The sequence below is a fragment of the Chionomys nivalis genome, chromosome 1 (genome assembly GCF_950005125.1).
Source record: "Chionomys nivalis chromosome 1, mChiNiv1.1, whole genome shotgun sequence".
Taxonomy (NCBI): Eukaryota; Metazoa; Chordata; class Mammalia; order Rodentia; family Cricetidae; genus Chionomys; species Chionomys nivalis.
The window spans coordinates 146282673-146523716 of record NC_080086.1 but is presented as its reverse complement, the minus strand read 5'-3'; the positions used below and the strand labels follow the sequence as shown (position 1 = coordinate 146523716).

General features: G+C 45.8%; 1 protein-coding gene and 1 pseudogene across 5 annotated transcripts; both read right to left on the bottom strand.

Annotated features, from left to right (window-relative positions):
• Nucleotides 1-19222: 19222 nt before the first annotated feature.
• Osbpl3 (oxysterol binding protein like 3) lies at nt 19223-195949 on the bottom strand. Of its 5 annotated transcripts, XM_057766014.1 has the most exons (24): nt 195640-195949; nt 169020-169097; nt 107425-107660; nt 88313-88429; nt 88170-88223; nt 87265-87378; nt 83143-83310; nt 82487-82610; nt 79911-80014; nt 79633-79725; nt 78642-78798; nt 66345-66472; nt 62965-63069; nt 54052-54186; nt 53004-53097; nt 49235-49485; nt 46828-46965; nt 39955-40018; nt 35809-35887; nt 34667-34811; nt 30011-30155; nt 27611-27737; nt 25902-26024; nt 19223-23301 (listed from the first exon to the last, which is right to left on the bottom strand). In XM_057766014.1, the coding sequence occupies exons 3-24, from the start codon at nt 107515-107517 to the stop codon at nt 23205-23207; spliced, it is 2655 nt and encodes an 884-aa protein (XP_057621997.1). In that variant the 5' UTR covers nt 107518-107660; nt 169020-169097; nt 195640-195949; the 3' UTR covers nt 19223-23204. The 5 variants fall into 5 exon arrangements, with proteins under 5 accessions (XP_057621997.1, XP_057621988.1, XP_057622015.1 ...); XM_057766005.1 differs by lacking the exon at nt 169020-169097; XM_057766032.1 differs by lacking the exons at nt 62965-63069; nt 169020-169097.
• On the bottom strand, nt 69795-71629 carry LOC130872190 (eukaryotic translation initiation factor 3 subunit D-like; annotated as a pseudogene).
• Nucleotides 195950-241044: the final 45095 nt, after the last annotated feature.

The window sequence follows — 241044 nt, the reverse complement described above, 5'->3', positions numbered from 1 at the left end:
CCAAGCAGTATAGTAGCACTGAGGACATGAGGGTGATCATGGGGACACGGGTTTGGCCCTCCATGTCCACAGAGCTTTGCAGTCTAAGGAGTGGGACAGGTACGGTGCCCGGGGAACTCCAGGCTGTGGGGTGTAGCGCATGGAAGAACAAAGGTAACTGCTCGTGAAAAGTAAATTAGGGTATGGTAACAGCAAAATAAACCCCTACATCATAAAGACTCAAGTGCATGGTAGCTCATGATTTGCTCAGGGAATAACCTCAAGTGGTTCCAGGTGTAGGAGGTGGGGTGGGGGAGGTTAGTTCTTCAGACGCTGGCCTCTTGAAGGAAGGTGGGCTCTGACAAGGGAAGCTGCAGTGGGCATTGAGGGAGTACCTGTCAGCTCCCTGCCCCCCATGAGAGATGGATACTGAGATTGGCTCTTTTGTTATTTACGGAGGCCAGCAGCGAGGCTCACAGTCCTGAATAACCACAAAGGAGGTTGAAAAGACCAGGTGCAGGCACATGCCTTTAATTCCAGAATTTAGGATGAAAAGGCAGGTGGATCTTTGAAAATCAGAGGCCAGCATGATCCACACAGTGAGTTCCAGCCAGCCAGGGCTGTATATAGGAAGACCCTGTCTCTAATTTTTATTTATTTGTTTACTTACTTGCTTACTTATTAGTCTGTGAACCCAATAAAAAGACAGCAGCAAACTCGGTTACAAAATGCTTTGGAGGGCAAAGAAGCCCAGCCACCTCTGCTTTCGTGGGAACCCCATCTAGGGCAGCCCAGTCTGCTGGGCTGATTTCAGTTAAAGAATACATCTTCAAACTTGTATAAATTGTCTGTTTTCTAAAAAGTCTGATATTTTCTTCTCTGCCTGGTAAAAAGATAGCTAAGAATGTAGAGAGACACTGGCGCTCTTGTAGGAAAGGGGGTGGCGTTTTCATCTAGAACAAGTTATGACCAATAAAACTCCCTAGCTGGGTTATAATTGGAGGGGGAATAGAGGGAATTGTGTGCATAGTTATTGCTTGGTAAAGTCCCTAAAAAGGCCAATTGCAATAGAAAAAGTAATTTGGTAAGGAAAATTTATTCTGGCATCGTACTCCATCCTGATTGCTTTATAAACGCACCAGTCAGATATATTCGTTCATGCAGACAATGGAAGAGGAAACACTTCCGGGAGCTGAATACCTTTACCTGTGCACCTTGGAGCGCACGAAGAGGAATTTTTGTTGTTTGTTGTTTGTTAACTTTCTTCACTGATGGTAGATGGAGACCAATTTTTTTTCTACTACCAGACTTTGAATCTTCAAGCTCCTCTTTCTCCTCAAAGGCGTGTACATGTAAGTTCTCAGTGAGCCTGGTTTGTCTGCGAAATGTAGGCAGCCAGCAAGAAGTGGGCCGTCAGGAACTTCCGCTTTTGAGTGGTTTTGCTCTCCACCTTCAATGGCCAACTTCCTCACACCAGAGATAAGGAAAGCCTCGATGTCCTCAAAAGCAAACACCGCAAGGGAGGCTGACTGAGAGGAGGAGGCTAGGTGACGTGTGTGATCCCCATCTCTGCCTGTTCTCTGTCTCCACGCCTCAAGCCCAGTCTCCTCATCCATAGAGATGATGACACCCAACTCCCAGGGTCACTGGGGCTCCGTTGCTGGGCACTTACTGGGATCCTGATAAGTAGTAACTCTGGTTATTCATGTCCATGCCCTGGATTTTCATTCAGTTTTGCAAACAGCACTGAGGATGCTATGGGTACTGGAACAGAGCCGGGTCAGTAGCCCAAACACGCCAACCACTGCTACAGGGTTGGTTGGCTGCAAGGGCGGAGAAAAGAACCCAGTCTTTACCAGGGAAGGAATAGCTGTGGATAAAGGGGCTTCAGTGTTCCACAAAGACCAGCCTTAGGTCTAGATCTTTCTCACAAAGCAAGAAGGCGGGCTGAAAAACCTTCGCATCTCTTTCTTCTCAACCCAAAACCCACCCCTCAGACAATGTACCCTCCAGGAACTAGAAATAGTCGAGGTGTAAAGATTCCCTAGAGAAGTCATACTGCAACACTTACAGTAAGACATCAGTGTTGGGCTAGGGAAGTAGCTCAGTTGGTACGGTGCTTGGTTGGCAGGCACGGCCCCTGGGTGTCATCCTCAGCACCAAATAGACAATGTGGGGGGTGCAGGCACTTGGGTTGTGGCGGTAAAAGGATCAGGAGTTCAAGGCCAGCCTTGGCTACACATCAAATTAGAGGCTACCTTGGGCTATGGGAAACCCTGCCTCAAAACCAAAACAAGACTCCGAGGAAACGGTCCTGTGGTGTGTAAAGTATTTGATACGCAGATGTGAGGACTGGCATTCAGACCCAACACCCACCAGAAAGCCGGACAGAATACAGCCGCCTCCTGAGCCCAGCTCCAGGCTCCCAGCTCCAGGCTGCCCCAATAAATGAAGTGGGGTGTGATTGAGGAAGATGTTTCATGTCAACCTTTGATCTCCACAGACCCATGCACCCCCGCAACAGTGCACCCCCACGTAAACACAAGGTCAGCCTGAACTATATAGCAAGTTCCTAGGTTTTAGGGCTAAAGAGGAGACCCTGGCTTAAAAGAACAAAACAACAGCAACGAAACAACAGCGATGAAAGCAATGATGGAATCTGGTATAATTGAATCTAGGATTTGAGGATTTGAACTCAGGCCAGTGTCTGTATTTGAACTTTTGGCCCCTGCCTGATAGGTATATTTGGATGAGTCAAACATCTAAATACCAACTTCAGTCCCCAGCCTTTTACTTCCCAGCTGATTAAGATCCGCCTATTCAAAACAGAGTCTTCTTTCTCTTTGATTTTTGTGCACAGTTATTTTGTTTTTAAGACTGGATCTTCCTGTGGTGCCCAAATTGGACCCCACTTCTGTATATGGCCAAGGCTAGCCCTGGACTCTCATGTTCCTACCTCAGAATACTGAATGGCAGGCCATAAGCCTGAAACACCTTGCCCAGCTCTTCAGTCCTATGGAGTTCTGATAGTGACTCCCAAAGCAGCGGGTGTGATCCAGTCACGTGATTCATTGTCCCATCTTGATGTGGAAGTACATGATTTTGATTGGGCTGATAGCACGTTTCTGGCCACAGCAGTCAGGAGGATCAAGAGTTCAAGGCTAGCCTGTACTATACCAAGATTCTCTCCCCCAACCAAACCAAACAACAAATACAAAACAAAATACTAGCCAATCAATGTGGTAGACAGACAGACAAAATAAGCGAGAATAGGCAACCGAACAACCAAAGAAAGTGTTTTTATGAATTCTAGACACTGGGTTTTCCGTATTCCTGTAACAGTATGAAGAATAGCATGGCTTTTGAGGGATTCCAAGAGAAGAAGGCGTTCTAAGCACTTCCTTTTATTTTTTCATGATGGCTCCACTGTTTCTTGTGAATTTCTCTAAACTACAATCATACTAGAATTTACAAATCTGGGATAAAATTACACTCAAAATCTTTCATTATCCAATATCTGCAATAACCTAAAGCCTTTCCCTACAACACAGTGTAGAACCAGCTTCCTCTTTTATAACTTGTTTGATAATTCCCTATTATTAGGCAGTCTAGAAAAAGTGTTTTCTATGGCTCCCAGACAGGCTTATATGATCCTTTATCAAATGCCATCTGCTTTTGCTTTATTAATGTTTTATTAAGGACCATCTGGTTGGCACTACAAATCATATAGACTCTTTGCTGAGTTTGTATGGCCATCAATAAATTATAAGTTTTATTATTAGCAAGAGAACTTAAGCTGAGTAGCAGAATGAGTAGAGGACCAAGAGACCCATGTCCCCAACCTGCCCCTGGTAGTTGTGTAGCCAGCACAAACCCTTGCCTGTTTGGGCAACAAGGTGTTTCACCTCAAAATAGAAGGCTGAATCCATTTACCCAGCTACAGCAAACACAATGCTGTGGGCCAACCACCCAGCAGCTCGGGTGGAGGATGCTCTTGGGAAGGCTGGGCTGCTGGGCTGAACTGGTGAATAGACATGGAGAAGGGGAACAGCCTCAGGTGGAGCATTACATACTGGAAGCCAACTGGAGAGACGAGACCACTTCACTGGGGAGGGATAATAGGATGGTATGGGGCAAGGTTTAGGTATTTTTTTTTTTTTAAAAAAAAACATTTCTTTTTTACTTCTCATTTTTATAACCCAGGCTGACTTCACATTTGCTGTAACTTCTGATTCTCCTTCCTCCACCTTCCAAGAGCTAATATGATAGTCTCTGCCAGCATGGCCAGGTTAGATCTTTGCTCTAAACTGTAGAGTCTTGACCATCTTCCTCCCCTTCTTGGTCTTAGCGCTGCAGTCCTTGGAGACCACGCAGCTCAATCTGGCTAGTAGACTGTCTTTTCAGTGGGTTAAACACATACTCCCTTTCCCCTCTCTCTTTCTCTTTTCCCCTCTTCCTCCTCCCCCCCATTTTTGTGTGTGTGTGTGAGAGAGAGAGACAGAGACAGAAAAACAGAGACAGAGAGAGAATGTATGTGTGTGCATGCCTGCTTGCATACACATACACAAAGAATTCAGAGGACAATTTTCAGGAGTCAGTTCCACCATGTAGGTTCTTGGGTACAAACTCCAGTCATCTGACCTGGTGACAACCACCCTTAGCCACTGAGCCATCTCATAGTCCTAAACATCACTGTTGAATCAAGGTGGCATATCACACAGGTAGCAAGTAAGGCGAGACACTGAGGCTTTGGGTCTTTGAGACCAAAGCCTTTGTCTGGTTGTTGAATGAATACATTTTCCTTTTCATCTGTTCCGTGAAACCACAGAGATTGAGAGCAACACCATGGGGCAATCTAGTCCACCAAATTAATTTACTTATTAAATGACTTCTACCACCAGTTAAAACATAGGTGGGCTTATATTAAATTCCACAATTTAGGTTGTACTGGGTGGGTGATATTTTGTTGGCTTCACAGATGAATGAAGATAAGGAAGGAAAACCCACTCACTATCCTCACTAGATCTCTGGTAGATGCGGGCTCCATCCTGGGCATGCGGGGAGGGGAGGCCACTCAGAGCTCATATTCTAGTTGGTAAAATGACAACACGCAGGATGGATAAAGAAAAGACACTGACGGTGATGACTTGTAAGAGCTTGAAGACATTACTAAGACTTACCAAGTAAGAACAGAGAAACAGCCCAGCACTCGAGAGGTATGGTAGACAAGAAGTTCAGGGTCATCCTTAGCTACTTAGTCACCTATGTGCAGTGACAGATACCCAGGATGGTCTGGATACTTGAGACCGTGCATCAGGGAAACAACAACAACCAAACAAGATCTCCACTCTACTATCACCAAGCAGAAGCCAGTAGAGTGTTTGCCTGGCATGAGAAGAGGGTACAGCTCTGCCGGCAGAGTGTTCACCTGGCATACACAAGTTCCTGGGTTCACAAACTGGACATTGTGGCAAACACGCCTATGACCCTAGCACTTGGTAGGAGCAAAACTATCAGAAATTAAAGGTTATCCTTGAACACATAGTGAGTTGGAGACCAGCTGTACTGTGTGAGACCTTGTCTCAAAAAAAAAAAGGAAGGAAGGAAGGAAGGAAGGAAAGAAGGAATAAAGGGAGGAAGGAAGGAAGGAAGGAAGGAAGGAAGGAAGGAAGGAAGGAAGGAAGGAAGGAAGGAAACTGGAAAACTGGACAGGATGAAAATTCCGTTTGTTTTCCTTGGGTCTCTTAGAGGAGGGGGTCAGAGGGCAAACCTCTCTCCCAGCAGGACAGACAGCTGTAGAAGGAACAGCTACCAGAGCTATAACACCCAGTGGGCATTAGCATGGCTGCAGGAGGGCTTCTGCTATGGCTGTGAGGCCCAGTCGCCAAGTCTTGGTGGGGAGTTAAAACTTCCCCCATTCTTAGAAGTTTCGTCCCCAGGATCTCTCACCAGGCTCCTTATATCAATAGGCTTTTGATACAAGGGCCCATTTATCCCAGATTGGCTTCAAACTCACTGTGTACCCCATTATTATTTAGCTTGGGCAGTCCATATATGGTGGTTCTATTGAACTTGTCTATATTGGGTTTCATGGTCTAAGTTGATGAAGATGATTGACCAGGTCTCTTCCTCAAGAGGGCACCAGATCTCATTACAGATGGTTGTGAGCCACTATGTGGTTGCTGGGAATTGGACTCAGGACCCTTGGAAGAGCAGGTGGTGCTCTTAACTGCTGAGCCATCTCTCCAGCCCAAAATGTGTACCTCATACTGGACTTTAACTCCTGAGTCCCCCTGACTCCGCCTCCTAAGTGCTGGGATTATAGACCTGAAATACCAGGTCCAGCTCCACCCAGGGTACATCCAGTGATGACCCCAGAACACCCCCTTCTGTTGCCAGAGGAGAAGAACAAAAACCATTTTTAAGATATCAGATAAATTCTTAACAAGACCTGTCTTCAAGAAAAGCTATTTTGAGATTGGAGAGAGAATGCTCAGTGTTAAGAGCCCTTGCTGCTCAACCACAAGGAGCAGGGTTCTGATCCCAGCTCGCAGGTCAGGGCGCTCACAAATGCATGTAGCCCCAGCTCCAAAGGATCTGATGCCATCTTCTGGCCTCAGGTGTTCTTCGGGTACCGATGCACACATGTGAGCACACACGAAAATAAAACAAAACGAGATATTTGTTAAAGGAAAGCTATTTCACTAGAGCCCAAATCACCAAAGTCTTTTCAAATCATCGCTCAGCTCTATTGCTTCTGGCTGTTCTGCCCTGAGACCCAGGGCAGCAACCCAGGTTGCAAGAAAAAAACTACAACGCACACAAACACATCTCTTCCGCTAGCCTGTTCTTGGGTTGTCTCCTTTATAACCACCAGGCAGTATAAGAAGCACTCTCCTGAGTCCTGTGTGAGCCTCTCTAGGAAATAATTGAAACTGAGGAGGGAGTTATAGGGACCCCCTTCCTCTTTAGCCCAGTGACACAGAAGTACAGAGAAGCAGGGACATGGCAGTTGCAGCTGGTGTCTGACGTGACGTGGAGATGAGCTGTGGGCCTGAGCCTGTGAGGACTGCACTGGTGTTGGCAGCTGGTGTGAAATTGAACTGAATGGTTGAAACACAGCCAACACGAGAGAACTGGAGAATAGAATCGGAGTCAGGAAACACCCCAGGGAGAACCCGAGAGCCACGCAAGCAGGGGGATGAGAAGAGATGAGCTCAAAGGACGGGGGTGATGAAAGGTCTTGCACAGCCTTGGAGACTGCCTTTGAGGGCTCGTCAGACCACAGGGCACAGACAGGGAAAGAAGATATCCTCCAGTCTTGGGGATGTGTTGATAGAAATGTAAGAGACACACAAAGAGAATAAACCAGAAGAAAAACACAGAACAGTGATGACTGAGAAATTCTCAAGTTAATGCTGTCAGTTATAAAACCATAGACCCAGAAATCATATAGAACACTAAACAGGATAAATGGTGAATAGGGGAGGGAGGAGGGAAAAACACAGAACACAGAAAATACATTCACACATACACACCACACACACACACACACACATGCACACATACACAATGCACACACATACATACACATACCCCTAAGGCACATCATAAGTAAACTGCAGAAAAAGATAAAGAAACACATCCTTTTGGAGGTGTGTTTTGTTTTGAGACAGGATCTCACTTGTAACCTTGGCTGTCCTTGAACTATGTAGACCAGGTTGGCCTTGAATTCAAGAGATCTGTCTTCCTCTACTTTCCCAATGCTGGCACTAAAGGCCTACCACCCTAGTTTCATTTCTGTTGCTGGCATTAAAATACTCAAATTTAATGAAGAGAGAATTTATCCCATTTACAAATCCAGGTCACAGCCCCGTGTTTCCCGGAAGTCAAGGCAGAAACTTGAATAGTTTACATACAGAGTCAGGAGAAAGAGAATGAGCTCATGAGAATGAATGCAAGCATGCCTGGGACTGGATTATCTGATTCTTACACAGGGCAGGACCCCAAACCAGGGACTGGTGCTGTATCTTCCCCGAGCCAAGGCAATCCAGACAACCCCACAGGCTAGCCTTCTTTACACCGTTCCAGGCTGAGATGTCTTCCCAGGTAATTCTAGGTTGTTTCAAGTTGACAATTAAAACTGTCACGTGGCACATTTTATTCTTTTCACTCTGCCTCTTCCCCCACCCTCCCATTTTACCCCAAACATTCTAGTTAAATTCAGGTGAGTGCTTGAATTTGCGGTAGCACAGAAAGCTGCTTTGGTTTCTTCGTGGTCTGGAATAGGCTCCTTAGTCACTTGAATCTGAGGGCTTTGGCCTTACACCTCCAGATTATAACCCTGATCAGTATTTACAGGTTATAGGAATATGTCCCTAAAAACTTCAAAATGAGCATGCACACTGTCCTGGAAGATCTAACGTAGAGGCTTCATGCTTTCTTGTTGTCTAGATGGAATTAAAACCATCCAGGAAGCCAGGTGATGGAGGTGGCGCACGCTTTTAATCCCAGAACTTGGGAGGCAGAAGCAGGCAGATCTCTGTGAATTTGAGTCCAGCCTGGTCTATAAAACAAGTTCCAGAACATCCAAGGCTGTCATATAGGGGAAACCCTGTCTTGAAACAAACAAAAATAAAAACTTCCCAGGAGCCTAAAGCTAGTTGAAAGGGGCATAAGAGACTCCCATAACCACATCAGGTGACTCTCATGGGTTTTGAAGCGCTACCTTTGCCTCTAGAGGCACCTGCAAGCATGCACATGCACATACACAGACACACAGACATATACACCCATGAACGAACACAGACATGCACACACACAAAAATGAAAAGAGATAAATGTGCTCCCTAAAAGGAGGAGTCTAGAGAGATGACTCAGCAGGTAAGAGGACTTGCTGTTCTTGCAGAGGACCTAAGTTCAGTCCCCAGCACCCCTGGGGGCCAGCTTATAACCAAACACCTGTAACTCAAGCTCCAAGGGATCCAGTGCTATCTTTTGGCCTCCAGTGGGCACCTGCACTCAAGGGCACATACATTTCCACAGAAACACATGTATACCAAAAGAAAAACCTTTATAAAAAATAAATAAAGGAAAAAGCTATGAAGTTGACTTAACCTTAACAGAGAAAGAATCTAATTTAAGGAGACTGGATTATTCCCAACAACCAGCACAAAACGTGGAGCTGTGTGGTTGGGCACAGACACATGGAACCCTGCGTTCTCGGACCCTGGGTCACTGTCCTGCCTTGGAGGGTCTAGACTCAAGGAGTGCAAGGCAGAGCTCAGCAGTTAGCTTAAAATGCTCTTTTCCTCATCTTTGTTTCTGAGAAATCTGTCTTTAGTAGCCTGGAAATGTATCTGTGACAATACAATTTTTACCTCTTCTTTGAAGAAGTCAGTTCCATTCGAGCTCGTAACCTTCGGGGCTTAGGGGATTCGTGTCTCCCTTTCCATCACTGACTCGGCGGGGCTTCAGTTCTGCTGGGGTTTCGACGTCTTCAACTTTAGCTGACACACCAAGTTAGATTTGATGGCTTATGATAGAGTAACATTATGGATATACGTTTCAGTCAAAATCCTAAATCCAACTACCCGTGACCTTCATTTTAATGTGGCTCATGACTCCTTTTAATTGATTCATATTTGATATTGATGACAGTTCACATTGTTCATCCATTTACCACCTTGTAATGTATTCTTTTTTTGTGTAGGCTTTACATAGACTCTCAGCTTCAGATCTACTCTGCATTATCTAAAGAATTTTCATGGTTAATTAACAGTCCCAATCTGTTGGATTACTGGTCTTAGTCATGCTAAACGTCTTAGTACATACCCCTCCCTCCTCATTCCTCTAAACCATTTTTCTAGCCTTCTAAGACAGGTTCTCAGTGTAGCCCACACTGGCCTCATCCTGGTTGTGAAGCCAAGGATGACTCAGAACGTCTCATCTTTTTGCCTCAACGGTCTGTGTACTAGCTTAAGTTCCTGGTCTGTGCTGCTATGTTCAGTTTTATGTCTTTCCTTTCTTCTTACCTTTCTAGCTTTTAAATTTTGGGAGCACTGATGACTGAACTGAGAGCCCCAGGAATGCTAGGCAAGCACTGTACCATCAAGCCCCAGCCCCAGCCCTTCCCTGCTCTTCTAAGAGGCTCTCCGTGTCTTCTAAAATCACCCGGGGTTTACTGAGCTTTATGCCTCTCTGGGCCCTGCCTGCTATGCATGGACCCTGAATCTGGGGACTTAACTAGCAAAGAACAAGGAATCTTTGGGAAAAACTGACAAACATTCACTTCTGTAGTAGGGAGCTGCGGGCCTCTTCCCACAGCCCGGCTCGTGGTCGCCTGGCTAGCTTATGCCCCAAAATAATGACACACAAACGGTATTCTTTTAAACACTGCTTGGCCCATTTCTATTCATGTGTGTAGCACCCCAAGGTGTGCTTACCGGGAAGATTCTAGCCTACGTCCATCCTGGGTAGGAGCTTCATCGCATTTGCTCTGGAGAGGAGAGCATGGTGGCTGTCTCTGAGAGGAGCTGCCCTGCATCTGAGCTCACTTCCTCTTCCTCCCAGCATTCTATTCTGTCTACTCAACCCACCTAAGGGATGGCCTATCAAATGGGCCAAGGCAGTTTGTTTATTGACAAATGACCTTCCTCCATCACACTTCCATGGAACTTCTCCTGGCCATTGCCCTAAGCAATGCAGCATAACGGTCTATACCAAATAGTCATTGTATTATGTTAGCCATTGTTACCTAAAGCATGTGAGAGGGTATGGGCAGGCTATAAGCAAATGCTGGGCCATTCTGTATGAGGGACTTGAGCATCTTGGATTTTGGAATGTGTGTATGCCCTGAAGTCAGTTCCCTGTGGATACCAAGGAACAACCATGTACAAGAATATGTTCCTGAAAGAATTTTTCCTCAATCTATCACCTCCTTCTAAGCACTCTACCAACTAAGCCACAGCTCCAGATTCCACCCTGAGATCTTGTGAACTAGGATGGGCCTCAAGTGTTGAAGGGAGCAGAGGGCCTCTTCCCACAGCCCGGCTCCCGGCCGCCTGGCTGGCTTATACCCCGAAATAACAACACACAAATTGTATTCATTTAAACACTGCCTGGCCCATTAGCTCTAGCTTCTTAATGGCTAATTCTTACATCTTGATTACCCATTTCTATTAATGTGTGTAGCACCCCAAGGTGCACTTACCGGGAAGATTCTAGCCTACGTCCATCCTGGGTTGGAGCTTCATCGTATCTGCCCCAGAGAGGAGAGCTATCGAGTCTGAGCTCACTTCCTCTTCCTCCCAGCATTCTGTTCTGTTTACTCCGCCTATCTAATTCTGCCCTATCAGATGGGCCAAGGCAGTTTCTTTATTGACCAATGAAATCCCCACATCATTTCATCTTTATTGACCAATGAAATCCCTCAAGTGTCCTTCTAATCCTTCATCTTTGTCAGCCCTGGAAACCTCTGCAATTTCCAAGGTCACCAGAAAACTTGGATGCCATCATCTAACGGTTGCTCATTCAGTTTTGAGTGTCTTTTTTTTTTTTCATAAATTTCCCCAGGATTCATAGATGTGTGTCTGGGATGCACACATGTCTTGAAATGTGAGATCAAATGTTTATGAGATCAAAGTTGAGAACAAATCATCTTGGAGTTTGTTTTTTAATTAAAAAAGTGTGTGTGTGTGTGCGTGTGCGCATGCGTGTGTGTGTTCGTGCGCGCATGTGCACATGGATTCCAATACCTACAGAGGCCAGAGTCAGGTGTAGGATATTCTGGAGCTTCCATTATAAGCAATTGTGAACACTGTATGTGGGTGCCGGGAACATAACTCAGGCCCTCTACAAAAGCAGTACTTAGTTTCAATGACTAAGCCATATCTCCAGTTCCATGCCTGAATCTGTCCCAAAGAAACTGAGCAAATGTATTAGTTACTTTTTCATTGCTGTGAGCCAAGATTGTGGTTCCATTCCTGAAAGATACAATTGCCATTAATGGCTTAGTGAAAAGTCCCTGAAGCGGCCATAGGTAGAAAGGAGGAATAGCTGAGCCTGGGGACCAGAGGCCACATGGCATCTTTCTCCCTACACCAGTCTGATGCAAACTGTGCCTGCAGTGGCCTAATCCTACAGTACACTGTGCCCTTCTAGTTCTTAAAAGATCGTAAATGTTTCTAGCCATAAATAAAGGACATTGAGACTATAATTCGTGACTCTAGAGAAGCTAAATAAGAAGGTGAACCCAAAGAAAAACATATAAGCATCCCCCTGAATATTAACCTTCATCAGGCGATGAAAGAAGACGGAGACAGAGACCAACATTGGAGCACTGGACTGAAGTCTCACGATCCAAAGGAGGAGCAGAAGGAGAGTGAGCACGAGCAAGGAACTCAGGACGGCGAGGGGTGCACCCACACACTGAGGCAATGGGGATGATCTATCGGGAACTCACCAAGGCCAGCTGGCCGGGGACTGAAAAAGCATGGGACAAAACCGGTCTCGCTGAACATAATGGACAATGAGGACTACTGAGAACTGAAGAACAATGGCAATGGGTTCTTGATCCTATTGCATGTAATGGCTTTGTGGGAGCCCAGGTAGTTTGGATGCTCACCTTAATAGACCTGGATGGAGGTGGGTGGTCCTTGGACCTCCCACAGGGCAGAGAAACCTGCTTGCCCTTTGGGCTGAGGAGGAAGGAAGACTTGATTGGGGGAGGGGGAGGGAATGGGAGGTGGTGGCGGGGAAGAGGCAGAAATCTTTAATAATTAAATTAATTAATTAATAAAAAAATCAGCAAGAAAAAATAAATAAATAAATAAATAAATAACAAAAAAAAAAAAGATCGTAAATGCATGTGTATGTGTGCGTGCACCTATGTTACGGTTTGGGTGTGAATTATTCCCCTCATGTCTTTGAACAATTGGGCCCTAACTGGTGGCACTGTTTTGGGAGGTCTTGGCACCTTCGGGAGATGGGACTTGCCTGGATGAGATGGTTGCCACCTCAGGCCCCAGCTGCCATGTCTTCCTCACCGCAAAGGCCCTCACTCTTTCACACGATAGGCAAAATAAGTCCTTTCTGCCTTAACTTCTGTTGGGTATCTTACTACAGCAATAAGAGCTTCAGCAACTTCAGCCTCTCTCAATGTCCCCTTCAGTCCTGGGGGCCTCCATTAGAACTGAGGCTGCACCCTTATAAATGGCCTCGGGACTACTCTACAGGGACCGCAATCCTGTTACATGGTGCCAAGACTCAGCTGCTCTCCGTGACCCCTTCACGGCCTTCAAAACCAATACCATGCGGGAGTCTCACATACATTGCCGAGTTCGGCTGCCATCTTGAGATGCAGCATCGGCCCCCTCTGGATCACAGTGTCTGTGTTCTGACCCTGAAGATGTATGTCCCAGATTTTACCTCAATGATGCCGCTCTCATTAATCACGGCCCATCTCACAGGCCCCAGCTAACCAGCCTCATGTGTCTCAGGGAAACAAAGGTTTCAATCCAGCGGTTTCTCGTTAGTCACAGCTGATTCTCAGCCCCAGCAAAGCAGAAGCCCCAGGTTCTCAATCTCGGTGTGGTATGGACAGCGCTGAGACTTTGCTTCCCTCTGGAACTTCACAAACCAGGCCTCCTCTGGCGGCATGTCTTTCAGCACACCAGTCTTCCAAGCTCCCGCAGAACAGCCCGCTAAATTTTGAATACTCAATGGCTTTTTCAGATCCAGGTCCCAAATACAATCCTCCTCCCAAAACAAGACGGTCAGAGCAGTCACAACATTATTCCAGCATCTTGGTGGCAATTTCTACCCAGGACCTAAAGCAACCTGGGAAAGAAGGGTTTAGTTCACTTACACTTCATAACCCCTCACAGAGAGAAGTCAGGGCAGGAACTTGAGGCCGGAAGCAAAGCAGAGCACGAGGAACCCTGGCTACTCACTCACTGCTCCCCACAACTTGCTCAGCTTGCTTTCTTATACACCCTAGGACCGTCTGCCTGGGACAGCACGGCTCACAAAAGGCTGGGTCCTCTCACATCAATTATCAATCAATGGAATGGCCCATAGGCTTGCCCACAGGCCCATCTGAAGGAGGCAGTTCCTTATTGACGTCCACTCTTCCCAGTCCAGTTCCTGCAAACTGATTCAAAGCAACCAGCACACTCAGGTTGGCATTGGACTTTACTGGTCTCCCCACCTCAGGTTCCTGGGATGACAGGCTTGTAATTTTCCCACTCCTTATCCTGTTTTTGCTCTGTGAGCAGCTCTGCTATGGACCCGAGGCTGACCTATCACTATATGTGTAGCTAAAGCTGGCCTCAAAATTCACAGGAGTCCTCCAACCTCAGCCTGTGGAGGTATGTCCCACCATCACCACACCCAGTAAAAATTCCTATTTCTAAAACTAGTGAATGCAACCATTTTTTGTATCACTATAGTATTTTATAATTATTGAAACTTTGATTACTCAAAAAGGTAACTGTGTTATTTACCCTTCCTGTGTCTGTGACAAGAATATGAAGTGCACAGGTGACAAGGAGCAAGATGCTGGCTCATGATTTCCGTTTCAGCCCGTGGTCACTTGAACTCATTGCTCTCGGGCCTGTGGTAAAGCTGAATGTCACAGTGAACGAGAGGTACGTACCAGGGGAAGTAGTCACCTCCTGAGAGCCAGGCAGCAGGCAGGAGAAGGGCGGGAGGGTGTGGTGTCTCCATATCACCTAGGGCTTAGTCTCAGTGATTCAGCATCCTTCTACAGGCCTCCCTTTATAAGGGAGGATGCCCCCCAAGTTGGCACAGGACATACCCAGACACCGGATTCCCAGCACAAAGGTGTTTGTTACCCCAGTGGGGCAAGTTGGGAGGGCGTCTGCAAATGCAGCAGTAGCAGCAAGCAAGCAAGAGAGGCAGGGAGGACGCTTTTGTAGGAATAGGCTTGTAAGGGAAAGCGGGGAGTGTGTGCTGGGGTGGATGGTAAATCCTGATCGGGCAGGTTAGCCAGAGGATGAATTTTAATTGTTGGACCTTGGTGGTTTTTCTCAGGAATAAGTCAGTGGCCAGATAAGGGCATGGACCTTGGGGACTAGCTTTAGGAATGTAATCTATGGTTTTTAGCAAGGGGGAGAGGGAATGGGGCAAAGGGCAAGATCTGTTGGTGCTATAGGCTGGGGACCAAGTCTCTAACAGACTTTTAGACATTTAGGAGGAAAAAAAAACAATACTAACCATGCATCCTCACGACTCAGTGACTGAATAAGAACGTCCATTATAAACAGTCTGTGGGTTCTGGAGCTTTCCTGGACTAGAACATGCTGGTTTCCTGGACTAGAACATGCTGGTTTCCTGGACTAGAGCACGCTGGTTTCCTGGACTAGAACATGCTGGTTTCCTGGACTAGAACACGCTGGTTTCCTGGACTAGAACATGCTGGTTTCCTGGACTAGAACACGCTGGTTTCCTGGACTAGAACATGCTGGTTTCCTGGACTAGGACATGCTTGTTTCTTTGCCAGGTTAAACTCTTGGATAAATATGAAGCTTGCTAAGTATTTTAATCAACCAAACAAAAAGGCAAAGACATAGACAGTCTGAAATTGCCCACATAGGTGATCTTCTTTCTTGAATCTCTACGATGCTTCAAAGCCTGGTCTTGTACATTATCTAGACCCGAAAGCACACAAATCACGTGGCAGCCTTCTAGGGACACTTCAGAGAGCAGAGGAGGGAAGAGCCGTTTAGGAAGAGACTCTTTGCTGTTGTTCTGCTGAAGATTTACTTATTTCCACTTTACGTGTTCGAGTGTTTTGCCTACATACATGCATATGTACTACATGGCGACAAGCCTGGTTTTGTTGTTTGGTTGGGTTTTGTTAGACAGCCAGTTGTCTTAGGTGAGGGCTCACTTGGAACAGCCAGGTTCCTGGGGTCCTACTGGTTCCTCTTAGCTCGTTCACTAACCAGCAAGACTCTTCCTGGTTAGTACCTGAACGTGGCTTCCCAGAGCCGCCCTTGACACACACTCCAGCATCCATCTAAGCCCAAGTGTACTTCCTGGCTTTGATATAGGTCCTAGGGAACTGATGGTGCCCGCTTATTTTGGTTCAGAAAATTTCAGAAGTCAAACTCCGTTTTCTCTTAAGAACATATATTATGAGGTTTTTTTAAAAAAGAAAAAATCTGCTATGTCTTGAATCTTCTCCAGCTTTTTCCCATCTGTTCTCCTCAAAGGCTCTTTCTAAAAGACTGTGTGGCTAGTGAGATGGCTCGTAGTTAAGGGTGTTTGCTGCTCTTCCAGGGGACCCAAAATCAGCTCCCAGCATCTTTGTTAGGCGGCTCACAACTGCCTATAACTCCAGCTCCAGGGCATGAGATACCCTTTCTGATCTCATGGGTGCCTGCACACATGTACCACACAGATACACAGACACATCCCATTGCATGTTGGATTTTAGGCATGATAGACCAGACAACAGGCAGGAGCAGCCTGACTGAGCTCAGGCTACAACAAGGAAAATGTCGTCAGCAGGCTCTCTGGACCAAAGGTGTTTGTACTGATATGACAGGGCATGATGATGTAAACACAGAATCCCAAATGCAGTGACTCAGTTAGGATGGAAGCCTTGTTTGGTTTTCCTCTACAGCCCCGGACCCAGTCTCTCTCCCTAGAGTTTTAAGAGCAGATAAGGCAGCTTGATGATATAGGTTGACTAGTTATCCAAGACTGCAGAGGCTTTTGGTTAGCAGGACTCAATGTTAGAACAGGGCAAAGCATGGCAAGTTGTTTGCTTTTGGTGTTGGGCCCCAAGGTTGGACTACTCTCTGTGTTGGTTTGTCACATTGTGACCTTGCACCTACGCCTCAGCTGCTGGGCTGGAACTGGCCCGATGACCCAGTTTGCAATGTTCCCAGAAGCTACAGAGATGACCTGCACAGCATCCTGGCCCATTTGAATGTGAGCCTTTCCTGAAAGAGTGAAAATGAGCAGATTTGTATATTTGGTTGAAAGGCATGCTGAGGGAAATGAGGCATCAGAAACTCTAAGGAGTGGAGGCCGTGAGCCAGTAGAAGTGGAAACAGCAAGAGAGTTGGGTAAGGAAGTTGTTAGTAAGCACCCAATGGCAGACATAGTTAGAGAGGTGCTATAGAGAGGATTAGTGTGGCCTTGAGGAGGAAAATGTAACCTCATTGAGAGAACAACACAGAATAATCCATTATCGATAAATATCTTCCAGTGTCTGGAGGCTTGGTCGGCAAGTATCATTCTCTGTGACACGCGTGTCTCAGGTTCCCACATCGTGTTTTGCTACTAGCAGTACATGGTGTGTGTGATTGTGCATGTCAATGGTACCACAGGTGTTCTTTAGACTGGAAAAAAACACCTGTGGAAAAAATGACCTAATAAATAAGAACATCTGTCACCTCACATATCAAGACATGCAGGAGGGACTGGCAAGATGGCTTAACAGGTAAAAAGACACTTGCTGCTGAGTTCAAGTCCTGGGATCCATGTAGAAGAAGATAAGACCCTATTCCCATAAAGCTTCGACTCATAGTTTGAGTGTGCAGCTCACCATGGTGGGGACATTCATGGAGCAAGGGCTAGTCACATCGCAGTCACAGTTAGAGAGATGATTCTTCCTGCTCAGCTCTGTGTCCCCTTCACTCAGTCCAAGACCCCGGCCAACAACGAGATGGCTCTTCCTACCTCAATTAACCTGACAAGAATTTCCTTCACAGATGTGCCCAGAGACTTGTATCCATGGTGACAATGTGAGTGACAGCGCCTTCTGAGTCCATGGTGATGACTGACTTACGTACCAGCTTGCCACCAGATGGGTGGCTTCTGAAGGTAGAGGAATGTCTGGGTTTAGAACCATTCCTTGCTCTATAAATGTGTCCCCAAGACTCCATCACAGCAGCAGCTGGGGCCTCCTTCTGTGCAGCCCTTTTGAAAAGCACCTGAGAAATAGCTGGGCATGGAAGCACATACCTGTAGTGTTCATCCTGGGCAACAAAGAGACGCTCCATCATGGCCAAATCTAAGGTCACCTAGTCCACACTTTCAATTTCAAAGACACTATAAAACATAGAATCTATGAAAGAAACTTGTCCCTAGCAGCATGACAATTTTAGACAACTGTGTCCCAGCCCCAGGGGGAAATTGTGTGTGTGTGTGTGTACATGCATGCACATACATGTGTATAAATTACTCCCAGGACTTTAATCAAATTTAAGAATCTTAATTAATGCATCTTTCCGGTCTGAGTTTAAATGATGGCAGTTAAGGAGCCTCTCCTCAGCGTATTAAAACCATTACACGAGTGGTTGATTTGAGACCCAGGCAGGGATAGCTCTTCCAGACTGCTCTAGGTTGTCTGGCAAAGCACACGTAGCTCAAAACCGCGCTTCTGATGGTGTCTCCATTTTGGGAGCTCCAGCTGCCACTGAGGCAGTAATGGCTTCCTGCCTGGTTAATCTTCCAGGCTTCACACTTGCTCTGGACCCTTCATTTAATTCTCTGACTCCTTGGGTTGGACTGTGTTCCCTGGCAGGACTTCTGCTATGAAGTGTATGAGAAGGATGCCAGCTAGGGATATGGTCCTGCCTTGCTCATCACTGATGACAGTGACCACACCGACACTAGGATTTTATGGGTCTGAGAGCATGACGAAAATGTCTCCCCAGTTGTTGGCATCCTGATGCTTTAATACCAACACGCGCAAACAGTGGCCAGTATTTTAAAAAGTTGAGGACACTCTTCAGATTTCCTTTAGCACCACGTCATTCTGAAGGACGCTGGGACACACCGACTTGCACCAAGTGAAGTTCCGGGAATGTTCGGGAATGTAACTTGGATAGGGGAGAGGAGGGATCGGCCACTGTTGGTGTGACCACATAGGTGCAATCAGCACACCTCCATTTCACATTATACACACAGGAAACGGTATTTCTATAGCACAGGAAGTGAACAGAGCAGGGACCCTTGGACTAGAACTGACCTCGCTGGAGCTCCTAGTGCCTACTCCAATAGCTGAGGGCGACTGGGAAATGCAGGGTAGAAGACTATGGCAACCCAGTGTTTCCCAAGTTCAATACCGCAGGATCTGTCCCTTTAGGTGAGCAGGCTTTTTCCTCCAGACAGACTCTAGGAAGCATCGTGTTGTCTCTTCCATCAACCACGACTACCCACAGTCAGGAAAAACAGAGACAAAGGTGATCGTTACTATAATCTTTATTCCCAGTCAATGAACCACACCGGGGTGGAGAGACAACAGACTGAAAGGGACTTCTGGGAAGCCAGACAGGGATGGGCAGCAAGGTGGGACTTAAACTTTACAAAAGGTCACATAGAAGATTTACAAGTATCAATTTTTCCCCCAAATGCATATCCTCTGCCGGTAACAGAGGAAGATTAAAAAAAAATAGTAATCATGAATGAAATAAATGAGTAGTCATTTCTGACGGCCACATCCCCTAAAACCAGTCCTTAAAACCGGCTTGCACTGTAGTAGACCATCATGATTTGCAGATATTGTTCCATATGTAGACTTTCAACAGAAAGATGAATTCCAAGTCACAGGTCGATACAACACAGAAAAGTGAGCGAGCGAAAATAGCTTTAATCTGCTAGCAAAAATAGATTTATGCTGATGTTGATATCAAAACTAAAGACATTCAGATAAATTCTGCCCACACACCGTAGCTGTTATTCCTAAAATCACGAGAGCAACTTATCGCTCTTAGGTAGCTAAGAGGATCTGAGGACAGTCAGGGTTTGTAGTGCACAGTAAGCCTACATTAAAAAGCACAGTAACCCTTGCCTCTATTTTTGGCTTGCCATCTTTAAGGGTAGAATAAAACATCTCATCATAAATCTGGCAAATGCAGATGAAGGACAGTGTTAGAAGGCTGAGCAAATGACTGATTGGAAGTAGTTAAAAATAGGGTATGAGGAAAACATCAGCCTAAATGAAGTAAGCATTAAAAAAACTCAGTTTTTGTAGTTTTCCCTTAGCGAGTCCCCCAGTTGCACTGGAAGACTGGGGAACTGCTAAGGCATTCTTGCTACTGAGTAGGTAACTGTATTGATACCCTAAGGTGAAACCCCACCTATTTAATACAGAACCCTCCTGAGTCTGAGGTACACTATATCTGCTTAGTACCAGACTCCCCCTAGTGTCTCAGAGGTGCACTGCATCTGTTTAGTTAGCACCAGACTCCCCCTAGTGTTTCAGAGGTGCACTGCATCTATTTAGCTAGTACCAGACTCCCACTAGTGTCTTGGAAGTGAACTGCATCTATTTTGTTAGTCCCAGACTCCCCCTCACCTGTGTGGGGGGGAACTGCTTCTGTTTAGTTAGTCCCAGACTCATCCTAGTGTGTTGGAAGTGAACTGCATCTATTTTGTCAGTTCCAGACTCATCCTAGTGTCTTGGAAGTGAACTGCATCTAGTTAGTTAATACCAGACTCCCCCTTGTGTCTGGGAGGGGAACTGCATCTGTTTAATTAGTACCATTTGCATCCTAGCATCAGAGCATGAACTGCAGGAAGAAGCTGCATGTAGGCTTTTATTACCACCTTTGAAGAGAGGAAATTATCATCCTTCAGGTACCCAAGGACCTGTGGAGGAAACTGCTCTTCTCCTTTGTTATACTGAAGATGCTCATTCCTTAATGGTGCGTTGCAGTTTGGGTCATGAGTACTGAAAAGAGGAACACTACAGATTCTATAGACAGGAGAACACCTGTAACCTAACATTAACTTGAAATAGCATAGCTAGGATGAGAGAGGCTGAGAGCATCATATCAAACGGAGCAGGGATTGGTATTATGTATTTGAGAAAGTCAGAGTCCAGAAACTTAACCTTCACCTTAGTTCTTCTCAGCAATACCACAGTTCTGCTTTCCTTATAAAATAAGCAAGTCTTACACAGACAAACTTGTTGGAAGGGGGTCTTAGACAGGACAGAAGGAACACAGCAGCCTCCACCCTTCTGCAGGGAGTTTTAAGATTCGAGTACAAGGTTGCATCTCCAGATTAAGTGCGTTTCAGAAAACCCTCATTCAGACACTGGCAGTGACGGGGAGACTTTACACATGGTTCCAGAACATGTTTTGTTCATTCCGGTCCCTGGTTCAAATAAGGCGACGACTACCAAGGTGACATTTGGGTCAGCTGTTGGTGGGATCCTACAATAAAGCTTGAAATCAACAGAAATCACGTCACAAGAAAATCTAAGAATTAGCAAACTGGTACCACAAGGCGACGCCCATTCCAGTGGTATATTTTTAGGGATTTTGTTTCTGTTGTTTTTCTGTCTCCTTTGAGTCAGCCTCCGGAGCAGGCCTATTTAACAGTCAATATTACTAAAACTCCGCATTTATCCTCACATTGTGTACAGCAGATTTGTTTCCCCACTGAGAGCCGTTAAACCTACAGCCTTCTTCCTCATGTCTGTGAGCAGAATGTGGATAAGGCTTTAAAAGGAAAGGAAGAAGAAATGAGAGCTAAAGAATTGAGCTGCGCCACCCAGCTGCTTAGAAATGGAAATGAGAATCCCACTGTGTTCGTCTTGATGTCTCCATAAAATGGAATAAGTGAACCAATATTTAATGAGTTGTTTAAAATGACAGTCACTTGTAGACGCCAAAGACTACCAATTCACCTTCAACACTCCATTGTGAAAACTCGGTGCTGTTCAGCCGGCTATCTGCTGTAACACACGTCAACTCCATGGGTCGGGTCTCTCCTCCACCTCTTCTGTGGGTCCTGGGGATCACACTAAGGCTGCCAGACTTGAACAGGAAGTGCCTTTACGTGCTGAGTCAATCTCACAGGCTCCCTCAAATGCTTTCAATAGAAAGTTCCTTGCCCTGTCATTCCACACAATGTTTCATAGAATCGCTACAGACATTCAAGTCAAAGGCTTAACGATCAGGCTTTGGTATTAATGTGCTCTGGGCAGAAGTCGAAATGGTTTTGCTAACACAATTCAGCTACTGCATACAATCTGCTACCATGATGTGACATGAGACATGGGAACAATGGTTTCCGTTTGGTAGCTCCTATCTGGGACCTCAGAGTGTTTAAACAAGAAGAGAGTAGAAGGAAGAGGTAAAACCTTTGCGGCTTCCTCGGGACGACACAGAACAGCAATGCTTGGTGTTTGTCTATAAGGCAGATGGTCAAACTGTCGACACACGGTTGAGAAGTACAGAGCTTAGCGAGAGGTAGAAAATACTAACGCCACACGGAAGAAGGACGGGCCAGGTTATTTCAGACCACCAGTGACTTCACTAAAGCCTGAGAAGGTCGCAGGCTCTTTACCACAGGTCTTGTACTAAAGGGGAGACATTCCATCCTCAATCAGGGTCAAAAGGCCAGTTTGCGAGCCCAGGGTGGGGCAGGAAGCTAAAAGTGGATTTCTTAAATTGTTAAGGATTTGGCTCTCACTGAGAAAAAAACGAGATGCCGTCTGCGACCCTAGGATGCCATCAGGACGCTGAATTATTAGAGATCTCTCTGATTAGCACAACTTCTCTGGGGGGGTGCAGTTTTGCATATAAGGCAGCAGAACTACAGAGAAAGAAGGCCTCTCCTTCCAGATGGGCCATGCCCGACTTACAAAAAAAAATATGCATCCCGCTAACCTTACACAGACGCCTTAACCACGAAAATGCAAATGAAAATATTCTTGGTACTTCAGCACCAGCAGAATTGTTCCGTCTGAGCAATTCAAGAGCTGTCTGGGGTTAAAAAGATATCCCAGCCCCAATTAAACCTGGAGAGCTAGGGCACGGGTGAGCAACCCTGGGTGCTCTTAATTCTTACCGCACCTGGGAGACGGTTGTTTTCTCCGGTGTGATTTTTATAAGGCATAAATTTGATCTGTCCCCCCTCACCTTTGGGAAATTAGTGTTAAAGCTTCTTTTTCTTAAACCCACACATTAACATTCAATCTTTCATTTTTATTAAATAGTTTATATATAAAAGGAAATACCGAGGTGTTCTACATTCATATAAACAATCATGATAATACTTGAAATTGTAGAGAAACTTACTGAAGAAAACACATACTTCAGTGCTCACATTGCTAAGCTAAGCAACAAGGGATTGCTCTAGACATTATCTTTTAAACGTACAGACACAGGTGTGTGCTGCTTCCGGAAGCAAATGTGGGGAAGCACGTTAACATATCTTTCGGCTTTGCTTTTTCACCACAAGACGGGGTGGTCCAGTTTGGAAAAGCCAAGGTCTCTCCTCATTTCCAGGTAGGTCCCATTGCTCACCCACGTGTCGTCGCTGGATTTCCTGTGAGAGATGATACAGTTTCTGGCAAACTCTGCTATCACGTCCTTCATCCTTCCTCCCCACCCCATCCCCACCCGCTCCGCTTTCCCACTATCATTCCAGACGTATCTATCCCCTGTTCCTGTTGTTTGGGTATTGGAGTGGTGTCAGCAGGCTGGCAGCCATTTTTTTTTCTTTTTACTTCTGACACTAAGTACTTAAACCTGGAGGCTGGGAAGGTGGTTGTTTTTTTTTTTTTTTTTTTTTGATTTTTCGAGACAGGGTTTCTCCGTAGGTTTTGGTTCCTGTCCTGGAACTAGCTCTTGTAGACCAGGCTGGCCTCAAACTCACAGAGATCCGCCTGCCTCTGCCTCCCGAGTACTGGAATTAAAGGTGTGCGCCATCACCACCCGGCCTGGGAAGGTGGTTCTTTTGAGAGCACATCTCTGTTTCTCTGTCTCTCTCCAATTCCCTGCTCTCTCTGTCTGTCTCTCTTAGTGTGTCCAGGGCTGGACTAATAGCCACCACACTGGAAATGACTCAATACTACACAATCAAGTAGGTTCATCAAAGTCAATCTGAGCTGGCATCAAGTCAAATAGAGCCCACCAAAAAGGAACTGGAACTGGATACCATACCAGTTGGGACCGAGAACTTTTGGTTGAACTCCTCTGGGCAAAGATAACCTGCCACTTAGATGGAATTTCCAAAGGCATGAGAGGATTCACAGTCTACATTTTGGGGTCGTCCTACCTCCCAGCCTCACATCTGTTGCCGAGGCAGTGTTGTCTGCTTTATTCTGCCAGAGAAAGCTCGCGTCCACACACGCTGCCCTCTCTCCCTTTCACAGCACTGGGCAGTGCTCTGCACACTGGGCATTGGATACCACGGTCTATGCTGAGATCATTTTCCATTCATGCAGTAAGATGTGGATGTCTATCTTCGCCGCTTCTCAGTAAGTCAAGCAAACTAAGACCCAAGGACCCAGTTCAGCCTCCAGTGCGTGTGTGTTTTGCAATGCTAGGGCCTTATGAATGCTATCTAACTATTCTCCACCAAGCCACATGCTCAGCCCTGTAGATCTTTGAAATATTGTTTTATTAGAACATAACCCTATCCATTTCTTTAAATATTATCTATGGTTACTTTCATGATGAACAGCTGGGCTAATTGCCGAGGCCTCATCGCCTGCCAAGCCAGCAACATCTACCATCTGCTTTTTATGGGGAAGCTTGGTGACCTCAGCAATGGGTTTCTCACCCCTTTTTAAACAGTTGAATGACATTCTATTGTGGGGATAAATGACAGTTCATCTTAGTATTGCCCTACTAGGGCAGTTAAGCTCCATTAGTAATAAAGCGTATGCTCTGGGTGCTATTTTAATTCTCTTTAGAGGCAGGGTTCTGATTCTGTTGTCATTCTTTTTTTTTTTTTTTTTTTTTTTTTTTTGGTTTTTTGAGACAGGGTTTCTCTGTGGTTTTGGAGCCTGTCCTGGAACTAGCTCTTGTAGACCAGGCTGGTCTCGAACTCACAGAGATCCGCCTGCCTCTGCCTCCCAAGTGCTGGGATTAAAGGCGTGCGCCACCACCGCCCGGCTCTGTTGTCATTCTTAACTTGCCTAGGCTGGCCTGGAACTTGCAATCCTCCTGGCTCAGTCTCCGGCGTGTTAGGATTACATATCTGTGCCACCAGGATGGCTCTTTCAATGTTTCCAAATATGTACATTTCCCTGATGCTAGGATTTGTCCCTCCAGTCTTCTGGAACCTGCGCCTGTTGCCCAGACTGAGAAACAAAACCAGACCTACCCCAAACATCAGCAAACCACGGGCTGCAGGTCAGGGGTGGACCTACCAGGAGCGGGCATTCTCTACATATCCCCAAGCCACATAGAGCATGGTTAGGCTTTCAGGAGACGCATGGCCCCATCTGAAAGACTCTGTCGGGTCCTTCTTCAGCCTCCTCTATTCTCTGAGCCTCTGTTTCCTCTCATTCAAAATATGAACAGGAGAGGGTGAAGGGCTGCCATTGCCCACAGCTTTTTTACAATTTTAAGTATGCTGTAAACAAACAGTCTCAACAAATCGTCTGTCTATCTGTCTGTCCATCTAGCTATAGAAAGGGTTTCACACTATAGCCCAGGCTAGACTCGCATTCTCACCAAACTTCCTGCCTCAGCCTCCCCTGTGCTGGATTGCCAGTGTGATTACAAGCTACCCATGCCCAACTCCAGAAAGCTATTGTAAAAGTAATGATCAATCAGGTCTTTCAAACTCAAGCACAAGCATATTGGGACTGCTGGTCTAAGCATAGCAGGTACTTTGAATTCTACGGTAGGATGGTCATCAGCTATTCTGTCATCATATAAAACCTACCCACACTAGCAACCAGCCTCAGAGGCAGATGCTGGGTATTAGGACCACTTCTGACAATGTCTCTTTCTTTTGCTACAGGAATTGACTGAGAAACTCTTGGTGAAGAAGAAGCAAGGGAGGCAATGAGGAAGGCCCCCGTCCTGTCTGAGGACAGTGATGGCCATGCAGATACTATTTGTCTGCAGCGGACCAGCACCCAGAAAGCACAAGCAGGACCTCTCAGCTCACCACCACAGCTATGCACAAACCTGAAAAACCGGGGCTGATGCTCCAAGTTGTTTTCCTCCAGGACTCGCCGTCTCTCCCTCTGCAGCTGCTCAATCCTCTGCTTCTGGACCTCAGCTTCCTCTATGTTCCCTTCTTCCAGAAGCCTAGGCATTGAGGGGAAAGAGGAAAGGAACAGTCACTGAAAAAACAAGAACCAACCACTTCTATGCCCAAGGCTGGCTATTCAAGATCGCCTGCACCCAGCCTCTTTTTCAACCCATGATGCAGTCCTCTGGGCCAGAAGACAATGACCTTTTTTGAACAGGTGATATTTTCATGGCTCAGAGACTCTATCCAGAGGAACCCGAGTCAGTCCTCTGCTTCCCCCGCTCTTCCATGACAGGCAGCGCCACCCTGTTCATTTCCTGGGTACGTACTTTTCAAATATAAATACATATTCATATCCTGCCCTCCATTTTAAGAGCATAACTGGTGGCAAAACTGTTCTGCTGCGTTTTACTTTTTGCTTAGCAACACATCTCAGAGAGCTTCTCGTAGCAGTGCCTGGACATCTTCATTTTTAATAGCTGTATAGTATTCAGCCTTGTGGACGTACCTTCGTTATTTCCAACGTGCTCTACCTGTAGACATTGGGCTGTCCCTGCTGTTTTTAGTGCTACATTTAATATTGCAGGGAATGACTTTAGACAACAGCCACGCACACACAGGAAAGCATATCTGTATAAGAAACTTCTAGACTTAGGATTGGTGGACAAAAGAGTGAGTCTGTCATGGATGCATTATAAAACTACACTTTATAAGGAATTGAAGCAATTCATATTCCCCTTTTTATATTATACACTTATTTATATTATAGCTTGTTGTCACCAGCCACAGATAGGTTTGGTTTTGCTTTGCTTTTTTTTTTTTTAAACTAATCTAAGATAAGAATGTATTTTCACCCTGTTTTAAAAAATAGCATTTAAAAAATATTATGGGTGAAACTGAATTTCCCTCCATGTTTAAGGAATATCTGTGCCTCTTAGCCATGACAGTTCATGTCCCCAAGTCCATTTTTTCCCTACCAGCTGACATCTTACTGATTTCTCGCCCAAATCCATACTGTAAGATTGTAAATACAGATCCATGTTGATCATCTATCTGTGAATTTGGTTATGCACTTCTATTTAAGACTTTTTTTTTTTTAAAAAAAAGTTAAATCATACATAGCAATCTTTCCTTTCATGTGGCCTTTAGATTAGGAGTCTCAGTTACAGAAGGCTCGGGGGAGATTATTCCTTCTGTCTTACAGAATAGAAAACTGAGGAGGGGAAAGAGAAAAAGCCACAGAGCACACAACTGATTAATAGCAAGTCCACAATCCGAAGTTGTGGACTAAAACCATCTCAACTTGAGGGGTCAGGAGAGCTGGGTGCTTTGATTATGTCAAATAAACAGTCAATTTCTTATTACTACTACACACAGTGAAATTCTTCAAAATAGCCCTCCCATCTTTTCTGACATTTCAGTAGAGATGGGGCCCTACAGATGTGTGGAGGACACACCACACAAGGATGGACGCCCGGGTCCTAATCCCTCTGAGACAGATGTTCGAAGCCGCCACTTTGTCCCTGTGTACATGGCGACAGTACCCACCTCAGGCTCTGGGCAGCCAGGCAATTGTGAATTCCGCCTTTGGTAGATTGTTTTAAATGTCTCTGGAGAGAGAGATCTTTGAAAAAACCCTTACCTTTGGTCTGGTCTAAACCGAGTGTCGGTGGGTGGTAATAAAGACCGTGACAATGGATCCATCTCATTTAGCTCCAGTGCAAACTGCGTGAAGCCGTAATACTGCTCATAGCCTTTCGGCATGGGATCTGCAAGAGAAACAGACCTCCTGGGCTCCTTCACAATTCATTTGTGTGACTTAAATCCCTCCACCATTTTCATCTCAAACCAGCTAGTCCTATCTCTAACTCTAAACTGTTCTCTTTCTACTAAAATATTCTGACTAACAAGTACTACTGAGAATTTCTCTACAGATTTTCCCGTCTGAGTTTTCTATCTCAGGGATATGGTCTCTTTGCCTTGGTCCTCTAGTGAATTTATTCAGCGCTGTAGAGTGTCTGTCCTATCTGAGCTATCGCAGAATTTGTTATTCAAATATGCACACCAGGGGCCCAGGGAGATGCCACTCAAGGCTGAGAAGCTGACTTCAGAACCTGTATGGTAGAAAGAACTGATTCCACAAAGTCGTCCCTTGACTTCCACATTCCTGCAGTGGCAGGAACATCCCTGCATGCATACATAACACACACACATACACACATTCTAAAAATCAAATCAAATAGATAAACCCACTAGGCCTTTTCTTAAACTAGCCAAGTCCCACTGCAGAACTCCCCAAGGGCTGTCAGTACACGTTGTCCTTTTCTTCCCCCTTCCCCTCATTTTTTCCCCCACTAAGTCTCAGACCCTAAAGTCTCACGTCCTGGGATTAGAACATTAGGTTCTGATTTGCCCTAACTTGGATCTCCGCTAAGAATCAGGTATACACCAGGGAGACTAGGAGACTAGGGAGATTCCCAGATAGTCATAACACTTGCTGGTCCCACATCCACCTGTCACTGTCCCCTGTGAACACTGCCACAGACTTGCTTTGTGAAACTTTCCAAGTCCCATTACCTGTGTGCCCCATCCTAAACTAAAGCACAGGAGCCAAGCTCCACGCAGTGCTTAGCACCTGAGACCCCGCCCACCAGGGTAAAGACAGAGGTTTCCTTCAACATGGGCCAGGGCAATGCAAGGCTCACGTGGAGACAAAGTCAAGGAAGAATGGTAAGGATGTAACTGGTGTGGAGTGCTCGTTGAAGGTGTGTTACATTTGTTCATGCTGTGGACTATTTGTTCAATGATACAAAGATGCGTTGCATTTGTTTAATCCTGTGAAGCTGTGGTACTGTAACAGGTAACAGGCATGTAACGTGAGGCAGCTTCCAGCAAATGAGCGACTGTCAGTGTGAACAGTCACATATGTGCCTCTGAGGCTAGGGAGGCAGCCGCTGAGACGGCATCCAGCTCCACAGCAACCTTTGGGAGGGAGGAAGATGTGGCTGCAGCCGACAAAGAGACGCTGCTGCTCCTGCAGCCACATCTCTTCCTTACGGAACACAAGCCCACGCTCAGGCGAACTGAGCCTTCCTGTTGCCCCGAGTTGGCATGGGGATGGGTCAGGACCCGCGTCAGGCTGATGTGCTGTTAAGACATGCTGGCTGGGAATCCTGAGAAATGCTTCATTCTTGAGAAAAGTGAAGTGCAAGATCAAAAGCTCTCTAGTCCCCCTCTTCCTGCTGTTGATACTGAGGTGACCGGATGCTGAGCTGTGACACCATCTACATGCATGGGAGCCAACACATGTAGCATGCTTCCTCATTGACCTGTGTCTCTGAGCCAAGCAGGCTGTAGAGGTAACAACAGGAAGCTGTCACCCCTCAGCTTAATAAATCATGGCATGTAGCCCCACGGTTTTCTTTTCCATTCCCCAACCTTTATCTCCCTCCCTTAACCAGACCAACATCCACTCATAGAGCCCTTATCCCAGGACAGAGGTTTCATAAGATGACTCTGACTTTTCAGTCAGAAGACTAAAGTGTTGCTGGTGGAGGCCGTGGGCTTCCACAGCCTTCTTGGTATAGCTGCTCCAGGGGCTGTGTCTTCTGGGATGACAAAGGAGACCAGGGTGGCCTTTGGGGTTGGGCCAATTTGAAGATCAAGCATGCTTTGGAAAGCTCAGGTCACTGTTTTTCTAGTGACATTTTCCTCTTGACCTTTGCTTGGGAATCCCTCCTTGCATTTCACCGGCATTTCAACAAAGCCTGTCACAGTCCCAGGTGTGACAGGAACCCTAGAGCCCTCTAGGCCACCCTTGGATGGACAGTGGCTCCTTTCTGAGGTCCCGATAACCCAGGATGGAACCTAGCAGCCAAACTGAGGGGCTATTATAAGCATGACCAGGACTTGGATGGTCCGGTACCGCTAACCTGCGCTAACCTGCTAACAAGCGGGCCGCAGCCAGAGACAGAGAGCAGCACTCGCCCGCCTGTCACAGCTCCCGGTCCCGCCCCGTGCTTGGGATCCCGTGGATACTCACTTGCTCTCCAGACGCACGTGGAGGAGGAGGCACCGCCACAGTAGATGCTCTCATGCCACTTCCCAAACAGCCGGTGCACAGCCTTCCCATGGCGGTCGAACACCGTGCCTTCGATCTCATGGGCATTAGTGCTCCAGTATTTTGCCTAGAGTGCAGATGAGAATGGTCTGAGAAACATTCTGGCATCCGCTTATTACAGGTACTGAATGGGGGAATAACAAAAGCAAGAACTAAGTTCGGGTCATGTGGTGTTCTTTTATAAAGAAGGCAGGAGGACTGGGAGTTCAAGGTCATCTTCAGCTGCAAGTCAAATTTGAGGCTAGCCTGAACTTATATCTCAGGTGAAATTTAAAAAGCCATAAGAGTGTTATGGGTTGCTTGTTTAGTTAAAAATACAAATTATATATACTTATCATATATAAAATAACATTTTGAAATATGTACACATTGTAGAATGGCTAAACTCAAGCTAATAAGCATATTTTATCTCACTCTTTTGGTGAGGGCATTTAAAAAATGTGGCTGGCAATTTTTAAGACTATAGATACATTGTTCGTGGCGCTCTTGTATTTTCAGAAAGATTGTATCCTTTGACCAGTAATTTCCCCAAGCCTCACCCCTACCTCTGGTCACCTCTGCCCTCCTTTCTGCTTCTAGCAGTCAACATTTTTAGTTCCCCATACAGATGGGATGATGATACATTTTTATGAGCTTGACTTATTTTACTTTGCACAGTATCTAGTACATACACACATACACACATACACACAAACACACACACACACACAAACAGGCAAACGACAAAACTTCATTCTTTCCCTGGCTGGGCAGTATTCCATTGTGCAGATTCTGCATTGTATCTTTGAGTTTATCACACTCAGGTGGATCCCTTCTTTGCTCCTGTGAACAGTGATGTGAAAAACATGGAGCCTTGATTTCATGTCCTTTGCCTGTCTATTCAGGAGTCGGACTGCAGGCCCCAGAGAAGCTCAGTGTTTTGAGGACCTTCATTCTCCCTAACGACTACACTAGTTTATGTTCCCTCCGCAGCGTGCAAGATTCTCATCTCTTCAGTTCTCAGATCTACCTTCTATCTTTTTGGTGTCAGCTGCTTTTTTGTTTTTGTTTTTTCCAATACAGGGTTTCTCTGTGTAGCCCTGACTGTCCTGTAACTCCCTCTGTAGGCTATGTTGGCCTCAAACTCAGAAATCCTCCTGCCTCTGCCCCCCCTGCCTGAATGCTGGGATTAAAGGCCTGTGCCACCACCGTCCCTTGAAGTGAGCTGTTATAAGAGGCAGTGAGGTGACATCTCACGGCATTTTTAATTTGCATATCCTGGATGATTGATTAGTGAAGCTGAGCGTCCATTCATCCATCTGTGTGTACTTGTTCCCCTTTTCTGGGAGGCAGGCTCCATGCCACTGAGCTGTGTTTCTAGCTCTGTGTGCTTCTGTTGAAGACACTGGCTTATGTGCACATGTCCTTGATCATGCTACGGCACACTTGTAGAAATCTTCCAGGAGTCAGTTCACTCCTCCTACCACGTGGGTTCTGGAGACGGCATCCGAATCCCGAGGCTTGCAGCAAGAGCCTGTAGCCTCACTGCATTTTCTCTAGCATCTATGGTTTGTCTGTGCATAGACTGCATTTTATTTCTGAGACAGGCTCCTGCCCTATAGCTCGTTACAGTGACCTTCCTGCTTTAGCCATCTGAGTTGAAGAGCTGGTCTGACCGGGGCATCCTGCCACACCCAGTTCCCAGCTATCCACTATTTTCTTCCTGTTGAGTTGGCTTCCTTTCTATGTTTTGCATTTTAACATCTTGTCAGATTGCACATATTTCCTCTTTTGCATGAGGCTATCAAGGGGTCCCAGCAGCACTACCGAAGAAACTGTCCTTTCTCGCCATGTGCTACCGGGATCTTTTTTTTTTTTAATCAATTAAGTGTAAAGATGTGGATTCATTTCTAGACTTTCTAGTCTGCCTAGGTTCTGTATTTAAAATAAAATACCTTTAGCTATTTAGTAAAATTTACAGCTAATATCCTAATAACAAACATGTGTGTAGATATGCACTTTTTCTGCCTTTGCTTCATATATATAATGTAGGAACGCGATACTCAGTTCTTAGACATTCGCCAAGTACCTAGTGCACTAGCCAGTGCTAACTGGTTACTGTATTAGCAGCTGCCCCAGGCATGTCACTGGGATTTCAAAGCCTGAGCGCTCTCGCTACTACAATTTAAAATTAACTCATAATTCCTTTTACTTGAAGAAAACAGTCATTTGCATACTAAAGAGGTTGCTTAACATTGCAATCTCTACTATTTTCCCCTTCTGGGCCCATTCCAGCTGCAGGGTCCTCATGCGAGACACTGTCTCAGTATTTATCAGCAGTGGCCTGAGAGGCAGCCTTGACTATGGCTCAGCTCAACCGTGCTGATCCCAACTCCCTAAAGCTTAGCTCAGCTCAGTCTAGTTTATGCAGTACCAATCTCCGGCCAGCAGAGGGAGTGCCAACTCCCTAGAGGTAATGCTTTGAAACTGTCCCAAGTACCTGACCACTCTTAAAAACTGCCACGAACAGAAGGCATTTCTCCATAAATCAAAAGCCCCAGCGCTATTTTCAGCTGAAACTGCAGCCGTATTTGGAAAGTTTAGTGGCGTTTCCAGGTCATTTTCTACGGATTCAGTTTTTCTCCTTTAAAGCTTTGGGATAATGCAGGTGGGACGCAGCAGTGCCAGGGAAGTGAATAAGACACCAGGAACTGAGTTCTCTAGCCTTGTAAAAGTGGCGGGGGAAGAAAGGATCCCAAACCCTTACGTTTATTGGGAAGCAGGGGTCAGAATTTTTCCCTTTGTGATATTCACCAACCAAACAAACGCTGATGGCTGGATGGGAAGCCACGGAGGAGACACAGCCAAGCCCCACGGGAGTCTGGTGTCCGCCCCCATACTCTTTCAACACCCAATGCTCATCTTAAATAACTACACCATCTCAAATAACCACACACATATTTCCTGTAAAGCCGTGCGATGGTAGGCACCAGTAATCTCAGTACTCTGAGGGCTGAGGCAGGAGGATGGCTCTGAGTTTGAGGCCAGCCTGGACTCAAACAAACTAACTCAATCTTTCTCTGGTACTGAGAAAATGAGACCAGGTGGATGGTAGACAAGGGGGTGAGTCCATTCCTTTGAGGCGATGCGGACAACTGATCTACCTGGACTCGGGGAACACATTCTTGCCCCAGCTGCCTGGTTGACCACACAAATGTCCCCTGTGGGTCACAGGCAGCACAGAGAGAACTGTACAGATTTGCACTCTGTTTAGGATTTTGATCTTAGTTAAATGCAAAGGGCTGTGCCTTAAAGCCACTTTAAGTACACGAGGTTTTAACAAGTGAAATAATTCTAGGAAGGAGAGAAAGGGGTGGTACCCAAATTAAGGAAGCTGGAGAGAGGCCCTAGTATTTTCTTGCACCTGGCTGGCCTTCTCATCTATCTGAGCGTTCTGAGGCCCCAGCTGTTAGGATCGAGGGTCAATCAGGGCTGTAGGATGAGCAGAACAACCAGGTTTTTATTCCTGTGGGGCTGGGGCTGGCAAGGAGGGTGAGGGGAGCAGGGAGACAGACTAGAAAGAAAGAACTAGGAAGCTAACTTCAGTGGTAACAAAAACCTTGAAGAAAATTTGATGGCGAAATGGAGCGGACGACAGAGTGAGGTGGAGACCACAGGATCTTCAGAAAAGAGGTCGGGGGGAGGAAGGGAGGAAAGACAGGCAGTGTGCTCAGTGGCTTAGGAGGCAGACAGGAGTGAGCGGGTAGCGGGAGCTGGGGCTGGGGAGGAGTGAGGGTGTGTGAGTGTGTGTGAGCGTGCGCACACTATGGCTGCACACGCATTCCGAGGGGTGAGAGCTGGCAGGACAGAGGTGCAGAACCTCGTGGGCCATCGAGAGAATGCAGGTGTCTACTTGAGAGGATGGAAGCGAGTGGGAAGCCTTGTAAAGGGAACGGTTGGTCACACCTTGCCTCGTGGCAAAACACACAAGCATAGTGGTCCCTGCCCCAAGTCCTTTCTTTCAGGACAGTCTCACGTTGCAGTCCAGATTGCTCTCAGCCTCGCAATGCACAAACCTCAACCTGTTAAGCGCTGCAATTCCAGGCACATGCCACCAAGTCTGGCTTCATTTCAACCATCTCAAATGCACAGCTCAAAACTATGAAGTACATTCACAGTGTTGTACAACTGCCGCTACTTTCCATTTCTAGAACTTTTCCATTTTCCCAAACAGAAGCTCCAAACCCGTGACACAAACTCTCTCCTTCCCCCGACACAGTTCCTGATGACCCCTGCTCTATTTTCTTTCCCTCTAGCCTTGGCTCTTTTGGCGATCCATGTAATTGGAACAGACAATACAATAACATAGAATACATCTTTTCACGTTGGTTTATCCGCTTAGCATAATGCCTTCGTGTATCTTTGCATCACATGGTCTGATGACGTCTTATAAAAGAGTCCCTTGGGCTCTTCAGTGAGGGCCCACGGTAGGGGAGGCAGGCAGGGTCAAGGTCCCGGTCAAATACAGCGTGGAAGACAGCCTGTGCTCTGGCCACCTGGTCCTGCCCTCTAGCGCAGAGCTTGGCCCCCTGGAGGTACCTTTATGAAGTTCACTTTGCAGTGGCAGGAGTCATCGGTCAGGTTCTTGATGACAATTTCACCGTAGTGCTCGATCCATCGCTGTCCGCTCAAGATGTTGTGAATGCAGGAGGTCACTTTGTTCCACTCAAAGTGATCCCCAAAACTGAAAGAGAGGGGGATGTCAAAGAAGACTCCCAGAAGAACCAGACACAGATGCAGTGGGCACTTTGTACGACGAGGCGGGGAATGAATCACGCATCCCTCAGTTGCAGACCCAGCCCTGAATAAAGCTCCAAGTGACATGTGACAAAAATTCTTGGGCCAACAAACTGCCCGGCTATCGAAAGGAAATTGGCAGAAGGATGCAGTGGGGTGGGGGCCAGATTCCCACACTTTAATAGATGCAGTGGGGTGGGGGGACAGTCTGCCACACTTTAATAGATGCGGTGGGGGGGGCAGTCTCCCACACTTTAATAGATGCAGTGGGGTGGGAGGCCGGTCTCCCACACTTTAATAGATGCAGTGGGGTGGGGGCCAGTCTCCCACACTTTAATAGTCACAGATTATTTACCCCTCTTTCATGAGGAAGAGCGCAGGCATTGCTCACAGAGTCCAGTAGCAACTGTGAGAAAACGGTAAGCAGTATTTTAAGTGCCTTATGCATAATATGTGTCAAATCTTCTCATGTGTCCTGAGAGGCAGGCGAGGACACTAGTGACAAGAAAGGAGTGGCAGCCTGACCAACGACAGTCACGGGAGGAAGGGCCACAGCAGCATGTGACTCCCCGGTCCAGCCCGATCGCTTTAGAAACGCCTCCTGATGATGCCTGCATCACTAAAGCCATGTCTGTCTCTGAGGGAATTCTGTCAGTGAGACGGGACCACAGTGATGAAGAAAAATGGCCCTTTATCTTGGAGGGAGGCAGAAATGAGTTTTAAAATTTGCTCAGAGGGCTGTTGTCTGTGGGAGGCATTTCCATCCGGTGAGAGAAAGCACTAGACTGTGAGCCTGCCAGGCAGAGGCCACCTGAACCCACTGCCAGATGGAAGGAGAGAGAAAAGCATCATCTCCGAGCCAGAGGGATTGGTGGGCAGCCTGGACAGTCTGCTAACGTGGACTTCTGACCAAGAGCTGACATTCCTAATGCACAGGAACTTACGCTGGCAGCGTCACGTGCGTTGTGCCAATTGGGACAATTTCCATGGATTTTCCCCAGAATTTGTTTTTCCATCTCACATCTGAAACAAAATATCAAATGTTACATATTCGACAAGACAGGTAGGTAGACCAGAGGCCTCAGGCTCGACAAATGACTGGTCATTCTGTAACTGCCACAGATAAATTGTTTCTAATGGAGACAATTATTCATGCATTAGAAATAGGTACCCAATTGGGTACCCAAAACAGAATTAGGAAAACAAAGTTGTAAGGCAAAGTTCTCTTGAAAGAGTCAATAGCACAAAAACGAGATGAGAACAAGTCGCGGTCACACAGACACGGGCCCAGTGTGCTACGGCGTCAAAGAGACTTGTCAGAAAGGGTCATTTAAGCAGGGCTCTGCAGAACACAAATAAGTCTGTGGAGCATAGAGGAGTCGGTATTGAAAAAATAGTATTTAAAAAGTCAGAAGAGAGTGGAGTGTGGGTCTGGCTGAAGGTCTGAGACTATCTAAGGAGAAGAGTAGGAAGTCAGGCTTTCTAAGGAAACAGTGGGTTCTGCAAACCTAGCAAGAAGTCTTGTTTGAGTTGAAAAGAATCAACCAGTACAATTACATAAAAACCTTGTAAAAAAAAATTCAAAGTGTGGACAGGAGTGGATAAAAGCAAGGGGATCAGATATCTGGCTGCTGTGGCTGCTCAGGGGATGCACAGGAGTGAAGTGAGTCAAGCCAATTGCTGTGGTGCAAGGGCTCATGGGAAAAAAGCAACAGTGGAGGATGGAGCAGCAAACAGACACAGGCTAAGGAAAGATGGAGGCGGAGTAGCAAACAGACACAGGCTAAGGAAAGATGGAGACGGAGCAGCAAACAGACACAGGCTAAGGAAAGGAGAGAACCTTTATAAGTAGTACCAGCTGTCCTAAGCTGCAGATGCCACCACCAAGAGAGAAAGGGGAGAGCCAGAGAGAAGCAGGCCCTGTCCAGTGGCTGCACTGAGACAGAAGAACTATAGGAAGTGAGAAAGGCTGGGAGATGCGTAGCTGCAGTTCAGGTGAGAGAGGCAAGTGGATTCCTTTGATGCCATATGGCAAATCATGAATTTGGAGGAAGCGGTGGGAGCATTATTAGCTAAGATGCTGTTTTTGGAGTGATGAAACTAGTTTAAAACTAATTGTGCTAACAAAAATCAGAGTTATATATTTTAAGTGGGTAAATAATATAGTATGTGAGCATTTCTTAATAAAATTGGTAAGAAAATTGAAAAAGAGAGAATTGGATTTGAGCAAAGATAACAATGCATTGATGGATTTGCAACATACACACACAATCTCACAGAGGTTGGGTTTACTTTGTTATGTTTCTTACTGCATCCAAACTTATGTATAACAATGCCAGTTGACGGCAGACTGTAATATCTTAAAGATATATAATCTTGAGGTAACAACTAAGCACAAAACAAAGTGTTGGATATAATCCAACAGAAGAGATAAAATAGGCATATAGAAAGTACTTAACTAACACAAAAGAAGGCATTAAAAACAGAAAAGGGGGAGCAAGGAATAGATTTGACTAATTAGAAAACATGACACATTTAAATCACCTACATCCATAACCACAATAAATGTAAATGATCTAAAGAACCCAGTCAAAAGGCAGAGAAATGTGAAGCTATGAAGATCCTACACCAAGGGAACAGGTGAAATCACCCAGAAAAGGGTGAGTAGATGTGTGTAACACAAAGAGTTTTCAGGGACTATTCTGAGAAGGTTCCCTTGTTAAAGAAAAAAATGCAGAGTTTTAAGAAAACAAGAAAGAAATACTTACACGGTTGATGAGACTTATTAGGTAGGAGTTAAGAAACCTTATGAGAAACATTTCCAGAAGGTCTTGTGAGGTATTTGATTACACTGTGTAAAGATATGTCACTGTGATTGGTTTAGTTTTAAAAAGCTAAATGGCCAATAGCTAGACAGGAGGTATAGGTGGGACTTCTAGACAGAGAGAACACTGGGAAGAAAAAAGGGTTAGTTGCCAGCTGGAACCAGGACATGCAGGAGAAGAGGTAAAAACTATGACCCATGTAATAGCATGTAAGTTAATAGAAATAAGTTAATTTAAGTTATAAGAGCCAGTTAGAAATAAGCCTAAGCTAAGGCCAAGTTTTCATAATTAATAAGAAATCTCTGTGTCATTAGTTGGGAGCTGGCAGGACAGAGAAAGACTTGCTACAAGAAAAGTAGAGAAATCTCAGGTGAATCTTCAGTATTTAATATTAAGCATCTGTAGCAAAGATTAAATGAAAGAAACATTCCCCTTTTAACTTTCATATCTCTTGAATCCATACAGAGATAAGTGGATAATACAGCAGGAGGGTGGGAAGTGTTCCAGTGTGCTCTTGTGCCTTCAGGTCTCACAGAGATACATGCATATGTACACGGACATAAAGACATCACGGGAACAAATGGCAACCTTAGTAAAGGGGACGTTTTTAAAAACTGATCAGGGGCTGGGATGTAACAGTTGGTAATTGCACACTTAGCATGTGTGAGGCCCTAGTTCACTCCTAGTGTACCTCTGCACTGTGTAAACCAGGTGTGGTGGGGTACGTCCGTAAGCCCAGTGCTTTGGGAGGTCAAGTCTGGAGGTAAGAAATTCCAGGTCACGCTAGCCTAAGAAGTTTAAAGTCATCCCGGTCTATGTAGCGAATTGGAGGCTAGTCCTGTCTGCATGAGCCTCTGTCTCCAACAAACAAAACTATATTTTTAAAAGAAAATGATGTGTGCTCAACTTCTTGAAGGCCTGGGATACTCGGTTTCTCTTACTGTACTCCAATCTTTTGAATAAATGGAAACCTAAGAAACCTAACGCATGTAGGAGAAATGTGGGGCGTTATTTTTAGAACAACTTGCCATCTCCTCCATCTCCAAAAGTAAGTTTTAGGAACATCGGTACCAAAACAACCCTGAAAATGTAAAGAGGGAGGGGCCAAAGCTCAGTGGTAGGAACGCCTGCCTTTCCCAAACCTTTGGGTTAGGATCTTTTTTTTTTTTTTTTTTTGGATTTTTTGAGACAGGGTTTCTCCGTTGTTTTTGGTTCCTGTCCTGGAACTAGCTCTTGTAGACCAGGCTGGCCTCGAACTCACAGCGATCGCCTGCTTCTGCCTCCCCAGTGCTGGGATTAAAGGTGTGCGCCACCACCGCCCGGCTGGGTTAGGATCTTGAGAGTAGTAAAAACAAAGCCAGACAGGCCAGGCAGTGGTGGCGCGCGCCTTTGATCCCAGCACTCGGGAGGCAGAGGCAGGTGGATCTCTGTGAGTTTGAGGCCAGCCTGGTCTACAGAGAGAGAGAGAGTTCCAGGACAGGCTCCAAAGCTGCACAGAGAAACCCTGTCTCATTTAAAACAACAACAAAACAAACAAACAAAAACAACAAGCCAGACAACAGCAAAACAAAGCAAGACAGCAAAAACCACACAAAGCATAGATGAAAATCTCCAAACAACACTTAAAAACAAACCAATAAGGTGGCTCGGCAGGACAAGGTACGTGCCACCAAGCCTGATGGACATGAGTTCCATCCTCCAGACGCACAGGACAGGATCAAGAGCCCAGTCCTGTTAGTTATCATCTGACCTACATACACGCATACGTGTACACACACACACACTAAATAAATGAAATGAAAGCTCAATGAATTAAAAACGCTCATAAAAACAAAGATGAATAGAATTCAGAGGTGCCAAATGTAATTTTGGAAACAGAATTTAAATTCTTAAAAAGCAAGAGACCTACGTGTTGTCTACACTCTGCTGCAACCCCTGCATGTCAAGACGTTGTAAAGTAAGATGGAGGAAAAGCCCCAGGAACAGGTCAGGTAAAGACGGAGGAAATTTCTTAAGAGGCAAAAAAATGAACCCATCTCTTGTATCCGTAGCATCCATAAGAATAAACAAAATAACACACTGACAATGAGCATGTGGCACATGTCAGCTGCTGTTCAGGAGGGAGAGGGTCACGCATCAGGAGGACTGACACTGTCTGAAGAGCGACTCAGGGACTGCTTTTGATCCTGGCAAGACTGAGCAATCTCCGGAAAACATGAAATCTTCAATGCTATGAAAGTGGAGGCCACATGGATCAGCACATACCTTGCCAGAAAACGAAGTTTCCCGACTCAGCGTGGCAGGCGGAGATCGGTGGGTGGTGGCTGACCTGATGGAGACAAAGGACAAAAAACATAATTTGAGGAAATGTTATGGCTGGAAAGCCACTGCTTTTCCCCTCGTGCTGAGCCGGGGCCACCGGGGCAATACTACAGCTTGAACAAGTGTGTCTTCAAGAGGACAGTCTTGACGTAGCCAGCTCCCACTTCCTCTGGGTGGGTGGGAAGGAAGCTGTGAATGGAAGCCTCCAGAAGCTTTCCTGGGAGCGTGGCCAGCCTCAAGTGGTGAGGACACAGGCATGAATTGAACAGTATAAAATAAAAAGAGGGCTGCTTGAGGTCTGCACTCTCCTCAGCTATGAAAAAACTTGCAAGCATTTTAACCAAGTTGTCGGTGTCACGGTTCTGGAGCACCACTCCTAAGTAACAGAACACAAAGAGAAGTCCCCTAGGGCTCAGAAAACCGAACCATACGTCACTGATATGGTCAATCCAAGAGAGTTCTTTCTTTTTTTAATGTTTAAAATTTATTCGCTCATTTATCGGGCATGTGTGTGGGATGCACGTACACATGTTCTTGTGCCGCGGCTCCCACGTGGAAGGTGAGAAAAATTGTGGGAGCAGGTTCTCACCTTCCATACTGTGGGTCTTAGGGATAGGGATGGAGCCTAGGTCCTAAGCCAGTGCCCTTACCAGCTGAGCCATCTCACTGGCCCCGGAGAGAATTCTTCAGAATACTGTGCCTGTAAAGCAGAACTAGCCATAGCCATCGGAGAAAGTTTATCGAGTGCCAAGAGGGGAAAGGTGTGAGGACTGTGGAGATGATCGGTCCACGGCACCATTGCTGTGTAAGTGCGGGGATCTGAATGCAGACCCAGAACCCACACTAGGGAAGGCGGGGAGCAAGCAAGCTGGGCATGCTGGCTGTCATTTGTAATCCCAGCACTACGGCAGAGACAAACAGGTCTTGGGACTCATTGGTCAGGCAGCCTAGTCTATTTGATGAGTACCAGGCTGGTGAGAGACCCTGCCTCAGAAAAACAGCAAAACCACACAGACGGTATCTGAGGAACAACACATGAAGTTCTCTTTTGGCTCACATATATGCACCTGCCAACACATGAACGCACAAACACACACAGAGACACACGCACAAACGCACACTTGCAAACACACATGCTCGCAAAGAAAAAACTATCATCAATATATACAAGCAATCTTGAATGAGTAGATAATTATATCCCAGAAGGGATGAGCCTTGAAATGGAGGCTGCCACTGGGGGGCGCCATTGCTCGTTTTACCCACCAATCAAGCCGCTCACTACAAAATGGAGGCTGTGTTCCATCTGTTTACCTCGGTGGCACTCAGGCCCCTGTACTGTTCTCACAGATCGGTACGCATGGGAAAACCAGCCATGCTGGCAGTGTGCGTCCAGAAATTTCTCTGATTTCAATGGCTCTTAGCCGAGGTTATCTTCTATCTGGAGGGTCTACTCAAGGTCTTTCCTATGAACAGCATGGGGGATGAAACCAGATAGGTCGAATTTCCCAAACCACAGCATGGAGAGAAATCAGCAAAGCAAAGAGTATCGGTGGTGTGTAGACTTCAGGAACAAAGTGTGAAGTAGCTGGACTGTTCTCAGACACATGATATTAACCACTCAGGACTTCTATCTGGACCGAGCAGGTGTGTAAGAAGGGATGGGGGGAGGTAACGGACAATGACAAGCCCACAGCCACCCACTCGCCCACCCTGGCCTCACCCATGCTGAGAATCCTGCTTTGTAAACCACCCCCTGTGCAGAGCTTGCGGGGCTGATGGATTCCCAGGCATCCTGCCACCGCCTTAACTGACAGACTGCGGAGCCAGGAAAGTGGAGAAAGACAGAAATAGCATCCACACCTTCAGATTACTCAATGAACTGAAATCCCAGCCATGGGAAGCAGGAGGTGGGACGCTGCTGTCGCTTGATGTGTCTTAGTTCCCCATGTGCTGTCTGACGTGACAAGGCCCCTGCTTTTTTCTGTAGTTTTGGAGAGAAATTTTCACTATCTTCAGGCCGCAACTCCTATAATCAAAGCAACCGCCTGCTTCTCTTTGTCAACGGCTTTGAAAGCCCAACTACTGGGCAATACTTTGGAGCACAAAGCCCTCTATTCTCCTCCTTCCTCCCATGAGAGCGCTCTCAGAATAGTCTAGCTGAATTTTAAATCATAGGGTTGCATATGGTTGAACTGGAATAAGGCCACGCCCCTCCTCCAATCACAGTTCTGTACCTACCTGACATGTCTCACTGGAGTGGACTAGGAGTCATGGAATGTGGGAGGGGGCAATACAGCTGCCATCAAGAACTTGCTACGTGTATGGGACCCCCAAGTAGAAATACCAAACCAAACTACTGAATACAAACATCACGAGCCTAGTCTGTAATTTTTTTAAGTCAATAAAATGGAGTGGGGTACCATCCATAAGAACTAGAGGGATCTTGTGATATCAGGAAGTATGCACACATTTTATAGGAATGCAGGTGTGCTCTTTTAAAACCACTACAGCTGATTAACAGTGTTCAGCCAACTGCCTTTAGACAGACCCAAAAGAAGTACCGGCAGGCAAGAAGGCTGGCACTGGGGTCATGGGAATCAGAGAACTAGCTAGGCCTGCCCCTCACCAGCTACAACGCAACACAGCTAACCCTGTTGTCCTGGATGCAGGTGAGCCAGTCCTGAGGGCATGAGAACAGGAGAGCTGACCCTAGCCCCATGCCCCCTACAGCGAGAGAAAGAGAGAGAGGAGAGAGAGAGAGAGAGAGAGAGAGAGAGAGAGAGAGAGAGAGAGAGAGAGAGAGAGAGAGAGAGAGAGAGAACCTTGCCTGGGCAGTGGAGCTGGCCCTGGTGCTGTCAACATGGTTGAGCTGGAGCCAAGGGCCCAAGAGCAAGGGAACTGGCCCCACCCCTTTACCTAATGCATTTGCTTATGACTTCCTTTGCTCTGTTGCTGCCAAACTACCCTGTTGGAATATGGAATTTGGGACAGCTGAAATCTGTTTCTAAGACATGGTCACTCATATTTAGCTCCAGAATAGACTCTGTCTTACTCCTGTTGAGGTAAGTGTGGTGTGGAAGGGGTGTTGTTGCTGTTTTTGTTGTTGTTGTTTCTTCATTTTCTTTTGTTTTTTCTTTTGTTTTTTGTAGTCCCGTGCCCTGAACAATATAGACAAAGGCTATTCTCCCATCCATGGTCAGCAATTCTGGTATCTGTGAGCCTAATACATAAACTTTAAACATGACCCCAGAAGAGTGCAGGGAAAGGACAGTGGAGGGCAAGGAATGGGTTCTGGGATGTAGGAAGGCTTGCTCGTTTGGGCCCTGGTCTCTTTGCGGTAGCTAACTTTTGGGTGGCTTGCCACTCTGGGCAATCTAGAGATCAAGTGTGATCACACCTTCTAGCGGCAGAAAGCGCTAAGCAAAACTACCAGTCAATGGGGATGAGGATAATGTGACAAGAAATGGCTTCTGATCACAGGAGTCGCTTCTGCAACATGTCATCATGACTCTTCCCATGAGCGATAATACGGAGAAAGATGCTTTGGTCTAGTTGAACTCGGGAGCAGCAATCACTTCACTTCCTGGGACTCACCGACATGGACAGCCACATGCTCGGCACTACTAACTGAGTCACAGGAGGAAGGAGACCCAACACTCTTCCTGTGACAGATGGTTGGCTAGCAAAGTTAGGAGGAGGAGGAAACTGTTTTTGGCCTTTAGCTTGGAGATACATAGGACTTCAGTCCATGTCTTTTTTTGGATAAAATTACACACACACGCACGTATGCAGAGAGAGATAGAGATAGAGATAGAGATAGAGAGAGAGAGAGAGAGAGAGAGAGAGAGGGAGGGAGGGAGGGAGGGAGGGAGGGAGGGAGAGGGAGAGGGAGAGAGATCTTATGACTTGCTTTGCTCTGTTGCTGCCAAATACCCTGTTGGAATATGGAATTTGGGACAGCCGAAATCTGTTTCTAAGACATGGTCACTTATATTTAGTTCCAGAATAAACTCTATCTTACTCCTATTGAGGTAAGTGTGGTGCGGAGGGGGTTTTGTTGACCTGGGCCAGAAGCAGAAAAGTCACACAAGCAGGTATGAACATGAAAGGAAATGGATGCTGCTCCTTAGATATGCTATGGTAGGGGGCCTCACAGAAGTGCGTCATCTGGTAAGGGTGAAAGAGGACAGAAAGAAAGGGTGTGCGTGCGTGTATGTGTGCGTGTGTGTGCGTGTGTAATGGCAGACACATCTTCATATTCTCCTGGGATCATAATAATCCTGCTTCCCAAGTAAGTTGCTAGTGGGGAAACCCACCTCAGTCGCAGTAATGGCACAGAGCGGGGGCATCCCAGTTCTGTCCCGAGACACTCAGTTTTTCCTCAAGCACTAAAAGCAGCAATTTGAGCCATAATGCTAAAACCCAGACAGATGCTCTGGCACCAGGACCAGTGGTCATAATGACAGCAAACCAGCACGGGCAGGCGGCGGCCTGAGGACTCACTCTGCGTCACTGGAGGCACTCAGCCTCCGGTGCTAGCAGAGAGACACACACGTATCTTACGGGATTTCCTGGGCTCTCATGGCTCCTCTTTAACTACTCTCCATACTTTATTTAAAGGTATTTTAAAGTCCTCTCTAAATATAAGGGCAATAACCATTAACCATGCACTCTTTGGTGTAAGAGCATTATCGTCACAGGACCCTTTCATTTATGCCTTCCTACAGCCTGTGAGCCAAGTACTGCCACTCCCATTGGATAAAGACAAAGGCTCCAAGGACTTAAGTCACTCCTGCAAGGCTTCAAGGCCGCACGCACGCCACAAGCTGAGCAAACAGAGGGCACATCCTATGCTGCAGGAAACGGCCAGATGCATTTTTTGCTGTTTACTTTGGGATCGGATTCACGGAGCCAAAGACTAAGTTCTCTGGAGCTCTCTGGTGATCTCTCTGGGTGCGTGAGCACCTGCTCTTTGGCCCTGGTCCTCCGATCTGAGTCCCACAGTAGATGTACTGCAGACCCTGTGACTGGCGCCACCCCTTCAGGACCCCAAGGACTGCCATTCACCTTTCCACGGCTCATGCCACTCTCCCTGAGAGTTCTTCGTTCTGCTCCGAGTGCCAGCTGAAGTTTGGGGCTATTTCAGGCCTTCATTTTCTTCTTTTTTCTTTTCCCCCACAAAAGTGCATCTAACACCATGGCAACCAAATCATGTCTTAATTTATTCTCATTCCACTTTAGATTCAGTATTTAAATAACCCAGCTGAATTTGAGTCAGACAGATTACTGGATCCCATAACTACCGATTTAGCTCCCATCTCCCCATATTAAGCAATATTTACCTTTCGTTTTCACCTGGGAAAGCCACTGGCAATACGCTTGGGGGCTTTTGGATAATCATTTTCTTCAAAGTTCCAGGGAACACCATTGTTCTGGGTTTTGGCTTTTTTGTTGTCTGTTTTTGAGACCACATCTCACTACACAGCCTAAGCTGGTCTAGAACTTTCTAGGAAGCCAAGAGTGGCCTTGAATTCTCTGCCTGAGGTCTTTGAACATTTGGACAGCAGGCAGGCAGGCATGACCAGTCTGTATGGCATTTCAACAAACATCACAGTCGCCAGTTTCTGGGGAGCTGGGTGTGGTGATGGTGAATCTGTAATTCCTTTACTGGGGAGGCCGAGGAAAGAAGAATGTGTGTTTGAGGCCAGACTGGATGTGTAGTAATATCCTATCTCAAAGAGAAAGAAAGACGGGGGGGGGGGCACCGCAGAAAAGAAAAGCCAAGTTCACTACGTCTTCTTTCCCAGACCCCATAATGCAAATCCACTGACAAAAATAACCAGAAGAGAACGAATATTTAGTAACCCACATTCCCTCTTTATCCTCGGTTTTCTAGGAGTTGGGAGAGAAATCTATCAAAGCAATGATGGCTGGTCTCCTGGAGGGCGGTTTGCATCATTCTAAAGGCGCAGAATGTATTTTAGCTGAAGAGGTGTTCCACGTTGGCAAACACATGGGCTCTTCATTCTTCAATGCACACTGAACAGTCATACTTTGTGATCAGACCCTGCTCTAGAACCACAGAAGACACAAATGATGGCCTCACCTCCACTTGCTCTGAGCTCTACAGCCTGTAGGAAGCAGAGCTGCGCTTCAAATGCGAGCCGCTTGGCTCCTGACCCTTCCATGCTACCTTGTGTGGGAGGATCTAAGGGTTCTTAGGTCACACAAGGACAACATGTTCATTCATTAGATAGGGACTCTTGTCTATCCCCATTGCCTCCCACTCCACTGCAGGGTCTGAGCCACACGCAATAGTAAACAGGCACATAGTAAACATTAAAAAAGAGAGAGAGACATACATCGTTGTTCTGAATAACACACACACACACACACAAGTGATTTCTCTTAAGCAAAAATCTAGACCATCGCATTGATATGGCCGCGCCCACTCGGAGGGGCAGTCGGGCTTCAGAATAGTAGTGACAACTGTTTGGGCACACTTTTTCTCTAAGTCACACTCTGGGCAGAGGCTTGGACCTTGGCACTTCCTTTTGCTAATGATCTGAAGGAGAATGAACGCTGCCGCTGCTGCTGCCTGTAGCCAGACAGGTGCTCAGAATTAGGGAGGTCAGGGTGGTGTGGGTGCTAGCTTGGCTTCCACGCAGAGAAAACATATCCTGGCTTTATGTTGCCAAGCCCGTAATTATCTCAGTCCTTTTGAAGCCAGTGAAAGGAGGGAAATAAATATTTCAAAAGCGCATTTAATAGCAGGCACAAGCGATTCTCTCAACAAACACAAAGGGCGCACATCACCTGCTCGGCAAAAAACTGGAAGCCCTTATCCCGTCGGATGCATTCGTACGTTTCTCCAAGGACCGGGTTAAATGGCTTGCTGCCTGCTCGGAAGTAGCTGGATGCATAGGCAGAGATGGCGAAGGCTGCCACGTATACCTGCGAGCGGAAGGAAAGAACGAGCTTATTTCTGTGTCACCAAGAAATGTGTCATGAGAAGTAAAACCTATTGTTTATTTCAGAAAGACAATACTATGTCTTTGGTTTAAAGACAACCAACTTGGGTTTACAATTGCAGGTTTAAGTAATGTTCATTTGGGCCCAGAGACAAATCAACCAGCTTAAACTGCTGGTTTCTCCTGGTGTCTGAAATCTGGAAGGCATGATTTGAATGAGGTGATAAAATTCATCCCACAGCAGTCGATGCTGAATCCTCTCCATGCAGCCGGGCAGTGCTGGAAATCACAATACTGGGGTCTCAGGGCAGATGGCGAAAGAGTACAGGGAAGTAAAATGCCCCCTCCAGTTCAGAAATGTGCACAACACCCTTAACTAGTCATTGATTGATATTGTGGAAACCTGAAAACTTAAACTCACATTTTCCAAAGGAAATGGGAGTCATCCTTGTACTCTGAGAAGCAACAGAGCAACAGGCTAGACCACTTGGAAGTCCTGCCTTTCTGGGAGGAAAACTGAGAGGCACGGTGGGGAGGAAGGTGTGGGAGGGGGGAAAGGGGAGGAGACAAGAGGAGGGTGTGAGAGGGCAAGGGAGGAGGGGGAAGAAGAGGAGGGAGAAGGGAAGAAAGAGGAAGAGGAGGGAGAGGAAGGAGGGGAGGGAGAATAAACTATACACATGGGTTTAGTAAAATCTTCTGAACTTCACCATGCAGATTTCAGCATGTTCTTCAGAGTCTCCTTCAGAGCCTCAACGGAAACAGAATCCCTTGTCTGAATTTTGTTTTGCCCCCTCAAAGTTATATCAAAGTAGTAACGTGGAGGTTTCTTTTTAATACCAGATAGGAACAGTTTCAGCGTTTTTCTCTGAACATCCTATGATGTTTGCTACACTTAAATAAGTGTCATCTATAACTCGTGTGTGTGTGTGTGTGTGTGTCAAGTGCATGTGTGTAAGCATGTTCACAGGAATGAGAGATATAACGTCAGATATCTTCCTTGGTTGCATGCCTTTAATCCCAGCACTTAGGAGGCAGAGGCAGGCAGATCTCTGTGAGTTCAAGGCCAGCCCGGTCTACAGAACAAGTTCTAGGACAGGCTCAAAAGATACACAGAGAAACCTTGTTTCAAAAAAACCAAAGCCCCCCAAAAGAGAATATTTTCATGTTCAAAGTGAATCATTCCCTTTGAGGCAAGGCACCATAAATGCTGACTTTCCCCATTAGATTTAGAAGCTTCCTGCCTCCCTGTCTCCAGCAGACACTCTCTGGGGAAATTCAACAAAAAGGGCAAAATCTCAACTGGTGTTTTTTGCATTTATAATCATATGATCATGAGCATCAAAAGAGAGGAAATCTCTTTGCTAAGAGGGTCCCAGAGTTCAGGCAGCACAACAAGGGGCTGTCTCTTCCAGTCAGGAGCTGAGGTTCCCATTCATCTCCAAATCACCAGCCCTAAGAAGCTTCACTGAGCCTGAGAACTGCAGGCTGGGTAGAGTTTAAAGGGGTCTGCATCCTCTGTCACAGGGGTGGGGGGACAGGGGGGAGATGGGGGTGGGGGTGTCATTGGCTAGTTCCGTGAAGCCCAAGGGCACACTCCTCCAGTTTAGCCAGGCAGCAAATAACAAGAGAAGTCAGCACTGAAACCCCGGCTCCCGACGCAGGCAAGGGCTTGACTGATCACCAGGGCACATTCAAGGAAGCCAGAACAGTTTTCATAACAAATATTTAAGAGTTTTACCAACAAAGTTGTTTATTTAAATAACTCTATAAGAGAGAAGAAAAGGTGGTGGTGGGGGTCATTTTCTGATGTAATGGTGTAAAATCACTCTCTGTGAATGATTTTTTTCCAAAAACGTAGGAACGAATGGGACAATTCCAGAAATAAACAAAAACATTCTCAAGGGAAATTTACTCGGGATGAGAGAAACAGCTCAAGAAATTAAATTCTGTCCACCCAGGGTAGTAAAAATAAACACAGACAGCCTAAAGCCATGTTTTCCAGCCAAGCCTCTGAGAACCATCAGATGGAAGCTTCCAGAGAAAGAGCAAGCACAAAAACAGCAGAGCCACCCGCCCCCTGGCACCAGCTGCAGGAGGCCCCTTTGCAGACTCTGAGGTAACTGCACACGGGAAGGCAAGGGCTATCTTCTGAGAAACAACAATCTCTAAGGATCAGTCAAAATGAGGCCTGGGCTTTAGGCCCCTGGGCTCTGAATGGCTCAGAAGAACAATGTCAGCGAGTGGGTCCTCACCATCCTCTCCAGGGCACTGGGCATGCACGCAGCCTTGTCCAGCAGCTCACTGTACTCCAGCTCCTCGCAGAGCCGCTGCAGGGTATTCAGCGGCTCATTCAGCTCCACTGGCATGGCCACCTTGGACAGATCCTTCCCGATGTTGTTGCGCAGGATGCTCCACAGGCTGACACTACTGGTGTTGGGGCCCTGCGCTGGCAGGCAGGTCCGCCTTTTGGACCTGGTTTCCCCACCACTTTCGAGAACAGGACCTGGAAGGAAAGAACTCTGGTTGACTCCAGGAAGCTTTTGCTTGTGTTTCACCATGCGGAGTAATCCAGGAGTAGAACCTTCCCAAGCAAGGACTCACTCTCCCGCTCAGTTACGCAGTGTAGGAAGGAAAGCTTGAAACTCGCAAGAGAATTTTGAGCAATTAAATACCAAAGCTCAGGGGCAGGGTGTAGCTCAGTAGGGGAGCACATGCTTATGCACCAATCTCGACACTGTTAAATAAATACATGCCCCAAACTGCAAACTGAGAATATACTTGTCTAACATTTTGAAGAAAGGTGGCTACCACAGTCACCCTCCTGGCGGCTTGTACGAACTCCGCTTTTCACTCTGTGATGTCGGAATTCTTCCTCTTCCTCCTCTGTAGGATACGTCATGAAGTAAGCAGTATTACTATCCCCATTTATAGGTGGAGAAAATGAGGCAGAGAGGAGGGGCCAGCACACATAACCAACAAGGAATAGAGGTGGGGCTCAGGCTCAAGGATTCCCTTCAGCTCATAGTCTCAGCTACTTCTTCAGCACAGCAACAGGTTCTCCACGTGACCTGTGCTTTTTTTTTTTTAAGAAGAGAAACTGGTAAGAAGTACCTTGAACACCAAGTGCCGTGTGCTCTGGGGATTCTAGTGCAATAGCTGGAGAGTGGTGGTTTGGCTGTTTTCATTTTCATTTTCTTGCCCGATAGAGTCTCACATAGCCAACAGGCTGGACTTGAACTCTCGTTGTAGCCAAGAATGCCCTTGAATTTCTGATCCTACTGCCTCTACTTCCCTAATCCTGGGATTACAGGAGATCACTATCATGCCTCACTTTACGTATGTTGCAAGGAGGGGAGCCGCTTGTTCTTCCCGGCTGACCAGCTAGCTTAGCCCCAAAATAACCACACAAAAATTGTATTAATTAAATCACTGCTTGGCCCATTATATCTAGCCTCTTATTGGCTAACTCTCACATTTTGATTTAACCCATTTCTATTGGTCTGTATATCGCCATGTGGCAGTGGCTTACCAGGAAAGATTCAGCATATCTGTCTCTGGTGGCTCCATGATGTCTCTCCCTCTGACTCTGCTTTCTTCCTCCCAGAATCCAGCTCCTTCTTTTCCACCTACCTAAGTTCTGCCCTATGAACTAGGCCAAGGCAGTTTCTTTATTCATTAACCAATGAAAGCAACACACAAGCAGAAGGAACTCCTACACCATATGTGGTGCTGGATATAGAATTCAGGACTTCGCACATGCCGAGTAAACACTCTTCCAACTGAGCTACACCCACAGACCCTCTTTTCTCCTCAGTAGGGAAACTGAGTTGTAGGACATGAAGGTTATTTCTGCAGGTGTCTTTTCCAGATGTCTAGAAACCCTGTCACCATCAGAGAAAGTCTACAGAGAACTGGGGACATGTGTTTCTGGTACTCAAGTTCAGATGAAGGAAGTTCTGTCCAGTATGTGCTGTGTTTGAGCTAAACAGCCACGCAATAAGCTAGAGAAGCAGCCCGGCCACCTCTGTGTTCATCTCAGCCACGGACTAAGCCAGAGGAGCAGCCCAACCACCTCCATGGTCATCTCAGCCATGGGCTAAGCTAAAGGAGCAGCCTGATCACCTCCATGCCCATAGTAGCCACAGACTAAGCCAGAGGAGCAGCCTAACTACCTCCATGGTCATCTCAGTCATGGGTTAAGATAGAGAGGAGCAGCCTGATCACCTCCATGCCCATCTCAGCCACGGATTAAGCCAGAGGAGCAGCCTGACCACCTCTGTGATCATCTCAGCCATGGGCTAAGCTAAAGGAGCAGCCTGATCACCTCTGTGGTCATCTCAGCCACGGACTAAGCCAGAGGAGCAGCCTGACCACCTCCATGCCCATCTCAGCTGCTGTTGATACAGTCTAACTGTGGTCTATGTCCTGGATCAGTCATTTCTTCCCAACTTGACCTCTGTATCCTGTTTACCCCGTGCTTCCCTGATTCCATCCCTAAAGTTTCCAGAAGATGGGGGAGGGGCCTCAGCACATATCACCTTCCTCCTCTGTAGCTGGAGCACCATTTGAGTGCCCATCCCACTCACTGCTCAGCAAGGGGGCAGGTGATGTTTCTTCATTTCCCTTTTCATTCTGTTTTCCTAGAAAACAACTTGCATTCCTATCTGTGACCTTCTACTTTTAGCTCACTGGGTTTTAGGGTACACGAAGGCTCTTCCTTCCAGAGGGTGATACTGAATGGAGGCTTTGTAGATGGTGGGGTCACCCACCTGGCTCTGGAGCCCTCAGAGCAGTGGCTCTGAGGTGTTTAGATAACCCATCCGCACGGCTCAGAAACGTTTGCTGAGCTGAGACCCTGAGATAAAGGGATCGGCACAGTCTTGCCCTCTGTGTAGATATGAAAATGGGTGGTTGATGGTGCTCTGAGTATTCAGTGGGGAGTAACCAGACACAGAGACTGGGAGTGTCTGATGTTAAGGGACCTGTGCAGAAGACCGTGGACCTGATGGACTCACTCCATGAGCATCTCCCTAACCTGACCATGCTGCTTCCTGAAGTCACAAGTTAGGAGTAGAGCAACAGTCCAGGGACCCCAGAGTTCAGACTCACATCATCAAATGCCTTTCTTTGTAAACCATGTTATTTATTTATTTATTTATTGGACAGTCATGTGCCACAGTGTAAGGGTGGTGTGTGTGTGTGTGTGTGTATGTGAGAGAGAACAACTTGTGGGTGTCAGTCCTCTCCTATATTGTGGGTTCCAGGAATCGAATTCAGACTGCTAAGTTTGGTAGCAAGCACCTTTACCCACTGAGCCTTCTTGCCAGTCCCTGAAATACCGTTCTTGGTCGTCATTTTCCTTCTTAGGATCAAGCGTTAGTAAAGAGGTATTTTAGGATACCCTGGGAGGACTAGGAGTATATTCTTCTGAGCAATCTGAAGCTAACTATCACTTAGACTTTTCAGTTACTCATGCCCTATTGAACTATTAAGCTACAGCAGCACTTCAGTACCTGAAGAAGAACACCATATCCTATGTCGCACTTACAGAGAAAATGCTTGGCTACACAATGGACACATTGTTTTTTTGTTTGTTTGTTTTTGTTTTGTTTTTTAAATCAGGCATGGTGGTGCACAGTTGTAATCTCAGCACTTGGAAGGCAGAGACAGGAGGATCCCTGGGCAATCAGGCAGCAAGCCTAGCCTCTGTATCAAAAAGTAAGGTGGACAACACCAGAAAAATGATACCTAAGGTTGACAGGAGCCCAGGAGCCCTACACACATGTACACACACACACACACACACACTCATTCATTCACATACGCATGCACACACACACTCACTAATTCACACACACTCATTCACACACACGCACGCACACACTCATTCACACACACGCACGCACGCACACACTCATTCACACACATACGCATGCACACACACTCATTCACACACACTCACTCATTCACACATGCACATACAGTCACAGGCTTCCAGAGATCCTGTAATGTAACACTTACCCAAGGTCTGTCTTTCATTGTCTAAATCATTACTAAGGTTGTCCAAGGACAGATTGTCACTTATGTCACTGACATAGGAATCGTCGTCAGAAATCTGTGGGAAAGAAGAGATAACACAATGAGAGAGAGAGAGAGAGAGAGAGAGAGAGAGAGAGAATGAGAGAGTCAGTCTTTCAAAACACCCTACTCCAAATGACCAAGCATGCTGTGTCTCACATTACAAATCCACAGAAATCACTTGGGGTATTATTTTCATGAGACACCCTCAATCTACCTGGACAATGCTCACAGTAAACAAACAAACAAACTGCTAAGGCTGGAAGAGCAGGGGGAGTGCTTGCCTGGGATGTGAAGGACCCAAGTTTGATCCCAGGCACAGAATAAAAGAGACAATGAGGGAGGGGGAAAAGAGGGAGGGAGGACATTCTTAGATATTCTTGGTTCTCACAAGAAAAATAAGCAGACAAAAAAATCTCAAAGGTTACTGTTGTCATCATAAAAATTCTTACCCTGCAGCCTTTCTAGAACATGTTAATACTTGAACAATGGAACAAGCAACTTGTTTGTGAACTCTTCGTGAAAAGACTCTTCTATAGGAATTAGTACACAAATTTATATTGTATTTCTGTGGAGCTTCCCTATTCCAAAAAGTATGCTTGTATGCATCAATTAAAAACATTTATATGTATAGATTAACATAATAAACATATCCGACAATAATGATATAAAATCTACAACATAAATTAACGTGATTTTAAAAAACACAAGATATAAAGCAGGTGAATGAACAGGTAGAATTCACAACTAGCAATGGGAAGCTTCAAAAAGCCAAAGTAACTGAAACAAGAGTCCAACACCTTGAATTTCACATTTTTCCAGTGTATGGTATCACTTTGTGTTTGGGGTGCATTACAAGCAGACCCTCGGAATGTAATGGTGCGGAGGAGCCACGGGAGTCTAACGTTTTTGTTGACAAATCTTTACTGAGCAGTTTGGGGAAGGTCATAAAGGAAATGGGGGGGCAGATGACTGAGAACAGTGTCCGAACCTCGTTTTCTGAAGAGCTAGGAGAAAGCAGAACTTCCTGGGCATCAAAGAACTCGGAAAGGGAGTCGGTGATGGACAGCCTGCTTTCGTTGGAGAGCTGGTGCACCAGGGCTCGGCTTTCGTCGCCGGAGTTTTCCTAGTGGGGGAACAGAAAGAAAATTGCATATATTTAGAACAGTCTCAATGGAAACAAAACACACAAATGATTTAATTGTACAAACACCGGGTCACAGGCCCATGCACACGGGTGGCACGAAGCAGAGGTCGCTTCAAAGGAGAAGTGAGCCTCATGAAGAATAAAATGGGAAACCAAGTTCTCCCCAAAGGAGGCTTCACTTATGGGCATGAACACTGTGCAGACACGTGCCACAAACCTCAAGCACAAACCAGCTTTGTTCCTGGGAGGACGAGGAGGGTTCCAAACTGAATCATATTCTTATATTCTCTGCCACTCAGGGCGATTCTTTGTAGTCTAAACTCTTCCTCAACGCATGGCTGATCTCAAGCAGGGGGTCCCAATGTATACTCTGAGACCAACAGGCTGGTTCTAAGGAATCTTTTAAATAAACTCTGTGTTTTGGTCCAGAGGTGCCCATGGTGGCAGATCATTCCTTATTCACGGAGGCGTGGATAATGACTCTCAAAGGGAAGGAAGCCTCAGGCCTTGGGTATGACTCTGTAATTTAGCAAAACGATACTCTGCTCTTTTCTCGGGTCCCCCCCCCCACAAACTCATAAAGAAGGATCCAGGATACTCAGGGGATGTGCTTTCCAAGTAAAATTCCAACCCCATTCACTGAATCAAGCAAATATCGGCATAAAGCCTTCAGCCAATCACAGACGAACATGGAGACTAGCCAAGGCTTCTGACCCGTGGGCCTGTACACATTAGAAAGAACCAACAGACAGACACTGCGCTACGGAAGTGGAGGCAAAGGTGACCATAATCAGACACTGCGCTACGGAAGTGGAGGTGAAGGTGACCATAATCAGACACTGCGTGACGGAAGTGGAGGCAAAGGAGACCATAATTCTGACTCCTGCGACCTAGACCTTGATGAGGACAGATTTAGAACAAGGTGATTCCTTGGACTCCTGAGTCCCTAGTCAGCTCAGGTACTTCACTGGCCTGCTGGGGTGGCTCCAGTATTGTCATCCATCTGATGAGTGAGTCACTGAACTAGGGGAAAGGAGAGGTTCAGGCAGATGCTGATATACCCAAAGGCCTCATGAGTTCTGCTCATCTATATATGCTGTGCCCAAGGAGAGCCACTGGGACAGAAGGCCTCAGCAGTTTCCTAACTGATAAACAGCAGTGGGTCCTTTTAACTTTAGGAACAGAGGGAATTCTATGTCTCTTCTCTTGGAGTCTTTCTACGTCAGCCCAATGTAAGGATTTAAATACTGTATACAGCCTCCAAAAGTGAGCTTTCTCTGTCCCCTATAAAGATCTCCAAGTGTGGCAGCTGTTTTCCTTTTATCTAAAATAGTTTTTTAAATTAAAATATAATTATGCCATTCCCCCCCCATCTTTCCTCTAACCCTTCCCATGTACTCCCCTTGTTCTCTCAAAGTTATGGCTTTTTCTTTAACTGTTGTCGTTTGCGTGTGTGTGTGTGTGTGTGTGTGTGTGTGTGTGTGCACGCGCCCAGTCTGCATATCATTAGTTGTCTGTGTGTTTTCAGGGCAACCCCGTGATGTTGGATAACCAACTGCCCCCTCTTTTCTGGGATCCTTCTGCTCCTGGCACCTCTAAGTAGGCTAAGTTCTTTATCTAGGGTTGAGGCCCCCACGAGCTTTCCCTCGGCCATTCTATCATCTCTTTAGGTGTCCTGTTTCTTGTGTTGGCTCAGGTCATGTTGAGGTAGCCGTGTCGATGAGATTTCACCCATGAATAGTAGGAGGTTGCTTTCCTAAAGAAGTAAATGTCTCTCTCCTTTAAAGATGCAGGCACAAGGCTGCTGAGTTGAGGTACTGCAGCGCCCAGCAGGACTCCTTAAATGTGCATGCAGGCACCAGAATCTTCCTGCATCTCCCGTGGGCGCTGATGGTCAGAGGTGTTCATGATTTATTTACTTTGCTTCTCATTAATTCATCACCACACATACCTGCTCTAGCTTCCTCCTCCCGGACTGGTGGAGCAAAAGGATTTCCTGACTTAGCAACGCTGAAAACAACTCCCGTTGAAAATCATTAGCTGAAGCGTTTGGGTGCAGCTGTGTTTTCACTTTCAAAATGGATTTTTAAAACTATAATGAGGTATCTCAGGGATGGGCCAAAGTGTCAACATGGACTTACATTTCGTATACATGTAGTTTGAGGATATTTTTAGAATATTTTCAGGGAGTTGATTTTAGATCGACACCTGTCACATGAGGTCAGATATGGAATTGTTCATGTGTGATATTATGTTGTTCAAAACATTTGGGCTTTGAAACATTTCAGATCTGGGATTCTAGCCCCTACCTCATTTTGGTGTCGCACAATTTTTAGCAACTACTGAAGAGTTCATACTGGAAACACCAGGACGCAGTAGCACCAGCCCTCCAGCACAGCCCTTTGAAGACCACAGGATCTTATCTACTAAAATAGGTACATAGCTCAGCACAGTAATTTCCTCACTGCAGCTCAGGAGTGGCTGTCTACCTGCCATTTATATTACAAAAAAAAAATAAGTACAAAAAAGAAGGGGTGGAGAAAACTCAAAATCCCATCAAGCTAAACCAACGCTACAAGCCTTTGGCCATTTACTCTCCTGTCTTTTTATTCATGCACTTTGGTTTTGTAATAACTGTAATCATACTACTTACAAACATAATTAAATTTTCTCAAGCAAATTGCATCAAAATAACTTTCCTCAACAGTAATGTGTTCTTCGGATAAAAACAGTGTGTATTCGAAAAATAAAAACACAAAACTGCAAATAAATAAATAAATCCCTCCAAAGACCCAATCACTTGTTATACTGCTATATTTTTCTCTATTAAAATACTGGTGTAGCTGGGCATGGTGGCTCATTATTGTGACTGCAGAACTCAGAAGGCGGAGGCAGGAAGACTGCCATGAGTTCTAGGTTTGTCTGGTTTATAAAGTGAGTTCCAGGCCAACTACAGATACATAGAAAGACCCCGTTTAAAACACACACACACACACACACACACACACACTTCTAGGAAAAGTTTATGTAGTTTTGTTTGTTTTTTTTTGTTGTTGTTTTGATTTTGTTTTTTTGGTTTTTTTGGATTTTTTTTTTTTGGTTTTTCGAGACAGGGTTTCTCTGTGGTTTTGGAGCCTGTCCTGGAACTAGCTCTGTAGACCAGGCTGGTCTCGAACTCACAGAGATCCGCCTGCCTCTGCCTCCCGAGTACTGGGATTACAGGCGTGCGCCACCACCGCCAGGCTTTTGTTGTTTTGTTTTTAAGAAGGGATCAGATTGTACATATCATGTGTGGGAATCTGTGCACAGATTCCCAGGCCAGGAAGAAGTCTCTGAGAGAATGAAATTCAAATGACAGCTATTTTATTTTACTTGTGTGTTACAGAGGGGCAATTCAGTTCCCTGCATTAGAACGCTAGTCATCCGCAGACTGCAGAACTAGGGAGCATCATCGCATGCCTTTGCATATATACCTTATGATTTCTCAGAACCATTTCCAGAAGTGAAAATGTTTCAAATGATAAACATGGGATTATTAGTTAGTTCGATGTTTAAGAAACCTGTTTTCTTTAACGCCACAATTTAGGAAACGGTTGTATCGAAGAGTTTCCATTTTCATAAGACTGAACATTCTTTATGAGAAAGCAAACAGGAGAATATTACTGAGGGAAAAGCCAGGACACATGTTCCAAGGGGCTTCCTTCTGAACTCCTGCTCTCCTGCGGATTTGTAAATACGGTCACGTGCCAATGATACTTCTGTCCGAGTGTCACGAAAGATTATAACAGGGCGGAGAACTCCTGTCCCCTAGTGATGTCACAACAGCATAGTGTCATGTGACTCGTATCTGTGGAGCTGCAGGTGTGAATGAGCCTGAGTCTAGCTGCTCAACAGTACAGGAGATGGGGTTATGCCCAGCGCACAGCGCTGATAATGATAACACACAACCGCTCCCGGGCTGCGTAGTTCTCTATTGTGTCAGTGTTTGAGATTGTACTCCACTAACATAAGGAAAACTAGTCAACAGCAAGCCAGCTACAGGCAAGGCCTCCAGGAGGTGTCCCGTGGAACAGACTCCAGTCACATAGATGAGACCCTGTTGTCCAGTGGCACCAGCAGTGGGACAAAAGGGGAGTCAGAGGACACTTACGTTCCTTGTTAGTTTATAACAAGGAAATGCAAAGCTGTGAGCAGGTTTATAGTGGTTCTAGACAGAGCCTTGGTGCACAGTCAGCTCCACCATCTAGGCGTGTGCACACACTGCAATACTCGCTCACCAGGAAGAGAACCTCACGCTGCCTCCATCATATCCTACAGTTCAATCCCTCAAGCCTGACTTGGATAAGAAAAGGTTCTTTCTTTCTTTAAATCCCACTGAAGCAAACCCCATAACTATGTACGCCTGGAGAGTGTAAATTATCTGGGCCTACTGTTTGTTAATGTCTTAAATTTTTGTTTGTTAGTTTTTGTTTTTCGAGGAAGTTTCACTGCAGCTTTGGAGCCTGTCCTAGAACTAGCTCTTGTAGACCAGGCTGGCCTCTAACTCACAGAGATCCGTCTGCCTCTGCCTCCCGAGTGTCTTAAACTACTTGGTATTGTTTGAGCTTTGTTCACAGATTAAAAATACTGTCATGTATTCAGCATTATATAAGCCCATCATCATTTTCACTGAGGATATTTTTCCTAAGTTTTTTTTCAATGTGCCTTCTCACTTTTTAAACATTTTCTCGATAAAAGGAGTGAAATGTAGTTAATACTTCTTTTGAAAATTATTATTACTCCCTAGTTTAGGAAATCCTTATTTTAGCAGTTTGATAAATATTCAAATCATTTTTTCTCAATGTTTATATTTAGCTTGGATATTAGCACACAACGGGAGAAAACTTGAGCTCCTTTTCAAACCATTGAGAGCTGTGCTGACCTAAGTTACCGAATAGTCTGCCTTTCCATTGGATTTTCATCCCTTTCTTATCCATTTATTTATGTCTTATAAGGAGAAATATCAAGCCATGTCCATGCCCAAGACAGTCACTCCCTCACCGTGTGGCCACTCATGCGAAGTAGAGGACCTTCCCAGAGCTCTGTCTCCAGGATCAGCAAAGTTTTTTACACAGAGGTGTGGAACTGGGGAGAACACACACTCCGGCCTCATGAGTTGTGAATTTAAATCCTGATTTGATTCTGTAAGCTGTGTTTCTAGTGGAAGGAATTGAACTACTTTAGTTTCCCTGTTTCTAAAATAAAACTGCTACCCCCTCTCCAGAGGCAAGGTAGGAAGTCTGAACATTAACGTCCAGTGTTTGACCACAACATAGAAAACAAAGTGAAGAAACCCATATATAAATAACATAAAGGGATTAAGTATCTTCTCTTAGTTTTTTTCTAAGTTATAGATGCGCCTTACTGGGATCTATCTCTTTCTTTGGAACAGGGTCTCGTTGTTACCTAGACAGGCCTGGAACTCACCATCTACTTGGGCTGGCTCCAGGCTGTCCCTTTGCCAGGGTTTTTTGAGTATTGTGACTGCACGTGTCACTATCATGCTCATTCTTAAATGCCAGTTAGATATAAAAGATATGATTCCCACAGAGCACTTGCCCTTTGATTGCTCATCCAAAGTAACATAAGATAATCAATAATAATAATAATAGTACAATCTTTAATATTTCCCTGGTGATACTAACATGTCATTTATGAATGCATAGTAAGAGTGTCTTGAGTAAGTTGAGGGGGTCATTCTATGAAGAGGGGATCTTAGGGCTCAGTATCCAGGCTCAACACCAGCAGCTCCTTTGTGCAGCCCTAAGAGGGCAACAGAAGTAGGAAAACAGTGGACGCCCTTGGCCTGAACCTGGTGTTGGGGACTGCCAATCTGCTGTGAGGTGTCTGAGGGAATCTCCTAAAAACGGTAACCCGGGGGCAGGGGAGATGGCTTAGCCTATAAAGGCACCTGCCATCAAGCCCCACGACCTAGGTTCAATCCCCAGAACCCACAGAGTCGAAGGAGAGAGCTGACTCTTGCAGGTTGCTCTATGACCCCACACGTGCCCTGTGGTTCATATCTGTATGTGCATGTGCGCACACACACATAAACACTAAATAAATAAATGTTTTTAAATTTTGTAAGTAACTGAAAATTTAAAGTTAACACACCACACACACACACACACACACACACACACACACCACACACACAATTTAGGGTGTTCTTTTTCAGTCTATGTGGTCATTCTTATTTCTTGCTCTTATTTCCTGAAGGTAACAATGGCTTTTCTTTGCTGGGAAAGTTAGCCTTGAGTCACTCCGTGGGGAGAAAAAAGGATAAACCAGGGGAAATAGAAACTCCCTGAAAGAGGAAACAAATGAGACAAGGGCATACTCAACTGGGAACACAGTGGAAGGGGCGCTCAAGGCTGGGTGGGGTGGCACCGTCCTCAACAGCTCAGAGCGTTTCAGCTTTCTGGCTATCCCTTTTTGCAACTGGTCCCAAAATGTACATTTTTCTAGATCTGGGCTTTGGGTTTTTTTTCTCAAAACACTAACATCTTGAATGATGCACAGTGGATGTGGGCTCATAAATGCTCAGCGAAGGTTATCTAGTTCATCACAAAACATGTTAATAAATAATAATATGTATTATAAAAGTAAGAACAGTTGGGTACTGGTGGCGTGCACCTTTAATCTCAGCACTCGGGAGGCAGAGGCAGGTGGATCTCTGTGAGTTCGAGGCCAGCCTAATCTACCGAGTTCCAGGACAGGCTCCAAAGCTACACAGAGGAAACAAAAAACAGAAACAAAAACAAAAGGTAAGAATGGCTTGGAAATCAATACGCCATTGGAGATGCCATGGTGCCTGGCAGCAAACCACGCTCAGTGATGGCCAGACATGGCAAAGACTGGGTACTGTGTTAACTAATGTGCTCACTTGAAAAGCCTGGCTGGTGAAGAGGCTCAGGCCTAAAGTGCCGAGGCCGTTGGCGTAGGGTGCAGGGTTGGTCTCTTGGAGCAGTGTCCCTGCAGAGGAATTTCATCCTCAGCTACCACCATAAGGGTGTCGCTCTGGCTTGGTGCGGTGGTCCTGTCTGCATGTCTGTGCTACAAAGAGGGCAAATGACCTGGGTGTTTGGGCCTCAACTTCCTTCATCCTCAGCTCACACAGAGAAAGGACTGTGCATGGGTTTTCTTAAGGAAACGGAGATGAGAGCAACAAAGCATTTACAGATGTGAACACCAGCCCTTTGTTGCTGCCCCGTGTGTATGGATGCGTGGCAAACGCTGTGTGAGAGGGTGTGTGTATTCACCTGTGTGTATGTGGGGAAGACAATTGTGGGTGTCGTTCCTTGTGCCTCAGGCCCTGCCTACCTTTTTCTTCTTTTGTAAACTCTATGTATGAGGACGTCAGAGGACCAGGGATCCAACGCAGAGTTCCAGGCTTTGAGGGAAAGAGCCTTCACTCCCTAAGCCATTTCCCTGGCCCTGTGCCCACCTTCACTGGCCTAACCCTCACCACGGAGGCCAGGCTGGCTGGCCAGAGAGCCTCAGCCATAAAGCGGTCCCTCCCTCCCTGTGCTAGGATCACAAGAATGCTCCATCACACTTGGATTTTTTGATGCGGGTCCTCGGCATTGTATTGATGGCATTGTCTCCCCAGCCTGTTTCCCTACTTTTCTTTTGAAATCTAACCGGTTTGTTAATGGAGAATTTTACACATCTGGGGTAGACATCCAAATACCAGAGATGCATATAAACAGCTGTTGCCTTTTCTATCCATCCTTATTTTCCAAGGATCACACTATGTTTTTCTGAAACATGTATTTTGCTCACTTTAAACACATTCAAAGGACCATTTGGGGCAAAAGTACCAAGCCTTGAGCAAAGACGTCATTGTGTGTGTGTGTGTGTGCGCACACGTGTGCGTGTCTGTGTGTGTATGTGTGTGTGTGTCTGTGTGTGTGTGTCTCTCTCTGTGTGTATGTGTGTGTGTGTGTGTCTCTCTCTCTCTCTCTGTGTATGTGTGTGTGTGTCTCTCTCTCTCTCTCTCTCTCTCTCTGTGTATGTGTGTGTGTGTCTCTCTCTCTCTCTGTGTGTATGTGTGTGTGTGTCTGTGTGTGTGTGTATGTGTGTGTGTGTGTGTATCGCGGGTCTGTGGGTTGAACTAGGGTCCAAGAGGTAAACAACCACTAAGTTGCTGAACTGTATTGCATCTCAGTAAAAGGCCTTTCTAATGTGTGTTCACCTACAATGGATTTTGACTGTAGTGCAGCGCCTTTTCCCCTAGGAGTATAGAGCTGTGTTCTGACAGAGGAAAGAACAAAGCAGGAAGAAGAAGGGAGAAGGGACAAGGGTGGCAAAGACTAGCATGGCTCTTGCAGAACACAAGAAGCCGGCAAGGCACCAGACACCGTGGGTCACAGAAACTGAAGTTTCTTCAGAAATGACAAGGAAAACCACTTGTCTTTCTATAGCTCACACTCAGGTAACACATAGTAAAAAGAATGCCACTTAGAGGGAATGAGGTAGAGACACAAAGGAGGAGTCGAGAGGCAGCTGAAGAGTGTGCTGAGCGGCATTCTGCCAGCAAGGCTTTGAATCCCAAGAGCTCAGCCGGAGCTGGGCTGCGGCAGTGGCCAGCGGAGGCTAGGAGCATGGTCACCACTCAAGGGGGTGAAGCAGGGGGCTATGCAACTGGACAAAGGGCGCTGGGGGTGGGCGGGCGGCAGGTGCAGAGAACAGTTACCAGACGAGAAACCTACCCACCTCTGCCAGGTTGTCCCCCGACTTGGGAACAGCAGGGTCGAGGAGCATACTTTCCGCATGGATTCTGCGTAAGCGTTCTTTAAGGTCTGTGTTTTGTGCTAAGGCCTGGAATATGTTAAGAATAGCAGGGCTTTATTAGTAAATGGACAGTTCAGGAAAATGCAGCAGGGGACTGGGCACAAGCAAGGCTAGGAGTGAAGATGTCCCGAGTGGGGCACCTCAGGGTGTGTCTGGCTGGGCTCTTCCCATTGCTCTTCAGCAGGAGGCTGGGAGGTAACAAAAAGGTCCGGGATACCCCTTGTTGACCTCCACTTCCAGAGGCAAAAAGAGGGTTAGTAAGGCTGCAGAAGGAAGCCATAGACAACATCAGCTTTTGAAAGTGGTGACTCACAGGCAATAACTCTTCTTCCTGCCATGCCGATCTGTGGACCAGACCCCCGCGACCCCACCAAACCTCGTGCTTCTTAGCTCCTCCTGTCCTTGACAAGCTGCCAGCGGGCGTTACCCAGTGTGAGTTGATTATCACATCAGCTGCACTGAACCTCAGAAGTATGCTGGCGACTTATTCATTTTGAGGAATAAGACAATTCACTTTTCAAACACTAAGCAAGCAACTTTACCTATGCACCTTACAGGCTTATGGACCATGGTAGTGGATGTGAGCCATGGACGTAAAGCGAGACCTCTATTTCCTCCTGGGGCTGTGCCACCTCCTATATCAACCTCTCTGGCAGGTCCTGGCTGACGGGAAAAAGGAAGCTGTGCACTTCCTTCGCTGGCAGCACTGCACATGTGACTATAGAAAGGACACACTGTGCCGACTGCCTTGTCCACTGCCTGGATCTCCACAGTGGCCCCGTTTATCTCTTTTCTTATCGTCATTGTTGAATGTATGGGATATAGTCTCACTCCGTAGCCCAGGCTGGACTCTGAACACTTGCCTTGGCCTCCCAGGAGCTAGGATTAGAAGGTCACCACGTTTGGCTCTAGTTTTACTTTTCAGTGGCCATAGAGGATATAGATTATTCTAAGAACCCTTGAATCATTTAAGAAACTCTGAACAAGCCGGGCGGTGGTGGCGCACGCCTTTAATCCCAGCACTTGGGAGGCAGAGGCAGGCGGATCTCTGTGAGTTCGAGACCAGCCTGGTCTACAAGAGCTAGTTCCAGGACAGGCTCCAAACCCACAGAGAAACCCTGTCTCGAAAAACCAAAAAAAAAAAAGAAACTCTGAACAAGAACTAGGGTCATGTACCCACATATACTAATCCCTTTGAGGCAACATATCACTGTTACAGGGGCTAGAATCTTAGCAAAGCCTAGAATTGTGACAATTATTATATTATATTATATTATTATTTTAAATATACATATATATCAAATTCAGTACCTATATATTCATATATTCATTATAATAGTTTTATGATTATTATAAAAAGAAATATTTTGAAGAAACAAGTCTAAATCAGAAATCTAAGCCAAAAAGGAAATAAAGGACCATTGTGTTTTATCTTCTTTCTAAACTGTTGATATGGGTGTAGGCGCATCCCTTAGAAAAGGTGACACGTATCTGGCCTGGAAACCGTAGCCTAGTAAGTGCAGCCAAGCAGATTAGCAAGGAGGCTGAACCTCTGTGAGAAGAGGAAGGGAGAGGAGGACCATGGCAAGGACTTTAGGGACCCCCGCATCAGAGGAACCTTCTAAAAGCACTTAGAGCCCCTCTGATGGGAACAATGAGAATATGTGGACCAGCAAGAAATAAATCAAAGGAAGAGTGGAAGAACCAAAGTACCACCCCAGCTGCACCAGCTGCTCCTCAAGGTCCAAAAGATGTCTCTTTCTCTATGACCTTAAGAAGGGGACCTGAAAGCCAGGCATGGTGGCTTGTGCCTTAAATCCCAGCACTCGGAAGGCAGAGGCAGGTGGATCTCTATGAGTTCAAGGCTAACCTGGACTACAGAGAGAGTTCCATGACAGCCATGGCTGATACACAGAGAAACTCTGTCCCGAAAAACCAATAGACAGATAGATAGATAAAATTTAAAGATGGAGACTCTCCATATGGAGTGGGCCAATATTATTTTAAAATGTTTCTGTCAAAAATAGCATAGTTGGGCACATGACTATAATTCAAGCACATGGGAGGTAGAGACAGGACTACATGATTACCTGAGGCCTAACCTGGGCTATATGAGATCCTGTCTTAAAAAAATAAGACAAAATAAACCAAAGATAGCATTGTCGGAATTGCCACCGAATGGAAGTATCTGAGCATCTGTAGCAGTCACTGTGTGCTATTCATCAAGGGTCCCTGATTAACATTATGTTGTAGTGCTAATTAATTAACTGTACATTACCAGCATTATTATCCTTAGTAGCATGACAAACAGAAACCATAAGTGGACCTTCCCCCCTCAGCGCTTATGTTGGCTTCTGGTCACATGATCCGAAAATTCATCCCTCCCACCTGACCCAAAATACAAGTCAGTGGCGCTTCAGACAGTAATTCCACGTGCACACACATTCTTTCTCTTCTTAGAGCAGGAATTCCAAAGCGCAGGTAAAGACAGAAGAGCAAATACGTATGCAGTTGCAAAGGTTCTCTGGCTTCTTGACAGAGAGCAGGGCTAAGGTGTCACCAGACACCTTCAGCTGCTGCGGTGGCACAGGACACAGCATGGTATCAACGGAGCCCAGCGATTCTGAGCAGCAAAGGGAAGCTGAGAAAATAATGAGTGACAATGGCTTGCGGAAACTCATCTGAGGCCATGACAGTGGCTGTTCTGTTTGAAGCTGCAGTGACCGCCTGACAGTCCCCTCATATGACTCATGGCTGTGTCCGTGAGAGGAAAAGTGGAAGATTTTGTCTGATTACTCAAATCAAATATCACTCACATATTTGGAAGAGCATTAAGTAGGATCAGCACTTTGCAGTGGAGACAGAAAATGTGTAAATTGGAAATTTCTTGCTGCACACGTTATTTGTTAAGTTGATCTAAACTTACGATGCCTCGGAGTAAAACCTTCCAAATGTCAAACTTTGTAGCATTAGCCAACAAATGTCTGCAAGACTTCCACACAGACACACACTAAAAGTTTGATAGGAACAGAAAAATTCAGATAAATTTAAAGAAAACAAACTCAGAGACTCAAACATTTAGGAAAATCCTAGCTGCTATGGTTTGGGTTTATTCTGAAAACTTAAGTCTGGACCAAGAAAGGTTTGGATGTAACTTGGATCATTTGTTTGCTTTTCTCCCTGAGATCCAACTAGACCCTGAGAAATCATCAATTTTCATTGTATCCATGGAAACGGAGAGCACACATAAGTCGTAAGACACTTGCAGGTGTCTATGAAACAGAGACACACACACCACTTACGGATGACAGCGCGTGCTTCAGCCCGACGACCTGAGCGGAGGGCGAGGAGGAGGCGTCCAGCTCCAGCTGTTTCAGCTTCTCTCTCTCCGCCGATATGCTATTAAATGCTGACCTTAAAGCGAAGTAAACTATAAAGATATAATCATTACAAGAAGGAACAAGGAAAAGGCATAATTAACAACAAAATGCAGAAGAGTGTACTTCTTACACAAGATTTTAGCAAAGTATTCTAAGTTCGGTAAATACACATTCTACATTGATTTTGAAAAACACACTGAATGTGTGGGAATGAACCAAATGGAAATGACAAGGTCCAGTGACAACATGTACCAATACAGGTTCTTTAGCGTTAACCTTCTCTAATCCTGTGTGGGATGCTGAGAGTTGGAGGGGCCTATGTAGGTGGCAAGGGACGCATGGGGATTCTGTGTGACTCAGTTTTGCTGTGTACTGAAAACTACTAGGAAAAATATTATCCATTAACATTTATATACACTGTCAATCTCCAGGCCTGTGCCTGCTAAGGCACACCATGATTTTATGACTACAGGTTTAAAGCCACCAGCGTTCAGTTTCATGTCCTTAAAGAACAAGGCTCGCTGGCTATAGGGAAAATGTGCTATCACTACATCAGAAAAAACGAGTCTACAACTCAGCCAGTGGCCAGAATCAACTATCAGTGAGAGCCAGGTGAACGCTGGGTACCTCTGTCTACGATGCCTTGGGAAAGTCACACTATTCTGAAGGGCAGTCAGGGATGGGTAATCTGGGTTTGACCATGAGGGAACCACAGACACCTGAACATCCTGTTTCTAAAAACTAGTTTGAACCCTTCAAAGGCATCGAGGTAGCAACTTTATACAAAATTGACCTCAACCAACTGTGCTGAAGACAATGTGTGCACATGGGCCAGATCGTGTGCCCCACAGGAGAACAACATTAAAAGACGTTTTTCAGAAGTTGACACCGTGAATGGGAGACCAAAGTGTCATTTCCCAGTGTCATGCCCTGAGTTAGAAAACTACATTTTGCCCGGTATAGAAAGTATAAAGCCTCGAAGAAGGGCATAATGATTCAGGAATCCTAGTCTCAAAAATTTCAGCAAAATAAAATCGTGTGTATAGAAAGAACCGGGGATAAATAACTGTAGAAAACTGCAAAAAAGAAAAGAAAAGAACGGATGGACAATCTGGGCGGAGTTTAGAGTTTCTTTGTTCTACCCTTGCAGATTTTCTGTGAGGTCAAAACGATTTTAAAATGAGATGTCACCCCTGTTTCTTCCTAGTGTCTTCTGGTTGCCCTGGAATTCCCCCACTTCTAATTTTGGCGTTCAGCCACTCTGCTCACTTTGGGAGCTTTCAAGTTCAGTGAGACCCCAGAACCAGTAATCACTTAAATGCCCAAGCTGGAGCTCCCAAAAGAAGCTGGGAGCCGTGGGGATGGCCGTGCAAGCATGAGGACCTGAGCTAGAATCCCTAGAACTCTTGGAAAGCTGGGTGCAGCACTGCACTCTGTAATCCAACAGTGAGGAGGTGGGAATAGGAGTATCCCCAGAAGTCAGACAGACTGGCATACATAGCAGGAGACAGCAAAGAAAGCCTGTTTCGAACAGTAGAGGTGTGACCCATCACCAAAGGTTGTCATACATACACATGCATAAATGCACACTTGCAGACACACACACACACCCTAAGTATGCACATGAACAAATTAATACACGCAAACATGCACACTTACACAGACATGCACACACATGTATATACACACGTGCATGTGCACAGTACACACACACAGATTTAAAAAAACACAGGAACAGGTATGACAAATATCTATTAGGCTCTGATCACATAGAGAACGAGTGACTCCCCGAGGATAAGGAAACGACTGCCTAAAGTACGGATCACAGAGACCACACTAGGTATTATCTTTCCATTTGCTTCCATTACAGCTTGTCACAGAAGGGCAAGAAGGCAGGGACTGAGACAGACTCCTCCAGTGACCTGATATTTTATTAAATTTCACAGGTTTGCCTTTCCCGAGGTACTGTTATCCAAGAATGGCCTATTGAATAGCAGAAACTAAATGCTCACTACCGACTTGCTTCCTTCATTTACCAGCAAGAAGGAAGACAGTTTGTTGTTTCTATATGCTGCTGCTGGCTGCCTGGCGCACTTAGTGAGAGAGAGCCAGAGAATCCTCATAATATCCTAATGCAAACAAGCAAATTGCGCTCTCTCTCTTTCTCTCTCTCTCCTCCCCTCCTCACTCGCCCCACACAAACTTACAAGCTATGGTGCATGGCTTCTATAACCAGAAGGGAGGGGCTGATTACTTAGTCATTCTATGACCTTGGGAAAGTATCTGATGTGCCTGAACCCTAAATGGAGATACTGCTAGCTTTTACTTTATAGCTTGTGATAAGGATTAAGTAAGACAATGCAGGCAATGTCCTGAACCTAATGCACAAATGCAATACATAATGGATGCTACCAGAAGGATAACAGTCACGATGACGAGAGAGATGCACGAGAGTGAAAGTGATGCCTATGCTCTTAGAGTCTGGGCAGGAGGGGTGATGGGTACTCAGCTCTTATCGGGATGACAGCTATAAATAAATGCATATACGGCAGAGTGTATATGAATGAGGCCTGGCCAGAGCTTGCTGAGCCAGAGTGCAGCAGCCTTGGGAGGAGGACAGCAGGCCACAAGGGACCTCACTGCATCTATGCCTGGTTAGACGTCTCCCCTCAGCTCCCCAGGATACCCACAGCTGTCCTGCTGGGTCCCTGGGGGTCCTTCCTCTCCATGGATACATAATTCCTCCAAATACCATGGGCATGCACCTGGCTGGCTCTGTTTTCCCAGGTCAACTGTTCTGCCTTTCAATGTCTGGCTGCCAGGGGGACTTTCCACCAGACTCGACAATTCCTGAAGGACAGAATGGGCACAGTCTGTTGCAGAGTGTACAGTCGGGAAGGCTGACAACAGCGCTCACAAATAGAGGGTTTGGCCAGCAAGAGCAAAGCTCTAGGTTCAGTTGCTAGCTCCCTTATCTTCAGGAAAAGGAGCATATAGCTAAGACTACAGTGGGCATAAGCAAAAAGAAACCCATACAGTCATTTCATTATCTATCTATCTATCTATCTATCTATCTATCTATCTATCTATCTATATACACACACACACACAAACACACACACATATATTAAAAAACTCTTCCTCAATTATCTAAAAAGAGGATCATAAACCATGTCACCTAAATTCATGTGTGGTGTGGTCTGTGTATGTGTGTGTGTGTGTGTGTGTGTTTTGAAACAGGGCCTCACTATGTAGCCTGAATTGGCCTCAAATGTGCATTCCTCCTGCCTCAGGCTCCCAAATACTGAGACTATCAGTGTGTTAAATTTCTTTCTTTCTTTTTTTTTTTTGAAAGAAACCAAACATTTATTCTTTATTCTATCTGCCTCAGAGAGCAGGAACCACAGACACGCTGCCCAGCTGGGTGGAACACACACGGGCACCAAGACGACTCATTTAAGTTTCTTCCTTTTCTTCCTCCTCCTCTTCCTCTTCTTCATCCTCTTCGTCCTCCTCGGAGCTGAAGGTGCCATCAGGCAAGCTGTAGACTCAGATGACCTGCTTGTTGGGGTCCTTGAGGATGAGGTATTTGCCCTCCTCTAGCTTCATGCAGATGTCAATGACGCAGCGTAGTATGCCCCAGGCGTTTTCTACGCTCAGGTTGATCTGGCTGGCAAACTCATTGGGCTTAAATTGCTGGGTGCCCAGGATGACATGGCGCAAGGAGTCTTTTACATGGTACCGGGACACATACCCGAGCTTCAAGTACTCAGATCCGCCAGCAGAGCACAGCAGGTCCTGCGGGCCAACTTGTAACTGTTGTTCTTCAGCTCGGTGGCGATGACAGCTCCGTGCTGAGAGTCCAACTTCTGCCGCCAGTCAACGCCATTACAGTGCCTGGAGTCCCACTCACTGAGCGTCTTGATGTTGATGAAGGACACTTCCCCATTGGCTCCAGTCATGACGCCATCGTGTTCAGAGCGGACGATAAGGTCGATGTCCTCTCCAAGCTTCCCACCTGCAGTAACGGTAAGCAACGGAGGCGATCTCATTCTTATCCATGTCGTCCTCCACAAATGGGTTTGGGTTGGGGAAATTGTATCTTTCTCTCCCCATTCTCAGGCATTGCTGGGAGAAGTTGTGGCTGATGTAGGTGGCCTCCATGGCCAGGTTGCGGGGTGAGTTGAAGGAATTGCCTTCATCTTGAGGGGGTTTCATTGGCTGTCTCACTCACAGTCAGGAGGTCGAAATCAGAGTTGTCCCTCTTGTCAAAGAAGAGTTTAGACCCAACTCTCTGCACAACAATGTCCCAAGAGTACACAGAGCGGGTGCAGCTCATCAGTGTGGCCAGGATGGTGTCAGTGGCAAACACATTGCCCTGCGTTTTTGCCAGCTTCCGGATGACAGGGTCGTCTGTGGTGGTGACGGTGTGGAAGATGCGCTTGATGCTCCGCAGAGGCTTCTCACTCAGCGTGGTGATGCGGTCAAAGGCTTTGTCATAGTACTCCAGCGCGCCACAGCACTCTATGTCTTGAGGCTCGGACACTTCCAAGTAGCGCATCTTCATCAGCTGAGGGAAGTCCATCTCCTCTTTCACCTCCCAGTCACTGCGAACCTCAACCGAAGAGTCTCGGGGTTTCTGTGACTTCTGGTCCCACTTCTGCCGCACTCCAAATTGCTTCTGGAATTTTTTTCTGCAAGCGAATTCGTTCTCTCTCTTTCTGCTTGGCACTCTTGAGCAGTGTCTGTAGATTGAACTGTACCATGTTCCGGCGGTCTTTGTCTCTGCGGAGGTTCCGCTGTGCAAATCGCATCTGGTTCCGTTGGTAGGCAGTCTTCTGTGTGCGTGCCATGTCCACCAGCTGGAAGCTTGTCTCGTCCTCCTCATGGAAATATGCATACTGACTTCCCCCACCAAACTGAGAGGAGTACTTGTTTGTATACCTCTTGTCCTGGTATGTGGCCCCTGTCCAGTCGGCAACCTTCCCCAGCCGCCGATCTCCTTTGCTGAACGGCTGGTAGGGCATATCCCAAAACTGCTCAGGAACGGCACAGGGACCCCAGCCCGAGGGGTTGTCCTGGATCACAGGAGTCATGAATTTCGCCATCTTCTAAAACTGCAATGGGCTCCGCGGGCCCGGATGGCGACAGATGGCACAGGAAGAGACTCCGAGATCTTCGGGACTCGGAGGAACCAAGACAGGAGGCAAGTGTGTGTTAAATTTCTTAAATGGCCTTAGACCCAGCCAAAGGATATCAAAGTGGTCACTTTTGGCCGATTCATGACTCGGAGCAGTGACTAGATTCTGCTCCCAGGAGATCATAATTACATCGCTAGAAACTGTGCTTGCTAGTCTATGTCAACCTGACACAAACTAGCGTTATCTGAAAGCAGGGAACCTCAGTTGAGGAAACGCCTCCATAAGATCCAGCTGTATGGCATTTTCTTAATTAGTGATTGATGGGAGAGCCCATTGTGGGTGGGGCCAACCCTGGGCTGGTGGTCTTGGGTTCTATAAGAAAGCAGGCTGAACAAGCCATGATGAGGAAGCCAGTAAGCAGCATCTCTCCATGGCCTCTGTGTCAGCTCCTGCCTCCAGGTTCCTGCCCTGTTTGAGTCCCTGTCCTGACTTCCTTTAGTGATGAACCGTGCTGTGGAAGTGTGAGCCAAACAAACCCTTTCCTCCCCAACCCCTCTTTGGTCATGGTGCTTCACTGCAGCAACAGAAACTGGGACTAAGACAGTGACTCTGACTCACCAGGGCATTTCCTGTGTCAGGGGTGTCTTCTTATTTTCTAACGCCATCCTAAACATATTAGAGACTGAAAAGCTTTGAAAAGGTATCTAAGTGAGTGTATTGCACCTGTGGATACGTTATCACAAACAAAGAAGACCAAGGTGCACAGAGCTACAGAGACCCTCAAAAATTATCCAAGCCACCCACCCCAGAGTATGACCCACCCTCTCCAGGCCCCATACCCTTACCAAATGGTCCTTAGCCCACGCTACTCAAGCTCCACCTGCCTCCTGAGGAGGTCACAGTGCTCTGAGACCTGCTGGGGCCACGCAATGTTTGCTTCAATCACTTTACATTGTCCAACACAGCTGCTTGACTTCATGAAATTAAAAATGAATGAAGTTTATACCCTGGCAATGCTGAAGCCTGCATGGGCAGCCCATATATGGCGGTTCTGTTGAACTTGTCCATATTGAGTTTCGTGGTCTAAGTTAATGAGAAAGTCTTCCAAGTCTCTTTTTCAAGAGGGCACCAGATCTCATTACAGATGGTTGTAAGACACCATGTGATGGCTGGGAATTGAAATTTGGAAGAGCAGGCAGTGCTCTTAACCACTAAGTCATCTCTCCAGACCCCAGCTTGTCTTTGTGGAAAAGACATATATTGGAAGGCTGCAGAGCGGACACTGTAGGTTTTGCTCAGTTGACTCTTCCCCTCCCCTTCCCTTCACTTCAGGATCCTGTTACTACATCAGGTTGTTGGAGAGGCTCTGAGAGCTTGGGACTGGGAAGCCATAGTGGATCATGAACTAGAGTGCTCATTCTCCCCGTGCTCCCTCCTTAGCAGAGAGCATAGTTATCAACGGCACCATGTGGTACAGCGGGGATAAAGTGTGTAGTAAGGCAAATGCAAATCCAGCTCCGTCCCTGAGGCTTAGTGGGGGTTTAAACTTTGGCGGAACCATCAGTGTCCAAAGCTAAACAACGGAATATGCGGGAAAGGCTGGCATCTCACTGTGCTTTACGGAAACAACAAGAAAGCACATGAGAACACAGGACCCAATGCGGTAGGACTCCATTTCTCCTTTCTGCATTTTTGCGCATGTATGTATATATATAGTTGTGTGTGTGTGTGTGTGTGTGTCTGCAAGAGAAAGAGTGAGAGCGCACATGCATGCTCAGGGAAACATCCTTTTCTGCCTTGCTTTTTTGGGGACAGGGGTGGGGACACAAAGGCAGTCTCTCAATGAGCCTGGAGTCTGGTTTTATTCTGTCTGTTGGGGACTTTTACACTAGGTTGAAGGCCAGCAAATCCAGACAGCCTCATGTCTCTGCCCGCCCCCTGTCTCTGCCTGCCCCCCCCCCCGTCTCTGCCCGCCCCCTGTCTCTGCCGGCCTCCTGTCTCTGCCCGCCTTTGTGCTGGGGTTACTTGAGATTATGCCCAGCGTCTCTGTGGTGCTGGGATCTGCACATGATCCTTATGTTTGTGCAGTAAGCATGCTGGTCACTACTGAGCCATCCTTCCAGCGCTTTCCTCCCTTTAATGGGAACCATGTGAATTACCCTCAAATGAGTAACATTCCTAAACTATCTGGGATGGTTTAATGATCTTTTTAATCTGTCTCTTCTAAGTTTCAACTCTTACGTGGTGCCCACACCACGTAAAATATTTTCTAATCAGTATTCCATTTGAACTGATTTAGATACATTAGTGAATCTTGCTAAATGATGCTACTTTTTACTGAGCATCTAGGTGAATCCAATTGCTCAACAAACAGTGAATTCTAATTGTGAACAATGCACAGACCGCCCTTCCCTCAGGTCATGAAGATGGTTGGCACCAACGTGACATATCCGGCTTTTCCTTCAAGGCTTCATGGCTCAAAACAGTTCAGAAAGTGACCATTCAGTTCCGATATAACACTAGAAAACACTCTGAACACAAAGGAATTCAAGATTGCCTTTGTTCTCATTTGGGTTTTCACATCTGTAAGTGAGAATTCTCTCATCCATAGGACTCCAGGACGTCTGCTTCTCTTCTGAGCCAGAAGACAGATGTCTCCTTCTGTGGTGGTTTGAATGAGAATGGCTCATATATTTGAAAGCTTGCTTCCCAGTTGGGGGTTTGTTAGGAAAGACTAGGAGGCGTGACCTTGTTGGATGAGGCGTGGCCTGTCCTGGGGCGTGGCCAAGCACACTCTCTGTTGCCTGGTGATTGTAGATAAGATGTTAAGCTCTTAGGTACTGCTCCAGTGCCACACCTGCCTGTCTGCCAGACGGTCATGGGTCAACGGGGAATGTCACAAATAACACTGAAAATCAAAACTTAAAAAAACTGACTGGTTTCCTTGCTGCAGCCCTTTCTGTGGATTTCCCTACCTGCATTTCCACATGTAAAACAAAGCAGCCACGGGAGCAGCATTTTCCAGGTTTTTTAATAACAAAATTCGCTTTGACTTTTACCCATCCTCTGAAATAAGAATCCCATAAAATACATTTGGGGAAATGTTAAAGCCAATACAAGCAGCAAAAACTGTGACCTTAAGGGTCGGTGCATTCCATTCCACTTGCTTACACGAGTGTTGACATACACAAAGCCAGAAATAGGAACCACGAAGAGCAGTCCAATGCACATCTAAAAATAAATGTACAGAAGAACTTATACAATGGGGATGGGTCTCTGCTGGCTGCCTATCATGTGCTCTACAAAAGCATAATTCAGATGTTTTCTGCTGTGTTTAATGGCACACAGGTTATGTGACATCAGTGCAATACTTGGCTTTAGTTCAGCTGCTTCAAAATAAGAGTCAAGAGACCCCCTTCCCCCCCATGCAGTCGCAGGACAATAGACAGTATCTGTACCTAGTCAAGACTCACACGGGGAGAAAGGCCACCACGGCTGAGTCTGAACGGACAGATATATGAGAGGACACAAGGCGCTAGGACTCAAGGCAAACCTGTGTGTGCATGGGCTTTCTTCCACGAGGCCCCTCTAGGGGTGCAGGAGAGCTGAGAGGGGGAGCTGAACATATGCAAATAGAATCGAAAGCCCTGGGGAGGGAGAAGAGCTGTCTAGGCTCCTATAAACCCAAGGCACTCTGGCTGTGGCGCCTGGTCTTTTCCAGCAGCACAAACCTTGACCTCAGTCGTATAAGGGACAACTCTGCAGCCTGATGGCTTCACAAAGACCCCAGAGCACAGCAGGTGGTGGGGAGGGTACTCCAGACCTGCTGGGAGGAGGAGACTACGGCAGGGAACCAGGATCAATGGACACACTCAGAATGGATGGCAGCCTCTACCCTGCTAGCAAGCTGCTTCAACAGTGTAGGGAAAACCCAGATATCCCCATGGGAGAAGGGCACCATCTCCTCAGCTTGAAACAGGCAGTTTGTGTCATTAAAAGGTCACAGAGTTTTAAAGATGTCTCCTCCCACAAATGCTAAAATGTCCTCATTGCAAGGACCTTCTAAAGAATGCCCATGAGGCACCTGAAGAGCTGGGAAGGAACAGCACAGCAACGCCTCAGCTCTCACAAACATGGGACTACAGTCCTGCTGGCCACCAAGGGGTGCATGTGGTGGCTAGCAAAGGGTTCTGCGCAAGAAGCCTGTCACAAGCATGACGTGGTGGCCTTATAAGCAATCTCATAACCAAATGAATTTTAGATTTGTCAGGAGAGAGAAAGAATATATATATATATATATATATATATATATATATATATATATATATTTTTTTTTTTTTTTTTTTTTCTGCAGGAATCAATAATATGAAGTGGAAGAAGTCTGGGGCAAGGAGAGGAAGCGCTAGTGGCAACGCTACTTGAAATGTTTTAATCAGCTCTCACTGTAACAATAATAGTCACAATGTGAATGCTGAAGAGAAACATTAGCAGAGGGGAGCCGCAAGCACTGAGAACTTCAGTTTCTGCCACTAAAATAATGCTCCATACATCCTGGACATTTAGTATACTTCCATATGCCAGGAATACATCTATTATTTCTAAACAAATGACACCGAGCCTATAACTTTGTAACTAGATATTGGAGACTTTTCTAACATTTGGCCTCCCATCTGTACAGACAAGGAGTGCACCCTGGCCTGGACCAGGCTGTAATTCAGCTTCAGGTTTCTTGGCATGTGACCCTTGGGCAACTTTGCTAGCCTCTGGTTTCCACGCAGGCAGCGAAGACTTTTCTCCCCACCCAAGTTTCTGCCAGAGTGAAACAAAATCGTGCATCTAAAGCACTCGGCAAACACCTGACAGGACACCTCGGTGCTCAGTGTGAGGTGCTATTATTATGCTAAATAATCCCCTATATGATACACCGTACTAAAAAGTCCAGTCCTCCCTTGTCGGACACGCAGGTTATTTCCAGCCAGGCACTCTATCCACAGGGCCATATGCAGTCGCACTCATGTTTACTTGAAATTTTTACTTTGAACTTGTTATGGACTTGAAGAACTTGGCACGCAGTACAGAAGTCCCTGTGCCCTGTACCCAGTTCCTCCCCATGGTAACATTCTACGTACTAACCACAGTACTATATAACCCCAGGACAGGGAGGTGAGGGTAATGGAATGTGCTCAGATTTCTTCATTCTTACATGCACTCAGCTGTACATACCTGTACGGCTATAGGTCAATGTGATCTTATCACATTGGCAAAGTCCTATATTCACGGCCTCGGTCGAATGCAGAACTTCCCATCACCACGAAGGTCCCTTTATAATTACATCCATGCTACTCATCCCCCACCCTGTTCCTAAACTCTGCATCTACTAATGTCTCCTTTCACTTTATGGCATTTACAAAGTGAAGCCACAGAGGTCGTAGAAATCAGCTACTTTCTTTCCGCTAATGTCCTCGAACTCTCTCCAGGTAGCTGTAGATATCAATGGTTTGTTTCACTTATTGCTGACTAGTATTCGGATGCATGGACACCACCTTTATTTAATTGTTCATTGAGTTGCTTCTAGTAATTGGCCAATACAAATAAATCTGCTCATAATATTTGCTTTTGTGGAGCTAACACAGAGGCTCTACCACTGAGCCACAGCCCAGTTGTTCCCCCATAATTGCTTTCACTTCTCTGGGTTAAATACTCAGGAGCACTGGTGTCGGGTTTTATGCAAGATATGTGTGTTGATATACAGCACTGCTAGGGTACTTTCCAGAATGCAGCACCATCTTCCATGGTCACCAGTCATGGATGAGAAAGAGTCATAACTCCATCGAGAGACTTCCTTCCCTTCAAACAGTGTGCAGGGAGGCCTTGGGGCAGCACCATTTGCATTTCTGTCCTGGCCAACAATGTCCAAGACATATTTCTATGTTTTGCTATGAGGGAGAATGCCAGAGTAGATATCTTCACATAGATACATGTTAATTCTTACAAATGGATTCTTCAAAGAGGAATTGCTCAGTAGAGATTGAAAATAGGTTGATTAAAAGCCATATTAATCCCCAAAGTACCAATTGATATTCCACTACCAGCACATGTATGCTTGACTGTAAAGTATGGCAGGCCTACCATGTCATATTCTCTAATACATGCTAGCCCATCCTTAGACGCTTAAACACCTGTACATGTAAGACCCAGAATACAATTAAGGCTGTCGTATTTTGTTTAGGGGGTAACGACAAGGACACAAGTCTATGTTCAAGACAGATGCGACCTTTAAAAACATTCTCCATTTTCAGCTGGCTGGATCCTTGGGTTCTGCCAGCTAGATCCCAAACCCTCACTGTCTCTTCCAAGAGGTCATAAATAATATCTTTGCAACAAGATCTACACTACTGAAGAAACAAATCAAAACGAGGCTTCTGAAAAGTCTTATCGGAGCAGGAAACGAACCAACAGAGACAGCTTCTGTAAGGATGCCCCAGGTTCAATCATGCACGGGACATGTGAACGAGAACTCCCGAGGGGAAGCTGTGTCTGCAGAGACGGACAGGCTGGTCAGAAACGCCCTAAGTGGGGAGACTGGAGCCGGTGGGTCCAGAGGCATAGTGCCCTGACATGGAATGACTCTAAACCTCCTAAACATTTCTTGCCAACCTTTGTATCAGATAACATCTTGTTACTAACAGACTAAAAAACAACAAACAAACAAAAAAACCTTTTAGAATTAATTAACTTAAAAGACCACAAGTTTCCATGAACCCACAAGCTAAGAATGTCATCAGAGAGCATCTTGAGCCGATGGAAAAGCTTCCCCCATCTCTCTGTTACCACCTCTCTGGTGTATCCTCTGATGTAGTTTAACTGTGCCTTGATTCTGTACAACTAGACAACCTCATGAAACTGCTTCCACTTTGGAATAGGGAGTTTGGGGTCACCTAGATCTGTGCTCCTGAGCCATGGTCACTCAGAATTGGCTACAAAATAAACTATCTATTATTCCCTTAAAGATGATAACCGTAGTTCTGTGTTGACAGACGTCTCCATCAAATGTTAGGAAGAAGGAAAACTCATTTACCTTTGTGGGCGACATGGCACAGGTCCTCCTGCATCTTGGAGAACTCGGATGAGGCTTCAGAACCATCCGAGTAAGACTTCTCTTCGCCCATGTCCAATGTTGACAAATTAGGATTGGAAGAGTGTAGTCTCACTGGGCCAGAAAAAGGTTTGGGGACCTAAAGTGACAGCAAAGGGAGAGGTCTCTATTCACACAAGAGCCTCCATGATTGGAACTGATTAAGGAGGCATCTTAGAGGTGCATCTTCCCACCAAGGGATAACCTTGAAGAAAACTGAAGGCAAACCCAGGAGGATGGTCTCCATGCCCCTTGCATCAGACACTACAGTGGGCAGGAAATCATCTGCTGTCTTGGAAATGACGGAAGCTTTAGAGCCATAGGTTGAAGTGACAGCAAATGTCCCCACATAACTAGGCTGTCAGAGAAAATCAGCTCCAGATAATTGTCTTTACTTGCACCTGGAGCTTCTAGAAAACAAACCCTTGGCTCATATTTGCATGTGCAATGTTCTTTACTCTGAAAGCATCCAAGTTCAACCCTGGAAGGGGCGCTGAGAGCTTGAAGAAAAAGGGCAGAAGGGCCGGTGGGACAGAGGCTCAGGCCTGCGGACTCTAGAAGATAGGCCCACTCTGAGGGATGAGAGTGACAAAGGTAGATCAGAGTATTGGGTCCTGGCAGCCACTAGGCAAAGCACACAGGGAAGGGAGTGTCATAGACAAGCTAGATGTTAAAGAAGAAAAGATCCCAAACCCTCGCAACAGGGGCAGTCCCTCCAATGTCAAGCCATTTTCCCTCAGGGAAATTCCCCCTGCCCTAGTATCCTCACGGCCTTATCCTTGTAGCCAGAGGTCTCAGTAACAGGAGTCATCTCTCCTCACAGGGTGCAGAGATGAACTCCGGAATGCTCACTTTTCCGTCCTGTTTGACTCAGGGCTCTGCTCTGCTGTGCAGCACCGCGAGGGAAGCCAGCGTGGCGGGAAGCAAAGGTTACCTGCAGTGTTCCTTTAGCATCTTTGCCAATAGCCCTGGACCGCCACCGCCTGTGTGATCGCTTTTCCTTTTTGGGACTTTCAAAAGCTCCACCCTTCGTTTCAAAAGAGGAAAGAGAGTACAGACAGTAAGGTCCACCAAAACTACCAGGAAGTGACCAAAGCCATCCCCTTGAGTTTGGCTAAAGCAGCCGGACGGACAACACCCCGCTGTTAGTCAAGTGTAGGGGACAAGAGAGGAGAAGAAGGCAGAAGGGGAACCAAAGAGCAGTAGGCTAACCTGGATGGCGTTGATGGCTGGGGCCGAGTATGTCCGATGCAGGACGTCCATGCTCTGTAAGAGCTGGCTCATTTCCAGCAGATATGCATGGCAGTGTGCCAGGTCTGTGGGAGGAAGGGCAGATGTTCACAACTGTCCACTAGCACCAGGGAGTACCAGGCTCTGTATCTGTGTATTTTATTTCCCCCTTTAAGATCCCCTCCCCCCCCCACACACACAGAAAAGGCCATAGATGATAGTGATTTATGATGTGGATCTAGGCTGCCTTGATTTAAATCCACTTGGTCAACTGTACCACATGGTCTCTGTACCTCAGTTTTCTTGTATGGGAAACGGGGACAATTACACATATAGCCATAGAGCTGAGCATTAAATGATTTGGTGTGTGCAGAGGGCTCAACAGTGGCCCACAGTAGCAACTGAAAACAATGGTCACTCCCACACCGCCGTTGCAGCATCCCTAATCCAGCGACAACAGGCGCTAAGCTGTGCTGGTATCCGGGGACCTGCCTCTGCAGATGGGCCTCAGCTGGCAGAAGAGCATGGTTAGAGACGACCCTAGTCACTAACTCAAGAAACAGCCCAGTCCACCGCTGACTGTGATGGTGTCTCTGCTGAGCAACAGAGACCTGTATGCTTCCACATCGTAGCTCTCAGGCTTCCAATGCACAGAATCCCCCGGCATGCTTGTGAGTCCACAGCTTGTAGGCTCTATCCCCAGTTTAGGGGGTCATACAACTTGTTCGGGCCTGGGAATTGGCATTTTTAATAAAGCCAGGCCAGCCTGCTGATGCTGGTCCTGGAACAAGCCTCTGGGCTAGGGCTAGTCGGTGGAGCTAGTAGGTGACAGCGATGGAGTGACAGAAACTGCATGGTCAGTGGGAGCCACATCCCATGTGGCACAGCAAAGGCTGCCACCGACAGCTTTGTCCACTAGTGCCTCGAAATGAAGGACATCCTTCAAAAACTCTGCGCGTGTGTGTGTGTGCGCGCGCGAGCTGTGGGCATGCGCATGTACGTGTGTGACAATGGACAACCTTTGGCCTTCATCGGGCTCTCTATCAACTTGGTTTTCCAAGGGAAGGTCTTTCACTGGCCAGAATCTCCCCAAGTAGTCTGAGCTTGCCTGGCCCCAGGGATCCATCCATCTCCAGCTGCCAGGGCGGGGATGCCAAGTACACACAGCCACATCTGACTTCGTTTGTGGGTTCTGGGTACCAAACCCAGACTCTCGTGCTTGCACGACACGTACTTTATGAACCGAGTTCTCTCTCCAGCTCCCAACTTAATTTTAAATTGTTTGCTCCAGGCCTCCCCTTAGACAATTAAATCTGAACTCTCTATCCCTTTAGGCATCTCGGTCTGCTTCCCCGGCTGAGCTGTAGCTGATTGTGGTTGAGAACAGCGAGTCACCTTGTGGAGGAGTGATTAATCCTGTCTCCTCGTCAGAGTCAATCAAGGGGCGTCGGGAACAGGGTCATCCGGGTGGTACCCCAGGCCAATTTAAAAGGCATATTTGGGACAGAAGCGTAGGTATGGGCACCCTCACACTTTAAAGGGTCCAGATGGCTCAGCAGTTAGGTTAAGAGTGTATACCGCTCTTCTAAGGGACCCACATTGAGCAGCTCACAATCACCGGCAACTCTAGCTCCAGGGGGACCTGACGCCCTCTTCTGGCCGCTGCGGGCACCTGCATTCAGACTCACCGCCCTCTCCCAACACAAATAGACATAACTGAAAATAAAATAAGATCTTTAAACGCTCTCTCCATGACTCTAGTGTACAGTAGTCGTGCTGGAGAACGCTCAGCTGGGCATTCTCCATCTGGCCGCTTAGACTTAACCAGTGGACACCGGCTCTTCATTGGGTGTAGTGGAATTTCATTTGTTTTTTTAACAAATAAAATTTGCCTGAAGATTAGAGAGTAAAACAGCCCCATTGGTCAGCCTTACAAACCAGGCAGTGGTAACACACACCTTTAATTCTAGTAGACACACTAGTTTGCCATAGAAACTGGGCGGTGCACGCCTTTAATCCCAGTGGTGCAACCTTTAATCCCAGCCCCAGAGAGGATTATAAAACGGAAGGAAACAGCTTTCTCTCGGTCTTATCCTGAGATTTCTGGAGGCAGGATCACTACTTCAGACTGAGGAAGTAGTAAGAGCCAGTGACTGGCTGCTTTGCTTTTCTGGTCTTGAGGTTGAACCCTAATTTCTCTCTCTGAGTTTTTATTAATCATGCTTCAGTTAGGTGGGCAGCAGAGTCATTTTTGACACTTACAAGACTGTGAGTGAGCTGACAGTCCCCACCCGTGGGGACACGATTTGCGACCCCAGGAGGAATTCGTGCATCCATCCCAGGACTAGACTAGGAAGCCTGTCTGCATCCGGGTGAAGACACTAAGCTCTGTGGGGACAGCATGTTGGCTAACGATGACGAGGCCTTCATTAGCAAAGCAAGGGATAGAATACAGATGAGTGACCACAGCAGGGACACACACGCACGTGAAGGCCACGCCAAGCACGCATGACCCCAGAGCCAGGGCAGAGAGCAGCGGAAGGGTCAAACAGCTTTACCTCTGGAGCATTTTTCCATGTCCTCGGAAGACTGTAGCCAGAATGGAACTCGTGTGTCACCACCAGAAGAAAATGACAAGTTGCTTCCAGTTTGAAATGAGTTCTGCTTCGACAGACTGCTACGCTGCTCATGGACGACAAGAGCAGGTTAGAAATCAAAACAGAGCGCGGCAGGGAGAGCTTCTAAGGGAAAGGATAGCGGGGCGATTTAGGCAGAACCTTCTAGCAAAGGCCCCAGGAAGAGACCATGATACCTGTCTATCACCCGACTAAGCCACACCAGGCTCCACGGCCTTGGGTGACAGTCCTTATCTTCTCCTATGAAATGGCGATACCATAGTGAAGATATGTTGGAAGAGTCTGCAATATTGTATGGCTGTACGCATGCTTAATTAGATGCAACCAACAGCCAGGGAGACAAACCAAAGTCACTGTGGCTGAGAGAAAACCCAAGCCTTCAGGAATCTCCTTGCTTGAACTGCCTACCTTACTTAATTCATGCTAGTTAGATCCTGGGTCAGACCCGCTGGTCAAGAGACTAGTTAAACACCACCCCAACTTACCCTGCTCCACCCACAAACCTTCCCTCAGACGCACTCCCAGAATGGGCCTCTCTGTTCCCTCGGACTTGGTCTTGGCACCCAAATCATCATTACCTTCCTATTGGAAATGGAGTCGAACACTCCTGGGGCAGAATCTGTGATCGTGGGCCCTGGGAAAAAGTGACTGACGTCCCGGGGAAACATGGCAATCTCATTCTGCCGGTACATTCTGTGGTGGCGGAGCTTGGATACCCACTCATCAAAAACTTCGTCGGACTTCACCTACGGGGTGTTGAGAGATGTCAAAGAGAGCCACTTGCTGAAAGGATCAATTATTAATCAATGATTAATCAATTATTAAAATGAGGCCACTCCAGACCTGCTCTTTTGGAGCTGGTGCACACGGAAGAGAAGAAATCCCGTGTACTGCCTTGGTTTACATCTATGTGGAGAATACTTGGGGAAGAGGCATCGTCACAGAACACATTCTTGTTTCCTTTGAGATGCTCTAGCAGTCATGCAAAGAGGGCCAGTTTTATTAAACAACAAATAAGCTAAAACCCACATTTGTCTCTTGAATCATTTCCAAGTTCTCGAGCCTGAGACTTGCACCCCCCCCCCCCCCGCCCCAGAATGTATCAACTCTGTTCTTCATTTAAACTCTTGGAACTCAGACTTTGCGGCCAGACTGAACTGGAATGAAGTAGGGAAGACCCTGAAACACTGGCCTGTATTCATCTACCCTGACAAAAGATGCATGGCCTAGAAGTGGCTGTTAACATATGTGAGCGTTAGCCAAAAGGGCATTTTTGCCATTTGCAGATAAAGAAAAATATCTGACAAAGCATTGTTGAGTATTGTTGTTGTTGTTATACGCAAGTTTATCCATTCTCTCCATAAGTGAGGAAATGTAAATTTCTACTTTCCAGAAAAAAAATGTTTATAATTAGCAATTTTCATTTAAAAAATATTTTTGAGACAGTGTATTGCTATGTAGCCCAGACTGGCTTCAAACTCACTATGTAGCCAGGGCTGGCCTCAGACTTACTACACAGTCCAGGCTGTACTTCGACTTGAGCTTAGGAAAAACCCTTCTGAATGCTAAGATTACAGGCATAACACCACGCCTGCTATAATAATTTTTATCAAGAAACAATTCAAATGCTCATAAAAGTGTTAATAGGAACATAGCAGCCACGTTTATACTATAGACATTTCTTAAGTCAATATTTTTGTGTATATAAGAGATCTTCATAATTTCAAAGTGAAAAGTGAATTACCTAGACATGAGGATGTAGATTCGTAAAGCTGTCATTTAAAATAACTCAGAAAGGTGTGTGGTGGGTCAGCGGCCTGCCAGGCCAGCACTGGGATGGTCAGTCCTCAGACTGCAGCTGGGACGGAGGGCAGGCAGATAGACAGCAGTGGCAGTATTAGAGAATCGAGACCCTGACTCTGTGGTGTTAGAGACGCCTGAAGATGGAGGTTCCTCCTTAGCGCCTGTCTGCAGGGAGCCGCAGCACAAATAGACACACATCTGTCTCCTCTGCACTGTGAGCTCCTGAACGGATTTCATCCCCCAGATGTACTGAAGAGGGACTTTATAAGAATCTTGTCATAGTCTCAATGTCCTTTATCATAAAGGAGTGTCACGATCCAAAGGAGGAGCAGAAGGAGAGTGAGCACGAGCAAGGAACTCAGGACGGCGAGGGGTGCACCCACACACTGAGGCAATGGGGATGATCTATCGGGAACTCACCAAGGCCAGCTGGCCGGGGACTGAAAAAGCATGGGACAAAACCGGTCTCGCTGAACATAATGGACAATGAGGACTACTGAGAACTGAAGAACAATGGCAATGGGTTCTTGATCCTATTGCATGTAATGGCTTTGTGGGAGCCCAGGTAGTTTGGATGCTCACCTTAATAGACCTGGATGGAGGTGGGTGGTCCTTGGACCTCCCACAGGGCAGAGAAACCTGCTTGCTCTTTGGGCTGAGGAGGAAGAAAGACTTGATTGGGGGAGGGGGAGGGAATGGGAGGTGGTGGCGGGGAAGAGGCAGAAATCTTTAATAATTAAATTAATTAATAAAAAAAAAAGACTGAAAAAAAAAAGAATCTTGTCATCCTTGTACTAATCAACTCCCCAAAGGCCTGACAAGCCAGTGCCCAAAGATTTCATCTTGACTCATCTTTTATTGGTTAAACAAGGAGAGGAACAGGCACAGCTAACCCCGGTTCTATGATAGGCCTGCAGTAATTCCAGGACTCTGGCTGGGTGCTTTCTTAACTACTCTTTTGCCCAGACTCCTCAGGTGTAAAATGAGAGAGAGAATCAAGTCAGGAGTGGTGACACAAGCCTTTAATCTCAGCACTCATGAGGTTTGTGAGTTCAAGGCCAGTCTGGGCTATACATCCAGACCCTGTTGCTGGGGGTGGAGTGGGCAATTAGGGATAAAGAGGGGTAGGAAGCCTGCAGCTAACAAAAGGCCCACATTATAAGCCAGAGTTGACACTCAGGGATGAACGAGAAACCAAGCAGCACTTACACTGAGTCTCAGAGAAAACTCTGTCTCATGGCGTCAAGTCCAGTGCATCTTAGTCTGAGTCTTTAAAAAGCAGACCTGAGTGATCACTTCATTCTGCTAACTAGAACTGCCGATAAGCAAGGATTCATTACTTCCCGACCATGTGAAAACACAGAATGGCGTCACGGGACCAATACAGGAAAACAACATCAACTCTTCCAAAAGAGATTAACCACGGACGGCTGGCAGGGGAGCAGTACATTCTCTCAACTATTTTATATAATTTTATATAACTAGAGGGTTTTCTCTCCTTACTTTGCCATAGATATTTTACTTGGGAGATTTTCTCTTTCAGGGGACACTTGGAAAGACTTGGAGACAGTGTGGCTTGCTACCACTAGAGAAGAGACGCCACTGGCACCCAGTGGTAAAGGCCTAACCACAGCACCCAGGACAGTCCCACAGCAAAGAATCACCAGCCCACGGTGTCAGTGGAACTGCTTTACACACTGAACTAACCCAGAATGTGGGCTTGGATTGGGGGCAGATGTGAGACCTACACATAAGGAGAGGACAGGGACAGGGGAGAACCTTGGTTTTCCCAGCCTCAGTCCCGTTCCCTAAGCATCAAGCAACCCTGCCCAAGCAATTTTCAGTTTATCTCCAGCATTCAGGCACTGACCAATAATTATACAGAATAATTCGTCTTACTAAACTTACTGTCCCCTAAGGAATTATAGCAAACATTATAAACCTATGAGCACGACCCTGCACATGAACACTGGAATCACCCTTCTTTCCTTCTCTCCCTCCCTCCCTCCCTCCCTCCCTCCCTCCCTCCCTCCCTCCCTCCCTCCCTCCCTCCCTCCCTCCCTCCTTCCTTCCTTCCTTCCTTTACTTTTGGTAAGGTAACAAAACCAAACCAAACAAACAAAACCAAGATTTTTCAAGAATTAAATGACTGGTCAAAGTTGAACAGTTAGTAAGCAATCCAGTAAGAACTGATGGTGCCCTGGGCATGATGTTGTAACATCACTCACCTTCAGGAGAAAGACAAGTAGGTAAAAAAGCTTTGAGACTTAAGATTTACAAACTCCTAGTTTAGGAGAAAAAAACCTGATGTTTCCCTACAATATGAGGATTTTAACAAAGTCACAAATCATGGTCCAACACAGTAAACATTATACTTCAGGGAACCTATTTTAGTCTAGGGTAGATGGTTCCATATATACTAAAGGCATACAGCCTTGGGGAAGGGGCACAAGAAGGTGTCTTTGCTATTGACTGCTGTCACTGGGGAGGAGTGGTAACATTTGGGGAATGGGGACAAGGACTTTAACTCTTTGAGCCGTGTGAGAGACAGTCCTGCACAACCAAGAAAAAAGCTGGCCCATCCTAGCATCAATAGCATCCCTTAGGGACGCTTTAGGAACAAAGACTTCCTACATGGTGAATAGCTGTCCCCATGTCATTACCAGTCGCACGGTAGTGGACAATCCCATCACCGTAGAAAGGCCTCTGCACAGCCAAGCTGGGAAAGCAGTACCTGAACCTTGGCTACTCAGGAAGCAGAAGCTGGGGACTGTTGGAGCCCAGGAGTCTAAAGCTAGGCCAGGCAAGATAGCAAGACTCTGTCTCGGACAACTCCACAACCAGCAAAAGCCCTGGTGGCAGCTGCTCGGTGGGAGCCGGCCCTGGCTGGGGCTCACCTTCAGGTGATAGATGTGCTCCTCAGTGTCAAGATCGATACACTTGGACGACTTCTTCACGGACATCACTGAAAGGCCCACATCAATGCAGCCATGCAGCTTCTCTCGCTCAATCTACAGGAGCAGGAGAGGGTTATCTGAGAGTCACAGTAGTCAAGGTGGTTGTAACAACCTCCCTGGTCCCCTCCCACCTCATCTTGTTCATGCACCAATGATGGAGCCCTCCATGCAAGCAGGACCCAGTTAAGAACTGCACATGGGTGGCATTCTTTCTCTGCAAGGGAGACACACTCGCCTCACACCACAGAAGAGGGGGCTGAAGGGCAGAAGCTAAATAATGAGTTTTCATAGTCAGGATACAGGGCAGTGAGAGGAAAACACCATGAGGTGACTCCAATGCAAGAGCCATTACCTTCCCCTGGATTAGTGTCTGTTGTCAGTTCATTCATACGTGACTTAAAAGGAAGGGTATAGTCGAGAAACTAAGACCAGAAGGGCAGGGAGAGAGGAGAGAAGCGCCCTATGAGGCAGGGTTGCTGGTCACTCAGAACCCTCCAGGACAACTTCTTAGGGTTAACTCCAAGCAGAAGTCCACCTTAACCATGGCTTTCTCCATGAAGCCCCCAGTCGCCAGAAGAGGGGAAGGACAGTTGGCACATGCTCTGTTCCTGTAATTAGCTAAAACCAGAGCAGGCCTATGGTACCCAGGATGCCACCCTGCACCTTCTCCTGGTAGTGAATGGAGCCCACCTAGATCCAGAGCTAAGGCAGCAGGGATCAGGGTGTGTGGAGAGGGCTCTGTGCCACTTGGAAAAACCACTACCCACAGAGAACTGCGGCTCTGGGCACACTCTAGCAGCCTGCACACTTCTGCAATAGCATGCTGGGCCAGGAAGAAGACTTACATCAGTTTGGCTCTTGGCATATTTCAAGATTCCTTTGTCCAGGTAGAAGAATCTCTGTGAGAAGCAAACAGAGTTTAGTAAGATGTACACGCTAACATTCCTCCTCATCACCAACTTCTAACAGAATAATACCGAAGTCGTACCTTGTGCCAGCCTTTCAAGGGCCACTTCCTCTTTTTCAGCAGAAATCCTTTCTGCACAGGCGGCTCCTGGGTGTACGTCATCTCCCCCCTCAGTCCTTCCACCACTTCCCAGCTGTCCTGTTCCAATGAGAGAGCACAGGCTAAATGTCACTCCTTTACGAGATAGTAACAGGAAGCAGCAAGCTCCTGGAAAAGCATCCAAGACGGAGAACCTGACAAGGTTCGATAGGAAGAAATTAAATCTAATGCCCATACATCTCTTGGACTTTATAGATACAATGCTGTAGTTTAATGGCATCAATTTTTTAAGCTCTTTTTCTTGAAGAACCATTTCCTTTTTCAGTCTTCTTTGAACCTCGGCAGCACAGCTGAAGGGGAGGATCTTACTATAAACGCTATTTTCGTTTGCCTTCATGTCACCATGCGGTGACTGTTCAGCCAGGAGACATCAGCTTGAACATTAATTGGAAGCCACAGATGTCAGGATGGAACTATATATGTCTGTGCACGTGTGCATATGTTAGGGGCCACCTAAAGAATGGCTGAAATGTGGGGCTAGAGAGATGGCTCAGCAATTAAGAGTACTTGCCGCTCTGCCAGAGGACCTGAGTTCAGTTCCCAGTGCCCATATCAGGCAGCTCACAACTGCTCCAGCAATGTGACCTCTCTTGTAAACTCCACAGGCACGACACGTGATACACACTCACACAGATACATAAACGTGAATAAAATCTTTTGAAAGGAAATATCTGCAAAAACAGATTGCAGGGATTGGATACAAGCTAGTAACTCTTGCAAGCTGACTGGAAATAATGGTTCAGGGTAAGTGTCTTCAAAAATACTAGGGGTTTAAGTAGCAGAAAGATCAGAAAGAGAGTTTGGTCACAAGTATCTTCACCCTTCCCCCAGAAAAATTTTACACACCCACTTCTTATCCAAGAGACTTTCAGATATGCTATAATCCCAGAACTTGAGAAGCGGAGGCGACCGACGTCATAGAGCAACAAATAATAAAATGAATGCTAAGAAAAGCAACAAAATCCTTGTATTTTGGGCCTCGATTCTTTTCAGCTTTGATGGGGCACAAATGGCTGCTTTAACTGGTCCTCTATCATTGGCTATTGAGGTCATGAACTGAACACAAATTTAAAAAAAAAAAAAAAAAAACAAAGAGAAAAACATTAAAAATTCTGAAAATTTCTTTAAAATACTTAAATCATTGCTAAATCTCCACAAGATAACCCCAGAACTGATAGTATCCTTGTAAATATGATAGATGGTTATGATGGTGATGATTAATTAGGTCATAATATACAGAGAATACACATAGACTAGAATACAACTTGAAGAGTCTGAATACACACTATATATGTATATGTATATATATATACACACATATATATATATATATAATTTCTCACATTGGGTAATATAGTTTTGCACACATAGGATTCTAATATTTCATGTAAACACCCTGCTCTGAGACAAAGTTCCAACCCTTGGGCAGATGGTACTGGTAGAGGCCACAGGAGTTCGACAGTGAGTCTGGACCAGCCCCAGGGAGCAGGGCAGGTAGCGGTCCTGCAGGGCTCTTTTCCAGGTTTCCCAGAGCACAACACACCATCTCTAGCAACAGGATCCTTCCCAGCATTAGCAACTGAACTCCTTGGTAACCTGCCTCTTATCTGAGCCCTTCCCACTGTGACTGGAGATGAAGATACATCCCAAGTTTTTTAAATAATCACTGTAGGTATCTCAGAATCTGGAGTTCTAAAAGGGATTTCTTCAATGGAGAAAAAAAAAGAAGGGGGGATATTTGGTGTTTAATTTAGAGAAACTTTTTGACATGGAATGAGATCTCGCCATAACCATCATCAACTGTTCAGTTGTTCAGGCATGCCCAGACAATAACTATGCCTATTCAATGATGAGCAGCACATGGTCTTTCACGTAGAGCACCAAACAATCCTGCTCTCATTTACTTCCCAAGCCAAAAACAGGAAACAGCAAGCTCTGGGAAAACCATCCAAGATGGAAAACCTGGCGAGGTTCTATAGGAAGAAATTTAAATCTAATGTTCACACATCTCTTGGACTTTATAGATTCAATGCTGTAGTTTAGCACAAAAGTTTCTGTGTCCCTCTTCCAGAGAAAAGTAAGCCTTCATCCCCACAATTCCATCACACCAGTATTCTGCCATTCTGGCCAATGACACCCCTTTACTCGTGGTAACATGTATGAGGTTTCATTATCCCTACAGAGAAGGTGCCCCTTGAGAGCACAGAGGGTCTAGCATACTTCACTGTTCCTCCTGTCTTGTGAACAGCAGGCACCTGACGAAAAATAACTGCAGTCTTGGAACAAAGCTACGGGCTCATGTTCCTGGAAGACTGTAGTGTGGAACACATTTGAAGTGTGCCCAGCGTCCCTGGGCCAAATGACTTTTTTCAAATTAGATACAACCGATCCATATTTGTGAACAATGGGCGTGTGTTGGTATCATTACATGAGAATCCAAGGGCCCAGTTCTCTGGAAAGCGCTCCAGGGGATCAGCCTTTGGGAATTGTGTCTTCAGCCTCCCAAACAGAAGGCTACCTGCAGAGCACTCCAGCAGAAGGACTGGACACATCTATTTCGTCCCTTCAATTGTGCTCAGTGCAAATGTCAAGAGGGAGCAGCCATTACTGCATACTTGTCAATCTTGGGGGACGGCAGAGGCCGGAGGAGTAGATGCCATCTTACCTGCCACTGAATGGGAAAGGATTGAATTTCAAAGGTGGCTTTTTTTAGACCCGAAGTGCTCCACAATTCTACATGTATGGCTTATTCCTCCCAGCCAGCCGGCGTGGAGGGCAGGGGGCTAGAGTAGGGTCCCTCGCTCTTCACGCCAATGAGCCAGAAAGGGTTTGCAATTTTTCCCCCTGATAAATGTCATCTTTTCCCCCTCATTCTATCTACCTCCTAGGTTTGAAAGCGGTAGCAGGCTGGAAAAGGCAGATTTGCACCACAAAGAAAAGGCAGTCTCTCCTTGGTTAGAGGAGAAGGCATGGAAGCTTTCCCCTGGCTCCATATTCATTCAAATGCTCAGTAGCTAATATCACAGTCTACATAATGTGAGCTGACACACACTTAGATTATCATGCTTAACCCTTGCATAACTCTTCAAGGGTGCGTTTACTAGGGTTCTTGTTTTTTAAATGTAGAAAATGAGGAAAAGAACTGAATAAATTCCTTGATATAGTAAAGCTACCAAGTGGTACCCTGCATGGCTACCTATGAGTTTATTATTATGCTATCATTTTAAAATGGTTTTCCTTCTATACTTAAGATGTGTAAATCCCAATGGTGAACAAGGAATAAATCCTAAGGGGTAAGGAGACAGCGGTGGGTAAACCCTGGGACTGGCTCACCTCTTGAGACAACTGGAAGGAGTTAAGAAGCATCAGGCCTGCTCAGAGTTCCTAGGTCTCTGATCTCACAGGGCTAGCAAGTGTGTAAGAAACCAGCCCATGCATCTAATGCTGCTGACCCTTTGTGTACTTGCTCCTTCATGTATGGAATCTCCTTCTCTGGTGAGTTTTCATTTCTCCCCAAACCTCTGCCTCCCTGAAGAAAGTCCCCTGAAGTCAGCCAGTAATAATACAAACCCAACTCACACGGCCTGCTTGCCAAGCTCCAATGTGGGTTCCTTGTCTTACTGTAACCTCGTTCATGATCATCTGTGTCCTCTGGAAATAACAGCTGAACAAGCCTGAGAACAGGAGTGTACAGAATGGGCCCTGAGTGCCCACAAGGTGTGGTATTCAAGAGAATTGCTGTCCAGAGCAGGAAAAAGGGGGGGGGGGGGGGGTGGAATCAGATGTGGACTGGGAAGATGGTTCCGTGGATGAAGGTTGTTACTATCAAGTCTGAAAACCTGATTTCGAGTCCTGGAAGCCCAAAGGGTGGAAAGAGAGAACAGACTCCAGGAAATTGTCGTTGGATCTCCCTTCATGTGCCAGAGCAATGCATGTATGTGCATGTGCATGCATGAACACACACACACACACACACCAATGTAATAAAAATAATTTTGAGATGCTAGTGTTCCAGGCTAAAGGGATGGGGAGAGACACCTGATGCCCTCCACATACCATGCTGATTTGAAGGTAGGGCACACACCTTGAGTAAAATAAATACCTAAGACACTACATGACAGATTTGGGCCACCACAGAGACCAAGGTCCTGCAGTGGTTAACTCTGCTGACTGAGTCCAACATGCCTGGGTTAACGTCCCATCCTTCATGAATCAGGCTGAAAGGTCATCTTGAATATGAGCTGGAGAGTGAACCAGCTGGGACGTCTCAAGACTTCTGCTAAAGCTCAGCGGAAGCCGGTCTGGCAGGCGTCCGGCATTGAATTCAGGCGATCTTACAGAACATCTAAGTGCCAAAGATAGAAAACTGCTTTGTGATTAGAAAGGCAGCGAGGCATTTATTCACGCTCATGAGTGGGCCAAGTTCATTTCCATAGTGCTGAGTGCACGGGTTGCAAGCGTTTCCTTCCAGCACAGCTGTGTGCACACCGCACAGCTTGCGGCACCTCGCGCGTGCGCAGTCTTCGGCTACGCGGGCTGTGATGTCAGAAATAGAAATGACTGAAACGTCCATTCTCCCCGCAGCTGTGAAGTGTGGAGCGGGATCTGGCAGGGCTGGACAGTAGGTTGTTCTAATTAGTCTGTTATCAATTTACCAAGTTTTTAAAAATCAGAGGGCAATGTCCAGCCTTAAAACACGTGGCAGATAGTTACACCCATCATTAATGAATTTCAAGGCATTTGTGATCTTGCAGAGCCTATCAAGAAAGGCTAAAGGTCACCACCATTACCGTTCATAATTTTTCTATGGAAATACTTGTCAGCAGATTGCCAATTAATAGAACAATCGCTTTGATGTCAGACCAGCCATGTGCTTAGACTGTAATCACTGAGATAGAGCCTGAGTTGCCTTTTGTTAAAAGTCTTTCTCTCAGCCAAGGTTTTACGAGTACCAACAGGTCAAAGGGCAATATTTAAAATAAATAAATAAATAAATAAATAAATAAATAAAAACAGTTGGAGGCAGATTGGTGTGTGAGGTCAAATAAAGCGAAAATCCCCAGGAGATCCTGTAGACGCACATCGCAGTTCACAGTAGGGGAAGGGCTGAGCTTTAGCCGCTACTGCTGGACCCTTTCCAGGCTGTCTTGAAGAGCTCCAAGGGCATGGACTCCAGGGAGAAAACCAGGACTAATGAGCAGGAGTCACAAGACCCTGGAGCCCAGCTCTCCCGGAAGACCATCTGGTAGCAAGTCAAAAGTGCCACAGCTACTCTGGGAAAGAGCACTCCTCAGTCCTGGGAGTGCTCCATCAGAGGCTAACGGCCACCAGGCTAATGGGGGTGCTCCATCAGAGGCTAACGGCCACCAGGCTAATGGGGGTGCTCCATCAGAGGCTAACGGCCACCAGGCTAATGGGGGTGCTCCATCAAAGGCTAACAGCCACCAGGCCAATCGAGGTGCTCCATCAGAGGCTAACGGCCACCAGGCTAATGGGAGTGTTCCATCAGAGGCTAATGGCCACTAGGCAAAGAGGACAGAAAAGATGCTACATTTGAGAGGAAGGTCAGACTAAATGAACTCTAAGGACTAGTCTAAATCTTGTCAGAAACTCATGCCCTGTGAGGCACAGCTTTAGTGACGTCATCTCAGGTGGACACACGGAGATGAGCACCGGAGAGCCCACTTTGATTCTGAAGGCTAGTTTGAGGACCATCAGTTACCACATGCCAACAGGCACTGGGCTTTCTCTCTTGGCACAGAGATGTACAGAGCTGGGGGTGTAAACATGCAGAGGACCCAGGCCCCCAAATGCTCCCAGGTTTATCACCTGACCACCTAGAGAACACAATACCTGAAGTACTTACCAGGAGACTACTACCCACCCAGTCCCTTCAGAAATCATGGGAGACGGTGCTCACAATGACAGCTGGGAAGACACCAGGAAAGCTGTCCGCTGTCTCACTGTCCCACCTGAGACCATCTTGGGTTTCCAAATAAGACACAAAAGCTTATTGCAACTGCATTGACCACAGACGGCTTTATAATTAAAACAGCATTTAAAAAGCCTTAGCGCACACACGGGAACAGTTTCTAGCCTGCTGATGACTCACTTAGCATAATTACGGCTGTAATAACTTCAGTACTTTTTAGGCTTCTCAGATATATTTGGAAGTTATTGATATTGCTAAATATTCCTCTCATACTATCAAGGCCCAAACAGCTCTGAAAACATCCCCGGCACGTTTCCTCTTTCCCCGCAACGTGGTTCTACAACCTGCCTTGTAAGAGGTGGAGCTACTGTGAGCGACGAGACACCCTTGAGCCATTCTGCCCAGTGGCAGCCCACCATGGGGGTGCCAGATGCCCACAGCACTGATGATGGGGGTTCGGACAGTAATAAAGAGAGTGAGGTGTCCTGTGTACCTTGTGGAAGTTCTGTCAACACACCGTCATCACTCTTGTCACAGAGGCAAACACTGGGGCTCCAAGGTCGCTCGCCCAAGACTATAAAGCGCTAAGCAACAGAAGGCATTTGTGGATGCAGTCTGCAGCTCACACACAGAGCTTTGCAGCTGAGCTCTGGACAGGAGCATCTGCAAGTGCAGTAGGACTAAGTGGAATCCTTTCAGGGTCACCTCCCATCCCCAGACCCACCACACACCCAGCAAGCTCTCCCAGCCTGTTTGGACCTTCTTCTATTTGTATTTCTGTCTTCTCTTTTCACTTCCAGGGGAATTGTAACCAATGGCTTTTCCCCAGAGGCACAGAACAGCGGTTTTGAAATTCAGAGTTTGAAGGAGAATGTGGCCGTCACCCTTTGAGTTCCTAAGATGTGAGGAATCTAAGTGAAATCGATTATTTGAGGATCACAAAAGTGAGAGGCTTCTGGGGACCAGGACACAAAACCTTCGCATCCTGTCTCAAGCTCTTTTCTCAGAATGCCTTATTTCTAGGGTGGCAGTCAGCCTGTTGCAGGGGAGTCTAAGGCTAACTCCCCACCTGCAGGTGGGTGGAGCTCTCCTCCAGAGTCCACATGAATGCAAGATGGTAGGACATTTTGGGTTCATCTATCTTGCAGCATCCTTTCGTATTTTATCTTTATTGCCTTTTGTTTTAAATACATCTTTTGTGGCATACAGTGCCCTGTGGTGTCTGAGCACTGGAGAGAAAAAAAAAAAAAGCTCAAACTCTATACTCAGATAAAACACTGTCATAGTCAATATACTCAGAGAAAACACCATCATAATCAATGTAATCAGAGAAAACACCTTCATAGTCAACATTAGTGCTTGCTATCTCTCAAGAAAATCCATGTCCATGCTACATCCATGGCTGATGTCTATTCTCCATATCAGTGTGTTTAAAGAGCTAATGGAAGTGTGTCATCAAAACAGAGGCACTCTGGGAAATACTGCATACGTATCTTGGAATCACAGGCACGGGTAACAGGCATTTAATATGACAAGCCCTTCTGTATACAAAGGTCTCATATTTAGCACCTGCACTAGAAATGCCAAGACACAGCACCAAGCAATGCCACTCGGGAAGTCAGAAAGGGCATCACAGATTGGAAACCTACAGGTGCCAAGTGAGGAGTTCACGTGCCATGGCAGGTAAGCTCAGACCAGCACCATCCCCAAGGGTGGTCCTCTTGGACCAAGGGCTTCAGTTGAGACTCTAAGTAGAGAGAATTAATTTTCTGAGGCTATCCTGGCAAATGACCGTACACTTGGTGGCTTAAACTTACAACCAACAAACCTCTCTCGGTTTTTGATTTTGGGACGAAGTCTCGCTATATAGCCCAGGCTACCCTAAGACTTAAGCTCCTCCTCTCTCAGCCTCCTGGGTGCTAGGATTAAAGACCTGCTCTATCACCACCCCACTCTGAATACAACAGTTAACATGTCTGGGCCATATGTCCTTTCCATGACAAACAATTCAAACCTCGGGACTTGTTCTGGGATTGCAGGAGACTGGTGAGGAGATACCAGAAGATGTAGAGATGCTCCTGGGTGGTCCTAACCTGCTACATCCCTGCCTACTCCTCCTCTTACTGTGGCCTAAATACATGCTGAGCCTCTCCACTGCCACCACCCCACACTGGAAGGATGAGACAAGGAAGCAGTCACCTGTGGAACACCTTGAGGGTCCCAGGGACTGACATTTGTAGAAAGAGGGTAGTTTGTTGTCAGGTACTTCAACGCAAGGTCCAGTGTAATCAGGCAATTTGTACAACACAATAAGGAACTAAGGCACAGAGAGGGTAGGACCTGTCCAAGGCTGGAGAGGTTATAAACTCTCTAAGATTTAAGCTCTTAAATCTGGCTCCATAGCTAAAGTTTGCTGTCTTTGATTTTCTATGACTATTTGCTATTGATATATAGTTTGATCCCCTGAAACTCACATCGAACTTTGTCACTGTGGGGCACGGGGAGGTATGGCCTTTAAGAAGTGATGATGTTGAAGCAGGAGTTAGCTCTCCCCAGGCAGTAACACGGAAAAGGGCCCACGGTAAAACTACAAGCTGGTCATGTAAATGTAAGAACAAAGGAAAAATATTTCAATTATCACTCAGCGAGGTCAGAGATGAGCAACATCTGAAAAGCTGGTGACTCACAATGCTGGCCAGGGTTGGAGACCGATAGACGAGCCAAGGTCAGCAGCTAACAAAACGGAAGTGGAAGACAGACAGATGTCGGCTTTGATGTGAGACCACCCCAGCACCACAACTGGGCGAGCAGCCTGTGAGCAGGGTCTGGCCATCTCCCTGGTTACACTGGAGGAATATGCTCAGCGTGTTGTGGGTGCCATAGCTTGGTCCATGACAGGCCCAGAGAATTACTCAGTCCTAATAGAAATGACCTCAGTCTTTGTCAGCTTTCTACTGAAATCTTATAAAAAGCCCTAGGGTAGCACAGTGCTTGCTTGTTTGTTCTCCCACCCCCCCAACCCCTGGTGGGACTCCTCCCACTCTCAAGAGTCTCCATTTTCTTTCATTTCTCACTTTTCCTTAGTGAAACTTGCTTTTCCTTTGCTTAGAGCCTCATGGTACCTCTGTTTTCAGCCTTCATCAGCATGAAATGGGGCTGCTGTCTCAAACTGACCCCCTGCTGGCCACTGATTGCCCAACACTTAAGTCCTTGAGTCACACACATCAGGACTCAGAAAGGCCTCAGTGCTCTCAAAGATCTGCACCAAAGCCATTAAAAGGGGAAGGCTGCCTTTCTTTCTGGGGTGACTTCTCATTAGTCACCCAAAGCAGCCAAAGCAGGTTGTCATAAAGGCTGTTGCAGGCTTCCTTCTGCTTTGCCTCTTACAGTCCCTGCCTCAGACAGGGTTTCTCTGTAGCTTTGGTGCATGTCCTGGAACTAGCTCTTGTGGACCAGGCTCGACTCACAGAGATTCGCCTGCCTCAGCCTCCTAGTGCTGGTATTAAAGGCATGTGCCACCACCGCCCAGCTGCCTCTTGCACTTTCTGCCATGAGTTCAAGCACAGCATACGCCTTGCCTTTGTATGTACATTGTGTTTTCTTTAAAATTTTTGACTGTGAAGGAGCCAAGTACAGAGAGACATTTCATTATATGGACTGCCAAGTGGAACCAGAATGGATATCATGAGGGTATGACTTCAGAATTTGGATCTAAGGATATGATGCATTGGAGAGAGTCTTCTTTTGTTTTCACAGAGGATGAGACTCTATGGATTGCTTCTATCGCAGTATGGTATGATAGACCACGCCCTCCTGAAAGGTTGCTGTAAACACCCTCAAAAAATTGCTTCGCTCAACTGCCAACTGAGATGAATCTAGCACACAGGTTATACCATAAAAGACCTAAATAACAGCGCCCCCATTCAGCAGAAAGCAGTTTGGAGAGAAAAAACTGCGCCCATGTTCCCAAATATTGTTTATAAATGTTCTTTTACATTCAAAGGGGGATATGATATAGATATGAATAATTTGCATTGGTGTGGATTTTAAGGTCAATTTTGTTATATGTATGTGTGTTTCTGCTCTTGTGTGTTTCTGCTCTTAATTGAGGTATTGTGATTGTGTAGTTCATTTAAAAATGTAATGTTTAATTAGGAAATATAGGTTGCTAATGGATAATCATGGATAATAATAAAGCTTGTAGTCATGTTAGTTAGATTTTCTAGATATGTAGCGATATATTTCAGTTAGATAGGCATTCTTCATATCTTTCAAAGACTGCAGAATATGGAATTAATTAACCAATGAAAGCAACAGATTAGAAAGAAATCACTCCCACATCATTTCCCCCTTTTCTGTTTAAACAAAAAAGGCTTTTATTTTAACATAGTAAAATTACATATAGCATAGTATAGATGCCTTTCATTGGTTAATTAATAAAGAAACTGCCTAGGCCCATTTGATAGGCCAACCCTTAGGTGGGTGGAATAAACAGAACAAAATGCTGGGAGAAAGAAGCCGAGTCAGGGAGTCACCATGATTCTCTCGCCGGACACAGACGCAGGTTAAGATCCTCCCTGGTAAGCCACCAGCTCGTGGAGCTACACAAAATATTAGAAATGGGTTAGATCAATATGTAAGAGCTAGCCGATAAGAGGTTAAAACTAATGGGCCAAGCAGTGTTTAAAAGAATACAGTTTCTGTGTAATTATTTTGGGTAAAGCTAGCCAGGTGGTGGGAAGCAGCCCCGCTGCTCCTACCACTACATTTGTACTTCCAGACTCCAGAGCAAAGTAAACTGTTCTTTATTCTTTAGAAACCATCAGTCTCAGATACCCCATTATAACAAGAAAGGAACCAAGACGCCACCAGAAGAAGGATAATGTGACACGTCAGGGGGATCCCACGGTCACACCTCCTCAATATCTTGTAGTGCTGATGTAGTCCACAATTTCAAAAGAAACCTGATCAAATTCAGTGCCTCTGAAGAAAATAAATCAATGGACTAAGTAATTCCCTCCTCTTCTTCCTCTTTTTTTCTCTTCCTCCTCCTTGACCTAAGTCCTATAGCCCAGCCTGACACCAAACCTGCAATCCTCCTGTCTCAGTCTCTCAAGTGCTGTGATTACAGGTATGCACCACCACACCCGGCTTGGATCTCAGCATGTTCGATACTCAACTGAAAACATCAACACCTGAACACTGTATTTTAATTAACCATGCAACACTTGGCAAATTCTCCCCCTGCCACCCTGCCTGTCCTACAGATTCTGGCACTGAGCCGGGGCTGGTTGTGAGTTCTGAAGTGTAGCAGAATCTACTAGCTTGCATAAATACCTCTCATCAGGTGACCTCGAGGGAGCACAAATGCCACCAAAGATTAGCCCAGGGACAAGAGGGTGACAAGAGCAAGCCGTGTCACTGTGGGGGAACTATTCCAGAAATAGATCGCTGTCTTTCGAGTCCCAGGCTGAGGTGGGTGCAGCACTCGTGAACTGTGGTGGCAGAGCTTAAATTCTTATTTCTGATTTTCATAGCAAACGTGAACAACTCATTAAGGAATGGAAGCTGTGTTCTCTTTCCACCCAGGGCTTTGCATCCGGTTTATGATCCACAATGCTCTGTTTGGCTCCTCTGTCCTTCACAATCTTTGTACTTACATCTGCTCAAGCACTTTCAGTAGCAGCTTCTCAACAGAAGTGGTTGAAGAAAATAAAAAACTTGGCTATAGGGCTCTTCTAATAAAGACAAACCATACCCATTCATTTTGTCTAGCCCTGCCTTCTAAATGCATTACTTTGAAATTTCTAGGCAGGAATGGAAGGGGGGCAGTGGGAAAAAGACAAAGGGAAATTGGAATTACTCATATTTTATAAATTTAAAAATAGCAAGTCTCTCTCCTACTTATATATCTGTTCGCCTACTTCATGAATCCACAAAAGAGTCTGCACTGGAATCTTTCTACCCAGCAACTGCACGCCTGTTCATTCATTAACTTAATCGATGTGCACCGAATGCCCTCATGAGCCAGCCCAGCACTTGGACGAGCTATTTCACTTAGTTCTCCTTGTCTCCCTCAAAAAAGCAAGTTCATTCAACACTACACATTAACTGGGGAGTGGTGCGGGAGAGTTGTCTGTATTCTGTCAATCATGTTATAAATAAATGCTGATTGGCCAGGCAGGAAATACAGGTGGGAAAACCAGGCAGGAAATAAAAATGATACAAGGAGAACAGGAGAATTCTGAGAAGGAGGAAGTTGATTCCTCCTACTCCTGCCCAGACCACCGAAGCAGCAGGATGTGATCTGCCCCACTGAAAAAGGTACTGAGCCACATGACTAACATAGATCAGGAAAATGGGTTAATCAAGATGTGAGAGTTATCCAGTGAGAGGCTAGAGCTAATGGGCCAATCAGCTTATAATTTATGGAGACCTATGTGTGATTTTCTTTGGGGCTAAACAGTTGTGGGGAACCGGACAGAACAGAAACCCCAACAAACAGGACCCTCCATGTTACAGGGGAGTATCTACACAGAATGGGAGAGACGTGGATGGTGGAATCCACATGGAAGTGGGAGGGAGAGACATGGATGGGAGAGTCTACATGGAAGTGGGAGGGAGATACATGGATGGGAGAATCTACATGGAAATGGGAGGGAGATACATGGATGGGAGAGTCTACGTGGAAATGGGAGGGAGATACATGGATGGGAGAGTCTACGTGGAAGTGGGAGGGAGATACATGGATGGGAGAGTCTACGTGGAAATGGGAGGGAGATACATGGATGGGAGAGTCTACGTGGAAGTGGGAGGGAGATACATGGATGGGAGAGTCTATGTGGAAGTGGGAGGGAGATACATGGATGGGAGAGTCTACGTGGAAGTGGGAGATACATGATGGGAGAATCCACATGGAAGTGGGAGGGAGATACATGGTGGGGGAATCTACACAGGAATCCATGACTCCCTAATATTTTACACATTCGAGTCTGTTATAGAAAGTACAAGATCAAGTCAATTCAAGAATCAAAGACAGGCAAATTCAGTTTAAGGAACAGAAAGCAAGTCAGAGGTATAGAGGCTGATGGCCAGTTGGCTGTGTTGGATGAAATCTTAAGAGACAAGGATTTAGAAAGACGAAGTCTCATGATCAAGAGGACGTTTTATTTTCTATTTTAAAAATTTGTGTGTGTGTATGACGTATGTGAAAGTGGCACGCATGTGTGTGGTGTATGTAGGGCATGTGATGGTGCAAAATGTGTGGTGTCTGTGTAATGTGTGTGCATATGTGTCTGTGCACGATGGATACATGTTTTGAATCAAGCTTAGTGCCCTCTTCCTGCTGACGCCCAGACTCCAAGCAGAGTGAAAACTGGTAAAGCTGCAAACAACTAGGCCGTCTTATACATTCATGTAGTAAAAATAGAAGTCTCCAAAAAATGTAGTATGTATACATATGTAGTACATTTAGCATGCACCCACACATGCACATGCATGTGCACACATGTGACAAATTTTCATATATATATATACACACAATATACTTTTTGGAAAGAAGCATTATTCTGCCTTTAAAACGGTTGAACTCTTTCCTTTGGTGACAACATGGAAGAAACTGGAGGACACTATATACCAAGCATGGAAAAGCACACTCTGTGTCATCTTATGTAAGCCTGTCATCTAGAGCTCTCCAAAGCGGAAGGTAGGATTACAGTGCCACACACTAGTAGATGAGAGGACATGGGGGTGTAGGGTCAAAACTCAAAGTTCCCATTATTCAGGGACAGGAAAATCTGAAGATCGGAGTTGCAACAGGGGAAGAATTGGTGAGAAAAATCACACTGTCCATCCCCGGGTTCTGCCACCCCTGGAGTCAACCAACTACAGACTGAAAATACTCGGGAGAAATTGTGCCCAAACATGCACAGACTTCTCTTCCTGCCATCATTCCCTGAATATAGTGTATACCGCTACCACGGCATTTTCTCTCGGGAATCTAGACCACCTGCAGAAGAGAGGAGGGCAGCCTACTTGATAGGTGAAAGCATTTCACACAAAGGGGCTGTGCATTCTTAAATTCTGCTATCAGTGGGGCTCCTGGAACCGATGCCTTTGTGAATACGTGGGAAGACTGCATGTGATATTTGTCAGGACAGTAGATCTCTATGCCTGTGCATGTTCACATGTTCATGTGTGCAGATGAGGCCAGAGGACAGGTTTACACATGTCCAGACAGAGGCCGGACGGACAATCTAGGATGTTTTACGTCAGGAATGGAACACCTTATTTTTGAGAAAGGGTCTCTCATTAGCCTGGAGCTCACCTACTAGGTGAGGCTGGCCAGTGAACTGGAGATCTGTCTGTCTCTACTCCCCATCACTGATTGCACTGTGTCTGTCACCACACCCAATGTTAATGTGGGTCCTGGGAATTAAACCCACATGCTTGAACATTCCACACACTGAGCATCTCCCCAGCCCAGGAGAGAAGATCTCAAATGTACTTGTTATCCACACTCCAGACACAACAACGAAGGATGACTGGGAGTTTGTTATCTGCTTGCTATCTGGTTTGTGTTGATCACTCACTGTATGCAAATATCAAAACAGCACAGTATAGCCATAAGTATACATAATTTGTTAGTTACACCTCAATAAAGCTATGAAGGGGGATTATATTTTTAAAAGCTTGAAAATCTCCATGGATCTGAAACAAAGAGTAAATGTAAAGCAAACTGAGGGCAAAGGTGTTGGTTGGCTGACTTCTGGGAGCTAGGGAAGCTAACCCCTCCCCACCCTCGCTGCTGCAAATCGAGATGATTCAGAGGAAGTCCCCACAGCACAGGGAGAGGAGGTCTTGCCATCTGCTCATCTAGGGAGGTGGAAGGAGGCAGCTGAACCTGGGCCAGGTTATCTCCTGGTCTCCTGGGGATCTGGGACATTCCATTCTCACGTGGAAATGAGTCCCAGTGCAAGGTGACACTTGCCCTGGATCAGCATCCCTGGGAGTGGAAGGTAGGCAAAAGCACATCCCAAACCAAGGCAGGTGACTGTATATCTCACAGGGGACAGGCAAGATGAGGCAAACAAGGAAGGCTAGTACCACAGATAATGGCCAGTGACATCAACAGGGGACAAACCCACTCTGAAGAAGAGGAAAGCCAGGGCAACCTAAAAGGGTTTCAAAGTGGCACCTTTAATACAAGGAGGTGACTGCACATGTCTTCCCTAGCTAGCATTTTAACGTTCCTCCAGTTCAGCCTGTGATGCGGAAATCTTGCCACTTTAAGCATCTAGCTCGTACTTGCTGTGATGAGGCTGGAAATGCACTGTGTGCTTTATTTAGCAACTGACAGATGAAGTGGGAGCAGCTGAGTCCCCAAAGGGCCAGCAAGGGAGAGTGACCAAGGCTCCTGAGACCCGGGCAGTATGAGACAGACGAAGACTGGTGGCAACAGGGGCATCACGTCCTGGGTCAGAACAGTTTCCTTTGTCTGAAAATGGGATGGTGGGGAGACTCAGTACACAGTCCCTCCAAATTAAATAAAGGTTTATAACTAAATTCAGGCTAGCTGTAAAGTAAATATATTGAATTCTCTACTTTCTCTGTCATGGAGGAAATATTAACATTCACGCTAACAAAGTGTTCTCGTTTGCTTTCCTCTGCTGTGATCCACACCAAAAGCAGCTTGGAAAGGAAAGGGTTTATTGGGCTTCCATGTCCTGATGTGTCCGTTCCTGAAGGAAGTCAGAGCAGGAACCCAAGGGAGGAACCTGGAGGAACGCTGTTCACTGGCTTGCTCCCCATGGTTGGATCCGCTTGCTTTCTCATACCATCCAGGACCGCACCTGCAGGGGTGACACCGCCCACAATGGGCTGGTCCCTCCTGCATCAACCAGCAATCAAGTCAATGTCCCACCAACATACCTATAGGTCAGTCGGTTAGAGGCAATTCTGCAATGGAGGGTCACTCCTCCCAGGTGGCTCTCGTTTGTGCCAAGCTGACAAAACCCTGACCAGCGCATAAGGCAACTGTGTGTGCTGATTATACAGATCAAAGCGGAAAGTCTACTTACTATAAAAGATGACCGTGATGTATGGCCAAGAAATGTTGATGCACTGGGTGGGATCCTCTTGCTGTTTTTATGGAAACTTGGAGGGAAAAGAGCATTGTGAAAACCCATCAACCAATCTCAATGAACACGTTAGACAGAGTTCCTGTAGTGAGGATGGAAAAGTCACAGTTCCTGCGGGGCTGTCATGCTTGCTACTTGGCAGGACCTGTCCTCCCTGTGGAGCAAAGGAGGGCAGAAGGAGACACGCTGCTTGGAGGAAGTGGCCAGGGAGGGAGACAAATCACACCCTTTCCCAGTTCTGAGTGCTGGCCATGGGCAGGTACAACCATTCCCAGGAGAGCAGATCTCTCGGGACAAATTCAGTCTTTAGAAAAATATCCCAGAGGCAGGGGAGTTAGGTCAGTGGGGAAAAGTGCTTGTCACATGTTTTAGTTTGCTTTCTCTGTTGTGAGAAAGACCACATCCATAAGCAACTTGGGGAAAAAGGAGTTTTTTTTTTTTTTTTTTTTTTGGTTTTTCGAGACAGGGTTTCTCTGTGGTTTTGGAGCCTGTCCTGGAACTAGCTCTGTAGACCAGGCTGGTCTCGAACTCACAGAGATCCGCCTGCCTCTGCCTCCCAAGTGCTGGGATTAAAGGCGTGCGCCACCACCGCCCAGCGAAAAAGGAGTTTATTTGGCTTACATGGCCTGGTTACAGTCCATCATTGGGGGAAGCCAGGGCAGGAACTCAAGCAGGGAACAAACCTGGAAGCAAGGACTGAAGCAGAAACTATGGAGGAATGCTGATTGTTGGCTTGCTCCCTGTGACTTGCTTGGTTTGTTTTTCTTATACAACTGAGGGGTACCTGCCTAGGGGAAGTATTGTCTACACTAATTAATGATTAGTGCCCATAATCATTAATAAAAAAAAATGCCCCCATAGACTTGTTTACAGGCAATCTAATGGAGGCATTTTTGTCAACTGAGGTTTCACCTTCTGAGATGACCTGAGTTTGTGCCAGCGTGACAAACAAACGCACACTTAGCCACCACACACACAAACATGAGGGCCTGAGGTGCTCGCTATAGGCAATCACAGCACAAGCATCCGAAATGTCAACATTCATACAAGATCTCTGTAGTGAGGAGCGGCGGCGGGCTGTGTCCCGCCACCCGGCTAGCTTTACCCGAAATAATTACACGGAAACTGTATTCTTTTAAACATTGCTTGGCCCATTAGTTATAACCTCTTATTGCATAGCTCTTACATATTGATCTAACCCATTTCTAATACCTGTGTAGCCCCACGAGGTGTGCTTACCAGGAAAGATCTTAACCTGCGTCTGTCTGGAGTGGGAGAATCATGGCGACTCCCTGACTCGGCTTCTTTCTCCCAGCATTCTGTCTGTTTACTCCGCCTACCTAATTTTCTGTCCTATCAAAGGGCCAAGGCAGTTTCTTTATTTAACCAATGAAATCAACACAAAACAGAAGACTCTCCCCCTTCAAGCAGAGATGATAGGAGAGTCTCTGGAGGTTTATGGACAACTAGCCTGGTGTAAGTGTCAGAGAAACAATGAGACTGTTTCAAATGAGGCAGAAGGTGAGAATCTATGTTGCGATTGCCCTCCATCCTCCACATGCACATCATGGCACAGGTGCAGCCATATTCACCAACAGAAACATGCGAGCACACATGCATGCATGCACCCACAGACACACAAAGATAAATACTAAAAAAATAAAAATAAACAAGAAACCCACACTCTTTCTTAACTCTCAAAAGAGATCTTAAAGGGCCCCCAGCTCACAGCAAACTTTAATGTGTCGAGAATCATGGAGCTGTGGGTGGCAAGCTCCCTGACTGAGACAAACGTTCAAACTAAGAGACACTTAGCGGAGTCACCACTGTGCAACATTCCCATTGGGCCACGGCTTAATTATGGCTTCCAAATCTGGACAAAAGCAAATTCTTAGGCCACAACTTCCCATGGCAAAGGCAATGCCCATAGAGCCAGTAAATACCAAGGCCTCTCAGGTTGAAAAATCCAGCTTTCTTGTCTATCCCCTGTACCTGCCCGCTCCCGATTTGGTGAAGCAGGCTAGATCATAGTCACTGATATGTCCGCATTGCTGCGGATTGGACACGAACAGATCTGCCAACAAAGCCAGATTCTCCCTTCCTTGGAAAGGAAACCATGAAACAACCAGTGACCACAGTCGGTTCCTTAGGACTTAATTCTGCCCTGTTGGACTGCTCTCTTCCTGTCCCTCTTTCCCCGTTGACCGGCTTCCCTCAGCCCATTAGAAAAGGAAGCAGGAGAGGACTTAGCTCCTCACAGGCAATCTGGAGGTACAAGCTTTCCTCAAATGCTTGGTGACTAGAAGGAAGGGCGGGTGAGGGAATAGATGTTTGATGATTGGATATATGATTGCTGCTTATGTTGGTTGATAGGGTATAAGAAAAGGTGGGAGGGCTGGAGAGATGACTCATCAGTTAAGAGCATTGCCACGCTCGCTGAGGACCGGAGCTAAGTTCCCAGCACCCACAATGGCAACTGACAATCAGTATAACAACTCCAGTTCTAGGGGAACCAATGCTGTCTTCTATCCTCTGTGTATGCTATACAGATGTGGTGCACAAACATAACACGCAGGTAAAACACTCATCCACATAAAATAAAAATGAATAAACCACTAAAAAAGGAGGGTCTTGGAGCAAAAGAGGTGGCATTTTGGTTTGGCATCTGGTCCTCTCTGGGGCAGGTACTCTGGCTGGTATGATTCCATTTCCCTGGAGGGAAACTGGGAATATTGGTGCCTGTGTGGGTACACAGCTGCAAAGGCAGAGTAAACAACTCAAAAAGCCAAATGCAGCTCTCAGAACCCGCGAGAACAAGAATTGAGTCTCATCCTGTAACCAGGTATGTGAACAAGTGCTTGCTCTTGAACTGAGAGCCCGAGTCTCCCAGGGGAACACACACCTTTACCTGCAAAGCCTTGTGATTCAATTTTGCATTTGAAGAACAAGAGTTCAAGGGTTACCTGTCGGCTTCCTTGCTTGGAGGAACAGCTGCTTGTGCTTCTTGAAGGAGAAACCAATTTTTGGGACACACCCAGGTTCTTCTCATCACTCATTATGAAGAGCTGGTCACTTGGGCTCAGCGCAGCCAAAATGCCATGAGAAGACCGTGAAGCTGAGAGGATGAAGGCCACGCGGGCAGGGGTCAGCTCCTATCCACTGTGTCTAAAGACCATGTTGGATGTCTCGGAGGAAATCCCTAAAACCAACAGAAAAGTAATTGGAGAGGCTAAAGAATCACAGAGGTTAGACATCACCTCTACTTAGCTACTTAGCAACGAGGCCACACCACATATTATAGACTCCCGTGGTCAAAAGACAGTCTGAAACTCCCCCATGGGGAGATATATTATATATATATATATAATATATATATATATATTATATATATACGGTTTTTCACGTAGCTTTGACATATGACAGGTTTAAGAACATTAGTATGGTAGTTTGAATACGGATACATGTGAAACCAGTACTACAGAACCACAGCGAGGAGCATTTCACGTCACTATGACAACAACACAATAATAGTAACAGTGAGTAACTGGCCCTGGGAAGGATGTGGGGAAGTTAGACCCTGTCATTGGTGTGCACGTAAAATATACAGCACAGCGGTTTCTCAAAACATGGAAGCCCAGGATTATTACACCATGTACAATTTTACAACTTAGATTTACGATATAGAATTTACAATCCTAAGAGAGTTGAAAACTGGTGTTCAAAGGGAAAGTTATAGACTATTGCTCATTTCAGCAGTATTTATAATAACCAGAGGTGGAAGCACCCTAAACTGATGAATGTATAGACTAAATCTAAGAAAACTTGTAAGAGAATATCATCCCAGACACCAAACAGAACCAAGGATTCACATATTATAATGTGGACGAACCCCGCAGACACCATGCTAAGTGAAAGAAGCCAAATAGAAGAGCCCATGTTATGACAGTCTGTGAAGATGACATCTACAGAGTCAGCGAACCCACAGAACGGGGACAGAGTGGATGTGACTGTTTAACGGTCATGGGTCCCTTTGGGGGTGGTGAAAACGTTCTGCAACTAGACAGCAATGGTCGTGTGACACTGTAAATCTGCTAAATGTCACTGAAATGGGCACTTGGAATTGTTGGAAAGAGGAGGTCAACGCAATGTGAATAATAACCTATTTGCTTCAGTTTTTGTTGCTGTTGTTTTTATTTTTTGGTTTTTTGTTTCTTTTAGAAAGGCAGTGGGTTTCTTATACCAAAGGATTGTATTTATTTGTTTAATTAATTTATTTAGTTTTTTTTTTTGAGAGGGTTTCTATAGCTTTGGCTGTCCTATAACTCACTCTACCTCCTGAGTTCTGGGATTAAAGGTCTGTACCACCACTGCCTTGTTTAAAATGTATATTTTGTTGCTTCTTACTAATTTATTTGGTTTTTTTGGGACATGGTTTCTTTGTGTATCCCTGACTATCCTGGAATTTTCACTGTAGACCAGGCTGGCCCCAAAGGATTTTTTTAAAATTCTTTCTAAAGACATCTGTAATGCAATGTAAAAGAAATGGGAGGAGACGGGGACAACAGAATTTCCCACATCTCGTAGCATATAAAACAGTGATTAGTGCATAGGGTACACGCTATTCAAACAAGGATTCTCACAAGTGCTGTCTCATTCTTCAACAGTATGACGGGAAGGCAGCACCTCTATTTTACAGAGAAGACCACAGAGCCTCTATCACAGAGATAGCAGGAGGAGCCTTTAAACGAGGAGCTGGAAAGAGGTGCGCCCCTAGTGGCCAGACACTGCAGTGAGAGCGATTACACCATCTCATTGAGCTCATGTATGGCAAAGTGCCCAGCATGGGGAAAATCACTGACCAGAGCCTAGTCCAGTCCACTTCCAAGTAGCTATTAAGTCTGCCAGATGCCCTAGTTATAGGCAGTGATGGGGAGTCTTACACTGAGGGAGAGACTTCATAGAGACATCCCAGGAAGCACCACCTTCATCCGCAGCCTTGAGTTAAGAGCAATGAGTGTGTTTGGTTTGAGCCACAGAAGGCCAGGACCTTACTAAACACAGTTCAACCAAATTCCACAACTCCCCCACACATGTCGACAGTGGAATATGTTTTATCCAACCCATCCAGTTATAGTGTTCACATAAGTCCAGTTTTTAAAGAAGATCGTCCAAGAACCAATTAGTCAGATAGGACATCAAATGGGACTAATTAATAAATACTCAAATCTTTTAATGCCTCTCTGGCAGCTTACACTCTAAAAATAATTACATTAAAGTCGTAAGATAAAATCAAAACAATACAGGGAGAAATCTAAATCTCAGCAAATAAATTAAGGGCCTATAGTCATAGAAGTCAATTCCCATACATGGTGATTTCATGAGACACCCCACCCAAGCCCAGGTTCATTTGAACACTTGGTCTCTAGTTGGTGGCACTGTTTTGGAAGCTGGTTTAGGAGCTTTTAGGAGGTGTGGCCTTACTGAAGAGAGCATGTCACTAGGGTTGGGCTTTGAGAGTTTAAGGCTTCTTGTTCCTTGCTGTTCACTCTTTCTGCTTTGTGCTTGTGATTCAAGATGCGAATCCTCAGCTTCCTGTCCCTTAGGCCATCCCTCTGGAACCATGATCCCAAGCAAAGTTATCCGTCTATAAGTCGCCTTTGTTGTTTCACGTTTTATCACAGCAGCGGGAAAGTAACCAACGCACCACGTTACACTAACCTCCTCTCCATCTCTGACAGCATCACCAGTTGGTCCCAACAATGAATAAGCCTGAAAGCAAACAACATTGGCTCTGCATAAAGTTAGCTCTACTTACAGGGCATGACTAAGTATGGCTGAATTAGGAGGAAAGTAAACTAGTTTAAAAGTGCCAAGAGAAGCAAGAAAGGCATACTAATAGTGCGTTAACACTGTTGCCTATTGTCTAAGAAAGGGGCGGGGGGGGGGAGGGAAGTACCCAAAGGTATCCTTGACAATTGAGCGTGTGTGTGTGTGTGTGTGTGTACAGTCATCACTATGACAACATGCCCACAGTGGACTAGGGATACTAACACAGACTTCTGTCTGTGTGTGCCAGGTTTTGTTTTTTTAGCCAAAGGTTCTGATAAAGGCGAACATGGGAGGAGAGGTATGTGTGATCTGTGAAGGAGGGAGAATGCCTTGGACAGCAAAATGAGTCACGGGAGTCAAGAAACCCTGCCAAAGGAGAAGTCCAGACCCCACTCAGGCAACTGATAAGCGGGGTCACCGTTACCCCCTGACCTGGCCAATCTCACTCTGGAGGGAACTCTCAAGCAGGCCAAGGCTCGGAGCGGGCTAAAGCTGATACTCTTGAGTTGGCACTCAGGGTGAAGGTCTCTGCCAGGACCACACCTCTTTCTCTTTCCCTGTTTCCTCCCATACCCGTTCCTAAAGCAGCCCAAGAGTAGAAGCCAGGAAAATACTGCTGTTTTGTTTCCCAGGATCTTGCTGCCCTCTAAAAGGCAAAGGAAACTTGGTCTAGGAAGAGGATGGGGTCCTTCTCAGAGCCAAGAACAAAGGAGCGGTGTCTCATGTGTAGGGGTCCCAGGCACCACTGCTGGTCACTGTACAGGGACCAGTACCACACCCACTCATGGGGGCTCTGCAGGGCTAAGCTAGGACTAAGAAGGACCCCTGCATCTACTCTCAGGAACTCTGCAGGGTCAGGATGGGCCCACTATAAGAAAGAGCTGGCCTTGATTAAGGGACATCTTCTACTTTAGGTAGTTGTCTTGACTGTATTAACCTAGGAAAGCTGTAATAAATGGTAAGTTCCTCAGGCAGCACATGGGGCCAGGGGCCTGAGCTGATAACTCGGGAATCTCTGGGATGCTGAGATGAGGACCGACCCATGAAAGACCAAGTGTTCGCCCCTGACCCAGTGACCCTTGGATAGGAAAACCTCTATCTAACTCAAGGAACATGCTGATCGGAACAAAATGTAACTGCATCCCTGTCACACACAGAATGGCCATTTATATCCATTTTTCTTTTGCTGAGATTTCCCAGGAAAGTGCACCAATCTTTGAGTACATATAGAATTGACTTCTGCAAGTACATAACTACCACCTGGCTTCAGAAACAGAACATTCTGTAGCTCCCAGAAGCTCTGGGATCTCCTGGAACTGATCTCCCCTCCCGCCCCGGTAAAGGTATGTGCTCATAAATCTCTACAAATTCTTGTGGTGTGGTGGAGGCGCCTCATGGGTGTTTAGGAGGCTTTTATGGATGCTGTCTTTTACAAGTGTTTGATGTATGTCAGAATTCGGTGTCAGACCGCTTTCAAGTCAGCCTCATCGCCGAGCTGGGAAGGAAGAGACCACACTCTCTCATTCTAAAGCACGGAGCCTCCATATCTGAGGGAAAAGCCAGATGCACCCTAGCCAATGTAAAGATACTTTGCCAGTCCTCAGAGCTGGACTGCAGCCTTTTTCACTTCTGTTAGGCTTCTTTAAAAAGATGAGAAACCAGCTGTAGCTACAAGTTCAGTGAACATAATTCATGCAAACATATGCCATTTGGGGGAGCTAAGAGAACAGAGTCCTAACAAAAAGGAAGGAAGAGGACTGGAGAGATGGCTCATCAGTTAGCAGCATGTGCCTCTCTTGCAGAGGACCCGGGTTTGATCCCCATAGGGTGTCTCACAGCCATGGTAACTCCAGTTCCAGAGGCTCACGCACCCTCTTCTGGGGGCACTAGACACACACGTGATACACAGACATACATTCGGGCAAAATGCTCACACACAGAAAATAACTAAGTCTTCTGAAAAATGTTGTTAAATGGGTCAGAATAAAGACCAACATATTTACGAGATGATCCTAGAAGACATTTCTTTTTTAACTTCACATGAAAAAGGAGACACTATTTGGGAAAGAAAGGAGGGTGGTGTGCACGCCACAACACGCCTTGGCAGGAGCCTAGTTTGAACTGGTGCTCTCCTACTTCAGAATGTACCTTTAGAAAGCCACTTCCTTGATCTGATGGAGGCTTTTTTCCCACGCAAAACAGGAAATAGTACGCTTCGTCTCTCAGGATGCCGTAAGAAGGAAATGAGAGAGAAAAAAAAAAAAAAAACCAAAAAACCTAAGGCGTCAGGTTTGGACCGAATAGACAGACCTGAGTCCCATCCCCTCCTCTCCTGGCTTCTGCAGTTCAAGACCTCCATGCCTCGTTCAACCCAAAGCCAATAAGGACTGTAAAGAAATTCAGCAGTTATCATTTCAACAAACCACACACAGTCGAGGAGTCCTAGCTGTAAACCATCAGAGCAATAAGCTCCCTCTGGAAGAAGATACAGCAAGAACGAGAAGGTCACACATTTCATCACCACTGGCTGTCCCCCAAAGCAGGACAAGGGCGGGGCAGACAGCTCAGTCTATAAGGTACTTGCTATGCTGGCAGGAAGACCTGGATTCAGATTCCCAGTACCCACAGAAAAGCTGGGAGGGATGGTGTTCGCCTATGATCCCAGCACCAGGCAGATGAAGACAGGCAGGTCCCTAGGGCTTGTTAGGTAGTCCGTCTAGCTGAGCTGGCAAGCTACGGATTCACTAAGGGGCCTTGTCTCATGGGGAGTGATTGGGAGGGCACCTGACCTCAACCTCTGCCCTCTATATGCCCCCCCCCACACACACCAGGTTAACGCTAACAACAAAGGTTAATGAGAGACGGGAAACAGTGGGCCTATAACCCAGCTCCTTGTTCAGCTATCAGGGCTGGGGTCTGCACTCAGACGCTGGGCCAGGTTTTTCTTGCACAACTGAAGACCAGAAGGCACAGAGGCATAGAGTTCTAGATAATTAACAATAGTTCAGCACAGCAGATAAAGTATGCACTGAATTGGCACCAGAAAACCACAGTGGGGTACCCACTCCTATGCTACTACCGGTAAAAGAAAGTATCCTGACACAGGTGTGGGCCCTTTCAGAGAACATGTCAGGACAACTCTACTTCAGACACACTACGTGTTGGAAGGACAGATTCGGTGATGTGACTTAAATGCCTCGGGATCAGAAGGTTCTGGGCGCTGGTGGGGCCTACAGTCACCTCAGATACTGATGAGCAGCGCTGACCTATGTACAGTACTTGCTGACCTTTCTGATCTATCTGTCCCTGGGGACAGACACTGACGCTCAGAGTCAAAGCCTCCACTCCGGCACACACAGGGCAGCTCCCAGAAGAACGCATTTCACTGTAGCCTCTCCCTCTGGAGAGTCTACTGATCCAGATGCCTGTCCCACATGGCCTATCCAGACAGGATGTCATTTGTGCCACCGGCTCCTTCCTGGTCCTTCAGAAGCCACTTCAGCAAGGCCCACGGGTGAAGCTGTGAACAGCGCTTGGCAGCGGTGTCCAAGTCCAGGCCCGGGCCATTCATTTGCCACTATGGACAGAACAAAAAATACAAACCCTCTGCCAGTCACTCCCAGAACTGTGGAACCCCAGGGGGAATTCTCACCCAAAGCCAGCATTCCAGCATTCTTTCTACGACACTCCATTGGCTCCCCCCACGATAGGAACGATATTCTGACTTAGTTGCTCAACTATGGTTTTCCAATGTTTAGAAGTGAAATTCATCTCACTGTACCTTCCATACCTTGCTTCTCATTTCCTCTCTGTAGCTAGAGAGGAAAACGCCAGCCACCTGCCCTCCATACCCGACATCAGACAGGCTACCACCTTCACTTGCCACCCAGCAAACAGCCACATCTTTTTAAACACAGGATTATTTACTCTGTGTGTATGCGTGGGCCTGAACGGTATGCACGAGAGCCATAGGCATGCAGGTGCCCATGGAGGCCAGTAGAGGGCGTCGGAACTCCTGGAACTGGAGTTTACAGGTAACTATGAGATGCCCTAAGCAGATGCTGGGAACTCGACCCCGGTCCTCTGAAAGAGCAGCAAGTGCTCTTGACCAGTGAGCTCTATCTCTGGACTCTACGCAACCACTTCTCCATTAGTCATTTCCCACGTGTTGTCCCCAGCCCTTAGAAGCACAGATGGAAACTCTCACGATTGGCCTTTGTGCTTCCCTTACTAAAAGACAAGATCCATTGTTCCAGAGAGAACATAAGGCTGCAGTCACTCCCTTGCCTTGAGTCCACTGAAACTGTTATTGTTGTCTCTGTCTTCATGCCTGTTTGTTTCTTAAGACAGAGGCACTCTGTTTAGTCCAGGCTGTCCTGAAACTCTTGATCCTCCTGCCTCTGCCTCCTGATTGTAAGGGTCTAGATATGTGTCACTATTCTCACCTACTGAAATTATTAATTTGGCTTTGAGCCTTGATTCTAGAGATGCTCACAGCTCTCTCTGGCACCAATGCCTTTACAGTTCACTAGGACTGGCAAGTCGTAGGAAATGCTGAGGAGCTGGGCTTGTTTCTCCTAAACAAGACTCTTTTACTTTCTTTAACTGGAATTAAAAAGATCACCATTTTCTCATACCATCATCATTATTAAATTCTACTGTGCTAATGTTGACCTGCTTCTAGATAGTTCTGAGTTATGGTCATTGTTTAACACACTCCCAGGGCGATGTGTGTGTGCATTGTTTGAGACATGTAGCTGGTATTCTCAATCCTTCTCTTACTTTGGAGACGGTGTGGGATTCCCCTCTGTGTACTGTGAATATGTTTGATTACCATTGGTTAATAACGAAGCTATTTCAGCCTATGGCAAGGCAGAATAAAGCCAGGCGGAAAATCTAAAGAGAGAGCGAGAGAGAGAGAAAGAAGGCAGAGTCAGGGAGATGCCATGTAGCTGCCGAAGGAGAAGGACCTCACCAGAACCTTTCCAATAAGCCACAGCCTCATGGCGATACACAGATTAATAAAAATTGGTTGATTTAAGATATAAGAGCTAGGTAGGAATACGCCTAAGCCGTTTGCCAAGCAGTGTTGTAATGAATATAGTTTCTGAGTGATTATTTGGGTCTGGGAGGCTAGGAAATGAATGAGCAGTCTTCGTTTACAAGGACCAGTACTTTCTTTTGTGACTGATATAACAGATATTCTTGTGTTCTACCAGACATGTGCTTTTCAAAGGTTGGTCCTGGGACCAACAGCATAAGCCTCACTTTTGAGCTTATTTGAAATGTGTTGTCCCAGACTGTACCATGGACTACAGAATCTCAAACAAAGGTATAACTCAAGGGAGTCTGGTCCAACCTGTCCTCCAGGCGACTTGGATGCATAAGCAAAGCATCACTTGCACAGATTAATATTCTACCCTCAGCATCAAATCCTGAGTATCTGGTATTCATTCCTCAGGAGGTTGGAGGAGACCCTGGACACCATTCCAAGGCACAGCATTCTGGCTGGCTATTTATCCACTCTTTAAGCCAGTGATTCTCAACCTTCCTAACACTGCAACCCTTTAATATCGTTCCTCATGTTGTGGTGACCCACAACCATAAATTTATTTTGTTGCTACTTCATAAATAGAATTTTGTTATGTTATAAATTATAATGCAAATATCTGATATTCAGGACATCTGATATGCAACCCCCAAAGGGGTCACCACTCACAGGTTGAGAACCACTGTTCCAATCTGTGGGTAGAATCATCAGTTCTGTATGCTTCCAATTCCCATTCCCACACTAAATCACAAGGCAAGATTTTCGCATGCTCCTCCCCAGAAAACCAAAACACAGACTTCTGAGATTGGCCAGGGCTACTACCTTAAAGTCCATCCCTGGTGACACATTTCCTCCAAAAAAGGCCACACCTCCTAATCCTTCTCAAATAGTGCCATTCCTAATGATTGATCACTCAAATATATGAGCCAGTGAAGCCTCATATATAGGGACCATGCTTCTTCAAATTCTACAGTACCCAATCACTTCCATGGTACTGAGAAATCTTTCTCTCCTGACCCTGAGACAGGTCTCCCCTCTAACCCTCAGGTTTCAGCTTGAAGAAATAAGAGCACAGCACCTGTGGTATTTTATGATTTAATAACATAACCAGAAACAGAAACTAGGGTGACTGCACACATTTAAGCAGTACCCAGACGCGTTCCTATTCTCAGTGTGAGCGGTTCTTCTGCTGCATGTTGGGGCCAGACTAGCACCGGATCCTTTGACTCAGCTGGGTACCTGCCTCCTGCCACCTCACTATTGTGGCTCACAATGATGTTGCCCATGTTTGGCCTGAGCTTTCTTAGAACAAAGATGGATGAAGAGTGAGACTGGAACAACCTAAGTCGCTGTTTTGTGAAGAAAAAGAACCAAGCCTGGAAGCTTCTGTTTGTGTCCTGGGTCTGGGATCCAGGCTTGCAGAACTACATTCATGCTTAGCTTCTCATGGGAGCCCAGCTCACTGCAAACGCCAGGTCTGCACACATGATTCTAGCATGCTTGTGCAGCAATCCTGGGGCTTTTTCAGACTCTGTGCTGGACAGTGTGTTTTCCGGTTCCGTTAAACACATATTTGTATGTGTGTATAACACCTAATACGTTTTGTGCATTTACTTTTACTGTGGTCAGGATCCTTAATGTGAAGTTGGGAGACTTAAGGTGTACTGCACAGGCTTATTAACCTGTACCTATGTACAAGGTTGCACACTGGATCTCCACAACTCACCTTGCAAAATCACAACGTTGCAACCACCAGTAACTTCCTGTTCTCTCCCGCCGCCCGGGCCCTGGCAACCATCACTTCTGTGAATACAATGATTTCAGATGCTTACATAAGCAGAGTCACTCAGTGTTCATCTTTCTGTAACTGCTCAATTTCACTTAACACATGACCCATTTTTTGCCTGCTGTAAGATTGTTCTGGTCATATGATAGGCCACACTCCGGCACTGTGTTCCTGATGCATTTGCCTGCCTCTAGGCTTTGGGTAGTTTCTATACCTTTGCTATTGTTTGCAACGCTGCTGAGAAGAGGAGGTGACCGTCTTCTTAGAACCAAGTGGTTCTTCCTGATTCTTCTCTATTTATTTTCTTGTCCAGTCATATGGGAATTTACTAAAGTTTTGTGCTATTGAATTCTTTTTCTAAGATTCCGCTTTTGGCAATCTTACCTGTGCCCAGTGTCTTGAAGGCAGCTGTCATACAGCTCTTTCCCCTCCCTCCTGCCTGCTGAGTGGCCCTGCACTGGTCCCTCCAACATCAAACCTCCTGACCCTTGGAAGTCAAACTGGCACCTGCTTCTGACTTCCCAAACAATGCCCCCCAGTCTCAACAAACTGCCTCTCCCAGACCCGCAAATACCACAGAGTATGGCTCTCCCTGACACTCGTCACCTCCAATTGGTTTTATATTTCTTTATTCTCAAAAATACCATTCATTTTCAGCCCCCATGAGGTTTGTGAATGACTCAACTTCTCCCACTGCTTCAGCTCAGCTTTCCGTCCATTGTCCTAGCCACCTTCCAGGCTTTCTCTCCTGCCCTGGAGTGCCGACGTGCAGAGGGTAAGCAGAGCTGCTAGGCCACCATGAGAAGCTTGCCACAACAGTTAGATCGAGGGCTTTGGACTCCAGCTCTTTGACATTTAATGCACACTACTAAATGTGTGAGTCACATTCTCATCTGAAAACAGGCACTGGCGACAGGCAAGCATCACAAGGTTCTAGGAAATGCCCAGCGTAGTCCTTGGCAGGTGCCAAGCAACTGTATTTTAGCTGCTCTTACCCAAACTCCATCTCCGAAGGCTCACACTCACAAAAGCTCGTGGTACCCGGTCCTCCCACCATGGTACCCTTTTATCCTTCACAGAACTCCTCCTCACCCACTTTCTCTCTCCCCTCTGTAGAAATGTCCTCCATCCTCCTTGGACCATTTGAGCCAGCACCCTCTCCATGAAACCTTTCTTCCCCCTCTCCCTATCCCCAAATGGCTTTGTTTCTCTTTTGGACTCCAGTTTTACTTTGGTCTATGAAAGTATTAGTCATGTTTCCTGGAGTCTGAGTCATACTTTGTATCCTGACTGCTAGATGCTGGTACACATCCCACTTATAGACTGCATTTTATTTGTCCTTACACTCCCTAGAAAAGTTACTGAAAAGATCGCTAACAAGAACCGTCAAGCCGGGAACACATTCTTCATGTGGACACGTGTATTCCCACAGGCATGTGCTCCACTTCCTGTCCACTGGAATCATTCCGGGTTAGACCGCAGATTAGAGAATCTCTTGGATGTGCCTTCCTTCTCCTTTCTTCCTTTCTGTGACCTCTCTGAAATGTCTGTAGAGTACTCAGTCATGTCTAAAGCATGTTTCTTTGTGGAGTTCCTCACCTGTCCCCACCACTCTACATCTCTGGTTGATGCTTCTCTGTTGGGCTGGAAGGAACAGCAAAGATGATAGCCCCTGCCTTTCTCTCTCAGTCGTCTAAAGACGCAAACAGGGGGAGGGAGAGTTGAGAGCTCATCAGGACTTAGCAGAATGAAACTTGGAGTGGGAAATTAGCAATCAACCCTCCTTCTAGCAGGGGCTTTACAGTCTCCGAGAAAGCACCATCTGCATCCTGCCTAGGGCTGCACACTCTCAGGACAACTGCGGTCGTCTCCGTCACCTTCTCATTCCCATTATTCTCCACTCCATCACAATTTCATTCCTTCTCACCAATTTTCCACTCAGCTCTCTTGATCAGGTGAGCAAATCTCTTGGCCAACACACTGGCCCTGTGATCCTCACTGCCTATCAAACGGTATGAACTACAGCTGCCTGCACACCCTCGAGAGCCATTTCCTCTCCACAGTCCACTATTCCCTGACGGTAGAAACATCGCTCAGTGCCTCTGGCCCATCCTACCAGGACACAGAACTCGGCCTAGAAATGAAAGGCATTCTTTCTGGTCTCCATCCCAGCACAGACATGACTATATCTGGACAGTTAATGAGAGAAAAACAGAATTCAATCCTATTAAAGTTTTGAGCCTCACAGATTTAGCACAAATGATGCCAGCCCTAGGACTCGGGGTCACCCCTGTGCTCCCCAGTTAGGAGTGCCAGCCACTTTCTCTCTGACTGGGTTCTAGGCCAGAAATAGGATGCCCTGGGGATAAGAGCCTTTCTCCTTGCTTGCACAAGGAAAGTTTTCAAGTTCTAGGTAAGCATCATGCTTGCCCGAAATAATCCCCTGTTTTCTGAATAGGGCTGACAGTGGCGATCTACTCCTCAGTCCACAGTGATAATGTTCTCTCCAGTGGACTGGCATCCTTCCTGCTGCATGGATCGCCCATGTGGTCCCCGGAGCCAGGACAGATCAGGATGATTAGACATTCTGAGTGGGGTAGAGGAGTTCCCAAGCTGTGACTCTAATATCTGATGGAAAAGTCAAAACTGGACCATTCTCTTCATTCCACAGTTTTGGCCATTATCACTTGTTTTTCTATATTTCAAAGGAAACATTTATGAAGTCGGGTGGGATGGCACAGCCTATAAGCCCTGCTCTCTGGAAGTTTAAAAATCATGCTGGATTCACAGTGAGACTGTCTTAAAAAACAAAAAACCCAGGATCTGCAGAGATAGTATAATAAGTAACGTTCTTAGCTTACAGGAACAAGTCTTAACTTGGCCCCCAGTGACGGGGATAAGAACCACAGCATCACACAGCTGTAAGCCTTGCACTAGGGAGGCAGAGAGAGAAGGATCCCTGGGTCTTGTGAATTCCAGGTTTAGTGAGAGACTCTGCCTCAAAACAATAAGGTGAGGAGCATTCGAAGAAGATGCACAAGACTGACCTCTGAGCTTTACACGCATACTCACACATGTGCACACATACCTGCACACACACAAACACACAACACACATAGAAATAAATGAACAAAAAAGACACTTATGGGGCAACATGGAATAATAAAGGATGCCACAGCAAAAGATTCAAAGGTCAAAGAGAGCAGCCACACTGTGGAAATGTCCACCCATTGTGCATCTAGAAACCGCCAGCTTGGGGCACACGGCTGTTCTCGGCCCTTGGCAAAGGAAGCTAAGGAATGCACGCTCAGTTCCAAGGTAAAGCCACTCTGATGGAAGAAACAAGCTGTGCATGAGCAAAAGAAAGCAGAACACACTGGTTGCTGGCAGGTGTTCTAGGTGGGAGTCTAGAAGATGGGGTGGGACCCAGCTAACTGGAAAAGGATGTGCAGGGCAAAGATGGGAGCTGGACCAATGTGACCACTTCCTGTGACATTTCTCAATCTTGGCTTCAGGACAGGGTCGCCGTGCTAAGCTACAAGACCCCCCAAGCCTGGCTGAATTTTACATTAATTCCTCCAGGTCCTCTGGGGAATTGACAAGCTCCCCTGGCCATTTCCGAGGTTCTCAGAGGGCTGAGCTGCAGGCTCACGTGGTCTTCCACATAGAAGGGATAGATTTACTCACAGAGCTGCCTTCCCTTCTTGGGGTGTTTAATTTCACTTGTGTGTCTAATGCCAGACCTAGGCTTGTGGCATCTAATTTATAGCAAATTAAAATGCAAAGCAGGAAGTGACTTAGCAGTTTAAAGGGTAAGAAGAGAGAGCACCACCCAAGAACCCAAAATAGCATCTGGTGGTTTAAATTCTACCAGTGGGTGGCATGGCCCTCCCTTAACTGATGCCTGTCTGGGGAAGCACAATGGAGTTTTCACAATCCGCAACGGCATACTGTGTTTTATTATTTAACTTAAAAGACTATCAATGGAGTCATTACAAAGAATGAAAATACACTTTTTAAAACTTCTCCACCACCTATGAAAATGTACTTACCAGCTCTCTGGAAATGTAAAAGTCTCAATGAGTAATCCTCTATAAACACATTACCCAAGTGCTCAAGCAAGAAACTAAATACCCACTGGGTCACGTATCAGGTGTACACACTTCAGGTTTTTCTCTGCCTAACTGAGAATCTAAGCTCAAAGCAAACTCAGTAAAACGAAGGTCCAGTGATGGACTCTGGAGGTATTGTTCCGATATGGCCAGGGCAATCAGAAACCATCGCTGGTGAAGGAAGCACGGCCATGCTGAATGTAGGTGGCGAGAAAGAACCACCTAGCACGTTTTACACTTAGCAGAAGGACGGCTGAGAAGAAACGAACAGGAGATGCACCAAAGGTTTCAAGCTGGGAGGAAAAAAAAAATGAAAGGAAGTAGAAATAGAAGGAAAAGGCAGAACAAAGCAACAGAAAAACCTGGAGTCGATTTTGGCAGCTAAGAGTCAAGAAGTTAAGAGAAATCCAGAAGCACCTCTGCCGCCAGTGTTGACAGGGAGACCGTGACTCAAGTCTCTCCGCTAACGTGAAGTGTGTAAGGTGCAAGACGCAGAGTCTCTTAGTTCCTTTCCATCTTGTCTTGAGTTTCTACAAGGCTACACAGGCTTGGTAACCACTGAGTTGCTTGTACAGCAAACAAAACACACTGTGATTTGGTTTTGTTTGAGATAGGCTGGCCTGGAAACTGTAGTCTCTCTGCCTCCCACATGCTATGAGAGGGATATGCCACCTCACTCATTAGATGGCCCTCTGCTCCTCATGCTGCTAGAAAAGCAGGGGTGGTATCCTGTGATGCCCAAGACCCCATGAAGAATGGCAACACAGCCGCCATCTTAGACAGAGACGCTTGCCCTTCACCTTGGTTACTGTGTTAGTTTCGGTCACTCCTTGTCATCAACTATCCCACGGTGCAGGGCGAGAGAATTAAAGGGGTGCAGAGCTTACTTTGGCCCATGACTTCTGAAAGATTTCGGTCCATTGTAGTGGGAAAGGAATAGTGGCAGAAGCTTCTGTCCACATGGCACAGGAAGGAGAGGAAGTGGTTGCGAACACATTCAAAGGCTCACCTTCCATACCCTACCTACTCCCACCAGCCAGACCACAACTGCTAAAGGGACTTCACCGTTCATAACAACACCACAAACTAGGGACCGAGCAGGCAAAGCCTGAGACCACAGGGGACACCTCTGATCCCAGCCACCACGTTCAGAGTAACCAGTATAAAGGCAATACAAGGGAAGGCCTATCTGGAAACAAACTGAGACAGCCCCAGTTCATGCCAGCATCAACCCCCACACACATGTGAATATGTATGAAGGAGCATGTACCAGTTGGACTGAATGGGACAGAACACAGTCCTTCTGAATCCTGCCCAAACTGTACATCTGGGGCTAAGGAAATTTTGTCATTCTTATTAACGTACCAACTTGTGGAACGTGAGCACAAAGGAGAATATTCATTCTGCCACGCCCACCCATCTGAAACAGCACCAATAGGCCACGGATAAAATGAGTTACCATCAATTGTTCCAGGAACTGCCCCTGCTACCCCACTCCACCACAGCAAACTGGGAGTTTGCTTTGTTTGAGATAGAGTCTCATTACGTAACCTAAGTTGGCCTTGAACCAATAACCCTTCTGCCTCCCACATGCAAGCTTACGGACTGTACCACCACGCTCAGCTTTATCTGAAGACAAACTTTTTACTGAACATGTTGGTGCAAGTCTGTAATTCCAGCATTCAGGAGGCCAAGACCAGTTACATAATGAAACCTGGCTTCAAAAAAAGACTCGTGTTTTCTTAGTAGTTGGTAATGGAACTGTCAATCACGACCTTAAAACACACATTATATTCTTTATATTCAGCATTACCACCTGCCACACAGTGCTTACCAGCTCCTTGGGCATGGGAAATACATATGAACTTCCTTTCAAACTAATGTACTTAGATATTTCTGTCCTAATAAAACTCCTGGAAAGGTTACTTTTCTTATCATAGAACTAAACACCCAACGAGAAGCAACTTGACAGAGGAAGGACTCATTTCGACTTACGGTTTGACAGTACAGTCCATCAAGGTGGGGAAGGCGAGGCGGCTAAAGAGGCTGGGTCCATGGTAGTGGGGGCCCAAGGCTGCTTGCTTGCTCACATCTCAGAGACTCAGCTCAGCAGGCAGCAGAGAGGCAGGCTGGAAGTCAGGATCAGCTATAACTTTCGAGGCCCATGCCCAAACGACCTACTTTTTCCAGCGAGGCTCCACCTCCTAAGGTTTCCACAACTATCCAAAGCAGTGGCATTGGCTGGGGACCAACTGTAATTCATGAGCCCGTGAGGGGCATTTTGCAATCAAACTGTAGCACCCTGAGATCTTGCCTTTGTTCTCTAGATATGCCAAAGGCCACCCTGACCTCCACATGTGTCAAGGACTGCAGTTCTATGTCTTATCCTCTCCTAAATAAAACATTTTTGCATGGAGATTCATCTCTTATATAGCTTTGTCAAAGTTTTGAAATGTTTGTTACACGGCACTAACTAGTATCAGGCAAGCATCCCTGGCAGACCTCTAGGCTGGGCAGATGGAGATCATGAGATTCTGGGACCACAGCGCTCGTAGGTAAGTGGGCAGCTACACCCACTCTCCTCATGACCATCGGGGTCATTCTACCAGAAGCATCTTATTCTTGCCTTCTGGGTCAAACTCAGAAGACTGCTCCTTGGCTCAACCACAGGCCTCACCTTTGCCTAATACAAGTCCCTTAGGTGACGCAAACACAGCATAGTAACATGGACCTATTGGTAGATCAAAGAGAACATGTTCTGATAGCGACTGACAGACCACAGATGTGATGTGGGAGTCCCCTCCGTAGGCCGTGATTATCATTAATGAATAAAGAAACTGCTCTGGACCTATAGCAAGGCAGAACTTAGGTAGGCAGGGGAAGCTAGGCTGAATGCTGGGAGGAAGAAGGACAGAATCAGAGAGACACCATGGAGTTCCCGCCTGAGTCAGACATGCTGAAACTTTGCCAGTAAGCCACTGCCACATGGCAATACACAGAGTAATGGAGATGGGTTAAATTAATATGTAAGAGTTAGCCAATAAGAAGCTAGAGCTAATGGGCCAAGCAGTGATTTAAATAATATGGTTTCTGTGTGATTATTTCAGGTCTAAGCTAGCTGGGTGGCCAGGAACCAACAAGGGACCTCTTTCCAACACAAATGTAACATTGCAATTCAAGACTGGGCACAATGATGACACAGAGCTCCCTTTAGACTAGAAGTCAACGTCGTTCGTGTGTTACATAATCATACCTCCACACCAGTTTACAGCCCGGGTTCTCAACTGACAACTGAGCCTTAAAGAAAATGTTTAAGAAGGCAGGGTCAGTCAGGAAGAAGAGAACCCAATTTTGTCCTTCCCAGCAAGGTCAGATGCCCCGGGGAAATAAGGAGCTGAAGCAGATGTTCTAAAGGATAAATGATTCTAAATAAGTGTAGAGAATCATTCCATTGGGAATTACAGTCAAAATTCCCATTCCACCCTCTGGTGAGAACCTGCAAACATGAAGGCCTTCGCTGGGGATTGTCTAGCAAAGACTGTACTGCAATGATCCAGTCCCACCCCCTCCCAGGATACCCTGAAGGCTGTACGTGCCCTGAAATCAGAGGATGCCAACAGGGCCACAGGGAAGGAGAGCTTTATAATATCACCTGGGTAGAACAACTGAAGCCAAGGGAACAAGGGAATTTATGGAGAGCCATTCATCAGAACAGAGTGAAGGCCAGTCTAAGAAGGGACCGCCCTATGTGTGTGGACCAAGGTTACCCAGGGCCACCCAGCAGGACTTCAGCAATGCTGACACGAGAGACACCTGGCCATCCACTGAACACTGGATACAGGGCCTATGCAGCAAACTAAATGTATGTTTAGTTTAATTTTAAATCACTTAAATTCTGGGCAAACAGTTTTAGAACCCGGCACTTGGAGACGCTCACCACCTCCCTCTCTGTCTTTGTCGTTGCACAAATGAGAACACGGGGCAGCCATGCAACCTCTGCCTCTCTCCCTCTCACAGCCAGCGGCTGAGTTCTGCTGAGTCATGGCCAAGTGTAATGGCTCAATCTTGTTAATTCACATCCAAGCAATCTGCTTTCCCCTTTACTTTCCTGCATAGTGAAGATGAAACAAAGGGTAAAACACGAGACTTGGTTTCCATGTGGGAGCCAGAGATTTTTTAGTAATAGGCCCCCAGCACGCTCACAGGTACTTCTAGCTGTGTCAACACAGAGGGAACAAAGACTACTTAGAAGTATTTAAAAAAAAAAAAAGGCACAGCATTCATGGGACATTTCAGAATGTTCTCTAAAGAGGACTCATAATTAAGACAACAGCTTGTGATCCAAGGTGAAAGACTGTGTCCCAGAACAATGACAACAGCAGAGATGTCAGCTGAAACAATAATCACCAGCTGCCAACTTGCGGGTGGATAAAAATATTTACCCCTTTCCATTATCTTCAGATGGCAACGAAAACCTGCCCTGGCCAGCCAAGGGTCTTTACAGCAGGGAGGAGGAAGAGCAAGGTACCCAGCCAAGATCCCTAGGCACCGTACAGAGTCCTGGACATCCATAAAGCTGCCGCCCACCAGGCATCGTTGGATGTGGCAGACACAGGAGACATTCACCAAAAAACAACCCATTTCCAAACAGTATTCCAATTTATCCATAATTTGGTGGCCAATTTCCAATTCAATTTTATTTTAGCCACTGCTCAATCTATATTCCACTATTGATTCTTAGATGCTTCCCCATTCAATGGACTAGGGATATGGCTCGGTTGGTAGGGAACTTACCCCTCACGCACAAAGTCCTGGGTTTTGTCTACCTACCATGTACATATTCCAGGCTATAGCAGGCATGGTGGTGCACGTCTGCAATCCTAGCACTCTGTTGGAGGTAGAGTTGGGGATCAGGGGTTCAAAGTCATCCTCAGCTACAAAGACAGTTCAAGACCAGCTTGGAATACATGAAACCCTGTCTTTAAAAAAAAAAAAAAAAAACCCATTCAAAGAAGGCACCCTATAAAAGAGTATAAATTGTCTTTAGAAGACAATTTGGCAATAGAAGAGCTGTCTTTCAAAATACGGTCAATAAAGGATGGGGATGTGTAGCTCAGTGGTAGAGTATTTGACCAGCATGCCTGTGGGCCCTGCGTTCCACTCTCTACACTAAACACATACAAATGATCATCCTCAATAACAAAGAATTCACAAACTCAGGGAATAACACACCCAAAAAATTCGTTTAAAAGATGAAATCCACCAAACTCAAATTAGTAAAATAATAAGCCACAGTAGAAAGTGCAGGGTTAACAGTGCATTGATTAGGAATTAGGAGGTAAGTAGGGGGAATTAGAGCCACAGACATCAGAAAGACATTACATCCTAACAACATGAAAACAAGCAGCAAACAGAAAAATACAGGTGGAGGTGGACACAAGGCTCCTGACTGTTTATTGCGCTATTCCATGGTCCTTGGGTCACCCTGCCCACCACTGGCTAGGCGGTTTCCATCCCTTCTGACCCAAGAGAATGCAGTCTTATTGCTTCAGAATTACTTCACAGAGCATCAGCCATTCTTTAAATTCAATTTCAAGTAAATTTAAATTAAATTTAAATTCAAGTAACACACCCACCCACCAGATGTTTCATTTTGGAACATAGACTTTGTCTACAGCCAGCCTTATACCATCACTTCTCCGTTCATCTCTATACTGTAGAGAGGTGTGCCTAAGATAAATATTCACTGTGGTAATTTTCTGGCTGAGATTTGGGGTGATTTTTGTACTTTTTCCTTTAAACTTTTTCTTCTGGTGGATCTTTCAAAATAAAGGGCAGACCACTGAAGCAAACCTCAAAGGGGGCTCTCTTTTCCGAGCTGTGTGGCTTCTCCTCCTAAACTGTGTCTCTGATCTCTCCCCCTCGTTCCGCCCGTCACTCACCAGCCTCGGGCTCCCACTCAGCCGAACCGCCGGCCTCCTCACTTGCTCGCTCTCTAGTCTGATTGTGTCTCAGTTATTACAGAGAAATGGGACCGGCCACGTGACGAGGTGTGAAAGGCTGCCTAGCATCACTTCTGTGGCTAGCCATTTGATGCAGAGACCTCAGGCTGAGGGTGGATAAGACAGTGGGAGCTGGCTTCTGACTGAAAGCATGAACGTAAACTGCCTCCCCCTGGGAACCCCAGCCACACCGCTATCACAGTGCAATGGTGACACACAGCCCACAGCTAGGAGATTTACTGTAAGTGAGGCGGCTCCTCCACTAAGATGCCCTGCTGCTGTCGTTTCCGTTTCCTTCCCTCCCTCTGTCCCTTCCCACCTCTTTCCCCTCATCCTCGCAACCTTTTCTTCTAGTTAAGTAAATAACTCCTACTAGAAGTTAGAAGAGGGTGGGGTGGGGAAAGGGAGGGAAGGGGGAGGAGTTCTCAAGAACACAGAAAAGTCTGCCTGTTCCTACTCTTGGACTGGACATAGCTTTCTCTGCGGTTGAACTCCAGGATGTGTTCCAGTCACAGCAAACTTACCTGTCCCCCACACCATCCTTGGCTGCCCGTGTTATACTCTTCCACGGCAGAGGTCATCTGTTTGCTTTTCATGTGTCCAACTCTACCCCTGGTTGCCTTCTCCCCTGAACTCTTCAGGAGTATCAGGGCAAATGTTGTAGAATCTGAACTTGCAAATGTATTACACTGACGATTGTCAGATACCAAACAGAACAACCTTTCCAATTAACAGATCGAAACCAGCAGTAAGGCTAGGTGTCATGGTGCATGCCCGTAGCCCCAGCACTTGGAAAGAAGAAGTAGGGAGATTGTCATGAGTACACGACCATTCTAGGTTATATAGGGAACACCAGACAGCCTGGGTTATAGAGTGACACCATGTCTCAAAAACAAAAAAACTCTCCAAAATAAAACCAAGTATTTATAGCCAAGAAATGAGAGTATTTTACAAATGTTAGGTGCACATACACAGAGGTGGATCAGTTTGGATGCAACTACTAATGTAAGTTCTTAGTGGGACAGTAGACACAGTCAGCTTCAACAAAATGCACTATCACAAATGACCTAGCCTAAAAACCACAGCCCCCAAAGACCAAGAAACCAGACTCCATACTCAAAATCAGAGGTCTTACCCAGCATTGTGATATTTAAAACATGCCCAGCTAAAGGCCAGTACTGAAGGGTTTGGGGTTAAGAGGGTAAACAAGACACCGATGGCCCCTCCAGGGCTGTTGCTCCTACCCACCCTCTTGAGGACACTGTGTCACAGTTCATCTGGACACACTCAAGGCTCTCAGAACCTACAGGAGAAACAGCAACAATAATCACAAAATCCAAACTGCTGACTTGGATGAACTCATTCCTCAGCCATACATCCGCTCTCTGAGGTAGCACCCATTTCTCAATGCCTTCAGCCTGTGAGCTCTGTCTCGGTTTCACATATAATTATTCTGAGTCCACAAGACAACATGGTCCCTTTAAACGTAAGTGGTTTGCCCATGACAGCTGTCGTAGCTCAGCAAGCACAGGCACCATTGCTTGGCCGTGAGTCAGGCTTACCTCAGCCAGTAATAACTCTGGGGTGATCTTTGTCCACGGTTTCATGTCTAGACTTTGGAGGTGTGGAGAATCAAGGAAAACCATGACTACTGTATAAAGTCCATCAGTGATCTTTGGAGATGAGGGTATGCTTCCTTGTGACCCCATACTCCTTGAGCATCCCATGCTCACATCTTTGTCCTTTTCCACCTTCCCTTCTTCCCATTTCCCCCTGTATTTTAAAGTTTAGTACTAAGAACCAATCCTCTAGTGGGCCCAAACTGCCTTAAAAAGGATGCACCTGGATGTCAGAAATACAACACCATTTGGAGAAATGGTTTTGCCACTCAAAGAAGCTAAACATGAAAGTCAGATAAAAAAAAATTATCCCACCAAATCTAGTGAAAAATATCGTACTTAAGTATTCAGACAAACGTAAGTGACACTTAGAGTATGTATGAGCAATCAGCATTATATTCCATTAAGCAAATAAGAAAATAGGATCAACAACTGGGATTCACTTAACAAACATTCACTGAGCAAGCACTAACTATAGGCCAAGCTCGGTGCTATGGTTAGCCCATCCTGACTGTCAGTTCAGTAGGATTTGGAGCCACCTCAGGAGACAGACCTCTAGATGTGCCAACCAGGAAGCTTCCAGAGAGATTGACCCAAGGTAGGAAGACTACCGTAGTGGGTGGTGCCATTCTTCCTCTCAGGCAGAATGAAAGGGAAACATAAACACCACACTTGCATGGATCTCTCTCTGTTTCCTGACTGAAGTGTAATATGAGCAGCTGCCTCAGGTTCCTTCCCGCTCCGCCAGGATGGACCGTCCCCTTGAACCGTGCGCCAGAATAACCTATCTTCAAGTTACTTTTGCCGGATATTTTGCCATAGGAATGAGAAAAGTAACTACTACACTCAGTTCTAGACTCTGGCGACAAACTAACACGACATCCCAGGAGAGGTACAGATTACTCAAGACCTAGCCACACCTTGGAGCAATCGGCTTCTCCATGGGAAAAGACTGGTGCTGTGCAAGAATTCAGAGCTGAATAAACAAGATACAAGGAAAGCTTGTCTCTGAGAAGGAGGTGGAAGAGGGAGCAGACACATGCTTTGTACCTAGCATGTCTGGGCACCATGCTAGGTGCTCTTGGGTATTATCCAGTTGCCAGGATTTCAACGTTAAGGGACCCAAATGGTCAAACTTTTGACATACCTTCAACTCCGTCTGAATTCATACTATTTATAGAATAAGGAGGTCAGACCTGGAAGTGAATGCATGATCGCTTCAAAGTAACATTTCTAGCATGACTCACAGAGACAGAAAAAGAAAAAAAAAGCCTCAAAGCATATGGGGTTGAAGAGTGGACACCAATATCACATCAAAGAATAATCCTCCCCAAATATGAAGGGCTCACAATTCTGATTTTGAAGTTACTACAAAGTTGCAGGAACCAACACTGTTTGTTGATGTAAGGTTTATATATAGATCAGTAAAACTGACAAACCAACATATTTATGATCCAGCTATTCTTTTGTTGTTGTTGTTGCTGCTGCTGCTGCTGCTGTTGCTGCTGCTGCTGCTGCTGCTGCTGCTGCTACTGCTGCTGCTGTTTTTGAGACAGGATTTCTCTATGTAATGGCCCTGGCTGTTCTAGAACTCATTCTGTAGACCAAGTTGGCCTCGAACTCACAGAGATCTGTCTGCCTCTGGAGTGCTGAGATTAAAGGCATGTGCTACCACCTCCTGGCTAGCTAGTCCTTTATTATGAAGGAAAGAGGTCTGGTATGATGCCTGGCTATAAAAGTACAAGAGAGAGGCCCACATCTGATGGTGGCTTTCTTGATGGTTCAGGGGAACACGGGACAAGAGATGAGAGAGTACACACGCATACCTAGGGTCAATTAATTTTTGTCAGAAATACCAAGACAATTCAACAAATGATATCTGGACACTGTAAAATCTACAGTCAGAAGGATGAAGTCAGAGGGAGTTAAATTTTATATAATACATATAAAAAATTAACTCAGAATGGGCAAAAGACTTAGCGCTAAGAGCTAAAACTGTAAGACGCTGCCTGACGTTGGATGGTGTCTCAGCCACCACTCGCCTGCTGGGCAGAGACACCATTGCCAAGGCAACTCTTGTGACAGAAGGCATTAAAATGGGGGCTCGGTTACGATTTCAGAGGTTTAGTCCATTATCGTCACAGCAGAGAGCGTGGCAGTGTGCAGGCATGCACTGGAGGAGTAGCTGAGAGCTCCATTCAGAACCATAAGCAGAGAGATTCTAAGCTTGGCATGGGGTTTTGAAACCTCAAAACCTGCCCCTAGGGACACACTTCATCCAACAAGGCCACACCTCCTAATCCTTTTAATCTTTTCAAATAGAGCCACTCCCTGGTGACTAAGCATTCACACATATGAGCCTGGCTGGGGGCATTCTTCAAACCCTCACAGATGAGGTGAGGGTTTCTTTGCTAGGACACCTAAGCACCAGCAACAAATGGGAAGATAATGAATGAGATTCCATGAAAATTAAAGACCTTGGTCTGTCAAAGGATAACATCCAGAATGGGGAAACTGTAGGTCTGTGTTGATAAAGTTCGGGTATCCAGAATTTATTAATATAAATTGTGCTTACAACTCAGCAGCAGAAGTGCAACTTTTTAAACTCTAAAGTAACTAAGTAGCCTTTTTCTCTACAAAGTGTAGATACAAAGTGTAGAGACTCCTAAGTGAGCATTCAGCATGACTAGCCATAAAGAATATAACGCCAAACCGCAAAGATACAGTGCCTAATACCTCTAAAGTGGCTATACCTTAAATTCTTTAGCATTTAGCAGACAGTAACAAGTGTTATGGAGGTAGAAGCTTCTGACTTCCTAGTGGGACTTAGCTTTTTAGTCCATCAAATCCCTGAAAACGGGCGACATGTGACCCTGCGATTCTGCTCCCAGGCACACCCTCAACCACATGAAAACATGTCCACTCAAATCTTGTATGAGAACCAAGACAGGTGTTCCTGTCTTGGGAGGGAATACCTGCTTAGATCTCTGCAGGTCTAGCAACATAATTCACAATGCCCTCTAATTTACATTAATTCTACATTCTAAAATAATGTAGAAATTATGTATTTTTTAAAATCTTAAAGTTTTAAAAATCCCACCACCCTATTTTGAAAAAACACGCTTAACGTAAAAAAGTATGAACTTAAAATCAACACAGAAGCCTCTAATTTCTGATCAATCCATACAAAGCCCAACGTTATACCATTGAGAAGTTCATGGAAAGCAAGGGATCAAAGGGCAACAATCAAAGGTCAAATCAGGGTCACCACATGAGAACGGCCATACAGATGACGAGCCACACAGTCACCCTGGGATGCTGCAGCACATCTTCTCTTGAGAAGCAGCTAGACAGTCACACAGAGAAACCCGGGGTTTCCATGATGTCAAAGGCTTGCTTCTGTCTTGGGAGGGCCACCTGCTTAGATCTCTGCAGGTCTAGCTGCACGCCATCAGGGGCCCAATCAAAACCTTCACAGAATGACTAAAAGCCAAATTTGGAGGGGATGGTAAAATGATCCTCACACTCGGCAGACGATTGGCTGGCCTCTGGTCTGTATGTACGTTTGTTTTACACTCAGCACCGACGTTAGTCAACATTTTAAAAAGGGGGAAAAGCTACCACTCGAGTTCTCAGAAATACCACTAAGTACGTTAAAATAGATACACAGACGCACACAGAGATTCACAGAGACCAACCCTTCGCTAGTCAGATTCACGGTGCATTTTAATAAACTCTGAATTCCATCGTCTTCAGTCAAAAGCCCAAGACAAATAGAGCAAGCAGAGATAATTCAAGCAGAGATAATTCCGACTTTTGAGAATCAACTTTTGGAAACTACTTACAGCACAGTTTCTCACAGAAGCCTGCTGGCTTGTGGTCACGTGCCCAGGCCAAGGTCAACATGAGCTGAAATGTACTTGAAACAGAGAGATGACGATACCTCTCTTGGGGTGGGGGTGGGGCACCTTCAAGTTCAGCTCCACACTGCTCAGAAGTGGGATTCTGGGCAGGCTTCGGGGGGATGGAAAGAGTGCACACCCTGTCTGTCCCAAGGACTCTAGGCTGGAGGGAAAGAGTGGGGCACAGCGTTTGCTGGAAGCCCACCAACTCCTGCTCAACCTAGAAAACCTCCACAAGGGATGGTCATCTGCAAAGGCTCGTGGCTTTGTACTATACTACCACGTAGTTCTAGGTCAGCCTATCTGGAAATGAAAAGAGACACGAGTTAACAATACGGGACTTTAAACTGCAACATTCATGCAGAAGGGCAAACTACTAGGTTTCTGAGAACCTATTGTAGAGTGTTAGCTTGGCCCTTTGACAGCAGCATCTAGAACCGAGCACGTTAGCGACTTCTCTCCTTCTTGTGACAGAGAACTTGGCAACTGTAACTCGGAGGAAGAGGAAGGGACAAGCAGCAGAGAGGGAGGGACAATCAGGAGAGAGGAGTACATGATCTTTCTATCCTTTTTTTTTTTTTTTAAATCTTAACCACAAGTAGGTGCAGCCCACAATGAGAGGAGGGTCTTTCTGAATCAATGAAGCAACCAAGTGAGGCCCCCACACAGGTGGTTCTAATTTGTGGCAAACTGCCACTAAAACCTACCAAAATTGGTGATCAAAAAATACCGTGGTACAAATACTCTACAATATGTGAGGGGACATTCCACGGTGTCACACAACAAAGTCCCCCTGTGTGATGACAGTTCACAGGAGGCTGGAAGGTGGAGAGCTCAAACTCTGGTGTTCCAAAGTCAGGCTTGCCCTGGCCGGCAATGTGACCTTGAGTGTCTCTGCCTCTTGGGGCCCTGATTTTCTCAACCAGAGACCACATGACCTAGTAACCAGGGTGGGTGGGAACTTAGTATTTTCAGGGGACACTGGACTTTTGGAGTTTGTTTCTAGAAACATGCAGGAAATAAAATGTATCCAATATAACCCCAAGCAAAGGTTGGGAGTGTGTGGCACCAAGGTCGGCCTCTCCCAAGCCCCCCTTCCATTGAGCTACCAGTTCTGGCCCCCTCCTCAGTCTGACGTCATCTGAGCCTGACCACCTGTTTCTGACAGCCTTACTGCCAACCCTAATATTTGTTCCAAATTCTCCAGCTTCAGTGTCCTGGTCAAGGATTTTCTGCCCACCCCTTGCCTCTAGCCCAGCCTTGGAGCAAAAGGAAGAGCAGCTCACCCAGCTCAGAAGAACCACGGGGCTAGTGTGGGCTCCAAAACCAGCCTGTTTGCCCAAGCCAAGACTGCAGCAGAGAAAAACAAAAGATGGGCAGCCTGAAGTGGAACCCCCACTTCCTGTGGAGCACAGGAGATGGGAAAGGCGAAACAAATCTTCCTCACCTGGGAGAAAGGTGTGGGGACATTAGTTAGTAAATATTTCTTCTGTGCCTGTCCACTGTGCGTAGGGCTAAGTTTACTCTCTGCTGAGTAACATTTCACTTTCTGGGGAGCTAATTCCATTTTTTAAATGTTTTGTTAATGTCAATTATCTCCAATCTAACCAGCTTTCCTGAGGCCCCGAGGAGCCTCTGGCCAACCTGACCATGACCAGGAGGCCTGAGATGCCACAGGCTCCGATCCTCCTGAACTCTGGAGGTGTGGAGCAGCTCACACTCCTGCCCTGGACTGAGGGTGTCCTGCTCGCTTGTTCTCCTGCTATGAGAACCCCCTTCTCTCTCCATGTGTGAGCACAAAAGCGCAGGCCCTCGGTTCTGCTATTTATAATACGAGGAAGAATGAACGCAGCTATGTATGTATTTGACATTTAAAAAGTACGTGAGGCTTCCTACGGGGCATGACCACAGACTCAGGCATTTTAAATACCACAGTAGGACTGGGGCAATGGCTTAGTGTTCAAAGGTACTTGCCAAGCGAGCATAGTACCGAGTTAGCTCAGATCTGCAGAACCCAGGACACAGTTGCACATGGCTGAATTCCAGTGCTCCTAAGACATAATGGGAGGCAGAGGCAGGGGAACCACTGGAAGCTCACGTGGTCAGCTAGCCTGCCATTCACAGTAGTGAACAAGAAGTTGTGTGTCTAACGAGGTGAAGGCGAGGACTGACACTCAGAGGAGTGCCCCAAGTGTGCTGTGGCACATGGGCATACATACACACACACACACATACACACACACACACTTACACACACACACATACACACACACATACACACATGTACACACACACACATGCAGTCTCACAGAGTGAGGCTGTATTTTTATTTTTAAATCCCATTGCATGCACACAGTGTTAGAGTTAAAGGAACCGCAGCTGAGACAGAAATCCTTCTGGTATGGTCTTCACTGAGCCACGGCCACAGCAAGAGACTCCTCTCTGCAAGCCCTTCCACAACAATCCCAGGAGCCTTGCGCAGTGCAGGCCACGAAGTTCTGAGCCAACATGGACGTGCACACCTGACTTAGTTAATTATTGTCCAGTCCTTGGAGCACTGGGGATCACGTGACCCATTGCAATGCAGGCTGGTGCTTTTTCTAAAACAGAAGAAATACCCCAGTCCCAGCCTAAACACCCAAAGACTGGACAAAGTATCCTTGCTCCCTTGCTAGGCCTCTCATTTAATGGTAAAGTTCACCTTCCTTTCAATGGCCAATAGGCAGGCCTGACAGGTTACACGTGAGTGCAATGAGAATAACTTTTCTTCCGAGTTAAACCAAGAAGAAAATCCTTCAGGAACAGTCTCAGCTCCTAGGGCTTCAAATTTCCTGGCATTTCCTGCTTGGCTGGCACATTTCATAGCCCGTCTCTTTCTCTAGCTACAGCGAACAGAGTCATGGGTCTCTGTATTAGTGATGAAAAGCGGAAAAGAGACGGCTCTTCCTAACGGTGTGACTGAGCACACTTCTTTCGTGGTTTAACGTTGGGAGAGTTAGGAGAGGGGCTAGCTTCACGTCTGCTTCCGTGGCCATTGTTTTATCCAGTTTTGAACATGGTAAAGATGATTTGAATAGATACTTTGGTTTTAACAGCTTACTTTTGAGGCAATACGGTTTATCTGAGGCTAAAAAGATATTGCTTTACTCAAATGGTTCTTGAAAAACTAGAGGAATCCTTGCCAGCCTTCTGTAAAGGTGCGATGAAGGCACTGGGACCAATTACTTTGTGTGTGTGCACAGGCATGTGTCACACACGCATGCGGAAACCAGGAGAGAACATAGAAACCCTCCTCTACCAATCTCTGCTTTATTTCCTTGTAATTGGGCGTTTTCATTAAAACTGTCCTTTTTTTTCTCTTTTGGCTAGATTAGCTCCCAGAATCTACCTGGCTCCACCCCTAATACTAGGGTTACATGCCTGGCATTTCTGTGGATGCTAGGGGTTTAAGTGCAGGCTGTCAAGCTTACACAGCAAGTGCTCTTCGATGGGGCCATCTCCCAACCCTTTGACAATTGCCCACTGGACACTCTGAATTGAGACAGCCCACAGTGAGCTATTCGCACCCAAAGGGTAGTGTTGATAAGGTAGATGCCACTTCACACAAAGCTGTCCCCGCTTCAGTTTGGGCATGCCAGGTCATGGCATGATTTGCCCAGACTTCTCTCATGGACGTTCATTACATGCGAGCAGCAGGTGGGCTGGCTGCGTAAAGAAGCCTCTATGGGCATTTTTGAGAAAAAAAAAAAAAAAAAAACCCTGCTCTAGCCCTCTTTCTGAAGAGGCCAGTTCAATGGTCTAAGAATCTCCAGATGAACTTTCCATCCAATGAAGGGCACATCACGAAGGGCACCAGCGTAGAAGAGGGTCCCAGAACCCTCCACCAGACACAAGTTTCTCCATTCCTGTGAGTACACGTCTCACACTTCACCATGCGACAACACTGATCCACCCACAGTACCCAGCACTGCTTCAGAGCCCATAAGGTGGGCACAGAACAGTGGTTCCACTCAGAGTTCAGCTTAAGGGGGGGTTACCCACACCTCTAGCACTCCCATTGCATGCACTATGTTCTAGGAACTACTCTAGCTAAAATAAGAATTACTTTTCAGGTCTTAGAGGACAGACCCATTTGTTGGCTGGCCAGATGCCTGAGGTGGAAGGAGAAGCCCACAGCACACGTCTGGTTCGCTCACGTGGAATCAGGCGGTGACCATTGTTTTCTCTTAGGTAAGCATTAAAAAAAGCTTCCAGCAGCTGTGGGCACTGACGGTTATCCAATTAGCTTTTCCTCCTTGATGAGTCTCAGGTTCCAAGAGGGTCACCGAGGCTCCTCGGGCACAGGATGGGGGAGCACTCTTGGGGGGATGATGCCCTATTGTCTCCATGTTGGCCCCACCTTTGGGAACTCACATGCCTTCAGCCTGAGTCCTAGACATCCCCAAGAGAGTCTTGAAGGTAGGAGCTGGCAGGGGAATTGGCAGAAGGTATATATATATATGTATGTATTTTTATCTGCAGTTTAGAGTTTTCTGAATAGCATTTTCCTAAGCTCCAGGCTTACAGGATTTACATTTTATGACTCAGAATACTAGCTGTGATTGCCAACATTCTTATTTTTAGACATTTTAGCAGAAAATATGACAATGAATTCTACCCACTCTTTCTCTCTTTCTACTTTCCACTTCCTCCAGAGAACCAAAAAGCACTTGGCATTTTCTGGGTGTTATTTTATTTGCATATATAGATATGTAGTAAAATTTTTGGTAACTAAAGAATTAATAACTGGACCTCAAAGTGATTCCCACAATTGCTGCTTAAATTGGCAAAATATCCTAGTGGGCACAGAAATAACTTGCGTGCATGGGTGGACTGTTCAGTTTCCTCACAGCGTGCTGGCTCCTAGTTCCGTCTGTCTGCGCAGACAAGTGGCAAGGGACAGCGACAGAAGGACCACAGTTTGAGGGAGAAAATGGAAGAAGAGATGAGTCAATGAGATCGCAAAAATATTTTATGCTTTGGACAAACAGTGCTTTGCTCTCCCGTGACTTAGCCACTCTCTATTCTATTAAAAATCATCTTTATTGAGGTATAATTTATATACAATAAAATACACTCCTTTTAAGTGTCAGTTTGATGAGTCTGGAACAAATATATCCTCCTACGTAACCACCACTTCAGTCAAACAGGAGCGTGTCTCATTCAAAACCTCCATCACATTCCGCGGTGTGCCGACAGCTCCAACCCTCAGTCATCTGATTTCTGGTACTGCCGTTACATGACTTGTTCCAGGACTCCAGCTCCCAGGGATAATGTGATGTATAAGGCTGGGATCCAGCTTCTTTCTCTCAGTAAATGATTATATAAACATCAGTCAAATTCCTTCTCTTAGTGCTTCCTTACTTTTTATTGATCAGTAGTATTCCAATGTATCTGATCCCCGCTGATAAACAGGAAGTGTTTCAAGGCTTAATCATCAACACTGGCCGGCTATGAATATCTGCGTAAAGATCCTTCTCTAGAATAAAAATGTAGGCACAGAACTTAGGCCACTGGGTAGGTGTAACTTTACAAACTGCAGCGCTCCTTCCAAAAGGCTGCTTCCATCACCAAGGCCAGCGCTTGGGGTGACAGGCTTCAATTTAGTCGTGTGGGTGGATGTGTGAGTGAACTTCCCTGAGTTTAATAGATGAAACTTCAAAGCTTCAAGTATGAAATTAAGTGTGTTCACCCTCGTGAAGAAAGGGTCATGCTTGGGGAACTTGGGCAAATTAGGTAAAATGAAGAACAAAGGCTCAGAACGAGGGCCCTGAATGTCATCAACAACTTTGCTACTAAATAGCTCTTCCCCGATGTCAGAAAAACAAAGTCTCTCGTCCCATTTATTTTTCCTATTAATAAAATAATTAACGAGGAAGTCAGCTGGGTGGCACAGTGGGGGAAAGTGCCTGGTACCAACCCTGACGACCTGAGTTGGATTCTCCAAAACCCACGTGGTTAAAGAAGGAAACCGAGTCTCCCAGTTGTCCTCTGATCTCCACATACATACCCTGACACAAGCAGACCCCACCACCACCACATCAGTAAACAAATGTAAAAGAAATAAGATGGGCCGGACCATGCTGAAGCTCCTGTTAGACATTGGTTTACTGACGGCGCTGCAGTCTTTCAGAGTCTGGCGTTGTTTTGCTTCCCACGGTTTCCAGAGAGAGTCTGCCCACACCACAGTCGATGAGGAAGGACTAGCTCCCACAGTACATATTCACAGACTAAGAAGTCATGCAGAAAAGAAGCTTCATTCAATGTCCAGCTCCCCCTTTGTCTGGGCCTTCAAGGTCCATTGCTGATCCCTGAACATTAATGTTCTTCCTCTTGTGGTCATCTGAACTTAATTTCAAATTATACCTACTTCTAAAACCCTTTCAGAGTCCTAAAGCTTAAGCAAGCACCTTCCAGCCACTCACGTTTTCCTTCCGAAGCCTTTAAAAAGACCCAGAATGACCCCGTATCGGCCTTTTTTTCCTGCTATGTCTCCGTAGATGGGGTAACCCTCAAACATGCAGTGTAAGAAACTAAGTGAAGACTAGACGTTACCCTCATCTCTTGGTTCCCATATGGAAAGGTGAGGGTGACGGGGCAGGCATTGTTGAGGAGAAGGGCAGGAGCCAAGCATTCTTTACAAAGGGACTTAAGGAGTTGAGGGACAGGGTAAGTGGTGGCCAGAGATGGGAGCAGGTGTGTGGCAGAACACCAAAGGAAATGAGGGTTTTCTGGGGTTTTTATTATTTTAGTTTTTTTTTTTCCAAGCAAGTATTACTAAAGAAAAAAAAAGTAACTAAAACATCTGGTGTTTGGGGATAGTGGAGAAAAAAACCTTGACATTCTTTATCTTCAATTCCTGTCTAAACAAACAAATTATATATTGCCTGTCCAAGATTCAAGATTTCACTTAACAAAGGTCCCCCATATCTCGTTCTAAAGATAGCTCACAGTACGCCGGCAGAAACTGAACAAGCCTTTTATCATGGACAGCAAAAAGACATGGGCATCAGTGGGAGGGCTCCTTGCCATGAATGGGGAAGCTCACTTGCTGCTGCAGGATCATGTATTAAAGAGAAACAGGCAAACACTTCCAGGGGCCTTTCCCCAAGGACAACTGGAGAATAATGCACCTGCTGCCACCCCAGGAGACCCCTAACCTTTCTTGGATCACTAACTCCCTGGAGAGCCAAGGAAAGTCAGGGTCCGTTGTTTCCAGAAGAGTGATCATTAAGTTGGGTCCCCAGACCGTCTGGTGACGTCGTCAGGGTTTAAACGACCTGGAAGTGTTTATTGACTCTGAAATGCCATCTCTCCATGCTGCCCAGGATGTCTTCAAAAGCACAATCCTCCTGCGTCAGTCTGCCTGTAGCTAGGACCGACAGGCCTGTGTCACTTTGCCAGTCTGAGAACTGAGGTTTAAATGAAGCACTTCTGGGTTAAGTGAATTCTCCACTGAGATTTCGCCGACAGTTTTCCAAACATAACCGACACCTGGAAACAGAGCAAACTCCCCTCTAGTCCAAATGCCAAATTCAAGGAGATGGAGATGCCTTATTTTTTTTTTTTTAATTCCAAAAATTACTTAACATTCATTCTCACAGGAAGTCCGTGTTCAGAGACAGAAAAGGAGCCGTGGGAAGTCAGACTGCCCCCCGATGTCCATCCCCACCATCGCCCCTTCATGTCAGGGGGAGCTGGCTCATCTGCAGTCACTGGTAGTGCTGTTAGCGTCTCCATTTCTAGAATAGGCCTGTTCGAAAAGGGGCATTTGCTGTGGGACACCACCAGAGGAAAGTGTCCTGCTTACCAAAACAAACAAAAATTTTTTTACAAGAATAGACTGCAAAGTGTGACTAAATTTGAAAAAAAAAAATCAGAATGGAAGGTTATAGGAGAACTTGAGAATCTGGGTTGTGAGGCAGATGCCTGTTTGAGGTCTACAGACTAATAGCCTCAAATATGTCTGGTCTCAATCCCTCCATCCACAGAAGTTTATCTTACATGGCAAAGGGACTTGGCAGGCATGGTGAAGTTGAAGCCCTGGAGGTGGGAAGGCTTTCCCGACTATCCAGTTGGGCCCGACCTAATCAAAGGGCCCTTTAGTGGGGCCCCAGGACGAGCATTGGGCAATGTAGTGACAGAAGCAGAGGAACACCACTTGGAGTGAGAAGAGGCCATTACTCAAGAACAGCAGCAGCAGCTTCCCTGAGGTGGGGAGAACAGGAGGTGCGGTCCCCAGAGGTTTCCCAGAACCTACAGAAACACCCTTTCACCACAGCCTGGTTTATACACCCGACTTCCAGAGCTACAGAACAGTGCCGCGGGCTGATCCGTAAGAGCTTCAGTGGGAAATGGATGTATTACCTACATCGTGTTCCAGGGTGGTAAGTGAAGAAAAGCGTGCAACAACAGAGAGAAAAGGAACTTTCGCTAAACCAGAAACACTCCCGTCAGCCTGGTGGAGGGACACCCCTGCAACCCCAGCGCTCGGGATGATGGGGCAGGTGGATTGCAAAGGCCAGTGTGGCCTACACAGTAAAACCTTCTCAAAAAGAAGCGCATTTCCATCAACGAGCCCATGATAACTCAGCTATGAGTCTGAGCCAGCAGCACGTGAAGAGCAACAGGGCTTCATAAAGAGACCCTGGGGATCAGAAAGCCTAGCTTTGGTCCTCGTTCCTTCACACGCAGTGATGTGCCACTAGGCAAACGGGGCCTGTTGGTCTCAGTGAAAAACCAGAAAAACAAAACGTTAAGAGCAAACGAACTAAAATGCCTCTGAACAATGGCAGCGGTCTGTCTCTACAGTTTGGGTCTAAGCTGTGGCTGGCTGGTGTCCTCATCAACCAATGTCTCCTCTCAGGCCTTAATGTTACCGTGTAAGACTGGGCACCCTGTCCCCAATTTAATGCTTTGGCCATTAAGCTTAATGAGATTTTGTCCTTGCCTCCATGATGGGACTTGGAAGTAGGCCACTTTCTCATCACTGATACTAGGCTGTCTTTCCTGTCAAAGCCACACTGTGGAGCATGGGCATGAGGCAGGCTTGCATGCATGAGGGAGTGCACATCACCAACGCATATAAGGACCATGAATATACAAAGGAAAATGAAAGGAGAAAGGGGTGCTGGGGTCTCGGCGCCCCGTCCCTAAATTTTCATAAAGCGAAATCTTATCACCAATCAGATGGCAATGGGAAGTGGGTGAAGAACCAGTTAGGATTGGGCACGCCTTTAATCCCAGCACTTAGAAGGCAGAGGCAGGTGGATCTCTGTGAGTTTGAAACCAGCCTGGTCAACACAGCTAGTTCCAGAGCTACACAGAGGAACCCTGTCTCAAAAAAGCAAAGCAAAGCAAAACAACAACAAAAAGAATCAAAGAATCAGATTAGGAAGACAAAGCTCTTCTCTCTGTCTGTCTCTCTCTCTCTGTCTCTGTCCTCTCACTCTCTGTGTGTCTCTCTCTCTTTTTTTTTTTGTTTTTTTCAAAAAAAGTTGTTTCAAAAAAAGGGTTTCTCTGTAGCTTTGGAGTCTGTCCTGGAACGAGTTCTTGTAGATCAGGCTGGCCTCGAACTCAGAGAGATCCACCTGTCTCTGCCTCCCAAGTGCTGGGATTAAAGGCATGCACCATCACTGCCCAGCTAGGAAGGCAAAGCTCTTAAGAATGAGATCAGTACCCCCCAAAAGGGGGTTCCAGAATGCTGCCTACCCTTTCCACCTCACAAGGACATTCAAGAAGGTGCCACCTATGAATCAAAAAGCACGCTCTCAGGAGATGCCAATCTGACTGGCACTTGAATCTGAGGCTTTCCAGTCTTTGGAATAATGAGAAATAAATTTATGTTCTTTTTTAAGCTCATTTGTGGAATTTTGTTATAATGGCCCAACTGACAAGCTGCCTTACAGCGAGCATTTGAGAAGCCACCCGCACAGTGAGAATGGCATTTCTGACATATTACTTTTCAAAACAAAAGAAAAATTTCAAACTCAAAGTGGCCCCAGCAGGCAGACAGCCCACTGTTCTGAGGTGAGATGATGCCTGGCTACAGCCAGTCAGCAGCCTTCCTTCACATTCTAACTCCACACAGGGACTGATGCTGCGCAGCCTCTCCAGGCTTCATGGTCCAGGGGAGGAGAATGGACAAGCTGCTGCCCAAAATAGTTTAATAAGACCAGCAATGATTCACAGAAGGACAACAGGCTGAGCCAACAGACGCCGCCAATGTGCAGAGTAGTTGAAAGAGAGGCTTAGGGCCCAAGGTTAAAATGGAGACTCAAGAGGAGCATTCGGTTACAGACCACAAAGACTACCAAAAACTCCGACTGGGTCCAACAGGCATTTCGGCGTCACAATTTATTAACACTACCTTGGTGTCAAAAAGAACAGACCCACGAAAGCCAAATGCAACTCCATAAGTCTTCCTAAGAATGCTTTCCTTTCCAGGGGACTCTGATTTGGTCCCCAGATTTATTCTACAATTGTATGTGTGTAACATTTTCCTTAGTGTATGAATAATTATGAAGAAGAAGGAGATGGAGACCAGAAAGGAGAAGGAGATGAAGAAAAAGAAGAAGATAAGGTCCAAACTCCCAGACATCAACAAGGACAGTGACAGGCACGAGCTGGTCTAATTCCCAGAGCAGATTCTCACCCAGAGTGTAAACATTTGGACCATTGATTATATTTCCCATTCTGTTTCTTTTCCAGAGAAAACAAGTCACTGCATAACACTGTAAGTTCTTTAGAGTAAAAAGAAATTAAGGGCCAGTGAGATGACTCTTCAGGTAAAGGTGCTGGCCGCCAAGCCATGCAACCTGAGTTCCATTCCCAAATCACACATGGTAGAAGGAGGGAACTGAGTCCCACAAGTTGTCCTCTGACCCGCACATCACACACACACATACACACACACACATGCATATCTACATAAGATCTTCATGACTATTACGTATGGAATAAATAGAAACCCTAAAACAAAAAGTAGTGGAATTGTTGGCATGACACCAGCTTGTTCTATAAATAGTCCCAGGGATAAGATGCAAAAGGAAATTCTTGGAAAAAGAAAGGGACAGAGTATGACAAGCTGTGCAGGGTTCACACACACACACACACACACACACACACACACACGTTAGACCTGATGTGCAATAGTTTTAAAATGAAAATCTTCGAGAAAGTAATGTTCTCAGCTGGAACCAAACTTAGAATCAGAAGTGATAGAAGATAAGGTCATCTGGGAGTGTTGTTTTTATCTGAAAGTCAAATCTCACACTTCAGGACAGACCTCATTTGAAAGACACCTGTAACGATCGTCTTAGTAGATTTTTATTGTGAAAATCACATAGGCAAACACAGCGTGCTTACCACTGATCTTAGTGGCAAGTGCAAGTCTCCTTTGCTGGGTGTCGGGGATGCAATAATCTTTTCATAATAATCCGTTCATGTGTCTGATAATAAGTGTTAATGACAAACAATCAAGAGCCTTGGATCAAAGGCAGAATTTTCTATAAAAGAATAGAACTGAAATAGAAGTACTTGACAACAAAATAAAGCCCCTTCATCATTTGCTAGAGTAAAAGATGCCTGCTGTGCCAGACAGAAAACAGCTCCCAGAAAACACAGACATTTACCAAAAACACCCCTATCTCTTTGTTCCCAACCACTGCGGAGAAGACAAAGGTCACGACAGTGTCACTGGTGTCCAGACCGGCCTCAGAATTAAGTTGGAAATCATGAAGATCAATTCCAGGAAGACTCGACTAACTGGTGAAAGGCCTTCCTCTCTAGACAGAGATTGTAAACCCGAGTCTTCCTGTGAGCTTACTCAAGGTAAGTAGGTGGTTCCTAGGTGTTGGTCGCCCTTGAAAAGCAATTGCAGTGGTATACACTATGAGTTGAATTAAGTCAGCTCTCATCCATCTTCTATTCCTTGCCCATCATTCAACACTTGAACTTTTCAAAACAAGCAGATGGGAAGTCCATAAAAGACCACTTTTCCGACTCTATCCCTGTTGAACAGATTCATTTCATTTCATGCATAATCTTCAAAACTGTATGCAGTCATTAGTGGGCAGTCACAGGACCTTACAGTGGTCTTTTCCTTTTTGAGACCTCTTTGAAAAATACGGCAAAGGTTGCTTTAAAAAAAAAAAAAAAAAAAAAAAAAACCTAAAAAATTCTATATAAAAGTGACTAAATGGATGATGGTACATTTATACCATAGCCTAAACAATACCCATTAAAATAATAAAACAGCCACGAGAAAGTTTTAAAAAAATTGTATATTCACAAGAAATTGTAAAAATAGTACAGAGTAAACCAGTGTACCTTTTACCCAGCACATGCCAATGGCAGCATCTTATACAGAGCTATAGCTCTCTAAATGGAAAATTAACATCAGGTACAGCGCCGCTAACTAGTGCAGCGCCCACCAGCTGTTCACTGTGTGCTTCTGAGCTTCAGAAACCCATCACGGCTTTACATGCACTGACATGTCTAGTGTGAGTGTGCTGTGCACATGTATCATATCATATCATACATCGTATCATACATACAGACTGTGTGACTGCCGATGCAGCTGAGACACTGGTTCATCCTCAAACACGCACACACATACACACACACACACACACACACACACAGAACCTTTTAGGCTGCTGAAAATGATCTGTCTCCTGACCTGGAGGTCACTAGGCTGTACCTAAGTGTTAGACAGTTAAGTTACCATTCTTCCCCAACTGAAAAAGAACAACCATATTGATTAACACACAACACATAGGTTCCGTTTTGTTGGTGCATTTAAAGAACGACACCTTTTTCATGCAAGGAATCATGTGTTTGGGAACCGCCCCCACAAAAAATATTGACATTTCATTTTCTTCTGTAAATTTTAATACATATTTTCTGGTATTTATCTTGCAATGAACAACAACAACAACAACAAAAAAAAAAAAAACCAGCATTAGTAAAGCAGAGGGGAGAAGAAAAGAGAAAAAGACAGGCCTGTAACCCTGCTACTGGGGAGGCTCCTGCAGGAAGATCCCATGTTCAAAGCCTGCTTGGGCTACAGAGGGAAGTGAAGGCCTGGGTAACTTAGGAAGCCCCTCTCTCCGAAGTCATAATCTGTGAAGAAGAGAGTAGGCAACAGCTCAGTTATGAGTGCCTGCCTGGAACAGGGCTTAATCCACAGTGCGGGGTGAGCAGTCTCACAGAAACAATCCCTTTGTTTTTACTAAGTTTAATTTAGATCCCTCCTGGCTGAAGAGTCTCCAGCACGACCATTTCCACCACTCCCGACACACAACCCACCCCTACCAACTTCGTGAGGAAGGGGTCCCAAGCTTGTTTTCCTCAAAGATGAACTTGAAAAGCCCTCCTTACGAGGAGGCTCAGTGTCTGTAAGGAATAGTCACACTGAACCCAGATAGGGAAAGAAAACCGTTCATTGAGGGACAAGTACTTCTTTCACAGTTTGTCAGAAACGAATACAACCTTGCAAGCTTTGATGGCCACAGCCATGTGCAATTATCTGGCAAAGGACCTCGGGGCCTCAAGATGCCCTTAGCAACACTGCCCTTAACAAGGTCAAACTGTAGCACGATGAGCCAAGTTCTCATACCTCCAGTGAAAATAAAGTTCTGCAGATCCGTGGGAAAGTAAACAACCGATTCTGGCCCAAGTGGAAAAGTGAAAAGTTCTAGAAATAAGAACCCTGGCTGAAAAAAAAAAAAAACCCACAAAAAACAAAACTCAGAACTTCTGGACTTTGAAGATGTCTATGTGGGCTTCTGCAAGATGGGGGGAAAAAAAGCTGCTGTAAAGAACGATGCCCCAGCCCCAGACGGTGCCTTCAGGCTCCAGGACTCTGGATGACTGCGGAAACTGGGTGGGTACAGGCGCAGGAAGATGATTCTGGAAAACATGTTGATTGCCATTGACATCAGCCTGCAATGACCCACATGCAGCAAGAAACCAGACTGATACTAAGGTGAAAAGCGAGTTGAAACGGGAAGAAGAGAATGGAGGATAAACTATTGAGCTCCTGACAGCATACCCAGGAGACATTCAGTAGGAGTGGGACCAGCAATTGTAAGACATCTGTGAGCAATTTTCATTTTAACTAATATACACAATTGACAGCTTTTTTGTTCATTAATCTTCAGTTTTGCCCATAATGACACGTGTGATCCTGGCTGTTTTCTTTCAGCTGCCCTACAGAATTTTACTGGTGAACTACATGGCTATTAACCCACCTTGTTCCGAGACACTGAGGTTGCTTCCAGTTTTTGCTCAAACAGTGCAGCAGTGAAGAAGGCATACGTATCCCCGACCCCCCCCCCCCCGCCCACACACACACGTGCATCATTTCACGTATCTAGAAGCAGACTGCTAGGTTTCCAGTGCTACAGCCTACGAACCATCTCCCACCAGCTACTTATGCCACACGATTCTCTAAACTAGTTGGTGTAAACAATATCTCCACTACGACAACATGAGCTTCTACCTCACGTGTCATGCATGCTCCCAACAGCCACACTATTTAATGTAAACAAAGCTGGATACAGAATAGTTAGCTTGACATTTTTTTATGTTTCTAAGATTGAAAGGTATTTACAGAGTATATCCCATGAAACAGGCTGTGGACAGTGGTGGGGGAGGGAGCTACAGAACCATGCTCTGCTGGGTAACAGGAGCAGAGCTATCTGTGAGGACACGGATTTGTCTGGAATTAACAGAGACACGCACCTACGAATGGCGGGCTAAATAAACAAGAGCTTACCTGCTGCCATGGTCTGCGTGCCTGCGTTCCCACCCTTACCCCACACTCACAGGAGGACCCCTAACCACCAATGGGATGGATTACGTGACCCCTGCACCGACCTGCCCTGCCATCCATGCGGAAACAGAGAAAGCACCACTGTGAAGCTGGGAGCCTTCATCAGACACCGAACCTAACACACCCTGATGGTGGACTGTCCAGCCTCTGAAATCACGAGTAGGAAACTTCTGTTGTTGATAATTTGCCTGATTTAGGATTAATTTGTATAGCATCCTGAATTCAACCATTCATCATGTGAAAAGCCACAGACGGACTTTCCAAAATTGACTGGTCAGGTCCGTGGGCTTAAAGTACCCAGCATCTTTCTAAGAGCTCCACGGGGCCCAAGATAACTTCTCAAACTGTCATCTTCAATTTTAAGGCCAGGTGAAGGGAAAGTAACCAGCAAAGCTAAGCTCTCAGCTAAACAGATTACTCCTTTCTGGTAGGTTCCTAAGTCCTTCTGCCTCTGTATCTGCCTCTGTCACTTTCACTCTCTCTCCCTGGCCCCTCTCTCTCTTGCATGTGCATGAATGAACACACATCCATGTACATGGGCATGCACACACCAGAGACGTGTGTGCCGGCTTTTAGTCATATGACGGTACCTAGCCGCAAGAGAAACCAGATAAGCTGTTTGTTACTGTGGTATTATTTTTTGAGATTATGTGTTCCAGGAATGAGAAAGAAAAGAATTTAAAGAAAAGCCCCTTAGGGGAAAGTATATAACATGAGCAATATTGTTTGTCATTACAAATGAACTGATTAAGCAAGATGCCAAACACAAGAACAAATAAGAGGGGGGAAAACCAGGCTGCCAGAGTCAGAAATCAATGAGAAATGAAGATTTAAGAGTCTTGGGCAGAGGGCTATCAGATGAAATCATAGGACTACTAGGGTGACCCAAAGGCACTGTGAAACAAGAAGAGCCAGTGAGGTCGACACAGCAGGGAAGGCAAGATTGAAGAGGAAAGGGGAGGGGGCAAAATTACTGCAGGAAATGATACAGACAGAAAAAAAAAATCTCTGCCCAAATCAGAGAGCAAAGGCTTCAACATGCTGTGAAAGCCACTGCAACCAGCAAGCAGTCACTCTCAAAGCAGCCAACATTCCCACTCTACACAGTTACTGGAAATTATATATATTAGACTTGGAAGTTACATGCTTATGGGGAGCCTAAGCTCTCACCCTTCACTCTCAGCCCCAGGCTGTAAATCTGGATAATTTTAAACCTCTGAGGTAAGCCTATGCCTTTTGTCTTAGATGAGCTTAGGCAAGCTCAAAAGATAAACTCCTGGCTAATGAGTCTCTCCAGGTAATGTGTGGAGGAATGACAATGGCAAGAACTAAAGCCTGAATAAATCTGGCCCCTCAAGAGAATGAATGGAGCCAATGAGGAGCTTCCAAGCTTCCAGACTTCTTCGTGTAGCCACTTTCATTTGACTTTTTTGCTGCTTGCATCTAAAATCACCTCAACAAGAGGCCTTGGGAGACTGGGGATTTAGGGTGCAGTGGACAGGAGGCCTTGGGAGACTGGGGATTCAGGATGCAGTGGACAGGAGGCCTTGGGAGACTGGGGATTTATGATGCAGGGGACAGGAGGCCTTGGGAGACTGGAGATTTAGGATGCAGGAGACAGGAGGTCTTGGGAGACTGGGGATTTAGGATGCAGTGGATAGGAGGCCTTGGGAGACTGGGGATTTAGGATGCAGTAAACCGGCCCAGTGGTTGGGAGTCTGAAAGATGATAACAGCTCTAAGGGTTGGGACTATACAAACAAGGCTTGGATGGTTTCTCTTAGTAAGTCTCTGTCTAGAAAAATATGGCAACAAATGCCAAGGCTGAAGGAGATCAGAAAGAAGTCTGGACTTTTGAAGATAATATGCAGGTATGGTGCACATGAGTGAGACGGTGGGAACCTGGGATCTGCAAAAAGATTTCTCCAGTATTGTCAAGGAGTTTTGTTAAAATGAACTGTTGATAAAGGAGTCAAGTATCACTTAAAGGTGGATTCAGGGTTAGAAGTAAACAGGTGGGTTGCAGTAGAGCTGGAGACACGAGAGAGAAATTCAGAGGGGGGAGACATTATTGGTACCCATGAGAGGTCACCAGAATGGTTGGCTATACAATCCTGCCACATCAGAGAAGATAACAGTGTGTTGATCAAGGAACTCCATCCTAGTCTGAAGAAGGACTCGGTGAGAGGGTGCAGATAGGGAGACAGGAAATCCTGTGGCTATGCTAATGACGGGTGTTTCAGAGGTCATCATCACAGAAATGAGGGAGGGCTAACCTGCAACCACTGAGTGGGTCACGAAGATGGTGGGAGGTCACTAAACCAAGCAGATGGGGAATGGCAGATGAGCAATCAAGTCCCCAACAAGGTCACATCAGAGAGCAGCCACCAAGAGGAGGAAGGTAAGCAGGGGCGGCTGACAACTGGAATACTTCTCACAGCCATGTTAACACTTCTTTAGGGAAAATAATATCGGAATAGCGGAGAGTCTCTGGCAATAGGCTGACGGCATATTGTAAACGCTAGAAATCCCAGCCCGTATTTCTAGGCGACGCCTCCTCACCCGGTCCTCCTCTTTCCTAGCTGAGCAGTGTCCACGAGAAATAAAAGAAGACACACCGGAGGAAACGCACGGCACCTCAGATGCCTCTCCTGCCTCTCTGCCACTGCCTTTTGCACTGTTCCTGTTCTGGCTGACTGCCTGGTTCGGAGGGCACTGACTCTTTTAGCTTGGATAGCTGCAGTAGCTCCAGCCTGGCTTGCCCGCTCACAGCACCTCACATGGTACCCAGTGTCCTCCCAGAGCCTTGACCGGCTCTCATCATGCCCGTCTGCAGTGATCCACACCTGACTGGCCACAGTGTTCCACCGCTGAACCACTTAGGGGCAAACCATCCTCAAATGTCCCATGTGCTTCCCCTCCCCTTAATTTTCTCCCCTTTGAACTTTCTCAGCTTTCAGCACCTACTTCCATTTGTCCACAACAGCATGGATAGAAGAGATAGCTAATATAGCCTAAAATACTGCGTACAGAGATCTGGTATGTGACACATCACAGCATGGGATTCTTCATATAAAACTTACAGGTGAACAATGTATAAGATAAAATCCTGTCCTGGAGATATTGCTTGTGGCAGAATGGATGCTTAGCATGCCCAAGGCCCTGGCTTGATTTCTAGCACCCCATAGTTTTTTAGAATTTTAATTAAAATAAATCTAGCCAGGTGGTGGTGCCGCATGCCTTTAATCCCAGCACTTGGGAGGCAGAGGTAGGTAGATCTCTGTGTGTTTAAGGTCAGCCTGGACTATAAGAGCTAGATCCAGGACAGGCTCCAAAAGCTACAGAGAAACCCTGTCTTGAAAAAACCAAAATAAATAAATAAATCTAAAAAAAAAAATCAAACTATGTAATGATAGCACTGTGTAATGAGAGCATTCAAAGACCTCTGAAATTAGGACTCAACTCTTCCATTCTCCATGTTTCTCTACTTTGAAATTCAGTGTAAGCTCCACAGTCAAGATCTGATGCGCCTTTCCCAGGAGACAGAGGCCTTTGACCTGCTCAGTTTTCCCCATAGCATGCAATGCAGCCAGAAGAGACGGGCTTCATTCTGGGAGCCTGCCACACATCCACTCTACCTACTGTGAGCAGCAAAACCACATAAGTCAGGTCCCGCTGACCGGAATAGCCTCTCCTCCACACTAACTCCAAAAGGCATGGTGTGTTGTGTGTGTGTGTGTGTGTGTGTGTGTGTGACAGGAACCACAAGAGTTTCTGGGTTTCCCTGGTGCAAACATTTTCCTTCCTGTTAGGTGCAAGGTTTCAGACTCTTTTCTGAAACCTTAGAAGCCAGAAACAGCAGCATTGTCTTCTTTACAGAGATGATGAGGCCCTAATCATATGTTTTATACTGCTGCCCCGGGGCCTGGAGCAGCCACCCTCAGCCACACACACTAATAGTCCTCCACCTATGAGCATCCTGATTATGTAGAATAAAGACATTGCCATTAAGTGAGCTTCAATAAATAAGAAAAACAAACCATTCCTATTCACAATTATGGTACAAAATTGTCCTGCAAGTAAGCCGTGCATGCTGGAGGTTAAGATCTGGGTGAGCCACTGCTCTTTCTGGATTCAGTTATGACAGTGCCTGTTTGGAAGTCTGTGTAGTTCCAAAGAAAACGCCAACCTGGAACTAGAAGAAACATCCAGATAACGCGTAGGCTTTCAAAAAGCTTCCCCTAGTAAGTCACACTTTATCACTAATTCCTTCTAGTCTCCTAGGCTGTGGCAGCCAGGGGATTTATGATTCAACCGTTTACACCCCTTGAACGACTTCCCTAGTGCGGTGCCACACCCATGGCTCACTGGCTGTGTTCAAACTGAGAATCTGCCCTCTTTCTGTCCCCGAGTACTCTGCATCAGATCACAGTGGGACCTGGGAGAGAAAGAAGATCACTCAAGCTACAGAGGCCGCCTGCATAGCTACTTTGAACTCAAGAGGCTTCGAGAAAGGTAAAAACAAAACAAAGCAAAACAAAACAAAACAAAAACCTTTCTGGCTGCTCACTCAGTCATTCAATTCCAGAACAGAAAACACAAGCATTTCCAGCTTTTGGATCAAGTCCCTTTTGGAAGAACTTGAAGCTAGAGAATCCTGATGTTCAGCTCCCAGGTGCCTGGGCCTCTGGGAAGGCTGCACTGGGCATCAGCAACCAGCAGGTTCAAGGCCATAAAATCTGCAAACCAAAAGGAGTCAGATAAAAATAAAATGGAAGAAAATGGGGCATATGCTTCCTCACAGATGCACAGATGCAAGCGAAGTGGGCTGAGTCCACGTTTGTGGAAATGCATGACTCAAGAGGGCAGCCTGAAGCCTGGAAAAGCAGTCATTCCCTGTTCCTGCGAGATCTGCCCAACATCCCTGTGCGGGAATGTGTGTGTTCCAGATAAGATGAGGCCTCTGCATCCAGGAGGCCACCTGCACTGGGTGTGGCTTGGAAGGAAGGCAGGTCGGTATTTAAAGAAAAGGGGGCTTATCTACAGATGCCTTTGTGAACAAGGCTTTGTCTACACTTCCTCAGGTATTCAGAGTTTTACAATTGAGAATGCAGAGTCATTTTCCCTCCAAGACACACGTAGGAAATGTCAGCCTGGGCCTGCTCTCTTCAACAGTGGTGGAAATTCCTGACATTGCTGGCAGAGGGATTGGGATTTCCTCAGGTACAATGATCCACAGTCTCCTGTGGAAGAACGCGCCCAAAATTACTCTTGAAAGTGCCACCATTTCTGTCCTGCAAAGTCAGTCCTACAGGAAAGCAGCGCCCTCCCAGACCGAGACGCACCATGCGCCTTACCTGCACAGCAGCTTTGTTTGTTCTGTGTGGTTCCTTAATAACTTAAAAAGAAGCCCACCTTTCCAAGGGTTTTCCTGAACTACTTGAGACCAGAGGTAGCACTTTGACTAAGCCTGGTTCTATATTTGTCTCCGAGGAAACCTATCCAATATTAACGTCATGCTAAGAAGCAGATTCAATTATGAAACAAATCACACAAGTCAAATTTAATAAACTGGAAACACCAGGAAAGCTTTCATGTTCCCTGTGCCGATTATATCTTCGCTAGGACCCAGTAAACTGGAGTGGCCTACCGATGATGTCACAGTCCCGAATAAACACTGTCGTCGATGCATGTGGGACTCATTCATGTTCATCCTGCATCTTTCTTATCACACTCTCCGCCCACCAGCGTGTGACGTCAACCTGGAGTTTCAGATCGACACAAGAGACTAGAACGATAACAGAAAAATAACAGCAATAATTGAACGAGCCGTCTGTTGGTTAACCACCATTCCTTGTATGATACGAAACTGTAACTATGCAAAAGACTCTTTTAAAAAAAAAAAGGTTTATTTAACTTTTTATTTTATGTGCATTGGTGTGAAGGCGTCAGATCCCCTGCAACTGGATCTTTAGACAGTTGTGAGCTGCCATGTGGGTGCTAGGAATTGAACCTGGGTCCTCTGGAAAAGCAGTCAGTGCTCTTAACCACTGAGCCATCTCTCCTGCCCCCGGAAAAGACTCTTTTAATGGATAAAGAAAATCAAGAAAGAAATTTAAAACTTCCGAGATCACAGACTAGGGTAATTCACTGAGGAGAAGCCAACACTACAAAGAGTGATCTCGACTTGGAAATGGGGGACTCCTTGTACCCAGGAATGCGGCGTGGCACTCTGCTTACGAAAGTGGTCCTAACAACTACAACCCACCAGCCAGAGCATCTGGTCTCTCGCTGCACTAAAGGCAACTTCAGTTACTGAGGCTACCGAGGATGCTAAGAAAAAGATGCCTCTGAGCAAAACGGCACAGCAACACAGAAAGACCAAACCGGTTGCTCATAACCTGAGTCTCTCGCTCTTCAAAAGGGAGGAGTGCAGACACACTCCTCCCTGTACTGCTTTCTCCCAAGGTTTGTACCACAAGACAGCATTTGTGTTTTCACTTGGCAAGGCTTAGAACTACACCATGGAATGCTTCTTTCTCTTTACTGGTGAGTGGCAATTCATTCATTCTTCATTCATTCATTCATTCATTCATCCATTCATTTTTACTCTTCTTCACACTTAGCTTGTGTTGAATTTATTTCAGGGCCATAACTTTTGTTTCTTTGGCGGCATCTTTTCTGTGCAACCCGCTCCTCTAACTCAGCAATGATTTGCTCCTTTGCAGTTCAGATCATCCATCCGGCAGGGCTGGGGAACTCACATCTGCACTAGTCTAACTGTGGGGCCCCTCGTCAACCTACGTGGTCTACGGCCAGGCACCCACACCTGCACCCTGTTTGTGTTCAGCAGCACTTGCTGCACTTTGATGCAAGGGCAGCAAAAGCACTGTTTTAGGCCCCTCTGGCCCGGGCAACACTACCAGCGCCAGCATGCACCGACAAATGTTAGTCCTCTGAAGCCACGCCTGTCAGACACACAGTGGCTTTCAGATAGGCATCTCCTTATCACCAAGCCTTGAGTCTCCTGCCTTGCAGGCCTTTGTGAGGTTTTCTGGGTTAGGCGAGTAGTGCTTTTCTTCTCTGGCCACTTCCAGGAAGAGGAGCGGTGACAATGAATGAATCACCTACACTGCTTTAGTCTAGAGAGAGAAAGAGAGAGAGAGGCAGAAAGAAAGAAACCACAATACAAGCAGCAATTATTCCAGCTCGAAGGGGTCAACCTCTGATTTATTTTTCCTGACAAATTTCAAGTTTAGGGTTTTTCTTGTATCTAAGTAAGTTAAAAACCACCCACCATGCTATCTGAGCGTAAAGTCTGCCTGAGACTTTACAAAAAACAAGCCAAGAGGAAACACACTATTTCAAGCACCAACCTTATTTCTGATGGTAATCAATCCTTCACTGGAAACCCTTCTTTTCCCAGGAGGAATAAACACCACCATTTAAAAGGGGAATGGTGCTTCACACCGTAATCCCAGCTACTTGAGGCTGAGGCAGGAGGATGGCTATGAGCTATAGTAGTGAGTTAAGCCTAAGCTATAGTTTAAGACCCTGTCTCAAGTTAGTTAATTTTAAAAAATAAATAAAAACAAAAATATCTCCATGTAATTTACCCATTCTTACACATACACACACACACACACACACACACACGTGCATGTAACAGTTTCTAGATCTTTATCCACCCCAGTCAATCTTTTAAGGACAGAACCTATTTTGAGCTTTGCTCTGGCCACCTCACACAGTAACTTTACGTTTCTTCCTTCCACAAAGACTGAGCGAACACTAAGCAATATTCTCAGAACTGGGGGACACAATGGGTGACAAAAACCACTGCCTTCTTGAGGCTCGGTCTCACCTAGCCCCTTGACTAATGTCAGACAAAACCTGCAGCCACCAGATACTCGCTGACACTCTGCATGAGCTGGGGAGCCTGACCATGAGAACAATGGTTGCAGTGGTTTAACATGCTGCAGGGGCGCATTCAGACACAGTGGTTGCAATGGTTTAACGTGCTGCAGGGGCGCATTCAGTTACAGTGGTTGCAGTGGTTTAACATGCTGAAGGGGTGGGTTCAGACACAGTGGAATGGTTCCTGGCAGCTAGGGGAGACAGCAAACCTGAAGTGCAGGCAGCATACACAGAGCATCTAGAGTCTCTCTACAAGTCACCTCATCCTTAGAAATGGTAATTCTGTTAACCACATGGTAGACTGCTTGGTACTGGACTAAAGAGGTGGACGAGTGACAAGCACTTGTCTAGTGCCCAGGAGACCTGGATTCTAGCCCGAGTACTGAAAAGGGAAAATAAAATGTTCATTGATAAGAGGTTCAGATAATGTCTAGACTATTCAAACTATTCAGAAACAGGGGGAGGCACAGAATAGGTCTTATAGCGAAGCACAACACCATTTATTTTAAACATTTTTGTTTCTTAGCATGTGTCTTCCAGTTACTAAGTAGCAAAGTACCTTTTAAGATACGGTACTTATAAGCTTGAAGCAACCATTTACTTTGCTTATAATGTTAGGGTCAAGAATTCAGAAATAACTGGGCTGGGCAGCGCTGGGTCAGGGTTTCCGGTGTGACTACAATCCTGCACCAGGTATGCTGGAGGCTTCTGCAGGCCCAAGTGAGTGGGCATCTGAGACAGCTCCCCTCGACCTGCTGCTTGGTGTTGTGAACTGAGGCCTCAGCCTGGCTGTGGGCTAAGGTGCCTTCATGCGGCTCCTCCTACACGGGAGTATCCGTGAAGCTGTACTTCTGTACGGCACTCAACATCCCCGGAGCAGTCAGCAGAATCCACAGAACCTCTTACAACCCAAAGTCACATACAGCCAGCCCCACTTGCCACACTCTCTGTGCCAACTTGGAATCAACTGGAATGTAGACAGACTCTGCCTGTTCCTGGGAGGGGCTTCTGGGCTTATGTTCCTGTTTTGTTTTGTTTTTTTGTTTTTGGAGCTAGGGATTGAATTTAGAGCTTAAACATGCTTAACACATGTTTTTCTATTGGCCTGCATCCCTACCATGACTATTTCAAAAATAAAATAAAATACCAACAGAGTATGTGAAGAGGTAAACATCTATTAGGGTTTTTTTGTTTTGTTTTTTTGTTGTTGTTGTTTTTCGAGACAGGGTTTCTCTGTAGGTTTGGAGCCTGTCATGGAACTAGCTCTTGTAAACCAGACTGGCCTTGAACTCAAGAGATCCGCCTGCCTCTGCCTCCCCAAGTGCTGGGATTAAAGGCATGTGACACCAACTGGCTTGCGTCTATTAGTTTTAATATAAGCATGCAGTTGCATGAAAACTTAAAGTAGCTGTGAGTCCTTATGAGGGAAACGGGTTATTTTATTTGGTGTAAATGTCATCTTTAATTAAACAAGCTAAGCTTAACTAATTGATTTTTTCTCTTCTTTTTTCTTAATTGATTTTTAATGAGCTCAACTAATCGGTTTTTTAACAAAAGAATCGGATAGCAGTTGTTGGAATTCGGACTCTTAAGCAACAAAAGCCCTCAACCAACTGTGCAGGCTGCCTGTGTTCTAGGGAGTTTTTAGGGTACACGGGGCCCCTCCTCTGCTCAGCACCTGGGTGCTCACACCTGCTGTGGGTTCAAGGGTTGGCAGCAAGTGGGAGGTGTGAGAGACAAGAGAGAAAGGAATGGATTCCATTTCTATACTAAGTTCTGTGACGATCCAAACTGCCTACCTTCTCTTTCCCATAACATCAAGCAACCATCCTCCAAAATGGGCTCTTTGGTTTGTACTAAGTGAAAACGACAGTTCTATGCTCCTATCCTTGATCCTGTCATCTTTAAGTCACTACAGCAGAGGGGACACTCCTTCCCCACAGGTGGCTGGACCACTGAGTCCTAGCAAGACTTGGGGCTCTCCAGACACAAGCTTGAAGACTGCCCATCAGCTTGAAGACTGCCCAAGCCTGTGATGGGCAAGCTGTTGGGGGAGGGGCAACACATCCAGGCTCCCGTACTAAGTGCCTGTAATTCTATGAAGTGGAATTTAGAAAACAAAAACAAAACTGAAGCATGTGAGCTGTTACTATGCACTATCCTCCTCCCAAAAATAAAACAGAGAAAAAGGCCACTGTGAAATTCTGAACGGTGAATTCCAGGGGGAACCCAAAATCCTCAGAAGGATCCGGGCCCCAGACCTGTGGAGCGATGCTCCACTGAAGCTCACAGACCTCGGGGCTGCCTTCCCAACTGACCCCCTTGTTCCCTACCCCCAGCTCCCAGGACACTCCCCTAGGAGGTCACTTTCCTGGGGGTTCCTTTCCACAGTGGCTCCTGAGAGATGTCTCTCAGAGTCATACCTGAGCACGCTGTTTTCTCTCTCTCAGAACACAGTGCAAGAGTGGAGTCCTGTGAGAATTCTGAGTGCTTGTGAGAAAACTCCAAGAAAAGCTGGGCGGTGGTGGCGCACGCCTTTAACCCCAGCACTCAGGAGGCAGAGGCAGGTGGATCTCTGTGAGTTCGAGGCCAGCCTGGTCTACAAGAGCTAGTTCCAGGACAGGAACCAAAAGCTATGGAGAAACCCTGTCTCGAAAAACCAAAAAAAGAAAACTCCAAGAAAACAAGACAAGAGTCTTGTGACCTCTGTTTCTTCAAAACCATGGATTTGTTCTTGGAATATGTGCCCATGCTCCTCCCAGGTGCAGCAGAGAGGAGTGAGCTCACTTCAGCTACTGTTACTCATATGTCTTTGTGGGAAAACATGGTTTTGCCACATGTGACTTGTCCTTGTGACTGAACGCTTACTCAGGTGACTCTTCTTAACCCTCAGAGTACAGATTGCCTGATGCTCTGAATAAAGTTGCATGAGGACTTTATCCCGCCTCATTTTTAGGCCCCGCTCCCCCAGGTTCACACTGCCACTAGAGCAGCAAACATTAAATGCATCACTTCCCTACCTAGCCATGGAAGAGAGAGGGCAAATACTATTAAAAGTATCAAAAATCACTGTTTCTCAGAGCATAGCAGAACACTGCCGGAAAAATTAACATTAAATATATATGGGGGCTGGAGAGGCTAAAAGCGCTTGCTGCTCTTGCAGGGAGCCCAAGTTCAGTTCACCACACCCACAAGGCAGCTCACGACCACCAGAACAGAAGTAATACATATGTACATATGAATGTGAGTATAAATATGTATGTGTATATGCATATATGTATACAGATATATGTGTGTACATGTATATGAGTGTATGTGTGTGATATGTATGAGTATATATCTATGCATGTGTATATTAGTTTATATGTATATTTGTTTATATGTATGTGTTTATATGCATATATACATGTATATATGAGCAATAAATGTATAAATATGTATTATGAACATGAATATATACAGATTCACTTCCTGTTTCTCTTGGGCCAGATTCTGGCTGCTGCTGATATCACAGTAGACATATCTTCCAACATCAGTGTGTTCCAAGATGTAGGAGGTTATATCAGACAGTAAACACTAAGAATAGTTGTCTTGTAAAATCCAGTGCTTGGTTGTAAATATTTTACTGGAAACGAAAACAAGCTCCAAATAGCATACAGCAAACTCACAGACCCTCAGAGAAACTTGAGCCGAAGCTGCCGGCAGGATGGGTTAAAGTCACAGCTTCCCTGAGTGCTAAGGGGAGACACACCCAACTTTTTCTTGGCTTTCTGTCTGGGAACGTTGACCTAACAAAAGTCTTGCCAGGTATAGTACACACCTTTAATCCCAGCTTTTGGGAGGCAGAGGCAGGTGGATCTCTGTGAGTTAGAGGCCAGCCTGATCTACAGACTGAGTTCCAGGATAGCCCAGGGCTATATAATGAGAAGCTGTCTTGAAACATTCTCCCCACCTCCTAAAAGAGGCTTAAGAGAAGAAAGAGAAAAGTTGCTATTTCCAGTTATTTGAAGTATCGCTGAGCAGAAGATGCTGACTTCCTCTACTTGGGAGGAACTGACTGTTGATGCACACCTACAGAGAAGATGTCTGACTTACTCTACTTCAGAAGGCAGGGCTGAGGCTTATGGGTAGTCATGAATGCCCCAGACTTTCTTTATCACTAGTAAAAAGACGACAACTGAGTCACTGAGCTTTTTAGAGACAAAATGATGTCGGCCATTGAAGTCATGGTCTTTGCAGTAAGGGAGGCTTGGAGCACTCAATGCTATTTATGACCCCCTCTTCCGACTCCAAGGGACTATCCATTAGCTGTTCTATGGGATGGGACATCTTCATCTCTGTACAGATAACTTCCCAGGATATTGATTCTCTATCTGCACTGAGTACGTGTCTACCTACTCTAATGTTGAGATGTTCTCACCAAGGACCACCTCTTTAGTCATCAAGGATGCAGGAAGATGCTAGAAGCATTGCAACTGAGAGGGCAGATGAGGGACTGCCCCAGGAAAAGTATTTTCTGTGTACACTGAGTGTATGGCTGTGTGTGACTCACTGAAGAAAGCCAGCTGTTCTAATGACCTGCATTCTGCTCGGGTCCACAGAAACACAGAGATCTGAACAGTAGTCACTAGGTTTAGATCTGAGCCACATACGTTGTCAGTGATTCACTAAAAGGCTCGATAAACCATGATTTTTCCCAACCTCTACTTCTCGACTTCTTTCTCAGCTTCATGGTACCATGGACATCGTCACCTGTAAACAGTGTTAGCAAACCCACCATGCTGTGGAGAGGTAACGCCTGCGATATGGTGTAAGTCCACCTAGAACCTACCAATGTGTCTTCACATTAGATCAATCAGGATTTCCACTTAATTCATTTCCAGTATCTTTCCACAACATGCGGGCACACAGCGTGGTGTCCTGTCACCTACCCTGTGGCATGTCTCATCAGTTCTTGAATCTACTTTTCCCACATTCCAGTATTTCTGATACAGACTGTCTCACACCATTAATGGCCACAGTGGCTGACTAATCAGCACATTTCTCATCTAAGGGTGTATATTTCGTCTCTTAGCAGTACATAAGTGGTGATCTTCTAATAAATACAGTTTTGGTTCAGTGAAACGGCTGGTTGTGCTGCACACAATCACCCTGGTGGGGGTGAGTTAGAGCGGATACCCAGCATGGCTCTTGTCTTACCCCATCAGCCCAGCTGATTGAACCACAGCCATAGGGAGGGAATCCAAGTAGAATGGCCACAGCTAGAAGCTCTCACCACAGCCAGCCTAGGGTCTCTTTTTCTCTTCTCTGGGACAGAGTCACCAACTTAGCTAGAAATCAAGCCCAGCCCAGAAATGTGGGAATGCAAGCCGTCAAGAGCACAGCCCGACTGCAGGACGGTGTGACTGTAAAGTTCCAGCTTCCATGGAGCAGAGAGAGAAACCCAGGGACAGAATCTGATTACTCCACAACACACCCTTCTGTCAACAGCTCTCTGTCCCTGCTCCTTCCCCCTGCCTCCCTGGGGTCATTTAAAAAAATAAATAAATAAAAAATACAAACCACTCAAGTCCTTGCTTCTGCTTTCATGAAACCAAACTAGGGCAAACTTGAGGGAAACGAAGCAAAGCCCCAGCCTTAGCCGACTATTTAACAAATAGCGCCTTATGAGTCAAAGGCATGCTTGCAAATCAAGTGCCTGGAATTTGAGAACTATTTTCCACAGAAATTCTACGATAAATTATTAGCTTTCTATGCCAGGCCAAAAAAAGAATTCATTTACTCTGTAACAATATAGAGAGCCAGCCTAAGAGTTCCTAAGGAAATGGATAACAACTTTGTCACATCTTGTTTCTTTACCGGGAAAAAACAAACACCTTAAATCACACGTGAACATCGCACATGCACACAGACATGGGGGGGGGGTGTAAAAGATGGTTTCTATAGAGTCAAAAATGTTTGCATCAATATGCCTTATAGCAACTGAAATCCAAGACAGACAGAAAAAAAAAATGAAACTCACCAAAGCTCCCAAAAAGGGAAAATCAGAAACAAGTGAGTTCAGCAAGAAAACACATTAAATTCCCTGGCTGACGGTAACAGGGACACCAGGAAAGAGAGGGGCAAGGTAGGGCGGGTCTGCTCTGCCCAGCTTTACAAAGTCATGAAGTCTGGAGCTCAAGTCACCAAAACACAGCCTGAAGACAATGTGAAAGCTAAAATCAAGTCACAAAATCACAGGAGCCTGATTTGAAAAGTACTCCTAAGCTTCCTACTATACAAAGCTAAGCCTTATGTTTCTGTTTTTGAGGCGAGTGAACCCAGGGCTTGGCAACAGAGTAGGTGTGTGCTTGCACCTGGGTGACAGCTCCAGCCATCATAGTACTTCATTAGTGAAGTTGGATGTGCATGCCCCATAGCTACCAACTGCTTATTTAATATTCAAATCAACAGTTTCTCCCTATGGTACCCCAATTAAAAGATTTTATTATCTATTTCCAGTGCTCGTGGCCCCAGGAGGTAGAATATGCCGAAGATAGAGATGAGGACACCTGTGACTATGGGAAGAAGTCAAAATCTATGTGGACATCCTTCTGGGGGCCGAACATAAATTCACCTCAGCTTGTTTCCTTCTCTGGCTTCTGAACAAGCAAAAGGCAACTGCTCATTCTAGTAAAAAGCAAACATACATGTTTTAGTAATGAATAAAGAATTTCTATAGAACTTCATGTATTCCTTCTGGTTAACTTGTGGGCATGGACAGTAAAGGTGAATCAAAATCACACTAATGTCACTAATGTCAAATACATGCATGTAAGCTCGTTACTCTAAGTGTGATATAAAATACAAAAACATCATAAAAGCTGGGAAGGAAATTTGGTATACAAAAGCCAGTGTTGAGCTCAGAGAGAAAATATCCTTTACTTTTCCTCCAGGTAAAAACTGATTAAAAAAAAAAAAAGCACCACACCACAGGGGGATGACTGTGTGAATAACCCTCATGGCTTGCAAGAGAATCTCCCCATTAATTTTGGTCTAAACAAACAAAAAGAAGCAGGGCCGAACCCTTTAGCCACAGGCCCGCTGTGGACTGGCGGGGACCAGGTGGGACGCCCACAGGACATTCAGCTCCAGTGAGCGAACACTGCCAGAGATCTCAAATGTCGTCATTTTGTTCTAAGCACAGAACTCCCTTTATTCTGACACAAGTAAAAATGGAGGGCGCTTTGAGAGCACTGATGGCGACACTTCTTCAGGATGCTATCACAAAATGATGGAAAGGAAGGAGAGGAGAGAGCGTGGACGGCCCTTCTCTGGGCTACTTGTTCAAACTCTGAACAAGAGGCTCCATCAGGACTAAAGTCTTGGAGAGATACCCGAGCCCCTCAGACACTAGACTGACACACGCAGTTCTATTCAGCAAGGCTAGCAATGGGTGAGCTAAGAAGTTTAGCAAATGCCTGGCCAGGTACTTCCAAATGGTCTCCTCCTCGGGGTAAGTGCCGACCATCTCTAAGAAGCAAGCCTGGATTCGGGGCTGCCTCTCTGTTTGGAAATAAAAAAAAGAGAAGAGAAGAGGAGGGGGTGGGGAGGGGAAGTCAGGAGAGGGGAGGGGAGGGGAAGTCAGGAGAGGGGAGGGGAGGGGAAGAAACGGGAGGGGAGGAGAGAAGGGGAAAAGAAAAGAAAAGAAAAGAAAAGAAAAGAAAAGAAAAGAAAAGAAAAGAAAAGAAAAGAAGGGCTGGAGAGATAGCTCAGAGGATAAGAGTACAGGGTGCTCTTCCAGAGGTCCCGAGTTCAATTCCCAGCAACCACATGGTGCCTCACAACCATCTGTAATGAGATTGGGTGCCCTGTTCTGGCCTGAAGGCATTCATGCAAACAGAATACTGTATACATAATAAATAAATCTTTAAAAAAAGAAAAGAAAAAAGAAGTTTAGCAAAACCGAAGAAGTCCAACCTTTGGCTTTAAGGATGGGGAAGTTGAAGTTCATGAGGCTCAAGATTTAGCCAGTGTCATGTAACCACTAAGCACAACAGCTGTTCTCAAGTGTTGGGATATTTGGTACAGTACACCGGCAACATCAGACAGCACAACCTAAGTTTTCATGTCCAAACTAATTATTCTTAGCATCTTTGAAGAATAATGTGAAACTAGATGAATGTTGTTCTTACCCGAATCACCTCGGAACATTAAGTGCTCAAATTATTCCCCCAGTTCAATGCAAACCATGGACCAATCCTACAACGTTCTCCAGTCTGGGCATTGCAACTCCACGAGGAAGAATAAAGCCAGCTCACGCCAGGATTCCCGGGCCTGACAACACACGGTCATTAGATGAAGCTGTAAACAAGAACACGGCAAACTCCCACCCCTTTCCGCCACTCACACAAAGGACTCTGGCCTTTCTAGACACCATACCCCTGGAGCACTTTCCCTTCAGCCCTCCAATTGCTCGGGCAACCATCTGGGACTGCATTCCTGAGATCCAGCCCTTGCCAGCTCTGCTGGGGAGCTAGCACCTATCCTTCCGAACCAAATGACTCCTCCCAGTGCTTCTTTACAGGAAAACAATGCCAGCAGGTTCTTCTTTCCATCTCTGCAGGAAAGGCTGCTCAGAAGTTGAGTTTAAATGTCTCCTATTGAAGTACTGAGTGTCTGCTGAACGATGGCCAAGCTCTTAATATTCCTCTTAAATAGATATTTGCTAGCAAATGCTTGCTATGCCTCTCAGTATGGAAACCAAATAGGTTCTCAGAAGGGACTAAAACAGAATTAAGCACATTAGGAAACAGCAAGCTTGTATCAGAGTCACGGAATATGTTTTGTGGAAGAGTGCTGGGATTGACCCCACTGCCTACTTCCGGTCCTAATACATTACAAATAATAAATGCTAAATGGGTAAATGCAGAGATGGATGGAATGGATGAAGGAAAGAAAACACGAAGTCACTTTAGACCAGGGCCATGAGACGTCACGTAAAACATGGCCAGGGCTACCGGACTTGCCTTTGAAAATCCCATGACGCAGCCTAGACCACGGCAGGTATCCAGGCTGGAGACAAAAAGCTCATGAAGAAAATAATCTTCATGCTAATCAGTGTGAGAGCCAAGAAAGAAAAACTGTCCGGGTGCTCCCTCGCTGCTGACCACACTCAGAGAGGGGTGCGGACACAGGAAGGCTCAGAAGCATGAAGTTGCCCTTCACAGAGCACCTGTCTTCCGCTTTCACGGTGTTGATTCCAATCTGCTTCATCCCAAACCACAGGTTTCATGGGAAACGAATTAAGAACAATGCTCAAATACACAATGACGCAGGTGAAGCACATTCCTGAGCCCCAGGAATGCACATACTGCTCTGCTGAGCAACCTGTCTATCCAAACACTCGGGTTTATCATATCATTATTATTACTCAGCTTAAAGAATCTTTAGACAGGAAGTTATTATTTTCATTAAGAAACAGTTACCTTTTTATCCTTCCTCCATAAGGACATCGAGTCCCAAGGTAAGTCATCAAACCGAAATAGCTCTAAACAATCTGGGTAATGAAGGAGACATTATAGTTACTCATAAGCTGAGAACCATTTACACGCCTGGAATGTGCATAAGCCCACACTAGAGACACACTTAGCCTGGGTAAATCAGCTGCAAAACAATTGGTTAGACAGGCCGGTTCTCTCTCTCTCTCTCTCTCTCTCTCTCTCTCTCTCTCTCTCTCTCTCTCTCTCTCTCCACTCCAATTCTGTGAACTCAGTACTTCTGGCCAGGTCCTCACATAGCTCAACAATAAGACAAAGACACAAAACCACAAAGAAACTAGAGGGTGCGCTATGGTTTGAACATGAAATGTGCCCTCACTGGGCAGAGTTTGAGCAGTTGGTCTCAGCTTGGTGACACTATTTTAGGAAGTTAGACATCCTCTGGGATGTGGTATTGTAGCCTCCAGGGGGCTGGGGAAGAAGACTTTGAAGGCTATGCCTGCCTCTGATTCCAGGCTAGAGCTCTCTGATTCCCGGTTAGATGAAATGTGAACAAGCCCCTGTGCATACTTCCAGCACCGTGCCCCCTTCTCCATGAATTCCTCTGAGCCCCCAAACAAACCCTGCCCTTACGGTACTCTGTAATGTGTTTTACCACAGCCATGAGAAAGAACTGTGGGGGGTTTGGATATCCCCAAAAGGCTCGGGCATTGGGACACATGGTCTCGGGCTGGTGGCGCTATTTGGAGAAGTCTAGGGGGTGCAGAACACATCCTGGCAGGTAGGCTTTTGAAAGCACAGAGCCTTGCTCTACTTCCAGTGCGCTCTCTGCTTCATGTTCACAGTAAAAGATGCCCGCCCTCAGCTCCCCGCTCCTGCCACGAACCTGCCACCTGCTGCCATGCTTCCTGTCCATGGCGGAAGCTCTTTTCTAGGGAACCACCAGCCCAGCTTTTTCGGTCATGGCATCTTAACACAGCGGCAGAAGAGCAACTGACACGGGAACGGATATAGGGATAGTGATTCCTGCACACCGCCCTGTCCTGCCTCTCACCAACACAAAGAACTAATAATAATAAAGTCCACCCAATAACACAGTACAGAGAACCAAAGGCGAGATCAGCTACAGTTTGAATGTGCTGAGAACAATCTAGAAATTCACTGCTCTGTGCAAGTAGACTACAGAAATGTAATGGATTTGAGGAAGTGAACAGGCTTATTAATGACCACATATGAAAAGGAAACAGACTACTATGCATGCCCTGACTTGCTAGGTAAAGTTCTCTGCTATGTCGTAACACAAGAAGGCCCTGAAAGAGATGCGGAGAGGGGAAGGGGGGCATGGATTTGATTCCCAGAACTCACAAGTCAGCTCATAACCACCTGTAACTACAGTTCCAAGGGATCTGGCACCTTCTTCTGGCTTTGTAGGCACCACGCACACATATGATATACAGACATACATGTAAGCAAACACCCATGCATACTTAAAAAAAATCATTCTGCATCTCAAAACTGAAAGATTTTAGCTGGAACATAATGACCAAAGCATGGTTTTTGTTTTGTTTTGTTTTGTTTTGTTTTTCGAGACAGGGTTTCTCTGTGGTTTTGGAGCCTCTCCTGGAACTAGCTCTTGTAGACCAGGCTGGTCTCGAACTCACAGAGATCCGCCTGTCTCTGCCTCCCAAGTGCTCAAAGCATGTTTTTAAAAGTTCCAGAGGTAGAGTCAGGGATGGTAGGCCAACACCTGATTCCAGCACTGCAGAGGCTGAGGCAGGTGGCTCCCTGTGAGTTCAAGGTCAGCCTTGTCTTAGAGAGTTCCAAGTTAGTAGAGCTGCACAGTGAGACACTATCTCTAAATTAATAAATTAATTTTTAAAATAAGACTTATAAGGGCAAAAGACACTTTGAAGGATCTTTGGCAAGAACCAAAGAAGCATCATATGAACTCTGGTAACTGGGCCTCACTGCACCTCCCAGCAGTGGTGTTAAGGGCTGGATCTGGAGAAACAGGAGTGGCCACACAACAGGTGAGGAAATATGATCTAAAGTTCTACAGTGTGTCTTATACACAGAACGCCTAGTGGAACAGGGGTGTTGTGGACTGTGTATACACTGCCAACATTCAACAATACCTGACATAAAGGAGGCTTCCAACACATTATTTTTAATTAAAGCACTGCTATAACTCTTATTTATATGTATTTTTGTACTCTTAAAGCCAGTAGAAAATTTTCCAGATGATGATCACCACCAACAAGGCAATAAAACTAGAACTGTCCCATGATGAGAATGGGTTCTCCTATTCCTGTGTCATTTTGAGATTTGTGTGTTTCATCAATAAAAATATACTAAGCCCTAGGATGTTATGTTGGGGACACTGTGTTCGTCAATGAGACAGAAGTTTCTGCCCTTACAGATCTTCTGTTCTGATCACTCTCCCTGGCTTTGGACTGAAACACAGGCCTTCGGAGTGGCCTTGGGGCCTTTGCGTGTTTTATTTCCTCTACCAAATAATCAGACATTTCTGAGACTTGTGATTGGTCTCTTTAGATCTCTGTGGAAACAGTTCCTTTGACCCTCCTAATTAAAACTGAACGTCAACCCTTGGTACCCTATACACACCCCTAAGTTTCTCATCTCTTCTCTAACATCCTCCATAGCATTTATTAGACCTGACACACATACCTATCCACTTATAATGTGAAGGTCACACGCCCCTGTTACATTCCTAAGACCCACAAGGGGCAGAGCACTGAAGTCATAGGCACACAACAAATGTTTACAGAATGGATGTTCTTTAAACATACAACCACAGCTCACTTAGCGTGTCCACATCTGAGCAGTTCCACTCCCGCCAGTTCCTGAGCCTACTAAGAGATCCTGCACCTGTATCTATGACATCAGGCAGTTTCCCAACAGCCTCCAGCTTACCCACTGGCTTCGCCATCTGCTAACTGTCAGAGTGCGCCGCCCACTTCACATTCCAGATCACTAATATGTCCATTTCTACCAAGACCAGGAACAGCCTCCACGATAAGCACTTTCTGGTCCTCCCAGGGTAAGAGAGAACCACAGTCAACATCTGGATGTGAAGCTGGGGGGTGGCTCCCAACGTCACACAGGAACCTACTTTGTGGTGTCACACACTGGGTCTCAAGGCTTCAGTAAAACCTCCCTGGAAGGGAGGCACTCTTGAGCCAGGCAGACCACTGGCCCTGCCACACCCCCAGCTGACCAATCCTTTTCTGTTCTTTCCAGATGTAGCAACATCTGGGCAACAGGTAGCAGACAGAATTGTTTTGTTCCCTAAACCATCAAGCCAGTCAGACTAGAATACAGCTAAGTTTTAAGATACAGTCCATCGGTTTTCTCCACCCTGGCTTTATTCCCCACCTGCTCGTCTGATGTGCCCATGAACACTGAAGGACAAAACTACAGCACCTGCTAGTCCAGGTCTTGCAACCACAATCCCGCAGGAAGGCACCGACACACAAGCTCCCTCTGAAGGCAAGCCGTCCATTTATAAAGCAAGGCTCGCAGTTTGACCTAAAACTTTCAGAAACTCTGCCTGCCCCTGAAATCTGGACTTTCCTTGCACTTTGGGATCTTCGCATCCGTCTGCAAACTACTTACAGACTTTCCCCGACAGGAATGAAATGCCCTCTCCAATGAAGATACACTATTTCGTTTCTTTATAAGGAAAAATCTAACTTTTCTCCTCTTAGTTTTCCTGGCCTTCAAGCATCACTCTCTCCTCATGGTGGTCGTCTGTTTCCCTTCTTCAACTGCATTTCCAGTCCCTGGTCCATGACCTGTTTCACCAGGGAAAGCAGTAAGCTGCACCTCTCCACTCCCACAATTATGGTTGTTCATTAGTATAACTGAGATTAATTACATTCTATCTGCTTTGCCAGTGCTGTCAAGGTCAAATATCAAGTCAGTAGAACTGCCATTAAAGCATTCTAGAAAGTTCCAGTGACTCTACCTGAGCTGCTTCCGAAAGATGGAGGAGGGGGTATCAGTGTTGCATTAATCTCTTGGTCTTTGCTGAGACAGGGCAGACCTGAAAAGGAAAAAGGAAAACCAAATGGCCACCCCTCTAAGGTTTGATAAAGAAATCCAGTTGTCCCCTTTCCCCATCAATAAAGATTTGAGTTCTAAGCAGACTCTCGGCTCCCATCCACACACTGCAGAAAGAAAAAAAAAATCACCACTCAGTGGTAAGTGGGAAACCAAGCCCAGATGTAGGCTGAAGAGCTGAGAGTGGGCTGTGGCGGTGAGTGGACCTCCATCCGAGAAATCCGTGACAAACCTCCGATCGCCACTATCATTTGTTATGAGTTCATTTGACCTAAAAAGTGCTTGAGAGTTTTGCCTTTCATCCTATAATATGCACCCGTTAAACGAAGTCACCTCTTGAACTGTCCACTTAATACTCTCAATTATAATATCAGCCACTGAATGATTTCATGCAAATTGTTTTAAAAAATTGTATCTGAGCTTACTTCTCTGAAAAGCAGGAAAAAAAATGTTGCTTCGTCTGGTTACTGAGACAGAACGCACACCAGTGAACGCTGTAAACACTAGCAGTTTCGCTGCTTGACTATCATCCAAACCTGCAGCAATCCCTTCCCTTCTTTGCAGAGAAGTCTAGGATTTCACTCACGCAGTTCAAAACCCTACAGCTGTAAAAAGACAACACCCCACCCAGACCCCTGCCCTCCAACCACCTCCTCCTCTCAGGAAAAGATCAATATAACCAATGCCATCTCTGTTTTCTTTCAGATGAAAAAATTGCATCTCTCCCAGATTTTAAGTAAATACTGCCCTACACTGTTCCCCACATTCTTGGGATTGAACGATAAAGATAGGCATGAGACAGGAAACCGTCTCAAGCGATAGTGAGATGTATGGGAGGCCATCACAGGATAGATCGCTACTTCCCTCTTCACCCACTTTCGGCTATCTCCCGTCTCTGCTCTCACAGCTTTGGCTCACACCAAGCACAGGTGTGAGGCACATTTGCACAAGCGGAACTGTTGAGTCAGCAGAATGTGCATCTTCAACTTGGCAAAAGATTTCTGATGATCCTCCTTGAGGCCTGAAGCACACGACCCACTGCCAGCCCAGAGCAAGTTACTGCTCCACACACTTTCCCACTGTCTGTCAACACAGAGGCCAACTCTCAGCAAAGAGAGAGCGAAAAGTTGTATTCGTGTATCGTGATTGTTTTGTAGAATGAGATTTTTTATTCTATTTTTTTAATTATACAGACTGAGCAAATTGTATTTATGTATGTAGCAACAACTGATGAAGAGAGAGGCCAAGAACTTGAGAAAGGGTAAAGAGGAGTAATGGGAGGACTTGGAGGAAGGGAGGAAGAGGAGGGGGAGAAGTGGTACAATTATATTATAATCTTAAAAATGAAAAGAAATTTAAACAGTGGTTACTGAGATGGCTCAGTGAGCAAAGTGCTTGCCACGCAAGTGTGAGCACCTGCGGTCAGAGTCTCAGCACCAGACAAGCATGGTGGTCAGCTTGCAACACCAGAGGTCAGGACAGGAGGCTGCCAGGACACACTGGGAAGTTAGACTCGACAAGTCAGTAAGCTCTGGGTTCAAGCAAAAGACCTGCTTCAGTATAGAAGCGGGGAGAAAGTGATGGAGGAAGACAGCCATATCAATCTCTGGTCTACACACACACACACACACACACACACACTCAGAAACACATGCACACACACAAAAACACACACACTCACAAACATACAAACATACTCAGACACACATATACATACCCACAAACATATACTCACATACACTCACAAACATACACACACAGACACACATACACACACTCATAAACATACAAACACACACACAAACACACCTATACACACTCACAAACATTCAAACACACACACACACACACACAAAAAAAAATCATGCCATGCCCTGCCATTTTCTTCCTCTAGATCCCCCTGCACACAATAGTCACCCTGCAGTTGCTACCCCTGAGTGGGTGAGACTTCAGGGAAACTCCTCCCTTCCACCTTCCACTTACAAAACTGTATGACAATCAGATGCAAAGGCATGCCAGTGCTTACGAGATGCTCCTGCATCCTCCCTTCCTAGCATGCAGAGGGCACATCTCCTGAGTGCTTACAAGATGCTCCTGCATCCTCCCTTCCGCAGGAGCTGAAGGCACATCTCTTGAGCCTCATTCCAGCATTATCCCACACCCACCTGGGCCTCCTCACAACCTCTCACACGCCCCTGAGTCTCCCGGGATCAGGCTGTCTCCTTCACCTCTGCATCCTCCCCCATGTCCAGCAGACTTACTCCAGTGCGGGATGGCAGGTTTGTGGAAAGAATGCGTTGATAATTGTATATATGCTCATTTTTAAGGTTTTTTTTTAAATTTTTGTTTGCCACATGAAGAAGCCAAAAGATATCAGATCCCTGGAGGTGGAGGTAGCAGGCATTTGTGATCCACCTGACAAGGGTGCCGAGACCGATCTCAGGTCCTCTGGAAGAACAGAGAACAGTAAACGCTCTTAATTCCCGAGCCATCTCTCCATCCTTCTGTATATGTGCTCTTACACACCCCAAACAACATTACAAATCTACTGATGAGAAAACTAGCATACAGATCTAGAGACTCGTGAGCCCAGAAGTACAAACCACAACGCCATAGACACTGACAAATCTCACCCCTGAGTTTGTTGTCATTGTGCTGGCTGGGATTTAAACGACCGAAAAGCACAGCTGAGATTAAAATATTTCTTAAACCACTGTACTTAGGCCCAGTAATTCTCAAAAAGACCACCAATATCTTTACTAAAGCAAGGTTGGACAATGCAAAAATCACAAGATATTGTTAAACACTGACTAGATTGGCTGAAAAGACAGACAGTAACAACCACGGATGCCGGGGCACGGAAACACTCGGGTATTATTGGAGGAAATCTCGCCAGCACAACCACTTGCAAACCCTGTCTAGAGGAACCCAGGTGGACCTGCGGCAAACAACTATTTCTAGGTATGTGCTTGTGGAGCCACCAAAGCGATATACAGGAACACTTGCAGCAATGCTAATTAGCCACGCCCCCCACTCCGGTGGGGGGGGGCTACATTTATCAGTGGTAGAACGGACACATTTTCACATGATCAGACAATTCCAACAGCATCAAGAATGAACAACAAGGACACTCGGAGACAGAAGTGAGTCTTCCAGACTAGAATAGTCTACAAAGGATGCAGTTTCCAGCCCCGTAGCAAGAGCAAGCAGAGCTGGTCCGATGGCGCCATAGCTCTGTGGGACAGGAGTGGGGCTTCTGCAGCGTGGACGAGGTTCTGTTTCTCAGTCTGCATGCTGGTGATGCCACCAGTTTGGGAAGGTTCAGTCAGCCCTACATTAAGTTTTTTATACTTTTCCGCATGGATTGTTACAGTTCAATGAAAACTTCACCTAAAAATAAAGGGAAATGGGATAGCCCTCTAGACAAGAGAATATCTTCTCTTCGAAATGCCTTTCATGAATAAATGGTTTTTAAACACCGTGGTGATTGTCACCCACTTGCGAAACCCAATTGGCTCACACTGGTTTGACCCTTCCAGAAAAGAGATGTCACACAAAACCATTTTCTACTTCTGAAAAAAAAAAAAGCAGGAGTCACAAATAGCATTCTTTTTTTTTTTTTTTTAATTAAGGAGCAAGATGACCAAAGGAGGTGAGCTGTAAAGGCAAGGGTGATAGAAAAAGATGAAAAGAAAACACCGTCCTTAAAATGGTACTCAAGTAGCTTTTACTCTTAGAGGCATCTTCTGCTGAACTACTGTGAGAAAAAAAAAATCAACTGTTTTTCCCAGTGCAGATATGTGCCTCCGCACCCAGCTTTCCCCCAACAATGTTTTAAAACACTGCACAACAGACAGAGAAAGCAGGAATGTGAACCACGGGAGTGGTAATTATTGGCAAACGCAGGTGTCTGAGCAGAGGGAACGGAGGGGAGTGAAACACAAATCCTTCCGCCTCATTAGGTTTCTAAAAATATTCTCAAAATACAAAAGCATGGGTGCTGTACAAATGAATGAGAAATTTAATCAAAGGGGTTTTTGTGAATCTTGACCACAGCCCAGACACAAATAATTTTGAAGATTAAAAAAAAAAAAGCGGGGGGGGGGACACACAAAAAGATGTTATGTTATGAACCAGGCCAGAGAAATTGAACCAAACAAAAGAGCGAGGGCAGATATATAGATATAGATATAGATATAGATATAGATATACATACATATATATATGCCAGGAAATATAGAGTAGAAATAACAGGCACCCTGGGGCCACGAACAGACCCAAAGGCTTCTCTTCTGAACTAGGTGTTAATTCATGTTGAATTTGATTCCCATGGGACTCAGGAGGGAAGAAATGAACAGAACATGGGCATCCAAGCAAACACCAAAAGGAGGTGCCCCTCCATCGCCTACTGTACTGAGGTGGCCAGCCTAGGACTAACTGGAATCCACATAGGACGCCTTCTGGCTCCCATTGGTCAGTGGACCAAACTCATCTTGCATGGGTTGTCTTCAAGTAGGTGTTGCTCCAGCCGGAAGAGAGAGGATGCAGCCACGGTTTTAGTTACATCCCTAGATGCCTGTCACCTTGTCTCTGTCACAAAGAGACAGTGAAATTTGCAGAGGGCAAGTACCACAAGGAAAAGCAAAGTATCCAAACAGTCAAACTTATGTTACTTTAAAAGCTGGAGCTAAAGTTCTTGATTTGTGTAAGTTTTTAATCTAATGATCTATACTAAGCATGCTATGGAAGGAAAGGGGAAGAGTCAAAGTTACATTTCTTCGCCCAAAAGCATCTGTCCTAACGGTGGCCAAAATCAATCAGAAATAGCCTGCCAACTCCTCCTTTTGATACCAGCGCCTCCGTCTTTCGTAATTCACAGCACACATATGAGCCTCGCCTGGCCAGTGACTCCCCTGATCCTCATCTCAGCAAGTGATCTGGATTAGGTCCACGACCCAGGCAACAATCAACAGCTCACAAAGAAGTGTGGATCCAGCCGTTGCTTCCTGTGCAGGATTGCTAAGAGGCACTCCCCTGGAGAAAGCCTGTCTGAGAGCAAACCCAGATGAGAACTGGCAGTCTGTGGCCAAAAACAGGGCGGCAGAGCTCGGTCACCCTGAGCCTTCTCTACCTGAAGCGAAGCCTACAGTGAATTTTCTAGCAACAGAAACCGAAAGCTTTTGTTATTGTTCTGATTCTAAATGGGTGTCTTTCATTTACAAACAAATGGCCTCTGACATTATTGCTTCCTCATTCCTTTCAAAACTTTTAAAGCATCAATTCTTCATCCACATAGCCCACCCTTGATGATAAACATAAATAATAAAAATAAAACAGACAGAAGTCTTTTGAAATGGAACACTCTGAAAAATCAATATCAAATAAGTTCGTCTTGTGTTAGCTTCTGAACGTAAAGAGTTTTCCAGGAGCTGGATTATTTCCTCACTCAGAGAGAAATGTCAGGGGCTGGAGAGATGGCTCAGTGGTTAAGAACACTGGCTCCTCTCCCAGAAGACCTGGGTTCAAGTCCCAGCCTCCACATGGCAGCTCACAACTGTCTGTAACTCCAGCTCCAGGGGACCTGACTCCCTCTCCTGGCCTCTGACAGGCGCTTAATTACGTGGTGCACAGATATACTTTCAGGAAGATACACATATGCATAAAGTTTAAAATTTTGAAAAGGAAAATGTCCTTGGTATGGGTGAATATTCATGCCCGGTTCTATTCCCAAGTTGCTTCGGGTTTGGGAACCTGAAAGTCTACCTCCTCGGTTCAGCAATGGTGGCTATGGGAAGTTCACTGGATGAAGTCAGCGGGCTCTGCTGGCTGCATTCACTTCTCTCTTGACTTTGCCGTCTTTGATGGAAAGGAGGTGCACTCACAAGAATGTGCTGGAATTCAAAGCACCTCTTTGGCCCGTCTCCCCCCTGAACCTGGCCAGTCACATGGGCAAGCCTGCTGCAAGTCCTGCTGCCTTTGTCCTCGGAGTCTGTGTGTTTGCAGTGCGTCTGTGCTACAAAAGCCTCTTCGGGCTAGAGAGCACAGATATCTGCATTAACAGCCTCTGCACAGAACACACCAGCACCTCTGTCTCTGCTGACCCTGCCCTGGGCACACGCAGGAGAGTTCATATCTGATTGGCTCCCAAATGACCTGTGTGGGGTGGTGCTATGCTGAGCCTGAACCACAGTGAAATCATTGGCCTATACTCAGTTATACATAGGGCACGGGACTGGACGTCAAGGATGTAGTTCAGCCTACCAGGGAATGGCTTGAATAAGCCACCTCTTCTTTCAGAGGTTCAGTTTTCTTCTCTTAACATGGGGATGGGGACAAACAGATCAGTGATTGTCACTGTAGGTCAGGATCCGGATGGTGGGTAGTAAAGTCGACTTGATGAACCAGGACCAACTTTACAGGCAGATGACGCTGGGGCAGAGACAGAGAGCACACAGATGACCCCAGAGCAACTTGAATCACCAGAAAGGACAGCAATGAGGAAAGTCACGTGATGGACTTACATCCAAGACAATGGGACCCAGTTGATGAAATTCCTCATGCCTGGAACTTAGAAACAGCAAACCCAGCACTCCTGGATTATAACCTCAAGGAGAAAACCGACACCCATGTGTCCCCACTGATGTGTGGTACGTACTGAGAGATGGAATAGATAAGTAAATAGGAGAGAGAAGTCTTCCATACAGACAAATGCCAGGACATTTTGCCAGATCCTCCACCCTCTGGGAGACAGCACAGGTCTCTGCTGCCTCGGGATGCACCAGACACAGAAACACAAGTCATGGTGGCACATAACCTCGACAGGGCCACATGAGAAAGCCACTTGCCCTCTGGGAGCCTTCATCCTCAAACATGTAAGCATCACCAAAACCACTGGCAGCCAACCTGTGGAACACAGGCCACCACTCTCAAGGCTTGGAGGGTGGGTGGTGGGAGCTGTTTGGTTATGAAAACAGAGCCTTTGTGTGTGGATCTTTTTGAAAGGATTTCCAAGAGTAGATGCTCGGGCTTGCCCTTCCACAGTGTGAGGGTGCAGTGAGGCCACATCAGATGGCAGCATCTTGATCCTGGGTATCCCGGCCTCCCAAAATTATACAAGGATAAACCTCTCCTCTTTATAAATAAGCTAATCTCTGTGTGTGCTCCATGTACGTGTTTGTGTGCATGTATACAGACGTGTGTGCACACATGTGTACAGCTCAGATTGCTCTCCATCTTAGTTTGGAGTTCGTGGATTCAGCCAGGATGGATGACCAATAAGTCCCAGAGATCTGCCCGTCTCTCCTCCGAAGCTTTGAGGCTACAGGCATGTATCATTGCACACAGTTTTTACAAAGGTAAACACCTATACAAAATTTAAAGTAACCAAATAAATAGATGACCTAAGGATTTTCCAGTTATACCAGCACCAAACACACTAGGACAGCTGAGAACTCTATCAGCCAAGAGGAGCCCAGCCTGGGAGACGTAGCAATTTAGTGCAAATGGAAGCCTGGTAGGAACGTGAGAACAGCACAGGCCATTTTCAGTATTACCATGAGAGCACCAGCTCACTGTTTGATAAATGGAGTGCGCTAACATTCACATCTTACTACCCAGAGAAACTTGGTTGGGGCAGATAAGAACCCTCTGCACTATGGTCACAGCTTTTCTGTTGTTCGTAATGCTTCTAAAGTTGAAAGTGACTTTTTTGGTGTCAGAAGAGTATGAGTGACGCACGCAAACATGGGTAAGGTCTGCATGTTTGCAGAGCAAGTGAGTTCCAAGTCTTCCTGGGCTGACGGGCTGTGTGGAAGAAAGGACAAAGTCCACACCCCAAATCTCAGCACAGCCATTCACCCCCAGGGTGAGTCATTCATCTGTCCTCAAGCCAATTTTGCTCACCTGTTCCACGAAGGCAATACCCATCCTGTCTCAGGGTTATTATGAATAGCTGTGTGTCTTAATTAGTTTTTATTGCCATGATCTAACACCACGGCCAAAAGCTACTCAGGAAGGAAGGAATTCATTTCGGCTTACATTTCCACATTCTATTCCCTTAGCAGAGGAAGTCAGGGCAGAAACTCAAAGCAGGAACCAACCCAGATGGAGGCAGGAGCTGATACAGAGACCATGGAGAAACCCTGCTCACTGGCTTGCTCCCCACGGCTTGCTCAGCCTGCTTTCTTACACCATCCAGGAGCACGGGTTCTGGGGTGGCAGTGCCCTCAGTGTGGCTGGGTCCACCCAAATCACTCATCAATCAGGAAAATGTCCCCACAGACTTGCCCACCGGCTGACCTGGCGGGGCATTTCCTCAGATGAGGTTATTTGTTCCTGAATGCCTCCAGCCTGTGTCAGAAAACTAGCCAGCACACTGATGCCCAGGGGAGGCCAGCCCCTTTCTGAATGAATAGGGAGGAGGATGGAAAGGGGCGGGGGAGGGGGTGTAAAGTAAATAAATTAATCAGAAAAAAAAAAACTTAGCCAGCACACGGTTAATACGGGGGTGTTGGGGAGAACACAACACAACTTCAAAGGCAGAAAAGGTCCCTTAGTCCCTGGGCACATTTGCTCTCCAGCTCTTACATTCTTTCTGTCCCCTCTTTGGCAATGATCCCTGAGCCTTGGAGGGGGTTGACTGTGGATGCCCACTGAAGGCTAAAGAATAAGCCACCCTATCACAGTGACAGTCACCTGATCTCAGGAGCGTCCCCAGTGGTTACCGGTTGAGGCTGGTTACAGCCGTGATCTATGGGCACAAATACACATGCTTAGAAGGCGATTTGACAGGCACATCACATCCATCTAGAAAACCCATAGAAGTAGCTTCCCCACTGGGGTCTATGACCTCCCCAGGCACAGGTTTGGTTCTGGCTTACAGGTCTAAGCTTGAGTCCTGTCTTGTGGACTTACATCCAATCAGAAGGCTGTTGGTTTCTCTCACCCACGATAGCTGAGCTACTACTGCAGAAGCAGACATACCCCGCCATGCATGTCAGTATATTAACACGCGGTTCATAGCCAAGCAGGAACCGGGGTAACAGGTCTCCACCAGCAACCTGCACGGCCCCCTCTGGCACTCTAAAAGCCAGCCAGCAGGGTGGGAATTTCCAGCTCATTCCCAGCTGAATTTCTCCGTGTCCTATAGTCAAGGTATGGACATGTAATATCTTTAGCAATAGGGTCTTACCATCTAGTCTGGCATATAACCAACAGCAGTAGCAATAGCCTTTATGGTTTGTGGGACCTCAGGGACCTCCCTGGCCAACAGCTCACCCGGAGATAGCCCACCCCTGGCATCAAGATTATCATTCAATAACCGTATGGCTTCTGGGAGTGTCCTTTCCCACCCATGTAGGGTACACCTTTTACATTTTTTTTTTTTTGAGACAGGGTTTCTCCGTAGCTTTTTGGTTCCTGTCCTGGAACTAGCTCTGTAGACCAGGCTGGCCTCGAACTCACAGAGATCCACCTGCCTCTGCCTCCCGAGTGCTGGGATTAAAGGCGTGCGCCACCACCGCCTGGCTGGGTACACCTTTTAGATTTAAACTCTGTAGCTATTGTTTTTAGGTTTTTGTTGTTGTTGGGTTTTTTTTTTTTTTTTTTTTTTTTTTGGTTTCTCGAGACAGAGTTTCTCTGTAGTTTTGGTGCCTGTCCCGGAACTAGCTCTTGTAGACCAGGCTGGCCTCGAACTCCCAGAGATCCGCCTGCCTCTGCCTCCCGAGTGCTGGGATTAAAGGCGTGCGCCACCACCGCCCGGCTGTAGCTGTAGCTATTGTTTTAACAACCCATTTCTCCTTTTAATTAACCCAGTCCACGTAGGACTATAAGGTAGGTGGAAGCAGCATTGTACCTGGTTGTCTCGCCAAGGGCTTTCCAAAGCTGCAAAACACTCAGAGACTAACATTATGTCCACACAACAAAACCTTTTCCAGAGCCTGGGCAGAACAAGGATGTTTCTCCCGAACCACCATTTCATAACAAAGACAAGCTTGGTGAGGCTTTCTCAAAGCTTGTTCTCAGCAAGGGTCTGGCCATCCCAGAAGCTCACAACTAAGACGTTACTAACATGCGACATAAGCAAGGTCTAATACAGAATGGAAAGTTTCCATTCATTGTATCAATTGTATCTATGAGTATCACTTGCTTTCGCCACAGATCAAGGCTGAGCCCAAGCAGGGGTAGGAGGTGCTGTCTTAAATAGGCCTCTGCCATTTTAGCCTTCCCTCTGAGCCATTGTGTTTCCATACCCTGCAGCTCTTCCTGGGAACCACCCTACATTCCCCACACCTGATAAACTCAGTGGACCTGACTACACCTTCTCAGACTTACTTGGGGCCAAAGGTGAATGTGGCCCTGCTGTACCTGTTGACTCCCTGGGACACAGTGGCCCTGGACTGGCACTATGGCTGTAGCCTCCGCAGTCACCAAACCTGGCTGTTGGGGAGTTCCTGGCTGAACAAACCATCTCCATGCCTAGCATAACCTTTAGCAGGAAGAAGACATATCCCCCTTAGTCTGGGGTTGGAGGAGGGGTGGGATTGCCACCCCTGGGACAGGCTTAATCATCTGTATTTAATCAAGGACACCTCTGTGAACTACTCCTCAGGCAGAGGCTCCTTAGCATACAGTGTGGCTTTTTATCACCTTTTTCCTCAGGAACTCCCGCTCCACACAAATCCTGCCACATTTGTCTTTGAGAAGCCCAGACAGACCTCTTCCCTGCCTTTACCCTTTAACTATCTCCTCTCGGTTGTTCTACCCCTTTCTGAATTCTTTTTACATGCTGGTCTAGGTCACTGAGATCTGCTAAAGCCCTTCCTGCTCTATAAAGGTCTTGCCCCACCAAAGGACTCGGCAAAGCCGCTCAAGCTCCATACGAGTCTTGACGTCCCTGCAGGATCAGCCTTTTCTTTAACTCCTCTGTGAACATGGTTCTATCAGACTCAGTGAACTTGGCTTCAAACACAGCTTCTGTTATTCCTAGTTCCCTCAATAGCATCTGTCCTCCTCTATGGTCCTCTAGTTACTGATATTTATGGGGACTTCAGACAGAGATAGCCAAGCGTTCCTAGGGGCTCTGATAAGCCAGTCTGTCAGGGACTGATTTCCCTCATCCAGTTTCAGGTTATGCAGCCTCTGCCCTAAGGAGAGATGGTTTCCTGCCTCCACAGCAGCCAGACTGATTGCATCCACTCCCATGTCCCAGGCCTCACAAGCTAAGCTGAGATAGGTTCTCTCACTATTAAGTCTCCCTAGATTCCAGAAGTTCAAGTGCTGAGTGTTTCTTGATCACACTAGGTTCTTGTCTTAGCCCTGGTTAAAGCCCCCATCTGCACAACAGATTACGCATTTTTCCTCTTTTTATATTGCCTGAAGGTTGGACTTGAGGGGTATCTTTAATGGCTTTTACTACCTCTCTTTCATTCTCTTCTCCGTCTAATTCAGTTGCCAATGGGAGGCTAACACAGAGGATACTAGCTATACCGCCCTTTCCTGTTGCAATTGGTCCTTTGTACAAACAAGGTCCTGCTCAGCTGCCATCACAGCCCTCAGATGCATTGCTTACACACAACAGAGGCCAGGCAACCTCTGCCGCTGCCTCCCTACAGTCTCAAAGAACATAAAACTTCCTCTAAATGTTTAACTGTTTTCAGAGCATCTCCCTATTCACATTGAGTGGACCCCACAACCCAGCAGGAATGCCAGGGAATGCCTGGGAATCCTCCCACAAACCCTTCTAATTCTGACGGTTCAGCCTTAGTTAAAAGTCTCACTAGCCATAGCAAGAACCACGCAATCGCTGTCTTAGCACACGGGTACAGGAGCACACACCATACAGGAGATGACAACTGTATCGGCACTTCCTCCGTGGGCACTCCCATTTCAGGCTTCTCAGCCTTGGCAACGTGCCTCACTATCCTTATCCAGGACCAGACACTCACTCCTCCCCAGCTCATCTTTGGTTCTATCAGGTCCCTGTTCAGGTGCCAATTATGGTTCCTGTCCCACTAAATCCGAAAGTCAGAGGTGGGGACCATTGTTTGACAGAACTTTTCCTGGGGAGACACAGCACGTGTCCGCTCATCCCAGACAGGAATCCCATAACAGACCAAAGTCTAACTTGGTGGACTAATGAGTTTTATTGGGGTTACTTACAGGAGCAGAAATGACTCAAAGACAGCTGTGTCATCAAGACCCATCCCAGTATGGGTGACAGTTCATAAAAGCTGGGAAGCCTGGAACTTATTGCACAGCCTGCAGGCAACTCAACAGATTGGAATTCCTTTCCAAGTGACTCTGGTCTAAACTTCCAGGCAGCTGGTCTGGTCTCAGGGTCTACTTTGCAGCTCAGTTCCATTTCTGTCTGAGAGGGACTCCCAGCTTTAATTGCTTACTCTCACAGGGAGGGGCCTAGCAAATCTGGTCAGCTTCAGGGACTTCCTGAAGCTAGTTGAGTTGTTCACCGTTGACTTGAGCTTGCTGCAGGGCAGAATGTTTCAATCTCAGACGAAACCGTTACACAACAGGGTCCCACAATCAATATTTGAATTAGGCATTCCAGTATTGCTGGGACTTAAAAGCATCGTACCCACAAAACCGGTTCCTAGCCACATACTCCCTTCCTCTGGCTGGGTTCTTTGCCCAGTTTACAATCACCAAGTTCTTGTTGCCTAAGGCTCTTTCACACAGTTGGCTAAGGAAAAGCAGTGCTCAGTACCTACTGGGATGTGGGCGGGACCATGACTTGTTAAACCTCAGTGGATGCTAATCAGCCACAGTCAGAACCATATCCATACCTCCTGGCGCATGGATAGCCTGGGACACCTGGCAGTGACAAAGAGTCTCAGCATCTGTTATAGCCCCACATCATATTTTACAGAGGAAATTCAAATTCTGTCCTCATCCCAGCCTTGATTAACCAAAGTGTCATCTGTGGCTTAGAAAAGGCAGCTATCTTAGGCAAGCGTCCACCTACATCTTATCTGCATTATGAAAATAAGTCCAGCAGATGCTAGAGAAGCAAAGAGAACCCAGGGGCCTAGTCAAGGACTGAAATATGAAGAACTGAAAGTCACAAACAAACCCCAAAGCTCTTTTAGCCCTGGGACCAAAGACTAGAAAAACAGGAATTTCCAGTCAGGAGTAGGCTACCTTCAGTTTTGTACCAAGAAGTCCTTGCACGCAGTCCTTTTTCTGAATCTTGTTTCGGCTACAACCTTTAGGCTTTCTCTCTGACCCCTTATTACTGGTATGACCCCTTAATGACACATGTACACGCTTAAGATCACACTGGGATATGGAGCCTAAGTGGGCCAAGATTTACACTATGCGCGTATGCTATAGCGTATGTCCCTTTCCTACGGACAGGGGCAGTGAGAGTCTGTAAATGTGGATACAACTTAACTTACCCAACACAGTTCATAAACAAACTATGCACGGAAACCTGTCAACAAATCGCCATTCACCAAACTTTGCTTATTCCCATGTGGAATGTTCCAGAGAAAAAGTCTCCCTTCCATAAGTTACTCTCAGATACAAAGACAAATAAATAGACTGCCACATAGACAGATAAAGCTTCCATCAAACACCAAGTGACTGGCTGAGTGTGCTGGCGTACATCTTTAATCCCAGCACTCAGAAGGCAAGGGCAGATGGATCTCTGTGATTTATAGGACCAGACTGATTTGTAGGGTCATAATGAGTTCCAGGCCAGCCCAGGCTACTTAGTGAGACCCTGTCTCAAACAAATAACACAACACCAAGAGACAAGATTTGTCCAAGCCATCCTTTGTAGAAGGAGCTGCTGGCTGCTTCCCGCCGCCCGGCTCCTGCACGGCTAGCTTTACCCGAAATAACAACACACAAACTGTATTCATTTAAACACTGCCTGGCCCATTATATCTAGCCTCTTCTTGGCTAACTCTCACATCTCGACTAACCCATTTCTAATAATCTGTGTAGCACCACGAGGCGGTAGTTTACCGGGAAGGATTCTAGCCTACGTCCATCTTGGGCCAGAGCTTCATCGCATCTGGCTCAGAGAGGAGAGGCATGGCGATTGCCTCACTTCCTCCCAGCATTCTGTTCTGTTTACTCCGCCTACCTAATTTTCTGTCCTATCAAGGGCCAAGGCAGTTTCTTTATCAAGCAATGAAATCAACTCAAAACAGAAGACTCCCACATCAATCCTTTGTTCCATGGGCCATTGCATCATCTAGCTCACATTTTATGATTTTTCTGCCTCCTACAGTCTCTCTTCCCCACAGTGGACAGACGAGAAGTCCCCCAGAAATGTACTGTTTAACCTTTATATCTGACAGCCAGTCTTATGGGTGAACACATAATCCCCTGTCCAGAAACATATGGAGGGTCTCCAGCTGGCAGAGAATCCAGCCATGCATACCCTGGGGTTCCTTTCAATTCCTCCCTTCCAGCTACAAAAGCTAACTCACTGTCCACTGTGGCTCGTCGCTCTTTTCACCTGACACGTCTTTCTCACCCCTTATTTCCCGTTTTTTGAAATTGCACCCTGCTCCGAGGCCCTATGCGATCAGCATCCACTCCAGCAGATCTGTCCTGTTTAGAATTACTCTCCTTGACTCAAGGAGTATCGTGGAAACATAATCCATCTAGAAGGAGGCTAACAGGATTAAATGTGGTGACGCTACTTCAGTAAATACAGACAGCTGCCTCTCCTTTTTTAGGAGCTACTCCATAAAGGGAATGACTATCATCACGCTGTTGGGCTTTATCCTTCCCCTACCCACCTTTGGGTTCATAATCCCAAGGTCCCATCATGCATCCTCCTTTCTTTCCTGGGACCTGCCTGAGGGTGTATAGGTTGATGGCGCTTAGAAACCTCCTCAGTTGTCAGTAATATCCACTGAACTGCTGAGCTTGATACGATCACTGGCTTTGCCTCTCTCTCAAGTTGCTACTGGACATTTCCATGCTGAAAAGGCCTCCAGCTAGGTGTGATTCAACCAGAAGCATCCTTTCCCCTAAGTGATAAAACCAGAAGCACCCTTTCCCCTAAGGGAGTTTCTCTCCTTTCCCTGACAGGAACTGGGCATCATAAGTAACACAGACAGGTGGAACTGAGAGTCTGCTGGTACTTTCTGGTTACTTTGTATACTCATTTCAAAATAAGTAACAAATTTACTTGCACTAAAATACAGAAGATACAATTCCAGTCCCACCACCATCATCCCCGTTTCCTACTGCCCATTCCTGGGGGAACGTGGCATTAGCAATCTCTTGTGTATCCCTCAAAATATTTTATATTTGTGCATACATAGGGAGTAAAAGTAAATGCTTACCAAGCGGCTCTCTGGAAAAAAAAAAACCCTGATGTGCCAAGCTTGTTGATTTCCATGGGGTACCTACTCCCACCGTGACTGATGCACGCATCAGCACAAGTCATTAGCAAGGACCTGGGAGGAGACATACGTGCCCTAGGGACTGACTGTGTGCTATCAGCTTTGTGTATGTGCACATGTGTAAATGTATGTATACATATCTGCATCGGCACATATGAAATATACTACATAGGCATGTATTTTTACTCAATAGATAAGATGCAATCCCTTTGTTGGATAGTCTATGTATAGCACGCATCTATGTATTCTACTTGTTGCTTGAATCATAACTTAAGGGGAAGGCTTATGCTTTCATTAGTCCCACGAAATTCCCAGAGTGGCAACTGCTAATTCAGAGAATGCATATACTTGTGATTTTGACAGATCCTGGAATGGAGACCAGTTCAAACTTCCACCCAGTATTTGAGTAATTATTTCCTCAGATCCTCACCAGTGCTACCATGTTGTCTGGCATGTGGAAACCTGGCATGTGGGGAAGAGCACATTATTAAGGTTTTCATTTGCATTTCTTTTTTGTGAATGCGATTAAAGTTTTAGTATGTTTAGGAGTCATCTCTGTACTCTCCAGAGTAACTAACCTTTCTCTCTATATACTGATAAAAGCACATCTGTGGAGTATAAAGTATTACTGCTTCCCTAAACTTGTTTTTAGTGTCTTTTGACATAACTGAGAAGATTTGGTCTTGCGAAAATGATTTGCATTCAGATAGATGAGCCTTCTATTTGATAGCTTCTGAGTTTGTGTCGTATCTGGGAAGAATTGTCCATCTCCACTAACTACTAAAGTGGGAGTCTACCTCATTTCTTAGTTGTCTTAATGTTAAATTTTTGCTCCATCTGGAACTTATTTTGGTAGAAGATAGAACATAGATTCCAGCTTTACTATTTCCCAAAAACCATCTTTGCTTTCTCGTTCAACCTCCACTACCAGCCCCTACCCCCAGGCACTATCATACTAATTTTAGAAGTATTTTGATAACATTTCTCCACTCTTCTTCTCTTGTGACCACCAGGTATCTTTGGTCCCAGCCTCTGACCTCTACCAGACCAAATGCTTTCCTCCAACACACAACTCCCCCAGTAACTAGACGCCATTGCTGTCTGTTCTTTGTGGTCATCAAGACCTTAGATGGCAGCATGGGTCCTTCTTTAGTGACTCCGAAGCTCCAGAGGAAACAAGGCTGCTATGTCTACATATACAAGAAACCAGCTTAAAGCTGTTTTGAACCTGTGAGAACAAAACCAAGTAGGCTTCCACATTAGGCTTTCAAGACTTCAAAGGGTCTATGATGTTCATCTTCATTGTTGGCTTGGTTGGATTGGGAGTCACTTAGAAGACATACTTCTTTATTTTTGACATACTTTTTTTTTTATTTTTATAGAGCTATATATTTTTCTCTGTTCCTGCTCCCTTCCCTCCTTCTACCCTCCCCTTCTACCCTCTCCCACGGTCCCCATGCTCCCAATTTACTCAAGAGATCTTGTCTTTTTCTACATCCCATGTACATTAGATCTATGTATGTCTCTCTTAGGGTCCTCTTTGTTGTCTAGGTTCTCTGGGATTGTGAATTATAGACTGGGTTTTTTTTGTTTATTTTAGTTTTTTTTTTTGCTTTATGTCTAAAAGTCACTTATGAGTGATTACATATGATATTTGTCTTTCTGGGTCTGGGTTACCTCACTCAATATGATGTCTTCTAGATCCATCCATGTATGCAAATTTCAAGATGTCATTATTTTTTTCTGCTGTGTAGTACTCCATTGTGTAAATGTACCACATTTTCCTTATCCATTCTTCATTCGAGGGGCATTTAGGTTGTTTCCAAGTTCTGGCTATGACAAACAATGCTGCTATGAACATAGTTGAGTACATGTCCTTGTGGTATGATTAAGTATCCTTTAAGTATATACCCAAAAGTGGTATTGCTGTGTCTTGAGGCAGGTTAAATCCTAATTTTCTAAGAAACTGCCATACTGATATCCAAAGGGGCTGTACCAGTTTGCACTCCCACCAGCAATGCAGGAGTGTTCCCTTTACCCCACAACCTCTCCAGCATAAGTTATCATCAGTGTTTTTGATCTTGGCCATTCTGACAGGTATAAGATGGAATCTCAGAGTTGTTTTGATTTGCATTTCTCTGATGGCTAAGGATGTTGAGCATTTCCTTAAGAGTCTTTCAGCTATTTTAGCTTCCTCTGTTGAGAGTTCTATGTTTAGATCTGTTCTCCATTTTTTTTATTGGATTATTTATTGTTTTGATGACCAATTTCTTGAGTTCTTTGTATATTTTGGAGATCAGCTCTGTCTGATGTGGGGTCAGTGAAGATCTTTTCCATTCCGTAGGCTGTCGTTTTGTCTTGTTAACCGTGTCCTTTGCTTTACAGAAGCTTCTCAGTTTCAGGAGGAGGAGACGTACATCTCTACCTGTCTGTGAGGGCATTTCTGGAGAGGTTTGACTGAAGACAGAAAGACCTAGTCTAAATGTGGGCAACACTATCTTATGCCTGGGATCCAGAATAAATAAAAAGGAGAACATGAGCTGAGAACCACCATCTACTCCTCTCTGCCTCCTGACTGTTGCTACACGACCAGCACGCTCCCACAGCCCTGCCTTCCCCAAGTTGATGAACTATAACCCTAAACCAGCAGCCAAAACAAACCCTTCCTACCTTAACTTCCTTCTGGCCAGGCCTTGTGTCACAGCAATGAGAAAAGTAACTAACACATACCCTGAACTCAGCTCAGACCCTGGACAAATGAGCTACACTGGAATGAGAGCCAGCAACTGGTTTTCCGCTCCTGTGAGGACTGCATCAGCCTCTAGGTCGTTAGACCATGTTCAGATTCAGTTACAAAGGTTACTGAAGCTCAACTTTGGACTCAGTCCCCACTAGCAAGTAAACAAATCCACGTGCAGCATCAGAGAGAGAAACTCCAACCCTGCTCACCGCTTCCACTTGGCCTCCTGCAACCTGAAAGACACAAAAGGGCAGGACTTTGCACATCTCCTGCTCCCAGGAGAATTCCCCAGCCACAGTCTCTTTTCTCTTCCTAGTTCAGATCTTTGCAGCCTGAATCATGACCCACAGGAAAACAGAACTTTTCTCCCCAGGGTCCCAATTAAAATCCAGACTCTTTCCCTTTGAGCCACATATCACCATGGTAATTAATGAATTCTCTGTCTACATCCTCTTCTGGACTGTAAAGTCGTGAAGGTGGATTCTACCGCTAATTCCCCCACCACATCCTGTTTCCAGACCGGTCTTGGAAACAGTCTGGTACTCGGAATGAAATTGATAAATGCTTATGAAATGAATGAACATAAAATCTTAACTTCATGCTTTAAGTCTAGAGAGGCACTTACGTCGAGTTTATTGACCCTGGTGAAATTAAGGTAAGGCTACATAGGTTATTTAGTGTTTGCCTCTAAATTTCACTGATGATTCGGGAAGGAGAGTTTGTCTTAGAAGACTTAAACTTTAATTTAAATGTCTTATGAATATTGGAATACTTGACAGACGCACAGGACACAGGATTGGAAATCTTGACTACACCAGGCTTTAATACATGAGGGGAGAAATGTGGTATTTGAACCAAAAAAAGGAGTGGGGGAGAATAAGATAACAAACTACAGATATTGAGAGTCTGCGATCCTCTCCTGGTTCCTGGTTCCCCATTAGGAAGCACAGCAACTGGACTTGAAGCTGCGATTTTCCTGTTCATGGCCACTCTCAGCAGGGGGATGACTCCTGTAGGGGTGTTCATCCTGCCCACACCTCCTCCAAGAACTGAGAGCACCACCTCCCCTCTCATCCCATGAGTAAACAGGCAGTGACAGTTTCCATCCACGTACATTTTGTAGGAAGGAAACCAATTTCCCAACTTTAAATCTGCATGCCATTATCCTATAACATTATATTCTGCTCTTGCTCGGTAGGGCAGGTTCCGGAAAAATCAACTCGGGAGAATAAATCATGTGATCAGAAACTGTGATGTCACCAGTTGTGTGCTTAGGTTCTTCCAAAATGAAGAAAATAGCTCATCAACTTCAAAGGAATCTGGTAAATAGCCAAAGAAGCAATTCTAGCCTCTCGGGCTGCTAATCCAAGCTCTGTGAAAGAATTCTCAATTTTTTGGCTGAGAGTAGAAGGTCAGACTGCCTGCCGGAGGCCTCTGCAAAGCCCCTGGAAATGAATCTGTAATCCCCAAACTTTCCAAAATGAGGGGTTTTCACAAATATATTTCATTCTATGTTTTTTTTAAAACTTCTGATATCTCTGGATTTTCTTATTATTATATTAATATATATGTTCAAACATAAAAAGTACATAGCTATATTGTCCAACAGACTACATAGCTATATATGTAATTTTAACTTAAGTCATAATTAAAAAGAACAAAAAAAATGGATAAGATAATTTTTGAATCTACGTCCTAATATGTCTGGAATATTACCATTTTGCATGTAAGCAATAAAAATGTTTCTGAGATATTTTTTACATTCTTTCATGTTCTGTCGTCGGAACTCAGTAGGCACTTTAAACACACAGCACACCTTGGTAAGGAATAGCCACAACTTAAGGGCCCAGTAACCACATATGACCAAGGGCAGCCCAGTGGACAGTGCAGACACAAAGCCCACCCCCAGAAGCACGGCGTTCAGCTTCAGTAGCCGTCAATCACTCGCTGGCCACCTCATTTTCTCTACACTTCCTCCTGACCCAAATGCTAAGGCTTATAGTATTGAATCCATGTTCACATCTTCTTGATTAGCTCTCTCTCTTAACCATTGGCCTTTCAAGTTGCTATCTAAAAATCAAGCTGAGGTTTGTAAGTGGTGGAACAAGTGTTGTACCCCAGTGGCAGTACCCCAAAGGTCCTGGGGGAGGTCCCCAGCACCACAGGAAGAAATCAAGATACTCTGAAGACCCCAACATGACAGTTTCAGTAAAATACGTTATCATCCGGATGCTTCTCCCCATCCATCTCATGTACACAGGGTAGCACCAAGATGCAAAGGGCATTGCCACTGAGTTACTAGATGGCCTGGAACTCACCAAAATCTGCCTGCCTCTACCTCCTGAGCACTGGGATTAAAGGTATTATGCCTAACCTCAATATGGTATGTTTAAGCAGTGAGGAAAAAACATGAAGTACTGATTCCTGGCATCCCAGGGATGAACCTTGAAAACAGAATCCTGGATGAAAGTCATCAGACACAAAAGGTCACAGGTTGTGTGTCTTCCATTACAGAACAGGAGAGTTCACACAGATACAAAATAGGGGTAGTAAAGTGTCCTAAAATTAATTATGGTGATGGTCGCGCAACTATGTGCATATACTAAGAACCAGTGGTAGTGTATTATGTACCTTAAATGGATGAACTGTATGATGTATGAATTATGGTTGTATGATACATGATTTCTTAGTTAGCACTTCTACTGCTGTGAAGAGACACTATGACCATGGCAACCCTTATAAAGAAAACACATTTAATTGGGGCTGGCTTACAGTTCATTGGTTTAGTCCATTTTTGTCATGGTGGGAAGCATGGTGCCATGCAGGCAGGCATGGTGGCGAAGAAGAAGCTGAGAGTTCTACATCTTGATCGGCAGGCAGCGAGAAGAGAGAGACACTGGGCCTGGCTTGAGCTTCTGAAACCCCAAAGACCACTCCCAGAGACACACTTCCTCCAAACAAAGCCACATCTACTCCAACGAGACCACATCTAACGGTGCCACTGTGGGCCTATGAGGGCCATTTTTATCCAAACCACCACACACGAAATATGCCTCCACCGTGGTTGTTTTAAAAAGTAGTGGCCAAATACGCTTCATACATACAATGTGTTTATACTATATTATCCAGATGCAATACAAAATGACAAAACTGCTTAAAAGAATGACAATAAACTCCAGCCACCAACTCTCCTCCCTCCGAGTCACCTGATCCAGACACTTTAAGCCAGAAAACTTTATTTGGGGATCCCTGAATTGTTGTAATTAAAGCCACATGAGAAACAGTGGTTTAGATCAAGACTTCAGACAAGTGACAAAGATTCATACAACAGAATGGTAATGGCTGTGGTGCATGATGAGAAGGTAACCGTTTTCCAACTCCAACTTGGAGGAGGCAGAGGAAGGCTTCTTGGAAGCTGTGCCCACACTGAAGTGGGACCCATGACTAAGCATGAGGAGGGTGAACACAGATGAGCAGGGATGACTGTGACAAATAATACAAAAGATCCCTTTCCTGTGTGGCCCTAGTGGTGCGGTGCTGTCACTCGGTAGTGCAAGTGATGATTGGTGAGCTAGAAGGTCAGACAGGAGCTGGACCTGATCCTGAGGGACCTCAGAAATATTATTAGACTCTGAAGTATTCTTTGATAATACAAAACAGCTATAAAGTGAATGTGTGTGTGTGCATGTGTGTGCATGCATATGGAAGCCAGGAGATAACCTAAGATGTCATCCCTCAGGTGCTACCCCCTCCTTTCTTCATAGGGCCTCTCACTTGGAGATCAACAAGAAAGGTAGGCTACCCAACAAGTCCCAGGATTCAATTGTCTCCGCCTCCCCAGTGCTAGGATTACAAGCACCAGCCACTGCACCCAGTGTTCTGGGAATCAAACTGAGGTCCTGGTGGCTGCAAGGCAAGTGTTCTGTCAAGTGAGTCATCCCACAGACCCTGTAATAGACTTTTAATAACAATAGCATTAGGACAAACATGAAAAAATGGTATATATCACATACATGGAATTTATCCTACAGTGTCTGTTATATATAAAAATTTATGATCCCCCTGTGGCCTTAAAGGGGGTTGTTCATGCAGGTGCTTCCAGGGATTTCATTAGCTGTTCTGTTGCTTCAGCATAAACTTACAAAGGCATTAAAATATTATGGATCAAACACTAGAAAATAGGACTGGGCAGCATGGCTCATGCCTGTAATCCTAGCACTTAGCAAGAAGAGGCAGGAAAATGATTAATTTCAGCCTGGAGCCATATAACAACCCTTATATTTTAAAAAAAAACAAAAACAAAACACTAGAAAACAAAATGACACACTCCAGCTGCTTTTTAAAAACATAATACAATGTAACCAAATATAATTGTATAATATTCTTTTTCAATTCAGTGTTTTTTTGTCAATAGGACACCAGATCCTTAGGCAAGAATAAAAATAAGAAGAATCCACTCACCTTGCCTTCAAGACATTTAAAATCTGGGAAAGGGGACTGGGGAGACGGCTCAGGCGGTAAAGTGCTTGCTACGTGAACATGAAGTCATGAATTAGGGTCCCCAGAACCCACAGCAACCTCAGCACCAAGAGAGACAGATATGTGCATGCATGTGTGCCTGCATGAACACACGTAAATATTCCACACATGCACACAATAATAATATAAATAAAGTCAAGAGGGGGCAATACAGTTAAATATAAAGACTGGGCCAGAAAGCAAGGGAACAGGAAGGCCAGGAGATATAAAAAGACCCAGAGTACAGAAAGGAAAGGAATCAACAGCGAACTCAGTGATCAGAACTAGGAGCTCATTCACACTTTAAAAAAAAAAGAAAATGTTTTGATAAGGCTAGTCGGGGTGGCATGGGCTTTGACCCCAGCATTCACCAGATAGAGGTAGGTGGAACACTATGAGTTTGAAGTCACCCTGGACTACACAAAGAGTTCTGGGCCAGCCAAGAGATGCATAGTTAAACCTTATCTTGTTTCAGGTTGTGTTTCTTATGTGCTCTGACAGTTTGGGTTCACAGAGATTATGTGGCTGGAAGTAGTTTCTGAGCTGAGCCTTAAAAGATCTAGGTTCTTCCAGAGCAGGAGGGAGAGAGCGCTGAAGGCAACAGGCATGCATGGGCAAGACCAGACAGACACTCTGGTGACAAGGTCCAGGTCGCCAGCACACAGGTCAGGAATGCTGAAGCGAAAGCCAAGGCAGAACCTACCATCCCAAACCCTGAGTTAGCCAGGGAGTCTACAGTAAGTGGGTAGGGAAAGAGGGCTGGGGTTTGACTCTCGGTTCCAACGTTTATTAGAAGGAAATTGAACTGAGCATTTCCTAGACTCCCTTGTCACTGAGGTATAACTCACCTGCTTTGATGTGGCTTTTAGGATGGAGAGAGGTGATGCACGGCCAGCACCTCTACATGACAATACTCTCTGCATCCAGGAGCAAAGCTGCTTCTCTAACATTGCTCATAACTATAAAAGCCTTCCAAGAATTTTTAACACTACAATAATGACAGTTCTTCAAGAACCTGCTTCACTGGACATGGCAGAAAGGAGAGAGGAAGGAAAATCCATTTGTAGGCCATGTTAGGGCAGAGTGAAATCCCTGAACTAAGGCGCTGCAGGGACTGGACAAAGCCCAAGATACTGAGACCAGGGTGGAGGAAGGCAGGAATGTGATCTGAGCAGTTGTAACTGAGAGGGCAAAACAGAAGCTTCTAGAGAAGGCCGGAGAGCTGATGACTATGTGGGTCTAGACAGAATGGGGGTTTGCAGGAAACTGTACAGCTCTCAGTGATGAATGGGAAGCGCGTTCAGCTGTACAACTCCCACAGTCCCCGACACCTCACACCCCCTCACTTCCAGGGGCATTCTAATCCAGTCCTCCCCAGAGCTCTCCAAGTAGAAATGTCAATTAAGAAAAGGTAGTCCTGCCAAGAAGCTCATTATAAAAACAAATGACGGGTTATCCAGACCCTCATGCAGGGAGAAGCACCACACGCCTGCCCTCTTCTTAGCCACTGACCCCTTAGGAACCAATCATACCTTTTCTTTTAGAACCTCTCCATGCCCTCAGTTTCATGCAAGGGATAGAAGGCGCAGAAATGCCTTTCGTTTTACAGAAAAGTCGCCGCAACGCCAGCTGGACTGAGTGATCTCTGCGTCTGGGAGGAAAGGAACTGCCCAACTTTCCAGCCCTTTCCAAGTAAGATGGACAGCATCGCACCTTGAGCTCATTGACCACAGTGGGGAAGAGCAGCCTGACTTCTGTTTGGATCTGGTTGAAATGAAGATTTCCTTCCCTCCCCTATTAAAAGGCCCTGATCGACCAGGCCCACAAACCCTACACTCACCCACAAAAACCAATGGCAGTGAGAGCCTCGACCATTCAGAAGCAGTGCACCTGGAGTGCCTGTTGCCGGCACCGCAGCGCCTACGCCTGGTCTCAGATAGCACTGGAGCATTTTACCAGTGAGCTGCCTCACTGGGTTAACACTGGTTAAATAGAGAGACGGGAGACATCAGAGTATAGTGGAAGGAGCTAAGGGTTTAGAGTCAGAAAGATAATGAGGAGCTCTGGGAGTTACTACGGACCCCGGGCAAATTCGTGAACTCGGCTGCAGTTTCCTCGGGTGGTGAAGCCTGTCACGATGGCGAAGATCAGGACATAAAACACCCTGTGCACTCTGGTAGTATCTGGCCTATAACTATTCGTCATTACTGAAAACAGATCTCAGGGATAAGACAGCAACTCTTTTAGATGAGCGACATCTCCATTGGTTGTAAAAGTGGAAATCACATTTTCACCTCTTAGAAGTAACCTAACACAAGAGAAAAACAGGCTAGAACCATGGTGCTAGAATCATGTTTGCCTTGGGGCAAGTAGTTAACCCACTTGAGCCTGAATCCAATTCCTTAAAAAATGTCTAGCTGTCTAGCTTGGATCAGGTTCGGTGAGTAAAAGGCAGTTTGTTAGCAAGCCTGATTGCTGGAGTTTGATCCCTGGACCCCACAGTGGAGAGAGAACTCACTACTAAAGTCCTCTAAACACTAATCTGCACGCACAAACACAGGTTTGTGAGCACACACAAAAACACCTAAAAAAGAGACTTAAAAAACAATCTAGCTAATCAGACTACTGTTAAGTTAATGAGGCATCTATACAAAGTTCCCAGTCAACACCTCGATGGTTGCCAGTGGGTGCTCAACAGCAGTAGATGTTGCCAGTTATTAATTTTACAAATAAATAAGGAAAAAGAGGAAAATCAACTGTGAAATGAACATTCTCACAATCGTGAGGAAGTTTACATTGGCTCATTCCATAAACGTGTATTGTGACCCTGCCTTGTGGTCGGCTGCGGTCTTAACACTGAGGCTAGAATGAGGAACAGGCCCAAGCCTCCACTTTCCAAGGACTTGCATGCATCCTAGTGGCAGAATGAGGCAGGCAGTGGGAAACACAAGATCATCCCAGGCAGCTTTAAGCTCTGTGAAAAGCCCCAAACAGGACAACGTGGAGTTGATGGACAAGATGAACGTTTAGCTTGGAAGCACTGCCGTCTGCCTGATGGTTCTCGGTAGCCAAAAGGAGGTCCTCTTTGTAGGATACTTTGAGTGTGGAATGTGAATGGCCAAAAATCAGACCTATGCTTACCTGTCTCTGAAATTCATCTTTTGGCAGCTACAGTGTAAAATACAGTACCCAAATGTCCTCATCCAGAAATCAGAAGCTTAGGACACTGTGACATCCAAGGGGACTCAAATGCCCCCAGACACAAGGTGACAGACAACTTTACATCTCTCCCAGCCCAACAGTCAGGAAGGCAGGCTGGTTCAGAAGTGTCTGAAGGACACAATGCAAGGCCACGGGTGATGGAGGCAGCAAACGCCCGCTGGGCTCCTGAAGCCCCAAGGGGAGAGTGTTCTCGGTCTCCAGTGCTGACACGGTGGGGCTTCGCGACCTGGCTGGGGGAGACCAGAGAGCAAGGTGCCAGCACCGCCCGGTCCCAGCTCGCGGATGTGGTAAAACCTCCCTCCTGGCCCAATTAAGCAGGTTTCCCATGCCTTCCACCTCGGCACAAAACCAGACTGTGCCCGGGTCAGCTCCATCGCACAGCATCCTCCTGCACCCGCACGCGCTCCTGTGCTCCGCTCCTTCTCCCGGTCCATCCCGACCGGGCTGTCACTCCAGGGGCACAGCTCCACCAGAGTGCTTCCTCTCAGAAAACAGGCGCCGACCCCGTAAGCGACCTCCGAGTCTCAGGGCTGCCCGGTGGACCGGGACTTCCCGGGAGCAGCTCAGACATACTCCGGACCCTAGACTGGCAGCATGCCTGAACCTTCCCCGGAGCCTCCAGCACATCTCAATCCCAGCCCAGCGGACGCCCTGCTGCTCACCTGAGCTTTCCGCAGCTGGAGACGCTGCTTGGTTCCGCGGTGGAGGTTTCAGACCGGGAAGGAGGCAAACCCGGTTTCTCGGGTCCCTGCAAGGCTCAGCCGACGGCAGTTCCAGCACCAGCCGCAGGAGACTGGGGCGCCGAGCGCCACTCGCCGACAGATGGTGGGCGGAAGCCTGCCCTGCTCACCGGCTCTCCTGGCGCGGGGGTCCCTGGTCCTCTGCCACTGACCGGCGTGCGATCCCGGTACCAGTTTCTCAGTACTTTGCCCAGAACTTTAGGGCGCGCGCCGCGGAGTGATTAGCTGAAGAGCTGGAGCGAGGGGAGGGAGCTAGGAGGAGGAACCTGAGCCTTCCCTGGGGGCGGAGCAACATGGGGGGGTGCAGCAGAGTGGCTCCCACTCCCACCAATCAGGAGTCATCCGGGGAAAGGTGGTGGGACGCTGCACTTGGAAGCTGCCGGCGGATTCCGTGACGCCACCCCGGGTTCAGGGCGCGTAGAGGAGCCGAGGGTGGCGGTGGGTGTGGCTGGGCGGGGCAGCAGCTCCCGGCAACCCTGGGCAGTGTGCGCCCTGCCGGCTCTCAGTAAATGTTTATTGAATGACTAGGAGGGAGGTAAGGTCCGCGCTGGAGGAGCTGTTTTAAGAAGATTCCAGGGGACTAATGTAGTCCAACAGGGGAGGATCATTTGACCATTGAAAAGCGTGAGGTTAAATAAGAGGGAAATAAGTGGCGAGTCGAGGGAGTTTAGGCACACGATGTCTGGGAGAAGAATTGGTGTGGAGACTAGGTTCCGACACTGGGGATGCAACCTCCAGAAGCAGTTGGGTAGATTGGTGCGGGGGCACAGTGGAGCGGGAAGGGCAAAAGGGTTATTTTGTTCGTACAGTCCCCGTACAAAAGCCAGGAAAGAAAATGCAATGTAGTTGGCGGTTAAAACGCAGGAGCCTCTGGCTAGATGGCCAGACCCATCCGACTTCACAGCCCACTTGCTACTATCCTAGCTTGGATGCCAGCCACTGATAATTAGAGGTCAATTTGCAGACCGCACATGAGTCCAGCGCCTCAGGTGGCGCGGTGGGCAGGGGATGATGAATGCCAGAAGCAGATGCGATTCTGCACCTGCGGTAAAGGCACACAAGGTTTCTGTCCTCTCAGAACCTACATTTTAGAAAGGAAGCAGACAATAAACCAAAGAAAGTATACATATATAAACAAGAAAACGTTGATGAACTGTTATCACTGAGACAGGATCGCGCAGAACACTGGAAGGAGGGAGTGGAGGGAGTAGCCCAGGTCCCTGAGGGCCTCTTTAGAAGGAAGAGGTTCTCAAACAGGCTCCCGAAGCGAAGCGGGAAGGGCGCTGCCACTCTCGGTCTGAGGAAGAGCTTTCCGGGCACTCAAACTGCCAAGGCGACATATTTAACCTCTTTAAGATCCGCCTGGCCGGCCTCACCGAGCAGGGCAGTTTGGGTCTTTTGGCTCAGTTACTGACACTCTAGGCGCTCCAGAATGCCAAGTACTCGCGCCAGCCACCACTGGTGGCACTAGCCATTGTCAGTCTGACCCCATATTAAGGTTTCTGAGGCGCTCTCCACGACTATATAAACCACGTTTCATTCACCACGCTTGGATATTCGCTTTTTGGAACAATCGCTGACCCAGACTCTCTGGGGCTGCCTGCTTTGGCCCTAGCAGGTGGAGGGGTTTAGGATGTGTTCTTGGGTAGGACCTCAGATTCTCTAGACTCTGTAAGCCTTAGCACTCGGTCGGAGATTTCAGTATGAATGATGCGGGGCTTCCTCTACTACCCCAAGCCTGGCGGTGCTAGCTGAGGAGCAAGCCTAATAGTGGCGGGGACCCACGGCCAGCTCAGATGCCTGAACCACTCTCACTTCTAGTAACTCTTCCCCAAGACATCCTCTCTCTGTTCCTCTCCCCACTTCCAAACCACCTTGTTGCTTCTGGATTCACTTTCCTACAGGAGACAAGCCTTTCATCCCTAAGGAATGTCTTCACTGCAGAGGAACCCAACCTTTGGACTTTGCACACTGTAGTTATCATCTCCAAACGTCACACTCGAGATTGTACAATCACATATAACTATATACATACACATTTGTGTTGAGCCTGATTCATAGCCCAATGAGGCTGTACCAGCCAAAGGGCTTGGTAGCCACAGGTTGGACAAACAGCTACGATTTTACTGTTCAAACTGACATCTGGTCCTTGGCTTTCTCTTCCGTTTCTTCCAGGCTGCCTGTGTGTTCCGGTTGGTGATGGAGGCAGTTAAGGAGACAGGATGAGAGATGTGCTCATATTCAAACTGCCTTGCCTCCAAGAAAGAGGACTCTCAGTGGGTCTCTTCAGTTTCACTTCCTCTTCTAAACAAGCTTCCAGGCGCTCCCGCTCCTACAAATCAAGAGGGGAAAGATTAAAGTTGAAACCCACGCAGAGTTAATTATCTTGCCAAAGCTCGTTACTGTCCTAAAATTAGCTTGCTCCACGGTCTTATTTTAGCGCGATGATCTGAATGTACTAGAGAAAGATCAATGGTTACATAGAAAGTTTCTAGAGCTCTTTTCTCCAAACAATTGAACATATACTGTTGATCCTTGTAGACACTCCACCACGGGGGGGGGGGTTCTTTTGCAGTAGGCTTAGTGCTTTTCTTATTTTTACATTTATCGATTTAGTGTGTGTGTGTGTGTGCGCACGTGTACATGTGTGCCACTGCAAAAAAAGTGGAGAGCGGAGGACAACTTGCAAGAGCTGGTTCTCTTTTTCCACGTGTGCCCTAGGGATCAAGCTCATGCTCAGTGGCAAGTGTCTTTCCCCCCCACCCCCTGAGTCATCTCACTCATCTGGCTGAGTGGTTTTTGCCTCTGAAATGCCTCATAGGCAAGCAGGTTCTTGTCTGGTTTTGCCTGTGTTCATTGTAAAAGAAGCTGGTCAGAATGGAACGTAGGCAAGAACTACATGGGCTTCCGGCTTCTTGTCTTGTCATGACGACTCCTAGTTAAGGAGAACCTCTCCCACTTTGTGAAATGGAAATAGACATTGTATTTATGGGGCCACTTCAAGAGCTTTACAATGTGTGATTGACATTCTGGGCCCAACAATTCTTTGTTTATGGGTAGGAATATCTCTGTGCATCTCTACCCTCTACCCGCTCTGTCCTACCCAGATATAGCAACCAAAAATCCTCAGACATTGTCAAAAGACCCCTGGAGGGCAGAATCAATCCTGGCTGAAAACTACCATTGGCTTAGCACATAGATCAGGAGGCAACAGAAGTACCTACTTAGGATAGGATTCTGGCCTCGAACCAAGGGTAAATTTTGCTTTCCTAAACCCCATCTGCACAATAGAAATCTGGATATCATCTCTTGAGGCTGTTTACGGATTAAATGGAATTGTATAATAGCCATTTTGCAGTGTCTTGACTCATGTACACTACAAAAATCAGCTTCTGGCCTCACTGTCTTCCTGGGGGAGCAGACATTGGCCTGCTTGGTTTCACTGTCTTCCTGTGGTGAATAGGCATTGGCCTGCATGGCCTCACTGTCTTCCTGGGGAAGCAGGCACTGGCCTGCTTGGCCTCACTGTCTTCCTGGGGAAGCAGGCACTGGCCTGCAGGGTCTCACTGTCTTCCTGGGGAAGCAGGCACTGACCTGCAGGATCTCACTGTCTTCCTAGGAGAACAGGCATTGGCCTGCATGACCTCACTGTTTTCCTGGGAGAGCAGGCATTGGGCTGTATGGACTCACTGTCTTCCTGGGATGATGGAGGTGGGTCATCTTTCTATCTGTTGTTTTATTGGTTAAGTAATAAAGAAACTGCCTTGGCCCCTTTAATAGGACAGAAAATTAGGTAGGCGGAGTAGACAGAACAGAATGCTGGGAGAAAGAAGCCGAGTCAGGAGTCGCCATGATTCGCCCACCAGACACAGACGCAGGTTAAGATCTCCCTGGTAAGCCACCAGATCGTGGTGCTACACAGAATATTAGAAATGGGTTAATCTAGATATGAGAGCTAGCCAGTAAGAGGCTGGAGCTAATGGGCCAAGCAGTGATTAAAAGAATACAGATTCCATGTAATTATTTCGGGTATAAAGCTAGCCATGTGGGGGGTCGGGTGCTAGAAACTTAGCCCTGCCGCTCATATTACAACACTGGGAGAGCAGGCATTGGCCTAAATGACCTCACTGTCTTCCTGGGAGAGCAGGCACTGGGCTGCAGGGCTTCACTGTCTTCCTGGGAGAGCAGGCACTGGGCTGCATGTCCTCACTGTCTTCCTGGGGAAACAGGCACTGGGCTGCATGGCTTCACTGTCTTCCTGGGAGAGCAGGCACTGGGCTGCAGGGCTTCACTGTCTTCCTGGGAGAGCAGGCACTGGGCCGCAGGGCCTCACTGTCTTCCTGGGAGAACAGGCACTGGCCTGCATGTCCTCACTGTCTTCCTGGGAGAACAGGCACTGGGCTGTATGTCCTCACTGTCTTCCTGGGAGGGCAGGCACTGGCCTGCAGGGCCTCACTGTCTTCCTGGGGAAGCAGGCACTGGCCTGCATGTCCTCACTGTCTTCCTGGGGAAGCAGGCACTGGCCTGCATGGCTTCACTGTCTTCCTGGGAGAGCAGGCACTGGCCTGCATGTCCTCACTGTCTTCCTGGGAGAGCAGGCACTGGCCTGCATGTCCTCACTGTCTTCCTGGGAGAGCAGGCACTGGCCTGCATGTCCTCACTGTCTTCCTGGGAGAGCAGGCACTGGCCTGCATGTCCTCACTGTCTTCCTGGGAGAGCAGGCACTGGCCTGCATGTCCTCACTGTCTTCCTGGGAGAGCAGGCACTGGGCTGCAGGGCCTCACTGTCTTCCTGGGAGAGCAGGCACTGGGCTGCAGGGCCTCACTGTCTTCCTGGGAGAGCAGGCACTGGGCTGCATGGCTTCATTGTCTTCCTGGGAGAGCAGGCACTGGGCTGTATGTCCTCACTGTCTTCCTGGGAGAGCAGGCACTGGCCTGCATGTCCTCACTGTCTTCCTGGGGAAGCAGGCACTGGCCTGCATGGCTTCACTGTCTTCCTGGGAGAGCAGGCACTGGCCTGCATGTCCTCACTGTCTTCCTGGGGAAACAGGCACTGGGCTGCATGTCCTCACTGTCTTCCTGGGAGAGCAGGCACTGGGCTGTATACTTTGTTTGCTGCTACACCTGTTCCTGATTCATGGAAGATAACAGGAGTAAGTCAAAACTGGGTTTATCACCAAGTTCAAATAGGGCTCAAAATTCTTAACACTGTATTCTAGGAAGCTATCACTGACAGAACAGCCTAAGTATGTAAAGAAAGTACTGAAGGACCATCCCAGGGCTGAAGGATCCCTAACAGCCCCAGTGTCCTGCAGTGGTGACCACATGTGAGAAGGAACAACAGTTAATCATGTCACCAGCCTCACCTCTTTTATAGAGGTGAAGGATCCTGAGACCAAAGTTCCAGCATCTTTATCGTTATCATACAGCCCAGAGGCTCTGACTCCTGTTCTCTTAATATATTTTTTTCCATACCCATCATCTAAGGAAGATATAAGCATTTTCCTGGCCCAGTGCTTGAGGCAGAGGCAGGTGGATCTCTGTGAGTTGAGGCCGGTCCGGTCTACAGAGTGAGATCCAGGTCAGCCATGGCTACATAGTGAGAACTTGTCAAAAGAGAGAGAGAGAGAAGGATGAAGGGAGGAAGGGAACGAGGGAGGAGAGGAGGGAGGGAGGGAAGGAGGGAGGAGGAAGCATGTCCGAAGCAGTGATAATCGCCCTATTCATTTTATGTGAAAAAAAAAATGAATTAAAGTATTTTTGTTGCGTAGGATTGATTACCTTGGAAGCTGTCTTTCAAAAGTGTTAGTAAGCGCATGACAAAATAACATACAAGAATTCATCTATTCCTTTACGAAATATAGATCACGCGCCACCTTTGTGGAAGAGCCATTCTTAGCAGGCGCTTTGTGACACACAAAGATGGATCAGAGGCTGTTCCTGCCTTCATTGCTTTCTGTTACCTCCATAGGGCAGATCAAACATGTATATAAATAACTACAATACATGCTGCAGACTGGAAACTGTCCTGAGAGAGGCACCAAAAATATGTACAGACAAAAGAGATGAATTATTTTGAGAATTAGAAGCAGAGTTACTTCCGGCATGGCTTTATTGACACTTTTAACTTTTGGTTTAAAATGTGTGTTTATTACAGTAAAACTGTCCTTGTAAAGGAAGTTGCCATATTGTTAGAGTTCCTGGTTTAGATCCAATTCCTGCTAACATACTTGGATACTATCTGTACAACTTAAAGTCAAAGTTCATTCTAATTCTAAATGAGTCATTTGTTAAATGAGATGTTTAACTTTTCTGGAATGTTCTAGCTTACTCACCTTTAGGAACAACAGCACAGCTTTCTTCCCAAGCAGTTGGCAGAACCAGTCTTTGAAGCTTGTGTTTTACTGTGGGAAGACACATAAAAATGAACATTACAGGGTCAGAGGGAGAGAAAGGACAGAATTTCCTTCAGGGCTGAACTACCCCAGGAGCACCGAATGATCTCTAAGTACCACATCTGAGGCACACACATCTCATGCCATCTACTGTAACTACTAAGAACAGCCCATGTGAGTTACAGAAAACATTGCCAGGCGCTACCAACCTGAGCTGCCAAGACTGCTGCTGCTCCTGCCACTATCAGGAATCTGCCTGTCAAATCAGAAAGATTTGGCAGAAATGCCAGGACACCCCTTCTGTTAATGCCACATCGGCAGAATGTGTGCCTCAAAGTCTGCTGTTCTCCTTATTACATTATTTCTAAGCTCACGTTCTGTAGGAATGCATCTGATATATACATTCCAAATCACATCTGCAAATCTAGCTGCAAGGGAGGCTAGGAAATGCAATGCTTTGCTTTCTAGTCTCTGTGCTATCGAAAGGCACACGAGAGGGAAGCTGGGTCAGAAAATGAGTGTGTTAGCCAGGATATAAGTGTTGGAAAAACTCTTGCCTGGCATGTGCAAGGTCCTAGGTTCAATCTCAGTATTACAAGTAGAATGAACCAAGCCTTAGCACCTTTCATGTTCATATATATGAGAGAGGGGGGAAAAGAGAGAAATAGTGTTGCGTGTAAGTGAGTGATGGCATACATGTTCCATGCATGCAGGTGTATGAGTGAATGACGGCATACATGTTCCATGCATGCAGGTGTATGAGTGAATGACGGCATACATGTTCCATGCATGCAGGTGTATGAGTGAATGACGGCATACATGTTCCATGCATGCAGGTGTATGAGTGAATGACGGCATACATGTTCCATGCATGCAGGTGTATGAGTGAATGACGGCATACATGTTCCATGCATGCAGGTGTATGAGTGAATGACGGCATACATGTTCCATGCATGCAGGTGTATAAGTGAATGACAGCATACATGTTCCATGCACACATGTAGAGGTTGGAAGATAACTGTTTCTCATCTTCCACCTCGTTGAGGCAGGGCCTTTCTTTGTGCTGTGTACTCCAGGCTGGCTGGTTCTTGAGCTTCTGGGATATTGCCTTCTCTCTGTCTCCCATCTGTTACAGGAGTACTGGGATTATTAACATGGGACAGCACATGGGCTTTTTGTGTGGATTCTGGGGCTGGAACTCAGGTTGTCTAGTTTGAGCAGCAAGCACTTTTATCCCCTAAGCTAATTCCCAGGCCTGATGGAGGAAGGTCATTGGTTAAAAAATAAAGAAACTGCTTGGCCCTCATAGGTTAGAACATAGGTGGGTGGAGTAAACAGAACAGAATGCTGGGAGGAAGAGGAAGTGAGCTCAGACGCCATGCTCCCCTCTCCGGGCAGATGCAGGGCAGCTCCTCTCAGAGCCAGACACGATGCAGCCAGCTGCCAGGTCAGACATGCTGAATCTTTCCTGGTAAGACTGGTGCTACACAGATTATTAGAGATGGGTTGATTGGGATATGAGAATTAGCCAGTAAGGGCTAGAGCTAATGGGCCAAGCAGTGTTTAAAAGAATACAGTTTGTGTGTTGTTATTTCGGGGCATAAGCTAACCAGGCGATCAGGAACTGGGGCGGCAGGAACACAGCCCGCAGCTCCCACAACACAGGCCCAGCTTCCTCCCTCCCTCCTTCTCTCTCTCCCTTCTTTCCTTCTTCCTTCCTTTCTTCTTCTTCTTCTTCTTCTTCTTCTTCTTCTTCTTCTTCTTCTTCTTCTTCTTCTTCTTCTTCTTCTTCTTCTTCTTCTTCTTCTTCCTCTCTCTCCCTCTCTCTCTCTCTCTCTCTCTCTCTCTCTCTCTCTCTCGCTTGTGGATTAAGATGTGAGCTCTCACTGCTGTTCCAGCACCATGCCTGCCTGCCGCCATTCATCCCACCATGATGATCATGGACTCCACCTCTAAAACTGCATGCCCCAAATACATTCTTTCTTCTATATTTCCTTGGCCATGGTCTTATCACAGTCATAGAAAAGTAACCAAGACACTCCTATAAGCCATTCTCTAAAGCAAATGATTAAACAAAAAAAGCACCTATAAGACCTCTGGCCATAGAACTCTCCCATGGTCTCCTGTTGCTCTCAGAATGAAGACACAAACCCTGTTGAATGGTTCTCAGGACTCCACGTGACCAGGCATCCTCCCACTTCATCTGTGACACCTGCCCCTCCCTCTCTTAGTTCTCCATGCTGGCCTGCCTCAGCATTTTGTTCCTTCCCAACATGGGCCCTGGTGCATGGTGTCCCCTCTCTCTTCCTAGCATGTGCTGGTGATTCATTCTAGGACTCAGTCTGTCCTCCCTTCTTCAAGGAAGTCCTCCCACACAGCCTGTCCTCCCTTCTTCAGGGAAGTCCTCCCACACAGCCTGTCCTCCCTTCTTCAGGGAAGTCCTTCCACACCGCCTGTCCTCCCTTCTTCAGAGAAATCCTCCCACACTGCCTGTCCTCCCTTCTTCAGAGAAATCCTCCCACACCACCTGTCCTCCCTTCTTCAGGGAAGTCCTCCCACACCACCTGTCCTCCCTTCTTCAGAGAAATCCTCCCACACCGCCTGTCCTCCCTTCTTCAGGGAAGTCCTCCCACACCGCCTGTCACTGCTCTGGTTGAGACTGGGATGTTTGTTTTGTTTAAGAGCTATTTTTTTTCTTTTTTAATTTTGATAGCACTGGTGACTGTTGAGATTATAGTAACTGTTTTCTGATCAATTTCCGCCTCCTCGTGGATTGTGCACACCACAGTGAGAAGAGTCTTTATGCGCTCTTCTTTCTGTGCCTGCCTCAGCAGCTAGCGGCAGGGTAACCTCCAAATTCTTATTACAACCACAAAGGGGTCCCAGAGAGTGAATGTTAACAGAGTCTGCCCACGTCAGCCTAGTAAACATGACTGCTCGGGCCCAGTCCTACCAAGACTCTACAGTCACTTGACAATGGAAAGATGCTGTCTTCTTCAAAACTACCAAGTTGCCAAGGTTACAAATTATGTGACTTTCATTTTATCCTTTTTTCCCTTTAATATATGACCCAGTTCCTTAGAGTCTCATCAACTCCACCCGGACATAAGAGGGAACTTTGTCTATGCCCATCCTGCTAGACCCCAGGTCCCATAGACCTCTATTTATAGGAATGAAAACTAGAAACCTTCTTCAGAAGGGTGCGCGGGTACGCATTTGCCTCTCCTTGAAGCGAGGTTTTTTTTTTTTTTTCTATTGTGAAGGTCTCTTCATTTCTCCACAGTATTCTTGAGACACGGACCATTGAGTTCCATCAAAAGAAAGTGCTTTGGTCCCTGGTGCCTGTAACTTGCACACAATCTCCTGCTGACCCCAGCAACCAGGTGCCACACTCAAATGAAATCAGCTCTTCAGGGAAAGATTCTTTGGTCCTCTCACTCTGGTAGATGCTTAAAGCAATGAACGGAGTCTTTGGAACTGCAGATGAACGTGTCTGTGAAGAGGATGTACTTAGTGTAAAACAGCAGTTCACAACCTGTGGGTCGCGATCACTTTGAGGGGTGTCACATCAGATATCCTACATATCAGATATATACATTATGATTCATAACAGTAGCAAAATTACAGTCAAGAAGTAGCATGAAATAAATTTACATGTAGGGGTCACCACAGTATGAGGAACTGTACTAAAGGGTCGCAGCGTTAGGAAGGCCGAGAACCATTGGTGTAAAGCGTATCAACAGCTGGAGTCCTTTTCTTCAAGAAACAGGTGCGGTTCTCTAGTGCTAAATCTGAAAATAGTTTCGCTGATATTGCATGCACCTCAGCGCCCATGCGCAGGGACTGGTGCACACCTCACCGGGTGCGATTGTCGGGCTCTCCATAATCTCAGATACTCAGGAAGCTAAGGCAGGAAGGACACAAGTTCTAGGCCAAACTGAGCGATTTACAAAGACACCGCCCCAAGCTAAGGTAAAAAGGCCCTGGGGATCATGATTAACGGAGAGATGCTTGCCCGCCATGCGCAAGAGCCTAGTTCAATTCCCCGTACCACCACATACGGATTTTTCTTGCTGGAAGAAATGTCCCCTAAATAACAGCAAGACAATAAATAATCAGAGTTAAGTAGAATAAAATTGCCTATAAAATGTTACCTACTAAAAATTTGTTCCATTATTCAATGTTTCCTTCTAGTAACTTTCCATGTAGCTGTAATTTTAGGATATATATATATATATATATATATATGTGTGTGTGTGTGTGTGTGTGTGTGTGTGTGTGTGCATTCTGTTTGAGTTGATATTATGTATGTTTTCCTAATTGCTGTCCCATGATTATCAACATAAAAATAGTGACTTTGTCGGGGTGGTCATTGTGAAAAGTATGAAAATGAGCATGGTCTCAGTAAACTTGTGTGCCCCGGAAATGACTACACTTTCAGTGCTAACAATGAGATTGGAACACCACCTCTTCCACTCGGCAGCTCTTCTTAAGCAAACAGCTTCAAATTTTTGCTTCTTAATTAAAAGGGTTATTTTAATTACTTTCTTTTGAGTGCATGGGTGTTTTGTCTTCATGCCTGCATGCCTATGCGGGCACCACTGGCATGCCTGGTGCCTGCAGAGGTCAGAGAAGAGGGCATTGGATCCTCAGGAACTGGAGTGACAGATCGTTGTGAGCAGCCATGAGGGTGCTGGGAATCAAACTCAGGTCCTCTGGAAGAGCAGGTAGTTCTCTTTAACTGTTGACCTATCTCCCCTGGCCCCCTTCTTCATTGTTAAAATGGAGTTCACAGTGGTTAACTCATAGTTACTGATGGGTTTGAAAGTGCAGTGCCGTCAGATAAGGAGATTTAATGGATCTCTACTTTAATATTAATCTTCCTACTCGTTCCTCTTAGAGAAATTCCGAGAATGAAGTTGCTGATTTAGAAGATACAATGTGTCTACAGAGCTGAAATTGCTTTCCCGGAGCCTGGTGCCATTGGTATAGTGCGGCAGCCTGTGACCTCTCCTGTCCTCTCCCACACTGCACGGCGACATATCTAATCACACAGTGAGCTACTGGATGTCAGAAAACCTGATTGTTTACCCCATCGCAGAGCTGCTGCTTCTTCGATGCCTACATACCTCCCAGCTGAGAGTGAAGGGAAGCTGTATGAAGTCCGTTCAGGTCAAGATGGCTGAACATGCTTCTCTGGACTGCCCAGCCGTGTCCAGTACCTTCAACCACAGCACTCCCAAATCATAAGCAGTCATTACTTTGATGAGCATAAGATTGGGGTCTCTCCAAAAGACCCAGACCTTTCAAACCACATTTCAAACACCTCACTCTGTCATGGTGGGTCTTTTTCTTTGGTGGTGACTGCCCAATTCTGGACAATGGGACACGAAAGTGACTCTGCCGAGGGCTTTGGAACAACTGTATCCTAAAAAATATGAGCTCAGAATAGCATGTGTAAGATAGCTCAGCTAACACCGACTCTGTTGTAGCTTCTCATGTGGCTTGACGTGCTTCCGATTACATTTACTCTGGTGCTGATTTTATATTTCCTTTGGAATTACAAGTTCTGTTTGAATGTACTTCCTTTCTGTGAAAGGCACTCCATAAATAGTTTCTTAAAAAAAATTCATAAATACATTTTCCTCAAAACTATTAAGTAGATAGGTGGTGGTGGTGCACGCCTTTAATCCTAGCACTCAGGAGGCAGTGGAAGGTGGATCTCTGTGAGTTCAAGGCCATCCTGGTCTGTAAGAGCTAGTTCCAGGACAGGTTCCAAAGCTACAGAAAAAACTTGTCTCAAACAAACAAACAAACAAAAAACTATTAACTAAATTCATTTGGCAGGTAGTATAATTGTTTTCCCATTTTCTGCAAGGATAGTTGGTCTGCAAAGAGAGAATTTTGATTTAAAAACATTTAAATGACAGCTTAAATTAACACACTGTCCTAATTAAGGTTTCTATTGCTGTTAGACCATGGCAGCTCTTATAAAGAAAACATTTAATTGAGGTGACTTGCTTTCAATTTCTGAGATTCAGTCCATTATCATCATAACGGGGAACATGGCAGCGTGCAGGAAGACATGGTGATGTCTACATCTTGACCAGAAGGCAGCAGGAAGTCGACTGAGACACTGAGCAGTATACTGAGCATAAGACACCTCAAAGCCCACCCCACAGTGGCACACTTCCTCCAACAAGGCCATACCCACACCAACAAACAAAGCCACACCTCCTACTAGCCACTCCCTATGAGATTATGGGGGCCAATTACATGTAGACTATCACACACACATAGTGTGAGGTCTGTCATTATCATGACGTTAATGCTGTTTTACATCAGAGCTCACATATGTCATTAAAGACCCAAGTCTGTCTGTCTTCCTGCTCTGCCCAGTTCACCCAGGGGACTTCCTCTTCAGTCTGGATGTGTCACAGATATGGTGGTTACCATAGTAATATCCAGAGGCAGAAAAAATAAACAAAACAAAAGCAAAAATAAACCTTTGAACCACATCCTACCAGTCAAAGACTTGTTCTGAAGGTCCGGACCACGTTTAGTGATGTTTCACTGTTCATGACCAGGGACATGCCCCTCCATACTCAAAGTCGTGATGAACCAAGACAGAATTTCTACAGCCGATGCTAGGGTCTGGAACTGAAAGACAAACAACAGACAAACAAAAAGCCTGGCGTTGAAACAGTAGATGCGGAAGGGAGGCATATGTTCAGCATAAAGCATATCGTTTATGCAAGCACTTAGGGCTGCTCTCTCAGCGTTTGCTTCCCTGCCCCTGGGTTCCCAGATGCTGGCAGACACCAGCTGTACAAAGAGATCATTTTAAAGGCAGCAGGCAGAGGTCTGCACTCCTCTCTGCACATCGTCTCTATAACTTGGTGTTTGTCGACACACAAAGCCTCTTTAGTAGCAACATTTGCTCCTGCCTTCTTAAGAGCAGGCTGGAGAGGTGCGTTTGCAAGGTCTTTGAGGACCTGCTATGTCTCACAGTGGGATTCTCAGGGCTTCTTCCAGGGAAATGCAGCAATGTCCTGTTGGAATGTGTAACTCAGGGAGCTGAGGAAGACGCCAGAAGAAAGCCCAAGACATGTGTGATGTCGGCGAGGACTCATGCAGTGAAAACTTAGTCTCCACTGAGCCAATGTTAGAAGGGGTGGAGGCTTACGAAGGCATGTCCTCGGAAGGTTCTTCATCATTGGGGTACGCCCACTGAAGAGAGAGATAAGCTCTTATGGACCCTCGTTAGTCCCCAGTCCCTCTTTCCAGCTCCCTCACGTATCACTTCCTCTCACTTGTGATCCCACTATGATACCATCAGCTGTCAGTCAATGAAGCTGGAGACTGTGAGCTAAAGAAACCCCTTTTCTTTATAAAGTTCCCCGCCTCAAATATCTTGTCACAGTAAGGAACAGCACAGTAAGTCAGTGAGATACCAATCAAATAAGAACATAATAGTCTCTATAGTTACTATATTTCTGTTTTCGATTCTAAAATTAATATATTTAATTTGTGGTGGGGGATATATGTGGGTCAAGCCAGAAACATGCATGGACCTACAACATGCGGTCGTCCAGTTTCTCCATGCAGAGATGAAATTCAGGTTATCAGACTTGTTTACAAGCCTCTTTATCTGCTGAACCATCTCACTGGCCCTGATTAAAATTTTAATAACCTGCTGGTCACAGAAGTGCATGCCTTTAATCCCAACACTCAGGAGGCAGAAGCAGGCAGAGCTCTATGACTTACATAGCTAGTTCCAGGCCAGCCAAGGCTACACAGCAAGGCCCTGTCTCCAAATAAATAAACGAATAAACAGATAAATAAATAAATACTTAATAACATATTTCACATAATAAAATATACCCCAAATATCATTTTAGCATGTAACTAATTAAATACATTGATTTAGGAAATGCTGAGTTTGGAACCCAGTGTGTATTTTCACTCCCAGGCCCCTCTGTTAGGACTGGTGATATCCCAGGTACTTGCTGTCCTATGAGTCAATGCAGATCGTTTATTTTGGTTTTTCAGACTTTTTGATGCTATCTGTGACTTGGCCATGTGTCTGTCAGTTCTCTCTCGTTGGTGGAATGGAAACCGGAGTAGTTATACATTTTAAAGTCCTTACTCATACATTAGTAATAAACTAGAAAATAAGTCTACGGATGTCTTTGCATCCAGGAGAAACACTGTATCTGCAAACAGTGTGCTTCTTGGAAAAAAGGGGTCGGCATTGTCAGCAAACATGCCAAGATATACACGGTGGCATCTCAGGGACCTTGGCCTCGTCATCCCAAGAGACATAGTCCCTGCTTTGGGAAAGGATTGTGGCAAAGTTTAGGGAGACCAGGAAACCAGGGATCATTAGGTGTGAGAGTGAATGGGTCCCTAGAGACCCTTAAAAACAAAATCAAAAGAGGGTGACAATATAATGACAGACAAAGTGGACAGGCTTCATGGTTAGGGTTAGGCCAATTTCCAATAATACTACACAACTTTTTTTTTTTTTTTTTTTTTTTTTTTTTTTTTGGTTTTTCGAGACAGGGTTTCTCTGTGGTTTTGGAGCCTGTCCTAGAACTAGCTCTTGTAGACCAGGCTGGTCTCGAACTCACAGAGATCCGCCTGCCTCTGCCTCCCAAGTGCTGGGATTAAAGGCGTGCGCCACCACCGCCCGGCACAACTTTGTTTTTTAAAAGAGAAAGCTTGCTTGCATTTCTTTCTTATGTTAATCTGGGTGGAGTGGGTGCTGACCCCACACTCTGTACTGAGCTTCACCTGCCACACTTGGCCCCGCCCACCACACCTCTGCATTTGTGTTTAAAATAAAGAAACCATATGGTGTATGTGAACAGCAACACGATTGTGGATGATCAAGGGTTCTGGAGTCAGGAAGGTGAGATTTAAAAAATATTTCTGTACCTAAGATCATTTTTTGTCCCCCATAGGAGGCATTTTGGGTTACAAAAACTGGAGGGAGAGGCATAAAAGTAGAGGTTGTTTAGCATCCTACCAGGCTCTCCCTGACAACTATTGGCCTAAACTTGCCAATGATGCCAACGTTGAGAAGTGCTATTTTAAATACTGGTCAGCTCACTGGCCATGGGCCAAAGAGATGATTCGGTGATAAGGGCACTTGCTGCCAAGCCTGATGACCTGGGTTTAAACCCTGGAGCCCACACAGTGGAAGGAGAAAACCAACTGCCTCAAGTTTTCCTCTGAGCTCCTATGTGCACCTAGGTATGTGTTCACCTGCACATACAGACACACAAGATGAAAATGGCAAATGTAAACATATAGTGTACTGGCCTTGAACTTAGCCTCTCTGAATCCCATTCCATCTTCTCATGCGAAGAGGGGGAGAAAGCCGGGAAGGTGGCACAGCTGCCGGTAAGGGTAAAGGCTCTTGCTACTAAGCTTGCTGAAGCGAATCCAATCCCTGAACCACCATGGTGGAGAGAACCGCTCCCACCAGTAGTCTCTAACCTCCACAAGCATGCAGGGGTGGGCACGCGCGCGCACACACACACACACACACACACTCACACGAGTGAATAAATGTGATAAAAGATAGGGGAAAGAACACACGATGCCTGTGCTGCCGCAGTGATGTCTATGACACTTAAGGGTCTGATGCAGGAAACTAGACAAACAAGCTAACACTCAGACCGTGCTGCAAAGCTGCAGGGTGCCTGCACGGTTAGGATGAGGAAACACTTCCCCATTTGCACCTCTGAGCCTCCGACTTGAGGGTGCTGGACTCCCTGGACCATTGGTTGGATGGGTCACTTGCATACACACACAGCCCTCTGCTGAGGGGCTCATCAAAATCCTGCAGATTCGTTGGCCACAGCCTGCTTTTTGGATTAAACTCAAGTGTCAGAGACAGCTAGCTGGGAGCCAAGAACACGATGGAACTGGTGGCCCAGCATCTCCAGAGAGCTTGGACACAGAGGATAATGGATTTACTGGATGTAATGAACCATCTAACGTCACTCTTCCTGGAACAGAAAGCCTGACTCTGGCTTTCCAGAAACACAGGATACTTAAGAGCCCCCACTCCCTTGGCTGCTGCCAAAACAGACAGCTAATGTGCCGGAAACTCTGTCATCAAATGCCCCATCTACACAAGCCCCAAAGGCCCTGTCTTTCTCTATTATAAACATATTTTCATTGCTTTTTTCTTATACCAAGAATATTTTCATAATTTCAATGTAAAAAAACAAACAATCAAATCCAAACAACTCGACTTTCCTGCACTCAGGATTCCCTATTATTCCCAGACAATAACAGCCTGAGTTATTGCTTGGGCATTCTGTCTCACGTGCTGGTTGGGTTCCTTATGCCCATTTTACAGTTGAGAAGGTGAGTCCAGAGAGGTCCAAGGCTTGTCCAGAGGTGATGTCCAGAGGTGATGTCCAGAGAGGTCCAGAGGTGATGTCCAGAGGTGATGTCCAGAGGTGATGTCCAGAGGTGATGTCCAGAGAGGTCCAGAGGTGATGTCCAGAGGTGATGTCCAGAGAGGTCCAGAGGTGATGTCCAGAGGTGATGTCCAGAGGTGATGTCCAGAGAGGTCCAAGGCCACCACAGAGATTAGAAAGGGACCCTGCAAATCTGTAACTGGAGCTCTTGGGACCCGAAGCCCGATGCTGCTGCTCCATCTTAGCACGGACAGGGAAAGGGGAGTTTTAGGAGACTAATGATGTTATCTGAGCCTGTGACTTTGTGACTTTAGCTACTCTGTAGGAGGCCAAGAGTGCTCAGGTAGAGGAGGAGAGACTATGGGATGTAATTAGCAGACTCTCATGACTGGTCGGCTCACACAGCCTCAGGCTCTAAGTTGTTCTCCTCCATTACCAGAACCATGCTTGTTTGATTATGTATCAACTTCCTCTGCATTTTTTAATGGATTTCTCTCTCTTTCCTTCCTCGCTCCCTTCCTCCCTCTCTCCCTCCATCCCTTTTTCTTATGGGGTCTTGTCCTGTAGCCCAGGCTTACCTCAAACTTGAGATCCTCCTGCCTCAGCCTCCTAAGGGCTGGGATTACAGGCCCACTTCACTGCACCTGACTGAATATTGACTTTGGGTAAATTTATTTTCTGTCCTGGACCCAGGACAGAGGTTGGCATAAACAAAGTTCTCAAAGATAACTTGTTTAAAGAAAAATCGAGTAATCTGGGCTCAGGACACCCGAGACCAAGTTCTCAGCACAAAGGAGACTTGCCCCAGAGGGCAGAGGGCAGGGCTAAGGGACAAAAACAGGAGAGAAGGAAGAGGAAGAAGGGAATGGAGAGGAGACAGACATGGCCCATAGGCAAATGGCAGTTTATAAAGGTAAAATGGGAACCCCAAGGATGAGGTGTTTTATTTTAATTGGGGATGTTAATTAGGTGAGGGGGGGCTTTTGATTGTTGGACTTCAATACTTTGACAGCTGGACTTTGGTGGTCAGCCTCAGGAGGAGGAAGTGGACAAATAAGGGAATAGACCTTGCTGGATAGCTTTAGGAATGTAATCTAATGGTTTTAGCAAGCAGAGGGAGTGGGAGAGAAGGGCAAGGCCTGCCAGAGCCATGTTGGGTGCATTAATGATGCAGAAGGAATGTGAGTTAGAGGACAGCCTGGGCTACATAAGATCTCAAAAAAAAAAAAAAGGTAGATGTAGAAAAAATCCATGGATTACTTAGCTTTAATCTTTGATAGTCAGAAAAAGCTTCTGAGTGGAACATTGTCACGACTGCTCACCAGACATGCCATCTCTCCTTGACCAGACCTGAAGAGCCAATGATCAGGGCATACACTGTAGAGTGTTCAAATCCCACGGCTCATAGCACAACACTGGGCACCAGAGAGGTGATTAGGCAATGGTTACTTTAGAGAAAACTAAATACCCTTGCAGCTTTGCACAGTTCTCATGGGAAAAGGGTGAGAGACATCCAGGGAATGTGGAGCCGATGCAGGAAGAATTGCTCTCCCTCAGAGAATGATAAACCCAAGTCCCTCTCCACAGAGATGTCTTGTTTTTGCCCATTTCTGCGCTCGGACAGTACCCCGAATCCGGAGCTGACCTGTTACAGTCTTCAGAGCACCCGAGGATGGGTGGGGCTGAAACCACCTCCTCATCTTGCAGCCTTCCCAGTTCTGGGGTCACCAGTCAGACAGGAAGCATGACTTCTCTCTACATTCCCATACCCCGCTGAGCTTTCAGGTTGCCGCCAGGTGCCTTACACGCATGCGCAGGAAAGCCGCTCAGCCGCCCAAGAAAGCTAACATTTTCTTCTCTTTTGGTGTCATGTCACACCACTGGGGCTACCTGTCCTTGTCATCTGTCACTGTGAACTATGTCCTGTCTTCTGGCCGCCATGCACTGTCTCAAAGTGGTTTTAATGAAATCGTTCCTTCAGTATTATTATTCCAGGCTTGCTAGTGAGATTTCCAATCCGGGAAGAGACTAGAAAGCCCTTCACTGCTTCTTTACAAGACTTTATAATTTACTTAAATATTTGCATATATTTACATTACAAGTAATGGTGTGCTATATGTATGTATATATCACTCCAATAAACTCAATTTCCCATATAGTGCAGTCTCTGTATAAAGTTGAATTCAAAGAAATCTAATCTAGCCACAAAATTTTCATTAAAAGGAATTCTGATTCTTGTAACCCCCCCTTAAAGGTGACTCCCTACCATTTGCAATGCTTCTTGGGCTGTTTTGAAGTTTCCCCATGAGAAATAACAAACCTTTCCTAAGTCCAGGTCTTTGCCTTTGCTGTGCATTTAGGACCTTGGCTCATGTATAGTCTCCTGATTCTGCAGGTAAGAGAGGGTAAGGGAAGGCAGAGGTTCCCCTTTGTGTGCCAGAGGGGAAAAAAGAGAGCAGAAAAATGCAGAGTCACACATCCATGAATCTTTATCGACCTAGCAGGTGTTTTTATTTTGTAGGGGTTTCTTTGTGTGTGTGTTTCTGTGGGAGGGGAACAGACACATGTGTATACGTACATCTGGAGATCAAACAGCCACATCAGGTGTCTCACTTAATTGCTCTCAGCCTTATTCTTGAGGCAAAGGCTCTCACGGAACCCACGACTTGTCAATTGAGATAGACTTGGTTGCTAGCAAGCCCCAGTGATCTTCCTGGCTCCTTCTGCTCAGTGCCAGTAGAGGTGGACACTACTATGTTTGGCTTTTTTGATACAAGGGCTGGGAATCTGAACGCAGGCATTTGGGCAGCTAAGCTATCCCTTCAGCCCTGTGAGGTGTGTGTGTGTGTGTGCGTGCACGCGTGTGTGGATGCTTGAGTGTAAATTCCTTGGAGATTTCTTACATTTTAACTCAGAGGGTTGCTTCTTAATGCATAGCTCCTGTAGCAGTTTCCTTTTTCTGTCTTGGTTACAGCTCTATTGCTATAAAGAGTCACCACAACCAGGTGACTTTTAAAAGAGGAAGCATTTAATTGGAGGCTTGTATACAGTTTTAGAGGGTTAGTCCATGGTCATCATGGTGGGGAGTAGACAGCCATGGTGCTGAAGCAGTAGTTGAGAGCTTTATATCCTGATGATGGCAGAAGCCACAAAATAATTCCACACTAGTTCAGAATTATGAATAATAAAGGGTTATTTATTTAGGGGAGACTTACAGATAACTGTCCTAGATAACAGTCCTCTGCATGAATGGGGAACAGGAACAGAGTCTAGCAGCCAGAAGCAAGAGAGAGCACATGATTTACAGCTGCATTTATAATATAAGAGACCACACCCAAGTGGACTGGTATTTTAAAGGCTATTGGCTGAAAGAGTGGAAGGAGCTCCCACAGCACCTCCCCCTTTTGCTTAAATAAGAGAGTTCCAAACCAATACAAAACTATATACACTAGGAACAGATATCAAGTATAAGATTAGAATTACAACCTGCATAAACAATATTAAGCAAGGAACATATGATAAATGTTTTAATAAATATTTTATCCTATGGAGTCTAAGTCTTGTATTGGAAATGGCATGGCTAGATCATAAGAGGACAGTAATTACAACTATCTATTCTTCAATCCCATCAAAGTCCTGAGAAGGGAGATAATATTAATTGAGTAGTCAGGAAGTGCAATCAAGCAGCTTCCAAAACGTGCAGGTAATGACAGAGACAACTGGCTACCTGGGCAATCACCCAAAGTCTCATTTGCAATGTTGAAGCAACCAACTTTGGCTAAGGCCTAGAATAACTGACAGAACATTTCCAGAAGCAGGAAAGTTTTCAAAACTGTCTTACCCTGTCTTGGCAAGAGTTGACAGTCTTTTTTCTTGTTTTCTGTTTGTCCAATCGGGGCATCGTGCACTTTGTCAGTGGCTGAGGCATGCGCAGTTTCTTGCCCAAAGGCCAGTTGTGCCAAGAAGAAGACAAACTCCAAGTGTAGTGTCTTCAGGAGCAATTGTGTCTCAGGTCAACAGAATCCTAAGTTATTTAAATGCCATGTTCTCATCGTTACGATGATCCTATTCCTGAGGATCAGAGTAATGACCCTCGCCAAGAATTTGGTCTTGGGAAGTCTCAAATCCTTTTTGCTTTCCCCTGTTGTTCTAAAATTTTTGCCTCTTCTCTCCAATAACACTTCCAAAGAAGTTGAGGTCCATTTTCTAGGACCTCTGAGATTAATTGAAGCAAATCACGTGGGGTTGCCTTGTGCTTGAAGACCACATTTTACCATTTCCCTGATAAATGATAAATGGAGCCCATAAGAAACTATTGCTTGTTTAATTTCTTTTAGATTGCTCATACGTATTGGTTCCCATGCATATTCTTTGACCACTTTAGGGTACTTTGTGCCAGATGGTCTTTCTGAGGAAATTACCACATATGCAGTCGAAACTCTTTGTAAAGTCATCCCATGGTCTGGCATGTACTGATGAGTCTAAATCCTGTCCTTGTACCTTCTGTCCCTGCTCATCAATTTCAATAAATTACTCAATCTTTTCAAATCTTTTTACTACTGCCTTTTTAAAAGTCTAAATCTCCTGTCCAGTGTTCTGTTCTAATGTCCTCACTGAGGATTCCAACTTGTTCAGTGAAGATAACATTTCATCCTTAGACATATCATAACTTTTCAACAGATTCTGACAGTTGGAATCAACAGCACAAATTCTTTCAGATAATTTTCTCTCCATAGTATTGAGCCATTTTTTAATGAGATAATATTGAAAACAAAGCTAATTCCTAGAATCAAATAATAGGAAGGAAAATAGCATTAGTATTACACAATACCTTCCATAATATAAGCAAAATGATTATTTAACTCCTGGATGGTATCAGTCTTTTTTTTTTTTTTGTAATTTTTTCAGATCTTACTTGTCATAAGGCAATTACAATGAATTGAAGTAGGTGTAATAGTTGTTATTGGCCAGCAGGTGTCACAGTTGCAGTCACATGGCTGAGAGATGCTAGCAGCACTGAACAGCATGTGTTGCTTACTTAGGTACTGAAAAATATGCTTTGTTTAACAAATTAAGAACAGTTATTAAGGTGATCAAACAATTCCAAGAGTTGGGCCCAGGATAAAGAGAAAACCCAAAGTTCTATGTCAGTGCGAGTTGTGGACTGTGTGTACTGCAGGGATCACAGGCAGCAGTGTGTGGACTGGTGTGTGGGTCACAAGCCCGGGAGCACTGCACAGCAGCCTGCTGAATCTGAGGGCCAGATAAAGCTGCAGACAGGAGAGTCAGTGCACAGTGTGCCACGTGGCTGGCAGACTCATCCAAAAAGTGTGGACTTCTCCCCACATTTGGGTACCAGATGATGGTGGAAGTCACAAAATAATCCCACACTAGTTCAGAATTATGAATAATAAAGGGTTATTTATTTAGGGGAGACTTACAGATCACTGTCCAAGATAACAGTCCTCTGCACAAATGGGGAACAGGAACAGAGTCTAGCAGCCAGAAGTGAGAGCCAGAGCAAGAGAGAGAGCACATGTTTACAGCTGTATTTAGAGTATAAGAGACCATGCCCAAGTGAACTGGTATTTTAAAGGCTATTGGCTGAAGGAGCAGAAGGAGCTCCCACAGCACTGTATCTTAAAGGCTGTTGGCTGAAGAAGCAGAAGGAACTCCTACAGAATCCTGATCTGCAGGCAGCTGGGAAAGAGAAAGGGAGAAAGGGAGAGAGAGAGAGGGAGGGAGGGAGAGAAAGAGAGAGAGAGAGAGAGAGAGAGAGAGAGAGATTGGGCCTAGCATTGGCTTTTGAAACCTCAAAGCCCACTCCCCATAACATATCCCCTCCAATAAGAACATACACACACCTCCTAATCCTTCCCAAACAGTTCCATCAACTAGATATCAAGCATTCGAACATATAAGCCTATGGAAGCATTCTCATTTAAACCACAATTGCTATCTAAAAAATTGCCCCAAACTTAGTGGTTTAAAGTAGCATTCACTACCTCTTGGTTTCTGTGAATGGCTTTCAGATGCCATTTCCTGGATGACCCTGGGTCCAGGTTTCATAGGAGGCAGCTGAGCTACTAGCTGAGGCTGAGTTCTTATCCTAATGCTACTGGAAGTGAGGCAGGAGTCTCTTTCAAATGCCCTTAAGTGTTTGTTAGCTGCTTTGGTCCTCTGTGCCATGTCCACTGACCCTTCTGATCCCCACTTGATCAGGCATAGCAACTGGCTTCCCTAGGAGGAATTGGGGGAGCAGGGGGAGAACATGAGGGAGGGAGAGATGGGAAGAAAGGACACTCCCCACAGAAGGAACCCAAAACCTTTCTGTAACTTGATCTTGGAGGTGATATCTTACCACCCACATTGTGTTCTGTTCATTGCAGGAGAGACAGTGGGTTCAGCCCATCCTCAAGAAGGATTACACAAGGTCATAAATACTGGCAAGCAAGGGTCATTGGGGATGAGGCATTGATGGAGCCTGCTGCCATCACATACCTTATTCTTTTAGCACACGGAATTCCAGCATGTATACCTCTTCTTATCAGTCATGGCTTCTCATTTATTTTCTCTCCATGTTTTGCATTTTACCTGGTGGGTGTGGACTTTAATGTTTTACAGTGAATTTTAACAATTGGTCAGGATTTTTATCTTGCTGCCAACTCACCCAGAGAATTTCTTCCCCACATGCATGTTGGTGTTCTCAAAGACATCTGAACTCCTAGCTTGAGATCTGGGTCAGAAACAGACATATGTGACTTTGGGCCATGTAAGATTTGGCTGGTCTGCTTTGAGAGATGCTCCCAGACCTTAAAAACACAGGGGATTTCAGAGACTTAGTAAGAAAAAGTATGACCTCAATGGCTAATAATTATTGTACTGGTTGTGTTTTAAAATGATAATATTCTGAATATATTGGGTTAAATATATTTTTAAATTAATTTTACCTGTTTCTTTTGGTATTTTAAATATATCTACTGGGAAAATGTTGACTCACATATTTATTTTACAGTTAACATGTTTGCATTATGTGTGGCTCACAGACATGTGTTGCCTGGTGTGCAGACTGAACAACACAGCTGTGGGTTATCCTGGCTTGATTTTCAACATGTATTTATTTCCTTTGGACTAATTTCTTAGCTCTTGACTCAAGCACCTTTCTATTTATTTTTTGCTATGACAACTTCAACCTTAAGTAATTCTTTATATAAAATGGTGCTGGGGATACAGCTTAGTGGCACAATGGTGACCTGGAATGTCCACTGCTCTAGGTTCAAACCCCAGTGCTGCCAAAAACAGTCGGTAAAGGTAAGTTTTCTAAGTCCTTGAATGTCTGAAATTATCTTTATTTTTCTCCTCTTGATTTATATTTGGATAGGCAGGCACTCTTCAGTTTCTCTGGTAATTCATTGCTGGTAGTTATGATTCAATACAGATAATCTGTTCATTTCTTTTCTGACTATAAGCATCCAAATTTTCCCTTTTCCTTGTGGTCCAGACTTCTCAGGAAGCTGCACTGAGCACTGTTTGTTTGTTTGTTTCTTTGTTTCTTTGTTTTCCTCTAACTCTCTTTGGTACTTAGGGGTCCTCCTTAAGAAGGCTTCCTGAACTAAAGACTTGTTTCTTTACTCTGAGATCTGATTTTGTTTTAATTCCATTGATTGTTTTTTATCTTTTCTAAGTCTCTGGATGACCCAGAACAACACTTTGGGAAATTTTAAGGTTACCCTTCATGACTTTTATCTGATCTCTGATTGTCCATCACTCTAGGAAAGCACCAAAGCTCAGCCTTCCCACACACAGATCTTCTGTTGGGTTCTTCCTTCTATCCTGCTGCTGACTGAGTTTGTGTTATGTTGTCTCTTAGTTTTCATCCTTGCTGTGGAATTCTGGGATCGAGGAAGAAAGATAAATTGATACCTTCTAATTTGTCACTTTGAGGGTTTGCTTATTTTTATTTAGAGTACCCAGTAGGACACACTGGGGGGCCTGGGTAAGGAGAAGACAACACAGGAGAATCCTTGGGAAATGTGGAGCTGACTACACACATCCAGGGAAACAGAACTGGAGATGATTTTGAGTTTACAGTCACCAAGCTGACTGAGCCACTTCTCAGCCACCAAATTCATGGGGGTCACACTTGACAAAGCTTCATTCCTTTGACACAAAAATCTTCCAGCATCTGAGGGACTGAGACTTGGTTCTGAGAGAGCCAGAAGTTGGTGCAGACAGAGCTGGGAAACCTGGTCAATGTCAATCCTGATCATCGTACCCTGGGGTTTCACAAAGGCAGCTCAGGTACTTGTCCAGAGCCCAGACAGAGCATCCCAAGAACACACCTATGACTGTCCATGGAAAGGGCTGTCTCCAAGGCTTTTCCCAGCAGAACTTCTTAAAATTTTTTACTCACAATTTCAAACCAAAGTCACTGGGTGAGTGTTTGATTTTTAATGAAATTCAAGTCATCAATTCAAGCAGTCATTTAAAAGATCAAATATCCTAATACAATATGACCCAAAGATGTACTAATTTGATAGTTACATGATTGGAATGTTGCCTGTAATTGACCTACTATGCTTCTGTAAAAGCAGAAAACTCTGTATGGACAGTAAAACACCATTGCTTATAATGCAACATAGTCTGGAATCTGAGCTGTTGCGGGCAAGTGTGTGGCTATTGTTGGCATGAGAGCAAGCTCAGTGCAAAGCTTGCATGCATATTGTGTGTTCAGAGCCAAGACTGCACTAAAGTCATTAGATACTGCCAGAAACACCTCAGAATCTCTAAGCATTTGGCTTTGGATTAGTTTTGGGGTTTGCACATTCAGGAACTATCTACAGTTGCCAGTGTTCTCCAGCCCCCTCATGCAGTTACACCACCCCATAGAGGTTGCAAATCACAGGTTTAAGAAACTGTGCTTCAAAAAGTCAACTGCCACGTATGTAGATCATAGCTTCAAATGTTTGAATTTGTGTATTTCATTTTAAATGTCTGTAGAGACCAGGAAGCTAGGAAGAGATTGTGGGGCAGAGAGAGGAGGGGACCTTAAGAGGAGTGGAGATAGCACCACGCATGTGATGGGAGAGCTGTGGTTGACTGAGAAATGTCCGCCGTGGGCTTATGTATTGGACAATTGGTACCCAGTTGGTGGGACTGTTTGGGGAAGTTATGGAGCCTTCTGGAGGTAGCACCTTGCTGGAGGAAGTGCATCACTAGGGGAGCTCTTTAAGTGTTTATAGTCCCACCCCACTTCCTGGTCTCAGCCTCTGCTTCCTGTGGGTGGATGAAAATGTGAATGGCTAGCTTCTGGCTCCTGCCACCATGCCAAGCTTTCATCTCCATTATGGTATCAGTTCTTCAGGAATGGTGAGCCATCATGGATCCCTTCTTCCCTGAGTTGCCTGGGGTCATGGTATTATCACAGCTACAGAAACATCACTAATACAGAGGTAGAGGGAGAGAATGCTGGTGAGGAAGACGGTTAACTAAAACTAAGAATATATGAAGAAAGCATATGGAAACTTAATTTCTAAACTAATTTAAAATATAATGGAAAGAGAGAGGGTTTAAAGAAAGATACCCTGTGTGGGTAGACAGTGCTAAGCGCAGAAGCCATAGGGCCCTTTTCCCACACCACTGCATGTGTTATTATTATATTCGCTACATTTCTGCTGCTTGGTAAGACACCATGACCAAAGGTGACTTAGAGAAGGAGTATTTTATTTTGGTTTATGATTATGGGAGGGGTATTCAGAAGGGCAGAGGAGGTGTGGCAGCAGGAGGCCAGCAGGAAGCTGAGATATGACATCATCAAACAGCAGAGAGACCACTGGGAGCAGGTGAGGCTGCAAACTCTCCCAGCCTGCGCCCAGAGATGTGCTTCCTCTGGCAAGGGCACAACTTTAAGGTTTCCTAACATCCACCTAATAGCACACCAAGGGTTCTAACACCTGAGCCTATACACTTTTCATTCAAATAGCTACAATTATCTTGCATAATTATTGCAAATAGAAACAAAATTTATTTTTCTTCCCAAGAGAAAATTTAATTAAAATAACTACTTTATAAAATACAATTTATTTATCTTCCAATTACCCACAAATTAGAAAAACAATGAATAATCTCTAAGACAATAACTATAACGGAGCTGATAATTTAGACAGATATGCTGTAGACTATACACTTCAATATTGAAATGGAAAACAACAACATAGCAAAATAATAGTTGATATGTATTCAGCCATAAAAGATTAACAAATGAAGGGTTTGTGTTTAGAACCATTATTTAATTAAAAAAAAATCACTTTCCCAAAGTAGAACCTTTCACAATTAGATAATAAATCCTTAAAAAAATTAAAAATCCCTGCAGCCAAAGGGTGTGTCCTTACACTAAGTTGAAAGGTTAAAAACCGTATCAGACCAGAAGTGACACTGTGGTGAGGAGTATGTCCACACTGCAAACCTGCAACGTCGAAACCAACTTCTCTTTGAAAAAACTCAGAAATTGGGGGTACATCTGGGCTCAGCCAGAAATCTGGGGAGCAGGTGATCACTCTAAGCAAAGCAGTTGGTGGAAGTTGGATGGTTAGGAGGAGTCATAAAGCACTCTGGGACCCAGATATTTGGTCAGACTTTATTTTGGACACATCTGTGAAGTGTCAGAGCCTTTGGTTTTTATGTTGTTATTGTTGTTAGCTTTGGTTGATCAAATGGCTGTTTGGGCTTTTTTTTGGGGGGGGGGTAAGTTTGGCTTGATTTTGTACACAGGGACTTGCTGTATAGCTTCGACATGTGAGCTGAACGAGAGGCTTTTTCTTGGAATATTATTTTTACTGACAAGATGAGCAATAGGTATTCATCTGTATATAGCACAGCTGGAGAGTACTCTGTTCTGAGAAGGCCAATCAAATCCTTCTCTGCCAACCGCGTATCTGAAGAGAAGCAGGTAGTTTATATACAATTCTTCAGACAAAATAACAGACAGAAACAAAGTGAGTCAGGAAACATGAATATCCAGTTGACGTCCATCAAGTCAACTGTCTAAAAGTGTAAAACATTGCCACTCTTCGTTATTTTCTTTGTTTTGCATTCCTTTGGAGGAATGTAGTTAGCATAAAATATTGTTTATATAAATATTTACCAAATTTGTTATTGTTTTGCATGAATTAATGATTATTTAAAACTTTATCAGCTTTATTATTCAGTGTGATGAACACATTCAATCTTTATAAATAGAAGTGCCTTGGGATCCTCAATAATTTTTAGAGTGTAAGAAAGTCCTGTGAGCAGAACGTTAAGGATGCTCAGCTAAACAGAGCTACATAAACATGGTTCTGAACTTAGAGTAAGTAGTAGGTAATGAGTAAGCTAGCATCTGGAAAACTTTGGGATGTTTTTATTTGAATGCATACTGCTAAATTCAGTTGAGGTAGTCTTGGAGCATTGGCTGTGATGGTTGATTTCATGGGCCAGTTTGGGTAGGCCACAGTTCCCAGATATCTGATCAAGTATTACTTTAGACACATCTATGACAGTATTGGGGATTGTTGTCCATTTTGGTTGACCTGTTGGCTGTTTGGGACTTTTTGATTTGGATTGGTTTGATCTTTAGAGACAGGGCCTTACCATATGACCTTGACTGGATTCGAAGCTACAAGCTGCAGCTTCCCTAGTGCTGAGATTACAAGGATATACTATCACATTGAGCTTACGAGAGAGACTCTCGTAGGTGAGAGCAACATATAAATTGGTAGACTTTGAATAAATTTCAACACCATCTATACTCTCAATAAGCTTCCTGCAATGAGCTGCAAGCCCCCATTGTATAAAGACTGGTCCTTAAGCAAGAAGAAACTCAGAGGCAGACAGTCTTTGGACAGGAGTTTCAACATCAGTGCTTCCTGGACCTCAGTATGAGGTCTACCTTATAGATTTAAAATCTCACAGTTTCTCCAGTTCTTTAATATCAAGCCTTCTCTCACAATGTATACATACCTGGAATTGTTCTGTTTCTCTTAAGAACTGCCTAACACTTTAGTCTTATCAGTAGGACACACACGAACACACACACACATACATGCATCTATGTATAACAATAATAATTAAGAAGTCATGAATTTGAGAGGGAGTCAGGGGATTCTGGGAGAGTTGGAGGGGGGAGGGAGGAAAGGATGTCAATAGAATACTCATGAGTGAAATCCTCAAAAAACATTTGATTTAATTAAAAATATATAAAGAATTCATAATAGCAGTCAATAAATTGTTGGTGGGCTAGAGATTAAAAGCAAGGGAAGATGAAATTGTTTTAACTAAGTTTATAAAATACCAGTAAACATAGCTATGGTTATGTGGAGTAATAATAGTTCCACACCTACTACTGTCCATGCCTACAACACTGGAAAGACACAAAGTAGTCTCTCTTCTGAACACCTCATTTGACCCCTCCCTCTCCTAATCTAAAGGCTCCTCCATCCCCCTTCCCCCAAACGTTCATTTTCTCAGTTTCTCTAATTTTGAGAACTCTTTGTAAGTAAGGTGTTAATGGCTTCACACTTCCCCAAACAATTTACACGTTAAATGACAACAGAGGGGAAGGCAGGTGCTTTGCCCCAGAGTAATTCTCTACCAGTGGGTGGAGAGCCACAGCGCCTGCCTGGGGAAGAGAGCAGAGAGACGCCCTTTCTGAGGTCCTCCAAACAGGCTCAAGGAATCGATTACCCATCTGCTTCACCTCTACCTCCTCTTCCGCAGAGAGCACTCTATGGAAGTTTCATGTGTGTAGTTACCCTGGCATTGTCGCTGACACATGACGAGGGACAGCGCATGGGTAATGGTTAAGTGAGACACAGTGAAGAGTTGAGCTGGGAACATCGGGCAGAAGAGCTAGTGGCTATCATCTTGGAGCCAAATGTCACACAGGTACTGTCATGAACTGTACACATGTCCAAATCATTTTAATATGTTTTTAATTTTATTGTATGTTTAGGGGTGCTTTGCCTGCATGCAAGCCTATGCATTGTGCAGTACCTGTATAGGCCAGAAGAGGGCATCAGATATCCCGGACCTGCAGTTGTGGGCCTCTATGTAGGTGCTGGGACTTGAACCTGGGACCTGAACCTGGGACCTCTGGAAATGCATCCAGCACACTTAGGCATTGAGTCATCTCTCCAGCAACATGTCCAAATAACAAGAAACTTACACCCACTCATGATACAAACAAAGGTAAATAACTTTTGTTTCTTTTCGATTCCAAATACAGGTTGTCCTTTGTATTTGCGTATTTAACATTTGGAGAAATGAAAGCCATGCAATGGAGTCATTTAAAGTCACATGTACTTGGCCATACATAGTAATACACACCTGTATTCTCTGCATTTAAAGGGCTGTGGTAGGAGGATTCTCGGTTTGAAGCCAGTTTGGGCTACGTAGTATAATCCTATAGCAAAAAATAATAAACAAAATATAGTATAAGCTTCACTGCCAACTACTGTAATATCCTTCCATAACACAGTAAGTCGGATTCAAATTTTTCAACTGATTAAAAATATGGCTTGAATTACTATACAGGTAAGAAAGAGACCATAAGACTATGACAACTGGCTTTGTTTGTTTCCTGTTTGCCCATTTAAATCTGACCCCAGCCCTGGTTTGGATTGCAGTGGCTCACTGTAGCTTGAATATTATGATGATAGTTTTGGGTCCAGGGCGGAGAGAAGTTCCCAAGCATTCCTTCACTAGCTGTCTTTCACTCTACTGACCTAGCCAGAGTCTAGACTGAAAACAGGCTCACAGCCCACCCCACCATAAGGAATGGCCCCCTGGAACGTCATTCAACAGGGAGCAGAGCAATAGCCAAATAACAGCTCCACACTGCGCAATATCCACATTGTCGCTAGAGTTGTGCTTTCGTGTTTTGTGTGCATGTGTGGTGTGTAGTGTGCACTTGTTTTTTATTTATTTATTTAAGATTTCTGCCTCCTCCCCGCCACCGCCTCCCATTTCCCTCCCCTTCCCCCAATCAAGTCTCCCTCCCTCGTCAGCCCAAAGACCAATCAGGGTTCCCTGCCCTGTGCGAAGACCAAGGACCACCCACCTCCATCCAGGTCTAGTAAGGTGAGCATCCAAACTGCCTAGGCTTCCACAAAGCCAGTACGTGCAGTAGGATCAAAATCCCATTGCCATTGTTCTTGAGTTCTCAGCAGTCCTCATTGTCCGCTATGTTCAGCGAGTCCGGTTTTATCCCATGCTTTTTCCAACCCGGGCTAGCTGGCCTTGGTGAGTTCCCGATAGAACATCCCCATTGTCTCAGTGTGTGGGTGCCCCCCTCGCGGTCCTGAGTTCCTTGCTCGTGCTCTATCTCCTTCTGTTCCTGATTTGGACCTTGAGATTTCAGTCCGGTGCTCCAATGTGGGTCTCTGTCTCTGTCTCCTTTCATCGCCTGATGAAGGTTAATATTCAGGAGGATGCTTATATGTTTTTCTTTGGGTTCCCCTTCTTATTTAGCATCTCTAGGATCACGAATTATAGGCTCAATGTCCTTTATTTATGGCTAGAAACCCATTATGAGTGAGTACATCCCATGTTCCTCTTTTTGGGTTTGGCTTACCTCACTCAGGATAGTGTTTTCTATTTCTGTCCATTTGCATGCAAAATTCAAGAAGTCATTGTTTTTTAGCTGAATAGTACTCTAATATGTATATATTCCATACTTTCTTCATCCATTCTTCCATTGAAGGGCATCTAGGTTGTTTCCAGGTTCTGTCTATTACAAACAATGCTGCTATGAACATAGTTGAGCATATACTTTTGTTGTATGATAGGGCATCTCTTGGGTATATTCCCAAGAGTGGTATTGCTGGGTCCAGGGGTAGGTTGATCCCGAGTTTCCTGAGAAACCACCATACTGCTTTCCAAAGTGGTTGCTCAAGTTTGCATTCCCACCAGCAATGGATGAGTGTACCCCTTTGATGGAGGAGTTATTTTCATTTAATAAAGAAACTGCCTTGGCCCATTTATAGGCCAGCCCTTAGGTGGGTGGAGTAAACAGACAGAATGCTGGGAGAAAGAAGCCGAGTGAGTGAGTCGCCATGATTCTCCCACTCCAGACAGACGCAGGTTAAGATCTTTCCTGGTAAGCCAGCTCGTTGTGCTACACAGAATATTAGAAATGGGTTAGATCAATATGTAAGAGCTAGCCAATAAGAGGCTGGAACTAATGGGCCAGGCAGTGATTAAAAGAATACAGTTTCCGTGTAATTATTTCGGGGCATAAGCTAGCCATGCAGGCGGCTGGGTGCTGGGGACGCAGCACCGCCGCTCATATTACAACACCCCTTTCTCCACAACCTCTCCAGCAAAGGCTATCATTAGTGTTTTTTATTTTAGCCATTCTGACAGGTGTAAGATGGTATCTTAAAATTGTCTTGATTTGTAGTGTGCACTTGTTGTGGCATGTGTGAGAGAGTATATAGAAGCCAGTGATGGAGGAAGGTCATTGGTTAAAAAAATAAAGGAACTGCTTGGCCCTCATAGGTTAGAACATAGGTGAGTGAAGTAAACAGAAAAGAATGCTGGGAGGAAGAGGAAGTGAGCTCAGACTCGATAGCTCTCCTCTCTGGGGCAGATGCGATGAAGCTCCAACCCAGGATGGATGTAGGCTAGAATCTTCCCGGTAAGCGCTCCTTGGGGTGCTACACACATGAATAGAAGTGGGCCAAGCAGTGTTTAAATGAATACAGTTTGTGTGTTGTTATTTCGGGTAAAGCCCGCAGCTCCCACAACAAGCCAGAGGTCCGCACTGGCTGTCTTCCTATCACTCCTCACCTTCTCTGTTTGGGGCAGGCTCTCTCACTGAATCTAAAGCTTGCTGATTCACTTGGAGGAGTTGGCCAGCATCTCTGGGGATCCTCATGTCTCAGCCTCCCTAGTTCTGGGATTCTAGGCATGCACTGCTGTGGCCAGCATGGGTACTGGAGATGGAAACTCACATCCTTATGTTTGCATGGCAAACACTTCACTAATGTTTATTGTGGAAAATACAGACACAAAAGCAAATGCAAGTGAGAACTTCAAATAGACGGAGAGTTGGAAAAAACAGAACTCCATTGTGAACGACTGCACATTGAAAGGAAAAGATAAACCTTTCTCCACAAGTTACTTCCCAGATTCAGATTATCTACCTCAAACTCTCAAAGAACATTTAGAATTGCAAACAAACGAGAGAGTTCTAAAATTGAGCTATCTACTGAAGTATGCTATAGCCAAAACAATGTTTGAAAAAGTTGGAAAACGATGGAACACATGCCTAACCTAACAGAAACCAAACAAAATGAAACTCTGAGTTAAGAAAAAAGCTACATAATAAAACTTATCTCTCCCTGGGCGTGCACCCAGGGACTCTGCATCCACCTAGAGACACCTGCACGTACATCTGTTCATAGCAACTCTGTGCACAGTGTCCAGGAAATGGAATCATCCCTGCTGCCCATGAAACGATGGGTGGATAATAAAAATGTGGTTTGTAAACACATGGAACTTTATCCAGCTATGGATAAAAATGAAGTTATGAAATGTGCAGATAAATGGATGAAACCAGAAAAATGTATGCCGAGTGAGGCAACCAAAGCTTAGAAAGACAAACGACACATTTCCTCTTAACTCAGATTTTAGCCCCAGCTCTTGAGTTGGATGTGTTTAGCTTGGAGTACCAGGAAGCTAGGGAGGGATTAGCAGGGGAGGATTACTTTAAAGGAGGGGGTGGGCAGTAGCACATAGATAGGATGTGGGAAACTGTGTATACTGGGAGTAGAAAAGTTCAAATATAGAAACGGATAGGATATGGGAGAGGCAATGAGGGTGGGTTAGTTAAGACAGAGGAGGTGTGAGTAAACACTCAGAAACCTGCTTATCTGGTTATGCCATTACAAAAATAAAGGTGAAAAGCAGACACTCTTACAGTGCTAGGCACTGTCCATCCTAGAAGCAGTAGGTCACTAACCCAGAACTCCAAGGCTAGGTTGTGATGGCATTGTTGTCATGGTGGCCCCAGAGTTGCACTACTTGCGGCAGTATGGGTGGCTGTGGTTGCCATTCTGTCCGTGCAAGCATAGGCTGTGGAGCGAGGCTGGGCTTAACAGACAGGTCTCCGGTTGGGTTGCTTTGGTCACTAGCATGGACTGATCACACTGAGGACCATCTGTTTGCTGACTGCTCACTGGTGTGACTTCCCTCCTCTCTGTGCCCAGCCCTCTGAGGCTCACCCATGGACCTGATGTCACTGACATCTTAGGTAGAGGCAGATGTGTGGACAGAAGATGGTGGTGCCCCCACGTTCAGCTGTACGCTATCCAAATGCTCTGGCAGAACTGGGCCTGGTCCCTGGTCCATAGGTATTGTTGGGGACTCAAAAGTACACAGCCCAGTCCTTCTCTGGACCTGCTGGCCTGGGGGGTGCTGTGCAGTGGGCTCCTTCCTCTTCCTAGGCCAGGTGAAAGGCTGCCTTCTGTGATCCAGGAGGGACACTCAGTCAAACCAAAACCACTAAATATGGCAAAGAGATCTGTAAGAGAGAAGGGCACTGGCTGGGGTGGGAGAAAATAAGAGCAGCCAGGGAGAGTAACCAGCATGCATTGTGTGCAAAAAGGATCATCAAAGAACAAAACTTATTAATAAAAGCACCCACCTAAAATCTGTAGCATAACAAAAGAGTTGAAACACAAGTCAGAGATCAGCATATATCCACATGAAACAAATTTTGATATGGTAGTCTAATATTTATTTATAGTATATAAATAACTTATAAAGGAACCGTTATAAATCAATTAGAAAGAGAATCACTCATCTATAAAAACGGAAATTAGTCTAGGTAGTAGAAAGATTCAAGGATTCAGATTCCTACTTCACAAGATCAAACCAATTCACCCAGAATGAAAGAGTTAAACATGAGAAACAAATAACAACCAAAAGACAAGGCAAGCCTGTATGGGTCTGTAACCTTAGCAAAGGATGAGGCAGGAGGATTAGCTGTGGAGTAAGTTCAAGTTCAGCCCAAGCAACTTAGTGACAACCTATTGTAAAATGAAATATTTATTTGTTTGTTTGTTCATTTGTTTATTTTGATGTCCAGGGCTGTAATTTAGTGAGAGGCCCTGGGTTTGATTCCCCAATACTGAAAAAAAAATAATTAAAAAGTAATTAGGAAAAAAATTACATTTTTCCTAACAAATAAATGCAACTTTTAAAACTTAAAATGAATGGAGAAAAAAAATCACTAAAGATAGTATGATCTGAGTATATAAATGTATGTTACAAATAGTTAAAAAGCCAACAAGTTATAAAACAACCTGGGACCAAATAGCCCACATGATCCATGGGCTGGCTCACCTATATCAACCATAAATATATCATTGTCTACAAGCAATCTGGTTCTCAATTAAGGTTCCTCTTCTCAGATAAGTCTAGCTTGTGCCAAACTGACAAAAAGCAAAACAAACGATAACAAAGGACAATTGACTCCTAGACAATTTGACACATCAATAGGTCACTATTAAACCTTAACCTTTCCTTTATTGTTTATTCCCAAGATCTCATATTAATGTCAATACCGCAATATAAAACATATCTTTAAAAGTCCCATTGCAATTAAAATTTCAAACACTCTAAAAAAGTTCAGTCTTTTTAAAACATCCAAGGTCTCTTTCAAAGTTTAAAGCCTCTTTAAAATATCAAAAAGCCATCTAAAATCTCAAAGTCTCTTAGTTGTAAGCTACTGCAAAATCAAAAATAAGTTACATAATTCTTACTTCAGAAAGTAAGCGCCAGGGTGTGGGTACAATCAGCTCAAAGTAAAACCAAAGGCCAGCAGGATAAAGCTCAATGTCACTCATCTTCCGGACTCTTCTCCAGCTCTGTCACCTGCAGGACACACACAGCTTGTTCCCTGGACTCAGGCCATCCCCATACCTGCTGTTGTCCTTATTAGAAGTCCTATGGTCATGGCATATCCAAAATGCTGGGGTCTCTACTACAAAAGGGCTGTACCGCCACCCGTAGCCTCTCATGCCCTCTCCTCAGGAAATCTAACCCTGCTACATGGTGTTAAGTCTTAACGTCTCTCCATGGCCTCTTCGGTCTTGGGGCTTCTACTGCATCTGAGGTCTCACCTTCACCAGTGGTCTCTCCTGGCCTCTCACAGTGCCAAGCCTCCCTGTTCTCCATGGCCCCTTCCTGCCTTCACAACCAGCATCATCTGGGAAACTCTTAGATGTTGCCCAAGTTCAGCTGCCAGCAATAGGTTCAGCCTTGGCCCCCTTCAGATCCGGCACACACGCTTCTGTGTGCCAACCCTGAGGAAACACTTCCCAGAGATTTGGCCTAATGATGTTGCTCTCTTTCTCAGCACAGCTGATTCCAGGCTCAGCTGAACAACATCAGCATCAGTTTGAGTTTTGTGCTTATGGTCTCTTGTTAGCCACAGCCAATTCTTCAGCGCCAGTCCTGACAGGACCTTGGCTTTCCTCTCAGCTTCACAAGCAAGGTCTCCATCATCTGCATCACTCTCAACATTTGTATCTTCTGAGTTCTTACAGAACAGCCCATTGAGCTCTGAGCACTCAACAGATTTTCTACTCCAAAGTCCAAATGTCACCGCAATCCTCCCCAAAACACATGGTCAGACCTATCATAGCAATACCTCATGACCTGGTTCCAATTTCTGTCTTAGTTTGCCTTGTGTCGCTGTGTTCAGCCTGTTTACAATTGGCTAAAAGATAAGGGTTTATTTTAGCTTATTGCTCAGAGCCCATCTTCAAGAGAAGTAAGGTGGCGCACACCTTTAATCCCAGCACTCGGGAGGCAGAGGCAGATGCATCTTTATGAATTTGAGGCCAGCCTGTCTATAGAGCTAGTTCCAGGACAGCTAGGGCTGTTACTCAGAGAAATACTGTCTCAAAAAGCCAAAAAGGAGGGGAGAGGAAGAGGGAGGGAGAGAGAAGTTGGGGCAGTAACTCAAGACAGGAACCTGGAGGCAAGAACTGAAACAGATTCCACGGAGGGCTGCTACTTATTGGCTTGTTCCTCAGTGCTTGTTCAGCCTGCTTTTTTTTTTAATTGATTTTTATTGAGCTCTACATTTTTCTCTACTCCCCTCCCTGCCTCTCCCCTCCCCTTCAACTCTCTCCCAAGGTCCCTACGCTTCCAATTTACTCAGAAAAAGATTTTGTCTTTTTCTACTTCCCATGTAGATTAGATCCATGTATGTCTCTCTTAGGGTCCTCATTGTTGTCTAGGTTCTCTGGAATTGTGATTTGTAGGCTGGTTTTCTTTGCTTTATGTTTAAAAACCACTTATGAGTGAGTACATGTGATAATTATCTTTCTGGGTCTCAGTTACCTCCCTCAAAATGATGTTTTCTAGCTCCATCCATTTTCAGCCTGCTTTCTTATAGAATCCAGACCCACATGCCCAGGTGGGCTGGAGCCGCCCACATCAACCATTAATCAAGAAAATGTACCACAGACTTGCCTACGGGCAATCTGATGGAAGCATTTTTCTCAACTGAGGTTTCTCTTCCCAGATAACTCTAGCTTGTGTCTAGTTGACAAGAAAGGAAGAAAGAGAAGAAGGAAGGGAGGGAGGGAGGGAGGGAGGGAGGGAGGAGAGAGAGAGAGAGAGAGAGAGAGAGAGAGAGAGAGAGAGAGAGAGAGAAGGGAAGGAACGAACAAACGAAGGAAGGAAGGTCAGACGACAGTAACTCAACCAGCAGAGTGTCTAATGAAGGACTCAAACCGAGAATGTTAAACTTGCTTGTACAAGTTAATAAGTGGCCAGCTCAATGGAAAAACACTCCTTTTACAAGAGAGGGTTACCTCCCAATGACCAGTGGACATATGAAAAATTGTTCCCTTCATTAACCATTAAGTAATAAAAATTAAAGTGACAATGTTACAGTAGAACAAGCTGACAACTGGCTGAAGTGAGAAGACAGAGTTATCAGAAGGGAACCAACATCCGATGAAACTAGGTCCTTATCCAACCCTAGGAATGTCTAGGTTTAAAGAAACATTCTGGAGTCAGTTCGTCAGTGTCTACTGAGGCTGAATGTAGCTATACCCCGTGGCCCAGCAAGTCCACCAGCAAAAATGCAGCCACCAACTGGTTTACATAGAAATGCTGATAATCCGCAATTGGAAATCGTCCAGATGTCCGGTAACAACAGGATGGAAAAAGGATATAGCATGCCAGATTTCTAAAACAGTCCTATAAACAAATGAATGGAAACAGAACTGTCTGTTGCTGTTAGAAGTAAGGAGAGCCGTTATCCTTAGGGAAGTTTGCAACGGGGGCTGGAGGGCATTTCTGAGCACGTAGAACTGCGGAGTTTCTTGTTTTGGCTAAGTCTAGCAGTGTTTACTTCATGAAAAGCCAGACACTTCCCTGTATGTATCCCTATACTTTAACCAAGATCTTGAACACTATCAGATAGCATTTACACGATTTCTAAAATGTTGATCTTCAACATTGGCAGTGGTACACACAGCAAATATTTTTATACACTGTTGGCAGAACTATAAATTCAGTCAGCCTTCTTGGAAAGCTAATTAACAATATGGACCAAAAACACTCCAAAGTTTGTGGTCTTTTGCCTACGAATTCCACATATACGCATCTATCTTAAGGTAATAATCAACTCGATAAAATGACTAGGACAGGATACAAAACTATGGATATTCTGTACAGTCCAAACTACTTAAATACATATATGAGAAGCTGGAAGAAAGTACGTGGGAAATCATGAATGTTGTGTCAATATCCCCAATGAAGCCATGATCCCAATGTGATGGTGTTGGGGTGTGTGGTTTTGAGCTGACTAGGTTTATGGGTGTGGGGGGATGCGGGTGTTTTCCTGATAGGGTTAGGACCTACCAGAGCCAGGAGACAGACTACTTCTCCACCTCGGTACAGTCAGAGGCCACCGTAGAAAAGGAGCTGTCTTGAGTCTGGGAGAGAGACCTCTGCAGAGCCAAGTCTTGCTGGGATTCAGACCTTGGAATTCCTGGTCCCGGGAGCTGTGGGAAATAAATGTTTATTGTTTCTGCCAGGATACAGCCTCTTTTCCAGCCATCAAGCATATTAGCATAATTATCTGAAGTTATAACTGAAAGGACAGATGATTTCAGCTTCTTTATTTCCCTGTTTTTGAAACTCCCCGTCAACCAAATTACATTTAAATTTTAAATATTGGGGTGTTTGCTGTTCCATCATATGAGTGTGTGTGTGTGTGTGTGTGTGTATGTTTTGAGAGGGGTGACTATGGGAGTTGGCTTTCTCCTTCCACCATGTGGAGGTGGAGAGCAAACTTGAGTCACCAGGCTTGAGAGTGAATGTTTTAAGTCATCACAGCAGCCTTATTTTAATTTTTATAAATGCAATTACTCATTAATTATGATTAATTCCTCCTAGGTAAGGGACAAAAAAATAGAGAAACACAGGTAAATGTTTCTCTTTCAAATAGTTTCCCCCTAGTCCACCAGTTTGGTTTTTCAAAAATAGGCATCAATATCTACTTGTAATGTCTTTATATATTTTGCCTAGCATATAAATCATGCACACACAGGTAAGGAAATGTGTGTTTATAATGTTTGGTGTGTGTGTGTATGTGTGTGTGTGTGTGAGTGTACGTGTACGTGTGTGTGTTTGTGTGTGTGTTTTAATTAGTGCTTTAAATTAAAAACCCACAGAGGAGCTGTATACTCCTATTTTATTGTCTGTCCCATGCCATGATTTAAGCATCACATAGCTACATAAGCAGTACTTTCCTGGAATATAAACTGCTCAGTGCCAGTGGCCACATGCCAGGTCCCCACCTGCTTAATACCTGCTTAGCTTCAGACAGCTCCTGGGTTGCCATGCTGGATCCCTCTACCATACTGTAAAATGCTTTAATGACACGCACCAAATAATTAGGAAGTTTGCGTGGTCATCTGTCTATGTCTAGACCAGCCTTTCTAACTCAGCATCCAGGAGTGCCGATAACTTTTACCATCGGAAACCTGAGAAGCAAACATGATTTTATTTGTAAGGAATCTAGAAGCAATTGTCAGTCGGGTTCAGGTTTCCTGAGTAGTCTCCTGCTTGCTCATTAGGTTTGAAGCAGGAAGTCTTGTGTCTGTTTAATTTTTCATCAAAGACGGTTTGTGGAAGGTGCTTCGCGGATCTGGACCGCATCGTTGCCCTGAGCACTCCATTAATAGAGACTGCTGTTTGCATAACAGAAAAGACAAATGACTCAGAAGTACCCCGAGGAAGCTTGTTTTCCACATGGAATGCATGATCTATCCAAATACCAGAGGGGTCCGGCAATTTTCATAAACACTCTCTGTGCCGCGAACACATGCCTTCAACAGCAATTGAAGAAGTCGTGGGTCACGCATCTCGCTGAGCCCTGAGATGTAACTCACATCTATCATGCTCCCTCTGCGATGACTGCACACTGTCCCGTGTTCCATCATCCTGTCCCTCGTTGAGTTAAGTCTTTAAACCTGGCAGCTGGTAGTTTTTTGGAGAGTTTTCTGTCTATAAGCACACACTTTGATGTGGATGAAATAAAACCTTGACACCCACCTGGCTCCATCTCAGCAGGGTTTTTGCATGTTGATTCCAGAAGTCACTGGTAATTAGGAGTAATTCCAATCTCAGTGGCATCTCCGTGGTGTCATTAAAGAAGGTGCGCTGCATAGCCCATGCCAGCAGCTCTGCAAACGTCCCCTCCTTATTCCTCTTCACAGCAATCTGCCCCAAAGTTTCCTTCTGCCCCACTCCTATCTCTGTCTTTTCTGGCTTCTCTTGGCTTTTCCATGTGTTGCCTCTGATCTGTAGTTTAGCACCCTGGAGTGGGGAAGAGGTGGAGGAGAAGGCACAATGGAACAGTCTTATTACCCGATAGGAACAGGAAAAACCAGATTGGCCGAACAAGACCTAGATGCTTTGCCCAATAACTTGTTGTAGTTATTAAATAGACTCACACAAACAAAACCTTCTCCCTGTGAGATGAGATCTAGAAGGGGGTGGATTGAAGATGGGATTATTTTGGAAGATCAAGGGAAGAGTTTTTGTTGGTTGGTTGGTTGTTGGTTTTGCTTGAGAAAGAAGGTAAGGTTTATGAGTGCAGAATGCGCTGCCCTGTCCCATTGATGCTGTTCACTTAGCGAGCACAGCCCTGGCAAGAGGGTTTCACCGTGGCCTCTGTTTTAGTCCTAAAAACTAAGTATGTTTCTGTGGCCAGGTAAAGTGGTGGTGCATGCCTTTAAATCACAGCACTGGGGAGGCTGAGGCAGGTGGATCTCTGTGAGTTTAAGGTCAACCTAGACAGCCAGATCTACGTAGTGAGACACTGTTAAAAAAGAAAAAAAAAAAAAAAGCATGTTCCTGTGTTATGTCCAGATCACAAGCAGCAAAATGTTCTCAGAGAAATTATTCTGCCAGATTTTCCCACCCCCAAAGGTAACCTTGCACATTGACTGGGGTTGATTGGACCATTCATGTGACATTAGGAGAGGCATTCATATATCTTTCGAGCTTCCAGGGTAGCAGTGGTAACAGCTGTACCCTGTCTGAGTCAGAGATGAGCGCACCTTTGCCGGTGAGTCTTATGGTAGCACGGTGCTGCTGGGTACGCACACTGGCTGAAGAAGTGGGGAGGAGGCCTACCCCCTCGCTAATGAAGAGGCTGAGGTCTAGGGAAGGCTGGCGAGTTAGGCGGGCTCGGGAGCAGAGGAGATAGATGATTTTTTTGGGGTGGGGGAAGAAGAGCTGCTCGGTCAGAGGTGCTGTGGGGACAAGATCTGGGGCAGGAAGCGTTAGAAGAATTTACTGAGGCGCATACAGGGGAACCCCTTGCACTGTTTGTCCTGTGAATGCACGTTCATTTTAATCACCCTCCCTTAATCCCCATAATTATTTTTTCCAACCTGGGAAACAAAACCTCCGTGGCAAGCAGTGCCTCTGTTGTCTTGATAACACATGGTAAACCACAAATGGCATCTACTGTGTTCTGGGCTTAATATTGTTTTGGGATCTGTGCCAAAGTATGGTGGTTTGAATGAAAATGGCCTCCATAGGCTCACAGGGAGTGGCACTATTAAGAGGTGTGGCCTTGTTGGAGTGGGTGTGGCATTGTTGGGGGAAATGTATCACTGGGGGGGAGGGGGGTTGAGTTTTCAGAAGGTCAAGCCAGGACTAGTGTGGCATTCTTCCTTCCTGCTGCCTGCCAGTCCAGAGGAGAACTCTCAGCTCCTCTCCAGCAGCTTGTCTGCCTGTGTGCTACCAAGCCTCCCACCGTGATGACACGGACTAACTCTCTGATTTGTAAGCCAGTCCAAATTAAATGTTCTCCTTTATAAGAGTTGCCATGGTCATGGTGTCTCGTCACAGCAATAGAAACCCTAACTAAGACACCAAGGGTTGTTCACTTTCATTGGGCTCACTGTCCCCAGTCAGCCTGAGTCAGGTTCTGGCTAGCTGTCCCCACAATATCAGCAACCTATAGGAACTTGGTGTAGTGACACTTTCAGAAGGTCAGGAAGGATGAGCCAAAGGAAGTAGCAAAAGAAAGGGGCACACTCCCACTGAGGGCAGCCCGGATATTTCCTGTGCATCATTTGAAACCAGACCTGTCAAACCTAGTGTCTCTGTTGTGGTGTCTTTCAGATTCTGCCTGCCTTGTAACCACGGTAGTGGTGACTCTGCTAGTTACACTAAGATGTGTCACTGGTTTCATACTCACTTCAAATATTAGGTTCTCAGGAGTGGAGGCCATGCCTGCAACCCAGCACCTAGGCAATGCAGGCCGGAGGGTCAGGAGTTTGAGTCATCCAGACCGGTCTGGACTGCATGAGACTCCAATAAAGCCACACACACACACACACACACACACACACACACACACACACACCAAGAATCAAACAGAAAGAAAACCAATGAGTTAATGAAGAAGTGCAGCCCAGGGTCAGCACAAAGCTACAGCACTGGTGGAAATTTTAATTAAACCCAAATAATATTAAAAAGCACTTCCTGACACTCTCTCCTATTAGCTTCTTCACTCTCATGGCACTTGGTTTTAATCATTGAGAAATGCTTACATGACGAGTGTCTGAGCCTGGTCATTCAGCTAGGGATTGGTAAAGCCAGAACGCCAACTCCAATCACTGTCGGTTTGGGGCCCTCCCCACTGCTCTGCCTCCCCATTTTTACATCTGAAGATTGCCTTGGCTCTATAAATTACTTTTCATGACTGTGTTACATGGCTAACTAGTCAAGGTCTTTAGGGGTCACAGAACCGGGGAAAGCTAAAGATAAATCAGTTCCCCAAGACAGACAACTGATTTTTTTTCCTGTTGTTATTTTGATAAATCACAACACAAAGCCAGACATTTTCTCAAGGTCGATGATTGCCCGTTCTGATGGGAAGGAAAGACACGGAGAGATTTATGGTCAGCCATCTCCTGGCCTGGGGAGATCATACCTGGAGTCTCTCCAGTCAGCAGGTGCAGGACACATCACTAAGTGTGTCAACTTCATGAATGGCAAAGTTACTTTGTCCCCTGACTTGATCCTGCCAAATTCAAATTCAAAACCTGGTTCAAGGGCCGCACTGACTGACCAGATGTACCCTTGAGTACCTCCTGCCTGGAGGCTGAAGTACCCCTGGCTGATGCCCACCTGGCTGATGCCCCCTGGCTGATGCTCCCTGGCTGACGCCCCCGGCTGACACTCACCTGGCTGACGCCCCTGGCTGACGCCCCTGGCTGACGCCCCTGGCTGACGCCCCCTGGCTGACGCCCCCTAGCTGATGCCCCTGGCTGGGAGGAAGGAGTGCCTCCTTCCTTTCCTCTGTGCTTGGCTTAACAGTTGAAAACCGTGATGTGACCAGGGAGAGGAATGGCCTAACGTGCAGAGATGTGAAAACTGAGAAGTCTCCTCAGACCTAGAGGAAGAAGAATGGCCTGAGGTGGGCAGGAGCTGAGCCCTTAACTTTGACTTTAAAAACCTATGTAATGTTGAGATTCCACCCCAGGGAATTCATCTGTATATCCCTTTGTGTCTAATGTGAGTACTCCTAACAGAGCTCAAGCAGTCACCAGTGGACAGAGCACACTGGGCCCTCCTAAGAAGCCCCCAGTCCTGGCTCAGGGGATTTCCAAGGCAGGTAGGGTGATCAACCCAGAGGCAAGTCACCTGACAGAAGCTGTAACCTTGCCAGACCAGTCTGGTAGGGGTGGGACAAGTGTTATGGACAGATGTCCCTAAAGAACAGGGAACACTGAGGCTTGAAATGCTCAGGCTAGGAGCCCCAGCCCAGTCCTTAGAAAAGAAGCAAAACTGGAGGAAGGCAAGACATGTAACCAGGGAAGCAGCCAAGATGAAATAATGCGCATGTCAGTTAGTAAGTGCTCACAAACTGTATCTTAAGTCAGATTCAGTGAAGATGGAACTTGGATTCGAGAGGTGTGCAATCAGTAGAGGCCATCCCAGAAGTCATACTGGTAAACAAAACAGAAGGACCTTAGGAATAAAGCTGCTGTTATTCATTGTATTAGTAAATTATCATGAGCTATCAGCTCACTGAGAAGCTGGCTACAGAGTAGGGGTTGCCACTTCAGACGCGACCATGTTTGCCTTAGACTGTCCTCCAAGACCTCTAGTCCATAACTCAGCTGCCCCCATACCACCTTGTGCAAAGGGGAAAGACGAGCCGATAGCTGGAGTGAACACCATGTCCTTGAGAACAGAGGGAGAGTAAATTGGGTAAAAACACTGTCCTTGAGCACAGCTGGGAAGAGAATCAATGCCAGCACCTTCCCAAAGCCGACGACTACACTACGGTCTATTGCATGATGTAAAGACACCTGTGGAGTGAATGCCTAGTTGGGAGTCTCACCAAGGAGCAGATATTCTGCCTGGGACCCTCTGTGTGGAAAAGAGGCTCTGCCTGACTGTTCTGGTTCCTGAACGTGCCCGGTCAGTATCTGCTGGACCCTGGGTGTGTCTGGTCTGATACTCTACTACCCTTCTGGGGCTCGTCATTTGTCCTAGTCACTGTTGCTGCGAAGAGACACCATGAACAAGGCCACTCTTATGAAAAAAAAAAACAGCATTTAATTGGGGGCTACCTCGCTGTTTCTGAGATTAAATCCATTATCATCATGACAGGGAGCATGGCACCATGCAGCCGGGTATTGGAGCAGTAGCTGAGAACCATATCCTAAAAGAGTCAGTCTCTGGCAGCTTTTGAAACCTCAAAGCACCCCTCCACCCATGTGACACATTTCTTCCAACAAGGCCACACCTACTAATCTTTCTAATCCTTTCAAGTAGTGACATTCTCTGGTGATGAAGAATTCAAAGTATATGAATCTCTGGGGGGCCATTCTTATTCAAAGCACCACACTGTACTCCCTGGCCTTCAAGGCTTGTAGCCATATCACAATGCAAAAA

What these genes read in the sequence shown, in the direction of transcription:
- Osbpl3 (XM_057766014.1), bottom strand. Translation starts at nt 107,517, where the DNA reads ATGAGTGATGAGAAGAACCTGGGTGTGTCCCAAAAATTGGTTTCTCCT. An exon ending in CCTTGAAAGGCTGGCACAAG is followed by an intron (nt 88,224 to 88,312) that starts GTACGACTTCGG and finishes TGCTTCTCACAG; the next exon opens with AGATTCTTCTACCTGGACAA. An exon ending in GTGCCATGTCGCCCACAAAG is followed by an intron (nt 66,473 to 78,641) that starts GTAAATGAGTTT and finishes ATATCTTTATAG; the next exon opens with TTTACTTCGCTTTAAGGTCA.